Genomic DNA, 218,984 nt, shown 5'->3' on the forward strand with positions numbered 1-218,984 from the left:
GCGAACAGCCTTTTGGCGAGAGTTTTCCATTCTTTTTTTCTGTCCTTTTAGTTCACTCTCTATCAAACATTAAAAATACATATTTATTTCTATATGCTAAGGTTTTCCATTCTCCTGGTCTCCTGTTGACTTTTTGACTTTATCAGGCCTAAAGGATTTTGGTAAGAACATAACACCTATCAAAAAAAAAAAAAAAAAGACATATTTCTCATTAGTCCAGAACAACAGGGTTGAAACTAATTTCAATGGTTAACATAGTTTATTGGCTGTTTTTTAGATTTTATTTATTTATGCATGAGAGATATAGAGAGAGGCAGAGACAGAGGCAGAGGGAGAAGCAGGCTCCCTGTGGAGAGCTGGATATGGGACTTGATCCCCTCCCCTGGGATCACGACCTGAGCCAAATGTAGATGCTCAACTACTGAGTCACCCAGGTGCCCCAAATAGTTAAAAATAGTTTAAAAAATAACACTGAATAGATGCATCAATGGAAAGAGCATCAGCTTGGAGTCAGATCAGCCATGGTTCAAATGATGGCATTGCCACCTAACCTCACCGAGCCTTAATTTTCTCCTCTGTACAACAGGCATAATAAATGTCTACCTCATAAGTTTGTTGTGAGGAATAAACAAGCAAGTAGATGCTAATGTGTTTTGGAAATTATAAAGCACTAATCAAATGTAAGGCACGTTGTTAAATTGTTCATTGAATGAATGTAGATTTCATCATTTTTCCTTTTGAACACCAAGGTTCTAATCATGACAACACTCTTTATTTGCCCATACCTCACAGTTTTAGGATCTTGCCAAAATCAGGGATGATTCTCTTCTCTCTGCTATACTCCTGTTAATTAAGTGATTATTGTTAAAACTAGCAAGACATTAATTTCAGCACACAATAAAACAGCATTGCATTCAAACAGGGTTTTCCTTCATGCTCTTTTACTTTTTACCCAAGATAATATCAAGTCATAATCAGCTAGCATCCATCCCTTTTCAGCCCACTTCCCCCCCCCCTCCCAGAAATTCCAAATCATTTGAAACCTTGAAGGAAGAGATTGATCCCAGGTATGCTATGGTAAACCTCCAAGGACTGAATTCAGTAACTGCATCAAAGGGACTAGACAGCTTGACCCTCTTTAATAATAGCCTTTTTTGAACAGAGATAAATGACAACATTAGCATCTAATTACCAACTTCCTTATTAGAGCAAAAAGAGGATTTTTTTTCCTGTAAGAGAAATATTAAAAGCTGGATCCATATATAATTTTGAGTGGAGACAGAAATATCATTAAAATTTGCAGAGCATTAACTGCTTCTGTTTCCTTACCTTATTACGACATGCATACTTGATCTTTTGGGGTGACTGGCCAGAGAGCTATAGTGCCACACTCTAAAAACAACACTGACAGCTCATCCATCCCAACTCTTCATGTGGAAAATGTCCAGGAAGCCCCTCAGACTGCAAGTCAGATTAGCCATGCTCTTTGGAAGTTTTGCTAAACCATTTCCTCCTGAAAATTACAGAATATTCTAGATCCTTTTGTGATATTAAAAAAAATGTTAAGACTTTTTAGGGAAAGAAGCAAACAAGCAAGTAATTTAAAGAACACAAAACCAGCTTCATATCAATTCCTTCCATAATTGGCCCATATCCTGGAGTGGTGGGCTAGTGTGGCAGCAATGACCAACAAAGGGACCACAGTGTCACAGTTGAAGGAGTTTAGAGAAGTGTGTTGGGTGAGGGCTATGATTTAATCAATTGGAGTATATTCTCTGAACTAATTCTGCTCTGAGAACACTTGCTGGATAAATTCTTTATATAAATCAATGCTTTGGACCAAAGAAATGAACCTAAGGATATTAATCTCCCTTTAAAGACTTCTTCAATAAATATCTGTTGAATAAATGAATGCTGAATTGTTAGTAGTTACTCATTGCCTATAAAGTTTAAAGAATGGCCTTGGAAGATTTCCATAAACTGAAGCCAATGAGATATATCTCATTCATTCGTTTAGTAAAGATGGATTGGGGACCTAGGAAGGAAGGAAGTTTTCTTGATGGAGGAGATTCAGATATGAATAGATATATGACATACTTGGACATAACTTCTTGGGGCTACATCTGATCTTCCACTATTTATCATCACTGGGCCTGCCCACCCACCCACACTTTCTTAGACACAACCCAAGTTTCTGCTACCTTGCCAAAGTTCTTTAACTTTCCTTTGTAGCACCATATGGGCAATTCTAACTCTTCCTCAAAAATTAAGTTTAAGTTTGCCTTCTTCCTCAAGCTCGCTCCTAACCACACTCTCTCCTCCTTCTTTGACGTGAAGGAAGCTCTGTCCTCTGAACTCACCAAGAACTTGACTTGCAGCTTTGTTGGCATTATCTCCTCTATTACTGTTACCTCAATATTTTCTCCTCTATCTTTCAGGGAAGGACCTTTTCAACTGTACTTACAGCAGCTAGCCTAGTAATCGTTATTTAAATAAATGTCAAATAAACAGATGAACTAATGAAGTCCTTGTGACTTAAGTTGTAGATACTCTGCACAGTTGAGAATACATTTCTCAAATCCCCTTAAAAGTATGATTTCATCAATGCAAAAGCCAAATGGGTCATTTGTTCAAGATTATTCAATGCAATGAAAATGTAAAAATGCCCATAAGAAAATAAAAATGTGTTGGACTGCATATCTCATTAAAGTATTTGAGGCAGAATCATGCACTGTCTTCAGAGAAATAAAATTTAAAGAGTGTGCTTCTAACCCAAGTGACACCAGTTCTTTCTAAAGTGATTTGAAGATTTGAACAGCAAATCTGTACTTTCAAGACTTCAACTGCACTCAATCCCCTAATCCTCTCGCTTCTTCCGTTGTACCTGCGGATCAATCCAACTGAACACCTTCTCCATCTACAGGGTCTGTGGAACTACGAGAGACTATTCTACAATCCTATGGGACTATCAGGCCATCTTAAATGGCCCTGAGGAGTTCCTTCTCTTATTCCCTCAAAAGTTGTCTCCAAACTTCTTCTCAAGCCACCTACTAATCTCCATCCCCTCCGATTTCAGCCAGGACAACAGAGCTCTCCACCCTCATGATGATAAAAATAATAAACTATATCAACAGCATTTGCTTAACACGATACTTAGGCACTTTACCTTGGAGGAATGCTCTCAGTTAATCTTCACCAGGAGCACCACTTACTGAAGTAGGTACTATTATCCCCATTCTACCAATGAGGAAACCAAAGCAGAGATCAAACAACTTGATGAAGGTCACAAAATCATCAAGTGTAATACTGAGGTTATGAATTCAGGACTTGGATTTATAACCTGGATAGGACAAACTCTAAAGCCAACTGGTAAACCTATACTATGTTGACTCCCTGTTCTCCTCTTCCCTTGGGACATGGTAAAGGCAGGGAGAGGATTTTTAATAGGCTGTATGGCTCTGTTCAGTCCACAGTTCTCCTACAACCAGGGTCAACTAGTCTGTAGGAGAGGCGACGTGGGTATACATCTCTGAGCTTTATTAATTGCATTGACCTAACCAGCCTTAGTTCAGGTTGCCATAGCAGAATATGACACCATAGGCTGGGTGACTTAAACATTTACTCCGTACAGCTTTGGAGGCTGAGAAGTCTAAGATCAAAGTGCCAGTAAAATCCAGTGTCTGGTGAAGGTGGGCCTACCTGCTTCCTGGTTTACAGGTGACCATCTTTTCCTGACAAGGCAGAGAGTAGAAAGGGTCAGCTCTCATGTATCTTCTTATAAGGGTACTAATCCCATTTACAGGGGCTCCATCCTCAGACCTAATCACTTCCCAAAGGCTCCATCTCCCAATACCATCATATGTTAGGAATTAGTTTCAATGTAAGAGATTTGGAGGATACAAGCATTTAGTCCCTAGCACAGCCTTACTGGAAAAAGCCATTGGTTTTATACAAAAACAAAAGAAAAGCTTCCTTCCTTTTTTCCCTTCCTCTTGATTTCCCCCAGGTTTCAGTAGATAAAGTACCATCCTGGGGGTAATTATCTCTTGCCTGTGTCATTAGGCCCTCTTACTTCTATACCTCAGTAAGTACTTCCATCCCTCTTATGAGCCATGTGAGTTACCTTACCACATTGGGAATGGAGTGGTGCCCTAGACGGTCATTTCTCAAACTTGAATACATATATAAATCACCTGAGGATCTTACTAAAACATAGATCCTCATGCAGTAGGTCTGGGGCGAAACCCAGCATCTGCATTTCTAAGAAACTCCAAGTGACACCCATGCTGCTGATCTCCAGCCCACAATTTTGAGTAGCAATAGTCTAGATATCTGGCACATCAACAGTTCTTCCTTGGTGATTCTGTTAGCGCTAAGTGATTTTCTTCCCCGTGTAAATTACATTCTGCTCTCGTGATCAAAACTATGCAGAGGACACAGGTGCATATTACATATTGTACATATTACACACAATGGATACCAGTTGTTAAACTTCATCAGGTTTTAAACTTTTTTGAATTTTTTGCACGTTTGATTTTCCTCATTTATGTATACCTGTTCCTGAAGTAGCAGTAAAACCGTTTCTGTATTTACTCTCTGATAGGTCATGGGCAACTTTACATACCTACATCTTACCACACTGTCTTCCTACGGATTCAGGGAAAGAGGTTTCTCTTCCTGTACAAGAAAATCCATTTGTGTCCTGACTTCCACTTCTCTACACCTCACAAGAAACTCATTCATTTACCTGCTTTCTCTTGCTCGCCAGCCTCGTTTTATATAGTCTCAAATTTCTTCTGCAGTAATACTGATAGAAAACTTTCACAAAAAGTTTTAAAAAGTATGGAGGACAATTTAGCAGAATTTTAATTGCTGAATTTAGGTGGAGGATACAGAGTTCATTGTACTATTCTTCCAACTTTTCTCAATATTTGAAAAAATTTTGAAGTTTAGAGTGTAAACATAGGAACAATTAACAATTTTTCCTATTTGTTTCTTCCCCGGGCATATTCCAGTATATGACTTCAGATTACGCCTCCTCCAGAGCTTCTTATTCACTAACTTGTTACAAACCTCCTTCCAAAAAAATGTATTAGGCCATTTTTAAAAAGTCTGTGTCCAATATGATATACAAGCATGTCCTTTCATAGTCTTTTTAGATTATAAAATAATAAATTAAGAATCCTGAAACTTTTTCTAGCATGAACCCTAGAAATGTCCCTGACCTATACTCTCTAGTTTACTTACTCCCTCCTGCCTATAAACCTTGACTGCCTTGCAAATCTAAATTCTCCTATCAGATCACCTTAAATTCTATGGCTTCCTATCCTTTTTTTTTTTTTTAAGGAGGAAAATCTGCATGCCCTGGCTGCCCTCTTATTCCTGCCAGATCACATACCTCACAGATAACAACCAAGGCTTGAAACAACTGCATTCCAAGTGGACAACGAGCCACTGGCACTCTCCCTGTACTACACGGGACTCCAGCTGGCCCACAAGATTCTGAGGACCAGAGAAGTCAGTCAGCATCTTCTATGCTCTCAGCTTGCTTTCCCCAAGACTGATGTGGCACTTTACTCAAGGTAGGTGTTTAAGTATTTGTGAAATAGTATTTCTATTTACTTCCTAGGCAAATGCTGCCTAAAATGAAATGCTTTATATTTTATCAGACAGAAGTCCTGCCTAAACAAGTCTCAATGGTTATCAACCTAGGGAAGTTTTGCCCTCCAAAGGATATGAGGCACAGTCTAGACATTTTGGTCACAACTGGGGTGGGTGCTGCTGGCATCTAGTGGTTTGAAGTCAGGGATGCTGCTCAGCACCCTACAATGCTCACGACGTCGCACAACAAAAAGGTTATCTAACCCTAAATATCAATAATGCCAAGGTTGAAGACTCTGTAATAGCTAGTTTCTACTTCTTTTACCCTATGGGGTATAAGGGGCACTAGAAACCAAAAAAATTAAACAATTAAAAAAAATTAAAAAAAAATTAAACAATTAAACCTATATGGCTGCAACTGCCTTTTCTAGTTGATTTAAAGTTCTTTGGTTTTTCAGTATTAAATTTGTCTGGAAAACCACCCAAAGAGCTCATTATTTAAATAGCACAACTACAACAATGTAGTACAATAACAATACAGTCAACTAATATTAAAAACTGGTCTAAGACTTTAGATATAATAAGTTTTATTCATCTGGTGGTACTTGATGCTCACAGGGCACCGTACAACAAATTTTAAAAATACAATATGAAAAAATTGAACAGCCAAAGAGATCAATTCCATTAGAGGGCCCACAGAAAAACCAACAAAAGCCCACAGAAAACCCACCCATTGTCACCCCTTAAGAACATTTTCTTCCTGCTTAAATTTGGCTTTAAGAAACACCAAAAGAAAGTGCGAAAGAAAAAGTCTTTTGAAAGATAGTTAAAACTTCACATAGCGTCTTTCACACGGGTATGTCACAAAATGCTTTCCTGATTCAATAATAAGCACAGAAGATTATTCATATGTCTATGAACCTCTATTTGGTCCCATCCTTTAAGGTCATAGCCTTGTTTCCCTCACCTGTCTTCAAATTACTTGTTCAGTAAATGTCATGTAAGGCAGTCTCCTCTGCTCCACATTGCCACTACAAAGCAGATATATTTTCCATAAATAGCCAGGGCCCAAGCAAACTGAAGTTACCCAAGTACTTGAAGGAAAAATACAACTAGTTTTTCCAAGACTGGTTTAAAACTAAATTTTGGCTCTGAAACCTGTTTTCAATTTTCATGATTAGAAATTACTGAAGGTCATTTGACATTACAGGGAACAGCAAGATGTAGTTACATGGGGATTATTACAAAAACTTCAGGAATAAAAAGATGATTTGGGAAATTTTAGTATACATTGACATGTTGTCACAAAGTTTTGTTACACAAGGAACAATAAAGAGTTACAAATTCTGCCTAAAGTCAGCTAATATTAGCTCAGTATTAATTTTGTAAAAGTTAGCCAATTACAAAGGTTGTCATGTAAGCCTCCAAAACAGGAAGCCTTAAGTGTTAACAGTTGGAGGAACAAACCTCCTCGTCCCAGTGGAACAATTTTACTTACGTTGGCAGAGTCATCCCATGCTGACCCTGCTGCAGAATCTCATTTCTCATTAGAGTTCACCAAAGTACTTACTGAAGGAGACAAAACTGCTATGAGTAGTAAAAGGACTAAAATGAAGACGTTTTTGGTCAGAAAATTAGGAAAAACTGAAAATATATTTAAGGTCATTGCCAAAACATAGTTAAGTACTGCCTTAATGCTTGGTTCCTCTAGAATTAAAGTCTCAATGTATGCTTGACACCTATAGATTTAAGCAAACCCAGACATTTTAGCTGCTGCCATTGTGTAATAAAACAGTACATAAGTAATATTTAACTGGATGCATCTCCTCTTTTCCATTATACTGCATTTCTTAAGGGCAAGGGGCAGGTCAAAAGCACCTTTGCATCCCCTACACTAAGCACAGTGGCTGGTATACAGTAGGTGTTCAACAAGTATTTACTGAATACATTGTTGAGTAGTGGCTTATGACATGGGAAAAGAGCCCAAAGATTGTCTTATTCTATTAGCAATACTTAGGTAGAAAGCAGTTTTAAAGTAGAAACCTTCCCCACTTTTTAAACACAGATTCAAGAGTTAGAATTTGAATCACTTCTCCTAAACATGTTCATAAAGCATTTTGAGAAATCAAGAGATGAAAGGCGCTATGTAAGTACAAAATAGTATTATGCAAGACAGATTAGCAAAGGTGCTATATTTTCTATGGTGATGGAACGGTTGTGCTAGTTTGAGGTGAATACCCCCAAAGCTACTCTTCTTAATGTCATTATCAACAGAACAATGGAATTTGACAAAGATGCCATCACTTTATATAGTTTATATTCTGCTAACTACTTTCTATAAACCAGGTAACAGAAAATAAAATTAAGCCACTTATTCTACACAAACCAATACTTTATCAAAGTTCCGCATTTTACAAGTCATGTTCAAAAAACACACACAAGTTAGCATTTTGTACACAAATGTTTATTTCTCAATTAAACATTCCCTTTAAACACAAGGAATGAATTCTAAATTTTCATAAAGATGAATTAAAAATGAAATCCCTCCAGTATAGTGTGTGTAATCACTGTGTTCTTGGTCACTACTGGCGTTTACTGTTTAACATCAAAAACAAAGACAGGTTATTTAAAAATCATGCTACTGATTTCTAGCTCTTCTTCTATGACCAGTTCTACACTGATCTGCAATGTTTAAAAGTTTACATCACCAAATCGAAGCAAGTTTAAGGTGAAACAGCTGTGCATTAAACACAAAATAAACAATAAAGTTATAAGATATAGTCAAGTTCGTAACGAATATAGGTGTTCTTATCATCATTGTAGATTCTTGGGTAATGTGCTATGAGCGCATCCTGTGAACCAATGTAGATGGAGTTGTAAATTTTCCAATACACGTCTCTGACTTTCCGGGCCGGGTGAAACAAACCCTAAGATAATTAAAAACTATATATTATTTCAATTTTCAATAACATACAGAACCTTAGCACAACCCACAAAAAACCCACAAAGGTATGATTCCAAACATTTTCCCTTAAGAGAAAAAAAAAAAAAAACCTAAAAAATGTACAAAACTGCCACAAGCAAAGACAAATGTAATCTCTCCTCCCCCTACAACTGTTTTCCTGTATGGTACAAAATACCCTACTGATAATTAGGAACAGTGATTTACTAATTCAACTGAATTTTTTTTTTCCCACTGAGTAACCCTTTAAAAATCTTAACCTGGGGATCCCTGGGTGGCGCAGCGGTTTGGCGCCTGCCTTTGGCCCAGGGCGCGATCCTGGAGACCCGGGATCGAATCCCACATCAGGCTCCTGGTGCATGGAGCCTGCTTCTCCCTCCGCCTGTGTCTCTGCCTCTCTCTCTCTCTGTGACTATCATAAAAAAAAAAAAAAAAAAAAATTAAAAAAAAAAAATAAATAAAAATCTTAACCTTACCTGTAAACAATACTGCAACATTCTACAGGGTCCAATAGCAACTCTCAGGCCCTCCAGGGCTCCCATAACTGCCTGAATTACATGGGGAGATGTCTCAAACACATTGGGCCATACATAGTTCAACAAGTGATTCAGTGAATCTTCACAACCAAATCCATAAACCCCAAGTGACATGTGTTGCACCACCGCACTAGCCGTCTGCCTGTGTACAAGATCCCTATAATGGGGTGGGGAAAAAAAGCTCTATGTTAAGATATAGTCATAGTTTTACAAATATTTGCCTGCCCTAATTAGAAACTAAATTACAAATTCAGCGCAGTCACCTCATACTTCATGTATCCGATATAGAATGCCTTTAGAATGACAGGATTCTAACAAGAACGTTAATGACTCAAACCTCACTGTGGTTCCAAGATAAACCGTATTTCCTAATTAACCTTTGAAAGAAATTTGAGCAAGAGAGCCATGTGCAGCATACATTTTAGTATGCTACTAAAGAGAAAATACAGGACTCTTCAATATGAATAAGTCATATCTCATTTTAAATTCTATAATTTAATAGATTTGAAAATAATTCAATCCTGGTATATAAGAGGTAACTAAAATTAAATCCTTTCCCTTAAAAATTTTAAGTTTCATCCAAAAATGCAATTTGGAGAGAAGGACCAAAAATTTTTTCAAACATACATAATAAGAATTTTATCATCTCCCACGTTAACCGAACTTATGACAGATCACGGAGTTATTTATTCTACAATTACTTAACTGAGTACAAGCATCAGATAAGTTTATGGTGGGTATAAGAACAAGTTCACACTCTTTGACTTCAAAGGTAGTAACAATACCTTAAAGGTTTAAGAAAAAAAACACTGAACTTACTAGTATCTTTATTTCTTCTTATTTTCACTATAATAATGCTTCATCTATTAGACCTCATTGCAAAGCAGTATTCCTCATTAATAAACTTCCCAAATATTGTTTCTTTTCATTTAGTAATTTTCGATGAGTTGACATCAACTTAATAGTACACAGAATATAATTTTTAACTTCAGGTCACATACTTCAAAGGCTACACTATGATGTTTGGGCACACCTCACTAAGGAATCAGAACAATTTCCTGATTTACTGGGCCCCCCCACGTGGCCAGTTTTTACAGAGAATGATTCTTGTTCTGTGCCTTGTACTTATACCTTGTGGTAACTTGCTGAGTCCTATTAAGTCTCCCTTTTGGAAGGTCATGAATGAGTAACTTTAATCTGTACACAAAAGTAAATGAACTGGCTCTAATTTGAATAGTTTATCTTTCCTGAAAAATAAAAGAACCCAAACAGTCATTTCCATTACTACTTGGACCTTGACCTTTCGTACATTCTTAATTACTTTTGTGTTTAAAGCTGTATGTCAGTCTAGACTGTTAAAGGCACCAGGAATCTGACAAACAATTCAAGCAGTAGTACTGCATCAGTAACCACTGTCTCCACAACTGGGGGCCTAAAATGGGAACAGCGTGGCTATGTTCAGTAGTTCAAAGGACTACTGGAAATCTTTGCTTCGCATCCAATAAATAACACAAGGCTAAAAAGATCAGGTCTCTTTGCCACACCAATAAGCTCATGCTCATCACTTCCTCTAATTTTATTTATATCTGACTTTAATTTTGAAAACAAAAGTTTATCAATTACTGCTTTTCAAAATGTATTTGGTCTAAAGATATGAAAGAATAAGGGTTAAAAAGGGGAGGAGGCACTTGGATGAGAAAATGTGGGGAACTGCATAACATTTAGATTATTTAAAAAATAATCATACTCAGTTTTCATAAAAATCCAGGCTAGTATTCCCCTTAACTGCACCATAAGTAGGTCATATAATAATTATTCCAATAAGTTCTAACATAAAGGAAGAAAGAAAACTACTTTCTTGCATTGAATTTGGGTCACTTACCTATCCATTAAAGCATCTTCAAGTAATGGTGTTACAGCATATATGTAGTCCTTTCCCATTTCACCAATATATTCAAACAAGAAGGAAAGTGATTTTAAGACTCCATTTTGAACATTCAGCTCAGGAACTCTGTATTCATTCATTAAGGCAGGTAGTACCGTGAAGGGTGAACATGTTTCGGCGACAATAGCTATTGCTACAGTGGTACAAACTCTGTTCTGCCTTTCCTGAACTTTGAGGTTGTTTAAAAGTGTAGCCAATACATCATGAGGGCTGAAAAAAAGCAGTATGTCAGCAAACTGTCAGATTAAGTATCAAATCTTTTTTTGGAAAGAAAAAAAAACGCAAAGGAAAAACTGTACATTAAACAATTACTGGGAACTTTGTAATTTTATAACACTCTAAAGTAATTTGGCATTGACATTTGTTTCTACTGAAGAACGTCATTTATTTTTTTTTAAGATTTTATTTATTTATTCATGAGAGAGAGAGAGAGAGAGGCAGAGACAGGCAGAGGGAGGAGAAGCAGGCTCCATGCAAGGAGCCTGATGAGGGACTCGATCCCAGGAATCCAGGATCAGGCCCTGAGCCAAAGGCAGACGCTCAACCACTAAACTACCCAGGCATCCCAATAATTTCATTTAAATTAAAAAATCTGGGGATCCCTGGGTGGCGCAGCGGTTTAGCGCCTGCCTTTGGCCCAGGGCGCAATCCTAGGGACCCGGGATCGAATCCCACGTCGGGCTCCCAGTGCATGGAGCCTGTTTCTCTCTCTCTCTCTGTGTGCCTATCATAAATAAATAAAAATTTTAAAAAAATTAAAAAATCTTTTGAAGAAAAAAATTTAATGGGTTCATATTTTTTAAACATGTTTTACTTAAGATTTTGAGAGAGAGAGAGAGAGAGAGAAAGAGAGCGCATGCACAGATTTTGGGGAGAGGGGGAAACAGGGAGAAGCAGGTTCCCGCTGAGCTCCCAGCTGAGCCAAGAGCCTGATGTGTGGGTCAATTCCAAGACCCTGAAATCATGACCTGAGCCAAAGCAGATGCTTAACAGACTAAGGCACCCAGGCGCCCGTGGATTCAGTCTTTAATGAACTTCCTAATATAAAGAAGCTTAATTAAATGTTTAGACTGAACAATTCTAGAATGGTCAAAACATGGCCACTAGAGCTAGGCAATATCCAAACTGTGGTCTCTCATGCCCCAACACACAAGATCTACTTTCCTTATCTTCTCTCCCATATACCTTATTACATACGTATACTTCTTCCAGAATTTATTTTACCACAAACTTGGAAAGACACAGGAGCTAAAAAAAAACATAAAAGCTACTCACTGCAAATGTCTTGAATATATCACTGCTGAAATAATTACTGCTACCAAAAAGAGGGTGAAGGGGTGAGGAGACTCTAATTAAGCTGACTTTTATTATGTTTTACCACTTGAAAATATTTTGTCAAAAAAAAAAAAAAAAGAAAAAGAAAATATTTTGTCATTAAGCCCCATGTATACATGGTATCTCATTTTCTAAAATGACTATTTTTTTCTAGTTTGGTTCTGAGGAAGTGGAAGTAAATAACCATAGATTATCTAACAGTTACAATTTCAGTTGTTTGTGGATTCATCTTAGATAAATATTTTTAAAACACAAAGTATTGGGGTGTCTGGGTGGCTCGGTCTGTTAAGTGTCTGCCTTTGGCCCTGGTCATGCTCTCAGGATCCCAGAATCAAGCCCTGCATTGGGCTCATTGCTCACTGGGGAATCTACTCCCTGCTCCCCCACCCACCCCCTCCCTTCCCCCAACCTCATGCTTGCACTCTCTCAGATAAAATCTTAAAACAAAACAAAAAAAAACACACACAAAGCATGAACATGAAACTTAAATTATGCTATTTTATTAAGAACTGGCCATAACATATAAAAAAAAATATCCTGAAAAAGACCAACAAAAATTTAGAATGATTCTAAAGATGGTACCATTTCCCTTTCTGAAAATGAGGTGTGATTAAATTAAAATATAAGACTCTCCATCTAGGGGTGCCTGGGTGGCTCAGTCAGTTAAGTGTCTGACTCTTGATTTCAGCTCAGGTCATGATCTCAGGGTCATGAGATTGAGCCCCAAATTTGCTTAGGACTCTCTCTCTCCCCCTCTGCCACTCCCCACCATGCTTACTCTCTAAAAATAAATAAATATATATATATACTTTTTAAAAAAAACCTAAAGCTCTATTTTAATTCAATTTGAAATTTAAGAAAACATCTCAAATATCAAAGGTCATCGGTTAAATGTGCTTTTTCTCAATTGCATTACTCATACCATGCCTTTAGAGATTACTTAAGAAACAAGTTTTTCAACACAATGGGTTTATTATAAAGTTAAAAACATATATATAAAAATAAATAATACTCACCCAATGGCCTTTGCAATGTAGCCAAATGTGTTGACTGTGGCTCTACGAATAGCTTTTTTGTGAGCTTTTAAGAGCTCCAGAAGTTCAAAGCAAATCCTCATCCATTCTCTTGCAGACACATATTCAGCTCCCCTATTTAAAAAAAGTTAATTTGTTCCATAACAAGAAATTTTAGAAGGTAATCTTACAAAAATTCAATTCTCAAAACATGATTACCTACTCAGTTTAAGCATTAAATAAAAAAATGTTACTCTTCAGAAAGGATGGTTTAATCTTAAAACTATATTGCCACCTCTTCATTACCATCTAAATTGAAATTTCACTGAAAATTTCACTGGGTAGTCTTATCATATATACTTCTATTAACAATATTAAACAAATGTGCAGTGAATAAAAAGTGGCTAACTGTTAAAACCAAAAGCTCACAACCAACCAAACAGCTCATAAAAATGTTTAGGTAATCTACTTACCTGTCAGCAATACGTCCAACAAGATCAATACAATTTTCTTGTACTTTTTCATGCCTGTTCTTTAAGATGGGGGTGAGTCTAGGCAGGAGATCTTTAATTGGTGGGGTCATCTTATGCATACCTATTTAATAGAAGTCAATACACTATCAATAAACTTTTGAACAATACCCTTTGTTCATTTTACCTTTTACTTAGCAATGTAATACACATGACTAGGCATATATATAAACTTACAGCTGCCTATGGAAAGAAAAAGCCCCAGATTCTGACCAGACTCAGAATTGTTTTTAACTTTTCATTAAAACTTCTGATTATGCATAGAAATGAAAGAAATTAGTGAAGTGATTTAAAGAATGATGGATACTCAACAACAAAAAAAAGTTTTATCTGGTTCTGAAATGTATTTGTACACTCACATTTAAATATGGGGACAGTTTATGTTCCGGCCATACACAACAATATAAGCCAGAGGTAGACATGTAAATTAAAGCAAAATTTTCCAGGAAGGGCCCCCTTACCCTTTAACTGCAAAACAAACAGATCTCCAGTCTCCCTGCAATGCAGGGCATACTTGGATGGTATTTACACCTATGAAGAGAGAAAAAAGGAGGCAGCTGGCAGGGGCTCTTGCTCTAACTAGAAATGCTTGTTCTGATTCTCTCTCCATTGCTTTTCCCATGTTTCCCTGATCAACAATATGGTTTACAACTCCCTGAAAACCAGAGCCCCACAAGTGGCCAAGTAACTGATTTTTGGCAAATCAAGTATAGAAGACAGGGCTAGATTGGGGGTTATATGTAAATGCAATGGTTCAAAGATCTCCTATATTGCATAAAAACCCCTTACTAAATAAAATGAGAAAAAGTGGCTCTCACAGCCAGCTATTCTGACCTCCTGCTAGGTTATTTTGGCTCCTCTGAACCAAAGAGAAGTTACTTTCCCAACAGTCATGTTCAATAGCAATGAAAGATTAAACACAAGAGACCATTTGTTTGCTTCATCATAATGTCCTTAAATAATAAAATCTTCGCTCTCCATACCCAAGAACATTTGTAATGTACTCATATCTTTACTTTGGGTTTGAAAACTGAATGGATAAAGAATTAGATATAAAAATGAGACCACAACTTGAAAAATTCACTTTCTCCCTGGTTATGTTACTGGAACATAATAGCAAACAGAAAAACCTGCCATAATCATTTACTAATTCAAGGTTAAATATATATTTTGTTCTAAAACTAAACTAAAACTTCAGCATTGTCTCCTCCCACCCTACCCCCCAAATACATTTCTGGTGAGAAACTATTTTTATTAGGATTCTCTATTCCATTGGACTTCAAAGTTTTTTGAGTTGTAACTATTCCCACTTCTCTTACAGTCCTCTTTTTAAAGTACAATATAAATGAGTTTTAGGAAATAAGACTATTGTGACATCCTGACTTTACTCTAATTTTAAAGTGCTTAAAAAACAAAATCTTAGAAATCACTCAACTCCTAAATATAATTCTATATTTTACTTTCAACAAAAAAGTTTAAAAAGCAAAACAAAAAAATTCTTACATGACCAGCAATTTCCATACCTATTACATTTACAATGGCCTTCAGTGCTCCAAGAATGCTGCCCAATACTTCAGGGTACTCTTCACCCAAATATTCATACAAAACAACACCCAAGTGCCCCATCAACTTTTCCTGTAATAACAATAAAAAAAAAAAGTTAAAATGTTACCATTTACATGAAACTATATGGTGAGGAAATAAGAACCTCATACAAAAGTTTACCTCTTGACAAGTCTTCATGACAACAGCAGTTCGAGAGATCAAGTCAGCTGCCTGTTGCCTGACTTTTGCTGATTTGTTATTTAAACGCCACAAAACTGTACCACAGATCTGAGGCAAGTAAGGTTTGACTCGTTTGCCAAGAGCATTGACCACTGTGCCGAAGCCATTCAACATTACTGAGTCCTTAAAAAAAAAAAAAAAAAAAAGCTAAGTTAAATTTTTAAACTACATTCACTGAGAACTAGATAATTCCGTTTGTGATTGAATAGTTTAAAAATACTAATATAACAAAATGAAATCTAAAAATTTACATAAGCGTATTTCCTCAGACAACTGGAATGAGAACATGAACATTTAAAAAATTTTAAATCCAATTACATTTTAGTGATAATTACTTGCTTGAAAAGTAATGTGTTTTACAAATATGAAAGTCAGCAGCAATTTGCCAAAGTAATTAGTATCCTTACCTCTGTAGTCTGTTCTTGGAAAGCATAAAGAATACCATCAATCAGCTGTTCTTCAAGTTTATGATCAATATCTGCTGCTCCCAAGTTGCCCATAATTTTCTCAATTGTCTCCATCACCATTTTTCTGTACTGTTCAGCTTCATCTTTCAGATCATCCACAATTCTGGATATAATTTCTGCCGCACCTACTTTGTTTGCCAACTCCACAGTAGTATCAACTAACTAAAAAGAGAAGGAAAAAAACCCTTTAGATATATTCAGGTCTGCAAAAATGCTGAGAAGAGTTAACTCCTGTTTTTTTTTTTTTTTTTTTTCTTTTTAACTCCTGTTTTAAAACCCTTAAGAGAAAGGGGACCAAAAAACATAAATGTGAGTATAAGTCAAAGTGATTTAAGGTTAGACTGTAATCATGTTTTCCTAGCCAGATTAAGCATTTCATTTAACTGACAAAGACATTAATTCATAGTTGGGTATTTATCCTAGGATGCAAAATCAAAACGGAAGTTAAATGGTTGACTAAAATCAATTTCCTTTCACAATCAGGCACATACTATGAGGTAACCAGAAAAAAAAAAAAAAAAAACGTTAACATTTATTCACTCTGGCTGAAGAATTAGTTAAAAGCATTTTTAAAAAATATTTTTTAGGGACACCTGGGTGGCTCAGCAGTTGAGCATCTGCCTTTGGCTCAGGGCGTGATCCTGAGATCCTGGGGTCCGGGATCCAGTCCTACATCAGGCACCCTGCATAGAGCCTGCTTCTCCCTCTGCTTGTGTGTGTGTGTCTCTCTCTCTCTGTCTCTCTCATGAATAAATAAATAAATCTTTTAATAAATAAATAAATAAATAAATAAATACCCTTTTTAAAAAGTGGGGTCCATGACCAATGTGGGACTTGAATTCACAACTCTGAGATCAAGAGTCACATGCTCTACTCACTGAACCAGCCAGGCACCCCTTGAAAATATTTTTTACAATAAAAGTTTACCTGTCGGTAATTTCTTCTGTCCAAAGCCATTCTGTGTTGCCAGAAGTGTTTAAAAAAAGGAGGAAGAATCTCTGTTTTAATGTAGTTTGCTTCTACACCATCTGTTCCACAACACTGCTTCACCACCTAAAAGGATAAAAAATAATAGTAAAATTGGTCTTGTAACACACAATAGTTGTTTTAACGTTAACATTCTCTTTGAACCATGAAACACACCCAATTTACAGAAACAAATACGGGACAAAAATTTGAAACAATTACCTTCAGCACAATTTTCTTCATTTCTTCATCAGGAGACTGAAATTCTCGAATAAGGATTAACATCACTTCTCTAGTATAGTAGTTGGCATATTCTGCATCCATAAGAGGAATAAGATACCCAATAGCCTTTAAGAAAGCAGCCAGACCCTATTTTAAAATAAAAAATACATATAATTAATAAATTAGATTTAAGTTGCCTTAACTTCAGTGAAGAAAAATCAAAAGAAAAATAAAATCTATTTAGTTAACCTACCTTTCCTCTGTGTTGGCGGATACCCTTCCATAGAGGCTTTAACACAGAATCAAAAGATTCGATACCATATGGAGTTGCTGCTTCAGCCAAGGCAGCAATGGCCAAAGCGCTAATGGTCCGAACTTTCTGTTGCTCATCCACAAGACCTAGAAAACCAAACAAGGGTTGTAACTATTAAGTGACATTTCGTAATTTCCACAACCTCATCATTTAATCAAACTGCAGAATCTGTTCACATTAGACAAAATGAGGCAAAAAAGCCAGTGTGAATCACAGCCTCTAATTTAGATGTTACAAATCCCATCATAAACTATGTGTTGATGTAGCTGAAGCCCTTCCATTTATCTCTCCAAATCAGTAGCCCAAATTTCTGGATACCTGTCTTATAAAAAGATAGACAAAGTTGTATTACAACTTACCATGTTCGATGATTTCAACTAAACTTCTGAGATGTGGCAAGATGGCACAGCCCATAAGAATAGCTATCTGCTGTACAATCTTAATACCAGTGTGTCTCGCTTGCCAGGACTTCTTGCTTTTACACACGGCTTTTAAGAAGGGCAACAATGAAGGAATGCCCAGGGCAGAGGCTACAACAGCAAAAGCTCTAGCTGTCGTGTTACGGACATACTCATCCATGTTATCTATATCAGGTCTCATGGTAGAAATCATAGTAGCCAGACCAGCAGCCTAAAAAGTCAAGAAAAAAGAACAGTCATCAGTTAATAACATTAACTCTGAATTCTTTCTTTCTATACCCAAACAATCCCATTGGTGGATATAAAAGTTTCTTCTCTAGAAATATAATGTAATGTAAATACCTTTGCCAAATTAGAAATAATCTCTCGACCTTCCACTCTAGCATAGTAATCTTCATCAATCAACAATGGTTCAATGACCACAAGGATCTGAAAAAGAAAAAGAGCTACATTTTCACATCAATTACTAATGGCATACTCATGTAACAAAATTAAATATAGAGAAAAATTATAGAGCATTTGTTACTTAACACACAAGCATACAAAACATATTTTACCAGGAAATTTATAATTACCAGGGTACTTTGTTAATCAAGGGACAAATTAAAAATTTTAATGATGCAATCTCAGGATATATAAAAACTGGGGAGAACTATTAATCTATAGGCTAACAGTCAACATTTTAAGATAGTAACTGTATACATCAATCTTCATTTTACAATTCTAAACCATTATTACCACCAGCAAAAAGATGGGTCCTTAACAATAAATGGTATGCTTCAGATACACATCTTTTCTCATCTTAGTGTAATACCAATAAAAAGAAATGAAAGAAAAAATTATTAATATAATCCCATTAAGGTAAAGATGACATAAAGTTCCTTCTACATATATACATATACATTTGTATATGTATGATGTATGTTTGTGCAAAGAAAAGGGTCTAAGACGACATGTAAATTTAGTTTTGGTTAACTCAGTGTCTTGCAGGAGGGTGAAATTTCCCTTTTTACTGTGAATGCATACATCAGCTATTACTTTTGCAGAATTTTTAAAATTTCACAAAAAAGCTGGTTTTAAAAATCCATGAATTCCTTTTATATTACAAAATATTCAACCAGTAATAACACTATTTGAGGAAAACAACCAACCTTGTGCACATATGGTCGAACTAAGTCATCAAGTTTGTATAATATTCGATCAATAACTTTCACAAGTAAATGACGCTCTTGATCCTCCAGTGTAGGAGACATCAGGAGAGGAAGAATCTGATTAAACAAAGGACCAGCTCCAAATTCACGAGCTTTATCAGTAATCTGACGCAATGCAGCCTGGGGGATAAAAAGAGTAAGAGGTGTTCCTTTAGAATTAAAAGCATTCTGAATAAGCAAATTACTCCATGATTTTCTATAACTTAATTTTTTTAGTGTAAGTTTCACAGACACCTTACACATAGTAGCATGAGTACATTCCCATCAAATTATCTGAAGTTTGAACTCCTGTGACTCAAGTTCGATGTTTTCAGTTAATTCAAAAAAGGATAATTTGGTAAAGAATAGAGCCACAGGTTACAATAAAAAACTCCTTCTTAACGTCTGCTAAAGGACTGCCCATCTTCAAATTACATGTATTAATGTAATTCCTCACATAATTCCACTAATTACCTTAGTGTCTTCAGCATGTTTTAAAGGTCCTGAGAACAAAAAGGAGAATCTCATTTTTCAACATCCTTATTAGCACATAATTGATCAAAAAGCTAAATCTCTCATACCACATGCCTTTCTTTCTCTTATACTATGACCTTGATAAAGATGAAGAGGTTAATTTTAAATTTCTAAACATAAAATTATAGTGAACCTAATGATTTAGTGAACTGGTACTTACCTTTCTCATTGGAGGTGTTCCATTCTTAATTTTTAAAAGCAGCTTCATTATTTTTCTCTCTTTTTGCTCTTCTGGACTAAGTGTTGATTCATCAACATCAACCTAATAGTGAAAAGAAAGAAAATGCGAAGGTAGATTAAGATCTTGCGATTTTTAAGTCCTAAATAAAAAGTAGTATTTTAATTCTATTACACTTACCAAAAGCTTATCAAAGTACTGAATATCATCAGGTTTTAAAAATGGGAGATTTCCGGATGGTTGGTCATTAACACTTTTCATAGTTCTATCTTCAGTTTGCATGTGGAAACCGGTCATGCCACCCAAAGGTGTTGGAGTTGCTGTCAGCTTTCGAGCTGGAGTTCTAATAGGAACATAACCAGCTGGAGGAGGAAGTACCTAATACAGTTAAAAGATAGTTTAGGATTGTAAAGTAGTAACATAATGAATAGTACTTGCACTTAAAACATCTTACAGTTTATTAGCTAGAAGCTTTTTGCTTGGAAACAAGAATTAATATTGATCCCATCTTTCTACCTTGTATTTAAAATCTGTATGACAACCATTCGTATTTCTCATCTGCTAATTAAATACATTAGGAATGTGGGAAAATGAGGATACCTGAGGCAGGCTCATAAAATTCTAATCACTTTCAAACATTAACCCATATAAACATGTTGGTGAGCCAGTATGTCATAAACGAAGTAAACTCACAAAATGCAAATAAAGGGTTAATTTTAATAAAATGAAAAACCATTCACATTAATCTCTGCACTTTTATAAAAGCAAAAAATCGTAATATTTAAGTTGCTTGACAAAAATAAGTTAAATGCATAAAACTAAATGCATAAAAACCAAAAGTAAAATATTTACCAAAGCCCTATAAAATATGACATTTGATTAAACCAAAAACTTCACCTAAGATTCACTTGGACTTTTCTCTCCTATTGATATTAAGGAAATCAGTGACTGCAATTGAGAAGACATTCAGTCAACAGTAAGTTGTAGAGTGTCTATACCCACATTTTATGGAGGCTATAAGTTTATAGCAAAAATTCATGCATACTTAAAACATTCTGATATAAACCTAATAAGGAGAAAATCAAATATATACAAACTCAAAAAAGCAGCAGGCACTGGCAACATAAGGCTCTGTAAAGGCCATCTAGACGTCATAGGTTCCAACTATATGACCACAAGCTACCTTTAGATCAGCAAATGGTTCCTGAGTCCCAGGTAGAAAATTGAAAACCAACTTCAACTTGCTATCGTTGAGAGTATTTTCTGTGTTCATTTGCAACCCATGAACTTAAGTATACAAAATCTTGTGAGGCACGAAGTAAAGTAATGATGATCTAATGTGAGCTTAATCCTGGGACTGTTGATAAACTAAAGCAGCGAGCTATTCCATACCACCAAGGCAGCAGTTCTTAAAGTATGGTCCCAGAAGTCCTTGAAATTTCTCACTTTCCAAAAGTGATAAAAGCTTCATATCATTCATTTTTTTTCATCTCTTACTTTTTGGAACTGAAATATACTTGGAAACAGCTAAAAGAATGGAATAGCTGTAGTAAATTTGGGCAAGGCCAGTATGAACTTGACCAAATAACTTTCTCAAAAAACATTTAAATAAAATTCACATCCTAAATATCACCACACTGATATTCGTTATTACCTTATATCCTTCTGGGAACATAGCATCTAATTCTTCATCAGAAAGGGGGCGGTTTCTCTCATCAATTTCTCTTTCCCACCGCCAAGCCTGAAGCTGTTCAGGAGTCATACTCATTATGTGACCTACCAAAAGAGGAAATTTCTGTAAAAATCCATAGTGCAAATCTTTATCATTACATAGGTCCTTGGGATATAAAATCGTTAACATCAATTATAATGGCTTTGTATTATAAATGCAAATCAAAGCTTTTTATAATCCATTATTCTTGCTAAAAATTGTTGATAGCACACAGAATACCACAGAGAAAAAAGAAATCAAAATATTTCTAGGAAAATAATTCTTTCTAATGGGAGATTTCCTACCTGGAGTAGGGGTAGCCATGTTCATGGCTGGTGTGCCAATTGGTGTCTTTCCAGGGGTCAGAACAGGAGTGCTTCCACCCATCTGACTAGCTGGTGTTTCATCCCAACGTGACTTTCTTTTACTGGCTCCCGGAGTTGGTGTTTCACCAATTGAGTCTCCACCTCGGTCTGTTCGAGGAGTCTCAGCCCATCCGCTTCCATGCCCAGGAGTATCTTAAAAAAAAAAAAAAAAAAAAAGGTAAAGAAATATAAAACTTAAACCATGGTCAAAAAAATTACTGTTTATTCTCAAAGAGCTAACGTATTAAAACTGGTCAAGTTCAAGAACAGGATATTCTTAAAATGGAGACCCATTTAAAGAGTTAACCTTCATTTCATATTTATCCTGGATTTTTCTTTCTTTCCTGCTGACTACAAAAATTTAGTAACCACTAAGGAATAGGAAAACAGTTTTTTTTAACCAGGCATAATCTCACAACCCAGAGACAGCCACTTCATGCGTCTTGAGCTACTTCTGATTTCTCTGTATAGTCAAGATTATTCTGCATGTACAACTCTAAACTGCTTCTTTCATCCACATGTGAATAAGCACTCTCTCATATCATTAAAAATTCTTTTTAAAATTTTAATATAACACATGTACTATGAAGTCTTAACTTGTCACAACTAATCTCATAAAGAATTAACAAAAAGTAGCTTTAAATAATTTACACAAAAAATAAAGAGATTCAGGCAAATTTATACCAAAAAACAGAGATTACGAGGGGCTAGGAGGAAGAGGAAATGGGGAGTTGTTTAATGGATACAGTTTCTGTTCAGGATGATGAAAAAGTTCTAGAAATGATTAGTGGTAATGGTGAATGTACTTAAGTACAGTTAAGATGGTTAAAATAGTAAATTTTATATTTTCAAGAAGGCAAAAGAATTAGGTATATGATCTCCTTAGTTCTTTATCCCCAAAGTGGCTGATAATTTACCCTTCTACCCAGGACTAGAGCTGTGAACAGATTTCCTCTATAAACATACCACTCATCAAATCAATATTTTACCCCAACACACACGAAGATTCCCCTAGATGTACCTCTTTCTGTTTTGGGGGTCTCATCCCATCTGTTTTTACGAGCACTGGAAGTTGCGCCTCCGTGGCCTGGTGTTGCATGGCCTGGTGTATCCCCACGTCCAGGAGTAGCAGCTCCCGCTGGTGTGTGACTAGGTGTAGGATCCCATATTTTTGAGCCTGGGGTTGCTCCAGGAGTCTCACTTCCCTTTGCACGACCTGGTGTCTCATCCCATCTTAAGGAAGGGGTATGTCCAGGGGTCTTAATAAAGCAAAAAGAACTTTATTTCACATACCCACATAAAAATAACTAGAAAATTTCTAACAAAAAAATTGTAAACAAATGTTTTAGTCTTATTCTATACAAATGAGAGTAAATTACTCTGCTTAAGAGATACCTGCTTTATAGCAAGTATGTTTGGCTAAAAACAATGTAAAGTTTTAAAAAGCCCTAGCTTAAAAAAAAATACACACAATGTATTTTTAGTGTGAGTCTTGAATACACCACTATTTTTGAGAAAAATCACTAAGCCTTCTCTGTCTAGATCTAAAATAAAAAAATTTCAGCTTTAATTATATAAATACTTCCCAAACTGGGCTTAGAGACATCTATCTATGAGTTCTAAGAAACACTATTTTTGTGGTTTTGTTCAATTTTGTGTGCATATTTAACTAATGTAAGTATATTTTGGATCACCTGGGAAACTATAGCTAGATATTGCCGCATGATTTCAATCCCCGAAATTTGCAATCACATTTGAAATATTATTCTAACTGATGCTAACAAGATTAATGAAGAAAAGATTAGAGGTAGAGTAATCACAGCTTCCATTTTAGTTCAGAGACCAGGAAAATCACCTCAAGGAGTAGGTGATTCAAGGCATTAGATAGCCCATGATAGAAGAACCTGCATAGTGCAGACACTATAGTATCAAAGTAATAGGTGCTTCAGCGTAAGCCAAAACAAAATTTGTATTTAAGATGTGTAAGTATTCCATATGTTTTGTAATATACTTTTATATATTTAAAGTTGGATGCTCTATCCAACCTAAGAATTTACACTTGTAAATTTGCAGAAATACCATAACAAATTAAGGCTAAAAGTACTTTTCTCCTTTGAAAAAATTCTATGTGTCACTCAGGGTTGAGAAATTGTCCATTAGGTGAGTAAAGCACATAAATCACTTAAAACTTCATTTGGGGGATCCCTGGGTGGCGCAGCGGTTTGGCGCCTGCCTTTGGCCCAGGGCGCGATCCTGGAGACCCGGGATCGAATCCCACGTCGGGCTCCCGGTGCATGGAGCCTGCTTCTCCCTCTGCCTATGTCTCTGCCCCCGCCCCCTCTCTGTGACTATCATTAAAAAAAAAAAAAAAAAAAAACACTTCATTTTTGGCCTTTCTACTATCCACTGTAATTCCCATAGTACTGATTACGATGGAACTGTGTTAAGTGACCAGAATGAAAGAAAACATCATCTGATTCTATACAGTTTTTATAAGACATACAATCAATTCTTGTGTCTAGTTTTCATGAGCATGCAATTAAATAGAGAAGTTTCTCTTTCCTGGTTTTTAAAATTAGCATTATTAACTACAGAATTAAATTTAATGATTTTTAAAAATATTTTATTTATTCACCAGAAACACAAGAGAGAGACAGAGACATTGGCAGAGGGAGAAGCAGCCTTCCCACAAGGACCCTGAGATCACACCCTGAACAGGAAGGCAGATGCTCAACCACTGAGTCACCCATGTGTCCCAAATTTAGTAATAATTTATATTCTATAGAACCAAATCCTCTCATATATCAGCAAGCATATGGGAACTCCTCAGGCTCTATCTTAAACTGAAGTCTTCGGAAATTATTAGGTTTACTATAACCCAGTTCGGGGTTTGGGAAAATACTGCCATGGTCTGTAAATAAAACTACAGTAGTCTATGCTAGAATACTGACTTAGGAGGTACCTGGCTGGCTCAGTCAAAAGAGCATGCAACTCTTGATCTTGAGGTCATGAGTTTGAGCCAAGTGTAGAGATTACTAAAATAAATAAATACACTTAAAAAAAAAATAGTGATTTAGACTAGAGTGGTAGAGACTGAGGCCATGAAAAGTGGTTAGATCCTGAATATATTTAAAGGTGGGGCCAAGGGCAGCCCCGGTGGCGCAGCGGTTTGGCGCTGCCTGCAGCCTGGGGTGTGATCCTGGAGACCCGGGATCGAGTCCCGCGTCGGGCTCCCTGCATGGAGCCTGCTTCTCCTTCTCCCTCTGTCTGTGTCTCTGCCTCTCTCTCTCTGTGTGTCTGTGAGTAAATAAATAAAATCTTAAGAAAGAAAGAAAGAAAAGAAAGAAAGAAAGAAAGAAAGAAAGAAAGAAAGAAAGAAAGAAAGAAAGAAAGAAAGAGAAAGAAAGAAAGAAAGGAAAGAAAGAAAAAAGGTGGGGCCAAGAAAATTTATGGATAAGATTTGGGATAAGAGACGAAGATGGGATAAGAGAATGGATGACACTGCTAGGACTCTTTAAGAATCTGGCTTGAGCCAACAGACATGGGAAAAGACTGGAAGGGGTGAGTGGATAGAGAAAATCAGTTAATTTTATTTTAGAAAAATCTGTTTTGAAATGCCTATTAAACATCCAAGTAAAATTGTCAGGCCTGACAACAGAAGAGATGTAGGGGATAGACTTCTATATCTGGGAGCAGTCTTATAGAGATGGTATATGAAGACAAGAATGTGATCCTAAGGAGTGCATTTAGATGGAAAATAAGTCCAGGGATTGAACACTAGAAAACCCCAAAGTTAAAGGAAGCTGAGGAAGATCCAGCAAATAAGACTGAGGAACAAGAGTCAGTGAGGAGAGTTTTAGGAGAATCAGGAGAGACTGAAGTCCAGAACCTAAAAAGAAAATCAAGTTAGGGCAAATGCCACTGATATATATATATATATATATATATATACACACACATATATATACATATACATATATATATATATATATATATATATATATATATATATATAATAAGATGTACGATAGGATGACACAGGATATGAGGATTGAGACCTGACCTTTGGATTTACCAAAAGGAGGTCAAGTGACCTTGTTAAGAGATGGTTTTGTGGAGTAACAGAAGCAAAAGATTAGATAAGTGGAGACTGCAGGTGTCTACAATTCATTCAAAGCATTTTGCAGTGAAGAGAAAGAAGTGGAATGGTAGCTAGAAGGGGCTGTGAGGATCAAGGAATGGCTTCCTGCAGTTTTTTGTTTTTTAAAGAGGAAAATGGGTACATTGTGTTTGCTAATAATAACCTTGATACAGAGAAAAAGTTGACATTACACAAATCTCTGAGGAGAAAAAGGGGATGAAAAATAGTATATTAGCAGAAGTTGTTCACCTGCATGGACAAGTCAGAAAGAAACAAGTAAAGGAGAATAGACAGGCATACTGGTAGATTTCATAGTAGGAATACAGATTATTATTTTTATTGTTTCTACTTTGGAAAGGAAAAACAGGAAACAAAGTCACCAACTAAAAAGCTGTTAAGGAGATATTCATTTGTGGGTTTTTTTTTGTTTTGTTTTTATCTGTTTTTTTTAGGGGGTATTCATTTGAAATTTTCTCTGGAGGGGGACAGAGAATTAACTGCTTATAGTCTGCTCAAGGTAATGAAAAGGTTTTGAAATTAGTAGAGATAGCTGTACAACATTAACATTGTAAAATTAATGTCACTAAATCATACACTTAAAATGGTTATGGGGCAAAATTTATTACTAGTATCACAATATTTTAAAATTTTAATCAAACAAATGAAACAATAAAAACCCCCAAATATGTTCTCTAGGAAAATAAACTGACCAAGGAAATGTGGTAGCACTGCCCATGTGACACCAGTGGTCAGGTACTTAAATTATCCACCTAGAAAATGAAGATCACTATATTGTACTTAATCTCCACAATATGACAATACTGAAGTATCTATTTTAATATTCCAAAAAGGATATTCCTTTATTCCAGGTTATGGACTGAACTGTGTCTTCCCAAAAAAAACTTCTGTTGAAGCCCTAACTACCAATGTACCGGTATTTAGATCAGGCCTTTAGTGAGGTAATTAGGTTAAATGAAGTCGAAAGGTTAGGGCCATGCATAAACTGATAGTACTGGTGTCCCCAGAAGAGACACCAGAGCTCACTTGCCCTCTCTAGGCACACACAGAGAAAAGGCCATGTGAGGACACAGCAAGAAGGCAACCTTCTGCAAGCCACAATGAGAACTTTGACCAGACAGCAACTTGATACCAGACTTCAAGCCTTCAGAACTGTGAGAAAAATGTCTATTGGTTGAGCCACCCGGCTCTGTGTTAACTTAGGTCAATAAGAGTAGGCTAATACACTCCATGTAAGAGAGAAAATCTAAAAATAATAATCATCATCATTAAAAATAAAAATAAATATAAAAATAAGTAAAAACAAATTACCTCTGCTTGATCCCAACTTGACAGCTTTTTGGGAGTGGCACCAGGAGTCTGATCGGCCGTTTGATCCCAACGCCGTTTTCGTTTTGAGGGAGGTTGGGATGCTGCTGCTCCATTGACAACTTTTAGTTCTCCAGCTTTAGCTTTTTCTGCTAGCTGTTGCCTAATTTCTCTCTAAAAATATTTCAATACGCACTGAGTACCTCTAAAACCTTTTCAACGTATTTTCATATCATCAGCACAGTCATTTCAATTTAATGTCATTGTCTTCTTCACTCATTCTACTTTCTATGCTACTGGGAGTCTCATTCTTTATTTCCTTTTCTGTATTTCTAGTTTTTATACAATGTCTTTCTGCACAAGAGATGAGCAAGTACAGAATTCGTGACACAGAGCACACTATTTAAAAAGTCAGAGAAGTAAAATCTTTAACAGTGGAAAACCAAAATGCTTTCATTCAAAAACTCACAAAAATAGCAATTCAGACTATGTAATAAGAGAAAAATGGCAAAAAGTAGAAACAAAAATTTTTAACTATGCAAGTACTATATATAATGTAGTCATAACGAATGCACATTTAATTTACCCTACGATTTTAAAGTAAAGTTCTATTACCTCACTTATTCCATATAACAAATTATGCATTCATAATAAAGTTATGGAGGTTTACTGTTAAAACTAGCAATCAGTAAAGGCTGGTAGGAGTCTTTCAGAATTCTCCACCCATAACCAAACTGAATCTTATAGGGAAGATTTATAGGTTTTTCAAGGGATTGATTTAACTATTTGACTTCTCCCTTAGCCATTTGTTTCAGACGTACACCAACAATGCTCCCCACAGGTATATCCACCATAAGATACATGTCTGTGTGTATGTGTGTACAAACACACACACACACGCATGCATACACACCCAGATAACCAAAGGGCCAAGGGCTAGAAGATACAGAAATATGAAAAGTTTAATTTGGGAGGAGGCAGAACTTTGAGTAAGGTTTCCTTCTCAACTTAATTTTTATTAATACTATAAAAATACTACTTGTGCAGCAGATAAAAGTCTCTCAATTTGAACTCTTTACATTCTTTCACAACCACCGAAATAAAAACTAGGTTCACATACCTCTTCTTTAGTTAAATGCTGTTCTCGCATTACATCCATGTAAGTCCTAGCATTCATTTTAGGATCAGGGGTCTTCCCTCCTGCAGAAAAGAACAGCAACAGGACAAGAGTACAATAAATAAAAGATAATTAGGTTAAACTGATTTAACTGCCCTGCTCTAATATTATGTTATTCCATAATCATTTAATTTATTTTTTGATGAAAAACTTTAATAATTATACATCTTACTTTTTATTGAGTTTGCTGATCAATTTAACCTGTTTGAACACAAACATATCTACAGCAGTTTAAAACAAATATTTTAATGCATATAAAAACAAAATGACAGCACAGTTTAGTCTTCAGAAGTGATGGGTTCCTGGGTTGCTAATCCGGAATACGTACACTTTCGTGCCTTTGTCTCCATCAGCAGTTCTGACTTCAAGCAGCAGAATAGAAGCCTAGAAAATTATCTCTTTACCATTAGTAACACTTTGGAAAGATATTTATATTCAAAACATTACCTGTTGCAAGCTGTTAAAATCCTGACTACAAATAACTATAACTAGATAAGTTCTCCATACAATGTTCTAAAAACAGTTATAGTTTAGAAAAGCTGACTTTTAAAATACACCTACAATCTTACTCTGATGTCATGTTACTAAAAAGGGCTTCATTCTTTTTAAGTTTTGTTGACCCAAAAACATTTTTATTTTCTTAGAAAGTATAAATTACAACTGGAAACATATTACTTGAAATATATTACTTCTACCAGTTCTCATGTTGCACACAGAAGAAAAGTGGTGTACAAAGAGATGTGTTAGTTCTCTTGGTTAAAGTTTCAGTATTTGCTTTCAAACTTCAAAATATCTTAAAGAAGCCCAAACAGTACATAACAAGATTCACAGAGGCACACTACGTTTTAGAAATGTGATAATTAGCTATACAAGTAGTATAGCATCACAATTTAGGAAAAAATAATAAAATTCTAAGACATTTCCTATGCTGAAGATCATGCCCAATTGATAGTGTCATTCTTTCTGACACTAGCTCTGATAAGACTTCCTTTGGAATACTTTTTCACCATAATCTAGAGAGGATGTGTTGAACTGCACCCTTAAGAATGCAGACAGGACTGGCATATAGCAGTACTGCTGTAGGAAAGAAATTAAGGACAGTTAGTATGGGCCTGTGAATTCTGACATACATGTTTAAATCAATTACAATTATGCAAGTAAAAAAGAATATCCCTACTAATTCATGCAGGCTGAAAGTCTAATTTGTAAACCTGCAGCAGAATCTAATTCTAAGAAACAGGCACCTAATTTTGATTTTGAAACTCACCTGAGGAAAGCTTCCATCAGGCTCACTATGCCCCTTGTGCTGACCTGCACACTAAAATTAGCAAAACAGACTCCAACTATTAAAAATATCAAAGTCTTTGTATACATACTTTTGTTTTAACTTTAAGTATGCTTAGAGCAAAGTAGGTGCATTTACTAAACTATATTTAGAGCAATATGGGGGGAGCTCTAATGTGAGAAACAGTTTCTCAAAAGTAACAAGCCCAAAAGTCTAGGATTTGGAATGAAAACTTTCAATAGTTTGAAAGTATTTTGAACAGAAAAACACATTTGTTCAAAGTATAGAAAGCGTACCCAAAACAAAAGTAAAAGAAAAACCTTTAACCCTTTGCGTTTCTATGGCATTGGCTCATTATTTTCTTGTCCTTCTACCTGGAAAGAAAACTTGCATTATAAAGATGAAGAATATGGCATCTGTGACTTCAACCAAATCTATACAAATCTATAATAAGGGGGATTTTAAAAAAGAAAAGCAAATTCATAAGCATGCCAAAAAAAATCAAAGGGCTAAAGACAACTTAAGACAAATAAATTCCTGAAAACTTATAGAAAAGTGGGAAAGAATTACCATCTGCAAAAGGATCAAGACGCTCTGGGGATATTATCATGGTCCGCCTGTGCTTTTTGTATTCATCCTCCCGGTCAGCAATCTTTGGAGGTCGGTGCTCAGCGAATGGATCATACTGAAAAGAGGTATGTCTCATTTAATACCCACCTTATTAAATAACCAAATAGAATATTATACATAAAACCCAGAACACTGGGCAGCCCAGGTAGCTCAGCGGTTTAGTGCCACCTTAGGCCCAGAGCCTGATCCTGGAGACCCGGGATGGAATCCCACATTGGCCTCCCTGCATGGAGCCTGCTTCTCCCTCTGCCTAGGTCTCTGCCTCTCTCTCTGTCTCTTATGAATAAATAAACAAAATCTTAAAAAAAAAAAAAAATTATTAAACATGTAAAAATGTTTAATAAATGCTTACTCATAAAAAAAAATCTTGTATCATTTTATGGATGAATGTTAACATGAAAAAAATAAGACAGAGAAATGAGACAATAAACATGTCCACATTTCCATAGTTCTTCATGAAACCATTACCTTGACAAAATAAAGTATTATTTCTGTACCTCCCAAATCAACTCTCAAGACATTCTAATAAAGTGATTTCTAAAATATGTGGGCTTCCATAGGAATTGAGATATTCAGTTTTCTTAGCCGAATAAACTTTGGTTTTAATTTTTAAAAAGGGGTGGAAGGAGAGAAGAAAAAGAGTCACCTGTTCTGTTGATTGTGGTATATCATTAAGCAATGCCACAGGGGCATGATATCCTGGCTTCTTCTGACCAAGCAAACTTGTAGATGATGAGTAGTCATCGTCATCCTGCAATGAAACGCCCCCCAAAAAACCACAAATAAAATGCCAGAACTTAATAATTAGAAAGAATAGATTCAACATGGTATCAAAGACTTACTGACAAAAGTGGCGTCCAAACCTTTGTTCATAAAATTTGTAAACAGGTTTTCTTCGACTCAAACTTTAAAAAAAAAAAATTAAATTTAGGGGGCACTTGGGTGGCTTAGCGGTTGACTGCCTCCAGCTCAGGTTGTGATCCCGGGATCCTGGGATCCAGTCCCACATTAGGCTCCCCACAGGGACCCTGCCCCTCCCTCTGCTCATGTCTCTCTCATAAACAAAATCTTAAAAAAAAAAAAAAAAAATTTAAATAAGGTAAAAATAAAATCTTTAAAAAATTAATTAAATTTAGCTCTCTTTTCCTTTAAAAGCATTAAACAAGGAATGCTTTCTATAGAAGTTAACTAAAATATAGACTAGAGGCATGCCTGGGTGGCTCAGCGGTTGAGTGTCTGCCTTTGGCTCAGGGTGTGTTCCAAGTCCCGGGATGGAGTCCCGCATCAGGTTCCCTATGGGGACCCTGCTTCTCCCTCTGCCTGTCTCTCTCATGAGTAAATAAATAAAATCTTAAAAAAAAAAAAAAAAAAGTATAGACTAGAAAAGCCTGAGGATTTTGTTTTCTCACACAAAGCATAGTGACATTTGTTTTTCAAATCTGGAAACTGCAAACAAGCTTATTTAGAACTCTCCAGTTTCCTTGCTTGAAAGATCTTATTTTTAAGTAACCTCTATACCTAATATGGGGCATGAACTCACAATGCCAGGAGTCTCCAGCAGCCAGACAACCCTCCTTGTTTTCTAACTCATGGTTTTTTAAACATGATGCAATGACACCAATAAAATAATTTTAATACATTTGTTTCCCTAGTAGTATATTTAAACAGACTAGTGTTATATTGTTACTTTACTACTTTAAGTAGTACAACAATAGGTTAACTACCAAGATCTTAACACCACTTTTATCCAAAAACGAAACCACAATTTCCCCCTTAGCTTCTGGAAATTGTACCTCTGGAACTTTAAAATTTTTCTTAAAAGAATAAAGTGCCAACTATAAAATAAAGTGTGGCTTGAATTTCATACAAGCCTAAGCTTGATAAAATCTATATACATAAAATATTTGTTATTGAATCATGCAAAAATGAACAGCAACTTCACCAAATTTGGATGCTTGGAACGGTCTGACAAAATAAGCTATGTGGAGTATATAAAAACACTGAGGGATGCCCTTCAAAAGAGAGGTGGTCATCCTCCAGAGTCACTGAAAAAGGCCATTGGCAACAGTAACAAGAAACATTCCATTCAGGATCCCTGGGTGGCTCAGCGGTTTGGTGCCAGCCTTCAGCCCAAGGCGTGATCCTGGAGTTCCAGGTTGGGCTCCCTGCATGGAGGCTGCTTCTCCCTCTGCCTCTGTGTTTCTCACAGAATAAATAAATTTTAAAAATAATAAATGAATAAATAAATTTTTAAAATCTTAAAAAAAAAAAAGAAAGAAAGAAACAGTCCATTCATATTTAAAATGCCAAGGGAAAAACACACACAGTATCAAACACAAGTCAGAAATCAAAAGCGGTGGGCAGCCTGGGTGGCTCAGCGGTTTTGCGCTGCCTTTGGCCCAGGGCATGATCCTGGAGACCAGGGATCAAGTCCCATGTCAGACTCCCTGCAGAGAGCCTGTGAGCCTCCCTCTGCCTGTGTCTCTCATGAATAAATAAAATCTTAAAAAAAAAAAAAAAGAAAAAGAAAAAAAATCAAAAGTGGCAAGGACAGATTTACAATAAAGTCAGACCTCACATGGCTACTCCAGATAGAGCTCAACAGGTAACAATAGGGCTTTATTTTACAATATTAATGATTTCCAGGTTCTTTCCTGGATAAACTAGTTTTAACTTAAAGATTCAGAATTGATCACTTCCTGAAGTTTCTGGACCTTAGAGAGGAAGAACACCTTCAACAGCTTTATCCTCCAAAAGAAAGATCTCCCAACCACCCAAATCTTCTCAAATTAAAGAGGGTAACTAAAATGGAAAATCCCTTTATATTTTTGTTCATCAAAAAAATGTCTGACTCTTGTATACAGTAACTCACATCTTCAAGTTCAGTTGCAGCAATTGATGTCACGTATCCAGCAAATCGGCTGTCACTTCCACCATAAATTTCCTGGTCATAATAACCTGTAGAATCAAGTCCCACTCCTTGAGCTTCATCAAGAGCTGCCTTTTTGCCTTGAATTTCTCGAATCTGTGCTTCAATATCTGTAAGAAAGTTAACACAGACTTTAATTTTCCAAAGAGACCCAACACAATGCACTTCTCTGGTAGGAATTATCAAACTACACTTCTAAATACGTGAACTTTAAAATGTAATACAAACGGGTTTAGAACTATATCTAGTATTGATTTTTAATACACTTAATAAAGGGGTGCCTTGGTGGGTTCAGTGGTTGAGTGGTTTACTACCTTTGGCTCATGTGTGATCCCGGGGTCCTGTGATCAAGTCCTGCATTGGGGTCCCTTGGGGAGCCTACTTCTCCCTCTGCTTATGTCTCTGCTTCTCTCTGTCTCTCTCATGAATAAATATTTTTTAAAAATACACTTAATAGGGATCCCTGGGTGGCGCAGCGGTTTAGCGCCTGCCTTTGGCCCAGGGCGCGATCCTGGAGACCCGGGATCGAATCCCACATCGGGCTCCCGGTGCATGGAGCCTGCTTCTCCCTCTGCCTGTGTCTCTGCCTCTCTCTCTCTCTCTCTATCATAAATAAATAAAAATTAAAAAAAAAATACACTTAATACATCTCTACCTCAACAGATAATGCTTGTATACAGAAAAGATGCATAGCATTTCATCAACTACAAATTACTCTTAAGAATGGGTTACCAAAGTTTAAATTATTGTTGAATTCCAAACCTTTCCCCAAATGAAAAAAATACTGTCAATGTTGATTAAGGACCAAGAACAAAACTCAAAATCAGTTAAACCAATACTAGAAACAGAAAAACAGTACTATGGAGAGTGGTTCTCGGGCAGCCCCAGTGGCGCAGCGGTTTAGTGCCGCCTGCAGCCCAGAGTGTGATCCTGGAGACCAGGGATCCCACGTCAGGCCCCCTGCATGGAGCCTGCTTCTCCCTCTGCCTGTGTCTCTGCCTCTCTCTCTCTCTCTCTATTTTATAAATAAAATCTTTAAAAAGGGGGGAAGAGTGGTTCTCAAATTAGAATGTGCAGGGAGGGATCCCTGGGTGGCGCAGCGGTTTGGCGCCTGCCTTTGGCCCAGGGCGCGATCCTGGAGACCCGGGATCGAATCCCACGTCGGGCTCCCGGTGCATGGAGCCTGCTTCTCCCTCTGCCTGTGTCTCTGCCTCTCTCTCTCTGTGACTATCATAAATAAATAATTTAAAAATATTTAAAAAAAAATTTAAAAAAAAAATAGAATGTGCAGGGACACCTGGGTGGCCAGAGGCTGAACATAAGCCTTTGGCTCAGGGCATGATCCCATGATCCCAAAATCGAGTCCCACGTTAGGTTCCCTGCATGGAGCCTGCTTCTCCCTCTCTCTCTGGCTGCCACCGCCACCCCTCGTGTCTCTCATGAATAAATAAATAAAACCTTAAAAATAAAACAAATAAATAGATTAGTCTTCCAACCTTTTTTGAGGTCCTTCCTGACACCAGGTACTTTAAATTACAAACTAATGTTTCATTGTTATAACCTGAATATACATATGTATAAGAAACAAAAGAGTTTCTATAGCTCCTGATTTCTGTGGCCTAACAAATAGATGTTTCAATTCTTGCCAGCCCCTTATCTTCAACTGAATTAAAAACCTTTGATGAAAAGCTCATTTACTAGTTTGCAAGGACCAAAAGGAAAAAGATTCAAATGACACAACGCAAATGCCCAAACCACACCCTCAGCAAAGGGAGAAAGCTCTACAGTTCAATACTGGTGCAGTTTAAAGCAGAAAATGTATTATCTATCCCAGCTGGACCAGATTTCCCCAATAAGAGTGGGAGCAAGTCTCAGAAACTCAAAATAACAGAACAAGTTTAAGTGAACTTGAGCAGCTCCAATGTAGAACAACTCAAAATTCTTATCCTGTATCCAAGGTACCACTATCTCCACAGTTATGTTTTCCAGCATCTCTCCCCTCCAAACTGTCACAGTAGCCCAGCCAGTCAGGGGTCCCCACCAGGATCAATCACAAACAGAAATATCCTCATGTGAGCTTGTGGTTTATTTTATTCTATTTTTGCTTCTGTTCAAACTATGTTTTTTTAAAAGTTTTAAATACACATTTGCTCCCCTCCCTCACCCCCAGAATTATTTGTCCTGAAATACAGAAGAAACCTCAGTGGTTAGCAAGACTGGTTAAGGGATGAGTTAAGATTAAGCTATTTTTTTCTTTCTGAACATTTGCATTCCTAAAATGTGTGAGGCCAAAACAAAACAAAACAAAACCCACCAGATGCATGGATCATTTTTAAGTAAATAGGTTCCTCTACCAGACCACCAATGCTACTGCCATCAGGATCGAGACAAGACACACAAAGGGTAAATCAGGCCAGTTAAATAATCTGCAATCTCCCCTCTACAGAATCAGTATAGCCTACTAACAATCTACACTGAATCACCAGGGGCCCTTGTTCCAGGCCTCATATACGTTAAGTTGGAACCTCCAACCGAAGAGCCCAGGTTTCTACATTAGTAACAAACACCCCAGGAAACTCATACGTGACCCTCTCCACTTCTAGCCCCGGCCGACCCTTACCAAAATTTCCAATTTAGGACATGTTACACTTTTTTCTAGCTCATATACAACAACAAATGGGAAAGGAGTGTTGATTTAAAGAAAAAACAAACCAAAAAAACCCTGCATCTTAACTATACACATTGTGCAGCTTGTTCTCCCTCTCCACACACTAATACATCACAGTTTTATTTTCCTTTGAAAGGATTTTTCCAGTCCAAGCAGCTAGTCCTTTATTTGGATAATACATTTACTCAGGAACTACTTTCATCTATTGAATCTTACCTGATGATTTTGCGTAAGCATTATTAGCAACAGAGTTTTCTAATTACAAAAGTACTCAAAATCTCAAATTTAAGTTTGTATAAAGTTTATGCATATCTGACTGGATTCCTATTAAATAAAATTCAGCAAAAAAATTACCTAGGGACTATGCAGCTCTTTGTTGTTAATTCTAAAGGGAATTCATTACTAAATTCCTACAAGTTGTATAGTTCAATGTTTATGTGCAAACCAGTACTACGTGTGTACCCGATTATCCATAGTTAAGGAACCCCTGGGTGGCTCAGCGGTTTAGCGCCTGCCTTCAGCCCAGGGCATCATCCTGGAGTTCCAGGACTGAGTCCCACTTCAGGCTCTCTGCATGGAGCCTGCTTCTATCTTTGCTTTTCTCTCTGCTTGTGTCTGCTTCTGTCTGTGTCTCTCATGAATAAATAAAATCTTAAAAAAAAAAAAAAAAAAAACTATGGATAAAAGCCTAAAAGCTTGTGGGTTTTGTTTATGCACTGTAAACTGCAGCATATTTACACAAACATCAAACTACCCACAAAACTGAGATAACAGCCTCCACAACACTCAGCAGTTACGCAAAGGACAATTAAAAAGTAGAAAACTCAGCAATTATCTAATAAACTATGTGCCAAAACAGAACATAACTCAAATATTTATGCAAGCAAACAAACGTATTGTTATATTTATAAACAAGGTAATTGTGATATCTTGTTTACAAAACAAATAAAATTTGTGGCACAAATATGGCAAAATATTAAGAACCAGTAAACCTGAGCAAAGGATTACATTGGGTTCATTATATTTTTTCCTGTATGTTTCTGGATGATTTACACTATTTCATAATTAAAAGGTAACTTTCAATCTATAGAAGTCATTAAAAGTAATTTTTCCAAATTCTATAAATATTTTGCATCTCTGGGAAAGACAAAGTTGTCTCTAACTTCTTATTTTCCTTTTTTTTTTTTTTAAGATTATTTATTTATTCATGAGACACACAGAGAGAGGCAGAAACATACACAGAGGGAGAAGCAGGCTCCCTGCAAGGGAGCCTGACATGGGACTCATCACTGAGACTCCAGGATCACGACCTGAGCCAAAGGCAGATGCTCAACCACTGAGCCACCCAGGTGTCCCTCTCTTTAATTTCTTATTTTCAAAGGTATCTCACACAAAATTATAGCTACTGTTATGCAGGTATTCCTGTACTTTCTTAAATATTAACTAAAGACAAGCAAATAGACAATTTCTGACAACAAATGCGTAAGATTTGCTAGCAACAACAGAAAAAAAAATGAGGGAACATACCAAAAATAAAAAAAAATCAGAGGTCCCAAATATTAAATAAAAGACTTGAGGAGAAAGGAGGAAATGTTTATGCTAATCTCTTCCTACTTCAATTATAATCAACATGAATAAATCCTCTGTTCAGTCTAATCCCTTTACAGTTCAGACTCCCTGCAGTTGAAACATTCTGATGTGAAGATAAAGAAAAATGGATACTGTCTGCTAGTGATTAGACAAGAAACCTCGTGGCCACACATGACTACCAAGATCTATCACTCTAATCCATGTGAACCCATAAATTTTCCAGTCTTCATGACACGTGTCAATATTTCTCATAATAAAGTAGTATTCCAGGGTACTACAGCATCCAGGTTGCCTGCAGTTTGTAAAGACTACAAATAAGGCTGCTATAGAACATTCACATAAGTTTTTATGTAAATATGGGATTTAATAGCAGTTGGGTAAATACCTAGTCTTATATAGGTAAATATCTTACGTGGATTTTATAGTAGTATATGTTTAATTTTATAAAAAGCTTACAAGGTCCTTTTGGTGAGTTACGCAAGTTTGAGAACAGAAGTTGCATTATTCTGTATAAAAGAGGAAGAATCATTTTGAGAGATGAAATGGAAGAAATTAAGTAAAATGAAAAGCTGGGAGCTGGGATAAGTGAGATTAGTAAAATTCAAGCTTAATGGTGTTAAGAATGGGGAGGGGCATCAGGAGACAGGTATATCTAATGTGGATTTCTAAATTACCTTATTTTTCTTGGGGTACCTGGGTGGCTCAGTCAGGTAAGCATCTGCCTTTGGCTCAGGTCATGATCCCAGGGTCCTGGGATGGAGCCCCATGTCTGGTTCCCTGCTCAGTGGGGAGCCTGCTTCTCCCTTTACCCCTCCCCATGCATGCCCTCTTTCAAATAAATAAGTAAAACCTTTTACCAATTAAATAAATAATCTGATTTTCCAGATGAAAGCTTCACTTTTGTTCCCCACCCAACCTTCCCCCATTTTCAGCAAAATCTATGGAGTGGGAGGAAGGAGGCGGAGCATATACAGTAGGACTCTTGGTTACTAATGGGTAAAACTTAAAAACAAAGTAGGGAATTCCTACTTTGAGGAATTCCCTATCTTGAAAGCAAATTTGGAATCTTAAAATTGAAGTTATGGGTTGTCCTTCAAATCCTGAGTTGGCAATCTAGTAGTGATTAAAAAAATAAAAAAATGTCTTAGACATCAAAGTACTAGTTAAGTATTAGGCCTGTACTTAGGGGCCTGTCGGTTAACCCTCCAACTCTTGGTTTCCAGTGGGGTCAAGATCAAGATCATGGCATTGAGTCGCATGTAGGGCACATTCAGCATAGTCTGCTTAAGACTCTCTCTCCCTCTGCTCCCCCGCACCCCCCCTTGCAGCACTAGTGCATGTCAGTGTGTGTGTGTTTAAAAAAAAAAAAAAAAAGTCGGGCAGCCCGGGTGGCTCAGAGGTTTAGCGCTGCCTTCGGCCCAGGATGTGATCCTGGAGACCCAGGATCCAGTCCCACGTCTGGCTCCCTGCATGGAGCCTGCTTCTCCCTCTGCCTGTGTCTCTGCCTGTGTCTCTCACGAATTTAAAAAAAAAAAAAAAAAAAAGTAGCAGACCAGAGTCTGCAAGAGCCTCACTAAAGGAGAAGCCTTAAAGGCAAACTGTTGAGAATGAGGTTTTTCTTAAATTGGTATTCCTATTTTGAGGTATGAACAGCACAGGGTTACTCAAGCAAAACTATTTCAGATAGGGACCCCTGAGTGGTTCAGTGGTTGAGCGTCTGCCTTTGGCTTAGGTCGTGATCCTGGGACCTTGGGATGGAGTCTCACGTGGGGCTCCCGTGGGGAGCCTATTTCTCTGCATCTCTCATGAATAAGTAAATAAAAATCTTTAAAAAAACCACAACTATTTCAGATAGAAATAACTATAAGAAAAACTGAGAGTACCTTCATTGCCATTAAAATCATAGTGGGAGGGGCAGCTGATGGTGCAAATCCCTTGTTAGATTTCCTTGCCATGGATGGTCCAACTTAACACTAAAGTATGATTTCAGAACTATGTTCATTCCAAAAGCCAGCAATTTTCTTGGCGCTTCCCTTGCTGTGGGAATCCAGACATCTTAATTGTAGCAGTAGTGGTGAGAATCTAAAAATTTAAGACTAACTGATGTATGGATTTTTTTTTTTTTTTTGGAACCTGATTCAAATGAACTGGAAAAAAATTTTGAATAAAATTTTTATAAAGCAACCAAAAAAATTGATGGGAAGGGTGGAAGGGACCAGAGTACAGATTAAACAAAAGTAAGCCCAAGGTGATGGGTGCAACATGGGTTCAATTCACTATTCTATGTTCTTATGTTTGCAGTTTACAATAGAAAGTAAAAGAAAATTTAAGCATGGTTCTCTTAAATTTTGCCCTTTTTTCTCCTTCTTGGTTCTCCTAGCCCCTTGAAACCAAGGCCTAGGGACACCTCAGTGGCTCAGCTGTTGAGCGTCTGTCTGCCTTTGGCTCAGGGTGGGATCCTGGAGTCCCCAGATCGAGTCCCACATTGGGCTCCTTGCATGGAGCCTGCTCCCTCTGCCTGTGTCTCTGCCTCTCTTTCTGTGTCTCTCATGAATAAGTAAACAAAACCTTCATAAAAAAAGAAGAAGAAGAAGAAGCAGCAGCAGCAGCAGCAGCAGCAACCAAGGCCTATTACCCCATGCCAACAGAAAAATAAAAGCTCTCTCTTCTTTGAAATGGAGTCCTCTGCTGGATATAAACAGAATTTTTTTAGCTCTTTTATATAAGATCTTCAATCTTAAAAGTCTCCATTCTTCTCAGTCTCTCTCATTTCTTTTCCTTCACTGGTTTTATTTTGCTAGTTGATGGTAACATAAAATCTTAATAAATGTTAAGATATAAACATAAATTTCAAAACTAAATTTGCTCCTATGACCTACAGAAAATAAATGCCATTATTCGATTGACGTTTTCTTTTTGGAGGGGATTTCTGATCCTAGGGATGCTTTAAACTATCAGAGAACAAATCCTTTCCTAGAAGACAGATATTAATTAACAGTGTGAATTAGTGAAACCTGGGAGCTAGTTCACTTGGTATCTTAATTCATTCAAAAATGATTTCCATTTTTCATTTTCTTAAAAATTACATTACTTTTATAATCAGAAAAATGGTAATTGTTAAAATTACAAACACTTTTGACAAATACATCAAATGTTTTAGTAGGAATTTGAATGTGACTTCAAAAGAATACTGCAGAACTGAGGTCTTTTAAAAGATGGGCAACATGGGCAGCCCTGGTGGCGCAGCGGTTTGGTGCCGCCTACAGCCTGGGGTGTGATCCTGGAGACCCAGGATCAAGTCCCACATCGGGCTCCCTGCATGGAGCCTGCTTCCCCCTCTCCCTGTGTCTCTGCCTCTCTCTCTCTCTCTCTCTCTCTCTCTCTGTGTCTATGAATAAATAAATAAAATCTTTAAAAAAAAAAAAAAAGATGGGCAACATCTAACCTACTGTTTATAATTTAAACTAAGACCTAAATATCAAATTGAGATAAACCATCACTGGTCACATCTGATTCAACTGTTTAACTGCTCCCCAATTCTGTCTCTACTGGTTTCCCATTTTGTGCCTTCTTTTTTCTATGTCCCAGATATTGCTAAATCCAACTTGCAGCATATTCTCCTCAATGTGTCTTTTTATTCCTCATTTTTAATTTAGATTGTTTTCAATGTTCTAATCACTGTTCATTACATGTTACAGAGGCACAGCCTTCTCATGTTACTCATTGACACCTTAGTCTGGTCCATTTCTGCAAGTAGTGAGCAAGGATTTCCCACATATAACACCTCTAAAAGTCATCCAGAAAATACCAAGTATGTTCTGTATCCCAACTTTCATCCTTTTCCTTAAACAGAACTCCAACCAGAAAATTAACTATGGTGGTAAATTATTTTACTGAACACTAAAGGTATCAATTCCTAAGTGATTAAATTAATCCCTAATTAGCATTACTTAAATCTATTATTAAATAATCAGAAAAGAAAAACCTTTTTAAAAATCTTTAAGTGGGGCAGCCTGGGCAGCCTGGGCAGCCTGGGTGGCTCAGCGGTTTAGCGCTGCCTTCAGCCCAGGGTGTGATCCTGGAGACCTGGGACTGAGACCCACGTCAGGCTCCCTGATGGGAGCCTGCTTCTCCTTCTGCCTGTGCCTCTGCTTCTCTCTCTCTCATGAATAAAATCTTTAAAAAAAAAATCTTTAAACAATTTGCTTTCCTTTTTATTTTTACTAACAACATGCACACTGGAAGTCTACAAAACCAAACAGTAAGTATTCTGAACACAGAAAAATAAAAATCTCAGAAAATGAATACCATGACTATTCCCAGACACTCAAAGCAAAATTAAGGGAAATAAACTTTTCAGCTTTGTGATGCTCTCCAATAATCCATTCAAGAGGCACTGGCAGGGCAGCCCCAGTGGCTCAGTGGTTTAGCGCCGCCTTCGGCCCAGGGCGTGATGGAGTCCCACGTCAGGCTCCCAGCATGGAGCCTGTTTCTCCCTCTGCTGTGTCTCTGCCTCTCTCTCTGATGAATAAATAAATAAAATCTTTAAAAAAAAAATAGGCACTGGCAGAACAAGCCAATATATTAAATTTAAGGATAATTCATTTTTCCCTCCCCCTTCGCAAGAGAAAAAAGAGTGTGCTCCTTGTCTGTCAAAGTCAACAACATGTGAACTGCTGGACAGCAAGATTATGCACAGTGGTAACTGGATATTTTGACACAACTAAACATGCCAAAAGGTTCAAAAGATTGTATTGATGTGAACCCGTCCAGTTCTTTTTATCTTTCAATACTGGAAAATGTGACCCACCAGGGTAAAAAACAATCAGGTTGCTTAAAAAAGGATATTAAGGGCTGATCGTAACAGAAATATTAAAAAGGACTATGACAGCATAAAAACAAAAACAAGTTATCAGTTTGGCTCAATGATGCTTAACTAATAACCTGTGAAAACAACACATAGGAAGGTACAATTACCTATATCACTTTGAATACAATATTTACAAAATTCAAGTAAAAATTACTGATGCAGCAATTACTTTAAAAATAAATTACAGGGATGCCTGGGGGGCTCAGCGGTAGAGCATCTGCCTTTGGCTCAGGGCATGATCAAGTCATGATCAGGCTCCCTTCAGAGAGCCTGCTTCTCTCTCTGCCTGTGTCTCTGCCTTCTCTGTCTCTCACAAATAAATAAAATATTTTAAAAAATTACAAAATACAACAAAGAAAACTCCTTACTAGCAATATTACTTAGGATAAAAAGATTATATAATCTTCTTAAAAAAGCAACAAGATGGGGTGCCTGGGTGGCTCAGTCAGTTGAGCGTCAGCCTTCAGCTCAGGTCATAATTTTGGGGTTGAGCCCACATTACAGCTTCCTGTTCAGTGGGGAGTCTGCTTCTCCCTTTTCCTCTGCTTCTCCCCCTGTTTGTGCAGTTTGTGCTCCCTCTGTCTCTTATTCCCTTTCTCAAATAAAATCTTAAAAAAAAAAGACCACAGCTTAAAACACACACACACACACACACACGATGATGGACAACTCTAAAACAAAAATCAAAGAATATACATTTTTAAAAGTTACTACAGTGAGGTTCAAACTCAAGCCTAGCTTAAGAATTGCTGCTCTTACTGCCACTCTTCAACACTGCAACTAAAGACTTTCCCAAAATGCAGAAATAACTTGTCACCTGGGAGAAGTAGGTACTTTATTCTGTAGTCACTGGAAAGCCAAGTCAAGCCTAACTTAGAGTTCAAAGCCTTCTTTAATCTGATGCAAACCTTTCTTCCTCTCAGCGCAGAAGGTTCCCAATACATTAACAAGTCCTACTTCCCACCTACCTCAGCCAAACAATGTATCCAAACCTACCCAATCATTCAAAAGTGAGTTTAAGCGGCCCCTTTCTGTGAAACTTTTAATATTTCCAATATAATATCTCAATAAATGTTAATACTCAATACTCATTAGGCATTAGGTACTGGGGATACCAAGAAATAGTTCCTGTACACATCAATCTCAACGTGGATAAGAAAACCTTGGGCAGCCCGGGTGGCTCAGCAGTTTGGCGCCGCCTTCCGCCCAGTGCGTGATCCTGGAGACCCGGGATCGAATCCCATGTCAGGCTCCCTGCATGGAGCCTGCTTCTCCCTCTGCCTGTGTCTCTGCCTCTATCTCCCATGAATAAATAAATATTTTTTAAAAAACCTTAGCACAATAGAATATTCTAATATAATAAAGAGCTACAGTAGCACCTAGGTAAATAAATAAATAAACAAACCCACCAAGAAATCTGCTCCAGGTTATCAGAGATGACTTATTAAGGGAAAAGAGAAGAGATGCACCATGAACCACTCCAGATCTTTAGGAAAGTATCTCTATGTAAATATTACACATATTTCCACTAAACATTGATCATCCTTTACCAAAAACTCACAGTGACAGACTGTGTCTTATACACAGTGCTGTTGTTAACTGAATACTCCTATACTTTCTTTATAGCATCAGTTAATTCATACTGTAGCAAGATTCCAAATAAAATAGCAAACTTGGCTAATCAACTTCAATCTTCTATAGACCAAAGCTTTTAATTGGGTCTCAAAAAAGCAAGAAACATGATCGAAACCTTGATTTTCCTGTCCAAAAGTATCTTATGATTAAAAATATCAACGAACAAGTAATCAAAGCCACAAACTGCCCCCAATGAACAGCCTATTCCTGGGATCCCTGGGTGGCGCAGCGGTTTGGCGCCTGCCTTTGGCCCAGGGCGCGATCCTGGAGACCCGGGATCAAATCCCACATCGGGCTCCCGGTGCATGGAGCCTGCTTCTCCCTCCGCCTGTGTCTCTGCCTCTCTCTCTCTGTGACTATCATAAATAAAAAAAACAAAAATAAAAAAAAATAAAACCTATGAAATTAAAAAAAAAAACCAGCCTATTCCTAAATTAACAAGAGCAACATCTTCAGTTTCTAATTATTTTGCAAAAGGTTACATCTGGATTAGTCTAAAGACAAAAGAGTAAGTGCCTAAACAACCTTCAGGGTTAAAACAGTGTTTAAATCCTAAATACTGGGCAGCCCGGGTGGCTCGGTGGTTTGGTGCCTGCCTTTGGCCCTGGGCGTGATCCTGGGGTTCCGGGATCGAGTCCCGCATCAGGCTCCCTGCGGGGAGCCTGCTTCTCCCTCTGCCTGTGTCTCTGCCTGTGTCTCTCATGAATAAATAAATAAAATAAAATATATATCTCATATAAAATAAAAAATATCTCATGAATAAATAAAATATAAAAATAATAAAATAAATAAATCCTAAATACCTACCCCCAAAACGAGAAGAGTATTAAAGTCACTGCCCATTAATTAGCATGTTGCAGAGAGCCCGACTTCAGTTCTGGCGGGGAACACAATTATTCCAGGGCATTCACATCCTGGTCCCAACCAACCTTTCCGGATTCGCCTACACCTTCCCTGCTTGCAGCGCCACAGTCCACTACTCAAACACACTTTTCAGGACTCCTTGCCTCGTTACAAGATGTCCTCTCAGGCTTAAATGTCCGCCCCTAATTTAAAACGGATTGATCCGTTTAGGCCAGGGACACGTCACCTCCTCTATGGAAGAGTCCTAGGCAGAAATTAATCACTCCGTTACCCAGAATCCCAGAACATGCGGCTTGTATTTCTATTTAAGCGTTAATTTGCCTCATGAAAGAATGAAAACGTAAACACACACACACACCTGCCTCCCCAGGAGCCGGTAAAACTTTGCACGGCCTTACTCTTTGTTACTTCAGACTCACACGGAGCCAGGCACCTGGAAACCACCCGTGAAAATGCAAGTGACTCCTGGAAGCCTCCCGTTTGACGAACGCTTCAGATTCCAGGTCAGAAAAAAAAAAAAAAAACTTAAGGAACGCGCCTCCCAATGCCCATGCCTCATCTTCTCTGAAGTGACCCTATTTCCTGTCATTTCTGGAAACTGGATACTCCCTCAAGAACTCCGGCTTTTTCTCAGCATTTTCCTAAATTCCGTATTCTCCGAATTCCACAAAACGATCAGGTACCTCGAAAGCTTTGACCGCTGGGAATAATAACGTGCCTTTCCCTCTTCCACCAATCATCAGTCTCCAAAGGGGGGGGGGGGGGCAAACACCAATATACAAGTGATCACGGGAAGAAAAAACTACCAGATTTTATGTCCAAATCACTTCATACAAAAAAAAAAAAAGTATTTTAGATGCCTGATTAGCCGAGATGAAGAGGAACGGGCCTCAAGCAAGCTACGCTCGAGTTGGCGCTGCCCGAGAAGCGGCTGCCGTGTTCCCGGGCTCCCCCGACTCCCCCGGGCACGAACTGCGCCCGCCACAGTTCCGTGAGGCGAGGGCGACTCCCGGCTTTCACGCCGTTTCCCCGATTCGCGGCCCTGGACTCCCCCCCCCCCCCCCACGGCGAGCCGTCTGAACGAGGCCTTCCGCTCGGAAAAGAGAAGCAACTCTGAAAGAACAGGACCCAAACGCGGAACAAAGCGCCTGCCGGCGGTGGAGAAGTAGGACGCCATTACGTGGGGCAGTGGCCTGCGCCGCTAGCGCCGAGGAGCCGACCAGGGCCCCCACGCGCGGGCGCGGCACCCCACCAAAGAAACCACAGGCCGAGGCAAAAACCGAGTAAAATCGAGTCTTGGCAGGCTGGCAGCAGAGAAGACGCGGGAGCACGGGAAAGACGCCTTACCTTCGTGGGTCTTGGCGATCTTCGCCATTTTGTCCACTCGAACACACAGACGGAACTGGCGCTCCCCAGCACTTCCGCTCGCCGCCGCTGCCACGGAGAAAAATAGCTGGGGAATGCTCTCTGCGCGTGCGCCAAGCGGGGGCGCGCGCCGCCGCGCGACACGTGACGGAGCAGCCGCCTAGAGGGAACAGAGCGATGCATTGTGGGGGAGGGGAGGAGCCAGGGCCCGGGGCGGAGGCGGTTTTCGCGGTGGCGGAGGGAGGAGGTCTAAGCGAGTCCTAACGCGGGTGGGGGGGTGACTGCTCTGGAGGAAAGTGGGTTGTGCGAGGACCGCTGATGGTCACTGCGAGAGACGCTGGATTTCAGGCCCGTCGGAAGCCTCAGGCCGCCAGTTCGCTTCCTCCACATCGACCGGAGGTGTGTCGGTGCCAGGCGAGAGCTCCTTTAGCGTCTCTCTCAGCGGCTGCAGTGGGTAGTTGTGGAGACACATACCAGTCACGTCCTTCGCGCTGAAATTCAAGGTCATTTTTCTTTCTTTTTAAAGAACTACTTGCCATTTGGGTAGGAGTTTTGTGCACATTATTATTTCCAGACACTGTTGTACCTCACAAATAACCCAGGAAAGTGAGCGAGTTGTTGCTAATCCCATTTAAGAAAGGAGAGGAAAACTAGGGCGGGGGTGTATATAAAATATGCAAGGTCACACCCTTACTAAATTACACAGGAAGAACTATGCCGTTCTTATTTAAAGCCTTTTAATTTCATAGGTTCTTAGAAAACCACGGGTTGTCAGCATTAACACTGATGGAATGCCTCTCTTAATCCTAAATGTCATTCTTGAATCAGGAATTTTTAAAAGCTTCAAATATGGCTTTTCTTTTTTCTTTCCTACGCATCAATTACAAAAGCATAATTTTGAACTGTCACACTGGCCTTGGACTTTAGGATTAAAAAAGAACATAACTTTGAAGGGAAGTTGGTACAGGAAGCAACCTAAGGAAACAGGTAAGGATTGAGGTTAGAGCTATCACCAAAAAAGTTTGCCTGGCTGTGTAATAGGATCACAAGATGAGTATTTAGTAGAAACTTTAGTAACAAAAATGGGACTTAGTATCAATGAAAAAAATCCATTTGATAAGAGAAAATTTTCAATTTTCAATTGTTTTAATTTACGTTAAACAATAGTTGAGGGAGGAAAGGGTTAAGAGAACGTGGATTATTTTTTTTAAAAAAAGATTTTATTCATGAGAGATAGAGAGACATAGGCAGAGGGAGAAGCAGGCCCCCTGCAGGGAGTCTGACATGGGACTGGATCCCAGGGCCCCCCGGGGTCACGACCTAAGCTGAAGGCAGACACTCAACCCCTGAGCCATGCAGGCGTCCCAAGAACATGTAGATTATTATATGAATTATTGGTAAACTCTAGTTGTTGAATTGGCAGAGTGCCCATAGATATTCCTTACATGGTTTATAACCTACACATAGATTGCACATATTCTTTTATATATATAAAATAGCATGTTTTAAAATAATGAAAAAAGGATGAATGGGAAATAAAGAATTACAGAAAGGTGTTATGATCCATCAATAATCAACAATCTAAAAAAATCCATGTTGACAAAAAGAATCACAAGGACATGGCATTTCTTGGCTCTTATTTAAAAATAAGAAGAAAAAAGAAAGAAAAAAGAAGAAAGGTAAATTTGTATATACAAGGCAATCACTGTCCTGTCAAAATATATGCAAAGGAAATTCACCAAAGCGTTAATAGTGGATGCCTATGACTGGTGAAATTATGAACTTTAAAAATAATTTTTAGTATTTTCTAGATACTTTGCTATAAGCACATATTATTTTTATAGTACACAAAAGGAATGTATTAAAGATGTAGCGCCTGGCCAGCTCAGTTGAAAGAACATGCGACTCTTAATCTTACAGTGGTAAATTCGAGCCCCACATTGGGTGTACAGATTTCTAGAAATAAACTATATTTAAAAAAAAAAATGAAAAGCATGTGCAAAGTAGGTGTCACATGTCCTTTTCATTCTAAGATAGAAGCTGCATCTGCTGGCCACTTTGTATTACATGCATATTTCTTTAGGTTACTAGGTATTAAGTTAACTTTTGCAAGTATTTTTTTTAATTTATTTATTCAGAGAGAGAGAGAGAGAGAGACCGAGAGGCAGAGGGAGAAGCGGGCTCCATGCAGGGAGCCCAACACGGGACACGATCCCTGGTCTCCAGGATCAGACCCCGGGCTGCAGGCAGCACTAAACCGCTGCGCCACCAGGGGTGCCCTTAAGTTAACTTTTGTAAGGCAAAGGCCCTATGGAATAGTGAGGAAAGAGAAAATTTCCCAAAGGAGATTCCCTTCTTTTAGTCGTCTTCGAAAGACTAATTTATCTTTAATAAAACAATGACTTGGACATTCAGACAGGAAGTAACAAGTTTTTCAACAAGTACCTTTTACTTTCCACTTTCAATATTAATAAATAATATTCAGATATCATTTAAAATACATTTCCTGCCCTTTTCTGGTGAAGCTTTTTGTTTCAAAAATTAGAAAAGGTGATCTGGTCTTTTGTAGTCTAAACAATTGACAGTGATGTCATCCAATTTTTTTTTTTTTAATTTACTCACTGGAGACAGAGAGAGAGGCAGAGACACAGACAGAGGGAGAAGCAGGCGCCATGCAGGGAGCCCAGCGTGGAACTCGATCCCAGGTCTCCAGGATCATACCCTGGGCTGAAGGCGGTGCTAAACCACTGAGCCACCAGAGCTGCCCTGTCATCCAATTTCTAAGGAAAATCCATTCCTTTTCTTTTGAAGTAAGCTCTACATCCAACATGGGACTTGAACTCATGAGCTTGAGATCAAGAGTTGCATGCCCTACTGACTAAGCCAACCAGGCACCACCATTCTTTTACTTATCAGGGGTACTTGGAGGCTGGCTTTTCTGAGTCTCAAAAAAATATTACAAAGTAGCAAGCATACATAATTTTTCTGGGCAAAAAAGCAGGATATAATAATTTTGCAGAATGTTAAACATATAACTTGTTCAATTTACCTTTGGGGAATGAAACTATAAAGGCCTTAAAGTTTTGTGCTATGGGAAAGCCACTGACAGTTTATCAAGACCATCTTTTCTAAGGTAAAAGGAGGACTGTTATGGATAAATAGCCCACAATCTTGATGTGTAATGTTTCCTAGCAGTCTCCGGTATCAAAAGAATATCACACTCTACCTACCCAAGGCCTAAATCCAAAACTTTCTGTTTCCCTTTCAGTTATGCCTAAAGTTTGAAAAGTAGTCTTATTTTTGAAAATTTAATGCATTACTCAGTTAAATAAAAGATAACCTTGAGATGATATTCTAAATAAGTCAGTGTGCCTGTCATGCCTGACTTTTCCTTTTAGCTTCAACTTACCTCACCAAAGTCTCTGCTCAGGGAAACAGAACTGGTTGTTCTCCTGGAAGAAAGAGGCACCTGGCCAGCCACATAGAACCTGGTTTGGAATACAGGACATTCTACCCTTAAAAATAGAAGTTATTGGCTAAGCCAAAATTCCTTCACTTGGAAATCTGAACTGGAAGTATGAAAGGAACTTGCTGGTTGCTATTGAAACAGAAAGAATCAAAGGAGAACGTCACTTTAATGACATAAGACTGAGGAATCACAAATTCCTGCTGCTCAAGTCCCCACAGCCACCCTAAATCCAGAACCATCTCCAGCCCCAAACTAATGGCCCATTCTTTAAATAGTACTGCTTTTCTTGAACTAACTTGGATAGATTTCTCTTCCTTCCAGCTATGCCAGGCCTAACTAGAACAGAACAGCAGTATATTAACATCTCAGCATGAATTCGTTAACTAGCCTCTTTTTCTAGTTGAAAGTCAACTGAGAGCTCTCCCTGATTCATAATGGTGAAATATCTAGATTCAGAACACATATAAATCAAGTCTGAATAGGTATCCTAGACAACTAAGGGATTGTGACACAGAAAGAAGCATTAGGTGCCTGGAGCACTGTGATGTCAACTTGGCTAAGCTTCAGCCCTTGGCTATTCAAATACCAACCTAGGTGTTGCTATGAAGGCTTTTATAGATGTGCTGTAAGTCCATAATAATTGACTTTAAGTAAAGGAAATTGTCCTAGATAAGCTGGGTGGATCTAATTCAATCAGTTGAAAAGCTTTTACAGCAGAACTTAGGCTTCCCCGATGCAGAAGAAATTCTACTTGTGGACAGCAACTTCATCTTATGCTGGAGAATTCCAGCCTGCCCTTACTGATGGTCTGTCCTTCAGATTTTGGACTTTCTTAGCCAATGTCCACAACTCCATAAACCAATTTCCTGTTAGAAATCTCTTAATATGTGTCTCCTACCAATCTGTTTCTCCAGTTAAAACCTGATTGACATAAATACCAAAGGTAAGGATGCCTCTATCAGTCAGCTAAGTGTCTGCCTTTGGCTCAGGTCATGATCCCAGGGTTTTGGGACAGAGCCCCAGGTCAGGCACCCTACGCAGTGGGGAGTCTGCTTCTCCCTCTCTCTCTGCTCCCACCCTCACTTGCTCTCTCTCTGTTTCTCTCAAATGAATAAAAAAATATTTTAAAAAATAAATGACAAAGGAAAATCTCACCAATCATTCATTCAAAAAATATTGAGAACCTATTAATACATATTTAATGAATACCTATTGTACACCAGTTTTTAAGTTAGGGAGCACATTGTATACACACTGTATATACATTGTATATGTGCGTTACAATTTCCCATGCAGCTGCTACCCAAGAACCTTATTAATTAGCCTTTTGTGTGCTGATTCCAATGTTCCTTGCCTCAAGTAGAGCTCTACCAGTCATACTGGAAATAGCCACTGTTTTGAATTTTGTGTTAATTATTCCCTCATAGTTTTTTATACTTTTACTGCCTATGTATGTAATCATCAAGTATGTAGTTTTATTTTGCTTGCTTTTTAAACTTTTATGTAAATAGAATCATCCTAGTTATAGTCCTCTATAACTTGTGTATAGCTATCACTTTTTTTTTTTTCAAGTATAATTAACATACAGGGTCATATTAGTTTCAGGTCCACAATACACTGATTCAACAATCTATGCATTACTCAGTGCTATTCAGGGTAAGTGTACTCTTAATCCCTTTACCCATTTCACCAGTCACCCACTCACCTTCCCTTTGATAACCACCAGTTTGTTCTCTATATTTAAGAGCCTGATTTTTTTGTTCATTTTTTCTTTGTTCATTTGTTTCTTAAATTCCACATATGAGTGAAATCATGGCATTTGTCTTTTTCTGACTGACTTGTTTCACTTAGCATTATACCCTCTAGATCCATGTTGCTGCAGATGGCAATGTTTAATCCTTTTTATGGCTCAGTAATATTCCATGATATATATACACCATATCTTCTTTATCCATTCATCTATTGATAGACACTTGGATTGCTTCCATATTTTGGCTATTGTAAATAATGCTGCAGTGAACATAGGGCTGCATATATTTTTTTTTAGGATTAGTGTTTTCATACTCTTTGGGTAAATACCCAGTAGTAGAATTAGCAGACATTATTTTAGATTCTGGGAATACAATGGTGAACAAGACACTGTCCTCATGGAGCTTAGATTGTTTGAGGGAGAGAGATTAAGAACTATGTGTGTATATAGTTTCAGGTACTGTCAAATACTATGAAGAAAAAATATAAAAAACGGAGAGCGGGCAGGATGGAAGAATAGGTGGAACAGAAAAGGTGAGATCTCCAAGGGAATGACATTTCAACAGATACTAAAATGAAATACGGGGGCAGCCTGGGTGGCTCAGTGGTTTAGCGCCTGCCTTTGGCCCAGGACCTGATCCTGGAGACCCAGGATCAAATCCCACGTCGGGCTCCCTGCATGGAGCCTGCTTGTCCCTCTGACTGTGTCTCTGCCTCTCCCTGTCTCTCTCTCTGTCTCTCATGAATGGATAAATAAAATCTTAAGTAAATAAATAATTTTTTTAAATGAAATAAGGGAATGAGGACTGGGGGAGAAGAGTATTCCAGACATAGTAAGCACATATGTGCCACAGTGGGAATGAGCTTGAGGTCTCTATATGTGTCCAGAGTAAAGTAAGGGGTGAGGGAAAACAGCATGAGGCAGGATAGTACCACAGGTACTGGCAGTACTACTACAATGTTGAGTGAATGAATGAATGAATGAATGAATGAATGTTAAATGAAGCTATCTTCCAAACTTTCTTGCTCTGTATTGCCTCTGTTAGCTAATACAAGGGTATCAGCCACATAATTTTTGCTGTTGGATTCTCCATGGTAGATGTACATAAAAGCAGGAAACATTGTCATTATTGATTCACCTTAGGCTACCTGCTGTCACTAGCTGAACTAAGAAATTGGTAGGAAGTAGAGTAACGGGGCATATGAGGACCAGAAAAACAATATAATTTGTGAAGGAGAGCTGAGAATGTTGGGTCAAGACTAGGATCCTTAGGTCAGTGACAGGTGCTCTGTTGTCAGCAGGTACCAGAGTCAACAAGTTGGCAATAATAGTAACAGCTACACTACAAAACCATCAGTTTTTGTTGGCACCAGAACCCAAAGAGACTCAGCGTAGTGCTTCCTTCTTAATGATAGGAGATAGAGGATGCAATAGTTTGTCCTTTACTTTGGAGGGGATATCCAGGCATCCCCCAGGCCACTATGCTCCTAAAACAGTGGTTCTCAGCTAGAAATGATTTGGTCTTCTAGGGATTCCCTGAAAGTCTAGAGACATTTTTGGTTGTCACAACTCTATTCTCTGCCTAGAGGTCCTCCTCCCTATTTCCACCCCCATTTTCTCTTCCATCTTTCACTTGGCTAACTTCTCATCCTGTCAAAATGGCCCAGTGTCACCCTACCCAGGAACCTAACCCTAGGAGTGAGATCTGGATTACATGCTTTTTGATACTTCTGTGCCATGCTCCTAAAATGCCACAGACTTCTTTTTTTTTTTTTTTAATTATTTATTTATTTATTTATGATAGTCACAGAGAGAGAGATAGAGGCAGAGACACAGGCAGAGGGAGAAGCAGGCTCCATGTACCGGGAGCCCGATGTGGGACTCGATCCCGGGTCTCCAGGATTGCGCCCTGGGCCAAAGGCAGGCGCCAAACCGCTGCGCCACCCAGGGATCCCAATGCCACAGACTTCTAAGTAATTACTTTGTATTATCATTGTTTCTATGTGTCTGTCTCCCTAAACTGGACTGTAATACATAGAGCAACTTAAAGGGAGAAATTGCTGGCATCTAGGGGTCAGGGACACTATTCAGCATCCTATGTTGTACAGGAAAGCTCCCCAAAACTATAAATTTTCTGGCACAGGATGTCAATAGCGCCACAGTTGAGAAATCCTGCCCTAAAAATATCACTAATGGAGCAGACCTTCTATTTTCTTTGGGTTTACTTTCCACACTCTGGAGAAAATGTCTTTCCAAGGTTTCCCAAGTAATTACCATTTGCTGGTCATCTAGTATTATTAACAGGATGAACACAGTGCATCAATAATGTTTTGCTGTACGTCCAGATGTCCATATTGCTTAAGATTATATGATAGAATTGGGGCACCTAGGTGGCTCAGTCAGTTAAGCGTCTGACTTCAGCTCAGGTCATGATCTCAGGGTCCTGGGATAGAGCCTTACATTGGGCTTCCTGCTCAGTGGAGAGTCTGCTTGTCCGTTTTCCCCTACCTCTGCCCCTCCTCCCTGCTCATGCTCACTCTATTAAAAAAAAAAAAAAAAAGACTAGGGGCACATGGGTGGCTCAGTTGGTTAAATGTCTGCCTTTGGCTCTGGTCATAATTTCAGGGTCCTGAGATCGAGCCCCACATCAGGTTCCCTGCTCAGTGAGGAGTCTGCTTCTCTCTCTCCCTCTGCTCCTCCACCTTACTTTTGCAGGCGCTTGCTTGCTCTCTCTCTCTCTCTCTCTCAATTTTTTTTTTTTTTTTTTTTTAAGATTATGGTAGGGGCAGCCTGGGTGCTCAGCAGTTTAGCGCCACCTTCAGCCCAGCGCGTGATCCTGAGGTCCCAGGATCCAGTCCCCCATCGGGCTTCCTGCATGAAGCCTGCTTCTCCCTCCCCCTGTGTCTCTGCCTCTCTCTCTCTCTGTGTCTCTCATGAATAAATAAATAAAATATTTAAAAAATATATTATGGTAGTTATTATGATAGATTATATTGTAGGGGAGTTAACATAATTCAGGGGTAAAACTTAAAATGTGTACCTCTGTCCAGTACAGGAGAATCACACTTTTAAATCCTCCTCATTGTTAGGGATGGAAAACAATTAATCTTTTTTTAAAATGTGTATTTATTTTAGGGGCACCTGAGTGGCTCAGCTGGTTGAGCATTACTGGTATACTATATACTTGAGGTCATGTTAATCGGTTAATCTGCTCTAGATACCATGTTTGGCACAGCAACTGCAACTGAAGCTACTACTTGGTTGAATGTGATAACTCACCATTGTCCTCTAGGATCTGTGTAGCCTTTGTAAGGACCTGACTTATATAATATGGATCACCATCATTGCATGCTGTAGGTCTTTAAGGCACTAATCTCTGCCTAGAATATAATAATATTTTTTATTTACAATCTTGGAAGGCTATAGGGGAGCTATTAAGTAGCCTTCCCCACTATGTTCTTATTCTATAGGCTATGGAACCTATATGGGAGTTTGGCCAACTTCTAAGTATGTTCGTTACAATTATACATTTAAGAATTTTGGAAATGACACTTGGTACTATGAGCCAGATGTGGGCCAGGACTCCATTTATGACCCCATCCACCACCACTCTAACAAGCCACTGTGACACTTTGTGTATCAATGTCCACTTGGACATGTGTTCATGGCCCTCAAAATATTAGATTATTCCACTCTTCCCAATGTATAGTTACCCAAGCAAATGATAGGTGCCTTTGGAGAAGTACTAGGAGATTCATTAACACATACTTTTGTGTTATATCCTTCCTGGGGACCTAGTTTCCCTTTCAGATGGTCTGAAACCAAATCATTCTAAGTTGAAAACTAGCTCAGGTTTGAAAACTAAAGAACCACTTTTTTTTTTTTTCCCCAATAGCTGCCTTCAGCCTCCTGAACATCAATCCTTGATTTCTCCTAGTTCTAATAGATTGAACAACACCATTGTATAGCTCATCAAGGGATCCCTGGGTGGCGCAGCGGTTTGGCGCCTGCCTTTGGCCCAGGGCGCGATCCTGAAGACCCAGGATCGAATCCCACGTCCGGCTCCCGGTGCATGGAGCCTGCTTCTCCCTCTGCCTGTGTCTCTGCTTCTCTCTCTCTCTCTCTCTCACTGTGTGCCTATCATAAATAAATAAAATAAATAAAAAGTTTAAATAAAATAAAAAAATGTATAGCTCATCAATTTCTTTTTTTTTTTTTTTAAGATTTATTTATTTATGATAGACACAGATAGAGAGAGAGAGGCAGAGACACAGGCAGAGGGAGAAGCAGGCTCCATGCCGGGAGCCGGATGCGGGACTCGATCCCGGGACTCCAGGATCGTGCCCTGGGCCAAAGGCAGGCGCCGAACCGCTGAGCCACCCAGGGATCCCCAGCTCATCAATTTCTAAGGAAATCCTACTGTATTAACCATCTATATATCACTCAGATTAGGACTCCCCAGGCAGCCATTCCAGCTCTGTGCTAATTATAATTGTGCTCACCTTGCTTCTGATGGTTCAGCATTACTACTTGGCCTCTGTTTTGGGATCCCATCATTCCCATTGTTATCACAGAGCTCAGCTCTGTAACTTTCTGTTACTATTACCTGAAGCCTTTTAGAGACAGCCACCATAATTAACAGTGCTTTCCCTGGCCATATTGGAGTCGGAGACAAAGGAAAAATCAGTTATATTGATCCTGTATTTAAGATTTTGGTATCTTGTTCATATGGATTTTATGCATTAATTTTGATTTTTAAAAATATATCAAAGATCATATTGGTTACTAAGCTTTTTAGTACCCTCTTAAATTTTGCACCTAAGGCAAGTACCTCATTCACTTCACCCTAGTTTCAGACCTGTTCAGTGATGTTGGTGCCTCTCTCATATTCCTTATTGCCTCTAAGCCTTCCCATGGGACATAATTATCTGCTAAGTTTTTTGGCTTTCACATTGAATTTCTACTCTAGCATAGCCACTTTTTTGACTCTTTTAGTCATCCCCTCTTCTACCATCTTCCACTGTAGTCCTGCCATTCCTGCCACTCAATATGGGCCTTTACTTTCTCTGAGTTTCTAAGAGCCACCCTAGCAGCATTAGTACTGCCTTCCCAGATCCTTGTCAGGGTACTTCATATCGTGGGATAGTGCTTTCATAGTGATAAATCCTTGCTAACCAATGTTGTTCTGCTACCTACCCCTCTCCCCTGATCTAGGACTCTCAGATTTTAGTTCCTTATGCCACTTTTCAATTCCTGATAGTGCCTGGGGCCTTCAGCTCCTTTGAGATGTTCCTTTCCTCCCTTAGCAGATCCAGCATTTTCCTGGCTAGGTGAAGTATGATTTAACCCCAGTTACTGGTCTAGTGTCCAGCAGGGAACATATAGAAAGTTCCTGAGTGGGACACCTGTTGTCTTATAAGTCAAAAGTCTTGTATGTCCTTCAAGCTTTTTAACAAGGACAATTAGGCCTACTTCTGTAGGCCTAGAGGATTCAGAGAAATCTAGGATTTCAAGATTCTTGAGTGCACTGACCCAGATGTCCTTGCCCTATTTCTTAGGATTGCAGTCTTTCCCAATCAGGGCCCTTACTTTATCTAAGAGATATGCTAAAGCTGAAAATTCTGTCAAGTTTTGGAGATCTGCTACTCTTAATATTAAACCCTAAACCGCTGACTATCAGCTTTTTTTTTAAAGCTTTTATTCATTTATTCGAGACAGAACACAAGTAGAGAGGAGGGCCAGAGGGAAAGGGAGAAGGAGACTCTGCCAAGCAGAGAGCCTAATGCAGGGCTCGATCCCAGGACCTTGAGATCATGACCCACCTAGAGGCAGACACCTAACTGACTAAGCCACCCAGTGCCTTTTTTTGCTAACTCCAACCAATGAGACTCTTTACTGCCAAGAATGCCCTCCAGCTTTTACACTTAACCTTTAATAAGTGATTAGTCACTCTTAACCTTTCAGTGGCTTCCCCCTCTTCCAGTCCCCTTTGGCTCAGGGCATGATCCCGGTTCAAGGATGGAGTCCCCACATCAGGCTCACCTTGCCTGTGTCTTTGCGCCTCTCTCTGTATCTCTCATGAATAAATAAAATCTTAAAAAAACAAAAGAAAACAAAACCCTGTTTGAGTCTTTGCTTTAAATAATTATTTTGGGTATATCTATACCTAGGAGTTGGATTGCTGAGTAATATGATAATTCTATGTTTAGCTTTTTGAGGAACTGCCAAACTGTTTTCCACAGCAGCTACCCCATTTTACATTCCCATTAGCAATGCATGAGGAATCCAATCCCTCCATATCCTCACCAACACTTATTTTCTGTGCCTACATTTTTCATAACCATCCTAGTAGGTATGAAGTGGTGTTTCATTGTAATTTCGATTTGCATTTCCCTACTGGCTAAGGATGTTAAGCATCTTTTCATATACCTATATTAACCATTCGTACATCTTTTAGAGAAATGTCTAAGTGTTTGCCTATTTTCTTTCTTCTTCTTCTTCTTTTTTTTTTTTTTTTTAAGTCTTTGCCTAAATCTCTGCAGCCAGTGTGGGGCTCGAACTCAACCTGGAGATCAAGAGTCACATGCTCTATCAACTGAGCCAGCTATATGCCCCTTTTTACCCATTTTTAAATTGAGGTGGGTTTTGTTTGTTCTTGTTAAATTCTAGGACATCTTATATATCCTGAAACTTAATTCCTTCTCAGATATATGGTTTGCAAATATCGTCTTTCACTCTCTAAGTGAGATAATAGAACAATTGTACATTGGTCTGTGTCTCCAGTTCCTAACACAGATCTCCTGAAATTCTTGTAAATTCCTAAGTGATAAGAGCAGTAGGAATATCTCTTGTTCTAATATTTGTTCTTTGACCCCATCCCTGACACATGGCTCCTAAAACCCTTGAGAACTCCTAAGTGATGAGAGCAATATGAGCATCTTTTGTTCACTGAGGAGACTCTGATGGGCTCCTAGACAGAGAGGCTGGTCACCAGAAAGATCAAGCCATAATTAGAAGCTTGGAATTTTCAGCCCCACTCCCCCAACCTGTCCAAAGAGGAGAGAGACAGAAATGGAGTTAATAATTGATCATGCCTGTGTCTGTAAACTCCATCAAATCCCAATAGTACAGAGTTCAGGGAGTTTCCAGGCTAGGAAACATCCACACTGAGAAGGTAACACACCCCAACTCCACAGGATAGAAGCTCCTGTACTTGGGACACTCCCAGACTTGCTCTATGTATCTCTTTATCTGGCTGTTCATCTGTATCCTTTATCATATCCTTTAAAAAACTGGTAAACCTCAAACCCAAGAGGGTTGTAGAACCTCTGATTTCTAGCCAAATGAGACAGAAGTTGTGGGTAACTGGCATCTGAAGTCAGATGGGAACAGTCTTGAGGGACTAAGCCCTTGACCTGTGGGATCTGACACTATCTCCAGGTACAGGTAGTGTTGGAATTGACTTAAATGGTAATAACACCCAGCTGGTATTGCACAGAATTACTTGGTGTAGGAAAAACTTCCACACATTTGGCAAACAGCAGTGAAGCGTTTTGTGTGGGTAGTAAAGGAGACACACAAGAGTTTCTCTAACTCACTAGGGATTGACTTCTCACTTGATTGACAGTACCCTTTCATGCACAAAATGTTTAATTTTGACGAAGTAAAATTTTTTCTTATTTCTTTTGTTGTTTGTGCACTTGATATCCTATTCAGCAAATCATTGACAAGTCCAATGTCATGGGTAATTTAGTTTTGCTTCCAAAAAAGTATGTTACCAATTATTCAGAAGTGTCACCCCACCCAGGGGCACCTGGGTAGCTCAGTTAGTTAAGTGTCTGCCTTCGGCTCAGGTCGTGATCCAAGGGTCCTGGGATTGAGTCCCACATCAGGCTCCCCACCCAGCAAGGAGCCTGTTTCTCCCTATCCCTCTGCCCTGCTCATGTGCTCTCTCTTGCTCACTGTCTCTCTCAAATAAATCTTTTTTTAAAAAGTATCCCTCCAAAGATATTAAGTGAAAAGTAAAAATCTTTCCTCACTTGTCTTATTCCTCAAGGGTTGAGTGTTTTATGTATTTATTAATACATATATATAAATATATTCAGTATACATATTTTCTATTACGCCAGAGATTCTTAAAGGGAAGACTATTTAAGAAGGTGGGTGTTGGCAAAAATTACACACTATAATAATTACAAATATTCAAGCATAAAGATGCTAATATGAATAAATAAGCTTCCTGGTAAAATTAGGCTTTAGCAAAAAGGACAAAATATGAAAGGAGGCCTACAAAGAATAAATAAATAAATCAGGAGAACCTCTGGGTTAGTAAACATATGGCCACTAGGAAAAGTGGCACACTCAGAGAGTGGAAGCTCTGATTCCCCTTCCCACACACCTTGCCCTATGCATTTCTTGCATCTGGGTGTTCCTAAGAAAACGTTTTATAATGTACTGGTAATCTAAGGATGTACTGAGTAAAGATGCTGAGGAATTTGCAATATGCCTTGAAGAACGGCAGCAGGGCAATATTAAAGCATGACCGCCTTATCTATATATATCTAGTTTGTTTATATATCATAAAGGCTGCACTGATGGTTTAAGATAAAGCACCCTTTAGATTAAGCATCAGATTCCTCTTTTATAGGTTTTCTTGTTTTTTGAAGATGCCTGAAAAAGTAAGAGGATATGAAGATCTGTACTCGAGAAACAAAAGTAAAAATGAAAAAAAAAAAAAAAACAAAAGTAAAAATGAAGACATACTCAGCCAGAAATCTGACTTCTTTAAGATTCAGTAATATAGAGATGGACAATCATACAGAACTCAGTAACATGCATTTTAAAAACAGTTGAGGATTTAGAAAAATCTGTACATCCCCTGATAGTCATCTACATAGGTAATACTGATAAACATTTTGTATTCAGATGCCAACATTAACTGACTTAAACGTTCATTTATTATTAAGTTCCCTAAAGCTATGCAACTAGTTGTGTTTTGACTCATTTTTTAGTTTGGAATCTATTTTCCCCAACATGATGTTTCTGCAATCATCTCTTCTTAAATTGAAAACCACCACATTCTTTACTTTTCTTTTTTTTTTAAGATTTTTTATTTATTCATTTGAGACAGAGAAGATACCATGGGAGAGAACCTGAGAGGGGGAAGGCAGAGGGACAGGGAGAAGCAGGCTTCCCGCTGAATAAGGAGTCTTGGGGCTCCCAGGACCCTGGGATCAAGACATGAGCTGAAGGCAGATGCTTAACCATCTGAGCCATCCAGGCGCCCCCAATAATTTACTTCTTATACATTAAAGTCCTAAATGTGAAATTAAGTAATTAAGCAGTAAAACATTCTCTGAATGTAGATCATAATCTCAAGTTTTTATTTTTTCCTCTATGAGTGGAAAATAGACTTCTACATAAGAAAGTTAAAATGTTAATTTTTCAAAGTAAAGACATGGGGGATCCCTGGGTGGCTCAGCAGTTTAGCGCCTGCCTTTGGCCCAGGGTGTGATCCTGGAGTCCCCGGTATCGAGTCCCCACATAGGGCTCCCTTCATGGAGCCTGCTTCTCCCTCTGCCTGTGTCTCTGCCTCTCTTTCTCTGTCTCTCATGAATACATACACAAAAATCTTTATAAAAAAATAAAGACGTAACAATATCAGAATGCAGCCCAAAGAGTAAATCAAGTTATGTAATTACATTATGATTAAATCTAAGATTATCTAATAATTGCAATTTGTTAATTATTTCTGCTTAAAACTGCTAAACAGTTAATCAGAAACGAATCATTTTGTAGCTATATAACTTTTTTGAAGTATGCAACTTTAAAAAAATACGAATTACCAATTTTAAGTACTGCCCTACAATAATTTTGTTTTGACTGATTATTTTTGTTTTTTCTTTTCATATAATTATTTTATTGTGCTTTGGACAGGCCATTTTCCCACATTTAAGTAAAATGTTTAGCACATTGTAAACTTAATAACTTATAAAAATGAGATTTTGAGTAGGAAGAAAGTAGAAGAATTTTAAAATGGCAAAAATCTAGAAAAATAGTATGAGAGAGGCTAAACTCTCAGTGAGCTGACGCTTATGATGAAATGCTAAGGAAAATACAAAGGCTTTCTGTCTGAAGCAACAATAATAAAACTAGTTCTGTTACCTGAGGTAGACAGCTCAATGTAACTGAAGACAAAGTACACTCTCCAACTCATTTGTTTCTTTTCTGTGAAGAAAAATAATCTCAAAAGTAAAAGGAAAAAATATAAGAGGGAAATAGGCTTAATTGAAATGAAGTGAGGTATCAGTAAGAGAGTAACTGATAGCTCTAAGTGACAGTAGTTGTTCTGGCCTAAACCAACTACATCCGGTTGGCCATGTGGTTGGCCACATCCCAATGCAAACAGAACTTGCTAATGTAACAAAAGCACCTTTAAAAGCAATCTCAAGGGAATCTCTGGATGGCCCAGTGCGTGATCTTGGAGTCCTGGATCCTGGAGTCCTGCATCGGGCTCCCTCCATGGAGCCTACTTCTCCCTCTGCCTATGTCTCTGTGTTTCTCATAAATAAATCTTTAAAAAATAATAATAAAAAGCAATCTCAACAAAATTTGCTACTTGTGGAGAACCCAAGAGTTTAAAGATCTGAAACCTATATGCTATACTATATGCTAAACTGACTAAAGAAGTAACATTTCAGGCAGCCCCGGCGGCTCAGCGGTTTGGCACTTCCTTTGGCCCAGGGTGGGATCCTGGAGCCCGGGGATGGAGTCCCATGTCGGGCTCCCTGCATGGAGCCTGATTCTCCCTCTGCCTGTGTCTCTGCCTCTCTCCCTCTCTCTCTCTCTCTATGTCTCTCATGAATAATAAATTTTAAAAATCTTAAAGAAAGAACATTTCATACCAAAAAGACAGGAGAATAGAAACTATGTCTCAGATTTTTTGAATGGTAATCCTAATATAAAATATGTTGCCTGCTGTTTTCATATATTATAGAAATACCACAGAAACCCTAGTATTTCAGCTGCTTTATAGTGTTTCAGCTGCTTTATAGTCCAATGCTGGGAGAAAGATACATAGAAATAATTATAATACAAAGTGGTTGGAATAGTTATATGTATTTATGGGATTTGGGGACTCTACAGAAATATCAAACCATGCTATCTATAGCTATATATAATTCTTAGGGTGAGGTGTTTCTGGATGGGGTGACACTGGATCAGTTTCATAGGCTGAAGGAGGAATTAGCCAGGTGAAAGGGGGTAAGGGAAATAGAGGATATGAAGGAGAACCCTCTAGGAAAAGAGGACAGGTTAGGCAACAAACACAATGGTGTCTGTAGAATCTAGAAGCAATTCTGTGACTAGATGCCACAGTGTGTGGCAGAGAGTAGCAAAAGGGGAATTCTAGGATTGGATGTGAAGCTGCTTATAACTAGGTCTAATTTCTTTATAAATTCTAAATGCCCTAAAAATTTCTGAATCTGGAAAGCTGAGAAGAGCCCCTAAACTATATTGTTATGCTTTGTGACCCTTCCTGGGTAGTCAATTATCCTCTTTTCTCTTGGTCACATTTCTGGTTTGAATCACTAGCTCAAGTACTGAGTTTTGACTTGCTCTAATTGAGCTGTTTTTAAAAACAGTTCTAATATTTTAGTATTACAAAGTTGCTGTTTCATCTTTCAAGGAGTCATAGAATACAAAGCAGCATTCTAACACAAGGTCACAAGGCAACTGTTCCAGTTGCTGACTGTGTTGCTTTCTAGTTTGTGCAAGTTACTTATTTTTAAACCTGTTTCCTATGTTCTTAGGGAGTGAAGGACTGGATCAAATGGTCTTTGTTGCACCCCCTCAGATGCACCAATATCAACCAATGCTTCCTCCTCAGCTGAATCCCAGCTCTGTGAGTAGGGGATGTGTCACCTTTATGCTTTTCAGGCACTAGTATCAGCTAAACAGTGGCCTCCTCTCAGAAATCTGAGTCCCATCATTTTGGGATTCCCTCCACTAAGCTTCTAAGTTCTGATAACCCCAAGTTCTTCCTTGTTCCCTTCCAGGAGGGCAGCGTGCAGAAAAGTCAGGCCTGCCTGCTATTCTTTAAAGACTTGTTTACAAGGTTGGTCTTTAGCATTTGAAAACCTGTATGCCAGGTAAGTTTTCACCATTCCCAGAACTGATACTTGCTGTTCTTGAACTGTGCAAGCAATATGGTTTACGCTGAACATCAGCTTTCCTTGTGGAGTCTGGAATTTGGATACATGACAGGTAGAGAAGGCTTATGTGATCATCCCTCAATAAAGACCCTGAACACTGAGTCTCTAATGGGCTTAGCTAGTTGGCAGCATTTCACACATGTGGTCAGAATTGTCAGAAGAATTAAGCATGTCATGTATGATTCTACTTCACAGGTTAAAGGACCCTTGGAAGTTTCACCCAGTTCCCACATGCTCCTTTTCCCTTTACTCATTTTGCTTTATATCCTTTTGCTGTAATAAATTATAGCTTGAGTACAACTATATGTTGAGTCCATGAGTCTTCTCAGCAGACCATCAAACCTACCAGTGGTCCTGGGGACAAGAGGTGGTACCTAATTCTTGGAGTTACCAGTATCCACTTTTTATCACCATGGTTCTGCAATCCTTGTTTAACAATGTCCTTATATTAAATTTGCTGTTTAGGGCAGCCCAGGTGGCTTAGTGGTTTAGCACCGCCCTCAACCCAGGGAGTGATCCTGGAGACCTGGGATCGATTCCCCCATCAGGCTCCCTGCATGGAGCCTGCTTCTCCCTCTGCCTGTGTTCTCTGCCTCTCTGTTTCTGTGTCTCTCATGAATAAATAAAATCTTTAAAAAATAATAAAAAATAAAAAAATAAATTTGCTGTTTAAAATAACTGGTGTAATTTTCCTGACTAGTCCCTGACTGATATAGCCAGTCAGTAAGGGCAGATTGTCCAGTTAATCTTTTGTAGTCCAACTTCATCAGCAACTAATCTTTTATAACACCATAAGAAATTAGAGAACTAATCTCTTATAACTCAGTTCCTCATTCAGTCAAGGAAGGTGTTCTTTCAACCGAACAATTCATGAAGATAATCCCTGTATGAAGTTATTTAGCACACTAGAAATATTATTTTACTGATCAAAAAGGTACCAGTAAGGGATGCCTGGGTGGTTGAGCGGTTGAGTGTCTGCCTTTGGTTCAGGGCGTGATCCTGGGATCCGAGATCAAGTCCCACATCAGGCTCCCTGTGGGGACTCTGCTTCTCCCTCTGCCTATGTCTCTGCCTCTCTCTCTGTGTCTCTCCTGAATAAATAAATAAATAAATAAATAAATAAATCTTTTTAAAAAAAAGTACCAGTAATGAGATTAATTTTTAAAATCTGCTTTATTTCAGTAAAAAAATATAAGTAATGTTTAGGTAAAGGTTTTTCTCTGTGGTTAAAATTCATCCAATATTCATTTTGACTGGAGGATTGATTATGTATAGTAGCACAATGTCATAGCCATCTCTATTTACCTGAAGCCTTTCTAGTTCTGTTCAGTCTATAGTCTGAAATGAGCAAAAGGTCAAAGTGAGATTCTAAGTGGAAGTCAATAAGGAGGATTTCATTTGGAAAGATTACATGAAAAGTATAAATTAAATATGTCTGGGTGTGCATGCACACATATATAATTTTATTATGGAAAATTTCAGATATTTATGAACATTAAATATTATAAACTCATTTACCTATCATCCCGATCAATACTTATCAACAAATGACCAACTTTGTTTTATCCACTCTATTTCTTCACCCTCGATTGGATTTTTTTTTAAGATTTATTTATTTATTCATGATAGATCGATAGAGAGGCAGACACAGGAGGAGGGAGAAGCAGGCTCCATGCAGGGAGCCCGACGTGGGACTCGATCCCGGGACTCCAGGATCATGCCCTGGGCCAAAGGCAGGCGCCAAACCGCTGAGCCACCCAGGGATCCCTTCAACTGGATTATTTTAAAGCATATCACAAATGTCATTATTCAGTTGTAACAGCTTCAGTATGAATCTTTACTGAAGTAGAGATTTCACTTGAATTTTGTAGTCTTGTATATGTCTTTTATATTTAGTTTGTTCAAAACAAAATCCCAAAAATCTCTTAAATCTAATCAGTATGGTTGGTAGCTACACTTACCATGAACATAGATAGCATAATGTATAAATTTATCCAATCACTGTGCTGTACAGCTGAAACATAACATTGTGTATCAATAATCCTGAAAGGAAAAAAAAAATAGGGGCCCTTGGGTGGCTTGGTCTGATAAGCCTCTGAGACTCTTGATTTCTGCTCAGGTCATGATCTCAGGGTTGTGAGCCTGCATGTGGCTCTGCACTGGGCAGGGAGTCTTCTTAAGATTCTCTTTCCCTCTACCCCTCCTCCCTCTTTAAAAAAAAAAAAAAAATCTACCACAGTCCCCTGCCTTCTTTTTCTTCCTTTTTCTTTTTTTTTTTTTGAAAGGGAGAGAGAGAGCATCAGCGAGGAGGGGATGAGGGAGAGCAAATTCTCTCTGGAGAGAGAATCCCAAGCAGGCTCCATGCTCAGCCTGTAGCCCAATGCAGAGCTTGATCCCATGACCATGATCCAAGCCAAAATCAAGAAGTAGACACCCAACTGACTGAGCCTTCCAGGCGCCCCATCCTTCCTCCTTCTGTTTTTGACATTTGTTGAAGAAATTGGGTGATTTGTCCTATAAAATTTGCCATATAATTTGGCAGATTGCATCTCCTTGGTGTCATTTAACTTGTTCTTCTATCCCCTGTATAAACTGGCTTATCTAAAAGCTTGAGCAGATTCAGATTCAATTATTTTGCAAGAATGTTTAATACGGGGATCCCTGGGTGGCGCAGCGGTTTGGCGCCTGCCTTTGGCCCAGGGCGCGATTCTGGAGACCCGGGATTGAATCCCACGTCAGGCTCCCGGTGCGTGGAGCCTGCTTCTCCCTCTGCCTGTGTCTCTGCCTCTCTCTCTCTCTCTCTGTGTGACTATCATAAAAAAAAAAAAAAAAAAAAAAAAAGAATGTTTAATATGTGGTATTATGTCAAATGTATTTTTAACAGCACAGTTGGTTTGGCCTCCAAGAGACTGCTTCTCACAGATATGATTTTTTTATTTACTACCTATATTTTTATGTTGATAGACCTTTTAACCCCCAATTTATGGAAGCACTGTCACCTACTGAAACTGAACCAGAGTTTATTATCACCTTTAAGCTTATAACTTTATTTCCTTTGCTGAGAAGTCAAATGAGTACCATGTACTGTCATCTATTACAAAGATTTTTTGGGGGGATCCCTGGGTGGCACAGCGGTTTAGCACCTGCCTTTGGCCCAGGGCGCGATCCTGGAGACCCAGGATCGAGTCCCACGTCGGGCTCCTGGTGCATGGAGCCTGCTTCTCCCTCTGCCTGTGTCTCTGCCTCTCTCTCTCTCTCTGTGTGTATGACTATCATAAATAAAAATTTTTTTAAATTTTTAAAAAAATTTATCTGCCTTAAATTTTTTTATTGGGAAATTATATTCAATTAGATGACCTAATTCAGTAAGTATTTTCAAATGTCTGGGAAGAGTTGAATGCGAAAATATTTGGCATATTTAATAAATGAAGGCCTTATGTTAAATATATAAGCACATCATATATTATTGTACTGAAAAATTATGTTGAACAGGCCTAGTTAACAATACCAATAGTTCAGAATAGAACTTAGTAAGAGGTGGCGGTGTAATGCTTATATTTTCGAGACATCAGGTAACAACTGGTTTTTGAGCAGAGAGTGATATGATAAAAATGTGTTTTAAGGAAGATGTTACTGGAAATAATTTAAGTCAGGAAGTGCACGGAGTCTATATCTGAAGGTAATTTAATATAGAATTAAATGGTGCAGCTACAGAACCACCTCAATGAACATATTCTGTATTGTACTGATAAGTGACAAAGTTTGTAGCCGGTGATTTCAACTCCATAAAGCATGACTGCAATGAACAGAGAGTAGAAAATAATAAAAAATATTAAGGCCCTATGTCATTATTTATGTCACCACCACCCCCAAATAACCATACACACAGCAGCTGCAATATGTGTGAATGTAAATTAGGTCAAGTCACTATTCTGACCTCTGAACTTACAGGAGTTCCTACTTAGAATAAAATCCAAAGTTGGTACCATGGCCTCCCACTACCTCTAACCTCATTTCCCAGCATTCTCCTCCTCACTCACTGTGATTTAAGGACCTCGCTCTTCATAAAACAGGGTAAGATGCTTTCTGTTTGGGGCCTTTGCACTTGGTATTCCACCTGAAGTTGCTTTCCTCACAAATACTCACATGGTTCCTCACTTCCTTTAGGCCTTTGTTCAGTACCTCCTCAGAGGCCCGCGAGACCAAACGACCATCCTGTACAGAATAGCACCCTACCTTACCCCTCTCCACCTGATTTATCTTTTTTTTTCTATGACAAGTGCCCAATATTTGTCGGCTATATTTAATGAACCATCTCATTTATTCCCTTAAAGCCCCATTCAGTAAGTAGTACTGCTATCCAGCTTACAGGAAAGGCACAAAGTTAAACGAGGACCTGGGAACAAACGGAGGAGAAAACAATGTCAGGATCTGATGCTCTGATTCCTGAAACGGGGTAAATTAAAGCGAAGTTGTCTGGCTTGTCCGGACTACGGGAAACCCACACTATGCACGAACACCCATTAGAACGCTGGCCACACGAGGGCAGGGCGAACAGAAGGGAGTCTGGTCCCTAAGGACACGGCCTTGTCCTCGCAACCACCTCCTGGCGTAAGCACGGCCGGCACCGAGTCAGTCATTAAGCAGCCAGACTCCGACGCCAGACCCCGCGGCCAGGAGCGACGGCACTCACCGGTCTGGACAGTTACGCAAGTCACACCCAGAAGCTCGGGCTTCCTCCCACCCCGGGGCTGGCCTCACGCGCCCTGCCTCGCGACCGCCCGCAGCCAGGAGGACCGCGGCCGCGGCGACTCAGGGGAGGAGCCCCAGGCGCGGGGGGCGGGGCAGGCCGTCACCTCCAGTCCCAAGTCGGCGCCCCGGGGCGCGCGGCGGCCGGCGGAGAGGGGTGGGTGCGGGCGGCCCCGCGCGCCCTCTGATTGGGCGGCGGGGTGACGCGAGCGTCTACGGAGGGCCTGACGTCAGTGGGGGGCTGACGTCAGCTCCGCGCTTTCGGGTGGGGGGGAGAAGGGGGCGTGTCTGGCGGCCCAAGAGACCCGCCGATTGGCTGGAAGGCGCCGGAGCCGGTCGGCGGGGAGGGCGGCGCCGTCCGCCTGGTCCCGGAGGCGGCCGCCGGCTTCGGCGAAACGATCATGGCAGCTCAGTCCGGTCAGAGGGCGCTAAGAAAGCTAGTTTCGGGATGCCGCCCGACGTCAGCGGCAGCGGCCGGAACCCCGGCTCCGGCGCAGGGGCCTGCGCGGCACGTCAGGTAATAACGGGGGGTGCGGCGACGGTGGGAGCGCGGACTTAGGGGCGGAGCGGCCCGGCCCGATGCCGTTCCGCGTCTCTGAAGGGAGAAGGTCCCCGGCGATGGGTGTGGGGGGCCGCGGCGACAGGTAGGGCGTCCTGGGCCGAGCCACCTCAGCCGCCGCAGCAGCGGCTGATAGAGCAGCTCGGCGACGGGGAGTCGGGGCTCTTCCGGGCTCCCCTACGGCCCCCTGCCGGGCGGGGTCGTCTGTGGGCGGCGCGCAGCCCCCCGAGCTTCCTCCGCGCCTGGCGGCCCGACCTGCTTCCGGCGGGGGCCTGGGATCGCGCCCCGAGCTCGCGCGAGACTAACGTGGGCGAGGCCGCGGCGCCGGGCCCCCCGCCCCACCCCCACCCCCACCCCCACCCCCACCCCCGTCCCCCGACGGTAACTTAGAGGCGCTGTAACCTTGAACCAGCCCTCGGTTTTCCCGGTTGGTTCCCTTCTGCTGGGCGGAGGCGGAGATAGGAATGATTCCATACTTTTTTTTTTTTTTTCCACCGCTTAGGTTTTTTTTTTCTTCTTACTAATGACTTTGTAATGAATTATGCCCGAAAATTATATAGTGTTTAAAATGTCGGTTGTAAACAGTACGAGAGGAAGGGAAGAAAGCACCAACGTTGGAACTGCAGGAATTTAGATTTAGTGAGGAATTTTTCAAGCACCAAACCCCAGCCAGCTCTAGGTGCTTTTAGACAAATGTTGGTTGAGATTGAAATAAAATAGTGTCTCATATCGTTTAGTCCTGCTTAAGGAAACAGCCTGAGATTTAAAAAAGAGAAGGAAGGAAGGAGAGAAGAAAGAAAGAAGAAAGAAAGAAAAGAAAGAAAAAGAAAGAAAGAAAAGAAAAAAGAAAAGAAACCTGAGAAAGTAATTCTAAGCAGCATATAGCCTATCAGGCTTTGGATCTGCTTGTTGTTACTCTTGTAAAATGCTGGCTGGCAAATAAAACTGTTACTTTTAGGGGAAAAAATTTGATTGTTTTAATGATCAAGTTAAGAAAAAATTAAAAAAGATCAAATTAAGGCTTAAATTCCAAGACACACATTTACTGTTTGTAATAATGAAGAGAGAGGGAGTTTATGAGCTCATTTTTAGGCAGAAATGTATTAACATAGGTTCTGGCCTTTATTCTAGTGGAGTGTTTGGGATGTAGTATTGGAAGGTTAGTGACAAAAAGCTGTCCTTCATCTGATTCAGTTTTAATTTAATGGTTTAATGATACACATGACTGTATGGCTCCTCACTGCAATTGAAGAAATTACTCTTGATAATGTGTGAAAATAGATGTACTATCCGGGGCTTATAACCATAGTATGGAAATTCTTTGGGAAAACTATTAGCTTGCTCTAAACACAGGTGTTTCATTTATGATCGTAATCAGATTGTGTAAGGTTTTTTGTAGGGCTTTTTGGGGCAGGGAGAAGGGGAGTCCTTGGAGCGATGGTATTGTATAAACTTGGTACAAAATTCAAAACCGCGTACAGTGAAAAGTAGGCTTCCTAGACCACCAGTTCACCTCTTCAGAGGCAACAGCCTTATCTTTTTAAAATAAAGGTTTATTTCAGAGATGCTGTCTTTTCTGATGCTGATTTATCAGAAAATTAAGTGTGCTTAATCACTGTCACATAGTTGCTTCCAATAACAGGTAACAAGGTATCTATACAAAAAGTGGGGGCAATAGGTAAAAATGTTACAACAAAGTCATCTAAAGAATGTCTTAAAAGGGAAATGTGATTAGGTATTTTGTATACCAGATTTGGTTTTTGTAATCAATACAACCAACAGAGATCCTAAATTATGTGACTTCTTTTTTAAGGGGAGAAGCTAAATTAACTGTAATTATTTCATTTCCACTGTTCTGCTTCATTTAGAGTAACTGTCGTTCTTTTTTTTGTTTTTGTTTTTTTTTTTAAGATTTTATTTATTTATTTACATGACACAGAGAGAGAGGCAGGCAGAGACATAGGCAAAGGGAGGAGAAGCAAGCTCCATGCAGGGAGCCCGATGTAGTACTCAATCCCGGGACTCCAGGATCACGCCCTGAGCCAAAGGCAGACACTCAGCCACTGAGCCACCCAGGCGTCCCACTGTCATTTATTTTTATTGGTATGATTATATACCAATAAAAGCAAACTCAGTAGGTTTACTTTAAAGAAAAATCACAATGGGCTTATTTTATTATCTCTGCCTTTAAAATAAGATTCACATAAATCATGTATTTTTTTAAAGATTGAATTTATTCTTGAGAGAGAGAGAGGCAGAGACTTAGGCAGAAGGAGAAGCAGGCTCCATGCAGGGAGCCCTTTGCGGAACTTGATCCCAGGACCCTGGGATCATGCCCTGAGCTGAAGGCAGACACTCAACCACTGAGCCACCCAGGCGTCCCATAAATCATATTTTTAAAGATTTTTGGGAACACTAACACTTTTAATCTCTCTAGGAGATGAATCTATCTAAAATGGGAACATAGGACAGCCCAGGTGGCTCGCTGCCTTCAACCCAGGGTCTAACCCTGGAGACCTGGGATCAAGTCCCATGTCGGGCTCCCTGCATGGAGCCTGCTTCTCCCTCTGCCTGTGTCTCTGCCTCTCTCTTTGTTTCTCTCATGAATAAATAAATCTTTAAAAATATATATGCTGTTACCATCATTATAAAATCAAATACTACTTGTGATGTCCTAGGAAACCTAGAATTCACAAAACTGTCTTGTTTTACTGTATTTTCTCAATTGTTCATTTTTTGCAATTTTATTTACAGCTGGGTACATAAGAATCCTAGTCTTAAAAGGCACCAATAAGTTCATCCATATAGTTAATATGTTTTATTATTTTCCATTATATTTTAATTAATAGTTGTGCAGCATTTAGCTTAACCATTTTCATTGACTTCTATTTCATTGCCTCTGGAATAAGCCCATCTAATTTTTATAAAGAGTGTTAGTTGTTCAAAAGCTCTTTCTTGTTGTTATGGAGCCCAAATTTCTCTCCATCCAATTGGACTTTTGTTTTACATTTTGGATCCATATCCTCAGGTATCCTCTCTATCTTCTGGCTGAATATTCCCAATTTCTTCAACCATTCTTTGTTTAATTTGATTGACTCTTCCTCCTCAGGGGAATTGTAGGGTGTTTATGTCCTTAAAGAACTAAGTCCTACTTTAAAAGGCAAATGATATATATGATGACATAGGAGCTTTCACCAGACCATCTATTCCCTTTTTTAAAAATAATTTGGGTCCACTAAGGAGTGTATAACAATTTACCTGCCAAATCAACTAGCCTTGAAAGCGAATGGAGCTAGAATGTCAGGCCCATACCCGGACGTTGGCAGTCAGTGTCCTGGGAGAGGCACATGGAAAGGGGGTTTGGGTGCCTCGGTTCTTTCCCAATCTCCACTCCATTTAAAAAATAATAATAGATACTTAAAAAAAATTGGAGGCACCTGGGTGGCTCAGTTGATTGAGTGGCCAGCTCTTAATTTTGGCTCAGGTTCTGCTCTCAGGATCCTGGGATCAAGCACCACCTTGGGCTCTACACTGAGCATGGAGTCTGCTTCAGGATTCTCTCACTCAAAAAAAAAGGGGGGGGGATTATCTCACTCCCTCTCCTTCTGCCCCTCCAGCACACACACTCTCTCTTTAAAATAAATCTTTTTAAAATACTGTTTGAAATAATTTGAAGATTTCATTTAATGAAATAGCACTCTTAGAATTCTTCAACAGCTTCGCATTGAGGATAAATTCCTTTAAAAAAAATTTTTTTACTGGGACACCTGGGTGTCTCAGTGGTTGATCGCCTGCCTTTGGCTCAGGGCGTGATCATGGAGTCCCGGGTTTGAGTCCCACATCGGGCTCTCTGTATGCAGCCTGCTTCTCCCTCTGCCTCTCTCTCTCTCTCTCTCTGTATTTCTCATGAATAAAAAAGTGGAATCTTTAAAAAATAAAATAATAAAAAATTTTATTTTATTGTTCCCTGGACCTGGGATCATGCCCTGAGCCAAAGGCAGATGCTCAACCACTGAGCCACCCAGGCATCCCCAGGATAAATTCCAAATTACTTTATCCCAGCTTATAATTCCCAGCATGATCCAGCTCCAACCCATCTATCATTATTTCATGGTACTCCCCTGGCTTGCTTTACTGCTGCTACACTTAGTCTTTTTCAGTCTTTGGCTACTGCCAGGCTTTTCCCCTACTACTTGGAATGCCCCCTGTCTACTTCTCCTATGTGTACATACACACTTTATGTACATACATACCTGTTTCTCTCTTTTATTTTTTTTATTTTTTTTATTTTTTATTTATGATAGTCACAGAGAGAGAGAGAGAGAGAGAGGCAGAGACACAGGCAGAGGGAGAGGCAGGCTCCATGCACCGGGAGCCTGACGTGGGATTCGATCCCGGGTCTCCAGGATCGCGCCCTGGGCCAAAGGCAGGCGCCAAACCGCTGCGCCACCCAGGGATCCCCATACCTGTTTCTCTCTTTACATGGTTAACTTTTTCCATTATGTTTCAGATGAAATATAACCTCAGAGGACTTCCTAGACTGTCCTATCTAAAGGAGCTCTCAATGACATGTTCCCACCATTTCTTTCTTAGCACTTTTTTTAAATCCTCAACTGCATAGTAATCCGCAAAGTTAATTTTTATTTTTGCCATTGTATCTCTAGTGCCTAGCACAGAACAAGAGCTCAATAACTATGTAAACTAATACATGAATAGTAGTATAAAATAGTTATGCAATAATCTCATTAGGGAAAATAAAAGATATTCATTTGAAAAAAAATATGTATCCAGCATCTATATTTAGAAGTACCCAAGACAGGGAACATTCTAATTTCCTTGACATGTGTTTTTACATATATGCAATTGAAATGGAGTTTGGAAGGTAAAGGAGAACAGAGCAACAGTTCCAACAGGGCCATGAGATCTCCAATTTCAAATCTTAGAGTAGATCAAGAATTAAGAAACCTGGGATCCCTGGGAGGCTCAACGGTTTAGTGCCTGCCTTTGTCCCAGGACGTGATCCTGGAGTCCCAGGATCGAGTCCCACATCGGCCTCCCTGCATGGAGCCTGCTTCTCCCTCTGCCTGTGTCTCTGCCTCTCTCTGTCTCTCATGAATAAATAAATAAAATCTTAAAAAAAAAAAAAAAGAATTAAGAAACCTCTGTGGATCTAGCTGGGAAGACAGCCTGGAGAGATGAGTTAGAAGATGGATGATGAGGGGCTCCTGGCTGGCTTAGTCAGTAGAGCATGTGACTCTTGGTCTCAGGGTTATGAGTTCAAGTTCTATTGGGTATAGCGTTTACTTAAAAAAAAAATAAAATAGGTGATCAATATTCTAGCAAATGTACGGGGAGAATATGTTGTAATATGTGACTGTAGACTGAAAGCCAACTTTCTGGGAAACATACCGTTTGTGCCAGAAACTTCTAACACTGAGATACTATTTTTAGTTTTCTTTATGGTATTCAAGAAAATTATTTTTTTCTGTGTGCTTATGCATTCATGTGTGCACAACTGTGTGTGTGTGTGTGTGTATTTTTCAGGAATATTCTAATGTTGTGAAGCCCTCTGAAAGTGTGATAGTTTCTGAGGTGCCAGGCTGCCTCAGTTGGTGGAGCATGTGACTCTTTATCTTGGGATCATGAGTTCAAGCCCCATGTTGAATGTAGAAATTACTTTAAAAAAAAAAAGTGTGATAGTATTTTACATTTGTAATTTGTGTTTCCTCTTAATTTTAAGTGCTGCTTTAAATCAGGTAATTTTTGTCTTTTTAGATATTTAGCTTCCTGTGGTATACTGATGACCAGAACTCTTCCACTACATACCCCAATTTTGCCTAAGGAGATATATGCAAGAACTTTCTTCAAAATCGCTGCACCATTAATAAACAAAAGAAAAGAATATTCAGAAAGGAGAATTATAGGGTTTGTATATGATTTCTGCTAAACATATGTTCACAATTTTCTGTAGAACATCATGACTTTTTTTTTTTCTGGATTTTCTTCTTATAGAATAAGCTTTGGTTTTTCTAGATTGGCCTTGCTGTAGCTTTTGCTGTTTTATAAATATTTGTTGAATGAGCATAGTTACATGGTAACTTTATAGGATAGATTTAAGCCTTGACATGTAAAGGAAATAATTGAACTGTGTATTATGACTTGCATTTTTGTACAGTCTGTTTCTGTAGAGGCAACATTAATGGTATGTTGGGCTCAATGTTTATATAGCTCTCTCATGTATAGACATACATAGATAAATAACATGCTAATGTCCTAAGGGACTCCTACCACCTAGAAAATAGGTTGGCAAATTTTTTTTTTAAGTTTTTTTTTTTTAATTTATTTATTTATGATAGTTGAGAGAGAGAGAGAGAGAGAGAGGCAGAGGGAGAAGCAGGCTCCATGCACCGGGAGCCCGACGTGGGGCTCGATCCCGGGTCTCCAGGATCGCGCCCTGGGCCAAAGGCAGGCGCCAAACCGCTGCGCCACCCAGGGATCCCCAAGTTGGCAAATTTTCTCTGTAAAGGACCAGATAGTAAATATGGGAATACCTGGGTGGCTCAGACTCAGTCAGTTGGGTGTCTGCCTTTGGCTCAGGCCGTGATTCCAGGGTACTGGGATCCAGCCCTGTGCCAGGCTCCTTGCTCAGGAGGGAGCCTAAATGTTCCCCCTGCTTGTGCGTGCTCTCGCACTCTCTCTCTCTCCTCTCTCCTCTCTCTCTCGCTCAAATAAATACGTACAGTGTTTTTAAAATAAATAAAGGACCAGAGAATAAATCTGTTAGGTTTTGTGGACCATACTGTCTCTGTAGCAACTACTCTGTCATTATAGTTGTAGCCCAAAAGACATATTGCTGTAGATAATATGTAATAAATGGATGGGTGTGGGTTTGTGCTAATAAAACTTTATTTGCAAAACCAGGCAATGGGCCAGGTTTGGCCCCTGATCTAGGAGTATATACAAAAGAGAATGGGGAGACAGCAGTCCTGATAAACCAGAAATACAGCATCTGTTCATATGAGAATTTCTACAAGGGCGTCTTAATTCTCAACAAGCCATTAAATTTTACATGAATTCTTGTAAAAGTGCATTTCATTTTTTTCAGTTGGTTTTTCTTTTTTTTTTTTTTTTTAATTTTTATTTATTTATTATAGTCACAGAGAGATAGAGAGAGGCAGAGACACAACACAGGCAGAGGGAGAAGCAGGCTCCATGCACCGGGAGCCTGACGTGGGATTCGATCTCGGGTCTCCAGGATCGCGCCCTGGGCCAAAGGCAGGCGCCAAACCGCTGCGCCACCCAGGGATCCCTCAGTTGGTTTTTCCTTCTGACTTTTCTGTAGTAAAGAACTTTGAGCAGACTCAGCTTTTGTCACTAAAACTACCTTTATTACTGGCTAAGTCACTGTATTGGTTAAGCTGATGCTAGCAGCTGTACAGGTAAAACCCCAAAATTTCTTTCTTTCTTTGCATAAGAAAGTTCAAGTGGGTATTCCCCATCCATGGGTAGCAGTTTAGGAACCTAGGCTCCATCTAATTTGTGCCTTTTGTAATTCCTTAATCCTCAGAGTCGCTTAAAAAGATATACCTGATTCTAAACCTTATTGGTCTGGAAGGGATTATTGGCAAGAATAGTCATGTAATCCCAACTAAATGCAAGAAGGGGACTGGGAATAGTAGCCTCAAGCAACAATACCACGTAAAGTGAGCCTAGATTATTGGATAGATAGATGTCTTTGCCAGAGCTGGTATCTGTGAAAAGAGGAAATGGCAACAAAAATATAGTGAATTGGTCTGCTTTACTTTTGAATCACTATTAGTATCTTCTTTTTACTATGTATCTGTCACTTGACAGGTATTGCTGTGTGTTTTATATTTACTGTTTTATTAATTCTCACAATAGGGGATCCTTGGGTGGCTCAGCGGTTTAGCGCCTGCCTTTGGCCCAGGGCGCGATCCTGGAGTCCCGGGATCGAGTCCCACGTCAGGCTCCCAGCATGGAGCCTGCTTCTCCCTCCTCCTGTGTCTCTGCCTTTCTCTCTCTCTCTCTCTCTCTCTCTCTCTATGATAAATAAATAAATCTCTTAAAAATAAATAAATAATTCTCACATTAGCCATGTAAACTAGATGTTGTTATCCTGTTTTATTTTATTTTATTTTTAAGAGATTTATTTATATGAGAGAGAGCATGACCCAGGGAGAGGAGCAGAGGGAGGGAGAAGCAGATTCCCGCCGAGCAGAGAGCCCCATGCCCGAAGCCAAAGGCAGACACTTAACCAACTGAGCCACCAACTGATAACCAAATGTTATTCCATTTTAGAGATAAGGAAACTGAAGCTTATGGAGATAATGCACATTAAGTGTCATGATTCCTAAGATTATTTTCCCCACCATATTTATTTATTGTTACTTCCTTAGTCTTTCTTATGCTGAAGTTCTTTTTTTTTTTTTATTACAAATTGATCTTATCCAGTCATCATCTTTTTTCCCTGTATTTGACATAAACACGTAATATTAGCTACTCTTTATTAAGTGCTTTACTTAAAGATTTTGTTTATTTGAGATGGGGGGGTGCATGCCTGCATGAGCAGGGAAGAAGCAGAGGGACAAGCAGACTCTCCGCTGAGTGGGGAGCCCAGTGCAGGGCTCCATCCCAGGACCTTGAGATCATGACCTGAGCTGAAGTCATATGTTGAACCAACTGAGCCACGCAGGCACCCCTTTATTAAATGCTTATTAAGCACTGTGCACTATGCTAAAACTATTTCACTTAACCCTCAAAAGAACCCTGTGGAAATACTTTTCAGTTATGGATGAAGAAAATAAAACTGAGCTGTTAACCTACCCAGGGTCATGTGGCTTTTTATGTTTTAGGGTTGGTATTTGAGCACAGTCCTTTCTGACTACAAAGTCTATCCCCTTGACCCTTATGCTGTACCGCTTTCTTTCTTTCTTTTTATTTTTTTCTGTACTGCTTTCTTAGTTGCTGTAGACTACTTCTAAAACAACCAGCTTTCAGGCTGCAAGGTTTCATACTTCTTCATGGGACTTATTTTAGTATTTATTTTCAAAGTCACTAAAAACTTAGGAGGTAGGGTTTTTTCCCTTTCCTCTGCTGCGGGCCTCATTTCATGATCATAAAGATTAATTTAAATATACATAAAGACTCATTTTCTCTTTTTTTTTAAATTTTTATTTATTTATGATAGTCACACACAGAGAGAGAGAGAGAGGCAGAGACATAGGCAGAGGGAGAAGCAGGCTCCATGCACTGGGAGCCCGACGTGGGATTCGATCCCGGGTCTCCAGGATCGCGTCCTGGGCCAAAGGCAGGCGCTAAACCACTGCGCCACCCAGGGATCCCAAGACTCATTTTCTCCTACTCCAAAGCTTCCCTTTTGTAATTTAGATTGTGATTGTTTAAATTACTGTATATATATTTTTTTTCCCTTTTCACATTTTATTGGCAACTGGGAGGAGGTGTCTTCCCTGCCACTAGAGGTGCTCACAGTTTCTTCAGCCACTCCAAGCTTGGGCCCAGGGGGATTCTGGGGGCGGTTGGGTACCTTGACCATGTTCCTGTCATCTTGAAGGGGTACGGGGTAGTTGTAGGGCATGGCCTGGTTGATGCTGACCATGTACTTGTTAAAGGGGGGACAGAGGGACAACTGGTTGGCTCAGCGGTTGAACGACTGCCTGAACCAGAGGTGTGATCCTGGGATCTAGGATTGAGTCCAGCTTCTCCCTCTCTCTGTGCCTCTCTGTGTATCTCTCATGAATGAATAAATAAGTCTTTAAAAAAGAGCAGGGGAGACAGAATTATAGACCTGCCATGTCGGTCTGTCCATAGCGGTGGTCTAAAATACCATATCATCATTTTGAAATGAATTCTGTTTTAACAGTGTTGAGTCTTTATAAGAATAATACGTATCAAAAAATTTTTTAAAAAAAGAATAATACGTATCTTTAATACGTATTATCTAATACACTATCATTATTCACTCTTCTTTTACATGTAACCGTAGACTGTTGTTTCTGTTTGTTTTCCATTTAGGCTCTGAAGTTTTTTTGTTGAATTTATTTGTAGGGATTTTACATTTCTATGCTACTTTTTTCTATCTGGTTCTTATTAGTATAAGAAAGACATTAATTTTTAAAGTTCTGTGACAGGTTATTTTACTGAATTCTGAATTCTCTTCTAAACTGATTGACCTGCCAATTGATAATTTCACCTAATTCTTTTCCACATGTATGCCTCATATTTCATGCTCTGATTTAATTACATCGACTGATATTTTCAGAACAATGTTATGTAACAATGACAACTAGCATCTTTGTCTTATTTCTAACTCTAATGTGAATGAATGATTTTGGTATGTGACCATTTATGGAGGGAATTATACAGTTTTTCTTTTTTCTTCTTTTGGCTAATATGGTTGTAATAATATAATTCTTAGTATTAAGCCATCCATGCATCTTTAAAAGAGTTACATTTGATTGTTAATGGCTTTTTTTTATATGTATTTCTGGATTTTATTTGCTGATATTTAGAATTGTTGCCTCAGTAATCACAGGTGATGTTGATCTATAGATTTTATTTTTTCTGTTCTTTGTTTAGGTTTGTAGGGTGTTATGCTGGCTTATAAAAAGAACCAAAGGGGCGGGGGGTGGGGTGAAGTGAATGGGTGACGGGCACTGAGGGGGGCACTTGACGGGATGAGCACTGGGTGTTATTCTGTATGTTGGTAAATTGAACATCAATAAAAAATAAATTTATTAAAAAAAACTACTAAAAAAGAGAACCAAAGGTTTCCTTTTTTTGTGTTCTAGAATAGTATCTTTTTTTTTTAATTACAGAAATATTACATGCTTGTATAAAAACCTAACAATATACTATCTTTACTCCTACTTCTTTTTTCTTGAACTAAAAACTGTTAATTGTTTAATCTCGGTCCTTCTAGGCTTTAAAAATAGTTTTTCATTATAGATATTCTGTTAACAAGTTTCAGGAAAAATAAACATCAAATGATTAAAAGTGGGAAATACAGTATTTACTTATAATTTTTCTTAAATGGGTATTAGAACCATCCATATCCTGTCTGCTTTGTAATATGTTTTTATTTCACATAACAATAGATGATAAATCTCTTTGTTCTAACGTGTATATTTGAACTTTAAAAAAATAAACTTTAGGGCAGCCCGGGTGGCTCAGCGGTTTAGCACCGCCTTTAGCCCAGGGCGTGATCCTGGAGTCCCGGGATCAAGTCCCATGTCAGGTTCCCTGCATGGAGCCTGCTTCTCCCTCTGCCTGTGTCTCTGCCTCTCTCACTCTGTGTGTCTTTCACGAATAAATAAATAAAACCCTTAAGAAAATAAAATAAATAAAATAAACTTTAGGGGCACCTGAGTGGCTCAATGGTTGAGCGTCTGCCTTTGGCTCAGGTCGTGATCCCGGGATCCTGGGATTGAGTCCTGCATTGGGCTCCCCTCTCCGTGGGGAGCCTACTTCTCTCTCTTCCTGTGTCTCTGCCTCTCTCTCTGTGTGTGTTTCTCATGAATAAATAAGTAAAATCTTTAATAAATAAGTAAACTTTAAAAACAAAGAGAGGGTGCCTGGCTAAGTCAGAAGAGCATGCAACTCTTGATCACAGGGTCAGGAGTTTGAGCCCTGTGTTGGGTGTTGAGATTACTAAAAGTAAATAAATAAATAGAAATAAACTTTAAAGTATATATTGGATCCTAATTCTTTCAAATAACTGGTACAGAGTTTCACAGTATGGATATACCATAATTTATTAATCATTTATTATTAAGCGTTTATTAATGTCTATCAATGGATATTTAAGTTGCTTCCAGTTGTTTTTTTTCAAACCCTCAATTTTTAAATGCCACTAATTAAAATTTCAAAAGCCACATCTGTAAGCCAGAGTCAACCTGTGGTATGCCAGATTATGACCTCTGCTTAATACAAATATTTAGCTACCTTTTATTTTTTCGTACTGCTTTGAAGTCCTTCGTTTCAGTGTGTGGGTTAGCATGTATGCCAAATGATTTATTGCTCATGCATACACACGAAGTTTTGTTCGTATACAATTTAAAGTATGCATATGCCATATAACTAGGTGCAGCTAACACTTCTCTCTCTCTGTTTTTTTTAAAAGATATTCTATGCAGGAAATGTATGATGTGGTATCAGGAATGGAGGATTACAAACATTTTGTTCCTTGGTGCAAAAAATCAGATGTAATATCAAAGAGAACCGGATACTGCAAAACACGATTAGAAATTGGGTTTCCACCTGTTTTGGAGCGCTATACATCAGTAGTAACCTTGGTGAAACCACATTTGGTAAAGGTATAGTTTTGGTTCTGTTGTATTTAAGTATTTCCCAAATGTTGATTCTGTCAAATGCCAGGTGTTGTTATATGTATTATATTGATCATCTTGACCCTTGTCAGAAGAGGAGCCATTGAATTGAAAAGGTACCCAGGTTTAAACACACAAAAAGACAGAATTCCATAGAGTTCTTTTAATTCCTAGAGTTTGGTGACCAAAGACTTAAAGCTTAGTTGTCTTTTATGCCCACAGAATATCATTTCTTAGTAATTGGCCAGAGCTAAGTGCCTTTGTCAGCTCCTTGTTAGGCGTTGAAGGAGGTGGCAACTCTCATACCAGAGAGTCTATTATCCAGTGAAGCTGAAAGTCTACCCTTGTCTTACTCTCAAACTTGAACTCCACTTAAAAGGCTGTGCTCCACTGGAACTCTACCATGCTGAATGTTTCCACCTGTTTTTCTCATAGTTTTGGAGTTCTTCTGCACTGCCTCTCATCCAGTAGCTAACATTTATCAAGTTCTTTGTAGTGCTTGCTTGAATTAATTCACTTAATCTTCATAACAGCCCTTCCAGATTCAAATGTTACCATTCTCCATCTTAATGGTTGAGCAAATTAAGGCTTAGAAGAATTAAACAACTTGCCCAAAGTTACAGAGCCAAGACTGGCTGTCTTTCAGACACCAGTGAATATCTCATAAAATGTTTTTCTATTTCCTGACTTCAATCTCTTATAACTTAAATCTTCATATGTTATGCTGCATCTAAGTAAAAGAACCCTTGTGGGGGGAAAGAAAACTTCAATTTTCTCCTCCTGATTTTTTTTTCTTCCCTTTGCTGGCCCTTTTTTTTTTTTAATTTAAGTAGACACACCTTCCCTTGCTTCTTAACACATACAAGATTGTCTTCTGCTTTATTATCACTCCCACCCCTTCCCCAACACATACAAAAAAAAACTACACTTAATGTTTAGGCAGTACTTTCTATCTTCAGTTTCCATGAATGCACTATACAGCACTTACTGCACAGCCTTGTGTCTGCATATTCCTCACTCTTCTCCCTGTAGTGAGCTTATGTCTCTGCCTAGTAATCCTTCAAATTTGCCTGGTGTTTCTTTCCCCCCTTTCCTTATATAATCAGTCCTGCTCTGGTGATTCCTCTGGGCTTTGTACATGCTTTCTCTTACCATTTTATAAGAAAATTTACTTCTTCATCTGGATTTCTGCTTGACAAAGTTGAGCTACTTGAGTGAATGGGAGCACCTCTTTTACATCTTTGTGTATCCTCAGCACCGGTACTACAATGATGGGAGTCATGAGAGTCTATGCTTATGAGTGTCTCACTGCTTTGTTCTTGGGTTATTGCAGATCTGGTGATGTTCCTCATAATCTTGGCAACTTTCAGCACTGCCAACGAGAAAGGAGAAACTATCAGGAAAAAAAAAATCTTCTGGGGCACTTGGGTGGTGCAGTCGGTTGAGCATCCGACTCTTGCTTTTGGCTCAGGTTGTGATCCTCGGGGTCGTGGGATTGAGTCTTACTTGAGGCTGTGCGTTCAGCATGGAGTCGGCTTGGAATTTCTCTTTCTCTCTTTCCCTCTGTCCCTCTGTGTGCACACTCTCTCTCTCCCCCAAATGAATAAATATTTTTAAAAAATCCTCATAATAACATCTATTAAATGATCATTGGTATCTCAATTTAATGAGGCTTAGAGAAATTAAGAACCTTATGCAAATTTACACTATACATGTCAGATTCCGAAGCTATTTTTCCATTAAAATAAGCTACCTCGCTAAATGTGCTAATTTATTGTTTGAAGATATGGTTTTTTTTTTTTAATTTTATTTATTTATTCATCAGAGATGAGAGAGGCAGAGACACAGGCAGAGGGAGAAACAGGCTCCATGCCGAGAGCCTGATGTGGGACTCGATCCCAGGTCTCCAGGATCACGCCCTGGGTTGAAGGCGGCGCTAAACCACTGAGCCACCCGGGCTGCCCTTGAAGATATGTTTGAGAGTAACCACACACCTACGTGTGTTCATCCTTCAGTTGTCCCTGGGTTCACGTTTTAGATTTTAATACCTAATACATGCATGTGGCATAGAATACATATCATTATAACCATGGGAGCAGCAGAAACCATGTGACTTTTTCTGCAAATTATAAGTTGCCCCAAAAATGCTTGTGATATGTTAGTCTAGTGCACATAAATCTGTAATGACCAGAAACTCTTGAAGGTTTTCAGCAGATTTAATAAAGGCACTGGTTCAGTGAATATTACTGCCTGGGTCACAGTATAAACATTTTACCTGTCATAGTTTTTATGGTCTGGGTCAGTTCAGTCAGAACAACCAGTCATTGGTTATCCTCATAACACCTCCTATTGTGGTTAGTATCTTTGCTGTTAGTAATGAAACCTTTAGCAATATCTAAAAAAAAAAAAAAAAAAAAAAAAAAAGTAAAAATCTGTGGGTCCAGGACACCTGCGTGGCTCAATGGTTGAGCGTCTGCCTTTGGCATAGGGCATGATCCCAGGTCTGAGGATTGAGTCCTGTATCGAGCTCCCTGTGAGGCGCCCACTTCTCCCTTTGTCCATGTCTCTACCCCTCTCTCTGTGTCTCTCATGAATAAATAAGTAAAATCTTAAAAAAAAAAAATATCTGTGGGTCCTTGTGCTAGATTTTTTTTTTTAAGATTTTATTTATTCATACAGACAGAGAGAGAGAGAGAGAGAGAGAGGCAGAGACACAGTCAGAGGGAGAAGCAGGCTCCATGCAGGGAGCCCGACTAGGGACTCGATCCTGGGTCTCCAGGATCACACCCCAGGCTGTAGGCGGCGCTAAACCACTGAGCCACCAGGGCTGCCCCTTGGGCTAGATTATTGATATGAATAGAATACAGCACTGTCGCATTTTGTGAAAAAGTAGTTAGAAGAAGTGAGTATATTGCAGTGAGCATTCCCAATAGCTATTTCTCCTTCATTGTTAAATTTCCTATAAGCTGCTTTTTTTTTTTTTAAGAGAGAATCCCAAGCAGGCTCTGTGCTCAGTGCAGAGCCTGACATGGGGCTTGATCTCATGACCCTGAGATCATGACTGAGCTAAAATCAAGAGTCAGATGCTGAGCAGCCCAGGTGGCTCAGCAGTTTAGCGCTGTCTTCGGCCCAGGGTGTGATCTTGGAGACCTGGGATTGAGTCCCACATTGGGCTCCCTGCATGGAGCCTGCTTCTCCCTCTGCCTCTGTGTGTGTGTGTGTGTGTGTGTGTGTGTGTGTGTGTGTGTGTGTGTGTGTGTGTGGTGTCTTTCTGTGTCTCTCATGAATAAATAAAAAAAAAAAAAGAAAGAAAGAGTCAGATGCTTAGCTGACTGAGTCACCCAGGCACCCCTCCTATAAGCTTCTTACATGATTGTGAAGAAGGGAGGAATATATTGCCTTAAAGTTGGGTAACTGAAATAAGATTTTGTAATAGATTTTTGAAGCTTTTACAAATTAGATGGTCAGGGCAGCCCCAGTAGCTCAGCGGTTTAGCGCCACCTTCAGCCCAGGGCGTGATCCTGGCGACCCAGGATCAAGTCCCCCGTCGGGCTCCCTGCATGGAGCCTGCTTCTCCCCTCTGCCTGTGTCTCTGCCTCTCTCTCTCTCTGTGTCTCTCATAAATAAATAAAATCTTTTTAAAAAAAATTAGACGGTCATTATTGAACTACATATAAAACTGAACCCTTTGAAAAAAAATTTTCACTTTTCTCCAGTAACTTAGCATAATGTGAGTAAAGTTAGCTATTAGCATTTGAAAAAAAAAGATTTTATTTTATTTTTTATTTGATAGAGCACAAGCAGGGGGAGCAACAGAGAGAGAAGAGCAGACTCCCTGCTGAGCAGGGAGCCCAATGTGGGACTCAGTCCTCAGAACTGGGATCATGACCTGAGCTAAAGGCAGATGCTTAATCAACTGAGCCACCCAGGCGCCCCATTAGCATTTTGATGACTTATTTTATCATGTCTAAATAAATTTTAAAGCATTCATTGATTTCTATTTTAACAATTAAAATATTTTCTTTTATGAGTGTAAAAATAGAGCATGTCTTTGTGTTTTTTTGTTTTTGTTTTTAGAGCATGTCTGTGTAAATACTTTTTAGTATGAATGCAGTTGATTTTCTTTATAATGATTCTACCTTGTTTTCATCTGATAATTGACTCAAAAGAGTTTAGTTGCAGGAGAAGTGAGGAATAAACTGTAAATATATTTTAAGCTCTTTGGCTTCCAGTTTAAACTATCTGGAGAGATCCAGATACAGTCAGAATTAATCCTGCATTTTGTGTTTAGGGAGGCGATAACTAGGGAAGAATAAGTATACTCTGGGGGAAAAGAGTTTACTGATAGATGCAAGTCCTTTTTGCTAATCTGTAGTGCATAGGCTCAGGGGAGGGACAGCAGAAACTGTTGAGGGAAATAAGTTATCAAAGAAAAAGGGTAGGGGCACCTGGCTTCTCTCTCTGCCCTCCCTCCCCCCATCCCTTGCTCGTGAGTGCACTCCCTCTCTCACTCTCTTTCTCAAGAAAAGAATGGGTAGAGAGGCTTGATGATTTATTGGCCCTGGAATATGCCAAAAGAGCTGAAAACTTAAAGCTTAATTGGGGATGGCGGTGTTGACTTTGAAACAAGGTTCTAAAAGATGGTTTGCTGCTGAGGAAGGTGATAGATACTCTTGAGGTCAGTTGTCTACTAGTATTAATGCCCAGATAGCGTCTTAGAATAGTAAGTAGAGAAGCTAAACTTCATTCAAAGTCATAACCAGTCCTAACAATCTGCCAGTGACTGTGAATCTGGCCACCATTTTTCACACCGCAGGAGGCAACTCTTGGTGGGTCCCAACCAGCCTCTTTTTAATAATACCGAAAGAGAAATATTGAGATGCACTGCCATATAACATCACTGAGTATCATGTTTCAGTGTGTACATACACATAGAAGATAAACATGAGCACTGAAGAGATTACAGCTTAGAAATCAATGGATTAGGGACATGGGTCAGGGCCAGACTTTTGGGAAAACTGGAACCGTGAATCCCCTTAGAAATAGAGAATAATGACTGAAGGAAAGACTAAATGTGACTGAGGAGAGAAAAATCTTTGGGTAGGAAAGGAGAATTCTAGAATCATGCTTGGGATCTCTGCCAGATACCTTATAAATATTTTAGCTATATCATAATGATTAGTATAAAATAGGTATTATATTCCTTTTATAGATAAAAGATAATATGATACAGAGAATTAACTTGTTCAGGATTACTTATAAGTGGCAAGACTGGAAATAAACTTCCAGAAAAATCACTGCCTGTTTTGCTGCTGGAGGAGAAATTTCTAAGCACAGCAGTGAAAACTGAAAATATTGGGGATCCCAGGACAAAAGAAAATGACCTATATTTGCAGATCACTTCCTAGTACCAAGCTGAAAATAAGATCATGTTTAACACCTGTGATTTGACCTACGAACATATTTTTAAAAAGCAGTCCTCCCTGGAGCATCTGGGTAGTGCAGTTGATTAAGCAGCTAACTCTCATTTTCAGCTCAGGTCATGATCTCAGGGTCATGAGGTCAAGCCCTTGTGTAGCTACACTCAGCACAGAATCTGCTTAAGAGACTCTCCCTCTCCCTTTGCTCCTCACTGCCCCCCACCCTAAGCGCGCTCTCTCACTCTAAAAAAATTAAATCTTTAAAAATTAAAAAAAAAAAATCATCCTCAGTTGTAGATTCTGGACGGTCTAAGTGTATTTTACTGCAGTTACATTTTTTCATTTTGTTCTAGGCATCCTGTACGGATGGGAAGCTTTTCAATCATTTGGAGACTGTTTGGCGGTTTAGTCCTGGTCTTCCTGGCTACCCAAGAACTTGTACCTTGGATTTTTCAGTAAGTCTCATACAGCCCTTGGTTTGTTCCAAGTATCAGGTGAAGCTGGTAAAGAAGGTATAATCCATTGATTAGAACCCAGCTGCTGTAATTAATATTATGTGCATAGTGATTACTAAAAGATGCTTTCAGAAAATCCCAGTTTTCTGAATACTGAATGCCTTTTTCTTTTTTTTTAAATTTATTTTTATTTATTTATTTTGAATGCCTTTTTCTACACCAACTTTATAAGAAAGAATACTAATGAATCTTTTTTTTTCTTGAAAACCTTGAATAGCTATTCCTTCTCTATTTTCTAATTTTTACAGGTCCATATATTATATGACACATATTATGATTTCAATAAGAGCTTAATAACTGTTTATTAACCCCAAATGAAATCTACATATTGATTTATGATGCAGAAATAAAGTGCAAAGGGGGAAAATATATTTTTCAAATCTAGGGTCTGGAAAATATGTTTTTAAAATATAGGGTTTTCTTGTTCACATCACCTTAGCTCTAGAAAACCTAAAGGCACTTAAGGCTTTTTTTGAACAGATAAGACATGAGTTGGTAGCTGTATTTGCAACTCAGGCATTGCATTTCAAGAAATAGTCATAATTTTGATTAAATTACTATGTGCTACTGTTGTCAGCTCTGGAGTTTTTTGTTTTGTTTTGTTTTCCTGAGTTGTCTTCATTAAAACATTAAAAAATTAGTGGACATTAATGGGACAGTTGGGGAAATTTGTTTAAGGTCTGTGTAGGTTTATTTTTTTAAGATTTTATTTATTTATTCATGAGAGACACACAGAGAGGGGGGGTGGGCAGAGACAACAGGCAGAGGGAGAAGCAGGCTCCACGCAGGGAGCCCGACATGGGACTCGATCCCAGGTCTCCAGGATCCCACCCTGGACTAAAGGCGGCGCTAAACCGCTGCGCCACCCAGGCTGCCCAAGGCCTGTGTAGATTATATATTAGTGTTATTATCTACTAGCATTAACTCTCTCTTAACTTCCTGGCTTTAATAATTGCACTGTGTGGGCAGCCCTAAAAGAGGATTAGTTCCCTCTTTTATAGGCGAGTAGGATAGATCTAAAAGGGGCACATTAAAAAGAAGCCAGAGCATATGGTATTTATTCAGCTTTTTTGCGGTTTTCTTTAACTTAATAAAAGCAGATTATGTCTTGAAATGAAACTCATTGGCCTTGTTTACTTAAGCTTATTGCCAGTAGTAGTTGTGCTCATTGTGGAAAGTAAATCTCCATCATCTGAGGAATGTTAAAAAATCTCAGCTAGCTACACCTGTACTACAGCTGTGTGGTAGATACTGGCCAAGGCCATTTCACAATGTGAGTACCACCACCCTAAGTAGAGATTGAGTAAAAGATCTTCCTAAAATAATCAACATTTTCCTACAGATTTCTTTCGAATTTCGCTCCCTTCTACACTCTCAGCTTGCCACACTGTTTTTCGATGAAGTTGTAAAGCAGATGGTAGCTGCCTTTGAAAGAAGAGCATGTAAGCTGTATGGTCCAGAAACAAATATACCTCGGGAATTAATGCTTCATGAAGTTCATCACACGTAAAAGGAACTGGTCACCTACTTGTAACTTTAGTGTATTCACTTTTAGGAAGTGCTTTCATTTGCTTTCAGAAGTCAGAGAGCATTTGTTAAACACAGCTTTGATTATAAACCTGCACCGTTGAGAATTTGCACTTGGAATATGGAACCACATGTATATAGAATTTAATCAAGTGTAATTCAAAGTAATGTATATATTAGCATATTTACAATAATGGGATGTCATTCCTATTGCTAGAATATGGACATCACTCTTAGCAGAAATTGAAACTAAATTTAAACCCTTTAATTATCACCTTATTTGAAAGAGTTTAGTTGAGATGCTCACATAGTATGTATTATATTAACCATATCACCTTTAAGTTATTAAATTCAGACTATTTATAACTTATTGTCATAGGACTTGCCTCTTGGCTTAGGATATTTGAGTAATCATCAGATATTTAAAGTAAACTTTGACTTAAAAATACTGTTAATGAAGGTTCCCTGGCACTTTCTTATTTTTTAATTGTTCTTAATGGGTAATAGGTAATTCAGTGCCATGTGTAGTGACATTAACTCCTAGATAAACAGTGAATATTTTTTTTGGTGAGTGGTCCAGAGCTTTAAGCTACTTACTTCTCTTGTAGTTTGCAGCCCTCTTCCAGATACTCTGACTACTCTTTCGGTAATGCTAATTGTATGTCAAATTTTGACTACAGCAGTGGGCAACAGATGAAGATAAGTTGGTTGATAGGTCTCTAGCACCATACATCCCAATTTTCTATTTATTGTGTGTACTCACTTTCAGTAATGTATTTCAAACTGATATTTTTGTAAACAAATCAATGTCTAAAGGACTGAAGTGGTAACTTAATAAAGTAAATTTGTTTATTTTTTGTACAGTTATTTTGGTTATTGAAATCGTCCTGTATTATTTCAATGTGTATTTTATATAGACAGTAAAGTTTCACTGTAGCACTTCATGAAACAAATCTGGGCAAAATTGAGTCTTCCTTTAATTAATAGTGATCTTCCCTCTTTTCAATCCATACCCAACAACCCTCTTGCATTACCTTTCTGGTCAGAGTGCTGTTTGTTTCTTCACATCAACAAGAAACCTCAATAATTAGCTCTCTACATAAAAGCACGTTTGCATCAATTTTTCCAATCTGTTTTGAAAAAAAAAATCTGTTTTGAGTGCCTGCTGTGTGCCAGTTGCTGGTTATACAGTGGTGAAGGACTCCTACAGTCTGCTCACATCAGGCAAAGGGAGAAGCAGGGTCCCCACAGGGAACCTGACGTGGGATGATCCTAGGACCCCTGGATCATGACCTGAGCCAAAGGCAGACGTTCAACCACTGAGCCACCCAGGCATCCCACAAAAGATTTTTTTAATGGCAGACCTAGGACTCAGATAATTTTTTATCCCTGTATATATTTTCTTTTGATGGATATAAGAACCTGTATTTTATTACTACTCTTATAAATGCTATAGATAAACTTTCAGGTTCAGAATCTAACTTAGTGGTTGGGATCTAAATCACTATTATGTAAGTATGTAGATGGTATTTTGGTGAGGGAGCCCAGAAAAATACAAATATTGCCTTGATCCTAGCCATCCATCTAATAACCCTTGATGTTCCCTAACTGTGGTCAGAACAGGCAGGATACAATATACCCAGGCATTCTGGCTCCAGTATCTATCCTCTTTGCTTTATGTAGTGCAACACACTGGAGGCCCTGAGCCTGTGGACCACTGAGCCACCAGGTGCCCTGGCCTCCTATTTTTAATTTACTTTAAAAATGCAGGGGAAATCCTTTAGTGATTTCTTGAGAGAAGTCAAGTGGTAGCTAAATTTTTAGAATCCCTGAGTGTCTGAATATATCACTGTTTTATATACAATACTTGAGTACAGGGACACCTGGGTGGTTCATTGTCTGCCTTTGGCCCAGGGCGTGATCTGGAGACCTGGGATCAAGTCCCACATCGGGCTCCCTGCATGGAGTCTGCTTCTCCCTCTGCCTTTGTCTTGCCTCTCTCTCTGCGTCTCTCATGAATAAATAAAATCTTTAAAAACAAAAAACAGTACTTGACCTTAGAACTCTACATTAGTTAATATCCTCCCTCCTCTCATCCCAGTTTGAAGCTCTGATTTCATTGTATCCTGGTGTCACATGCTATTCTTGAAAAACCTTACACCGTTGTTAATCCCAGGGCTCTGTGTAGCGTCCATTTTTTGGTCTCTGGAAGCTTTTATTTTTTTAAAAGATTTTATTTATTTATTCATGAGGGACACAGAAAGGCAGAGACACAGGCAGAGGGAGAAGCAGGCTCCATGCAGGAAGCCCGATGCAGGACTCGATCCCAGGATCTGGGATCACGCCCAGAGCTGAAGGCAGCCGCTCAACTGCTGAGCCACCCAGGCATCCCTCTGGAAGCTTTTAAAATCGACTCTTGGGCAGCCCCAGTGGCGCAGCGGTTTAGCGCCGCCTGCAGCCCAGGGCGTGATCCTGGAGACCCTGGATTGAGTCCCGCGTCGGGCTCCCTGCATGGAGCCTGCTTCTTCCTCTGCCTGTGTGTGTCTCTGCCTCTCTGTGTGTGTCTCTATGAATAAATAAATAAAATAAATATAAAAAAATAAAAAAAAATAAAATCGACTCTTTACCTATCCTGGGTAGTCTGAAATTGCATGCTCCTCTGCCCCTTGCCTGGTCCTAATTATGGGCCTTTCATTTAGACTCAGTTACTTGAACCCTGAGGAATCTCCTCTCCGTATTCTCTGGGTCCATCATTCAGGTATTCCTAACTAGACATTCAACCTCCCTCATATTAAATCTAGTTTTTCCTATTTTCCATGTTTTTGTTCCATCTTTTAGATTTCAGTTCTATTTTCCAGGTCCTTTGTCATAGTTTTAATTTCCAATAATGTTTTCTAATTGTTCCTTTTTGTTAGCTTCCTTGGTTTATGGCAGCAGGATCTCATCTTTAAGATACTATGATTTAGGGATGCCTGGGTGACTTAGTGGTTGAGTGTCTGCCTTTGGCCCAGGGCATGAGATCCCAGAGTCCTGGGATTGAGTCCCGCATCAGGCTCCCTGCAGGGAGCCTGCTTCTCCCTCTCCCTGTGACTTGGTGTCTCTCATGAATGAATAAAATCTTTTATTTATTTTTTTTTAAGATTTTATTTATTCATGAGAGACACAGAGAGAGAGGGAGACAGAGAAACAAGCAGAGGGAGAAGCAGGGCAGGCTCCATGCAGGAAGCCCGATGTGGGACTTGATCCTGGGACTCCAGGGCCAAAGGCAGGCGCTAAACCACTGAGCCACCCAGGGATCCCAAATAAGATCTTTTAAAAAAGAAGTTTCTTCTAGATCCCTTTTGGTTTTGCTATTCTTCATGTTGAGGCTTAATGGTGGTTTGTCCATGAATATTTGAAAGCAAGGGACTACGAGTGTATTGGCTGCGGAATTTCACTGTACAGCAATCGGGTGAGCCAGCCTTTTCATCGGAGGGACTCTCTGAATCAGAAATCTTTGTTTTTCTACATGATTCTCTCTTGTCCTAGAGAAATACGGGAGTAGAAATGCTGGCTAGCTACCGGCATTCTGGAAGGTAAGTGATGGAGAGAAGATAGAGTTGGGTTCCTAATGTATGGACGTCTCTGGCTACCGCTTCCAAGGAGGTTTACGACTGCCTAGATCCTGGCTTAGGGGTTCATTCCAGCCTGGCTCTTCGGTCTAAGAACGTAAGCTCTTCACACCCAGCTCCCATCGGATAGCTCAGAGACTTTGTATAAGCTACTTAACCTTTCAGCCTATTTACCTTCATGTGGCATAGGTTTAGTAAGGAGTCCCTAATCCAAGGTTCTGGACTTAAACCAAGTATTTAGTTCAGTGTCTAGCACAGAACACTAATTTTTTCCTCTGCTCGTGTCTTTAGGCTGGCCATGCTCTAATAATCTTTTAAAGTCCAGGTGTTTTTCATCTCTTACCTTTTCTTATAATCACTTAGCTTGGCCTTTAAGGTAATTAACTATATAAACCCTTTTCTCTAACGTTTGATATTGCTTTGCCTTTTGCTACTTCTACAGGCGAAACTATATTCTAGGCATGTCTTGCTCACTTAAAATGCCTTTTATTTAGTCCCCTTTAATCTGTTGTCATTTTGTTTCTAACCTGGGCAAAGCACAGGTAGTTCTAGGTGCAAATTTCAAGTGACTGGCTTTTGATCTGTGATTATTTTTCCTTTTGTCTGAGCTTTGCATACCAAGGGCTTTTGCCTTAAACCCTAGCTTATCCCCGTCTCTAAAACGGCAGCCCCAAGGCCAAACTGAGCAGCAGACTAGGTCCTTTGGCACAGGTGAAAGCAAGAATGTAGATGTTAAACATGATCTTGTGCTTTCAATTTATAATGTAGTAAATCTAGAAAACAATGTCTTAAAACTCATTCTGCCCCAAACATGCAGCCAGTTTTAAAAATAAGCCACACAAAAAAAATTTAAAAAGCCACATTTCCATTCTATTTTCTCCAATAAAGACCAAGTGCATGTAGTCAGAAATCTGCCTTAACTTTTTTTTTAAGGATTTTATTCATGAGACACAGAGAGAGGGAAGCAGAAACACAAAGGGAAAAGCAGGCTCCGTGCAGGGAGCCCAACGTGGGATTCGATCCGGGGTCTCCAGGATCAAGCCCTGGGCTGAAGGCGGCGCTAAACCGCTGAGCCACCCAGGCTGCCCCTGCCTTAAATTCTTAATAAAGGTGAAGATACTGGATCAGGCCAGGCCTATCAAATAAGGATGCCCTTCCCCACTACTACTGATGCTTGAAAGGCACACCTCTCTCCTTTCCACTTAGTACACACTCCTACTACAAACCCTTCCCTTCTCACCTAACAGGAACCCATTTTTTTTCTTATAATCTCCACATGCAGTGTGGGGTTCGAACTCACAAACCCAAGATCAAGTCCCATGCTCTTCCAACTGAGCCAGACAGGTGTTCCAGGAACCCATTTCTTATTATGTGGAGGCTTTGAAGCAGGAATCATAACCTCCATAAGGGACAAATTGCCCCTTTATGACAAGACCTCAACACACAAAATACTGTCCCCACAGGAACTTCCCATTACCTATGTCGTAATATAATCGTCTTTAGCAAAGAGAAACAGGAGACTACTCCAGGTAGAATAATGTTTTACACACTTGTGCCAAACTCTACCCCTCCATCCACTGGCTTTCATTTATCTTCTAGATCACGGAAAGGCTAACACAATTAACTTTAAACAAATTTTTATTACACAAAGGTTGTCACATAATTGGATATTTTTCTACTTTGTACACAATTATTCTTACTCTCCACCGAAAGGCTGCTTAACTTTTCATCTGGTGATGGCAAACACTAAAATCCTGATTTTAACAGAATAGTAGTAAAAATGCCTCAGTGATTTAAGTTGAAAGCAGTACATTGGTACATGGCTCTTGCACTCAGTTATCAGGAATGTACAAATGTCTTTTTATTCAAAAATACAAAATAAATTATCTGTAGGCATGGACAATGACAGCAGTAAACCATTATATGTTGTCAACTGAAACCATTAACTGATGGTTATAGCGATTTTCTTAAACATCAGCCAGCCTTTTCTTCAGTCATTTCCTTGAACTGACTTCTCTGAAGTTATGTTTGAGGAACACAGCCTTGAGCTTCCTCTCACAGTTCATTAAGAATGGTAAAGCACTATTCTAGGAATCAGAACATGCCGCCTCCCATACCACCTCCCATTCCACCCATTCCACCCATTCCTGGGTCCTTCTCTTCTTTAGGAATTTCGGTGACTACAACTTCTGCCGTGGTTAACAGAGAGGCCACTCCAGCAGCATCCAATAAAGCAGTTCTTACCACCTAAGAAAGAAGTTTGATAAATATATTACCTTTTTCCTTAGTGAAAAATGAACAAGACTTTTAGAAAATGATCAACTATTTACCTTAGTTGGATCAATGATTCCTTTTTCCACCATATTCACAAAATCTCCAAGCATAGCATCATAACCAACTTCTGAGGAACTCTGCATAATTTTCTCAACTATCAATGATCCTTCAACACCTGCATTCTTAGCAATGGTCATTGCAGGAATTTTGAGTGTTCTCTTAATAATTTCAATACCTGAAGATAAAGTTTAGCAAGCTGTAGTTTCTTTTCTTTCTTTTTAAAGATTTTACTTATTCATGAGAACAGAGGCAGAAACACAAGCAGAGGGAGATGCAGGCCTCCTGCAGGGAGTCCCATGCGCAACTGGATCCCCGGACAACCTGGATCACACCCTGACCCAAAGGCAGATGCCCAACCGCTGAGCCTCCCCAGGCATCCCCAGTTTCATTCTTTTGTAAAAATTACAATTCTGTTTGTCCACAGGTCAAATCATTCCCCCTGGACATGATTGCATCTTTCATTTATTTTCTAATTATCAGTGCTCTTCTAATGTTATTCTGGAATCTTTGTGGTTTATTGTTCTATTTAATGGGCAAGGGCAACTGCATTCTAAAAGACTAAAATCAGGTTGCAAATCAACTCATGAAAGGCAATTTTACCAATTCTTTGATCTTCATTAGCTGGAGTTATTGAATCCAAGGCTGGAATGCACCGAAGCAGGGCACAACCTCCTCCCAGAACAATGCCTTCTTCAACAGCAGCTCTTGTGGCATTGAGGGCATCTGTAACTCGGTCTTTCTTTTCATTCACTTCAACATCACTTGTCCCACCAACCTAACAATTAAAAGAATTCCAGTTAGTATGGGTTTCTCCCATTCAAGATGCTGACTGGCAAGACTCACTGAAAAGCACGGAGTTCAATTAAAAACATGTAAAAAAGGTCACCTATTTGTTAAGTGACTGCATGATTAAAGAGCTAATAGGGTCAGTGCAGTGTCTCACATCAGTCCAACACACACACTATCATTAACAAAACACCTTTTTCCCTAGCAATACCAAGTTCACTTCTGGCTTTAAGGAGAGTATTCCAAAAAAATTTTATATAATATATATCTCCATGACAAAGTTATTTCCCAAAACATTTTGGTTACACGGCACTATTGGAGAATACCACAGAAACAAAATCATTCTTGGGTTCAGAACCCAAGAAACTCATTTACAACAATGAATCTTACCTTCAACACAGCTACTCCATCTGAGAGTTTTGCCAGACGCTCATTCAGCTTTTCCTTTTCGTATTCACTAGTTGTGATATCTAACTGCTCAATGATTTCTTGAATACGCTTTTCAATTTGAGCCTTGTCACCTTTTCCTTTTAAAAGCATGGCATCATCTTTGGTCACAATGACCTCTCCAACTTTTCCTAAGTCATGAGGCTGAACATCTTCGAGATTTAGAGTCAACCCTTCTTCCCCAAACACCTACAAAAATATTTAAAAATGAACCATTGCAACTTGGTTTTTCATTATACCAAGTTTATCAGTAATACATCAGGTGGGTGTTTTGAGGAGATAAACATCTTAGAATACTGTTTTTTCTTTGAAATGTGAAATTTCAAGACAAGTTCTAGTCCAGAGAAGACTTGATCAAGTTTTTCACTGCATTTCCCACTTCTCACTTAATCCTCAATCAGAATTAATTAGTTTTATTTCAGAAAAGTATAAACTCAATTCCTCTGAGGTCACCCTTTTGGTGGAACCAGGACTAGACCTTAGACCTAAACAATTAAGTCCTATGTCTTTTCTATTGTATTGAACACAGATTAGTCAAATAATCCTATTCTTGGGCTAGACTCATAGCAAGTTAGAGAAGGGACCTGGGCACATTTAATCAAACCTTTACCTCGAAAACATCCAACAGAAACAAAAATTAAAAAAAAAAAAAAAAAAAAGAAACAAAAATTAATAGTTAATAATAAATGATCGTGAAAAACCTAAAATCTACCTATAAATTTTAGGCCTGGAAATATATAACATTCAGTAAACCAACATCACATATATTTTACTTACTGCACCACCAGTAGCAATAGCCATATCTTTAAGCTGGTTCTTTCTATTGTCACCAAAACCTGGAGCTTTGACTGCCACAACCTGAAGACCGACTTTTAGCCTGTTAAGAACAATAAGAATGAGATTTAAAGTTAATTAAAATGGTTGTCTAGTTTTAAGTTCTTAGTACTAAGATTACTTAGGAAACCACTTTTTTAAAAAGGTTTTTTTTTATTTGAGAGAGTGAGGGGATGCCTGGGTGGCGCATGGTGTGATCCCGGGGTCCTGGGATTGAGTCCCACATCAGGCTCCTCGCAGGGAGCCTGCTTCCCCCCTCTGCCTACGTCTCTGCCTCTCTGTCTCTCTCATGAATAAATAAATCAAATCTCTTTAAAAAAAAAAAAAAAAAAAAAAAGAGAGAGCACATGAATGGGGTTGGGGGGGTGAGGCACCCAACATGGGGCTCAATCCCAGGACCCCCGAGGACCGTGATCTGAGCTGAAAGCAGACATATAACTGACTAAGCCACCCAGGCACCCCTGGAAACCACACTTTACAATTTTTTGCTTCCTACCAACTTTTAGTCAAATTAAGACATGAAAGAGCAACTTTCCATTCATCCATATTTGCCATTACCTTTGTCAAAAATTGTTGACCTTACGGTTAAACTGAACCCAGGAAATAAATGCTAACATAAGCAAAAAACTTTTAACTACAGTGATAACTATTTTATAGATTGTGAAAATTAGAACAGTCACCAAATATTAAATTTGCAGATGTAATAAGCATTTATCCCTACACCCTATTTGTTCTATTTAGTAATGGATCAAGTTACTACTGAAGTTTGAGCAGTGTTCTTAATTCAGTTCCTTTACATATGTAAGTGTTGCTGATAAATAGCATTAAGTTCACCTGCGACTTTATCATGTAATGAATATCTGGAATATATAATCAAAGGAATGTCCACTTGAGACCAGACTGTGTGAAAAAGGAGTATTTAAACTGTTAAATACAGAGTTCATCTATTTTATTAAAGGGCCAAATAAAAATCAGAGGGACAGATAAACATAGTATGCCAAATCAATCAGCCATCCAAAGCTACAGACACCAGTAAGATGGCTCAATGAAACTCTGGAGGCCTATTTTTTTTTTTGACTTAAAATCCCACAATCTCATAAAGCTTTTCATAACCCATAAAGCAAATCCAAGCTAACAAACATTCAAGGATAAGTCAACTCATTCGGAGCTTTTGTGTCAAGGTATGCACTCTCCCATATAACTATTTCGTTTGTCCATTTCCATTACAATTAGAAAATTATTACTTCTAGAGCAGCCCAGAGGGCTCAGCGGTTTAGTGCCGCCTTCAGCCCAGGGCATGATCCTGGAGACCCAGGATCGAGTCCCACGTCGGGCTCCCTGCACGGAGCCCGCTTCTCCCTCTCTCTGTGCCTCATGAATAAATAAATAAAATCTTAAAAAAAAAAGTTTTGGGATCCCTGGGTGGCGCAGCGGTTTAGCGCCTGCCTTTGGCTCAGGGCACAATCCTGGAGACCCGGGATCGAATCCCACGTCGGGCTCCCAGTGCATGGAGCCTGCTTATCCCTCTGCCTCTCTCTCTGTGTGTGTGACTATCGTAAATAAATAAAAATTTTAAAAAAACTTAAAATTCTTTTTTGAGATTTGCTTTATTCATGAGACACACAGAGGCAGAGACCCTCTCCCTCTCAGCAGAGGGAGAAGCAGGCTCCCTATGGGGAGCCTGACACAGGATTTGATCTCAGGACCTCGGGATCACAGCCTGAGCCAAAGACAGTCAACCATTGAGCCACCCTTAAAATTTTAACAGATTATGTAACTAAATACGTTTTGACCTAAAATGGAAAAAAACCAATAGTTTACTTATAATTAAAAAATAGGTATCACATTCAAAACTAGGCTGTCTTATGAAAAACTTGCACAAAATATTAAGGACTTTCAAACAGAACTTATTCAAAAAAAACAAACCATTTTAACAGAGCTCACAAAGCATACCTGTATATATGCTAATATGAGTGGTGCAATGTGGGGGTACATAAAGGGGATTTCAAACACCAATATAAAAAAACTGCCTTTCATCTGGAAATGTAAACCAAATAAGAAAGCCTATTACCTATTTAAAACAAGTGTACTCAGAGCTTCTCCATCAACATCTTCAGCAATTATGACCAAGGGCTTACGGTGAGCATTGGCAATTTCAAGAGCAGGTACAATGGACTGGACACTAGAAATCTTCTTTTCACTCAATAGAACATAGGCATCTTGGAATTCACATTTCTGACCTGCAAAAATAAACATTTCAAACCAACTTAAGACATTATAACAATACCCTGAAAATAACTGCAATTTAGTTAAGTGAAAAAACTATAAACCAAAGTTTTAGTACATCTCAAATGACTGAGTTCATGTTTTTCCCTTCATTTCTCATTTACAATAACTTTTGGGATACCTAAATTTATCTTTTAGAAGTATGACCTGATTAATGCTTACAGTGTGACCCATGGCAACCTGTATATTTTTTTAAATTTCATTTGCTGACTTGTTCTTACCTTTCGACGTATTAATAAAGTATGGAGAAATATAACCTCGATCAAACTTCATGCCTTCAATAATTTCCAATTCATCATTCAGTGTTTTTCCATCCTATAAAAATCATTTAGCTGTATGAATTTCATTACAGAAACACAAAAAGTTGTAATTATAGACCAGATTAGGAGACCGCACTGATCACAAGGGATCCAGGCGTGTAAGTATGCAAATGCCCTAGGGGATCAAACTGCAATTCTGCAAAAATTTCAAAAATGCATTTTTGAATTTTTACATCTAGAAGAATAGTATCATTTAAGTTACAACGGATTCCTCAGTCACAGGGAAGGCTAAAAAATTCACACACAACTCAGGAAATACCCTAGTCTACGTGAATGCTAAAACATGCATAAAGGAATCAAGCATGAAATGCATAAATTTTTCTATTTGAAAACTGTTTTGATCAGACAACTCATCTCAAGCTATCATTAAAAACACTTACCTTTACTGTGATGACACCCTTTCTTCCAACCTTTTTCATTGCATCAGAAATGATGTTGCCAATTTCTTTGTCTCCATTCGCAGAAATCGTAGCAACCTAAAACAATCAAGTTACTCTTCCAAGTTAAAAGGTAAGGCCAGCATCCTCAGTCAGCTCCCCTCCCTTTTCCTAGTAACTTCAAAACTGATTAATATTGGGGCAGGGGGAACCTATGGACAAGCAGATGTGGTCTAATAGGTCTAACAATTATTTTTAAACCTACCATTTGGCTACATTATTTTTAAAAGAAATAAACATACAATTCTTTTTTTTAAAAAAAGGGAGAATATCCCCCCTTCTTGGAAAAAGTGGCAATATTCTAACATGACAAAAATTATGCACCTTTTGACAAATGGCTGAAGAACATCTTCCATACAAACAAATGAGTTTTACTCACAGCCATGTAAAACTAAAGTGACCACAAAGACTCTAGTTATGGTCACTGCATGATTTTCAGATATTTTTTAAGCAGTAAGAAGAAATGCTTTCCATGTCAAGTGACTAGGTGGTATCATTATTCTGACACTGGTATAGGATTATGGAATAAAATCACATTTACCATAAAATATGAAAAATCCTTACCTGTGCAATTTCTTCAGGGGTTGTCACGGGTTTAGACTGCTTCTTAAGTTCAGCAATTACAGCATCAACAGCTAACATCACACCTTATTCAAGAGTAAATGCCATTACAAAGCTTATTCTCTCAGGGCTCCACACCAAGTAAAAATTTCAATTTGTGTTAAATGTTTTAATGTTAATGGCCTATATAATGCATCTATGCCAGCACTTTTCCTAATTGCAAGGAGTTGAATGGCATGCACCAAAACAGGAACTTTGGTAAGTGAAGACTCACAAGCCAAAATTATTTTGAAAACTGGACTAAAGGAAAAAAACCAAGAGCATAATTTCAAGAATTTCACCATTCAACTCATTCTATGTAAGCTATTGACAATCCATCATGTTGCATGTTTCCAACAGGGTCACCCAACACTTTCCTCAACTGTATGACAGGGTTATGCCCCTACAGGTTTTAATTATCTGAAACTTTCTCATTTAATATATAATCAAAAAATTTGCTTTAACAGTCAATAGCATCACAACATGGATTTATGAGAACCCAATTTTGTTCAACGAGTAGGATTATTTCTGGCTCTTCCCTTTATTTTGAGAAATATAACTTAAAGAAAAAATCCAGGGACGCCTGGGTGGCTCAATGGTTGAGCATCTGCCTTCAGCCCAGGGTGTGATCCTGGAGTCCCAGGATTGAGTCCCACATTGGGCTCCCTTGCAGGGACCCTGCTTCTCCCTCTGCCTGTGTCTCTGTCCTTCATGAATAAATAAATCTTAAAAAAAAAAAAAAAAAAAAAACTAGCATAGTACCCATAGCATAAGGCAGGCATCTAATTGCTATTTGCCAAAGGAAAACTCAATTTAAGACTTTTTTTTTTTGAGAGAGGAGAAACAAGACTTAACTTTTTAAGACACTTCAAAACACCGGTAACAATGAAGAGACTTTCCTACCTCTCCTGATTTCCACAGGATTAGCACCTTTGCTAATCTTCTCGAAGCCTTCCTTGGCAATAGAGCGTGCCAAGACAGTAGCAGTAGTGGTGCCATCCCCAGCCTCTTCGTTTGTGTTATTGGCAACATCTTGAACAAGTTTAGCGCCAATATTTTTATATTTGTCTTTTAAGTCAATTGACTTTGCTACGGTCACACCATCCTTTGTTACTTTGGGACTTCCCCAACTCTGCTCAATAATGACTGTTCTTCCCTATAATTAGAGGAAAAAAAAGTGACAGAATCACATACCTGAGTGCATTTAGCTTGAAACACAATGAACAGTTTTTAATTACTTGAAAGCCTCAACACAAGTTGTCGCTTTTATTAAATGTGCAAGAATCTCAAAGGCAAATCCATCAGTGTTCTTAGCTTACAAACAAAATGACCTTTTCTGTTGCCAGATGCATAACCATGCATGAGGGTTTTATGGAAGATAAAAATCCCAGAGACTAAAGTTGTCATCTCATTAAAACATACACACACACACAGAAAACCAAACAACCTGGTAGCTCATAATGAAATTTCAGAATATCCTTCACATGATTCATAATTAAGTTTTGTCCAGTGCCTGCTATCTATGAAAATAATAAGAAAAGAGGCTTCAAAATTTAGCTACTAAATAAAATACCAAAAGCAAGGCAAGTACAGTTCACTCTTCCAGGGGCTGATTCAATGTTAAATCTCAAATCATGGTGCAAACAGTATTGGCAGCTTCTGGATCTGAACCAAAGCTGCTACTTGGGAGGCATGCAAATGCCACGTTTTATACAATATGTATCAATACTCTGATATTGGATCTGTCTTCCTGCAATCAAGCATCACTCCATTTGTGCATCACCTTCAAAGGTCTCCTCAAAACGGGTTACCCTTTCACTCATCACCCTCTTCATATTAAGTGAGACAAAAATCTTCATTACAGTCCTTCCACTAATGGTATGAACTGCCAGGGAAAAATCCAAACCTTAAGCAGGCAAGCAAGATTAATTCTACCTCCCATTTTCAAATCCACTTTGAGCTGTGAGTTACCACTCCATTACATCAGACATTGTAGGAAAGAAAGTTTCGCAAATTTTAAAGAAACGGTTTTAAGACCGTTGTTATCTACCTAAAAGAAAAGAGTAAGCAGTAATTGGGAACTCTTACATATTTATTGGAGTTTTTTTTTTTTAAAAGGTTAAGGACTTTATTGCTTCCAGAGGCTTTTATCGTCAGTACGCGGTTCTGATTGCAATACCTTCCTCAGACTGCACGAGGAGCCCAGGATCCATAAGTCATTAGGACAAATACAGGTAGGGCAATTTCCACCAAGAAAATACTAGTAGCTCAACCTAAATCTAGGCTCCTGAATTTATTACATGTTACAGACCCAAATCAGAGAGCTGTCCCAGTATCTAGAGAAGTCCTACTGATTATAAATGAGTGAACAATGGGTACGGAAGTACTTACTGCTCAGCAGCTCGGTGGGACTCTCTGACATAATTAAATTTCTACTCCTGAACTCACGATACTGTAAATTCCAACAAAATAAAAAACACTGATACCTTTGGCCCCATAGTAACGGCTACGGCATCGGCTAGGAGATCTACACCTTGAAGCATTAAGGCTCGGGCATCGGCACCGAATTTTACATCCTTGGCATAGGCCCGAGTGAGATGAGGAGCCAGGGCTCTGGACACTGGCCGGACGTGGCGGAGGACTGCGGGTAACCGAAGCATGTCTGCGGAGGGGCGGAAAGCACCAGGTTAGCAGTACTCCCACACTAGCTGCACCCTTGGTGCCCCGCAGCCACCCGGATACCGCGCGGCCTGCCCCCGGGGGCACAGCGGGCACCTGCGCCAGCGCCCACGGGAGGCCGACCGCGCGCCCACCCCGCGGCACGCGCAGAGCACGCCCATCGCCTTCCCCGCGGCCGCTAAAACCGAGTGAACCTTTCACCGCTTCAACAGCTTAGAGAAAATGCGCTCCCGAAAACCCAAGTCTGCAGCAAAGGCATGGGCGCTCGAGGGAGGAGGGGAAAAAAAAAACCCATTCCTGAAGGTACAAAAATGTGCTTAGTAAGATGCGGCTCCGGGCCTGTGTGCCCGGAGCAGCCCGGGGCCGCCACGCTGGGGGCCCGGCCACGTGTCTTTCCCCCAGGACGCCCTCCGCAAGGTCACGGTGTGCGCGGGGCCCGCGGCCCGCGGCGGCTGCGACCACCCAGCGCGGCGCCCTGCGCACGGCCCGGGGGGCGGCGGGGGCGGCGGGGACGGCAGGGGCGGCAGGGGCGGGCCCGCCGAGCACGCTCCCGACCCCCACCCCGGGCCAGCCCGCCCGCGGCGCCCTGCCGGGAGCAGTGCGGGCCGCACGTGACGGCAGCGCCGGACCCCGTGAGGCCTGGCCCGGCGGCGGGGGCTGCGCGCCCCGGGAGCCCCGGCCCTCGCCCGCCCGCCCGCCGCCCTCTCAGACCGCGGGGGGCGCGGCGCTCCGGGGCGCGGGCGCGGGGTACCTGCGAGACGGCGGCGGAGCGTGCGGGCGGCGAGACAGGCCGGCGGCGGCGACTGAGGGGCAGAGCGCACGGCGCGCACGGCAAAGAGCCAGTGTCCCCTCCCTCCGCCGCCCTCCCCCCGCCCCGCGGCCCCGCGCGCGCCGGCGCCTCCCAGCCCTGCCCGCCCGCCCGGGCCCGGCAATCGGCACGCGCCCCGCGCCAGCCCCGCCCCTCGCTACCCGCGGCAGGGCCAGGCCGGCGGGCTCAGCCCCCTCCGGCCGGCTTAGGCTAGTTCCCGGGCTGCGCTGGGTTCCAGAACTTTCCGGGAAGCGCGGCGCTCTCTGGGGGGGTCAAGGTTCACGGCGCGTCATTTCCGGGAGAGGGGCGAGGAGGTAGTACTTTCACCTCCGCGGGCGGCCTGGAAAGGCCTAGAAAGAAGTCCCCTTTCCTTCCGCCTGGGCGTCCCCGCGTCAGCGGCCGGCGCGCGGGGCCGGGGACCAATCGCAGCGCGCGCTGGCGCGGCCACCCTCTCCTGCGGGGAGGGGCGGGGCGCGGGAGCGAGCGCGCATGCGCGCCGGGCGGCCTTTTCCCACGTTCACGTGGCCTGGGGGTCGGACTGCGGGTCTCCTGGCGGCGGCGGCGGCGGCGACTCCAGAGCGAGTGGGACTGCGGCGGCCGGAGGCATGGTGAGGCCCGCGGGGCTGGCGGCCGGCCCTACCCGAAGCGCGGGGGCAGCCGTGCGGGGAGTGGAGGGGGCCCCAAGGGGCTCAGCTGCAGGGGCCGCGCAGAGGCCGGGCCCACCGCCCCTCGCCGACGCCTGGGCCCTGCACGCGGGAGCCCGGCTCGCCTGCAGCCCGGGCCGGGCCGGGGACGGACGCGCGCCTCCCGCGGGGCCTCTGCCCGCGCAGCATCTGCGGAAGCCCGGCTGCAGGCGCGCGCCTTGATGGGTTTTGCAGAAATGTCCCGGAGAAACCCAAGGAAGGAAAATCTTTGACCTTGAAGTCAACCAAGGTTGCCCTTAAAGCTCGTCCGAGGGCTGAGCACAGCAGCAGCAGGCACCCCTAACAGATGCAGAACGGGAAATTAGACTCATGAGAGCAAAACACTCAAGTGGCGTGGTTTTTTTTTTTTTTTTCCTTTAAACGAATCTGAGCCTTGGCGTTAACTTTGAAAGCCACGCACGTGCTTTTTTGACGAGTAACGCTGAGAATATAATCGCATAACTACTGCTATTTCAGATTTGACGTCCCATTTCCTCTCTTACAGGCAGGGCAGGCGTTTAGGAAGTTTCTTCCCCTGTTTGACCGGGTTTTAGTCGAAAGGAGTGCAGCTGAAACTGTAACCAAAGGAGGTATCATGCTACCAGAAAAATCTCAAGGGAAAGTGTTGCAAGCAACAGTAGTGGCTGTTGGATCGGGTTCCAAAGGAAAGGTAAGTGGGGCTAACGTTGAACCGTTTTTATGTGGAGTGGAGGGGGGGAAAAGGAAATCTCGATTATTAAAAGTAGTTAGCCATTTGGTGGCCGAGTGTGATCGGCCTTTTCTTCAAATTCTAAGTCTTTGATAAACCAAAAAATCGTATTTATGATGATCCGTGGGTGCTTTTACAAGTTGGGGAAAATTTAAACTCTAGGTTTGAGCTCTAACATCGTAATTGCCCTAATCTTTTAACTCTTTTTGGCCTTAGTGGGTGTGCTTTTGAAAGGAACAGGTTGGACCTAGCTTTACAGGCATTCTCCAGTTGATTGCTTAGACCTCAGACCTCCAAGTCAGACACAATACACAAATGCCTTGGGGTCAGATATCAGATAGATTAATTGTATTGTTTTAGTTGTCTGTAAGGAAGAAAGTTCTAGCAAGGAGGTGTATCCTGGCGTCAGGACCAGGAAGGTTTTGGGGCAGGGGCGCTATGCTGCAGTCTCTTAAATATATACTTTTTTTTTTTTTTAATTCATTTATTCATGAGACACAGAGAAAGGCAGAGGGAGAAGCAGGCTCCATGCTGGGAGCCCGACATGCGCCTCTCTCCTGGGACCCCAGGATCATGCCCTGGGCTGAAGGCGGCGCTAAACCCGCTGAGCTACCTGGGCTACCCAAATCTGTACTTTGTTGGAAAAGAAATTGAATCATAAAAGAAGTATATGTTCCAAATTCTGGCAGTACCTCTTGAATTTTTGTGTATTGGAAGAAGTTAAACATGATCACCACATATGCAGTTTCAAAAACAGATCTTGTGTAGTCTGGAGGTTATGTTAATATTTAACCAAAAAGTTAGCTTACCTTAGCTTTTCCAATATAACTCTTTAAACTGTACTCTGAAGTTAGGTTTTAGTTTAAGCATCCCTGTATGCCTTGTTTCGAAGTATAATTATAACAGTGCTGTTCTTGAGCAAAGAACTACAGTAAAAGGATAAAGCGTGTCCCTTGGCCACCAAATCCTTTTTTAGCAGTTGATTTGAGTGAGCATGTTTAATTAATAAAAGGTGTGAATATTTGGTGAACTATGTTCTAATAAATATCCTTATTTTCTTAAGGGTGGAGAGATTCAACCAGTTAGTGTGAAAGTTGGAGATAAAGTTCTTCTCCCAGAATATGGAGGCACCAAAGTAGTCCTAGATGACAAGGTGTGTAAATTTAATATTTATTTCTTCTTAAAAGTTAAGTAACAAATACTTAATACAGTTTTCTTAAGTAATGGTTTTCCCTGTCTGCAGGATTATTTCTTATTTAGAGATGGTGACATTCTTGGAAAGTATGTGGACTGAAATCATTCTTAAAACGGCATGAAGCGAAGCTGCCCATTCCAGTGAAGTTGTGAAATCTTGCATCATGTAAATAATTTTCATGTCTCTCTTTTATAATAAACTAATGGTATCCAAACTAATGATATCCAGTGTCTCTAAAATTTAGTTTTAGTGTACTGATACAGAAATGAGCAAATAAAAATACATAAACGAGTGGTTAATCTTTATTTGGTGATTTAAGATGGTTTAGGGTTTTCCAGTGTTTTAAGTAACCTGCAGAGAATTCTGGGCAACGGGCTTTCCAATTTTCACATTGTATTTAGCTTTATTTAGTAAATTATTGATGCTGATACAAAGTCATGGATTTCTCTTTTTTTTAAAAGTAGAAATATTTTAGGGATGCCTGGGTGGCTCAGTGGTTGGGCGTCTGCCTTTGGTTCAGGGCGTGATCCTGGAGTCCCTGAATCAAGTCCCTCGTCAGGCTCCCACATGGAGCCTGCTTCTCCCTCTGCCTGTGTCTCTGCCTCTCTCTGTGTGTCTCTCATGAATAAACAACTGAAATCTTTAAAAACAAATATTTTCGGGGATCCCTGGGTGGCTCAGTGGTTTAGCGCCTGCCTTCGGCCCAGGGCGTGATCCTGGAGTCCCAGGATCGAGTCCCACATCAGGCTCCCTGCATGGAGCCTGTCTCTGCCTCTCTGTGTCTCTCATGAATGAATAAATAAAATCTTTTAAAAAATAAAGTAAAATGAAAGCAAACATTTTAACTTAATGTATAACCAGCTTATGTTGAAGTATGGTTTCTCACTTAAGGAATCCTATAAGTTTTCCCATTTTTAGTACTTGGTACTACTATATAACTTACTTTGCAAAAAGTCGATGGAAGGTTTACTAGCCTTGAATGCCTTTCATGTGCCAGGTGTTGCGTGATAGTGACTGCAGCTAATACTTCAGGAGCATTTTCTACTCCCTGGCTACTGTTGTAGGTACTTGGTGTATATCACTCGTCTTGATCTTTCAACAACCCTCTAGGGTAGTTATTCTCATCTTGCCAAGGAGGAAGGTAAGAGACACACAAGCACAGGTTGAGTAATAACCAAGCACACACTCAGTAGGAGGTGGCAAAGCCAGGATTTGGACATAAGGCATTCCACCTCCAGGTGCTTCATCTGTGGCTACTAGGTCATAATTCTAAGGACTCCATGCACATTTCAATCCTGGTTGATTTGGACATCTACATCTAGTTCATAATTTGTTGAATTTAACAAATAGGGAATGGAGTTGGAGCTTGATTTAGCTATAGTAGCTAGGGAGAGAAGATTTGAACCCAAACAGTCGCATACCAGACTTGAAGAATTATGCCCTAGATTAGTCTTGTGGAATTGAAACCTAATTGAAATTGTAAACAGCATAGAATTTAACAGCCCCAACTTTTGGTGTCGTCCTTAAAGTATGTACATATTTATGTAAATCACGTGTTAGTGCCTTATGGTATACTAAGGCTTAATTTTTGTCATCCTCAGTACAAAAATGATTAAAAGAATTTATAGAACCCTAGTGAGTCATCAGTTTCCTATTGTTCCTGAGGCACAGCTAGATAGCCTTGCTATAAAGAGCTTTTGCTCTTTTTAACCTTGTTAAGCAGGATTTCCCTGTTTTACCAATGAGAAAGCTGACTCAGAAGAGATAGGAAACTTCAAGGTTTTGTGGCTGGTAAATTGTAGAGTTAGGCATATGATCCCCAATTCTGTTTTTCAAACACCCAAGCAAATGAATTTTGAGATTAAAAGCAATAGTTTATAAACCTTGGTTCATCCTTAGAATTACCTGGTGTTTTTAAAACTTCAGAACTTCGTTTTATAATCTCCTAAATTAAAAGGATGGGGGAATTTTTTTGTGTCATATTAGTGGTCCATAATGCTTGTCTAGCAGAATTGTTAAAGAAATAATTTTAGATTATGAGGTCATACTAGAAATTAATAGAGAAAATAATTTTGGCATGAGAAATTTAAGCCAAAAATAAGGGTGCCGAGGGTGTTGAACCACATTTTTTTCACAACAGGATGCTGTTTGCCTTTTGGCCAACAAATAAGATAAAATTCCAACTGGAACTTTAATGATTATACTACCATTTTTGAGCATTTGCTGCATTGTTCTAGGCATTTAACAGACTCTTAACGAAATCACAGGAACTTGGTGAGGCAGTTACTCCTTGCTTTCTATAAGGTAGCCTCACTTTTAAGTCATAGTTTGGGATTGAATTCAGGTTAGTCTGACTTCAAAGTGCTTAAGGGGCTTTTGGGTGGCTCACTTGGTTAAGCATCCAACTCCTGATTGGGATTCTGGTCATGATCCCAGGGTTGTGAGGGTTCCATACATGGTGGGGAGTCAGATTATCTCCCTCTGCCCCCCTTACCATGACATCTATATATCTCAATGAATAAATCTTAAAGTGCCTTGGGATGCCTGGGTGGCTTGGCAGTTGAGTGTCTGCCTGAGGCTCAGGGCATGATCCCTTTCTGAGATGGGGTCCCTGCATGGATGGAGCCTGCTTCTCCTTCTGCCTGTGCCTTTCTCTGTGTGTCTCTTGAGTAAATAAAATCTTTAATCTTTAAAAAAAAAAAAAAAAAAAGTGGCTTAAACTTGTACACAAAAGATCTGGGAAATTGAGAATAAAATGATCAGAAAGCTATTGTGTTATATGAGTATTACCTTTAATATTTTTTCCTCCTATTCCAGAAAATGTTGGCTTTACAAAAACTTTAAAAGTTAGGAATTATAAGATTTCATTTTTACTTTACAATAACACAACATGTGATTTAAAATCTCTTAACAGGGCAGCCTTGGTGGCGCAGCGGTTTAGCGCTGCCTGCAGCTCACGGCGTGATCCCAGAGACCCCGGGATCAAGTCCCATGTCGGGCTCCCTGCATGGAGCCTGCTTCTCTCTCTCTGTCTCACTCTATAAATAAAATCTTAAAAAAATAAAATAAAATCTCTTAACAGATTTTTTTTAAAATTTTTTATTTATTTATGATAGTCACAGAGAGAGAGAGAGAGAGAGAGGCAGAGACACAGGCAGAGGGAGAAGCAGGCTCCATGCACCGGGAGCCCGACGTGGGATTCGATCCCGGGTCTCCAGGATCGCGCCCTGAGCCAAAGGCAGGCGCCAAACCGCTGCGCCACCCAGGGATCCCTCTTAACAGATTTTTAAGTGTACAATACAGTTTTGTTATTATAGGCACATTGTTGTATATCACATCTCTAGAACTTTTTCATCTTGCTTATCTGGAACATTAGGTCTTGATTAGCAGCTCCCCATTTTCCCCTTTCCTTAGTCCCTGGCATCTACCCTTCTACTCGTGGATTTTATAGCCTTGTTCCCACTAGTTATTCTACCACATTGTATTCAATATAAATATAAACTTTTTTTTTTTAAAGATTTATTCATGAGAGACACAAAGCAGGGAGCCCGATGTGGGACTCGATCCCCGGACCTCGGAATCACGCCCTGAGCCAAAGACAGATACTCAACACTGAACCACCCAGGTGTACACTTTTATTTATTTATTTTAAAAAAATTGTTTTTAAGTATTTTATCTACTTATTCATGAGAGACACAGAGGGAAAAGCAGGCTCCATGCAGGGAGCCCGATGTGGGACTCGATGGTGAGACTCCAGGATCACGACCCGGGCCGAAGGCAGGTGCTAAACCATTGAGCCATCCAGGGATCCCCTAAATATAAACTTTTATATTTAAGTTTGAGATCTGACAAGGCAAGTCTTCCCATGCACTTGCCTGGTCATAAACACTTTTAACCTTGATAAAGGCTGCCAGATTGTTCTCCTGAATGATACCAAGTCTTAACGTGTCTCTTCCAGCAAGTTATTTGTTGTTTTTACCGCAACCACACCAAAATGGAGTTTTGAACTCTTGGTTTATTTATGTGAAGAGTATTTACATGGTTTTCTTTTCTTTTTTTTAAGATTTTATTTATTCATGGGAGACACACAGAGAGAGGCAGAGACACAGGCAGAGGGGAAAGCAGGCTTCATGCAGGGGGCCTGATGTGGGACTTAATCCCACAACTCCAGGATCACGCCCTGAGCCAAAAGCAGCCGCTCAATCGCTGAGCCACCCAGGCGTTCCTTACGTGGTTTTCTTTACCCTTAAGTAACCTTGTATAGAAAGCCCAATCAAATCTAAGCTCTGATCCTGTGTTGCTTACATACTAGTTATGTGACATAGACAAACTAACTCCTCTCGGTTTAAGAATTAACTAAAAGGAGGACACTAGATGTCCCTTAACATTTTGAGTCAAGCCTGTTTTTTTTTCCTTAAACTTTGATTTTTTTTAAAAATGGGTAAGATTCACTTAGTTAAAAATTGAAAAGGATATATACTATAAAACACATTGAAAAATATCCTTCCATTCCCTATCCCCCAGCCACTGTTCTATACTTATTTTTTTTTTCTATACTTAGAAGCAACTAGTGTTACATTTTATATTTTTAGGGGTATCTTAGTATACATTTTGTGTGTGTGCGCGCGCGCCTGTGCTCAAGGGCATATATATATATATGGATATTATATTGTGAAATACATATATATTCATTTTTTTCTTTTTTAAAAAAACATTCCAGACATGCCATTTGGCACCCTTTTTTCTTTTTGTATTAAATTGTCTTTGGAATGAATCTATGAAGAATATAAAGAGCTTTTTAAATTTTCATTATAGCTGTGTAATGTTCTATTAGATGACTGAACCATAATTTAAGCATTTTCCACTGATGAATATTTATAGTCTTTTTTATTTTTTTAAAATTTATTTATGATAGTCACAGAGAGAGAGAGGGAGGGAGGCAGAGACACAGGCAGAGGGAGAAGCAGGCCCCATGCACCGGGAGCCCGACGTGGGATTCGATCCCGGGTCTCCAGGATCGCGCCCTGGGCCAAAGGCAGGCACTAAACCACTGAGCCACCTGGCTGCCCAAATATTTATAGTCTTATGCTATTAGCAACACTTCTTCAGTGAATAGAATTTTTGCATAAATTATTTTTCTCAGGTAACAAGTATATCTGTAAGAAATTCCTAGACACGTCATTGCTTTGACAAAGGGTATGTGGATTTTTTAGTCATATGTATATATATAACTGGAGGGTATTATGCTGAGTGAAATAAGTCAATCGGAGAAGGACAAACATATGGTCTCATTCATTTGGGGAATATAAAAAATAGTGAAAGGGAATAAAGGGGAAAGGAGAAAAAATGTGTGGGAAATATCAGAAAGGGAGACAGAACATGAAAGACTCCTAACTCTGGGAAACAAACTAGGGGTGGTGGAAGGGGAGGTGGGCGGGGGGTGGGAGTGAATGGGTGACGGATGCTGAGGTGTGCGCTTGACGGGATGAGCACTGGGTGTTATTCTATATGTTGGCAAAATTTATAAGAAAAAATATATGTGTATATATACACACACACATCTCCATGTTGCCCTTTATAGAAGTTCTATCAATTAACAGTCCTCCTAACAGCAATGTATGAGACTAATTTCTTCCCAGCCTCAATAATAGAGAATGTTATAAAGGTTTTTAATTTTATAATTTTACTCTTACTATGAGAATTAGCATCTCGTGTTGACAGTCACTTCTGGTTCCTTTACTGTTAACTGACTATTCCTATTGACTGTGAATAATCTTTGCCTCTTTCTTTCTACTGGACAAATGGCCTTTTATGATTTGTGTGTTATCTTTATTTATTTTTAAAGATTTAATTTACTTATTCATGAGAGACACACAGAGAGAGGCAGAGACACAGGCAGAGGGAGAAGCAGGCTCCATGCAGGGAGCCTGACGTGGGACTTGATCCCCGGTCTCCAGGATCACGGATCACGCCCCTGGCCGAAGGCGGCGCTAAACCGCTGAGCCACCGGGCTGCCCGATACCTTTATTAGAGAAATTGGTTCTTTGTGATTAGTTTTTGCCTCCAGTTTATCATTTTGGCTTTGATTCTGTTTATACTTTGAACTTGCAGGAAGTTATTTTGGTATAGCTGAACTAATATTTTCCATTTATGGATTGTGGGTATTATATCAAACTGAAAAGTCTTCTCCAATACTTAAAAGTTCTTCCATGGTTTCTATAGGTGTTTTTATAGTTGTTGTTGGTTTTTTATTTCAGTCTTGGCTTTACCTGGAGATTTTCCTGTTATAAGACATACAGAATGGATCCATCCCCCTTCCCTCTAAGAGATTAAGTCTAGTTCTTTAAGACATGTTAAATTTTAGCCCAAGTCTTGCAAAATCGTCTTTCAGTAGCATTTAGCCTGGAGACTTGACTTGGAAAAAGCATCATTGGGTAGTTATTTGAGTGTCGGTTCAAAAAAGGCCTTTGAAGTCATTCATTTTTATTTTGAACATGTGCCAGGCGCTGCTTGGAGATACCAGAATGAATAAAGTTGAGGAGGGAGAAATAAACAACTAAATCAAAAGCACGATTTTATTTTATTTATTTTTATTTATTTTTTAAGTAAACTCTAATCTTCAACATGGGGCTCAAACTCAAAACTCCAAGATCCAGAGCCACATGCTCTACCAAATGAGCCAGTCAGATTCCCCAGCACAATTTTAGGTCATGGAGAAAATCTAGAAAGTGCTGCTAACTTTATGAAAGACAATAGGTGCTCTACTGAAAACAGGAAATTATAGTAGTCTGTTGTGACTGGTCTCTTCTGATCACATTTTCTCTTCCTGAAGGTTCAGGAACCACTGTATTAATTATCTATTGTTACATAACAAATCACCCCAAATGTACTGCCTTAACAATGAACATCTCACATTGTATCTGTAGGTCAGAAATTTAGGAGTATCTTATTGGGATGGCTCTGGGTGGTGGTAGTGAGGTCTCTGCCATCATCCAAAGACTTATCTGGGGCTGGAGGTTAAACTTCCAAGATGGTTCAGGCACATGCTGGCAAGTTGCTGCTTGATTTTGGTGGGAGCCTCAGTTCCTCACCAGGAACCTTCATAAGGCTACTTGAGTGTCGTCACACATGGTAGCTTTCTCACCCAGGGCAGGTAAGCTAAGAAAGCAAGGCAAAAGCCACAATGTCTTTTTTTTTTTCTTTTTTTTTTTAAGATTTTATTTGAGCAAGAGTGAGCGAAAGAGTGCACAAGTGGGTTAGAGGGACAGAAGGAGAGGGAGAAGCAGGCTCCCCACTCCCCACTGAGCAGGGAGCTGGAGCTCAGTGGTGCTCAATCTCAGGACCCCAGGATCATGAACTGAGCTGAAGGCACATGCTTAACCAACAGGTGCCCCTCCATAATGTCTTTTATGACCTAACACCAGAAGTCACAACAGAATTTTTATAATATTCTATTATACAGGTCAGCCCAATTTAGTATGAAAGAGAACCACACAGATATGTACATAACAGAGAGGCACCTGGCTGACTCCGTCATCAGAAAAGCATGCAGTTTTAGACCTCAGGGTCATGAGTTTGAACCCCACATTTGATGTAGAGGTAACTACAAAAATAATTTTTAAAAAATGCACATACCAGGATAGTCTTTGGGGGCCATCTTGGCAGCTGGCTACTACAATCACCAATTTGGTCAAATATTCTATCATTATAGAGAGAAAAGTGAAGTGCCATGGGGGTTTGGTATCTTACTCATCTATAGTCAAAGTTATCTAAGTTTGAACTCTATTTTTTTTAAAGGAAATTTCTTTTTATTTTTTTAAGATTTTATTTATTATGAGAGACACATGCAGAAAGAGGCAGAGACACAAGTAGAGGGAGAAGCAGGCTCCAGGCAAGGAGCCCAATGTGGGACTCGACCCAGGGTCTCCAGGATCACGCCCTGGGCAGAAGGCAGGCGCTAAACCACTGAGCCACCCAGGGATCCCACAGATATCCTTTTATATATTTCTTTATCCTAAAATGGAGTTGGATGCTTACCCTTTACCTAAACCTTGGCTTAGGACTTAAACCTCAGCTAGAGATGGGTTTACACCTCTGTGGTCATATATGGAGAGGTGGATACTGAGCAAGATCAAAGAAGATCTGTGAAGGGGAACGGACAGAAAGTAAGAGATTTAAGACATTTTGCTTTTTTTTTTTTTTTTTAACTAGGCTCCACACCCAGCATGGATTCCAAAACAGGGCTTAAACTCATGACCCTGAAATTAAGACCTGAGCTGAGATCAAGAGTTGGACGCTCAGCTGACTGAGCCACCCAGAGTGCCCCAACATTTTGCTTTGTAGTATAATAAGCTAAATATCACCCTTCCCAATTCATTTGTAAGTTCTTTGAGAAAAGCAGCTTATATGTCTTATTCATGTTTCTCAACATTTACTTGTCCTACACACAATGGGCATTCACTATTGTACTTGGATTTTAACATTCCTCAAAGAGAATTTCATATGGGATAGATATTTTGGAAATTACTTATATTTTAGATTTAAAATGTCGGATGAACCCGGATTCGGGACGACCGAAGACAGTTGCACCTTTGCCTCCTCCAAGCCTAAACCCAAAAAAAAAAAAAACCAAAACATTTTCTTCTAAAACTTTAATAGAAGACAAGTAATATTTAGTTTAAAAAAAAGATTTTATTTTTAAGTAATCTGTATACCCAATTTGGGGTTTTAACTCATCCCAGGAATATTTACTTTTATACTTGCTATCATCCTCTATGAGGTAGAGAAAAAGAAGTGCACTATTTTCATTACAAATAAAGAAACTTTTATTTGGTAGTTCATTTAAAGTCTTACAGTCAACAGGCAAAAGAATCTAGATTTTCTGAATCCCAACCTAGAGTCTTTTCCATTCGTCCGTATTACCTTTAAAAGACTATCCCTTCTTTAACCAAAATATCCAAGTAACCCATTTTATATATAATTGTTACTACTGCTCATGCTCTCTTTCTTCTTCCCTCTCCTCTCTCACCTCCCAAATTAACGCTGGTTAGAAAACTGTTTTTGTTTGGAGGTCATAATCTGCAGAAGGACAGAGGAATTAAAATGTGAAGGTTACAAGCTAGAACATTTCAACCCTAAAGAACAAGGTTGTTCCTGTGAACAAGGCCAGAGTTGACATCACAATGCAACTTTATCAGACTTTTCAGAGATAAATATGCCTATTCTGTTCTTGAATTTATAATTTTTTAAATATTTTATTTATTTATTCATGAGAAAGGCAGAGACATAGGCAGAGGGAGAAGCTGGCTCCTGGAAGGGAGCTCAATGGGGGACTTGATCCCCAGACCTGGGATCATACCCTGAGCCCAAGGCAGACAGACGCTCAACTGCTGAGCCACCCAGGCATCCCTCTGTTCCCGAATTTAATATCTACTTATTAACTTTTTCTCTTGTTCTTTTCAAATGAGGTGAAATCATATAACAAATCTGGATTTAAGGGAACATTAAGATGAGCCCCTTCAATTAGAGGTAACTGATATTTGCAAATCAGGGACACTACCACATAATCTGGGAAATTTTAACTTAATCCTTGGAGTAAGGTAGAGTTGTTCACAGACTTAAAGGCCTACCTAGGACTCTGCTCTTCCGAGACCCACTGCACATCTCCCAGGGAGGCAACATTGGGGTGCCAGTTGTTCTAGGTTCTTACAATATTTAGCAAGAAAATTGGTGATTATCCATCTGTCCCCACAGCTAGACTCTAAGCAATTTATAGATAAAGACTGGGCCTTCTCATACTTGTATCTCAGTGTGGAACACATAGTGGGGGCTTAGTAAATTAAATATCTGTTGAATGAATAAATCTTTTAATATAGAAGGAAGTAGTGATGGAATTAAATTCCTTGCTTTGGAAAAGTTACCACTCTCTACATCTTCGAGAAAGAAGGAATCTTACTTAAAGGCAGACCAACTTCTTGTCTAACCCCTTCCAGCAAAGTTCTCAGTCACTGACAATTACCCAGTTTTGCACTCACCCAATTCAACCAGCCTTTCTTTGATTCCTCCCTTCATTTTTGGAGACCGTCTGTGATATAATTCTCAGTATTCTCAACACACCTTCCGGTGGCTTTGATGGGATATCTGGTGTTTTCCTATGGAAATCACGCTAGGATATGCAGGGTTTGTGTGTGTGTGTGTGTGTGTATGCATTTTTTTTTCCCTTTGAGCTGGCATCCTACCAAGGCCTCCCCCACCCCAGATCAAAGATTTAACGTTTCTCAACAGGAAGCAAGAAGTCGGCCCAAACCCAAATGATCTCATAATGTGGAGAACACCTAAAACTTGCAACAAAGGAGATTTAGAATCCTGTAAAGATGTACAACTCCCACCCTCCGTTGCGGGGGCATTCGTTATCTCCTCCTGCTTCTGACTTGCAAAAAAGACCAGCTAGTTAGGTCGGCCCAGCGCTCAGGGGCCCTGTCCGCGCTCCCTCCTCGTTCGCCCGCCTCGGGGTCTTTTATCTACGCAAGCTTGTCCTTGAAAAGGTCCTTGGCTTTAAAGTCAGTGGCTGGCGGAAGCATTGGGCAATCTAAGCCCCAGTGTCTTCTACTTTTTTATTTAAAAAAAATTTTTTTTGTGTGTCTTCTTTTCTAAAGCTTTATTCATTTATGAGAGAGAGAGAGAGAGAGAGAGAGAGAGAGAGGCAGAGACACAGGGAGAGGGAGAAGCAGGCTCCACGCAGGGAGCCCGACGTGGGCCTCGATCCCGGGTCTCCGGGGTCACGCCCCGGGCGGAAGGCGGCGCTAACCCGCTGAGCCCCCCCGGGCTGCCCTCCCCCACCCCCCGGTCTCTCCCAGGATTGGGTCAGTTTCACGCGGGGTCTGTGGAGCGTCCCCAGGCGGCCGGCCTGTTTCCCACGTCGCCCGTCTCTGCGGATTTGGACACAGGGTGATGCTCCTCCGGGCACCTGCCCGCACAGCGGGCTACCGACCGGGTCACCGTCGCGCAGGCTCGGTCTTCTCCGCGCCCCTCCCTTAAGCCCGAGGACACGCGCCCCGCGAGGCCGCCCCCCGCGCACGTCGCGGCCGCCAGTCGCCGGCTGTTCCTCCTCGCGCGCCCCTCCCTCCGCCAGCGCGTCCTTCCGGGCCTCCTCCGGGTCCTCCCGCCCTGCCCCGCGCGGGCTCCGGCTGATCCGTCAGCGGGCGCCGCTCCTCCCCCCGCGGCCCTGCGCAGGCCGCCTTCCCCTACATCCGGGTACCGACTCCAGCCGCCCAGACTCTGGCACTATGGTCATGGCGGAGGGGACGGCAGTGCTGAGGCGGAACAGGCCGGGCACCAAGGCGCAGGTACGGTGTCTGCGCGTTGCCTGCGGGGGGGCCGCTCGGCGGCGAAGCTGGCCGCGGCTGAGAGAAGGTGGGGCCGGCTCGGGAAGCCGGCGGCAGGGGCACCGGTGCCCGGCCTGCTCTTCCGGAGCCGCCGCCGCTGCGTCGGGCTGAGGCGGCGGCGGCGGCGGCTCCGAGGCCTGCGGAGCCCGGGCTGAGGGGCCTGCGGGGGCCTGTCGGAGCGACGGCGTGTGGGCGCCGCAGCGGACGGTGGCCGGAGGGGCGCGGTCGGCCGGGCGACAGCCGCGGCTCTCGTGAGGGTCGAGGCGGCCGCGGCGGGAGGGGCGCAGAGCCCGCCAACCGCCTCCGGCTTCCGGCTCCTGCGGCGTGCGGGGCGCGCCTGCGGGGCGGCGGGGGCCGGGGCGGCAGCGTCCCCTCCCCTCCCCTCCCCTCCCCTCGCGGCCCGCCTGCGGCCGGTTCTCGCGGCGGCCGTTCCGTGCCCAGCAGGTTTTCGTCGCCCGGTTGCTCTCGTCAGACGTCATTCCTTGTGGCTCTGGGAGGCACAGCCCCGGAATTAACTGACCAGGATTTTATCGACTCTCAGTAGGGCGGTATTTGGGGTGAGTTGGTGTTCGCCTAGGTATTGATTCTGGGGGTTTTCAAAAGACGGGATGCCTCACATTCTGAAAAAAAAAAGAAAAAAGAAACAGGCGTTCAGGTTTGATGCGGTTAATGCACCCGCTGAAGTGGATTGCGGTTGAATATATGGTCTAAAATCGGAAGAGATGGGCTGAAGTGTAATTTTAAAGAAAAAGTGATATAAGTGTGTGTGTGGGGGGGGACAGGAAAAAGCCATGGAGCTCTGACCATATGCCGGAAAATAGATTTTAATATCCTGCATGGAATTTTGGGAAGGGAGTTCTTTCAGTGTCCTTCGGGCCCAGACACCTCCCTAGATCCGTGTTACGGGGCCGGAGAACGAAGCCCGGAGAATCGACGGCATTTGCTTCAGGTTACAGAGTCTCTGGGTTCTGAGTTCGCCTTTTCTCTCTCTCTCTCTCTTTTTTTAATAAAGATTTTATTTATTTATTTATTCATACGAGACACAGAGAGAGAGGCAGAGACACAGGCAGAGGGAGGAGCAGGCTCCACGCAGGGCGCCCCACCCGGGACTCGGACTCGATCCGGTGACCCCGGGGTCACGCCCTAGGCCCAAGGCAGGCGCTAAACCGCTGAGCCACCCAGGTGTCCACCTTTTCTATTTAACAAGTTTTTGTTAGTACTGGATTTTAGACAACTTAGCTTAAATGTATTATAGAGGCACATTTATCAGTCAGTTACTTATGGCTATTTTGTGAACATGTTGCTGAGAATTTATATATTTATGGTTTCGTTTTACCTTTTCCAGACTTTCTTTGTAGACGCTCTTTTTCTCAGATAAGTTTACTTCTTATTTCGTGGAAACATTTTTTTCTTTTAAGTGATCCGCTTTTATATTTTTATATTCAGAGGTTAACTTTTGTACCTGACCTTCTGAGAATTACCATCCATTTTTATTTATTCAGGTCTTAATTTTGGAAAAAATATTTTAAGTTACTATTGTAACTCATCTGTTTCCTATGTTATAAGTCACATCTAAGAAACCTTTGCGTTTTTCCACATTGTCCTAGATTTATTGTTAAATAAAATGTCACAGGAAAGGTCAGTATTAAAAAAAAAAACAAACCTGCTTAAGCAGCATTCTTTATTATTCCTTGTCTGTCACACTATTTTCCTTCAGTGAAACAGGTCTATTCTAAATGCTTTATTTAGAACTATAATAGAAAGTGGAGTATCTTCCTACTTTATTTTTCTACTTATTTTTTCTAATAGATTGGGATTTAGGCACATAGTTGGTTTTCAATGAGTGTTTATTACCTGAAGTAGATGAGAATGTTCATTAAGTGGATTTGTGGTTTTGTGTTTTAAGTATATGACAATTATGATGAGACAAAACATTTGATTACCAGTTAACAGTTTTGTGGATATTCCTATATGTGTTTTCTAATATTTTTAAATAGAAATATTTTACAAACTAATTTCTTTAAAGGGAAGAATAATCAAAGCATATTGATAGAAGCAAGTTTCAGTATAAATTACATAGGAAGAATTTAAAAAACTAGTCTTCAATAATATTTGGATGATATCTAGGGAAAGACATCCTGGAACAATTTCCAGAAAGTTGTTTTTATTTCTTGACATGTTAAAGTTCATTTTTGTTCATACAGGGAAACTATAAAAAAGAAAAATATGAAAAGTTTAAGACACTTAAGGTACACCCATCACCTACCTTTGTAACTAAGACATTACTAATATAGATAAATCTATCACATTCTTCTGTCTTCTCACTCCTCCCAACCAATAATGGTGATTATCATTACTTTTCTTCATGCGTTTACTATCTATGCATTATATCTATAAGTATGCATTAGATTTCTTAAACTTTTATTCATGTGGTATCATACACTGACTTCTTCAGTCGTCTCCAGTTTTTGCTTAAGGTGTTTTGGAGACTACCCCATGTTGATTGCAATGTACAAGGTTATAGATCATTGTTTCACTAGTACTGTTTCCCCCCAGTTTCACCTTAGAGACATTTATCAAACATCTACTTTGTGTCAGGCATTGTGCTGCCTGCTAAGGATACATAGGTAGACTTCGCTGAAAAAAATCAGGAAGGTTCGTAATCACTTAGGGGAATGTCTGTGAACTGGACTATCTATAGAGGAATTCAGAAGCAGTGCAAGGTGATCCAGAAAAGTATCCATCGCCCTCAAAACGAGGCTGGATGACTACTTTTTTTTTTTAATATTACTTATTTATTTATTCATAGAGACACACACAGAGAGAGAGGCAGAGACACAGGCAGAGGGAGAAGCAGGCACCATGCAGAGAGCCTGACATGGGACTCATCCAGGGTCTCCAGGATCACGCCCTAAGCTGCAGGCGGCGCTAAACTACTGCACCACCCGGGCTGCCCCTGGATGACTACTTTTTGATGGAGCTCATATATTTTGATTTAGAAATTTAAAAAATCTTTTGGAATTTGGAATAATAATTTATAATGTCTGTCTAAAATAGTACTTATGGAACAATGACTACCCCTTCCCACCGTCACCACCACCACAAAATATTCTCTTTTGGTAAACTGAATCAGTGCTTGGAGATTCTTTTTTAGCTTAACTTTTTGAGATATTTAACAACCATGAACACAACAAAATGATAGATTTATCTCCTCAGGTAATACATGAAAAGTTTATAGGAGCCCTATTTGAGGGATTTGTGGGTTGAAAAAAATGTGACTTGTCACCTAAGTAAAATCTTGGTGTTTATTTAAAAACATTGAGTAAGTTTCCCTTATTCACTGATAATTGTGTTATTTACAGTATGAAGAGCTTTCTTCTCTAGTGTAACTTTGGATCTTTATTAAGAATTGATGTTAATCACAATAATGTTGCTTCTTTGTGACTTTGTGCTTTAACAATGAATTCTTTTTTATAGGATTTCTATAATTGGCCTGATGAATCTTTTGATGAAATGGACAGTACACTGGCTGTTCAGCAGGTAATAACAGTAGTTTCTTTTGTAACTCAATAACCTAAGAATTTAACCTCCCTGGCATAGATATTCCTGTATCTTTAGCTCAAGTCAAAATCCATGGAAATAACAGAATGCCCGTTTAAAGCTTTTATCAACCTCCATTTTAAGGTAGTATAGTAAACTATAATGAAGTTTAAGTACATTTTAATATCTATTGTCTACCAAAATAGGGTACCAAATTTGATTTTAGAATGAATTTAATTCAAAGTTAATTGAATGCTAAATTAGAATAACATAATTAGGGAAAAAGTGTACTTAGTTGGTGACTGAACACTTGAGAACATGTATCTAAATTTACTAAAAGTTACCATTAGTTCTTAATATTTGTGCCTCTCTATTTGAGGGCTAAGATGTCTCCCTTTAGGTTGTTGCCACTGTCAAGTAGCTCCTAAGGCAATGATTTATCAAGGGGGTGGGCTTCTAATAGCACATTTGGTTTGAAAAGCCCCTGAAGAGATTCTTGAGCATTCTTATTTGAGAATCAAACATTATGTACTCATTGGGTTTTGGTATTTTTTTCAAAAGGTTTTATCTATTTGAGAGAGAGGGAGGGCAAGCAAGCACAAGCAGGGTGGAGGAGCAGAGGGAAAAGGAGAAGAAGACCCCCCACCCCCCCCACCCCGCCATGGGGCTCTGTCCCAGGACCCTGAGATCATGACCGGAGCTGAAGGCAGATGCTTAACTTGCTGAGTCACCCAGGAGCCCCACTCAATTAGATTTTTTAAAAAATGTAGCAATTCTTTCAAAAGGAATAAAATTTATAATCTGAGGAAAAATAGTTTCTATAGCTAATTATAAAAAGTTACCTTAAGAGGCATATGGGTGACAGTCCATTAAATGTCTGCCTTGGGCTCAGGTCATGATCCCAGGGCCCTGGGGCTGAACCCTGCATCAGGCTCCCTACTCAGTGGGGAGCCTGCTTCTCCCTCTCCTACTCCGCCTGCTTGTGTGCGCTCTCTCTCTCTCTCTCTCTCTCTCTGTCAAAAAAATAAATAAAATCTTGGGATCCTTGGTGGTTCAGTGGTTTAGTGCCTGCCTTTGGTCCAGCGCATGATCCTGGAGTCCTGGGATTGAGTCCCACATCAGGCTCCCTTGCCTGGAGCCTGCTTCTCCCTCTGCCTGTCTCTGTGTCTCTCATGAATAAATAAAATTAAAAATAAAATAAAATCTTTATAAAAAAGGTTGTTTTGAGGGATTAAAAGGATGACTTAAAATTAGGGTAGACTAGTATGTTGGACTAGGCATTGATTACCATATTTAAAGAAAAATTATGCAAGAAAGAGTGGCTTTTTGGCTTTATCTTGATGGCTAGATAATAAATGTAGAGAGCTATTTGGATTTATTGTGTTGTTTGGAGACCCTGGGAAATGAAATAGGAATACAGTTGAATTCTTTGAGCATAAAAAACAATTCATGATATTAACAAATACTAAAAACCTTTAGAGAATGGACTCAGTATAATATTTAGATACTTAGCACAGGAAATGGAAGAGCATTCATGAATGAATGGCTGTTTGTTCTTTGCCTTTCAAGAATGTATTGTTCAATCAGGAGATATTTATTGGGCAATGAGATAGGCCTTATTGAGGATACAAAAATATAAACCTGGAGCTTTATGCCTGCAAATTGGGAAAAATGTACAGATACTCCTTTTAAACATAGAGGTAGAGGTTGGGGACGCCTGGTGGCTCAGTGGTTGAGCAGCTGACTTTGGCTCAGGGCGAGGACCCAGAGTTCCTGGATGGAGTCCCACATTGGCCTCCCTGCATGGACCTGCGTCTCCCTCTGCCTGTGTCTCTGCTTCTCTCTCTCTCGGTGTCTCTCATGAATAAATAAATAAAATCTTAAAAAAAAAAAAAGTAGAGGTTGTGTGCTGGTACTTTGTTGAATCTATTAGTTCAAACAGTTTTTTTGTGGACTCTTGAGAGTTTTCTACATATTGAGAGCATGCCCTCTGCAAACAGGTAATTTTACTTCTTCCTTTCTAATCTGAATGCCTTTTATTCTATTTCTTACCTAATTGTTTGGCTAGAACTTCCAGTATTTGAACAGAAGTAGCAAGAGGGGGCATCTTAACTTGTTCTTGATCTGAGAGGAAAGCTTTCAGTCTTTCACACTGAATATGAGGTGCATTGGGGATTTTTCATATATGACCTTTGTTGAGTTATTATGTTACTGGTTTCCTTCTATTTCTAGTTTGTTGACTATTTTTATCCTAAAAAGCTGTTGAATTTTGTCAAATGCACCAGTTGAGATGAACATGTGGGTTCCCCCTTTCATTTTGTTAATGTGATGTATTGATAATTTTCTCATGTTGAACCATCTCTGCATTCAAGGAAAAAATCCCACTTGATCGTAGTGTATAATGTTTTTAATTTGCTGATGAATTCAACTTGCTAGGATTTTTGTATCAATGTTTGTAAGGAGTATTGGTTTTTAGTTTTCCTCAAGTGTCTTTCTTTGACTTTGGTATCAGGCAATGCTGGCATCATAGAATGAGTTAGGAAGTATGCCCTCTTCTTTGAGTTTTTGCAAGAGTTTGAGGATTGGTGTTCTTCAGATGTTTGGTAAAATTCACCAGTGGAGCCAGTGGGTCCAGGACTTTTCTTTGGTTGCACATTATGAATGTAATTAATGGCACTAAACTGTACACTTAAAAATGGTTAAAATGACTATCCCATTGAATGACTTTGGCGCCCTGATAAAAAATTATTTGACTATATGTTTATCTGTAGGTGCTCATTCAATCCCATTGGTCTATATGTCCTTATACTGATACTGCACTGTTTTGATTACTGGAGATTTGTAGTGAATTTTGAAATTGAGAAGTAGGAGTCCTTCAACTTTGAATTTTATGATTTTCAAGATTAGTTTGGCTACTTGGTACCCCCACAATTCCATATAAATTTGAGAATAGGCTTTTCCATTTATGCAAAAAGACTGTTAGAATTTTGATAGAGAGTGCTAGAATTTATAGATGGTTTTAAGTGGTATTGACATCTTAATACCGTCTTCCTGCCTGTGACACAAGATGTCTTTTTTGTCTTTTCTAATTACTTTTACCAACACTTTGAATTTTGTAGTTTTCAGTATTTAACCTCCTTAAATTTATTCCTAGGTATTCTATTTTTTCAAATACTGTTGTAGATGGAAATCTTTTTTTTTTTTTTTAAGATTTTAATCTTTTTTTTTTTTTTTTCTCTTTTTGAGAGAAAGAATATGAGCAGAAGGAGAGGCAGTCCCTTCTGAGTGGGGAGTTAGTCGTAGGGCTTGCTCCCAGGACCCTGAGATCATCACTTGAGCCAAAGTCAGATGCTTAATTGAGCCACCCAGGCACTCCTAGAATTGCTTTTCTTTTTTTTCTTTTAAGATTTTATTTATTCATGAGAGACACACACACACACACACACACACACACACACATATGCAGAGGCAGAGGCAGAGACACAGGCAGAGGGAGAAGGAGGCTTCATGCAGGGAGCCCAATGTGGGAGTTGATCCTAGGACTCTGGGATCACGCCCTGAGTCAAAGGCAGATGCTTAATCGCTGAGCCACCCAGGTATCCCTAGAATTGCTTTCTTAATTTCCTTTTTGTCTTATTCATTGAGGGTGTATACAAACACAACTGATTTTAAATTTTTTATTCATTTATTTTTAAAAATACTTTATTTATTTATTCATGAGAGACAGAGAGAGAGAGAGAGAGAGAGAGGCAGAGATACAGGCCGAAGGAGAAGCAGACTCCCTGCAAGGAGCCTGATGTGGGACTCCATCCCAGATCCCAGGATCACACCCTTGGCCAAAGGCAGATGTTCAACTGCTGAGCCACAACTGATTTTTTAATATTGATCTTGTATCCTACTACTTTACTAAGTTTCTTTATTAGCTTCATTAGCTTTCCTGTGTATTCTTTGATATTTATATATATATAGGATTATGTCATCTGCAAATATAGTCTTTTTTTTAAGATTTTATTTAAGAGAGAGTGCACAAGTGGGGGCAGGAGAAGAGCAACAGAGGGAGAAGGAGAAGCAGGCTCCCCGTGGGGAGCCCAATATGGGACTCGATCCTAGCACCCCAGGATCATGCCCTGAGCCACTGAGCCAGCCACCCAAGTGCCCCAATATTTTTGTTTTAGCAGGCATTTGACCTAGTTAGATATAGGCTGCAAGTTCCAAACAGATTGAGGTTCCAGTGTTGGCTCAGTTTTCAAAGTTTTTGTGCTACTCCTTGAATCTGTTCTGTGTGTACCAACTCATCATGGTCAGCCTGGATGGAGGTATATCATTAGCTCAGTTCTCAGTCTGTCATATGCTATTTATGATCAGATTGATGCATGTAGGCATGCAGAGATTAGGGTTGAGCCCAGGAGTTCATAAGCACCTTTATGGGGTCACTTTTCTGAGCTTTACTCTGTCTAATATCTGATACGTTCTGATTCCCTGGGGTTCACCTTTCTGGTCCTCCAGCCAGAAACCACCTAGTAGAATTGTACTATAGTTGTGGGAAGGTGAAGAGAGAAAAAGAAATAAGGTTTGATCCCACCACTATAGAATGGAAAAGTTCTCTTCCTGAGAATTTTGTCTCTTGCATTTTTCTGTTGCCAGCTGCTTTTACTGCCACTGGAATTGTCTCAGATATAGACTATGAAAATGGAGAAAAAGCAGAGGGCAAATCCCGGGAGCTTTCTTCCAGTCTTTTTCAGTTTTAGGAGTGCTGTTTTCCACTCCTTGAGACAGAACTATGTAGTTTCTCCTGTATCTGTCAGCACCAGCAGTGCTCATTTTTGGGTTTTATCCTGCATTGAGTTTAGGCTAGAGGATACCAGAGGGGAGAAGAAACACAACAAACTCCCTGCCGGTTCAGTGATACTTTGAATTCTGTTGTTTTTTTCGCTCCTCTTTCTGATACTTGCTTTTCAGAGGCCTCAAATTGCTGCACTGTGAGTTCTGTCCAGATTTTGTGGTATTGTTCAGTGGGAGAGGAAAGTTGATATGTGTTTACTCCATCTTACACAGAAATGGAAGCAATAAAATGCTTTTCCATGGTAATTTACTCTTCCCAAATGATTTCTAAAAACTGCTTTGGGGGAAAACAGTTTTATGTAAAATACAATAACAGATCATTGTAATTATTAATAATAATAGCCCACAGGAAAAAATCACTAGAAAGATATATTTGTCTTTTTCATAACAAATGGAAGAATTTCACGTTTTCTTTTTGACTTAAAGATTTTATTCATAAGAGACACAACGAGGCAGAGATACAAAGAAAGAGAGACAGAGACAGAGAGACAGAGGGGCAGAGACACTACACTCTATCTCTTTTGAGTACCTGCTTTGTGCCAGTTGCTGGTTATACAGTGGTGAAGGGCTCCTACAGTCTACTCACATCAGGCAGAGAGAGAAGCAGGTTCCACACAGGGAGCCCGATGCGGTACTTGATCCCAGGACCCCAGGATCACGCCCTGAGCTGAAAGCAGACGCTCAACTGCTGTGCCACCCAGGCGTCCCTTTTTGACTTAGTTTAAAATCTGGTATAGTATATTCCTGTACTGAAGAGACTTGAAAGGCTTGGGAAGTGAGTATATACTGAGAGCATCTGAAATGCTAGTGAGCTTGATCAAGGGGCCAGTATCACATAGAAGTGGTAATGCCTTTGGAAGTTAACTGAGAAAGATTCTTTTCAAGAAATTGTAGTAAGGATTTTAAAGTTCTTATAGGCATAAAGAACATATTTTTTTGTAGATTTGCTTAACAATCACAAAGTTAGTTTTTAAAATAATAGCTGTAGAGTTTACTCAGTTTCAAAAACTGTTAGCATTAAAATTCAGAAGCAGAAGTTATAAGTAGTAATGGTAAATGCTCTTCCGTTTAGCTGAATTACTAAACAACATAATGTTGAAAAGGTACTAAAAAATATTCCAGCTTTTCATGATAGAGTTAATTCTTTTTTTTCCTATTTTGTTTGTCTATCTTGTGATGCACATGAAAAAATTAATCCTAGTTTAGATTTACATCACATTATGATGTGACAGGATAGAGAAACATGTTGCAGTTTGTAAATCCTTCGTTTTCAGATGTTTTAGAGGGTGATAAAAATAATTTTCCAGAATAAACAAATTTCTGATATTACTAACTCAGAAACAACGTAAAGAGTTTCCTAAGGTAAAAGTTAAATTCTGTGAACGTTAAGACAGTTAATTTTCATAGGTCATTTTAAAGGATAGCTGTCTCTATTTGCATAAAAGTATGGAGGATTCACTTCAGAAAACATGACATTTTTGCTTTCTTTCAAAGTTAAGGATTTCTTCTGTTCTTTTAAATGTTTTATGTAAATCATCATTAATAAAAGAATTCCAGTTTCCCTAAAGATTGACAGCTTTTAAATCTACTTAAAAATATAATTATAAGGGATCCCTGGGTGGCGCAGCGGTTTGGCGCCTGCCTTTGGCCCAGGGCGCGATCCTGGAGACCCGGGATCGAATCCCACGTCGGGCTCCTGGTGCATGGAGCCTGCTTCTCCCTCTGCCTGTGTCTCTGCCTCTCTCTCTCTCTCTCTCTGTGTGACTATCATAAATAATAAATAAAAAACAAAAATAAATAAGTAAATAGATCCATCTGATAAAAAAAAATATATATATATAATTATAATATAAATCCAATTATAAATTGGGTTTATAATTATAAATCCAATTATTAAATATGTGATTAAAAATTAATATTGATTATGGACAAATCATTGCAGAGAATATATTTTTGTGTGCCTAACTAATAAACTTTTTGGGGTCACCAAAGAATACTAAAGAATCAGGGTCTATACTCCATTTTTGGTAAATTTTTTCATTCCTAATCCATGGCTTCAGGTAATTACATGTTTTTATCCTTGACTTCAAGTAATATAGTTTAGGAAAAGACAGTAAAAATTTGTTTAAAACCTCATGTACCAGATGCTAATAAATTTAAAATAAAGCTAAGTCTCTGCATTTTTGTCTGAGGGAGACACTTGAAAATAAGTAAGTGGTATTTATTAAATAAGTGCTTGTAAGGGTCTTTTTTTGGCGGGGAGGGGGAAAGCCTGGGTGGCTCAGCGGTTGAGTATCTGTCTTTGGCATTCTGTCTTCTTGATCCCAGAATCCCAGGGTCGAGTCCCACATCGGGCTCCCTGCCTTCTGCCTGTTTCTGCCCCCCCCCCCTCTCTCTCTCTCTCTCTCTCTATGTGTGTGTGTCTCTCTCATGAAGAAATAAAGTCTTGTAAGAGTTCTATAGGAGGTATAATGGGAGCAGGAAAAGTAAGAGTGCATAGACAAATTGCTAATTGAGACTATATAGTGACAAATGTAGGAAATCAGAGGGAGTTCTGTGAGTACTAGAATAATAAAGATTTTGAGTGTGCTGGAGGAGAGGGAACTTGGAAAGGATTGTATGGAATTTGAGGTGGCCAGTGGAAAAGGTAAAGAATTTGGTTCTATCTGCTTGAGGAGAGAGAGAATCAGTTTCATGCAGAACTTTGGAACTTAGGATGGGGTTAGAAAATCAGGAAGAGTGGTTTTTAAATAGGCCATAGGGAGTCATTGAAATCTTTTGAGCAAGCTTTTGACATGAGAGTAATAGTCAAGAAATGTTGACTGAAAAATGGACATAATAGGTAGGTGTAACAAGGCCCTGTAGTTATTTGGTTTCTGTAATCAGGCATTTAAGTGTAATTTAGCCAATTCAAATTTCAGAGTATTTAAATCAGAGATTGAATAAAACATTAGATCTGAAATTTAAAGTTTTATTTTGTTTTTATTTTTATTTTTTTAAAGATTTTATTTATTTGACAGAGTGTGTATAGGGAGAAGCAGCTCCCCACTGAGCAGAGAGCCCAATTAAGGACTTGATCCCAGAACCCTGGGATCATGATCTAAGTGGAAGGCAGATGCCCAACCGGCCTACTGACTGAGCCACCCAGGCGCCCGTACTTTATTTTACATAAATTAAAAGTGAATGTTCATGCCTTTTTTCTCTTAACTTAGTTTTTCCTGCTAGTCATTTTTTAAAAACTTTATTGGCCACCATATATTGTATAAATCACCCATTTGAAATATATATATGTGGTTTTTAGTATATTCACAGGGTTGTACACCATCACCACAATCTAATTTTATTTTATTTTATTTTATTTTATTTTATTTTATTTTATTTTATTTTATCTTATTTTATTTTATTTATTTTATTTTTTAAATTTTTATTTATGATAGTCACACAGAGAGAGAGAGAGGGAGAGACATAGGCAGAGGGAGAAGCAGGCCCCATGCACCGGGAGCCCGACGTGGGATTCCATCCCGGGTCTCCAGGATCGCGCCCTGGGCCAAAGGCAGGCGCCAAACCGCTGCGCCACCTAGGGATCCCCACAATCTAATTTTAAAACATCTTTTTATTCCCTACCCGAAGGATATCTCATTCACATTAATTAGCTACCTCTCTTCTCCTTTATCTCCTCTTCTTTCTCTAGTCCTAAACAATTACTATTTTTTTTGTCTCTATAGATTTGCCTGTTCTAGATAATTCATATTAATGGAATCCTATATTATATATACCATGGTTGTATTTATATTGTCTAGATTTTATGTTCTTATGAAAATTACAGTTTACTGTTTTGATCCCACATCCAGGCCTGGTAAGTACCACATCTGCGTTTATGTGGTAGATCTTATCCCAAAGAAGTTGAATTGGAGAAAGCATAGGTAAGGGTTGCCTCCTTTCTTCTGTATTAGTGACAATTATTTTGTACTTGGTTTCCTATTTTGTGTATAACCCAAAAAAGTTGAAACATAACAGCAGTCATGTATTCAAAAATTAAATATGTTTAACATAAGATTTATCATGAATGTAATTAACTATGAGAACTTTTTTGTTTATAGTATATTCAGCAAAATATAAGAGCAGATTGTTCCAATATTGACAAAATTCTTGAACCACCTGAAGGCCAAGATGAAGGTGTATGGAAATATGAACATTTAAGGTAAATCTTCATGATACATCAAAATAATTATAGTAGTTCCATTTGTAAAAATAACCTTTAATATTTATGATTGTGATTACATAATGATTCATAGACTGAAAAATCACATTTTAAAGCTTTTGTGTTTTCAGTGTTATAAAGTTTTATTTATATATTTTTTAAAGATTGTCTTTATTCATGGGAGATACACAGAGAGAGGCAGAGACACAGGCACGAGGGAGAAGCAGGCTCCTCGCAGGGAGCTGGATGTGAGACTGAATCCCAGGACCGCGGGATTATGCCCCAAGCCAAAGACAAGACAGATGCTCAACCACTGAGCCACTCAGGCGTCCCTTAACTTTGTTATTTACTGATTATTTTCTTCATTTATGGATATAGGCATTATTACCTATTTATACAGCTTTTCATTCATTCGTTTTTTTCTGTCCCTTTCCCTTTTCTCCCCTCCACCTCCCTCTTCCTCCCTCCCTCCCTCCTTTCCTTTCTCTCTCTTAAAAATATAATCTTAAAAAAAACAAAATCAAAACCCCTAGATCAAGTTGTCAAGTGATTTGTCCAAGAAACTGGCAGAGTACAAAGAAGCCTTAGCATCCTAATATTACTGAACTGTTATGATAGGATAGTTTGATAGAGCATTCGAGTGAGTGGATGGATGAGCGTAGGAGAGAGGGCAGACTGAGAAGCCCATCTCTACACCTAATGTGGGCCTTGAACTTAAAACCCAGGATCAAGATTTGTACACTCGGGTAGCCCAGGTGGCTCAGCGGTTTAGTGCTGCCTTCAGCCCAGGGCGTGATCCTGGAGACCCGAGATCGAGTACCATGTCGGGCTACCTACATGGAGCCTGCTTCTCCCTCTGCCTGTGTCTCTGCCTCTCTCTCTCTCTGTCTCTCATGAATAAATAAAATCTTAAAAAAAAAAAAAAAAAAGATTTGTACACTCTATGTACTGAGCCAGCCAGGCACCTGTATGCAGTTTTTCTTAACCACAAATGAATTATTTCTATTTGTCCCCTCAATAAACTTTATTCCTCTTCACAAGAAGGTCCTAGTGTAGGCTTCATATTTGATGATGCCTCTGTAAACCTCTAGGCCTCCCTGTGGTAAATATTAATTATAATTCTGGGGGGCCTGGGTGGCTCAGTAGGTTAAGCATCTGAGTTGATTTTTGCTGAAGTCAGGATCTTGGGGTCATAAAATTAAGCACCCCTTCCCCCAGGCTCTGTGCTCAGTGGGTAGTCCCCTGAAGGTTCTCTCTGTCCTGCCCCTCCCCCTGGTTTGTAAGTGTATGTGTGCACGCTAGCACTCTCAAATCTTAAATCTTTAAAGATTGTAATTCTCAAGTAAGGAGTTTGGGCACTTTTCATGATGCTCTTTGAATGAGGGAATTGATTGGTAAATGACTAGAGTTAACTTTAAAAGCATCTAGATCCTGGGGTACCCAGGTGGCTCAATGGTTTAAGTGACTGCCTTTGGCTGGGGTGATGATCCGGGGGTCCTGGGATTGAGTCCCACATCAGACTCCCTGCTAACAGGAAGCTGGCTTCTCCCTCTGCCCCTCCCTCTTGTTCATCCACTCACTGGCATGCTCTCTCACTCTCACTTACTATCAAAATAAATAAAATATTAAAAAAAAAAAAAAACAGCTTAAATCCTGAAGTTACTAAGTTGTTTTTTGAAGTTACAAACTTCCCACTGTAAATGGGAGCGGAGATAAGTTAATAGGTAAATATAAAAAATTTAGCATGAAATATATATTTATCACAGTGTGTTATTTTTGAGTTGATTTTTAAGTAGTAAGTGGAGTAGAAATAGGACTTTCCCTAAACAAATTAGACCACATTTCCTGCTAGACATTGCTAAGACATAATGTCCTAACAGTTCAGCAATATCAGGATGCTGAGACTTCTTTGTACTCTGCCAGTTTCTTGGACAAATCACTTGACAACTTGATCTAGGGGTTTTGTTTTTGTTTTTTGTATTTTTAAGATTTTATTTTTAAGTAATCTCTGTAACCCAACCTGGGGCTCAAATACACAACTCCCAGAATAACAATTGAGCCAGCGAGTCACCCCTGATTTATTTTAAAAAAATTTTATTTATTTTGAGAGACATAGAGAGGTAGAGACATAGGCAGAGGGGAAGCAGACTCCCTGTGGGGAGCCCGATGCAGGACTTCATCCCAGGACCCCGGGATCACGACCTGAGCCAAAGGCAGATGCTCAACCACTGAGCCACCCAGGTGCCCCTGATTTAGTTTTTTAAAACCACTTCTCAAAAAAAATAAAACCACTTCTCAATGCATGATAATTGAAAGTATGAATATGTAGATATTTTCTCATTTTTATTTTTTATTTTTAATTTTTTTTATTTTTTATTTTTTATTTTTTTTTATTTGTATTTTTTTTTATTTATTTTTTTTTTTTATGATAGTCACACAGGGAGAGAGAGAGAAAGGCAGAGACATAGGCAGAGGGAGAAGCAGGCTCCATGAGCCCGACGTGGGATTCGATCCCGGGTCTCCAGGATCGCGCCCTGGGCCAAAGGCAGGCGCCAAACCGCTGCGCCACCCAGGGATCCCTATTTTTTATTTTTATTTATGATAGTCACACACAGAGACACACAGAGAGAGAGAGAGAGAGAGGCAGAGACATAGGCAGAGGGAGAAGCAGGCTCCATGCACCGGGAGCCCGACGTGGGATTCGATAACTGGAATCTTATTGTGAATATAGGCACTTATCCTTTATTTATGTTTTTACCAAACATTTTACTACCTGCAATTGCTGATTATTTGGCATGTCTCAAAAAAAATTTTTTTTTTAAGATTTTATTTATTTATTCATGAGAGAGAGAGAGACAGAGACACAGGCAGAGGGAGACGCAGGCTCCATGCAGGAAGCCTGAAGCGGGACTCGATCCCAGGTCTCCGGGATCATGCCCTGGGCCAAGGCAGATGCTCAACCACTGAGCCACCCAGGCGTCCCTCAAAAAAAATTTTTATGTATATTTTCTGTGAATGTCTTTGTACATATATCTGCATGGAACTCTGATTATTTTATCAGAATAGATTCTTAGAAGAATGACTTAGTAAAAAAATATACATTCCCTGAGGGTCTTAGTAAATATTTCCAGTTACTTCTCAGAAAAATTGTGTGAATTTCCAGTGTATAAGTATGATCAATTCACTGAACTCTGATACTGAACATTATTAGGGTTGTTAGTTTTGGGTTTTGCTTACTAATCTCTATGTCTTTGTAAGAAATGTGCCATGTAAATTTAGATGATATTGAAAATTGTGATGAGAGAGGAAGGATGATACTAATGGGATTCTGTTTTTATAATTAATATTCTAAAAATAATATGGAAAATGGATAAGACTTTTCATTTATATATTTGCATTTTTAGGCAATTCTGTCTTGAACTAAATGGACTTGCTGTCAAACTTCAGGTAATATTTTCTTTAAGTTAAAGCTATAATTGGAAGTTGTGATTTTTTTCTGTTTTTGTAACTTAAGGTGTTTACAAAGACTTATCCAATATTTCTTATTATTTTAGAATTTTACATGGTAATGTAGTAACCCAAAGGATAAACTTTTTCATTATTTTCCATATTAAGAAATATAACTCTTTTCTAACAGAGTGAATGCCATCCAGATACATGCACTCAGATGACAGCAACTGAACAATGGATTTTTCTTTGTGCAGCTCATAAAACTCCAAAAGAGGTACGAAATTATGAAATAGAATGACTAATAAAATCATTATAACTTAAATCTTTCCAAGAGAGTGGTAGATAAGTTTTTTTAGTATTTAAGTTCACTGTTTATTTTGCCATTTGGTTTAGAGTTCTTTGTTGCAAGTTTATTGCCATAGTGCTATTTTAGGTTTTTTTATGATGAGTATCATTTTTGTAACTGGGCAGTATCTTGGGTTAGAACTCACTTAATTATTCACTGGTTATCACAGAATAGCATCTATCGTATCATGCTGATACCTAATGTATAATGGATGAGATATACATGTTCAGTTTTTTGGTTCAGTCATCATTTCTTTCTTTTTTTTTTTTTAGTCATAATTTCTTTTGATAGGAGTAACTGTTGGTGATTACTAGTTGATGCTTAATCTGTTAATGAAATGCTGCTTTTGAGCTTTTTAACTTTATAGGTCAAAACTTTTTACTCTACATTTTATTAATATTTCCTGTAAATATTGTCTGGTAGTGTCTAAATAGTGTCTGGTACCTGTCTAAGCAAATAGTACTTATTTGGAAGAATGATTTCATTTCATTCAGGGTGTTACTTTTTTTGTGTTAGTTAATGGAAGCAGTGTTAAGATTGTGTATCATTTTACATCTGGGAAAATCCACATAGCAATTTATTGATAATTTACTGAAATTGGGCTGCATAGTAAGTATCATGAATTATGTGATAATTGCAATTAAGAAACTGAATCAAGAAGTCTAGTTTCTTTTTGACAAATAGTATACCTTATTCTCATATATAGAGTAGAAAAGATACCCAGTTTGTGATGTAGTATGAAATTTATATATACTCTCATTGTCACATCTGCTTTTTTCTTGCTTAATATTAAATGTAAGATAGGATGATCATCAGAATTAGGTCTTGTGAATGAGTCTCAAAATTGCAACATTGTCTGCTAAGACCAACTCCACTGGATTGTCCATGTGTCAAGGAAGAATGATGGTAAAATTCTCAAGTGATAGTTGTCTGGAAAGAGATTTTTGTAAAAATACAAACAAAAAATCATGAAAGGACATTTTTCTGAAGACTTGGAATAATTGTGCAGGCAGGAAGTAATAGCAACTATAGATTAGTAGCTAAGAAAATTGCTCTTCTGATTAAAAGAATGGGGAAGATTCTGAAGTGGAAGAGTCAGGGTACTCCACACCAGTGATGATTTTTACTCAATGTTCTTTTTTTTTTTTTTTTTTTTTTTTTTTTTTTTTTTTTTAGTGAGGGCTGTGATGTTTGTTTAATGTTTCCATTTTGGTTCAAACAATCAAGCTTGTCCATCTACAGCGTCTAGACTTGGCTAGAGAGCATATTCTAAAGAATTGGTTAGCTGCTTTTAACCAATGCAATTAGATCACCATAAAAGGGGGGAAAGGAGCCCATAAAATTAAAATAAAACTACCTCTCCCCCTCAAAAATAATAATAAAGAAAAACACCCACACCCCTGCAGCTAACCCTGACAACTGTCTTCATTCACAGTGCTTTATACTTAAACCATGATGGGGGAAATGAATAAAAGCAGAGAGGGGCCACTGCTTTTAAACGTTTCACAACAATCCAGATGGTACTTCTAGCCTCTGTTCATGCTTCACAACAGTGAATCAATCAGGACAAGACATAGATTTGCTGATGTGCATTTAATCACCAAAGGACTGAAGATGTCTGGGCTTTTATTCTGTAATGTTTCTTAAGACTGTGTCCATTAAATGCAAACAAAAAAGGGAAGAAGTCCTGGCAGAACAGGAGAAGTGATCACACTTGATCAGATTGATTTTAAATATTATTCATGGCATATAGCCTAGTCCATGCTCTAGCTGTTTCTATGGCTTGGGCTTTGTTGGTCTTCTGCTGCTCTGCTACATCATTTGCTAATAGATCATCTGGATTGGGAGCACTTAACAAAGCCTGGATCGATAGCAGAACTGTGCGGATCTGCAGTGCTGGGGACCACTTATCTTTCAAAATATCTAAACATAATCTTCCCAACTTGCCTACATTAGGATGATAAATTTTGGTCATGAAATGTACTTTAGGGGCTGCCATCGGGTATTCTTTTGAAAGGAATAGTTCAAGTTTAAAAGTCCCTCCTTCAAAGGGGGAATCCATTGTGGGGCCAGCAATGACCACCTGAAAATAACGGGTTTTGCTCTCATCTGGTTCTGCTTTAATGCCAGGAACTGGTTCTGCCAGCAAACACTGGGTTTCCTTGATAGTCCCGCGGGGCAGCCCAGCCATCTTGTCAGATCCCGAGTTCGGCCTCTGTTCTTGACTCTGGCCACTCAATGTTCTTAAGAACTAAAGAGACTCATTGCAGCAAAGAGTGTTAATTGTATACAGTGATAAGTGATACTTACTGTAAGTGACAGAAGTTGTCACTTGTTATCATCTGGTAGCCCTTTCAGTCATATGCATTCTGCAGTAGCATTATACATATATACTTGGCAAAACAATTTATAAAAGCTTATGAACACATTACCATTTTGTAACCTGTATTTTGCCAACTTTTTGCTGTTAAAAATGATATAAAGTAGGAGAGTTAACTGAGAATTAATTGGGGAGAAGTGGAGGGAAGCAGCTAAAACAAGGTAAAACTTTTACCCCCACTCCAAAAAAATTTTTTTCAGAAACCAATTGATCTAAAGTTATGCTGATATGGGACATCTGAGTGGCTCAGCGGTTGAGCGTCTGCCTTTAACTCAGGATGTGATCCCAGAGTTCCGGGATCAAGTCCCACATTGGGCTCCCTGCATGGAGACTGCTTCTCCCTCTGCTTGTGTGTCTGCCTCTGTCTCTGTGTCTCTCATGAATAAATAAATAAAATCTTTAAAAAAAATAATAAAGTTATGTTGATGCAACAATAGCCATGAACCACATGTGGCTATGTAGCATTTGATGCTGGTAGTCCAAACTGAGATGTGCTCTTAGTGTAAAATAAAGTACTAATTTTGAAGACTTAGTACAAATTTGGCCCTGAATCAAGGCCAACAGTTTGCTGAAGCTGTTGGTTTCAAGCAGGAGCCTAAAGAAATGTCTTTCTATGGTCTGTTGGCCATTTCAGAATTTTGGAAATGTAATGGTCAATTCATTAGAAAGAAACATCTGTGTCATTAGAGATAGGGGTGGGCTAATATTTACTTGTAGTAGATTAATACTGGGATTCCAAAATATAGAGATCCCTGATAGAACTTGTTCATTGGACATGCAATACTGTTAAATCCAGTTATCACACACACACAAATTACTATGGGTTTCCCACCAAAAAACAATAGGTTCTGAACTGACCTTTCTTTGACAATTATCCTTTGTATGGTTAGAGCTCTAATTTGTATATTTAGACTTTATTCAAATTGGAAACTTACTATTTCCAAAAACAGAATGATTCCATTTCCCACCCTCCCAGTTAGTTTGCCTTTAAACCATCATAGTATCTCTTGATTCTGCTATCAGACTACATTTATTGTCAGGTAATAAGACTTTCTGAGTTGTTAAAAAAAAAATAATTTGTATAAAAAGATCATGTCAGATATCTTATTAGGAGATAACTGGATATCTGCATACAAAAAATTGAAGTTAGATGTTTACCTCCTATCTTATACAAAAATTAGCTCAAAATGGATCAAAGAGGGATCCCTGGGTGGCGCAGCGGTTTGGCGCCTGCCTTTGGCCCAGGGCGCGATCCTGGATACCCGGGATGGAATCCCACATCGGGCTCCCGGTGCATGGAGCCTGCTTCTCCCTCTGCCTGTGTCTCTGCCTCTCTCTCTCTCTCTGTGACTATTATAAGTAAATAAAAATTAAAAAAAAAAATGGATCAAAGACCCAAATAATAACAACTAGACTTAAAATTTAACTCTTAGAAAAAAACGTGTAAATATTCGTGACCTTGGACTAGGCACTGATTTATTAGATAGGATGCCAAAAGCACAAAGAATAGAAGAAAATATAGATCAGGTTTTATCAAAATTAAAAATATTTTTGACTCGGGATCCCTGGGTGGCTCAGTGGTTTGGCGCCTGCCTTTGGCCCAGGGTGCGATCCTGGAGTCCCGGGATCGAGTCCTGCGTCAGGCTTCTGGCATGGAGCCTGCCTCTCCCTCTGCCTGTGTCTTTGCCTCTCTGCCTCTCTCTCTCTCTCTCTCTCTCTCTCTCTCTGTCTATCATGAATAAACAAAACCTTAAAATTTTTTTTTTTTTACTCCAAAGACATTGTCAAGAAAGTGAGAAAACAATCTACAGAATGGGAAAAAAATATTTTTATAGGGACGCCTGAATAGCTCAGGGTGTGACTCTGGGATACAGGATTGAGTCCCTCATTGGGCTTCCTGTGGGGAGATACACCCATAATGACATACACTTCATCCACTAGAATGATTAAAATACATAAGATAATAAAAAATGTTGGCCAGGATGTTAAGAGAGTAGAACCCTCACACTGCTGATAGGACTGTAAAATACTGTAGCCACTTTGGAAAAACGATTTGGAAGTTCCTTAAAATGATTAGTATATATGCCTTAGCAATTCCACTCTTCAGTATATACCCAAAAGAAGTGAGAACATCTGTCCATACAAAACTTGGACTCTAATATAGTCATACTGTTCGTGATACCCAGACATAGACACAACTAAGTTCAGTAACTGATGGTGAGTAAACAAAATGTAGTTTCCAACTACAGTGTGTAGTATGCACACAGTGGAATATTATTCAGCTATAAAAGGAATGAAGTCTATAAGGGATTACAGCATTTTTGTGTATATTAAAAACATTAAAGTCTAAAGCAATTTTGAATAAAAGAAAAAGTAATGAAGTACTCATTCATTCATTCATGCTTCAGTATGGACTGAACATTCTAAGTGACACCGAAGGCCACATACACATACTTGTTTTTTTTGTTTTTTTTTTTTTTTGAGAGAGAGTGCATGAGTGTGGGTGTGCAAGGGTGGGAAGGGGGAGGGCAGAAAGAGAGAGGGAGTGAGAATCTTAAGCAAAATTCACATCCAGCAGAGAGCCCAGTGCGAGCTCAACCTCACAACTGAGATCATGACCTGAGCCAAAATTAGGAGCCTCACACTTAACTGACTGAACCACCCAGGCATCCCCGTATTATTCCATTTTTAGGAAATACCTAGAATAGGCAATCTATGGCAGACAGAAAGATAATTGCTTCAAGTTAGGGGGAGGAGAGAATGAGAAGTGACTGCTAATTTTTTTCTTTTTTTTAAAGATTACATTATTCACGAGAGAGACAGAGAAGCAGGCTTCATGCAGGGAGCCTGACGTGGGACTCGGATCTGTGGTCTCCAGGGTCACGCCCTGGGCTCAAAGCAGTGCTAAACCGGCTGAGCCACTGGGGCTGCCCAGCTACTGGGTTTCTTTTGGGGGTGATTAAAATGTTCCAGAATGTAGTTGGTGATTTTTGCATAAATTTGTAAATATACTGAGTTGTACATTTTAAGAGACATGTTATGGTATGTGAATTATATCTTACGTTTTAGATACTCCAGAGAAGCTCATTGACAATTTTTATATCAATTATATGTTGACATAATTTTGGCTATATAGAATTAAAATATATCGTTAAAATTAATTTCACCTGTTTTTTACTTTTTTAATATGCTGTAACTGAATTTTACGGTCATTCTGATATTGTAAGAGAACTTTTTTCAAACATGCTCAGTTTTTTGGAATAAGACAAGTATATAATAAACAGACCTCATGTAAGAGGTATGACACATGTTTTATATCCTTTCTTTTATAGTGTCCTGCAATAGACTATACTAGACATACACTTGACGGTGCTGCATGTCTTCTGAATAGCAATAAATATTTTCCCAGCAGGTAAATAAAACTTAAGTGTTAAACTTTTTGGATTTAATTAAAGATTGATATTTGTATTGAAACAAACTAGATTGCTGTTAATCCATTATATTCTTTGAACTTTTTTTTTTAAGCTGTTGTATATTTAGCTAGTTTAAAATTACTCAGATTTCAAAATTAGGGTTTGTAGTTAAACTAAAAGCAACAGGACTTGGCTCCCAAAGCTCACAAGCCAGTTTAGTCAAAGGTAGGCCCTGCTGCTGTGTGTCATTCTCCAGGGCTCTCATGCGTTAGAGTTGGGATATTTACACACTTACTTGGATCTCTGAGATAAAGCTAATCTCCTTTTACACAGCATGGCTAAAGAGCAGAATTTCCTAAGTTGGACTTCTTATTTTTGGAGGATTCTTTATCTTTGCCTACAGGTTTTTAAGATTTGGGAAGAAGCTTCTATATATAATTGGCAAGATTTGTTGACTGGCCTTTTATCCTATTATCTGTTATCAGGTGGATAGATTTGGAGATTTCCCCCCTCACATTAGCTCCAAAGAGAGATAAAGTATGTTTAAAAATATTATTATTTTTTTTGCTTCAGTGTCCTCTATACCTTCTTTTAAAAATATATTATTTTTTTAGTGATCTCTACATCTGACACGGGCTTGAACTCACAAACCTGAGATCAAGAGTCGCATGCTCCACCAACTGAGCCAGTCACCCCCATTTTTTTTATTGTTGAAAATATTTAGGCATTTCTTATTTTTAAAAAATCAAGTTGTATAGGATAAAACAGTAAATTCCCTTTAGTAGTTTTAATCATCTGTAGTGGACATAGTGTTGTCAATATTAGTTTTAGTAAATTTTGATTTTTTAATTGCATTGAACTTTAACAAAGTTTCAAAACTTGTAATGCTGAATTTCTTAGGCACTGTGATTAGATAGAGCGCCGGCCCAAGAGTAAAGAACAGGGGTCCTAGCCCGGTTCCTGCCACCTGCTAGCACTGTGACCTTGCAGTGGTCACTTTTTTTTCCCTAGCTGTAAGTTTCTACCTTTGTGAATTGAGAAGATTAGACTATATTGTTCCTAAGATCTGTCCAGCTCTATGAATCTGATTTTTTTCCTATTTCTAGGGTTAGCATAAAGGAATCATCTGTAGCAAAACTAGGCTCAGTATGCCGTAGGATTTACAGAATATTTTCACATGCTTATTTTCATCATCGGCAGATATTTGATGAATATGAAGTAAGTATATTTCACTAATTATCCGATGCATTCTTATCAGAATGACAATAATATATGTTGATGTTATGTCTAGTTTTTTTGGTTTTGAGTAGTAAATTAAAATAATTTTTTTTTCTTCCTCTCTATAGAATGAAACATTTTTGTGTCACCGGTTTACTAAATTTGTGATGAAATACAATTTGATGTCCAAGGATAACCTGATTGTACCAATTTTAGAAGAGGAAGTTCAGAATTCAGTTTCTGGAGAAAGTGAAGCATGAAGGGAATCATCTAGAAAAAATGTACTGATCACATAATTAACAATGATTATGTACTGTATATATATCATTTTAGACACATCAATCATGTATTCATATTATAGCTTCTTTGTTTAGTATAGGTTTTTGTATGCTGAGTGTTGCCTTTTAAAATGGGAAATACTTTTTAAGTTATTCATGAGCTGTATATTCACCAGTGTGGCACTCATGGTTTTTAAATAAGATTAGTATCTGTTTATAATGCCTGTTAATAAAAGAATTTACAGTTTGGTAAAATTGCTGCTAAACAATCATTGGATCACAATCCTCATCAAATAAACCCATCTATAAAAAGATGAGTGAGCTTGAGGTTTCGCACAAGCCATTTACTAAAGAAATAGTAATTTTTTCCTTTGGTTTTACCCCTTGTTTAGATATTCTAGAAAATTCTGTAGTACATAATTCAGTCTTACTGTTAACTTTTCAAAAATGAGATGAAAATGTTTTAAAATTCCATTCATAGTTTTTGATACACATAATTATGTGTATAATCCAAATATAAGTGCAAATGAGGTATTAGTAAGTACTAAAATAATTGTACTGTGCTCCATAAAGTGTATTCTAGACCAGAGTACTTCGAAAGGACTTACCTTTCTGCAACAGTGGACTGTTACATGCAAGATGATAATAAGGCATGTAAATGATGTTCCTGCTGGAAACCTGCCCTGTCCTCCTCTTTCCATTTCATTTATCTCCCTACCCAGACTACAGTAGCTGAGAAGCTTTTCACCAGACTGTGATTTAGTGTGGCTTATACCTATTTATATTTGTATTAATTGCTTACAGATTATACCTCATATTAGCAATTACATTACACTACAGGAAATACGTATTGGCATAGGCTCTTGCTTATATCTTTTTTTTGCAAAATTGTTCTAATTACTTGGAAAGCACTCTTTAGTTCGATTCTTCCTGTTGGTAGTAGTAATCTTTTCATCTAAGCATCTGAGCAACATTTAAGTAGAGTTGAAAAATATTGTAGTATTTATTTTACATCCCTTCCCCACAAAGTTTATGTTTGAATTATATGCACAAGTGAGGGGTTTTTTTTGCAATAATTCATAGGTTCCAAGGGTGTTGAATGATACATTTTTTTGGACTTTGTTATTATTCAGCGTCTTAAAGATTCAACTGCAGATTTTACAACCTTAATCTACTGAATGCAATTTTCAACAAAGCACTGGAGGTCTTATTGCTAAACTGGTTGTAATGAGGCACTAAGATAGGGTAAAAAGAATTATACATGTAGTGAAGAAAATATTTAAATCCATCTCAAACAGAGTTAACAGTTCTCTTTCATTTAAAACGGTTATTTTGAAATGAAGATGAAAATGTATTCATCTTGATTTTTTTTTTCCACATTTGAAGAAATAGTTTATACCATCTTATACCACAAGGATGTATAGCAGAAATGTGGGATATGGTAGCAGAGTGTGTGTATATATTTTTGCCTTTCCAAGCCTGCCAGTGTATCTGGCCTTGAATAGTGCTATCCCAGCGGTCATTACTGTAACCCACAACTATCTTTAAGTTTTATGTTCATAGTGAAAGGAATGTTGACTTTGAAATTATGCATTTATATTAATGTCACTATAAACCAATGGGAATAGTAATTTTTACACAAACTTGCTAAATATTGAGAGACTAAACTACTAAGTTAATAAATTATATGTAGCAATGTAGCTGTTCTCTGTAGATGGTGTCTCACAATGGATTTCTGTTGCTTGATTATTTTCTTAGTGAACATTTGAACTAAGGCAGTGGCTGGGATTGGGGATCTGGCTAAGTATTTTGAAACACATTCTGAATAATATGACTTGGTATTAACGGGGAAATAAAATATGTTTTTTCTTACTCTTTCCATTTTCCCTGTACTGTGTTTGGAACTGATCATAAAACAAACAAAAAACCAAAAAGAAAAAATCAGTTTGTAGGCTTGCTTTTATGTTCATACTGACATCTCATTCATAGTCATTATACTATGAAACTGGTTCACTGTCTGAGGAAAGGCCTAAATGAAACAGTTATTCCTTAATACTGTGTACAGAATTTAGAAGATACACATGTATGTACTTGTGTTATTTTAAAAAATTAGCCTAGCAAAGGATTGATTTAGATAATCTTCTAAGGGGAGTATAGAAAACAGTTTTGTGCAATAAGGAAGTTAGGCTGCACTTTTGATTATCTGACAGATCCAAAAGTTAAAACTTTATTTCCATAAATTATTTTGATCCTGTAATCAACTCACTGTTTGACCTATCATTTCTGGAAAAGTAACTAACTTTTAATATTTTGTTTTTGTTGATATCTTTGTTCTTTTGTGTATCTACATTTTCTAAAGTTGCATTTCTCAGTTAATGAGTTAACGCTTTTTAATATCAAATTAGAAATCCATGATTACATTGTTAGCAAGGACCATGTTACAGTTTTGTTTTTTTATTCATTAATTTTTTTAAAGATTTTATTCATGAGAGACATAGGCAGAGGGAGAAGCAGGCTCCATGCTGGGAACCCGACACGGGACTCCATCCTGGGTCTCCAGGATCTAAACCCTGGGTTGAAGGCGACGCTATACCGCAGAGCCACTGGGGCTGCCCGAAAATGTTTATTTTCTTAAATGCCTTCTACAGGGATCCCTGGGTGGCTCAGTGATTTAGCACCTGTCTTCGGCCCAGGGCGTGATCCCAGAATCCCAGGATCAAGTCCCTCATCGGGCTTCCGGCATGGAGAAAAAAAAAAGTAAGAGCTCTTAGCACAACTGAGGGACTCGTGCTGGTATTAGCAAATCCCCAGGAAAAAGATAAAATATATTTAGAGCCAGAAAAGACCCTTAGGAATTAGTGAGTTGAGTCCCCCTTGTCCTCGTGTCACAGATTTAAAAACAACAAAAACCCCTACAACACACTAAGGCTGCGATGCCTGAGTGGCCCAGCGGTTTAGTGCCGCCTTTGGCTCAGGGCGTGACCTGGGGTCCTGGGGTCCTGGGATCGAGTCCTGTGTCGGGTTCCCTGTGTGGAGCCTGCTTCTCCCTCTGCCTGTGTGTGTGTGTGTGTGTGTGTGTCTCATGAATAAAATCTTTTAAAAAACCAAAAACAAAACACCAAGGCCACAGAATGAAAAGCTGGTCCAGGATTTCTACAGATAGAGATGGGACGTCCCCCTGCAGATGCGGAGGCCTCCTCTCACAGCTTCTATTACTGTCCTGTCACCTCTAGTTAAAGGGGTGAGGCCTTGGCAGCAACCTTGTTACGATATCCTGTTTGCTCACTCTCATTAATAGGGAGTTTTTTCTAAGCTTTACTTATACTCTGTCCATTTACCAATCCGTTTTCTTTGGTAGTGTGTCTCTCTGTGCTTATTTTGAACATCTGATCATAGTTAAATGTGTTAATACAACAGGATCTAAAACTGATAATTTAGGGGAATTAGGAGGAGGGACTTTTTTGTGTTTTGTTTTTTTAAAGATTTGTATTTTTTCATTCATGAGAGACACAGAGAGAGAGGCAGAGACACAGGCAGAGGGAGAAGCAGGCGCCTCAAGGGGACCCCAGGACCACGGCCTGAGCTGAAGGCAGCCCCCCTGAGCCACCCAGGCGTCTGTCCCAAGAAGAGGGAGCGTTCAAGCATTGCTTGGGGCAAGGGAAATAGTTGGGTGTGTGGCAAAATGAGCTCGGTGGTGGTGGTGAGAGTTTTGGCTGGAATGAATAAGGTTTGCTATTTTTGAATAAAATGTCAATTTTTAGGGCAGGGGTAGAGATCAAGTTTTTGTTTTTATAATGCAATACCAGTTCCAGATGTAGAGCTGTCGCCATGAGAAGAACCCATCAGGAGAGTGTCTCCGAGGGGTCCTGCTGGTGGTCACGGGCCTCCCCCCCTCCCCGGGCGCCATGGCCTGGCCCCCCACACTCCTCGCTGGCGCCGGCCAAGGCCTTACCAGTGCCCAGAGCTCATTGTACACTTACTCGGAATAAAAGTCCTCACTTGGCTCGCATCAGAACGGAGTAGGAAAAGCGGCCGTAGACTGGCCTGGGAACGAAGTGGTGACGGCGGGTGGGAGGCGGGTGGAGGGTGACAGGTCTAGAGTCCTCTGGACTCCACGTCCTTTCAAACTACGGAGAAGTTCCATCCTGCAAATCCCGAGTGTCTCCTCTTCTAGGGCTTGTGACGTCCTGCTTCTATTGCTAAGGCCTCAGCCTGGGGCGCCTGGGCGATCAGAAGGTGAAGCATCTCCTTGGCTCAGGTTATGATTTCCCGGTCCTGGGGTCGAGCCCCGTGCCAGGCTCCCTGCTCAGCAGACACCCTGCTACTCCTCCCTCCCATCGCTGCTTTCTCTCGCTCAATTTTTTTAAAAAAGGACCCATCTGTACCCCCTCATCCCAGGTCCTGACACAGCCATCTGCTGCTTCATGTGGTCTGAGATCCTGTGCTGCCTAAGACCTTAAAGTCCCACAATTTTTTTTTTTTTTAATTTATGATAGTCACACACACACAGAGAGGCAGAGCACAGGCAGAGGGAGAAGCAGGCTCCATGCAGGGAGCCCAACGTGGGACTCGATCCCGGGTCTCCAGGATCGCGCCCTGGGCCAAAGGCAGGTACCAAACCGCTGCGCCACCCAGTGATCCCTAAAGCTGGACATTTTAAAAAACGGACTCAACTAATACTTTTGGAGTGGATTAAAAAATAAAAATTTTGAGAAACACAGTTTCCCAGAAGAACAAATTCAAAAGAATGGTATGTGGTTAAGGAACTAATGTTTTCAGAAAAAACACTGAAACTGAAATGTTAAAACCCATTTTTTTCGAATGTGTAGTATAAACATTAAACTATTGCTTCTAGGGATGTCTGGGTGGCTCATGGTTGGGCGTCTGCCTTCAGCTCAAGTCGCAATCCTGGGGTCCTGGGATCGAGTCTCCCATCCGGCTCCCTGCATGGAGCCTACTTCTCCCTCTGCCTATGTCTCTGCCTCTCTCTCTGTGTGTCTCTCATAAATAAGTAAATAAAATCTTTTAAAAAACCCCAACAAACCCAACTATGCCTCTAGTCTGGGAAAGAAAAAGGAAATGTAAATAAAATACCCAAACGTGTGTTTCAGTTTTATATTAATTACTGAAATTAAAAGACCTACTTGAAGACTGTACTAACTACTTGTATTACAGTGATGTGAATTGTTTTCTCTCTTTTAGAAAATTTAACATGTTGAAAACAATTCATCCCTAAAGATTAGCATGCCCGTTAAATTACATGTATTTATAGTCTTTTGTGTAACCAACAAAAAAAATTCTTACGTTAGAAAGCCCGGACTTCAGATTTCCACATGTCTATTTGTGTGGTTTCGGCCAGCCCAAGCCAGGGAGCCAAGTCTACTGGCTCCGGGACAGCAATGATTAACTAGAAGGGCACAGTGAACGCTAAATGGAAACTCGTTGATCCGTTCAAAAATTCTTTCCATGGAGGCAAGCCTTCTAAGTTCCCTTGCTGTTTTATTTAGTAATCCCACTTTTGATGAGAAAATAAGAATAACTTGATTTACACTTCTTATTGGTTTGCTTCATTGATCTTTTATGCCTTAGCACATGCCTTGGAATTTTTTCAGCAACTGAGATACTGTTTTGCAGGGAAAGGACTCAGTAGGTGATGGAAGTGAAAAAAATAAACCACCCAGACTTGTTCTCTGTATTACTAGAGCTGATTTTCTTTTGAAGCTGCTTTCTGGTATATAACAAGGAAGTGGGGCAGCTGCTGTGTTTGGCTATCCTCAGTACTGCCCAATGAAATCAATACTATTACCATCCTCGTTTTATAGATAAAATCTTAGAGACATTAAACAACTTGTCCAAATACAGTTGGCAGATAAATAGTATCTTGTCTACATCACTTCTCAACTATGTTCCTGGGTGGCCACCTCCTTTTTAATTTGTTCCTATGTTTTTCCCCCCTTTCATAAATAGTAGGTTTCTTTTCATTCCTTTCTTTTTCTTTTACTGCTAGGGAATGACCAATCACTAACGTTCTTCTTGAGTTTCCTCCTAATCAGTCAAAAGTATTGAGTGAATTTTCCACTAAGTGTCTTGCCATCCTGGCCGACTCACCATGGTTTGTGAGGGCACTGGAAGGGTTAGTCATGAAGGGAACTTTCTGAGTTTGGGTCTCTGTTAACACTGATTTGTAGACAGTTTAGTAGTGGCGAGGAAAGCTGTCATGGGGTACCTGGCTGGCTCAGTCAGTGGAGCATGAGACTCTTGATTTTGGGGTTGTGAGTTTGAGCCCCATGATGAATATAGAATTTACTTAAAAAAAAAAAAAAAGGAAAGAGGGCAGCCCAGGTAGCCCATGATTTAGCACCTCCTTTGGCCCAGGGCCTGATCCTGGAGACCTGGGATCAAGTCCCATGTCAGGCTCCCTGCATGGAGCCTGCTTCTCCCTCTGCCTGTGTCTCTGCCTCTCTCTCTGTGTGTGTCTCTCATGAATAAATAAATAAAATCTTTAAAAAAAGAAATTTAACATTGATACAATATTATAATCTAATAAGCTAAGTTATGTTATATAACTTCCTATTGACACACCACTCCTCTCCATCTAGGATGCAGTCCAGGGTCATATATTGCAATTACTTGTCAACAGTTCCTATTGTCTTTCATGACCTGGACATTTTTAAAACTATGTAGACCAGTTGCTTTTACAGAATGTTTGGGTTCATCTAGCACTTCCTAATGATTTCATGCAGGTTGTGGACTTTTTGCCAAGACTACCACAGAAATGATATTGTGTCCTCAGCATATATTAGGAATAACAGGATGTTGGTTTGTTCCATTATTGGTGGTGTTAACCTTTGATCATTTGTTTAAGGCCCAATCAAAGTTTGACTTGGCACCACAAATAAACACGTGTGCTGTGTTTGGGGTATCCTGAGCCTGATGAGTGCCACCTACAATACTCATGTTCTGAGTCAGGGGAGGAAGAAGGTTGAACAAAGGGCATTTTGCTGAAACATTTGGGTTTGGGGGCAGCAAGAGCCTAAAAAAAAGTTGCAGCTGTGAACTGGACAGCTGGATTCCTGGCAGCGGCACTTGGTGCAACAGGCTTGTCCTCTTGTGCAGGTTTGCACTTTGTCCTGGAAGTTTAGCATTGAGCTTGGTTCTCTAGTTCTGACAACTCTGTAAATTCTCCAATCAGTATTTTTTTTTAAGATTTTGTTTTTTTATTTGAGAGACACACAGAGTGAGCATGGAGGAGGGGCAGAGAGAGAGAGAGAGAGAAGCAGACTGACTACGTGCTGAGCAGGGAAACCAACACAGGGCTTGATCCCAGGACCCAGGGATCAAGACCTGAGCTGAAGGCAGATGTTTAACTGAGCCCCTCAGTATTTCTTCACTAAGACATAATTTACACGTAGTAAATGTACCTATCTTAAGTATATAGTTCAATGAGTTTTGACAATTGTGTACACTGTGTTACTTACAAACAAATTAAGATATAGAACATTTCTGTCACCCCAGAAAGTTCCCCTGTGTGCCTTTATAGTTCCTATATACTGAATGTCTGTGTCCCCTCAAAGTTCAAATGTTGAAATCCTTATCACCAGTGTGAGGGTGTGGAGAGGTGGGCCTTTGGTAAGTGATTAAGTTATGAGGGTAGAGTCCTTATGAATGGGCTTTATGCCCATACAAAAGAGAGCCCTGAGATCTCCCTTGCCTTTCTACCATGTGAAGTTACGGCAAGAAGACGGCCATCTGCTGTTGTTCAATATAGTACTGGAAGTCCAAGCCTCAGCAATCAGACAACAAAAAGAAATAAAAGGCATCCAAATCAGCAATGAAGAAGTCAAACTCTCACTCTTCCTAGGTGACATAATACTCTATGTTGAAAACTGAAAAGACTCTACCCCCAAATTGCTAGAACTCATACAGAATTCAGCAAAGTGGCAGGATATAAAATCAATGCACAGAAGTCAGTTGCACTTTCTACATACTAGTAATGAGATAGAAGAAAGATAAATCAATTACAATTGGTGTAAACTGCACCAAATGGTGTAAATTGCACCAAAAGCCATAAAATACCTATGAGAGGTAAAGAGTCTGTACTCTGAAAACTATAGAACACTCATGAAAGAAATTGAGGAAGACACAAAGAAATAGGAAAACATTCCATGCTCATGGATTGGAAAAATAAATATTGTGAAAATGTCTGTGCTAACTAGAGCAACCTATACATTCAGTGCAATCTCCATAAAAAAATCATCAACATTATTCACAGAACTAGGACAAACAATCCTAAAATCTGTATGGAACCAGAAAAGACCTTGAATAGCCAAAGAAATGTTGAAAAAGAAAAACAAAGCTGGAGGCATCATAATTCCAGACTTCAGGCTGTACTACAAAGCTGTGATCATCAAGACAGTGTGGTACTGGCACAAAAACAGACACAGAGATCAGTGGAAAGAATAGAGAACCCAGAAATGGACCCTCAACTCTATGGTCAACTAATCTTTGACAGAGTAGGAAAGAATATCCAATGGAAAAAAGACAGTCTCTTTAACAAATGGTGCTGGGAAAATTGGACAGCTACATGCAGAAGAATGAAACTGGACCACTTTCTTACATCATACACAAAAATAAATTCAAAATGGATGAAGACTTGAATGTGAGACAGGAATTCATCAAAATCCTACAGGAGAAGACAAGCAACAACGTCTTTCACCTTGGCTGCAGCAATTTCTTGCTAGACATGTCTCCAAAGGCAAAGGAAACAAAAGGAAAAATGAACTATTGAGGCTTCATCAAGATAAAAAAAACTTTTGCACAGCAAAGGAAACAGTCAAAAAAACTAAAAGGCAACCTACGGAATGGGAAAAGATATTTGCAAATGTCTTGGATAGTATACAAGATTTATAAAGAAATTATCAAACTCAACACCCAAAATTTAAAAAATCCAGTCAAGAAATGGGCAGAAGACATACAAATGGGACATGAACAACAAGACACATGAAAAAGTGCTCAACATCACTCAGTATCAGGAAAATACAAATCAAAACCACGATGAGATACCACCTCACACCAATCAGGATGACTAAAATTAATACCTGAAGAAACAACAGACGTTGGTGAGGATGTGGAGAAAGGGGAACCCTCTGACACTGTTGGTGGGAATGCAAACCAAACTGGTGTGGCCACTCTGGAAAACAGTATGGAGCTTTCTCAAAATTTTAAAAATACAACTACCAGGTATTTATACGAAGGATACAAACATAGTGATTCGAAGGGGCACATACACCCTGATGTTTATAGCAGCATTGTCCACAATAACCAAAATATGGAAAAAGCCCAGATGTACATCGACAGAGGAATGAATAAAAAAGATCCCTCTCTCTCTCTCCCTCTCTCTCTCTCTCTCTCACACACACACACACACTCTGAAATATTATTCAGCCATCAAAAAAGAATGAAATCTTGCAATTTGCAACAACATGGATGGCACTAGAGGGTATTATGCTAAGCAAAAGAAGTCTGCCAGAGAAATCAGATGATTTCATTCATGTGGAATTTAAAAATAAAAGATGAACATAGGGGAAGGGAAGGAAAAATAAAATAAGATGAAACCAGAGAGGAGACAAACCATAAGAGAATCTTAACTATGGGAAACAAACTGAGGGTTGCTGGAGGGGAAGAGGGGGAATGAAGTAATTGGGTGACGAGCATAAACGAGAGCACTGTTGTAAAGAGCACTGGGTGTTATACATAATCAATGAATCACTAAATTCTACCTCTGAAACTAAAAATACACTATATGTTAATAAAATGGAATTTAAATAATTTTTTTTTTAAAAGAAGACAATCATCCATGAACAAGGGAGCAGGCTCACCAGATGCTGAATCTGCTGGCATCTTGATCTTGGACTTTGAGCCACCAGAACTGTGAAAAGTAAATTTTTTCTTTAAGATTTTATTTATTCATGAAAGATACAGAGAGAGAGAGAGGCAGAGACACAGGCAGAGGGAGAAGCAGGCTCCATGCAGGGAGCCCGACGTGGGACTTGATCTCACGTCTCCAGGATAACGCCCTGGGCCAAAGGCAGGCACCAAACCACTGAGCCACCCAGGGATCCCCGAGAAGTAAATTTCTATTGTTTGAACAGAAGTTTTAAATTTTGAAGAAGTCCGATTCTATGTATCTCTTAAAATAAACTCCTTTAATGCTAAATGTGCCAAGGTTAACTGCTGTTGCTTGCAACCAGGAATGCTGGTTGATATAAGCCTACAAAGAATCATCTTGATACTTATACATACAATGATATTAATGCTCAAAACATTTTTGGAATCATCTCCACAAAAAGTTTATGACCATAGCAGAAACCAGGCTCATTACTTTAGAGTTTTACCTAATTTTCCACCTCAAACACCATCTTAGAACTAAATAATCTGTCGGAACTGGCTCTATAAACTTTAGGTAATTGCACAAATAAATTTCATTCTCAAGGTATGACAAATCACAACAGATATTATTTAAATGGATGTGCTCAAAATAAATAAATAAATAAATGAATGTGCTCTAAATTCTGATGGTTTGCATTTAGCTAGCTTTCACAAACCCACCAGTAAATTGATTTAACATGTTTAGTGACAGACACTCTCCATTGTTAGCACCTATTCCATTTGGGTTCTTACTTGATTAGTCTCTCCATACAGGGATGTTTTGGGGCCCTGAGTCATTGCGAGAAGGAAATCTTTTTTAGCCCAGAAAGGAGAGTGGTGAGGAATCAAGGTAGTAAGGAAAGGCTAGAAAATGAGACAGCACCTCAGCTCTTCCAGAATGAAAATGCATCTGGTACAAATATAAAGCAAATATATAAACACTTGCTCCTGATAAATGATTTGAAGATAGTTGTGATTTGGACTGACTATAGCTCTGTCTCCTGCTTTTAGGTGTCTGAAGATTCCTGAAGGCTCATTTATCTTTTTCATTTATTTTATATCAAAGGGAATTGTTGTGCCATTGATAGAGCTGCTCATTAGCTCAGAGGTGATTTCTCTGGGGAGTAGGTATTAAATGTTGCCCATGAAAGATAACAGGGTGACATTCAATCCAAATGGGAAGGAACTAACGGGTGGTCATTGAGACCTGAGACAGAGTCCTGGAGCTACTGCACCAAGGAAAATGGCAAAGCTCGACACTCACATCTATGATCATAATACCTTTTTTATTATAATTTATTGGTATTAGTAATTCATATGCCAGGGCCCCTAGATTATATAGTGGTATGAAAAGAACTAAATATATAGTTGGCAGAAAATGGTTAGTCACATTTAACTCCTTAGGCACATCGACTCCAAGTATTATTACTTTTTTTCAAAGAATAGACTCAGAGCTACTTATATACATTTAAAATGCTCTAGAACCACTTGGTTATTATTTATTCATTGTAATACAGATTTGCCACATAACTTAAGGGCAGTTGTTGGAGTAAATGCTTATAAAATAGGTTTTGAGGATATGACTGCTAAGTTTTTATAAGAAGTTTTTTTCAACAAGAAGAAATAACACTTAAAAACAAATTGTAAAAGAAGGGATGCTTAGCACAAATATTAAAAATTAGATGATTGGTATATTCCTGAGTTTTCCTTTAAATTAGAAATATAAATTCCTATGTCTGTTTTTAGTACTTCAAATCCCCTCTGTATACTGACAGAATGACACAGGGGTCTCTACCCCTCATAGACCCTGGCATTAGAATAACTGACCTGGGAACATTCCCTGTGTTTCATAACTCGTGGCATTTTGTGGCCTCCAGAAGTAATGCTCGTTTCTACCCAAAATTCACCAACCCTTGAATATGGAAGTCAGGTTCATCTGAAAATCAAAACATAAAAACAATTCTGCAAATATTGTTGATAGCTATTTCCATGGAATAACACTAAGCAAAATATTCTTCAGTTCCTTTATACTTACAAAGGTGATGCTTCTGCCTTGTAGAAGTGGAATAATTCCATGTTGCTCTTACCAACAATTCATGGAGATTGTCCTGGTTTAGTTACACTATATATTTGATAACATGTAATACATTATCCATCACGTGTACAAAACATATTATGATCATTTGTGTCAAAAAAAACGATAGCCCAATAACAAATGACATTTTATTATTCAAATGATATAATATCAACACCAATGCTAATAAAAATAGAGGCTGAATTCCTCAATGGCAAAGTCAGTTGTATTTCACTTGAAGATACCCACATTTCGAAGTAAGCCTTCTGTAGATAGATGAAAATCCTCTATTATGTAGAGTTTTAATCTTTACCTATTAAAGGCTGGGCAAGGCAAAGCCATCCCTACTAGCAGAGCAAGAAAAGCAGAGATGGAACCGGTGTGTCTCCATACACTTGGAGCTATGAATACTTTTCTGTCTTGCAGTTTAAGATGAAGAAAATTCTTTTTCTCTACTAAGGTCTTTAAATGTTGAGATTCTGGGTTCTTTTCATATTGAGTTTTACGGGATGCTGCTTTGCTCTATTTCTAGGCTATTAGAAGCAATAATGTTTAAGCTCAAAGAATCAGTATGGGGCTGGTAACATGGTGACCCTTCCCTTAAAAGCAAAGACATACAAAAAGGAAGTTTTTGAAGAATATTTTAACAAATGGGAGCTTGCTTTGTATATACCTGTCATCATTAAAGACAAAATTTGGACTGTTATATTCAGGAAACAGGTATTTCATTAATTAGCCCTTTACATGTATGTGAAAGAGAGAGAGGGATTTAGAGAGAGAGAGAGAGATTGCTTTTTACCTTCAGTAAGATTCTGACTTCCTGAGGACTTTCTACTTAGGTGAAATACTGGTTGATATATTTAGTCTTCTCACCAGGAACTGAAAGAAAAGTAGATCTTGTATATTCATGAGAAACTGAAGTAGATTATTGGTTAATAACCTAAGAGAACACCTGCTTAAACAGATGTTTAGTTGAGAGAAGTGTAAACACGATTCTAAATTTACAGTTCTGTTGGTTATTCTTCTTTGTCTGGGAGGTTGAGCCAAAGTTTATGCAGATAAGAGGAAAGCCTGAGTCTGGAAAAATTCAGAGTATTACAGAAATGCAGGGAAAGCAATACAACAAAGTCAGTTGGCGATTATTTTAATAACTATTTACAGGGTCTTGGGTTGTTTTATTTCATTGCTCACATACAAGTGACCTGAGTTACTCCGTCCTCCTGGTCAAACTGTCCGTCGTCGAATTCCCGCAGGACGCTGTCACCGCTGCTGAACCCCGAGAAGCTGCTGTAGGGGCCCGGCCTGCTCTCCTTGGTCCAGCACTCTCTGGAGCGAGACGGGAGGCGCTCCTCGGGCAGGTTGCTGCTCTCTGTGGGCTGTGATGTGGCCGTGTCCAATCCAATGCTCCTGCTGGAGACTTTGCTCCTGTCCTCCCCTCTGCCGTGCCGGCTGGCTTTCCTCTGAAACACACGAGGTTGGCCTTCGTAACCAGGGGTTACGGAGATGGGCCCTGCCTGTGCCCCCAGGATGAGCTCCCTCTGTTTCACAGCCCGCAGAGCTTCCTGGCACAACCTTATCCTCATTGACAGGTGGTTGTGTACCTCTCTGGGCCCTGGAGGATGTCTCTGGGGAGAGAAACCTGTTGGGATCTTACTTTGGGGAACAAAGGAGGGCAGAAATACATTAGAGGTTCCATTTCCTATCTGGTGTTAGTTGGGATCCAGGCAGCAGAAAAAGTGCTTCAGCGGCCACCTTACACCCATTTCACATAGGGGCAGACTATACAGAGGAGTCACAAATAATTCTGACCATATTTATATTGAAAGAATGGGGATCCTTGGGTGGCGCAGCGGTTTGGCGCCTGCCTTTGGCCCAGGGCGCGATCCTGGAGACCCGGGATCGAGTGCCACGTCGGGCTCCTGGTGCATGGAGCCTGCTTCTCCCTCTGCCTGTGTCTCTACCTCTCTCTCTCTCTCCCTGTGTGACTATCATAAATAAATTTAAAAAAAAAAAAAAAAGAAAGAATGGCTAGAGTGTCCCCCTGGATCAAGCAGGCCACCCTCCTTGTCCAGCCACGAACCGCCTCTGCCTGATGCAGTAGGAATGCTCAGCAACTGGACCAGCTCATTCTGCAGACTATCTGATAAACGGTGGATGTTTTCACTGTGAAATATTTACGGAGGGCTAAAAATGTCCTTGGTGCAGTTTAGAGTAAAGAGGACATGGTCTTTGCCAAGGTAACAAGTCAAAATAAGGTCTATAAGTCAATAAAAGGAATCCTCGGGGAGAAAACTGTAGCAACTGAACAGGTGGATGTTCAGACTCCTGATGAGATTTCCTTACAAGCGTGTTTTTAATACTGGTAACGTGAAATATTAGAATATGATCACATACTTTTAGGTACAAAAATCTGAGCAAGGATAAACAAAAAAAGATAAAGATAGGGGCACCTGGGTGGCTCAGTGGTTGAGTGTCTGCCTTTGGCTCAGGTCGTGATCCCAGCATCCTGGGATCCAGTCCCATGTCGGGCTCCCTGCAGGGAGCCCACTTCTCTCTCGGCCTATGTTTCTGCCTCTCTCTCTGTGTCTCTCATGAATAAATAAATAAAATATTAAAAAAAAAAAGCACAATCATTTCCCAACTCACAGAGCATTTATTTCTTGGAAGTTCATTTATATGTTAGTTAGGAACTAGGATTACATTTTCTTAAATGCAAGAGCTACAATTATAAAAACTTAGGGGAAAAAAATGTAGAAGCCAGATGCCCAGGCCAGTCTCATAAAAGCTTGTTAACTCAGGTTTGTTGAACTGTAGTGTATAAAATACAAAAGTATTTTCTACTGGTTCTCATGGCAAATACACAAAGCAAACAACAGCCTTAATTAAATTAGACTGAGTATGCTACCATGGAATGTAATCACCATTTATGATATTGTTTGTATAGGAAGAGCAGCCCTCAGCACGTTGCTTAGAAAGGCATGTGTTGGCAGTTCTTTTTCTTGGCTGAGTTACTGGAGTTCTTGGGCAAGTGTAAGGAGACAAGTAGTTCCTGCCTCAATGAGGCTGGGGTGGTGACATTTCCATTGGCCCCCTGGAGTCACCAAATGCAGGTGTCAGTTCTTAAATCCTTTTCTTTTTTATTCTCATTCGCCAGAAGTATTGAATTTAATACAAGCCGTGGAACCTGACAGGTTTTCTCTTCAGGTTTGGATTTGAGAATGGAACATTCTCTCTGGCACTGGGGTTCTGGTCAGTGAAGATATGGCCTTGTGGCTGTAGGAAGGGCTGACAGGTACCATCGGACCGGGCTCCTTTCTCAAGCCTGACTACTGGCTCCCTTTCCCACAGGCATAAAGATTGCGTTCACTCTTGAATGACCCTTCAATGTTGACTGAGAGAAAAATAGGAAGGCAGAGATGCCTGGGAGCACTTGACTGCCTGGAACTTTCCTTACTCACCAGCAACAGGGCCAAATGTAAATTTTGCAATAAATTCCTTATTGTAGTAATAAGTGATATTTGTAGTAATTTACTTTTAGATAAATATTGATGAGTGAACAGTCACCAAATGTAAATTTCAAATATTAGAAGGTGACACAATAACTAGTAAAAAAGATTACAGACTGTAATCTGTAAAAAAGATTTCAGAACGAACACTTCTTTTTTACCATAGGATTTAATAAATACATCTTCAGCAATGCTATTGCCTCCCTCACCCTGCTCTCCACCACCTGAACTAATAGCTTTTCCAACAGGTCAAACTGCAATGTTCTTATAACTTAGAGTGCCGGAGTCTGAAGTCAAACCTGTCCTGAGAAATCACCTACCACAACCCCTCATTCTACAGAGGTAGGACCCAGGCCCAGAAAGAAGACAGGATTTGTTCAAGGTCAGGGAGCGGCTGGTCTCAAACTGGATCCCAAGGATCTTGTCTCATTCTTTGCACACTATATTACCCACAGCTGCAAAAATATGAGTAGACTTAAGGTCAAAGATTTGTGTGTTTCCCAAATACAATTTTCCTTCAGTTACAAAAATAATACACGTTCAGTGTTAGAAAATCTGGTAAAAACAAAACAGTAAAACCAACCCACAATCCTATCTCGCAGAGATACCATTGTTAAAATTTGGTATATTTTACTGTGTTTCTTTCTTTAAATATGTGTGTATTTGCATATGCACACATAGATGTGTACAACTCACTTTTCTACTTAGCACTCTATTTTATTTTATTTTATTTTATTTTATTTTATTTTATTTTATTTTATTTTATTTTATTTTTAAAAGATTATTTATTTATTTATTCATAGAGAGACAGAGAGAGAGGCAGAGACAGGCAGAGGGAGAAGCAGGCTCCATGCAGGGAGCCCGACGTGGGACTCGATGCTGGGTCTCCAGGATCATGCCCTAGGCTGCAGGCGGCGCTAAACCGCTGTGCCACCGGGGCTGCCCTTAGCACTCTATTTTAAATATTTCTCTATGTCAATAAGAAGAAAATTTCCAGGATATGTGGCCAGGTTTGTTCCTTTAACTCCTCAGTTTTTTCTGATATTTTTACTATAATATTGGAGAAAATTATGCCAAGATTTGGATGCAGATCTAATGCCATTCTTGATAAAATCTATTAATTTTTGAGAATCATTCTCATTTGCTAAAAATGGGTGACCCATTTCAAATCCCTGAGACTCAGTGACAAGTCAGTTGAATTTAAGATATACTATCACTCTGGCTTCCATTTTTCACTGTCAGTGTCTTAAAAATAAAGAGGAAAGAATGAAACCAGAATTACACCAGCAATCCTAAGACATGGTGTTGTCTTGGAAACTACTATGATGGAAAGAGTAAAAGAAGAGCTAAAAAATATGGCTTATAAAGCAGTAAAAACATGGAGTGGACATTGAGGATTTCTCTACCTTGTGTGGCTCTGACCTGGGGAAGGATCAGGAAGTCACTGCAAGCTCAGGTGTAGCTCCAGTACCACTTGGAGGTGTTAGAGGTTTTGAAAAATCTGTGGAAAGACACCATCTCTACTTGCTCACAGAACTTGTTCCTGGGTCATCCCAGCTTGGGGTTGTCAAAATCATTCAAGCAGAAGGAAAAGAGTGTAGAGGGCAACCACCTTTCCAGCCAGCTTTCCTATCCACCTTCTCTGCTGCTGGGTGGGCATGTGACCCAATCAGATCCAATCAGTGTCCTTCCTTGGGATTTTTTATGGACTGTAGAATAAAGAAGCTCTTTCTTTCTTTTTTTTGGGGGGGGGGCAAGGAAAGGGCAGAGGGAGGGAGATAATTTTTTTTAAAGATTTTATATTTATTTATTTGAGAGAAAGAGAGAGCATGAGCAGGGTGGAGAGGCAGAGGGAGAAGCAGACTCTCTGGTGAGAAGGGAGTCCTACGTGGGACTTGATCCCAGGACCCACAGATCATGATCTGTGCCTAAGGCAGACACTTAACTGACTGAGCCACCCAGGTGCCCCAAAAGAGAAGAATCTTAAGCAGGCTCCACACCCAGCATGGAGCCTGATGCAGGGCTCAATCTCAGAATCTTGAAATCATGACCTGAGCCCAAATCAAGAGTTGGACGCTTAACTAACTGAGGCACCCAGGCACTCTAAAAAGCTCTTCTGTTTTGATGAGGTGGCTACACTCACCTCATTAGAAGCCCTTTGCACATATGCACATTGAAGCTGAAACAGATAAAAAAGAACATCCTGGCAAAGCTGAATCTCTGGTGTCAGTACCTGAGGGTTCTTGTAGCTCTTTTGTGATGTTATAAGCTATGCCAATATCCTTCCTATCTAGAAGTCAATAAATGTCCTTACACACATAGGCTAACCTGAGCAGAGTTTCTGTTTCTTACACCCCCCGGGAGTGGACATGGTCCTATTACCCATAGGTAATAGCATGAGTAACCCAGAAGAGAGCTGTTCTTCAGCCTGAACCTTGGCTCTGAGGCAACAGGGACCACTCTTCCTCTTCTGCTCACATTAGGAAAAAGGCCATTTGCTTTGAGTGTAAAGCATTCCCTAGATGAAGAACCTCATTAAATATAAAAGCAAAATGCTTTTATCTTGATTTTTACTTAATGCTCTTTGAGATACTCAACATTCTCTGTTTACACTAGCACCTGATTTATTTTCACAAGGACTTCAATCAAGGATACTACGAGTTAATGAATAAAGTATGACCCTTATGATTTTCAAATAATTTCAAATCAACTTCAAATGATTGAAAAAGTATGAACAAAGTTTAGTAATTGTCTCATTGTAAGGTAAAGAAGTTAATGTGTACATTATTATTTTATTTTTTAAAGATTTAATTTATTTAATCATGAGAGACAGAGAGAGAGAGAGAGAGAGAAAGAGAGAGAGGCAGAGACACAGGCAAAGGGAGAAGCAGGCTCCATGCAGGGAGCCCGACGTGGGACTCGATCCCGGGTCTCCAGGATCATGCCCTGGGCTGAAGGCAGGAGCTAAACCGCTGAGCCCCCCGGGCTGCCCCTAATGTGTACATTAAATATTTCGTAGTATTCATATGATTTTATTATAGCTACCTAGGAAAAGATCTAATTTAGAACATTTTTCTGGCTCCTGCTTCTTCTTGGTTTGTGTTAGAGAAATGTTTCAACAGATGCGCTCAAGAAGTCTTTACCACATAAAATCATTCATTTTGAGATATATTTTAAAGATAAGAATATTATTTGGGGACGCCTGAGTGGCTCAGTGGTTGAGTATCTGCCTTCGGCTCAGGGCATGATCCTGGAGTCCCAGGATCAAGTCCCACATCAGGCTCCCTACATGGAGCCTGCGTCTCCCTCTGCCTGTGTCTCTGCCTCTCTCTCTCTATCTCTCTGTGTATGTGTTTCTCATGAATAAATAAATAAAATCTTAAAAAAAAGAATATTATTTGGATGTAAGACTGCTCTAAAGAAGAAAAATAAATTAAAATCAGAACCATTAACATTACAATCCTATATCTCCCCAGGGTCTATTCTCTCCATCTTTCTTTCAATAAAAGAACTCCTCCCTGCCAATGCCTTACAATTTTTGGCTGGCCATAAGCTATTTCACTGTGGCACCAGCACATGGTTGACCAGATGACATATCCCAGCCTCCCTTGCAGACACCTGTGGCGGCATTAATAAATTCAGATCAATGGGATGCGAGAAGAAATATGTGACTTAGGGGTCAGTGCTTTAAAAGCATGTCTGGAATTCCTCTTTCCTGCTTCTTGCTGGCTGGACATGGCAACAACTGTGGCATGTTGAGGGTAGCAGAGCTGACCAGTCATGAAGTGAAGCCTTGACCCACCCTAGAGGGCCTGCCCATTTTTAGACTATTACAAGAGAGACCCTTCTGTTGTATTTAAATCATTCCTTATGGGCCTTTTTGGTGTAGCATCTTAGTAATTAATTAGTTACTAATTAATAACTGGTGAAAAAGTTGTTGATGACTAATACTTTTTTAACTTAATTTCTCCCAACTTTCTAATTAAGAAAAATTTCAAGTAGACAGAAGGTTTAAAGTGTAGTACAACAAACACCATATACTCATTACCTAATTCTAAACTTGTTAATGTTTTGCCATATTTCTTATATATATGTTTTTTTGGAACATCAAAAACACCCATACACTACATTCCATTCTTCCATACTAGCTGAAGGTAATTTTTATCTGGAGACAATGGAGGGTCATTAGGAGTTTCTAGATTCTTCTTCAATTTCTCCATAGAGCTAGTAGTGTTTAATCATCTACTATCGAAAGGAAAACATTTCTATTGAAAACAAAAGCAACATTTCATATGACCAGGCACTGTATTAAGCCCTGTACATGTGTTCTAACTGAATCCTCCTCACAACCCTGTGGTAAGTACTCACATTGTCCATATTTCATAGATGAGGACACGGAGGCTTGGAGAGTGTGTCAGACATGATGTGTGCTTGTACATGTGTGCACACCCAAGCACATATCTGCGTGCACACATACCCCATTCCCAGGGATCTTTTTTTTTTTTTTTTTTAGGAATATTTTTCATTATGTTTTCTACTCCTAAGAACACCACTAAATGGAAACTACTCTGAGTTTGTGGAAACTAAGTACTCTTAAATGGCCTTTGTTTCTTTTAAATAATTATCAAAGGAAAATGGGGGCTGAAGAATTTAACTGAAATAGAGCCTTATAGGTAATAAAAAAATTCGATTAGTTTTGAGTCTTCAAAAGTAACAGAAAAAGATCTTGGAAGAAAAAATTGAGAACATTTAATAGATGGAGGTAAAATCCTGGATGGAGTCTCTTATCCTACTGAGTGTCACATCCTTGAATTCATTTAGAGGCCTCCCTCCAAAAGAAAGAAAAATAAAAATAGATAAAAGGAACAAATTAGAAAGGACTCTGCTTTATTATCCTGCATAGCCTTCATAGCCTTACTTCATGAGAATTTCATTACCCAAGGACAGTTTTTAATGGAGAACAAAGACATTAAAAAATGTAATCTTTGTGATTTATAGAACAATCTTTTAATTTCTAGATTATTATATACTAAAAGTATATAGTTCTTTGAATTTCTACACCTATTTACAGTTTTGTGTAACCACAATAGGACACAGAACAATTATATTATCCCCCCTAAAACCTGCTATGTGATCCCTCTATCACTTCCCTTCCCCAAAACCCTAATTCCTAGTAACCACAGATCTGTTCTTTACACTACAGTTTTATTTTTTCGAGAATTTCATATAAATGGAATATCTGTAATCTTTTTATTTTTTATTATTATTTTAAAATTGCAGGATAATTAGTGTACAGTGCTATGTTAGTTTTAGGTGTACAAACAGTGATTAAACAAGTGTATACATTACTCAGTGTTCATCATGTTAAGTGTGCTCTTAATCCTCTTCACCTATTTTACCCATCCCCCCCACCTCTCCTCTGCTAACTACCAGAACCACCAGTTTGTTCTCTATATTTAGGAGTCTGAGTTCTTTTGTCTCTTTTTTGTTTTGTTCATTTGTTTTGTTTCTTAAATTCCACATATGAGTGAAATCAAACCCTCCATCCATGTTGTTGCTAATGGCAAGACTTCATTCTTTTTTTATGGCTGAGTAATATTCCAGTGTGTGTGTGTGTGTGTGTGTGTGTGTGTGTGTGTGTGTGTGTGTGTGTCTGTATACACCACACATTCTTTACCCATTCATCTATCGATGGACACTTGGGCTGTTTCCATATCTTGGCTATTGTAAATAGTGCTGCAATATACATAGGGTGCATATCTCTTTTCAAATTAGTATCTTCATATTCTTTGGGTAAATGCCCAGAAGAGGAATTACTGGATCATATATTATTTCTATTTTTAATTTTTTGAGGAGACTCCATAGAGTTTTCCACAGTGGTTGCACCAATTCCCATTCCCACCAACAGTGCACAAGGATTCTCTTTTCCCCACATCCTTGCCAATACTTGTTATTTTTTATCTTTTTTTATATTAGCCATTGTGACTGGTGTGAGGTGATCTCTCATTGTGGCTTTGATTTGCATTTCTCTGATGATTAGTGATGTTGAGCATCTTTTCATGCGTGTGTTGGCCATCTGTATGTCTGTTGCAATATTACACACACTCACAGAAAATTTTTCCTCTACTCTTATCTCAGTACATGAGGCCTACAAATTAAACTACCAAAAGACAGATTAACAGGAGGAAAGGTTTATTTTGGATGTCCTTGGGGGCTTCACAGAGAAAAAGTGAAAACCCAAAGAGACAGTGAGACCGGGGAGTTCATACATGATTTTAGCAAAGTGACTAGACAAAGGAATAGGACTCTGGGCTGCTACGGGCAGCAGATTGTGGAAAGGTACACATGTGGGGAACCTAATGGAAGATAAGGGTTATTTTTAGTAAGGTTTGTATATGTAGACTCAAGTCAATGCTATTTCTAGCAATAAGTCATCTCTGGTGATTAGGAGTCTTCCCTCCCTAGTACAGGAGAGAACAACTTTACAAATGGAAATTTATTTACTTTTTGTTTGAAAGATTTTATATTTTAAGTAAATCTATATACAGAATATGGAGTTTTGAACTCACAACCCCGAGATCAAGAGTCAGGGTGAGTTCAAGATCAAGACTCTAAGGATTGAGCCAGCCAGGCACCCCTGTGTTACCTTTAAAAAGGGAAATTTATGTCCTGCTTTTAATCAGAAAGGGAAAAGATAGAAAGTTACTCCTATGTCTGTGTTCCTTAATTGCCTTCAGTTCAAAAGAATCCTTTGCCAACATGGCAAATTTCGGAGTAAAATATTTTGATCCCATTCAGAACTGTCTCGTGTCACCTGGTTACTGACACATTCATTTCCTTTGTTGTTATAAGTGGGTTAGAGACTATTTCCATATCAAGTCCACGTTTCCTTATCTGTATTCACCATTTACAATTAGAAGGAGAGTTTAAGGATTAAATGCTTCAGTAGAACATTTAATTAAGGGGCACCATAAACCTCTGCCTTGGCCCAGGTCATGATCCCAGGGTCCTGGGATGGAGCCCCACATCAAGTCCCACATTGGGCTCCCTGCTCAATTCTTCCTCTGCCTCTCTCTCTCTCTCTCTCAAATAAACAAATAAATAATCTTTTAAAAAATATTTAGTTAATAAAGCATCAATTTTACTCACTTCTGGTGTTTGAGCAGCTGAATTCCACATAACTGGTCTCTGAAGGAACACGACTTGCTTTGTAGCCAAATTCCCTTCACTGCAAATGAAAACAACAGCTTTAGTATTTTCAAATTAGTAATTCTCAATTTCATACTTGGCTAGAATATTCCACATGTATCCTTTGTAATATAATCTGATCCAAAAATAATTATGAAATATTATTCTATATAAATATTGTGGCTGGAAAAACAAGAAAAAATCCCTAAAAACTGAATATAGTTATTACAAGAGAAAAATTTGTTTAAAACTTGTAATCTCAATGTGCTAATGTAAGTATTTTTATCTTTTTTTTGCCTCCTCCTAGTCTTTATACATGTGAATTTCTGCAGTTCTGTAACTACTACATATTTGCATTTCTGTGTTCTATGCCTTTCACTAAATACCCTTTCCTTGTTTTTACACTGATTGTATTCTTAATAGCTGCCATCTCTCAAAGAACTAAGATACTAAAACGTATTAAACCTTTCCTATATTATTGGAAAATTAGGTTGTTTCCAGTTTTCCACTAAATTTTTTAAAATGTTGCTGTAAAATATGTATAGTCTTCTTTATTCTTTTTTTAAAATTTTTTTTAGTCTTCCTTATTCTTATGACTTATTTCCTTGATATAAATTCTCAGGAATAGGATTATTGGGTCAAAAGGGTATGATTTAAGCTTCTTGGTATGCATTGTCAAATTTGCCTTATAAAAAGAAGAGACCAATTTAGGCTGCCACATGTGAGAGATTTTATATACATTTTCAATTGAGAGACTTGAGCCACAGCTAGTTTTATTTTCAGATGCTTCTTTGTAGTCAGCTACTCAGTATTCTCCTTATTTAACTATCATCATGGCAAATTACCCCTTGCCAAAGACTACTTGGGGTTTGTATTTCTCTGAAATGCTTTTCACAGTCTCCATGGATTTATGGGGAGGAGTGTCTGTAGCTAATGTTGCTCAGTTACGACTTTTATTATGCAAAAAACCCAAACAAAACCTCACTATTAGCTGCATTTTATGCTGAGCTCTTTTTCTGGAAAACAAATGCAACATTGAAACTCTGGCCCTAGCAATATATGTCAACTCCACACCGTTTGAAAATCCCAAACTTACGGATACTGTTGAATTTCGAGAAACGGCAAAATTTCCCCCAAAGTGGTAATAAGAGACTGTTTCTTTTTTCTTTTTATTTTTAAAAGAATGCTTCCAGTCTAATCTCATTCTAGTTTGACCTTATCTTTGCTTAGAAGAAAAGACTTGGATGAAGTATATTTGATCCTTGAACAACGTGGGGGTTAGGGGCATCAACCTCTCTCCCCACTGCAGTAAAAAAATCCACATATAGGGGGCGCCTGGCTGGCTCAGTAGGTAAAGGATGTGACTCTTGATCCTGGGGTTGTAAGTTTGAACCTCAGGTTGGGGGTAGAGATGACTTAAAAATAAAATATTAAAAAAAAATCTGCATGTGTTTTTGACTCTTCAAAAACTTAATTACTAATAACCTGCTGTTAACTGGAAGCCTTGCCAAATATATAAACACTTAACTAACACATATTTTCTCTGTTATATGTATTATATACTCTCTTCTTACAATAAAGTAAGCTAAAGAGAAAATGTCATGAAAAATATTATAAGGGAGAGATAATACATTTACAGTTTTGTACTATATTTATCAAAATAAATCTGCTTATAAGTGGACCTGTGCAGTTCAAACCTATGTTTTTCGACAGTCAACTGTATATTGTAACTTTTGGGAACAGTCACTAGGAGACATGGGTTATGACTTAGGCACACAGAGAAGAGACTAGCAGCATACAGAATAGGCTGTTCTTTGGGAAGTACAGAATATGCTAGGAAAGGCAGTGGCTTTGGAGCCAAAGAATGGGTTTAAATCCCACCTCTACCGTAATAGCTGATGATACCACCTCATAGCTGGTGACTTTAACAAATGTTTAAATTCTCTGACTTTCATTTCCTGTCAGGGACTTTGTGATGGATAAACATGTTGATGTGTATGAAGACCTCCTCTGTGCCTGCCACTAGAAGGAGTACAACAAGTGTGATTTCCTTCCACCTCTTCTATTCATTTAATGAAAGGTAGGGTGGAGTTAAGTGGGATGGAAATGTCTCAGACCCTAGACTATCTTCTAGAGAGAAAAGTCAAGGGAGAGGGTATCTAAGAATACAGAGGAGGTTTCTGGGTAATGTTCAAAGTGTGTGGTTCAGGTAGAGAATCCCATGAGGGAACCAGACCTAGAAGTATGCAAAGATGAGGAGGGATCAATGCAGAATTATTCTTCTTGAATAGAAAGCAGGAGGATATCAGGATAGGATGGTGAGTAACCTGGAGTGAATTCTTTCCAACCCATTATAGGATGGAGCAAGTCTGAATGCCCTAGAATGTGATGTTTGACCTAGAGCAGTCTTCTTGACCTTTCCTAATAGGGTAAAACAGTAAATGAAGTGATGGCTTCTCAAAGGCTGACTATCTTAGGACAGTCTCTAGAAGCCCAGGTAAGAGTGGAAGTTCAGCATCTTCCCATCTCTTGGGGACGTCCTTAGAATAAGCTCCTCAATTTGAAATATGTCTGAGACCACTGTGTCCCTGGTTTTCTTAGGGCCATTCTGATTTTTTTTTTTACAATATTAAGTTTTATTTTTTTAATATTTTCTTTTTTTTTTAGTTTATTAATATATTTAAGTGATCTCTATACCCATTGTGGGGCTTGAACTCACAACCCTGTGATCAAGAGTTGTATGCTTTTCCAACTGAGCTAGGGCCACATTCTGACTTAAAATGTGTCCTGCAAAAAAAAAAAAAAGGTGTCCTTCTATTTTCAGAACATCTGTGAGATATGGAAATATTTTTTAAAGACTTTATTTATTTATTCATGAGAGACACAGAGAGAGAGAGAGGCAGAGACATAGGCAGAGGGAGAAACAGATTCCATGCAAGGAGCCTGATGTGGGACTCGATCCAGAGACTCCAGGATCATGCCCTGAGCCAAAGGCAGATGCTCAACTGCTGAGCCACACAGGCGTCCCAATGTGGAACTCTTTTTGCTCTAGAGAATCTAACCATAGTACAATTAAAAGAAAGAGGTCTGAAGTCTTACAGAGGGGGCAGCTATTTGGCAGGGTGAGTGCCTCATAGTCTCCAGTGCTCTTAAGGTAATTCTATTTACTAAGCTGGGATAGAATATTTGCCAGGGTGCCTGGGTGGCTCAGTTGGTTAAGTGTCTGCATTCAGGTAGGGACATGATCCCAGGGTCCTGGGACCAAGTCCTGCATTGCACTGGGCTCCCTGCTCAGCAGGAAGTCTGCTTCTCCCTATCCCTCTACCCCCCAACCCCACCCCTCTCTCTCACTTTCTCTCTCTCAAATAAATAAATAAAATCTTAAAAAAAAAAAAGAATATTTGCCTTGTAGCACAGATTCTAAAAGGATTTGACGGATGATGTCATTACAAGACCAAATAGTGTTTCAAATGCCCTGGATGCTCAAAGAACAGGGCCTATGTCTTCTATTTCCTACAGCAATTTTCATTCAAAAAGTTAACTGAGTAAATTAGTATTTCACTGAGAGGAATTTAAGGGTTTTTTTTTGAATTTAAGATATTTTTAAGAAATATCTACACCCAACATGAGGCTCGAAACTACAACTTCAAGATCAAGAGTTGCACGCTCCACTGACTGAGCCAGCAAGGCAACCCTCTTAGGAAAGCTCTTTAAGGTAGGCAGAGAAGATATTATTTTCCACATTTTAGGGATAAGGAAATTGAGACCCGGAATTTTTAAGAGTTTTGTCTTGGGTCTCCTCTATTTCCCATAACGTACTATCTCTTCAGCAAGTGTAAAATGAACTCAGTAAAGCCCTAATTACAGGGAAGAGTGGCCTAATTTAATTCCATTCTGACTGGAAAACTTTGTAATGAAAGGATAAGCACAGACTATTTTGCAGAAGTTCAGATATTTATGTAAGCATCTCTCAAATGCATCATTTCAGCTTTTAATATTTATGAGTTGTAGTGGAGAATAATGAAGGAAATAAACGCAAGTGTTCATTTTTCCCCCTGGGCCAAATTAGACTATTTAAACAGACCACAGAGGTCCTGGTGTTTCGCAAATGTAAGAAGAGACAGGAGCAACTTCTTGACCCACAGCATTTAAGTGTCACATTTATAAGATGGATCATTGAAATTTTGCCTTAAAAGATTCGCCCTAGGAATTCAGTTAAGAGTGAACAACATTACTTAAAATGAATAAGCACAAAAACAAAATTAAAAAGCAGTTCTATCATGGTTTGATAATATGTATATATATTTATGTATATATATATAGTGATATATATGTATATATATTTATTTATATATATATGTATATATATTTATTTTAAAGATTTTATTTATTCTTGAGAGAGAGAGAGAGAGAGAGAGAGAGAGGCAGAGACACAGGCAGAGGGAGGAGCAGGCTCCATGCAGGGAGCCCGACATGGGACTCGATCTCGGGTCTCCAGGATCAAGCCCTGGGCTGAAGGTGGTGCTAAACCGCTGAGCCACCCAGGTGTCACCTTTAGTGATATTTAGACTTTCAGATTTTTGCAGGAAGTTATGAGGACAACACGAACTTGTGCTTGGTCCAATATTTGCTTATGATTTCAAGCGTCTTTGAAACAGAGCTGGAGCACTTAGAATTTATGGGTGGGTAGGAGGAAGTCCTCCTATATTCTTTAGAATATAAAAACCAAGATCATGGTTAATGGTCCTGTATGAATTGTCATGTCTGCGCAGTTGCTCATGGTTAGTCTCAGAATTCGTACTTGTGTCATTCTCCCACCCCAATGCCCAAGCCACCACCTCTGCCTCTTTTCCAGGCTGCCCATCTTTTGAAATCCATTTCAAGGGTGACCTCTTTCAAAAAGTCCTCAATGATCCCTTAACTGAAGAATAACACCTCCTTTTTGGGCCTTCCATGGAACCCTCATTAGGAGCTCAGTCCCTCCACCATGTCCTGTTGTTGCTGGTACACATTTCCCTCCTACAAGGTCTAAGCTCCCTGAGGATCTTGTCTCCCCATCTCTGCATCTTCCATGTTAATTAGCAGAAAGCCCCCTTTCTAAATGGTGCTCAGTAAATATTTGAAGACTCAAAGACTATAAAAAAGTGGTAATTTGGTTTCTGTGATAATGTATTGATGTCCAGAACATGCACAAAAAAAAAAAAAATCGTAACAAGTGAGCAAAGTCTTAGAGGCGAAATAAAAGGCTTCTTAGGTGATGTTCATGACATTTAGTATGACTCTTTTAAGATTTAACTATTCCTTTTTCTCCTCACAAAACTTACTCTTTAGGCACACCAGCTTATAATAACTGTAGCTTAGACAATTTTATGTTAATTAGAGATATTAAAATGTCTCAAGTTACACCCAAATTTAAAAATAATTCACTTCTCCCCTTCCCCAGCTGCTTCAGGAAAGAGGAAGATTTTCTTAAACAATATATTAAGAAGGGTAATGATAGATACATTTGCCTATTTTAAAATTAAAAATTTCTGTTAATCAAAAGACATCATAAAGAGTAAAAAGACAAGCCACAAAGAATTAGGGAGGATAATTGCAACATATCTAACAAATAAAGGTCTGATATCCAGTATAAATAAAAAATTTCTTATAAATAGAACTTTAATTGTGGGTAAAAGATTTAAATAGATGCTTTACAAAATAAAAATACCAAATGGCCAATATACATATGAAAATGTGCTCAATCTCAGTAGTCACTAGGTAAAAAAATTAAAACCACACTGAGATCATACTGTATGCACACTAAGGTGGCAAAATTTAAAAATCTGACAAGATTTTTCTTGGAGCAATGGGAACTTCATATTCTGCAGTTAGGAGTGTAAACTGCAACATTCCACTTGGAAAGAGTTTGGCATTTATCTAATAAAGCTGAAGAAATGCTCTATGACCCCGCAGTTCCAGTCCTAGATCTATACTCTTGAGAAACTCATGCCCATGTACACTAGGATCCCTGCTCATGTTCAGGACAGTACTGCTCACCACAGTCAACCACTGGAGGCAACCAAGCCACCAGTAAGCAGGATGGATAAATAAATTGCTACATGCAACAAGGGTAAATCTTACAAACAACGCTAAGTAAAAGAAACAACACGTAGTAAAAGATACAACACGTGTATATTAATAGACATATATATATTATATATATGTCTATTAATATTTACTTACATATATATAAAACTCCATGTGTATACAATTCAAAAACAGACAAAACTAAATTGTATTGTTTAGGTATGCATGCATGAGTGAACAAACACTTAGGCAAAGCAAGGAAGTGATTATCCTAAAAACTGGGATGTTACCTCTGAGTAAAGGGAGTAGGAAATACACGGGTACTTCTCAGATGCCAGCAACAGATGGACTATTTCTTGTCCAGTGGAAAGTACACAAGTGATTACAATTCCACCCATTTGTGTTTTGTGCACTTCCGACGTATGTGTTGACGACAAATTGTTTTAAGACTATGTGCAATGGTGACATGTGGGAGACTGTAGATTTACACATGATAAAAACGCTCCCTCCCCTTTCACATTTATTATTTGGTAAAAATCAGTCTTGAATTCTTTGGGTTTTGAATTAGAAGAGGTCTTTAGGAATTCATTCACCTGTATTCACTTTTCTTTGAATATATCCTGCACTTTCCTGTTATTTTGTTTTGTTTTGTTTTGCTTAAGATTGCCAGAGAGAGGAAATAATTTGTGGTATGCATACTTCAACTTTTCACCTTCTAAGCCTGTGGCAGACAGCACTAATTGATCACTGCATTCTTTTTTTGCTAACCCTGGTTCTAGTCTCAGAATCCTTGGTTTTATAGTGTTCCAGGCAGCCACTACCAACAGATCAGTGCTGCTATGTGAGATGGAATGGAATAGTAAATAGTTACCTCTATCTGCCACTGGAGTATTTCCCTCTCTAAAACTGATTTTGGAAGATCTATTCTTTCCTAAAGGTCCCCCTCAGACACCACAGTTTTCACAGACCTGACCTCTTCCCTCAATGAAGTCTTCAAACATATTCACCTGCCTTATGCGCAACTCTTCATTATTGCTTCTTCAAGAAGACTTTTTAGATATTTCTCTCCTAATTCCCCACATCCCCCATTACATTTTTATAAAAAGATTTTATGTATTTATTAATTTGAGAGAGAGAGAGAGAGAGAGAAGGAGCAAGTGGAGTGGCAGAGGGAGAGGGAGAAGCAGACTCCTCACTGAGCACAGAGCCAGATGCAAGGGTTCTTTCCCAGGACCCTGAGAACGTGACCTGATCCAAAGTCAGACACTTCACTGGATGAGCCACCAGGTGAGATGTGCCCCCATCCCCACTTTTACATTTTAGCATGCACCTTTATAGCTATGTACTTAGTCATAAAGTTCCTTGGCCTTATGACTCTGGTTTGTTTCTCAGGGTCATACATTAGTATAAGTGTGTTAAAAACTAAAAAGAGCACTCCCACAATTTAGCTCCTCCCAACCTCTCCACCTGATAAAATATTAAAAATTTAAGTTCAGATGAGGAAGGGATAACTGCAAGTATTCACAATAGACAAATTGACTATTTTGTAAAACATGGCATTATCAAAATGCTGGTCATTGCAAGATTACCATGAGCTTAACTTTGAATTACACCATACTGTTTCTATAGAATTTAAATTAGAAAGGGAAGAGGGACGGCTAGGTGGCTCAGCAGTTGAGGTCTGCCTTGGGCAGTGATCCCAGGGGTTGGGGATCATGTCCCACATGGGGCTCCTTGCAGGAAAGCCTGCTTCTCCCTTTCCCGGTGTCTCTGCATCTCTCTCTCTCTCTCTCTCTCTCTCTCTCTGTGTCTCTCATGAATAAATAAATAAATAAAATCTTAAAAAAATTAGAAAGGGAAGAGAACTGCATTAGCATGGACTAGATATGAAGCCCTAGCCTTTCCCTCCACTGTGTATAAATATGAGGCTCCTGCTTTGGTTGCCACACAATGGCAGAGAGGAAATCATTGGGGCACTTAAGTGTCTCATATGACTACATAGAATTCTAGTGTTTCTGGGCTATGGTGACCACAAGGCTGTAGAGTAGAGGGGGTGGAGTAGGGGATGCAGAAGGAGGGGCAGGGCCCCTAATATCACAGCAAGAAAACTTTTCTCCTTTTGTTATTCAGATCTTGTTCTTAAGGACTAGATTTTTTTTTTAAGATTTTATTTATTCATTCATGAGAGACAGAGAGAGAGAGAGAGAGAGAGAGAGAGAGAGAGAAGCAGAGACACAGGCAGAGGGAGAAGCAGGCTCCATGCGGGGAGCCGGATGCAGGACTTGATCCTGAGGCTCCAGGACCATGCCCTGGGCTGAAGGCAAGTGCCCAACCGCTGGGCCACTGGGGCTGCCCAAGGACTAGACTTTTTTGATATTCTCAGAACATTATGACTTGATCCATAGTACCCAAAAGCCCCTGCTTTTAAATTCTGTCTTCTGAGACATAAATGAGGGTCTACAGTTTTTTCTATATTGTGTTCTAAAATGCTTTTTCTCTCCGTAAGGCTATAATCCAGTCTTTCTGAAGTACATGAGAATCACCTTGGGTTCTTGTTAAAATGTTCCCTCCCCTCATCCTTTTCCTGATTTTTCTTCAAGGAGAGGGGAATGACCCTGCTGTTTGAGGAAGCCACACAGAGGGAACTTTGGCTCCTCTTGCATTTTCCTCTTGCATTTTCCTCTGGTCATTATTTTAGGGTTAGCAATATTATCTGCTGGTTCAGCTAATTTGATCCTCTACCAGATTTGCCCTGAAGAGTTTAATGTCAATTTTCACCTTGATTTCTTGAAAAGAAAAGGATTGGGTCTATTTGTATAATTACATAGTGATAATGATTAAGAGGGGATGCTGGCAAGTTTTCACAGCGGACAACAATAACCCTGGAATAATGTAGTGCTATCTGATTACCACATTATGATGTTTCCATGGCAATGTCGCTTTAAACATTGGTGGTGTGATATTGCCTAGGATAATGAAGCAACAACCTTAGTGTAAGGACACACTACGAAAATGTTTTTATGCAATCCAGTAACAGGATATATTTGAGTAATGAAAGAAATGAGGGCAAAATGCCTTATGTATAGACCATTCAAGTTATGGTTTAGGTAACAGGAGAGTGGGCAAAAGTTGAAATTGCTTAAGACACTATTGTGTAAGAGACAAAAATATTTAACTGGCAATGGTTCTACATGTTTTCCGACATGTGGGTCCCAAAAGAAAATTCATGACACATATTGGTTTTTCTGGATATGAGTATACTTATAAGCTTTTATCTTTACAGTGTTGTTATTTATATATGTTCCTTTTATTGGCTCATAATCCTCAGTGCTGATTTAGTGTATAGTAAACTACAGTATTTACATCTTCTAAAATATCCTGATTTAGGACAGGATCACCGTTGCATAATGGGTTTCAACTTCTTGGGGATTTTGGTTCTGCTGAAGGATTAGTTCCCACAGAACAGCTCTAATTTATTAGCCTACTTTCCATAGCCCCTGCATGGGTACTTTGCAGGTATGGTCTCGCTTAATCATCATGATAGTCCAGTAAAGTTGATATTATTGTACCATTTCCCAAATGAGGAAAATGAGACTTAAGGAGGATAGGTGACCTCTCAAGTTCACAGGGCTAGTTCATGGTAAAGCTATAATTAAAATGAGATCTGTTTAGCTTGCAGCCTAGACTGTTCTAGTTTTAGACTAAAAACTTTCTGGCTCCATCCTCTATCTAGACCAAGATGAACTGTATGTAGTATTTTTCTTTATATTTAAAGATGACATAGCTGACAGTGAATACTACCTTTGTGTTTACTTAAGCAGCTAAGAAAAGTATGTGACTGTCACAGAGAGCATATTTGGACAAGAATAAGAAGGCAGAGAATTAACAGGTTTCATCAATATTTTTTGTTACCAGATAATAACAATGAAATTTTACATTCACCTTATGGCATCTACTTTATAGGCACCTGAAAGGACCCAAGTTATAAAACATAAAGGAACAAAATAAACATCAACATTACACAATGTTCCTGGCATATGAAAGAGCAGTAGACATTGTTTGTTCTAGAATGTCATGTTGCGTAAGTGTGATTATTGTTAAAAAGCATTTTTCTACTATTTTCTATCCAGGGTAAATTGCAGATTCTAAATGGTGATGCATTTTAGATCTCATTATTCTGTGAAGGTTCCATCTAACTTTGACAGTCTGTATTCTTCATTTTACTGCTCCTGTACAACCTATACTTGCTTAGGTACATAGGTTTGACCTGCCTCAACCCGAATGTAAGCCTGGTTATGTACTAAATTTAGCTTAACTAGCCTAGGCCCCTTTAGGACAGACACTATATATAGCTTACACATCTTTCTATTAACTGGTTGATTTTTTTACTTTTCAAATTGCTTTTTTTTAATCACAGAATAAATATGTATTCCTTGTAAGAAGTCAAATCACAGAAAATGTATAAAGACAAAGTAGAAATCCCCACTTTCCCTGTTCCCCGCCCACAATCCCAAGAGCTGACCATTCACTACAATTTTCTGTGTAGCTTTTTAGCCTTCATATACACCATTCCATTTTTTTTTAAAGATTTTATTTATTTATTCATGAGAGACACAGAGAGAGACACAGACACACAGGTAGAGGGAGAAGCAGGCTCCATGAAGGAGCCCGATGCAGGACTCGATCCCAGGTCTACAGGATCACACCCTGGGCTGATGGTAGGTGCCAAACTGCTGAGCCACCCAGGGATCACCTACACCATTCCTTTTGATAGACATTTATATTGTGTCCAATTTTTTGCTATTACAAACTGTTATTTAATGAGCAGTCCTGCAACTAGTCCTTTTGTTAGTTTTAAGTATTCCTAAAGATGAGCCCTCATGATGAGGGCCTGAAAGTGCTGCTCTGACCCCACAGTACCTCAAGGGGTACTAGGGGTAGAGGAAGCTGGGATAGTGGTGAGATAGTGGTGCTACCTCTGTTTCAAAAACAATGTACAGGCAGCCTGGGTGGCTCAGTGGTTTAGTGCTGCCTTCGGCCCAGGTCGTGATCCTGGGGACCCAGGATCGAGTCCCGCGTTGGGCTCCCTGCATGGAGCCTGCTTCTCCCTCTGCCTGTGTGTCTGTGTCTCTCTCTGTGTCTCTAATAAATAAATAAAATCTTTAAAAACAACAACAACAACAACTGTACAGCTACTCCTCACTCCTGCAAGGCTCCTATTCACTGGGGGCAGCCTATGACCTTATGCAGTTTGACACTCAGGACAAGGCGGTTAAGTCAGGTGTGGCTTCAGGTTCCACCACCCTCCTGCTTCACATTAGACTTGAGACCTCTTCTTTCCCATCTTTGGGCTCAGTCCCAAACCAACCAGAAGCAGGAGATTTTGAAGGGGCTCCAGCCCATGTTCTCTGGCTCAGCACCCAGCCCTGTAGGCTAGCTACCTAATCAGTGCTCAATCAGTCATTCGTATCACTTTAAGAAAAAATTTTGACATTTTTATTTTAAGTTGGCTCCACCCCCAACGTGGGGCTTGAACTCAAGACCCTGAGGTCAAGAGTCACATGCTCTACTGACTGAGCCAGCCAGGTGCTTCAAGAAAAATTTAGACTCATGACAGCAGAATCCCTGAAATGGAAGGGAGGTGATAAATGTATTTTTCATTGGGGAAAAAGGAACAGGAAAGGTTCAGAATTCATAGTACTTTTAGGAAGAGCTAACTGTAATGGGCTAGATGACCCCCTAAATTATACACCTATGAGAACCATCAAAAAGAGATGAGAAGTCCAAAAACAAATTATTCTGAGGGAGGGTGAAGAGTGGGATAGATCAATGCTTGGGCATGACTGTGAGGGGTAGAAAGGCAGGGAAGAGGAGTTCCTTTCTCACTACCTCCTGCAAAATTCCTCTAAAGTTAAGGAGCTTCAGGGGCTTGTGAAAATTCAGATTCATGGGTCTCACCCTCAAAGCTTCTGACTGTTCCATTGGGGTGGGCCTCCAGCATTTGTATGAGCATAGGCTCCTCAGCTGGTTTATGCTGCTTGGTCTGAAGACCAAATCTTAAGATTTGCTGTACTGTGACCTGACAGGTATGTCATAGATTTTTAAAAGTTGGGAAACAATGCTTCAGGGAGTTGTCACTCATAATTTGAGAATAGTTACCAATAGATCTCTGAGAAGAAAACTAGATTAATTGCTTACTTCTAACCCCTCCTTTTAAAGCCTGAATACCTTTACTCTGTATCAACCTTCGTCCCTCTTCCTGCCTGAAGAAGATGTGGTTTTATTATAAAGTTTGTGGGGAAGTTGGGATACTGGGCAGGAGTGAATTGCTAAACTGAGAAAAGCAGAGAAGGCTGGAGGGTGGGTGAGACGGAGAAAGGAGGCGTTGCCGCCTTTAGCTACACCTGACAACAATGTTAACCTGAGGGTCATTGAGGCTGCTGAAGGGGACGGCCAGTGGGACTGTGCTGTTCTCTGCTGGCAGCCTTGGCCTATGCAGGACTGCCTTGGCACTCAAGCATTTTCTGGAAGCCAAAGAAGGTAGAGGGAACATCTCTGAGTCCAGAGGATAGCAAGCACTTTATACAGAAGAATTACTTGATTTCTTTCTCTCTCTTAAAAAAAGGTACGATTCAATTTTTCCTTCCCAGGAAAGGAAATGGGGAAAGTTAGCAAAAGGAGAAAAGGAAAGGTTGGTGAAGTGATGGCATTTTGGTTCTAATGTGGGCACTTCATCTGAGTGGAAATAGCTAACAAGTCTGTGCTCTGGGTGGGGGTGAGAGGGACTCAGCCCCCTCACCGGAGGAGGAATGGAGGCAGCAGTGCCTGTGAGTTTGCATCCGGGCCTCCCTGGCCCCCACTGACCAGGGCTGTGCACCATGGGGAGGGTGCATTTGCACACACAGTGCCGAAGAGGAGGATGAAAGGTCTACAGAGGGGGCTGAACTGTTCTGTTTGCAGATTGATATAGACTCAACCTTCACTTCACGGTCAGTGTTGTGAGTGGCCCTAAGCTGGGAGTCAGTCTCCTGTGCCCCTGCATGGCTGGGCCGTGGGAACCTGAGCATGCCCCCAGGAAGGAGAGGTTATAGCTTGTACATCTATAACTTGAGGGGATTAGGGCAGCTGATCTCCAAGGTCCATGAAATCAGATTAGAATTTCAATGAAATGCTTTCTGTAGACATTACATAAGCAATTGTTGAACTGAGTTATCTAAAAAAAGAGCTATATTTTAGGATTAAATGAGGGTTTGTAAGGATCTTTTGGCATTACCTGTCATGTCTCAGTATAGGTGTAGGCAACACGCTTGTCAGGAGCCATCCAAACTCAGCCAGAGTGTGCAGCAGAGGGCCGTAATCCGTTTTGATTTCACACCCCTGAGTAAATAAGCATAGGAGCTCATAGCCTTAATGGCAAGGACAACCAGCTACACAGGTGATTACAATAAAGGGTGATGGGTATGACGGTAAAGGGAGTTCATGCTCCATGAAATACAATTTCACCAGCTGCACTTCCTGGGCTTCATTTTCTGCTACTTGCTGCTTTCTAACCATTGAACCAAGGCAGAAACACTGGGGATCAGAGTAGAGAGAGGTTACCATATGGTTCTCCAGAGTTTGGGTCTTCCTTCTGTCTTGTTCCCTTGGTCTTGTATAGGCATCAGTCTTTAAGGTATGGGGCTTGGAAATCGGCATTTTTAAAAAGCTCCCTTGTGATTTGGATCCAAGTAGTTTACAGACCACAGTAATAGAAACACAGGTCAAGGGATTGGGAAGTGAGGACAAGAGTAGGAAGTGAAGGGGGGGAGGGGGAGTGAAAGGTGAATGGGGCTTAGATGCAGAGTCATTTCCCTGCTTTTTACTCATTTGGAATTGATTTTTACTTGGAGCTTTACCTCTTTCCCCAAATCCTTTCCTTCCCCTCAGTGGGATTTCTGATTTCTTTGAAACCTCTCTCTATGCCCTTATAAGGCCAGAAAGGTAATCGTGTTCATGGAAGAGCCTGTCAGTGAGGGCCTCATACACACAACACAATATACCTGAATTCAGTCTGTACACCTCAAGGGCAGTCCATTCGGGGACATCTGAATTCAGAGTGCACAACATCAGCAGCAATGTCATCTCTGATTAGGAAGGACAATGCTGTGTGTACATATTTGGCCTGGCGAGAGAGAGAACACCTTTTGGATATTTTTGCCTTTGAAAGTCAATTCACAAGGTAAAGAAAAGTCAGTCACATTGGTTGCTTGGAGATAAAATGGTAGTTATTGACTGAGTTTTTTTTCAGTTTCAGCCAGTTGTCATGGCATGTGTAAAGAGAATCTCAGTGCCAGGGAACTTTGCTTAGGATTAGATTAGAATGTCAAGTCTTTGGGAATCTACTGCTATTTAGAAAAAGGTAATTATTTTGCTATCTTATAACAAAGTTGAACATTGAGTAAAGGAAATCACCCTTTCACAAATCTGAACAAAGTCTGTTTTTGCACTTGTGATGAAATTGTGAATCTTGCACAAACACATGTTTGAAGGAAGGATGCTGCATGTATTAGGCAATGAAGATCTTTATCATGTAAAACTAAATATAAAATTAAAGCTAAATTGTCAGAAAACTGCAGTTTACCTCAATAACGGTCCATTGTTCTACGACGATGGCATCATTTCCTTTCCTACTGGAACCAGGAACTCCAGAACCTTCTTCTTCATAGATAAAGAATCCTTCCAAAGATTTAGGCAAATGGTCCCCTGTGAGGAAAAGGATACAATTAAGAAAAGATGCAAATACTGAGTATCTCTTAAGATCATTTAAATCCCTAGATAACTGTTTTAGGAAGCGGAAAGAAAAGCACTTGTATTGCCTGAATCAATAACATCCTCCTCCTTCTCTTTGAAGGTTATTATTTTTTTTGGGGGGGGGGATTCAAGACAGTTTTGCACTTCACTGAATTAAAATCACACTGGAAATATGAAAACTACAATAACAAAAACAAGATAAAATAATATTGTACAATGAGAAGCAAGTGGATTTCCTAAGCCAAAAAAACATCGGGAAATGATCTTGACCTTGAAATCAAATTTTGGTTTCTAATCTGTATGTTTATGCATATTAATCACACCATTAAGAGAGAAAACATAAAAAATGTTAATCCTTGAAATTACAGTTGTGATATTAAAAAGAATGTGAGGTAAGATTACTTCAAAAAATACAAACACAAAACAATTCTTCCATGATGCTTTAAAAAAATAATAAAAGAATGGTAACAGGAAAATACTAAACAGAAGTCATTGTCAAAAGAATTCCTGCTGGGAAGGAAGTTTTAAGGGAGGGCCTCTCTGACATTTTCTTGAATAGTTGACAATAACCAGCTGGTGAAAACTAAACTGATTTTATGGACATTCTTTTGTCTCTTATTTTGCAATAGGAGACAATTTTCCCATGGTCGGTCATGTGCTGGTTAAACATTTTGGTTTGTTATACTGCATGGTGTCGTATCAAAGTCTCCGGGCTGGATGGTTATCTAAATTATAACTTATGAAATTTTCAAGTGACCTCTTAGGTTTAAAGATAAAAAAGACAAACATAATTTCAGTGTAATTCTCAGTTTTGATTTTTTATTAACAGCCTATAAACTTTAAAAGAAAATCCTTAATATTATTTCCGTCATTTGCAGTTAGGGAACTTACTGTAAGAAGCACTTACATTGTTCAGACTGGCTCCCAAAAACCCAGTAAAGCTTAATTTACTAGTTGGAATTAGTTTTCTAATTACAGTATATGTACATATTATACCCTCTTTAAATGTACTTATCCATTGTCACACCAAAGTGACCAGGGGATGTAAATCTTTCTGATTGTAAGTTTAGAGCATCACAAGACTATCTTTAAAACTATGCATGCCCCAAGCCCTTCTTTTAGAATGGGGGTATGAATTTTAGAAATAACTATATACTGTAATAATTATGTAGTTAGTTATAATCTGCCTCTTATTTACTTTGGCCTTATATAATGTGAGAACCATCAGTTTCGTGGCTCTACGTTTTCTTATTCTCGCTATTGGGCCCTAATACTTCTAAATTTCTTTTCTTAAAAAAGATTTTATTTATTTATTTGAGAGAAAGCATGAGACAGAGAGACCGTGAGCAGGGGGGAGGGGTAGATGGAGAGGGAGGAGCAGACTCTCTGCTGAGTGGGGAGCCCAATGTGGTACTTGATCCCAGGACCCTGGGCTGGGATCAGACCTGAGCTGAAGGCAGAGGCTTAACCGACTGAGCCACACAGACACCCCTTTAAATTTCTTTTGGCTTAAAAGAATGAAAGTGTGGTAGGCTCATACAATGCAATACTATACAAGAATAAAAAAGCTGTGTAGCAACATGGATGAATTTCAGATACTATGTTGAGCAAAAGAAGCCAGACACAAAAGTATATATATACTGTATACTCAAGTATATATACTGTATACTTCAACCTATGTGAAGTTCAAAAACAGGCAAAATCAATCTATGGTGATGGGTGTCAGAATAATGCTTACTCTGGGTGGGAGGATATTGACTAGGAAGGGTCATGAGGTGATTTTCTGGGATGTTGCAAATGTTTTGTATCATTTTTCCCCCTCTACATCCCTTCCTCCTAGCTTTACTGACACATAACTAACATATGAAGAGAGTCTATATCTTGAACATTTGTGTTCTACTCAGTTGTACACAAAAGATTAATGCACTTTACTACCTGGACATAAATTTAGGTTCCTCCTTCTCACTTTAGAGCTCCCAGAGCCCGGGCCGACCTGGCTCTTTTTATTTATTTTTATTTTTTATTTATTTTTATATATTTTTTGTGCATATAAAATTTTTATTTTCTTTTTTTTAAAGATTTATTTATTTATTTGTGATAGACGTAGAGAGAGAGAGAGAGAGAGAGAGACAGAGAGAAGTAGGCTCCATGCCGGGAGCCCAACGCAGGACTCTATCCCGGGTACCCAGGATCAGGCCCTGGGCTGAAGACAGGTGCTAAACTGCTGAGCCACCCAGGGATCCCCCTAAAATTTTTATTTTCAAATTGAGGCTTATTTAAAAATAACATTTAGGAATTTATACTCACAGGTCATGTTATAGGTAATACCCAAAGAAGATAATCAAAACATATTTTTTTAAGATTTAGTATATGTTTGGTATTAAAACTAAATTTTGTTACTAAATCTGCATAAGGTTAGCATTAGCAAGATTAAGATTAGACAGTAGATTTCTGGCTAGAGATTATTATAGACAAATATTCAGGAAAATTTCAACAATTACCATCAGTAAAATGGTCCATTGTTGGTCCATGGGCCCATGCCAATCCCCAGAGCCACTGATGAAGGATACTTACACAGGAGAAAGAACTGGTGGCAAGGCAGGGTGGAAGGGAAGGTCTCATGGAGGGTGACTGTTTGGGTGCCTGGTGTGATAAACCTTTCAGGTAATTGAGTGAGGTGATAATCTAAACAATTACTTAACTGTTCCCGAACTGAGTCACTTCTTAACAGTACAAATTCCAGAACTTCTCAGCCAGTATGCCTTGCCCCACAGGTATGCTGAGAGCCTGTCACAGAAGTGCCAAGATATAGGGTGCCCCCTGCAGCTCAGAGAAGCTTTATCCTCTTATACCTGTATGCCTTATAATATTACCATTTTCTATGAGCACATAATATGCAAAAGTTATAAGGCATTGGCCTGATACACTGTTTCTTAATTTTTTTTAGCCAAATACCAATAGCAAATGAAAGTATACCTATTTCTGTATCCTTGAAGGATGGTCTCCAACTACAGTTTGAAGTGATTTGTGGCAAGAATAGGGTTTCTTTAAAGTCTAATGTTAGGGCACCTGGGTGGCTCAGTGGTTGAACCTTTGGCTCAGGTTGTGATCCCGGGGTCTCTGGGATTGAGTCCCCCATCAGGTTCCTCATAGGGAGCCTGCTTCTCCCTCTGCCTATGTCTCTGCCTCTCTCTCTCTGAATAAATAAAATCTTAAAAAAAAAAAGGAGGCCTAATGTTATATCTTAAAATCCACGCAAACTTTGCGTTCTTTTCAAATAGATTCTTATTACGTAAAAAAGTACAGTTCTCCATCTCCCCATCTTAAGTAATAGCGAGTGAGATTCTAGGAAGAGGTTTATCTTGTGAACCTTTGTACTCCCTAGAATAAGGCTAAATACCTCCAGGTACTTGGACCCTGGTTTGAGAAGCACAAGCTTAAAGGATTCTCAGAGAATGGTTTACTTGTCTGGACATGTGCTCTGACACATTCATTTCAGCTACATATGACATTGACATTTCTGTAAATGTAAGGAAAGGTAACATTCTGTTTTAGTATATTTGGTCCATTTGTAATTTTTTTTTTTTTTTTTTTGGCATTATACTGCCTAGAGATGGGCCTTGGACCATGTCTGAGAACTGGAGAGCACATACAGCAGCTCTCAGTTGAAGATCATTCATAAACATTCTTTCTTCAAAACAAATCTCAGCCTGTTTATTTTTCTCTATCTCTACAATCCTCTCTCTATGGACCAATGCAATGGCCTCTTAATAGCACCTGCCTTTCCATTCTTGCCCTCTCTCATCCACTCTCCAAAATGAAGCCAAAGAGGTTCTTTGAAAAATGCAAATCAGGTCATAACTCCCTCTTAAATCTTCAATGACTGATTTGGAATAAAAATCCTGGTAGGATGGGACACCTGGATGGCTCAGTGGTTGAGCATCTGTCTTCAGCTCAGGGCGTGATCCTGGGGTCCTGGGATCAAGTCCCACATCAGGCTCCCCACCGGGAGCCTGCTTCTCCCTCTGTCTGTGTCTCTGCTCTTTTTATGTCTCTCATGAATAAATAAATAAAATCTAAAACAAAACAAAACAAGACCTGGTGGGATGGCAAAAAAAAAAAATAAATAAATCCTGGCAGGATGGCAAATTGGTTAAGACCACACACACCACCTAGGTGCCCTCCTGCCACAAAACTTTCTAGTTGCATGAGCATGGGTACATTTTAAAATATTTCTGTACTTCAGCTTCCTCATCTGTAAAAGGAAGATCATTATCATACCAACTCATAGGGTTGCTGTGGGGAGTAAATGAGTCATAAATGTAAAGTGCTGAGAACAGTGCTGGTATATAGTAAGTACAAATACATATTAGTTAGGTCCTTTTTAAAAAAATATTTTATTTATTTGACAGATATAGACAGCACAAGCAGGGGGAGTAGCAGGGAGAGGGAGAAACAGGCTCCCCACTGAGCAGGGAGCCCGATGTGGGACCTGATCCTGGGGCCCCGGGATCATGACCTGAGCCGAAGGCAGACACCCAAAGGAGTGAGCCACCCAGGTGCCCCTAGCTAGCTCTTGTTGCATTATTTTAAGTCCAGCTGCTGCTTACCTCTTCCACCTTGTCTGGAGTTATTCTCTCTTCCTACCCTGCTCTAGTGACACAGGCCTTTTCCCTGTTCCTCTTTCTGGCCCTAGGGTTTTTGAACATCTGGGGGTGTTTCCTTTGCCTAGAATGGTCTACCACTGGCTCCTGAATGCTGGCTTCCCAGTCTCAGTGTGATTGGTGCCTCATCGGGTGGGACGTCCTGCCCCTCCTTACGATATCATGTTGGGTAATGTCACAAAACTTCTCTTAATTTTGAAATTAGACATATGTTTCCATACCCATTGCTGCCTGACTGCTTTATGCCACATGGCCAACGTTTTGAGAGTGGGGAAGACGTCCATTTTGCTTATCAGTGTAAGCCCAGTGCCTGGCATAGGGCCTGGCATATACATATATGAGTGAAGTGAATTAATACAGTCCTCATTCTGATAGTTTGCCTGCTAGCTGCACACAAGCATTTTTATAGGGGTGAAGAGATCAAAATGAATTTAAGTCTGATAATTCATAAAAAATCAAAATGTAGCCTTAAGATGTGGGTGCACTAAAGGTGGGAAGAGACTATTCTCTGGCAATGATAGGGGCATTTATAGGCTAATAAAGTATTGGGAACTCATGGTGGTGTGTGTGCGTGTGTGTGTTTTATACAAGCTGGCAAAGCTGCTCATCTCAGCCTACTGGGCCTCTACACATTCTGGTAAAATAAAGTGTTTTGTCTGTTGGCTCAACTGGGGAAACCTGTTGTAGACTCTCCTGGGACCATTTGGAGGTTTTAACCCTACAGTGCAAGCCCCTTGTGCATATGCAGTGATTCCAGCAGAGGACCAGTTTGGTGAGGGCCCAGGGATGCTGGAGGAGGTCAGATACAGGAGGCCACTGCAGTGGGAACCCTCAGGCTGCAAGAACAGCGAGAGGACTGCTGGGTGCCTCTCGTGTGGGGCTTTTTTGAAGCGGAACAGGCTTTGAGAGTGCGTGGGAAAGGGCACTGAGGAAGAATTTCACAGACCTTACAACCTCTCCATTGTGACCCCAGCTAAGGAGAAAACTTTTTAAAACGTTTTGTTTTCCCTCTCCCTGTTTCTAGAGGAAGATACTTTATAAAATGAGATTTGTGGGGTAATGTATTTAAATGTCTGTGCAATGTCTGGTTTTGTACTTCTTTTCCTTGTGATAGGCTGACTTCTGACAATATTTTGGAAGAGGATGGAAGCAAGACAAAACAAAATACGCATTGTCCTCCATGTGCTTTAGCTGTCAGGCATCAAATAACCCAGAACAAAGCAACCAATTCAGCCCTGCTTCCTCTGACTTGCTTCTCACAGTGACACAGGCATGGGTCACAATTTCCCCTCTGCAGCTTCCCTGTGTACTCGTAGGGAAGTCCTGAGTGACACACCCAGTTGCCAGACCCCACAGACCGTGGTGGCTCATTAGGGGCTTGGCATGGCCCTCAATGTAAAATGTCTAATGAGACATTCCAGAGCTGCTAAGAGGGAGAGATTCTCCCCTGGGCTCTCTAAATAGCTTCTGAGGCTTTGGGAACAAAAGCCCTACAGAGCCTTTGGCTGGCAACTGCTGGGGCTAATTTTATTTTCACCAGGCAAGGCCCAAGGCAGGGGATGTCTGAAAGAGATTTTGAAAAGAGTATTTTTCGTTTTTCCTTCAGCAGTTAGTCACAAAACAAAATTTGAAATGGCTCCAACTTGGACTTTTTGGAAGGAAGAGAAGGAGAAAGAGAGAGAGAAAGACATGAAACATAAACTGACCCCTAAGTAGGTGATCCATACGGAAAGTACTGTGACTGTACACAGCAAGCCACAGGGAAGAAAACTAACAGCAGAAACGAAACTCTGGCAGTGGGCGAGGCACTGTGGAGTCATTTTGTGCGTACTGTATCTTACTAAATGTTCACAGCAGTAAAGTAGGGAATAGTTTTATTCGTCCTTTTAGGAAAATGTGGCTCAATAAGTTCCCTAACTTCTCTAGATCACTCAGTTAATAAGTAGAGGACATAGGATTTAAGACCTGGTTTATCTGATCCTAAAGTCCATGTTCTTCTTATTGGATTTTGCTTTTTCCATAAAAGACCAACTTGGAAGAAGTTTCTAATAACCAAAAACACTAAGGAATATCTACTGAGCACTTGCTATGGGCTGTGTGTTATAGGCCATATTTCTGGGTGTTCCAATGGGCTAGATCTTTATTCTTGGTTTCTAGTTAAAAGAACCTATTGGACCATGATTCTTGGTAATTTTAGATAATTATCCAAAGTCTTTAGTTCTGTTAGTTGAGGTATCTCTGACTTAATGATAAGCTGATTTTCTTTTTTCAATTTTTAAAAAGTTTTAAATTCTAGTTAGTTATAAATAAATAAATAAATAAATAAATAAATAAATAAATAAATTCTAGTTAGTTAAACATATAGTGTAGTATTGGTTTCAGAAGTAGAATTTTAGTGATTCATCACATAATATATAACACCCAGTGCTCATCGTAACATGTGCCCTCCTTAATACCTATCACCTATTTAGCCTATTCCCTGCCCACCTCGCCTCCAGCAACCCTTAATTTATTCGCTGTAGTTGAGAGTCTCATGGAGCACCTGGGTGGCTCAGTCAGTTAAGCATCTGCTCAGGTCAGGATCTCAGGTTTCTGAGACTGAGCCCCGCGTCAGGCTTCTGCTTTTTCCTCTCTCTCTGCCTGGCCTGCCCCACCCCATGCTCTCTCTCTCTAATAAATAGATAAAATCTTAAAAAAAAAAAAGTCTCTTATGATTTGCCTCCCCCTCTTTGTTCCTCCTTCCCTTATGTTCATGTTTTGTTTCTTAAATTCCAAATATGAGTGAAATCATATGGCATTTGTCTTTCTCTGACTCATTTTGCTTAGCATGATATACTCTGGCTCCAACCACATTGTTGCAAAAGGCAAGATTTCATTCTTTCTGATGGCTGAGTAACAGAATATTATGTATATATATACCCAACAGAATATTATGTGTATATATATATATATATATATCACATTTTTATCCATCATCAGTTGATGGACATTTGGGCTCTTTCCATAGTTTGGCTATTGTTGATAATGCTGCTATAAACACAGGGGTCCATGTGTCCCTTCAAACAGTATTTTTGTATCTTTTGGTAAATATCTAGTATAATTGTTGTACAATTGTTGGATCATAGAGTAGTTCTACTTTTAACTTTTTGAGGAACCTCCATACTGAATGATAGTCTGATTTAATGATAATAAGGTATATTGAGGTTTCATTTTATTAGCTTTCTTATTCTTTCCTCTAACCTCATTGAGTTAGTTAATTATCCTGGTTTTCATTGCCTTCATCCTTCCTAATTTACTTTTCAAGTCTCCTAACTATGAATTTTTCTTTTCTTTTAGCACTAATCTCTTTTTAAAAACATTTTCCCTAGAAAGTAATTTTTTGGAGGTTTTGTTTGTTTTTGTGATAGACATGAATGATTACATATCCTATTGTAATTAAAAGAGGAAGTTGAAAGATAAAGGAGGGGCAGCCCGGGTGGCTCAGCGGTTTAGCGCCACATTCCACCCAGGGCCTGATCCTGCAGACCCGGGATCGAGTCCCACGTCAGGCTCCCTGCATGGAGCCTGCTTCTCCCTCTGCCGGGGTCTCTGTCTCTCATGAATTTAAAAAAAAGAAAAAAAAGAAAGATAAAGGGGAAGCAGAAATAGAGTCAGTATCAGTTTTTGAACCAAAGATTATCTTTCTTTTATATGTCTGTATACATGTGTGAGTGTATGTGTATATATAATTTTTTAAAAGATTTTATTTATTTATTCAGAGAGAGAGAGAGAGAGAGAGAGAGGTAGAGACACAGGCAGAGGGAGAAGCAGGCTCCAAGCAGGGAGCCGGACACAGGACTCATCCTGGGTCTCTGGGATCACACCCTGGACTGAAGGTGGCGCTAAACCACTGAGCCACCCAGGCTGCCCTATATTTAAATTTTTATTTACATATTTGACAGAAAGAGAGAGAGAGAGAGAGAGAGAGCGCGCACAAGCAGGAGGAGCTGAATGGGAGAGTAAGAAGCAGGCTCCCCACTGAGCAGGCAGCCAGGTGATGTGGGGCTCTATCTCAGGATCTTCTGGGATCTTCTTGACCTGAGCCGAAGGCAGATGCTTAACCAACTGAGCCACCCAGGTGCCCCCCAAAGATGATTTTTCTATACAAATTTTAGAGTCAGCTGTAGACTAGAGAACATGGTAGGTAGTGCCTGAAATTGGGATAGTGTATACATTTGAATAGTAACCATCAAATGCCATTATAATCCTCCTAACCAGGCTGTTATAATACATCTTATTTGGAAAATCCTAGTCAATCACAGTGTTTTGTCTATTCTTGAGAGTTACAACCCAAATAGCAAACATTATATTATATTTTTACCACACACGACAGTTAAGCTTTTACTTATTTATTTCATTTAGCATCACAATATCTTTATTATGATTCACAGTGATAATCTATGCCCAGCTTCTGGGAGCATCAGATCCTTCAGGAGTGAAATCTGAGCCATAGGGAGGAGCATGCAGCTCTAGTGACAGAAAGACAGGGCTGGAAGATGTTCCCTTCAGCTTATTGTCAAGTTACATTCTGCAAAAAAGGCCATAGGAAGGGCACAAGGGACCAGAGGGCATTGGGTCCTCCAGTTAGTTAGTGTTCTCAGAGCTCCCCTCACAAACTTGTGTTTGGCTGGGAGACAGATCATAGGTCATCCCTTAAACGAGGCTAAGCTTGAAGGCCTTTGTTTCACATGTATATGGAAAGGTCTTACTGCTTATACCTTGATGTTCTCACCTATGGTCATGCCAACCCATGCTGTACAAACTGAAATGAAATTGGGTTTCTTAGTCACTGGCCCAGACCAGATGTGCCCTACTGTCCAAAATCCGGGTCATCAGGGCATGTTGCTCAGAGGGAGGTCTTCTTTAGTGCTAGTTGGGTCTAGTGGAAATTCTGTCATCTGTTTTTCTTTCCTTTCATGGTTGCCAAAAGCAGTGGCAGCAGGAAAGCATGATAGATGTGTCTCTACCTCTCTCTCTCTCACTTTTTCTCTGTCTCTATGAATAAATAAAATCTTTTAAAAATTATACACACACACACATATATACACACACCTACATAAAAGAAAGATAATCTTTGGTTCAAAAACTGATACTCTATTTCTGCTTTAAAACTTTAAATTAAAGCTATATAGCTGTGTAATAATTGGAATCTAATTCCTAGTGAATCTACTGTCCTTTTAGCCACAGATCTTGAGAGGCAAAAACATTTCCACCAACTCTGATAGAGCTCAAATTCTTTAGATATCAATATATCATAATATAAAACTTACCTTTAGATGTTTCCCAGCATACAAAAGAATCAATTAATGACAAGCCTTGTTTATAATAAAATGTCGTTAACTCCAGCCAATCGGCATCAAGTGTACTAATGATAGATCCTTTTCTTGTTACTTTCATCGACAGGATGCCTTCCTGGTAGGTCCAGCAGGTTGACTCATCATCAAAAACATTGAATACTGTATATAGCTTGTTATCTGGGGATAGGTGTTCAGAAAGAAGAAAAATTATTTATTCATTTATTGAAAGGATTCCTCATTTTTTGTTATTCATGTATGTCAAGTAAACAGACAAACATAGAGAATAATAAAATTACCCACCACTCAGCTTTATTAAATGTTAACCTTGTGCCATGTTTCCTTCAGACTTTCTTCCAGGAAATGAGAAATGGATGTAGTTGAAGCTCACTTTATAGTTTTCCCTAATCCAGTTCTCCAGAAATTGCTGCTATAATGATTTGGTTTTTATTATTCTTATTCAAGCTTTTACTCTTTTAATACACACTTACATACCCATTAATATATGTTATGTTTTGCAGTTTAAAAAGCAGTATGATATTATATATATACATCTATAAATTGATTTTTAAAAAAGATTTATTCATTTATTTGAGAGAGCACAAGTATAGGGGGATAAGAGCAATGGGAGAGGGAGGAACAGATTCCCTGTTGAGCAGGGATCCTGGCGTGGGGCTCAATCTCAGGAGCCTGAGATCATAACCTGAACTGGAGGGAGATGCTTAATCAACTGAGCCACCCAGGTGCTCTTATAAATTGATCTTTTTATGCTTTAAGTGGGATTAATACAATTAGACTTTATTCATTTAGTTAAACTGCTACATAATATTACAGTTTAATTATGCTTCTGTTGAAACGTTGCCAAAATTTTGTTATTATAAGCATTATTGATGTCTCTTTAGATATACCTGTAGGAATGACTCTAGAATATATATACTTAAACATGGAACTGCTGGGTCTTACCTTCTAGTTTTCCATAAGTTGGTAAATTCTTTTTTTTTTTTTTAAGATTTTATTTATTTATTCATGAGATACACAGAAAGAGGCAGAGACATAGGCAGAGGGAGAAGCAGGTGGCCCTCAGGGAGCCTAATGTGGGACTTGATCCCCAAACTCCAGGATCAGGCCCTGAGCTGAAAGCAGAGCTCAACCACTGAGCCATCCAGGCATCCCAAGTTAACAAATTCTGTTTTTTTTTAATATTCATTTATTCATAGAGAAATAGGCAGAAACACAGGCAGAGGGAGAAGCAGGCCCCATGCAGGGAGCCCGACGTGGGATCTGATCCCGGGACCCCAGAACCACGCCCTGGGCCAAAGGCAGGCGCCAAACCACTGAGGCACCTGGGGATCCCCCAAGTTGACAAATTCTTAAGTTGGGGAGTAGTCTGGTGGATCTACCTCCATAGTTGTGTTTAGGAAGTCTAATAGCACTTGTATTGCAAAAGTATTTGGGAGTATGTATGTTATGTGCATTTTAAAAAAAGATTTTATTTATTTACTTATTTAGAGACAGCCAAGGTGGGGAGGGGCAGAGGGAGAGGAGAGATAATCTCTGGTAGACTTCATGCTGAGTGTGAAGCCAGATGCAGGACTCAGTCTCATCACCCTGAGATCATGACCTTAGCTGAAACCAAGAGTTGAATGCTCAAGCAACTGACCCACTCAGGTGCCCGTATGTGCATTTTTCTGGATTGAGTCTCCATGGATTTCACCAGATTCTCCAAGAAGTCTTTTGTGTGTGCCTCCTCCAACTTCACCCCTGCACACAAAGTTAAGAACCATTGCCATACACAAATTATTAAGAAGTACATGATTTAAGCTATTTAGAAAGTGAAGTCTACAGGCACCTGGGTGGCTCAGTTGATTATGCATTTGACTTGATTTCGGCTCAGGTCATGATCTTAGGGTTGTGAGATCAAGCCCTGGGTTGGGCTCTGCACTGGGACTGGAGCTTGCTTAAGATTCTCTCTGCTCTTCTATCCCTCCTCTAAAAAAAAAATCTTTAAAAAAGAAAATGGAATCTAAAGATTGATAATTAAATTAAGTAGGTAGCATATTGGATTTGGAATTTAAAAGAACTGAGAATAAACACCAGGTCTAATCAAAGTTAGGATGGGAACCAGCTGGAATTTAAAGGTATCATTGGGTGGAAGATAGCAAATAGGTCTCTGACCATGTTCCAACAACTCTTGTTCCTAAAATGTTTATACTGCAGGGTAACAGTGGGTGGTTGTTAGCTAGGGAGCTGGTGAGAAAGTGGGAGGGTGCTGGTGGTGGTGAGGAGGGGTGAGATGGTGAATTAGAAAATGCTCCTGGTTCGTTGTTAAAAAGATTGTGTTGATCATAGTCGAGTGAGTCTCTGCCATCCTCAGAATGTTGAGCACATCTCACTACAACCTGGAAAGCTGACGTATGTGTGTGCAGCTTCAGCTCTGACATGGATCACAGGATCAGTCCATAGCAGCTAACTTAATACAGAATTTATTTCGTGGCAGGCACAGGACTAAGTGTCTTATCTTTTAGCTACATCTCACAACAACCCCCTTTCTATGAAGAAATTGAGGCAGTCTGACTCTAGGGCTCTCAATTCTAAGATATGCATCGTTTTTTACTTTCTCTAGTAGTGTTTTTTTTCTTTTTTCCTCCAGTAGTGCTTTTTAGAGCATGCCTGCAAAGGTAGCAGAAAACTGAGCAGGCCAAAATACGTGAAAAATTAGTCTCAATTTCTTGGGAAGACTTGCTAGTTGGCAAAGTAGAATAAAACTATCATTTAAAGCTATTTTACAAAAAAAAAAAATAAAAAAAATAAAAAATAAAGCTATTTTACAATGCAGGCACTATTGTTATATTAATTGTTTCATCATGATGTACATTTTCATATTCTAATTGATGATCAAAGAAAGCCAATTAACTTCAAAGGCTAAAACCATCCATGAAATGGGAAAGGCCAAAACTAAAATTCTCACACACTGTTTGTAAAAACAAACATAAGTCAGAACAGCTTTCTATATTTATATAATCATTTTCTGTATACACGCACAGCCTCCATTTTACAGGGGAGCTGGTGAATGACTAAATGGAAACCAATTTTCAAAACAAAATTTCCTTATGTGGATGACATTGTATGGCCATGCCAGGGACAATTGTTTGAAAAACTGCCCTACCTTATTTCTGGCTGTAATAATTAAAAAAAAATCAAGACAAGTTTATATTAGTTTATCTAATCTATAATCTTTAGAAACTTACTTTGCCTCACATTTCTAAAAAATATCAAAAACTTATTTTTGCTAAATTTAAACTAAAGTACTATTTCTACTCATCTTGTCTATTACCTTCTCCCTTTCTGGATTTAGAGTAACTGGGGCCGCCATCTTGGTCCATTTGACACTGTCCACTTTCGTGATGAGGTTCTTCCTCAATTCCACTCTCAGATGATTGCCCACTTAATGTTCCTTCATTCCAACTTTTACAGTTTTCCTCTGAAGGTAGTGTTGATTCTGTATCTCCATCATGGTTGGTTCCATTGCAGAATTTAAGTGGTGGATGAGGCTGTGATATGAATCCAACAAATTTCATTCTTTTCTTAGCAGCTATATTAATCTGAAAAGAGATTGTAGAACAAAATGTAAAATTCATTTACATTGATTAACAATTAACCTGTAGGCTTGTTAAGGAAATCCATAAGAAGTAAATTAACCACTAACTGAAGGCTCATTCATACACGAATTAATAACTTCTAATAAAGCACTACTCCTAAGACTCTTGTCAAATTATTATTGTGACTTCTTTGAACAAAACTGATACACTTCAGAAATTATGAAAACACGAATCATGTGTTTCTTCAAAAGGTAAGTAACTATTTGGGAAGAATTAATAATTCTGTAACATGATTTTTGCATATTTGTTAACAATGGTCTCTCCCACTGAAGCAAAATTAAAAACTATTCCAAGAAATCCTCAAAATGACATTACCAAATACATATTAATTAATAAAGAAGATACATTAATTGTTTTAAGATTTTATTTATTTGGGCAGCCCCAGTGGCTCAGCAGTTTAATGCCACCTTCAGCCCAGGGCCTGATTCTGGAGACCCGGGATTGAGTTCTGCCTTGGGCTCCCTGCATGGAGCCTGCTTCTCCCTCTGTCTGTCTCTCCCTCATGAGTAAATAAATAAAATCTTCAAAAAAATATTTTACTTATTTGACAGAGAGAGAGAGAGCATGAGCACACAAGCACTGGGAGCAGCAGAAGCAGGCTCTGCTAAGATCATGACCTGAGCTAAAGGCAGATGCTTAGCTGATTGAACCACCCAGGTGCCCCTAAATTAAATGTTTCTTTTTTTAAGATTTTATTTATTTATTCATGAGAGACAGAGAGAGAGAGAGAGAGAGGCAGAGACACAGGCAGAGGGAGAAGCAGGCTCCAAGTAGGGAGCCCGATGTGGGACTCGATCCCGGGTCTCCAGGATCACGCGCTGGCCTGAAGGCAGGCGCTAAACTGCTGAGCCACCCAGGGATCCCCTAAATTAAATGTTTTAAATGTTACCTGGGAGAGGAAAAAAGACTTATGGTGGAGATTGCAAGTGCAAACACTCATGATGAGAAATGAAATAAATGAAAAGGGCCAGAAACAACTGGGGTACAACCAGAGAGCAATGCCCGCTCAAAGGGACAATGGTCACTCAGCTCCAGGCAATGAGGAGAATTCTGAGCAGGAAAGAGGTGTGGGTGTGTGGACCTAGAATAGATGATGACACTGACACTGTATCATTTACTTCTATAAATGAACATATGGAGGTTGTAACAATGCACAAAACATTAAAAGTAACCACAAATTGTCTTTTATATCAGGAGTCCTTGGGAGAGGTGAGGAAGGTGGTAAGGAAGCATGGTACGCTGCATGTGGGAATGGGTAAATTTATTGTCAGTTCTTACCTAGGCCTAATTAGTTGATTTGAGTGAAAAAGTGTACAAGGCTTTTTTCATTACTAGAAAGTTTTATCTGTAAAAGTGTGGTAACCGAGTATTAATGTTTTTTCCATTTTTTAAATTGGAAGATTGATATTTTGTAAATGTTATTTTTATTTAAAAATCCTAGGGAAAACACTTATAAACCTAATTTTAAAAATAGAGCAAATATTGATATGTTAAAATGACAAAATCTATTTAACAACAAGCTCTTTATGTGAGACAGCTGTTCCAAAATAGCATTTGGCATTCATCTATTACTCTTGTTCATACATGGGGCAATGTTCAAATAGTTCATGTGCAATGTTTCCTAAAGTTTTTTTCTTCATGAAATAACCCATTATTCTAATTGCTGAAATAACAGAACTTTCCTGTTTAAATAGATCTTTAACTGTGTCCAGGAAGTCAAATGCAAAACAAGGGCTCTGATGGTGATCTATTAAGATTAAATTAGTAGTTACATTTTTATTTTAGAAGAAACTTTTTGGAGTGAATTTATTCCCAGAAAAACAAATTGAAATTTCCTAGAATAGTAGTAGTAAACAGTATGTGTAGCTTGTTTATAAAAATCTAGTGTCAAAGACTATTCCTGAAAACCTTATTGAATGGTGACTTTATACCTAAAAGGGAAATATCACTAGCAGTTATAACTTGTTATACACAAGCTACAGATAATCTGACACAAATGGCCTTTTAAAGCCTGGCAACAATAGAAATAATGAATAAATTTTACAGTTTCTTATTTGAAATGCCTTAGGTTTTTGGCTCTATTCATTTAAATAAAACCTAAAACCTTACAAATATATCAATGTAATTAAGAATAAACTTTCAGGGATGCTTGGGTGGCTCAGTTGGTTAAGCGTCTGCCTTCAGCTCAGTCATGATTGAGTCCCACATCAGGCTCCTTGCTCAGTGGGAAACCTGCTTCTCCCTCTGCCTGCCTCTCCCCCTGCTTGTGCTCTCTTTTTCTTTCTCTCGGACAAATAAATAAAATCTTAAAGACAACAACAAACTTTCACCTACAAATTTAGAATCCTTATGAATGTAAAATTTTTCTTGATTTTTTAAAAAAGATTTAAAAATAGTTCATTAAACTATCTTGACTTCTTCCCTTTTCTTTTTTTAAAGAATTAATTTATTTCTGAGAGAGAAAGCATGAGTGGAGGGGCAGAGGGAGAGGAAGAAGACATCCCATTGAGGCATGAGCCCAATACAGGGCTTGATCCCAGGACCTAAGCCAAAGGCAGACACTCAACCCATTAAGCCACCCAGGCACTCTTCCGTTTTTTTTTTTTTTTTTTTAGAGATAGATAGGTTTATTTATTTATTTAATTTAAGACAGAGAGAGAGAGCTTGCATGTCAGCAGGAGAGGCAGAAGGAGAGGGAGAAGAAGAGAAGCAGAGTCCCCACTGAGCGTGGAGCCCTACTTGGGGCTCTATCCCAAGCCCTGAGATCATGACCCGAACTGAAATCAAGAGTTGGATGCTTAACTGACTGAGCCACCCAGGTGCCCCAACTTTTTCTGTTTTCAGTTAATTTCTTGAATAGATGCTAATAGAAAAAATAAAATGGGATTTATGATTTTTATGACCAGATTGATATTCAGAAACACCATTCTAGTTCATTACAATGCCAATTGCAAAATATGAATGTTTTCTTTTTTTTAAGAGTTTTATTTATTTATTCATGAGAGACATAGAGAGAGAGAGGCAGAGACATAGGCAGAGCGAGAAGCAGGCTCCATGCAGGGAGCCCGATGTGGGACTCGATCCTGGGACTCCAGGATCATGCCCTGGGCTGAAGGCAGGCCCTCAACCACTGAGTCATCCAGGGATCCTATATGAATATTTTCTTAAAGCTCTTCTAATACCTTTGATTTAATTTCTCAGTTAATATTGGTGAGTTATTTTACTTAAAAAATTATTAGTTAGCTTGAATCTTTTTCCAGTGTCTGTTGTTGGTATTTCCTTTTGTATTTTGCTGTGCATAGAATCTGTCTATCCATTCGAGACTGGACAGTGCTTTCATGCATTTGTATTAATTTACTATATATTCTAAAAGAAACTCCCATAGGACACATTTGTTGGGGATTCCTCCCCCATTCTTATTTTAAGGCTTAATTTTCCTAGGATATGTGTTATATTTATATATTCCAATTCCTCAGCCTATTCATAATTGAGTATGTCTACTCAGTTTATCCTTTCATTTTTTTCTGGATTTTTTATAGGTAAAAAAATTACCCCTTTATCGCTTTTGAAATGTGTGGAATCTATTTTCTACAGAATAATTGTCTATTTTCCCAGCAGTTTCCCACTCACTAAATAATGGTTGTTCCCCCATTTTATTTCATCAGGTTTGTTATCAAACTTCTTATACGTGTGTAAATTTATTTCTGGCATTTCCATTCTGTTTCACTGGCTTGTACAACAACTTGGTTGTTTCTAACTGTACAATTTGGTATGTGTGCTTCAATATGTTTTAACCTCTAGTAGAAGTCACTCACCATTTCCCAGTTCTTTTAAAAGTAAGAAAGGAAGTTGATAAAGAAGAAATACTAAATATTTCTTGATATCACATGAAAAAATGTATACATTTAGTACCTTTTCTATCAGTTCTTTTGCTATGTCATTTGTTTGTGTCTCATAAGTTAGAGGACATTCCTCAATCACAAGCCTTGGGCGTCTCTGTCCACTGGGTACTGCCGAATGCTTTGGGCTGTAACAGAGAATATATTCATGGTTGGAAGTCAGTTGATCATTTTCAGCTAATATGCTCATGTGAAAATGAGAGGGCAACTCAAAAATAAGATCAAGAGAATCCTGTATTTTTCCAAGCCTAATGGTTGACTTCTTAGGTAAAAATACCAGAAAAACACAGTAACTTCTATTAATTTAAATTTTCTTAGTTTAAACCTCTATTAATTTAATTTTTAATTTAATATGGAAGAAAACAAATTCATCAGTTGTTTTAATAAAAATTGTGAGAAATGATTTTAGGTTACTGTTACATCTCGTTTTTGTATGAAAGCACAAGTAAAGGTCCCATTTAAATGCAAATAAATATTGTCCTTTTTCCTTTTTTTCTTTTCTGATCTTTACCCCTTGCTTATTCTTAGCCTTGTCAGAGCACTGCTAAGTCCACTGGAAGTAATGCTAAAAGAGGAAAAATAATTTATACATGGTTTAGAAGATTGGTAATTAGGACATCAGTGTTGTGCCATTAAATGGCATGTTTACTTAGTAATGCTTGAAATACTGGATGAGGTTCCATCTCATGGTGAAATCTGGGGCCCGTACAAACCCTCTCAGACAATGTGTAAGTTGGCAATTGTTCAGTAGCAAGGCAGTGTTCCTTAAAAGCACAATTGGGATTTTTTAAGTCCTTTTTTAATTGTTTTTTTTTTTTCAATTTTCTTGTTTTCTCTCTTCTTATTCCATTTTTCTTTCCCTGCTTAGCCCTTTCCTAGTTAAAGTGATCGATTATTAGTCCATCACTAAAAAGAGAAAACAGTTTTTACCCTGGTCTTTGAGGTGGCTTGATATAGTTTAAGAGATGTATAAAAAAGCATGTGTTAAAGACATTGGTTTGGTTATTTTAATTCTTCATTGGAAAGAAGAATTGGAAAGGGCAATGGTATTTTGAAAACTATCAAACTTACAAGGTAGGCTGGCAAAAGTGGTGGCAGTATTGTTTGGGAAAGCAGCTACTAACAAAAATGAAAAGAAAAACTAAAATAGATGGTTTTTACATCTTATTTATTTTGGAAAAAGCTGATAAGAAGTCTATCTGATTTGTGAAAACTTGGCAGGTAGGTCTTTCTGCTGTAAAAGTTCTAAAAGGGAGAGAGTTTCTGTTGCCACTATTAATAATATAGGACAGTTAAAAAAAAAGGCATTCAGTGAAAGTGGACTTCATTGGTCCAGTCAGTTTTTTTTTTTTTTTTTTTTAGCTCAGCGACAGCACCTGTAGCTGATGGCTACTCTCTCATCTGGTGAAGTTTCTAGGTACTTCTTGAATCTATTTTCCTTTTCCTTTGTTTACTGACATCCTCACCTCGAACCCATTTGTCTGCAGGGGCTAAAGTCAATAAGGAGTTTTAAAAGGAGGGAGGTTTAAGTTTCCTTTCTCAATCCAGATTCAACTACCAGAAAATGTGCTCTAAACCAAACCCCCTAATTATCCTTTATTCCCCATCACTACATTCAAACTTTCTTTTCTCTTTTCCCAAGAAAACTATCTCAACAGCTTCCTTGAGTACCAGGCTTACCTTAATTTCAAGCGCAATAGCACTACCCTGTACAGGTAACTTGCAGGTAGGTGTTTTCGCTGCCCCACAGGTTGTATAACAGGATGAATAGCTCCAACAATATATCCTTTAAGATAGTAGTCTTCCACTTTTGTTACTATATCTGGAATTGAATTTATCTTGATGACTTCTGGGTTTGGCGAAGCTGAAATATCAAACACAATGAGAAATTTGCACACTTATGAAATGCTATTTTATAAAATGTTATTTTTTCTATGTGATTATGCTAATAAACAGGAAGCATATTCATATGATTTAATCTCAAGGTTACATTAATGTGAATTACATATTTTCTAAATTAATTCCAGAAAAAAAGCAGAAGTAACCTCATAAGCTTATAGATATGTAATATTACTGATATGTCTTAAAGTAGAAATGCTTTATGTAATTTTTTCAATTAAGGCAGCTCTATTTTTAGGATTTCATTTGAGTGACTGTATTCTATTACTCGATACTGAAGACATACATAAGAGAAACAATATTAAGTTGAAGATCCAATTGTTTTTACAATTCTGAACAGGATAAAATGAATAATTTTAAATATAAAATTCATACAAATATAAAAATTAAAGGTGGGTGTAATGATATGTTATGCAGGAATTGTCCAGTGCTTGTTTCTATCACTTACATGTAACACACAGTGCTCATCCCAACAAATGCTTTCCTTAATGTTCATCACCCATTTAGTGTATCCTCTCACCTTCCTCCCCTCCAGCAAACCTCAGTTTGTTCTCTTAAGTATAAAGTTTCTTATGGTTTGCCTTCTTCTCTGTTTTTATCTTATTTCATTTTTCCTTTCCTTCCCCTATGTTCATTTGTTTTGTTTCTTAAATTCCACATAAGTGAAATAATATGGTATTTGTCTTTGACTTATTTTGCTTAACATAATACTGATTTCAATACTTACATAAATTCTTTTTTTTTTTTTTTTTTAGGAGAGAGGGAGAAAGAGAAAGGGTGGGGAGAGGGGCAGAAGAGAGAGAGAATCTCAAGCTGGGCATGAAGCCCGACAAGGGGCTCAATCACACAACCCTGAGATTATGGCCTGAGTTGAAATCAAGAGTTGAATGCTTAACTCACTGGGCCACGCAGGCGCCCCAGAAGTTCTTTTTTAGTAAGTAAAATTCCTAAATGTAGAGGAACTTTAAATGCAAAATTGATAAGCAGTTGAATTATCCCTTTGAAGCAGGGCAAACCTGTAGAAACTATAGAGCAGTACAATGTGTACAGTTTTTAGTAAAAGGAAAAGGGTGTGTTATTTGGGAAAATGTTCTTTTTGTTTAAGATTTTATTTATTTATCCATGACAGACAGAGAGAGGCAGAGACATAGGGAGAGGGAGAAGCAGGTTCCCTATAGGGAGCCTGATGTGGGACTTGATCCCACGACCCCAGGATCATGACCTGAGCCAAAGGCAGATTCTCAACCACTGAGCCACCCAGGTGCCCCTGGGAAAATGTTCTTAATGTTCAAGCAGAATTAATTTAAAAAACAACTTTATTTTCTGTAACAATATTTCTCATTTTCTGGAAAGCAGTCAAGAATTAATATCTAGAAACAGACCAGCAATTTGATTATCTCAAGTAACTAAACATATGAAATTATGGGCAATGCTGCCTGTTGGCTTTCTGTCAGTTTGGTCAGTGGTGTCTAGCAAAGAACTGCTGCTAATTGCCTGAACACAGGAAGGAGGTTAAGAAGCAGACAAAGAAGAAGGGTCAGAGGAAATCCCCACCTCCTCTTACATTAATATCCACGTGATGGAACAGAAATCCACCAACACTGGGTATTCACGCCAACTTCTCAAAAGAAAATAAAACAATAGAATAGTCATATAAACCAAGACAAATCCATTTCCTCAAATTCTTTTTTTTTTTTTAAGATTTTATTTATTTATTCATAGACACACACAGAGAGAGAGAGAGAGAGAGAGGCAGAGACACAGGCAGAGGGAGAAGCAGGCTCCATGCAGGGAGCCGGACTTGGAACTCGATTCAGGGTCTCCAGGATCAGCCCTGGGCTGCAGGCGGGGCTAAACCGCTGCGCCACCAGGGCTGCCCATTTCCTCAAATTCTGATCATCTTTTGTATTTATACTAATCTACTTACAATATATTTTCTTCTTCATTTTTTTTTTCTCTTCATCATTTTGTATAGGAACAAAACCAAAGAGAATCATCCTGGACTTTGGAGAAACAGCTGGATTCATTGCAAAACAGCCGTGTTCTGCGTGGTTGTGTGGCAATCACTCCGTGATTCATTTGGTTTTACTTTTTAAGTATTTTAACTACCTACCCTGATTTCCAAACAAAGAAAAGGAAAGACTATAAAACAGAATAAACTGTTGAGACTAAGGAATGAAACATAACCTTATTTTTAGAATTATATACTAATTCCACAAATTTTTTTTAAAAATGCAGTCTTTTAGTGGACCTTGTTGCTTATTGTAGAAAGGGGAAATTCTTTAATGTGATACCAAAGAATCTTCATAGTCTGGCCTCTTTCTTGCTTTGGCGGGCCTGCGGTACTGCACTTCCTGAACTTCGCATGCTGTTTCATGCCGCCAGAACTTGATTTCTTTTCCTGCTCCCTGTGCCTGGTTAATCACTTCTTCCTCTGTGCTGTGGATTCTCCTAGTTCCCTTTCAGACTTTATTATAGTTACGTGTTTCTATGTTTGTCTTTCGTGTTAGAGAATTCTAGTCTAACAGGAATAAGGAATAAGGATCCTGCCTTATTTCTCTTTCTATGCCCTGCATTTTCCTAGGTTATTATGTTAAGCTGGAAATACTGTTCATAAAGGGAACTATGAGGTGAAATTATTGCATAAAGGAGGGAAAGCCATCAAGGTGAGCTAAAGGAAACCACAAAAGTTAGCCAGTAAATTCGGGAACAAATGGGTAGGTTATCTAGGACTTGCTAGAGAGAGACACAACAGGCAAAGAACACACAAGCAGTGTTGTGGAATTGTTACTCTTTTGATTATAAAAGTGAAGGTGGTCAAGAACCTAGTAAGAATCCAACCTGGTAGAGTTAAAAGTCATATTCACTTGAGAAGACTCTAGCTTCAGGCCCCATTCTATATTCCTTATGTTATTAACACTGCAATGAGAAAACCACATAGAAAATGAGGTGAAAAGGAATGAGAGGTGGAGTTACATTGAGTGTAATTAGCTCCATCTTGAGTGAAATCTGGAGAAATTTGGGAGAGGATAATTTCACATATAAAGAATGAGACTGCAGGCTTGGAGACCTTCTCCATCCTGCTGGTCTTGCTTCCCCTTACTGACATGCTTGGAGTCACTGTTTGGTCCCATGTTGTCTCACCTAGTCTACTCTGGCATCCCTGCTTGGAAGGAAACTCCAGAAACCAAGAACTGAGGATTGGGAAAAGCCCTTTCTCCTGGAGCTGGAGTGCTGGGTTAGAGTGCAGAGCAATTTAGGCAGCCAGTGTTCTCCTTGTTGTCAATGATCTTGCCACCATCCCAGAGTGGAGTGGTGCAGCAGCCAACATCTAAAAGGTACTCAATGAATTCAAAAGGCACTTAAGTTGTTAGTAAATATAGAATATTTGAAAATAATTCAATTATTCTGTAGTTTCACCAGATGCTCAGCAGTGAGCAATATTAGTGATTAATATTATTTGATTATTTTAGTTCCATACTACCACTATGTTATATGCTTATAATCATCTGTATAGGGATCCCTGGGTGGCGCAGCGGTTTGGCGCCTGCCTTGGGCCCAGGGCGCGATCCTGGAGACCCGGGATCGAATCCCACATCGGGCTCCCGGTGCATGGAGCCTGCTTCTCCCTCTGCCTGTGTCTCTGCCTCTCTCTCTCTCTCTCTCTCTCTGTGACTATCATAAATAAATAAAAATTAAAAAAAAAATCATCTGTATATAATGTGGTGATGGTTGCACAACAATGTGTATGTAGTATATGCCACTAACTGTACCCCTAAAAATGGTGAAGATGGTAAATTTCATGTTTATTTTACCACAATAAAAAAAAATAAAAAAGGTTCTATGTCAAAATAAAAAAGGTTCTATGTCAAAGATAATATATATGTACATATTAAAATTTACTTTCTGCTTCTGAATTTGACTATGTTAGATACTTCATACAAGTAGAATTATATATTGCAGTTGACCCTGGAACAATTTGGGAGTCATGCAGACAAAAACCTGCATATAACTTTTAACTCCCTAAAAAAACTTAACTACTAATAGCCTACCATCAACTGGAAGCCATACCAATTACATAGTTGATTAACACATATTTTGACTGTTATATGTATTGTATACTGTATTCTTACAATAAAATGAGCTACAGAAAATATTTTGAAAAAATCATAGGGAAGAGAAATACATGTACAGTACCATACTATATTTGTAAAAAAAAAAAATAATCTGCATATAAGTAGACCTGTGCAGTTCAAACCTGTGTTGTTCTTGGGTCAACTTGTCTTTTTGTGACTCGCTTATTTCATTTAATGTCCTCATGATTCATCCATCTTGTAGCATGTAACAGGATTTCCCTTTTTTTTTTTTAAACATTTTATTCATTTATTCATGGAGACACAGAGAGAGACAGAGACAGAGACAGAGACAGAGAGAGAGGCAGAGAGACACAGACAGAGTTCGGAGAAGCAGGTTCCATGCAGGGAGCCCAATGTGGGACTCGACCCCAGATCTCCAGGATCACACCCCGGGCCCAAGGCAGTGCTAAACCACTAAGCCACCAGGGATGCCGGATTTCCTTTCTTTTTAAGACTGAATAAGATTCCATTGTATGCATATACCACATTTTGTTTATCCATTCATCCATCAGTGGACATCTGAGTTGATTCCACTTCTTGGCTATTGTGAATACTGCTGCTATGAATGTAGATGTGCTAATATCTATATAAGATCCTGCTTTAAAAAAAAAGATCCTGCTTTTATATATATTTGGATATACACGCACAAGTGCGATTGCTGAATTATATGGTAATTCTATTTTTAATTATTTGAAGAATGGCCATACTGTTTTCTGTAGTGTTTTCATCATTTTACATTCCCATCAACAGTGTACAAGTGTTCCAATTTCTCTACATCCTTGACAACTCTTGTTTTTTGTAGCTTTTTTTTTTAAAAAGTAGCCATCCTAAGTGGGTATGAGGTGATATTTCATTGTGGTTTTGATTTGCATTTCCCTAATGATTAATGATGTTGAACATCATATGCTCATTGGCCATTTGTGTATCATTTTTGGAGAAATGCCTATTCAAGTCCTTTGCCCATTTTTAAATTTGGTTATTTTTATTGTTGTAGGAGTTCTTTATATATTCTGGATATATATTTACTCTCAGTTCATAGACTGACTTTTCACTCTTTGATGTACAAAATTTTTTTAAAAATTATTTATTTATTTATTTATTCATGAGAGAGAGAGAGAGAGAGAGAGACACGCAGAGACATAGGCAAAGGGAGAAGCAGACTCCATGAAGGGAGCCTGATGTGGGACTCAATCCTGGTACTCTTAAGATCACACCCTGAGCCGAAGCCAGATGCTCAACCACTGAGCCATCCAGGCATCTCTGATGTACAGAAGTTTTTAAATTTGATGTATTCCCATTACCTATTTTTGCTTTTGTTGCCTATGCTTTTCATATCATTGCTGAAAAATCTTTGCCAAATCCAACGTCATGAAGGTTCTCCCCATGTCTAGGAGTTTTATAGCTTTACATCTTACATTTAGGTTAAAGATTTTTTTTAAAGTACAACGGCACTAGTTTATTATTTTTTTAAAGATTTTATTTATTCATGAGAAACACAGAAAGAGAGAGGCAGAGACACAGGCAGAGCCACCCAGGCATCCCTAGTTTATTCGTTTAAAAAGGTATGCTATGCCTTCTTCCTCAAAACAATCCCAGAAAAATTAAAAAACTTGATTTTTCTAGGATACCATTCTAAGATGATTATCTTAGCAAAATAGATTGTAAAACGAAACTTAAAAATTCATGAAAGTGTAAGAAATTTAAAGTTTATGAATCTGACAAAAGTGAAACACAAATATGTAGATTATAGCTGATAATTTAAAAAAATACATGTGTGGAAATAAGCATTTCGTTTTTATGAAAGCATGTCTTTATAAGTTATAAAATTCAATACAAGAATAAGGCATGTGCCTTGGCTTGGAAATCTCTCCTGGCATTTTAACTACTACTGTTGGCCAGATGATAATTATAGTGGATATTACGACAGGTGTGAAGTTGGTTGTTTTTCCATATGGCATGACTAGACAATGCTTGAGGTTTCAGTCAACAGATCATTCAAGAATCACTCAAACTCCAAGTCCTGGTTCCCTTGTTGTTGCCTGAAAACTTGCCATTGATAATCTTTGACAATATCAAAGAAGCCCCAGTCTTGTACTTGCAGAATGGGAGTAAGGTACTTTAGAGAAAAGCCCAGCACTCTTTTAAGTAATGTGGCATTTCCAATACTCCTGACCGCCCAGAGGAAAAAAATATATGGAAAGAAGGGGACACACAGACTCTGAGTCTGAAAATGATTTTGAAAAATTGGGGCCTGAGTGCAAAGATGTTTTAGGGATTTGTTTATTGCACTTAGTTTTCCTTTCTTAAAGTATGTATGAGAGAGATAGTAGGAATAATTGATGTTTAAAAATGTCTAGGGACACCTGGTTGGCTCAGAGGTTAAGCGCCTGCCTTTGGCTCAGGACGTGATCCCAGAGTCCTGGAATCGAGTCCCACATCGGGCTCCCTGCATGGAGCCTGCTTCTCCCTCCGTCTGTGTCTCTGCCTGTCTTTCTCTCTCTGTGTCTCTCATAAATAAATAAATAAAAATCTTTTTAAAAATGTCTAAAAGGCTTTTACCATTGGTAAAAATTGAATTACTAAGTGAGAAAGTAGTTATAGTTTAATTCATACATTTTTTTCTCTCTGGTAGTGGTACATAAGTAATGGTGTGTTTTATAGTAAACAATGTTTTGGAGTCGGTGAAAAATGATAATTATATAGCAAAGAAGTAGTTGCAAATACATTGGCTAAGAGAATGAGGATTTGAAGAACTCTTGGTTTGGTGGTATAATGATCGAAAAAGAAATTGAACAGGGATAAATTCTTAGTTCTTTTCATAGTTCAAGATACAGAATGAGAGAAATCTGATTTAATATACATTCATTTGGTGGGGAAAGGAGGAAAGTCTAGAGACTTTAGCTGACCACAGATTAATTATAAGTTAGCAGTTAATCTAATGTGATCATTGTCATCTGAAAGACAAAAGCCTCCATAGAAAGGCAGCTCACTGAATTGTGCTGAACAGACCAACATTGGTATACTTCCTGTTTATTTTCCTTCCCTTACACATTTATCACCAACTAAATAATAACCAGAATATATTATATATTCACCCAGTTGTACTTTTTAAAAAGATTTATTTATTTAGGGACGCCTGGGTGGCCCAATGGTTGAGCATCTGCCTTCGGCTCAGGGCGTGATCCTGGCGTATCACATCGGGTTCCCTGCAGGGAGCCTGTTTCTCACTCTGCCTGTGTCTCTGCCTCTCTCTCTCTGTCTTTCATGAATAAATAAATAACATATTTAAAAAAAAATTTATTTATTTATTAGAGAGAGAGAGAGAGTGAGCTCATGCCTGTGGGCATATGCTCTGAGTAGGTGGTGGGGGGAGGGGAAGAGGGAGAGAATCCTCAAGCAGACTCCCCCCCTGAGCCTGGACCCCAAACTGGGACTTGATTCCTTGACCCATGAGATCATGACCTGGGCCAAAATCAAGAGTTGGAGGCCCAACTGACTGAATCACCCAGGCATCCCTCATCTTGTTTTCTTATTTAATATCTGCCTCTGTGACCAAAATGAAAGCTCTATGAATGCAGGGAGATATTCATATTTTCTTCACTGCTATTCCTTTATACCTATAACAGTGCCTGCCACATTGATCCTCAGTTAATATTTGTTGAATTAATAAGTGGATTGTGTTCAATTTAAGGGCCAAATTAGAGACAGTTTCAAGCTGGCATATATTAAAAAAAAAAAAAAAGCATTCAGGATAGTGAGTGGTCTGAAGGTCCTTAATAGGTGTTCTGCAACCATGCACTAAATAAAGGAAGAACGGGATACCATCCCGATATATGTGAAGGGCTGTCACACAAAAGAAGTGGCAAGTGTGACACTGACTGAATAGTGAAGGAAACAGGTACATAAAGGAGTATCACCCAAGCCACAGGTGGCAGGAAAGAATAATAGGACTCTGACATGTTCAGTTCTTTAAATATGTGTTAGTAGAGATATATGGCAAGGAGCAAGGACACAATGAGAGTAGCAAGGGAGATAGATGATATTAGAGGAAATAAAATGAATTATAAAACTAGATAAAAATAACTATAAAGATGTTACAGTCTGGGGTCACTTAATGGGCTTTCTACACTTCATTGTCCCAAGTTGATAATGATAATGAACTCATTCCCCCCATTCTCTTATTTCAGAATGTGGTTTTCAAAGGCAGTTATGTAACCTGTTAAAACCAATCACCAAGAAGATAACTATAACAGAATAACACTGGTGCTTAAGGGGGTTCCTGTTTAGGTGGAGAATGTATTTCTAAGGAACACCTTGTTATCTGTAGATGTCAATAGAATAAATCCAGCTTTTCAGGTCAACTCCACATCCTCTTGCACTTTCACTAAAGTAAGGTTATTGTCTTGAGTCTCAAAGCAAAAGAAATGTTAAATGCACTACACACTCACACACACACACACACACACACACACACACACACACAGCAGTTTTGGGAAGAATTACAAACTGAAAAATCTAGAAAAGTTGACTCTCAGACTCAAATGCCCAAAGACACCAGGCTGAGAAAATGAAGAGAAGACATGTTTTGAAGGAGGCTGTGAGACCTGGCAAAGACTCAGAACCTTATCCAAAAGAGAGCAGCTTTTGGTTAGGGCTGTGATATAAGCATGTGGGCCTGATTGTTATTGGATCTCCTAAACTTTTTTCCTTTTTAAAAAAAATTTTTTTATTTATGATAGTCATACAGAGAGAGAGAGAGAGAGGCAGAGACATAGGCAGAGGGAGAAGCAGGCTCCATGCACCGGGAGCCGACGTGGGATTTGATCCCAGGTCTCCAGGATTGCACCCTGGGCCAAAGGCAGGCGCCAAACCGCTGCGCCACCCAGGGATCCCTGATCTCCTAATTTTAAAGAAGGCCTCGAAGTCCATATTCTTATGTAATATTTGCCAATTTAAAAAAGTGACAGGTAATTCAAGTATTTTAACACTGTACACACCAAGTGAGATCTATCTGAAGGCTGAATATGGCCCATTATCTCTTTGGTTTACAACTTCTGCTTAGGTCACGCCAGGGGCTCTGCTGACCAGAACCTGTCAGGTTCAGGCCACCTAGGTCATGTAAGTGTTCAGCATCCTAGGACACAGAAAAAGTGATCCAATTCTTCCTCATTATTGGGGAAGAGGAGAGGATGGTGATAGAAGGTCTGCGGTGCACACTTTTAACAAATTGTCCTTTTTCTCCAACATTGGGACTTGCTTTAAACATGCCAGCATCATTCAAGAAAAGTAAACCCAGGAGCAAGAAGAGGAAAAATAAATCCAGAGGGAAAAAAAATAAATTTTTTGAGAACTTCCCTTCATGTAATTCCCTCAATTCTTACTAAGGTTTTAAACTTTGCTGAAAAGAGACTAGAAGCTTGATTCAGCCGAGATGTGTAAGGAAGGGGAGAGCTGTGCACACAGAATGAGGACTTTTCATCAGTACTGACCAGAGTGAGTAATTAGCTCTCCACAACAGGGTTGGTGTTTGAGGCCAAGCCTTTGATTTGATGTCCTTATACTGGGGGAGTAATTATCAGAGGCTCAATTCCTTTTTTTTTTTTTTTTTAAGGTTTTAGGTTTAAGTAATCTCTACACTCAGCATTCAGGCTTGAACTCACAGCCCTAAGATCAAGAGTCACATGCTCTACTGACTGAGCCAGCCAGGTACCCAGTGGCTCTATTACTTTTTAAACCAGAAATTCAGGGGGAGGTGGTAGTGGTTTTGGCTAGAATCTAAATAAATAGCACAGGCGGTTAGCAGCAGCTGCAAGCAATCTATCTTCCTCCTCTTAGCTCCCTAGCCACCATGAGTCCTTTCGCAGCTCAGCTTTTTGGGAGAAGAAACAAATGGTGCTGCTCACAGCATTATTGGGTGTGGTTGGTACTGTTAAATTGATGCTACATTGTTTGTAAATGCTTTATTATACCTTACCAGATTGTTGTAATTTAGTGATGAAAGAAAGTGTTTCGTAATTGCTTTGAAAACTGTACACATGCAAAGTGGATATTTATGGTTAAAACTGAAACACGCTGAAGGTCAAGAAACATCCTATCTTTTATCCCCACAGTTTCTAAAAATGTCAATAGACGTTTTAATGCTCATTTGCTTAAAAGCTTCTCAAAGATCAAATTTTAGAAATGGAAAAATTCATCGTCCAGTATAAAGCTAAGAACTTGCTCAATGCCAAAAGCTCTGCTCTGATGATGTAACTCTATGAAAATTGTCCAAGACATATATATGTTCTTTCCACCAATTTACTTCTGAAGATTGGTATGTGTTTTTGAAATATTTATGAAACATTGTTTCCTCAGATAAACATACAATGCATAAACACTGGCAAGTACATTTACCATATTTTCAAAAGGGAATACTGTCAATCTCCATATTTTTTTTTAGCAATTACAGTAAAAAATAGTAACATATACCAAGTACCTAGTTTATGCCAGGCACTATGCGAAATGCTTTACACACCTAATCTTAATTAATACTTAAAACACTCTATAAGGTAGATATTATCATTATTCTCAGATGAGGGAACTCAAGGAGAGAGAGATTTGGTAACTTGCCCAAGTTGCTAGGAAGTGGTGAGGATGTGATTAAACCAGATTCCACAGCCATACATTTTAGTGCCTACAAGAAAGTAAAACTTCATTGATGTGTGTCATGTTAAGAATTTGTGAAAATTCAGACATGGGCTAGGATAAAGCTTTGGACTATAATAAATTGTTAAGCAATTTAATGTATGATATTAAAAGGAATATATGGTCTACTTTACTTATCAAAATACTTGAAATTATTTAGCAATATGAACTGCCACATGAACAATATCCAAATTATGTAATCTTTTATGTTTCCAATGAGAGCTGCCATTTTTGTAGTCACTCATTAATGTTATTTAATTGAAGTAATATAACTAAATTTAAATATGCTAATACTCTATTGAACTACATGGCTTATTATTATAGGCAGATATATAAAAGATCAAATTATGACCACTTCAGAGTCCTGCAGCCTCATGTTTCACTGCTGTCTCCTTCACATGCTATTCTCAATCCATTGTTTTATTTGTGGTCCCTGGACAGACCATGGAATTTTCTCTCATTTCCCCATCTTTCAGCCTTGTTTGCCTTACCTACATTTCCCACTTAATCTTTTAAAAATTTTTGAGTAGGGGTTGAAATGTAACATACAAAAAATATAAACAAAATATACTTAACACTGCCAACACTTCGGTAACCACCATCCATTCAAAAATTAGAACATGGTGGGCACTCCAGAAGCTTCCCATTTTGCTTTTTTCCAATCACAATCCCCTCTCCCCTCTGTACTATCTTGAATTTTATGGCCATCATTTCTTTTCTCTTCTTTTTAGTCTACTACCCAAGAATGCAGCCTTGAACATTATAGTTCAATTTTGCCTATTTTTTGTTTTATATAAATGGAATTATATGGCATAACTTCTGTGTCTTTTTTTAAAGATTTTTATTTTTTAATTGAAATAAAAATTCAATTTAAATAACATATAGTATAACACCCAGTGTTCATCTCATTGTGTTAAAGATTTTTTTATTTTTATTTTTTTCAAGTGATCTCTATACCGAGCGTGGGGCTTAAACTCAACCTTGAGATCAAGAGTCACATGCTCTATGGACTGAGCTAGCCAGGCACCCCCTGTGTCTGTCTTCTTTTACTCAACATTGTGCCTGTGATATTTGTCTTGTGTAGCTTGTATAGTTGTTGTTTCTTCATTTTCATTGCAGTATAATCGAGGTTGGCAAAGGACTGCCTATGGCTTATTTTGTAACGTATGGTATGTTGGTACTACAATGGCAGAGCTGAGTAATTGTGATGAAGATCATGCGTCTCGCAAAGCCTGAAATATTTACTATCTGGCCCCTTAGAGAAAGTTTGCTGACTTTTGCAGTATAGTGTTCCATTGTGTAAATATACGACAATTTATTTTTCTGATCTCTTGTTCTTGGATTTCTGTGTTGTTCCTGCTTTTGGGTTATTATAAATAGCACTTTCTGAACATTCTTGTATATGCCTCATGGTACACATGTGTACACATTTACATTGGGTATATCTTCAGCTAACCAGATAATGCCAAAGCATTTTTCCCCCCAAAATGGTTGTACCATGGGCACTTGGTTGGCTCAGTTAAGCATCTGCCTTTGGCTCAAGTCATGATCCTAGGGTCATAGGACTGAGCCCTGCATCAGGCTCCCTGGGCAGCAGGAGAGTCTGCTTCTCCTTCTCCCTCTACTCCTCTCCCTGCTCATGATTTCTCTATTTCTTTGTCTCTCAGATAAATAAATAAAATCTTGGAACACCTGCGTGGCATTCAGCATTTGGGTGTCTGCCTTAAGCTCAGGGTGTGATCCCGGAGTCCCGGGATCGAGTCCCACATCGGGCTCCCTGCATGGAGCCTGCTTCTCCCTCTGCCTGTGTCTCTGCCTTTCTCTCTGTGTCTCTCATGAAAAAAAAAAGTAAAATCTTTAAAAAATTAAATAAATAAAATCTTTAAAGACAAAACCCAAAATGCTTGTGCCAGTTTACTAACATGTGGTATTAGTAGTCTTTTAAAATTTTAGCCGTTTTGGATGATTTGTAGTGATATCTCACTGTGGTTTTAACATGCATTTTTCTGGTTACTAATAAGGTTAGTAACAGTTTCATATACCCATTGGCCATTTGGATTAACTATTTTGTGAAGTGCCTGTCCAAATTCCTCGTGCATTTGAGCCCAGAACTGGGGGAGCCGCCCCACAGGCAGTCAGGGTTATGACCTTACACACCTTCCCGCTGGGTCAGCTACATGGGTTACAGTAAGAGGTCCGGGGCTGAGGCAGGTGTCCTGGGGGCTACGTGGCATCATTGGCCATTCCTCCCACTGGAGAGTCCCTGCTTCGAGTGACACCCACTACCCCCTTCCTGGGCCTGTGGAGCCCGTGGGCTGATTCCCAATAAAGGCAGTCGGTGAGGCAAAAAAAAAAAAAAAAAAAAAATTGGGTTGTTTGGTTTTTCCTTACAAAAGGAAAGTTGCAGTTGTATTTTCTCTATTCTGGTTACAAACCTTTGTCTAAGTCCCACTCACCCTTTACATCTTAGATGAGATGACCTTTCTTTTAAGGAATCTTTCTGGATCCCACCAATCAGGTAGAGGTGTTCTTTTTTTCTGCCTCTATAACCCTCGTACTTCTAGCATCACCTGCATCATAGTGTATAATGTACACACTGTAATTGAGTATTTATCAGTGTCCCTCAGTAGGATGCTCACTAGGGTGCAGTTTCATAAAGAGCATGGACTAAGCTTTATTTACCTTTGTATCCTAGCTCTTAGCTCAGTAGGTACTTAATAAATATTAGTTCATTACTCATTAGATGAGTAAATGTCCACCCAGATATAAGAAGTATGAGGTAGAGTAGAAAATATAAGTTACATTGTCAATATAAATGCATACTGTATGCCTTAGCAGAGGTTCTCTTCTCTCCCAATTCAGACTGGGATCTTTTTCTTCCACAATAGTCTGGATTTGTGAGGTCTTATTGTTCTAAACCAAATATCTCACCATTTCAAACATAATGAAACTCCTCATGTAGGTTTTACCACCTGGTTGGAATTTTGGCAAGGTACTATGACCTGAATAAATTTAGTCACTTTAGACCATTTGAGGAAATGCTCATGAACTTATTAGACTCGCATACAGAAAATTGAGTTGGACCCACCCTTCTTTTCTCCCTCCCTCCTTCCTTTCCTTCCTTCCTTCATTCCTTCTCCCCTCTTCTACCCTTCCCTCATTTCTGAGCCTTTATTCACTTCTTGTTGATTCTTTCATGCATTCTCTTCAGTGCTGCATCTTCATTCTTCTTAAAACTTCTCTGTCATTTAAAATTACTGACCACGTCTTTCTTTTTGAAACCCTCCCTTTCCTTGGGTTCTTTGATGCTATATAGTCCTGAATGTCTTCATTCTCTGTAATTTTTTGTTGAATTGTCCTCAATATGGCTAAATATGCCTGAGAACTGAGCTCGATATGCTTATGCTCTTCCTACATTTCCTCTTTTTAAGACGTTACTTATTTCGATTCCTCCTGGAAATCATCATCTCCAGCTAGGTATCTAATAAGAGTCTCTACCAAGCTGTCCATCTCAAATGCAACATGCCTGTGTTGGAACTGCTTTTTCCCAACACACTGACTCTGTTCAGGATGCCTCTCCTACTGTAAGAGGCATCATTATTTCCACTGTTACTCAGGCTCAGTTACACACTTACTCAGAAGCAGGAAGTCATCCTGGATTCCTCATTCTTTCTGTCCCTTCATATCCAGCCAGTCACAATCTGGTAAATCATTTCTTCATAATGTCTTATATATGCCCCTTGCATTCCATCCTACTGCTGCCCCCACATGCATGTCCTCATTGTCGACTTGTAGCCTTGACCACTACAAGAGGCCTTCTAAATAAATGTCCTCACTTCTATCTCTTTCCACTCAGTCTCACATTAATCTTCTAAAAATACTTCTCTGTATCTAATGACTATTCATTCCAAAGCCTTTATGGCTACTTAATTCCCATAGAACCAAGGAATCTTTCCTTAGCCAGGTCACAGCATTTCATACTCCATTTATTTCCAACCTTATTTTTTCCCTTTCTCTAATAAAAACCCCCCTTAGCTCACTGCTCTAGTCATTAGTCCTTGAATATGCCTCAACCTCTTAACCTTTTTTCTGACTGTCTAAGCCCTATTTGTTCTTCAGGGTCAGTTAAAGTCCTAGTTTGAGTTTCAACTGATCCTATTCAAAATTGATTTTTCCTTTTTCTGACACCACTTTATCTTGTACTGTAATTTTTCATTCATTAATTCAACAAAACTTATTGTCCATTGTTCATGTGCCAAGCACTGTGCTAAAAGGTAGATATGATATAGTTTCTGACCTTGAGGAGTTCATGGTCTTGTCTAGTTTGTCTAGTTTGTCTAGTTTGACCATTTAGAATACAAAATACTTGAGGGCAGAAACCATCTAGTTTGTCTAGTTTGTCTAGTTTGACCATTTAGAATATAAAATACTTGAGGGCAGAAACTGTCTTATTTCTTTTTGTATTTCCAGTACTTATCAGCCTATCCTCATGTCATATGTATTGATTGCTGTTAACAGTGGTGATTAAAAAAAACAGTTAGAGTTTATTTTAATAATAAGGAAGCAAGTCAGAGCCCAGCAAAATTTACTTAATATATTTTACATAATTTTACTAGAAATTCAAAGCTACCATCTGTCCTTCTGTTGGTTTTTTTGTATTGTAAAAAACTCTTTTAATCTTAAAGCTGTTTGTGCTTTAAAAATTCTTAAGGCTATTATTATTCAGATTATTTTCTGGGATTTAAGGATGAAACTAACACATTTGGATCATTTACAGAGTTTAACTATTCGTTAAGAAATTTTGTAACATGCTCCTTATACACTCACACACTCTCATAAATACACATTCATATACAATAATCCAGAAAACTTGTCACAAAGATTGTACCAAAATCTCACTAGTCTCACTTGGTAGACCTGGCGTAAAGCCAGGAGGGATAATAATAGTTAACTTTTATTAAGTGGATTATCCTGTATTATCCTCTTTAATCCTGAAAACAACTCCATTATATAAGCACCATCAGAACCCTTCTTTTTCAGATGGGGAAACTGAGGTATAGTAAGGTTTATAAACCTGCCACAGTTAGAAAGAGCCTAGATTCAGAATCCAGGAACTTTGATACCAGAGTCTTCTGTGCTTAACGACTATGTTATTATTTCTCCAATGGAGATGTAAATAATGGTTCAAAATCCTCCTGCCCACCCCTCCAAAAAAAGTGTGGGGAAGCAGAGAGGGAGAGAGAGAGAGAGGAAGAGAGACAGAGAGAGAGGGAAAGAGAGAGAAAGAAAAGCGAGTAAGAGAGAGTGAGGGAGAGAGAGGGGGAGAAACAGAGAATGGAACTGAATGGGAAATAAATTGTCCAGGATAATCAGCCATCCTAACACAGGGCACTGGAAATTTCAGAGTCTCCTCCTCTTGCCCCACTGAGACTTTACTCTCTGTCTCATGTCCTCTGTTTGGAAAAAAACGGAGGAAAACAAGATAAGAGACAGGCTCATCATGAGCACACACAGCTGTCACCAGACCATTTTGTTTCCTGAAAGGTTGCTCACAGTGGCCTCTGAGAAGCAGGAGGTGCCACTATTCTGTACTTACAGCAATCCCAGGACGGAATTGCCAGTGCTCAACAGAAGGCTGGCATGTTTTACCCTACTCCCCCACACCCTCTAAATCATTCCTCTATACACTGGAGTGGCAGGTGGAGGTCAGAGACAACAGAATAAAGAAAGGTGGTCTGGGCAATTGGAGTGATAGAGAATCTTGGCTTCTGAGGCAAAGGCAAAGACAAAACCAAAACATAACAACAAAAATGTGGAATAATTGGACAGAAAGGGGCACCAGGAGACTAGGCGCTTCTACCAAATAGGAACCAGATGCAACTTTAAAACATGTGCCTGCTTTCTATGCTAACATTTGCAATCTATGCCCATACTTACACTGCATAGCGTGACACTCTATGACCTTCTCCAAACACCTAGAGTGGAGGTATCGATTATACTCCTTTCACAGAGAGAAGTGCTTCTTCTTGCTAACAAAATCAAAATGACTTCTGAAGAAAGCTGTAGATGTTTCTGATTCAAGCATGACTGCATGTATACATATTCATGTGAGATTGTTAACATGGTTAGAAAGAAATTAATGAGAAAAAAATGTCAAGTTATTTTAAGCCCTATGATCCTATGGTGGGTTGTGCAGCAATTCTTAAAGTGCAGATCAAAATGGCTCTGGCCTAAAGTTTATGAGTAGACAAGGTTTTAAGTTAAGGAAAGTGTGTGTTTGTGTCCTATAGATTACAGAAACTTGTCCTAAAAATAATTGATAAGAACAATCAGTGAAGAAAACATAGCACCACATCACAAGTATTTCTCAAGTGATGGTTTTTGAAAAATGATAGAAAAAAATTCACATGATTGGTTAGTTCTCTGATTATCACTATTATCTTAATCCACTTTTAACTTTCAGAATTAAAAATTAAGAATGTTGACATTTTTTTCCCTTTGGTAGCCTTAGCCTTAGATAAAAATAGAAATGTGAATATGTTAAAACTATATGTACAGATTTTATGCATGTCCCTGGAAGGGAGTTTGCTTGCTGGCTAGCTCAATTTTTGACAAAGAAAAATGGGCTGCTCTTGCTTCTAGCACAAAGATGCACTGTTCACAGAACAAACCAAAAAATGGAGAATTTGTGTTTAAGTTGAAAAGAAAATAATATCCAACGTGATAATTCATTTAGTATAAACTTTCTATTAACTGATAAAATGTGTACCTTATTAGAATAACAAGTGTAACTTTGTAATAAGAACTTAGAATACTAATATCTGGAAGTTCTAACAGCAAGTAAGACATTCTGAATTTTATTTCAGTACCCCATCATTAAAGACATTGTTCTGCTTTTTAAAAACTCGGTTTTATCCATGTAGTTGTATACTCTAAAGTTTCCAAAAGTATTGAGGCAAAGTATTTGTGAGTTTGAGCTGCCTCTGTTCCTTCCACAGGATTGCCATCTGGGCTTGTTTATTTGTGTTTCCAACTTTCTGGAACAGGGAGTTTCTCTGTTAGGCACGGGGCACCAAGCAAAGGAAGTGTCTTACAGAAGAGTATCTTTTTTTTTCTTTTCTTTTTTCTCTATTTTCAAACTTCAAGTTTAACTTGGTCAAAATATCAAATGACTAGCACAATCACAAAATTTTACATAGTTGGAAACCTCAGAATTATATTAGCAAATACTCTTCCCCACGATGCAAATCATATACCCTACATGCTACCTTCTTGTGACTTTCAGATCTTTTTCAAGACCCAAACTGTCATTAAGGCTATAGCTATTTGGCTGGGAAATCAAACATATTTGTCTATCCTTTTAAAAATAAAAATGAAAGAAATAATTCCAAGCAGTTTTTCTAATTTTATAAAATACATGAGCCATATTACAAAAAATCAAGCAAACCAACCGAAAATCTTTCAAAATATAATTAAGAAACACAGCATTATTGTTAGATTTACACAATCTGATTGTGAAGAATAGTTTAAAAATTCACAAGCAACACTTAAAAAAACTAATGCATTCTCTTTGAAAGATTTCATTTAGCAAATAAAATAGAAGCAAAAATTACCTTGTAAAGTAAAATCCAGCAATACATATTCGTAAGCAAATTCTGTCTTTGTTTCCACTTGCGGTCTCTTCAGGGTAGAAAATATTTTTCCAGGGCTGCTATCATCAGGGTCTTCTAGCTTTCTAAGTCCGCACCCCATGGCAAAATCTGTAAGGAATTAAATTGCAGGATAGGGGAGGGAGAGCAGCAAATTCTGTTGTTTAAGCTGAAAAAAGAAAGTTACAGACTTAACTGCTTTGATTTTTTCAGCTAAACCATAGGTAGTCAAAAAGAAAACATTTGAGTCCAAAGAAAGGAGCTGAAGACTTTTTCTATCCATTTTTCTGTAAAGTCGTTGAACCCATGATGATTAAGCTACAGCTCTAGGAGGCTGGGCTTGATCTTAGGAGAAACATGCAAGCTGCTACAACTTAGCGGAGAATTTCCATGCCACGTCAATTTACAGCCAGCCCCCTACCAGAGTTCTGTCGCTCCGGGCACCAACAGTGCTTTGTCTGTCCCTGTTGGCTGGATGATAAAAGAGGTGTCCAAAAACGGAAATAAAAGGCAAAAGTACAACTCGGATGGAATTATCCACAAATAGAGGATATATTCAGGCATAGTGGCATGCAATTCTTTTTCTGTTTTCTCTTTTCCCTCTTTCCTGTGCCCACCCCCTCCTTCCTCTTTGCTACTACCAGAAAAGCAAAAGGAGGGAGGAAGGGAGGGAGAAAGAGAAAGAATGAGAGAGAGAGAAGGAATGAAAAAAAAATGGATTCTCAACACGGTTGGAAACAAGAATCATTTCCAGAAAGGAAGTCAGCTTTAGGAGGAAATTGCTTCTGGAGTCTAAAAGGAGAAAAGTAATGTGTGTGTGTGTGTGTGTGTGTGTGTGTGTGTGTATGTGTGTGTTTTAAACAAACACTTTAGTCTTTAGGTAGTACTTTTGAGGATTTCTTTTCACAAGAAGACTCTTTGCTGGAAACATCATAGACTAATAACCCCGCCAAATAATAAAAAAATTCATACTAAAATATTTTAATAAAAAGATTTTATTTATTGCAAAGGAAGACAGTTATATGAATAATTAGTTTCCCCAACATCCTTAAAGTTCAAAATACTCCACAATTAGAAGGCTTATGAGAGTTAACTATTAACACTTTCACAGGTCCCAAAGTATCCTTAATTAAAAAAAAAAAAAAAAGCAACAAAACTGACAATTTGATTCATTCAGTAAATTGCCATTTACCTGAAGTCAAGAACAATTTATAATGGACCAGTTATAATGTGTGTTTACTGCATTTTACCACATAGAGCTCAGGTAGTATGGTGCACTCATCAAAACTGAGTCCTGGAATCAGACTGCCTGGCTTCAAATCCTGCTTCTAATGCCTACCACAGACGTGATCCTGGGCAAGTTACTTGACCTCTTCAAGTTTCAGTTTCCTCCCCTACAAAATGGAGTTAATAATAGTACTTACTTCATGGGTTTGTTATGAAGCTGAATGAGATAATCTTCTCTCTTATCTTAACACTATGCTTGGCTAATAGCACAAAATAAATTTGTTAATGTGCTTCCATTATAAAACAGGGTTGAGAATAGTAATAGGGAGGAAGTGGTTCTGCTACCACTCCCATTATTTACAAAATAAACCTGATCACATT

General features: G+C 39.2%; 6 protein-coding genes and 1 non-coding gene across 15 annotated transcripts; 3 read left to right on the plus strand and 4 right to left on the minus strand.

Moving 5' to 3' along the window:
- Nucleotides 1–6,171: 6,171 nt before the first annotated feature.
- Nucleotides 6,172–68,785, minus strand: SF3B1 (splicing factor 3b subunit 1). Of its 5 annotated transcripts, XM_041737148.1 has the most exons (26): nucleotides 68,677–68,764; nucleotides 46,535–46,712; nucleotides 33,504–33,670; nucleotides 31,278–31,382; nucleotides 30,572–30,686; nucleotides 28,660–28,739; nucleotides 27,543–27,713; nucleotides 23,094–23,331; nucleotides 22,013–22,225; nucleotides 21,651–21,772; nucleotides 20,177–20,374; nucleotides 19,979–20,080; nucleotides 19,246–19,425; nucleotides 18,437–18,523; nucleotides 18,035–18,305; nucleotides 17,616–17,761; nucleotides 17,363–17,509; nucleotides 17,102–17,227; nucleotides 16,115–16,336; nucleotides 15,648–15,830; nucleotides 15,446–15,557; nucleotides 13,866–13,986; nucleotides 13,396–13,527; nucleotides 10,982–11,254; nucleotides 9,040–9,256; nucleotides 6,172–8,528 (listed from the first exon to the last, which is right to left on the minus strand). In XM_041737148.1, exons 2-26 carry the CDS (start codon nucleotides 46,560–46,562, stop codon nucleotides 8,370–8,372), a joined length of 3,915 nt encoding a protein of 1,304 aa, XP_041593082.1. In that variant the 5' UTR covers nucleotides 46,563–46,712; nucleotides 68,677–68,764; the 3' UTR covers nucleotides 6,172–8,369. The 5 variants fall into 5 exon arrangements, 2 of the variants coding, with proteins under 2 accessions (XP_041593082.1, XP_041593083.1); XR_005985004.1 differs by lacking the exons at nucleotides 6,172–8,528; nucleotides 9,040–9,256; nucleotides 10,982–11,254 and adding an exon at nucleotides 14,384–14,453 and having other exon boundaries at nucleotides 13,500–13,527; nucleotides 68,677–68,772; XM_041737149.1 differs by lacking the exons at nucleotides 30,572–30,686; nucleotides 31,278–31,382; nucleotides 33,504–33,670; nucleotides 46,535–46,712; nucleotides 68,677–68,764 and adding an exon at nucleotides 29,045–30,513.
- Nucleotides 68,786–69,060: 275 nt separating this feature from the next.
- On the plus strand, nucleotides 69,061–89,970 carry COQ10B (coenzyme Q10B). Of its 2 annotated transcripts, XM_041737668.1 has the most exons (5): nucleotides 69,071–69,249; nucleotides 75,067–75,216; nucleotides 81,452–81,644; nucleotides 87,430–87,531; nucleotides 88,934–89,970. In XM_041737668.1, exons 1-5 carry the CDS (start codon nucleotides 69,134–69,136, stop codon nucleotides 89,099–89,101), a joined length of 729 nt encoding a protein of 242 aa, XP_041593602.1. In that variant the 5' UTR covers nucleotides 69,071–69,133; the 3' UTR covers nucleotides 89,102–89,970. The 2 variants fall into 2 exon arrangements, with proteins under 2 accessions (XP_041593603.1, XP_041593602.1); XM_041737669.1 differs by lacking the exon at nucleotides 75,067–75,216 and having other exon boundaries at nucleotides 69,061–69,249.
- A 4,379-nt stretch (nucleotides 89,971–94,349) lies between these two features.
- HSPD1 (heat shock protein family D (Hsp60) member 1) lies at nucleotides 94,350–104,570 on the minus strand. Of its 2 annotated transcripts, none has more exons than XM_041737164.1 (12): nucleotides 104,422–104,570; nucleotides 103,260–103,435; nucleotides 101,677–101,929; nucleotides 100,738–100,820; nucleotides 100,117–100,212; nucleotides 99,638–99,731; nucleotides 99,202–99,370; nucleotides 97,074–97,173; nucleotides 96,240–96,485; nucleotides 95,664–95,838; nucleotides 95,060–95,238; nucleotides 94,350–94,976 (listed from the first exon to the last, which is right to left on the minus strand). In XM_041737164.1, the coding sequence occupies exons 2-12, from the start codon at nucleotides 103,431–103,433 to the stop codon at nucleotides 94,824–94,826; spliced, it is 1,722 nt and encodes a 573-aa protein (XP_041593098.1). In that variant the 5' UTR covers nucleotides 103,434–103,435; nucleotides 104,422–104,570; the 3' UTR covers nucleotides 94,350–94,823. The 2 variants fall into 2 exon arrangements, with proteins under 2 accessions (XP_041593098.1, XP_041593097.1); XM_041737163.1 differs by lacking the exon at nucleotides 104,422–104,570 and adding an exon at nucleotides 104,204–104,360.
- Nucleotides 104,571–104,736: 166 nt separating this feature from the next.
- On the plus strand, nucleotides 104,737–143,771 carry LOC121480549 (MOB-like protein phocein). Of its 3 annotated transcripts, XM_041737167.1 has the most exons (9): nucleotides 104,737–104,868; nucleotides 105,449–105,613; nucleotides 121,709–121,771; nucleotides 130,714–130,814; nucleotides 134,219–134,261; nucleotides 134,452–134,538; nucleotides 140,323–140,402; nucleotides 141,510–141,621; nucleotides 141,750–143,771. In XM_041737167.1, exons 1-9 carry the CDS (start codon nucleotides 104,866–104,868, stop codon nucleotides 141,879–141,881), a joined length of 786 nt encoding a protein of 261 aa, XP_041593101.1. In that variant the 5' UTR covers nucleotides 104,737–104,865; the 3' UTR covers nucleotides 141,882–143,771. The 3 variants fall into 3 exon arrangements, with proteins under 3 accessions (XP_041593101.1, XP_041593099.1, XP_041593100.1); XM_041737165.1 differs by lacking the exons at nucleotides 104,737–104,868; nucleotides 105,449–105,613 and adding an exon at nucleotides 118,036–118,192; XM_041737166.1 differs by lacking the exons at nucleotides 104,737–104,868; nucleotides 105,449–105,613 and adding an exon at nucleotides 118,281–118,788.
- Nucleotides 134,545–137,177, minus strand: LOC121480550 (ubiquitin-conjugating enzyme E2 N-like). The gene has a single exon (XM_041737168.1). The coding sequence runs from the start codon at nucleotides 136,799–136,801 to the stop codon at nucleotides 136,340–136,342; it is 462 nt and encodes a 153-aa protein (XP_041593102.1). The 5' UTR covers nucleotides 136,802–137,177; the 3' UTR covers nucleotides 134,545–136,339.
- On the plus strand, nucleotides 137,531–137,667 carry LOC121480865. Its single transcript, XR_005985127.1, has one exon. It is a non-coding gene; the product is annotated as a small nucleolar RNA SNORA2/SNORA34 family (small nucleolar RNA).
- A 10,264-nt stretch (nucleotides 143,772–154,035) lies between the features above and the next one.
- Nucleotides 154,036–218,155, minus strand: RFTN2 (raftlin family member 2). Its single transcript, XM_041737664.1, has 10 exons — nucleotides 217,573–218,155; nucleotides 217,341–217,487; nucleotides 198,689–198,872; nucleotides 197,022–197,136; nucleotides 192,785–193,052; nucleotides 189,427–189,630; nucleotides 179,284–179,405; nucleotides 177,937–178,040; nucleotides 164,556–164,634; nucleotides 154,036–155,360 (listed from the first exon to the last, which is right to left on the minus strand). Exons 2-10 carry the CDS (start codon nucleotides 217,477–217,479, stop codon nucleotides 155,088–155,090), a joined length of 1,488 nt encoding a protein of 495 aa, XP_041593598.1. The 5' UTR covers nucleotides 217,480–217,487; nucleotides 217,573–218,155; the 3' UTR covers nucleotides 154,036–155,087.
- Between the last annotated feature and the right edge of the window lie 829 nt (nucleotides 218,156–218,984).

This window comes from Vulpes lagopus, chromosome 22 (genome assembly GCF_018345385.1).
Source record: "Vulpes lagopus strain Blue_001 chromosome 22, ASM1834538v1, whole genome shotgun sequence".
Taxonomy (NCBI): Eukaryota; Metazoa; Chordata; class Mammalia; order Carnivora; family Canidae; genus Vulpes; species Vulpes lagopus.

Coding starts and splice junctions, on each gene's coding strand:
- SF3B1 (XM_041737148.1), bottom strand. CDS start 46,562: ATGGCGAAGATCGCCAAGACCCACGAAG. Junction 17,510..17,615: donor TCCGCCAACACAGAGGAAAG/GTAGGTTAACTA, acceptor ATTTTAAAATAG/GGTCTGGCTGCTTTCTTAAA. Junction 13,987..15,445: donor GGCCATTGTAAATGTAATAG/GTATGGAAATTG, acceptor TCTATTAAATAG/GTATGCATAAGATGACCCCA.
- COQ10B (XM_041737668.1), top strand. CDS start 69,134: ATGGCAGCTCAGTCCGGTCAGAGGGCGCTAAGAAAGCTAGTTTCGGGA. Junction 75,217..81,451: donor TCAGAAAGGAGAATTATAGG/GTTTGTATATGA, acceptor TTTTTTTAAAAG/ATATTCTATGCAGGAAATGT. Junction 87,532..88,933: donor CTTGTACCTTGGATTTTTCA/GTAAGTCTCATA, acceptor ATTTTCCTACAG/ATTTCTTTCGAATTTCGCTC.
- HSPD1 (XM_041737164.1), bottom strand. CDS start 103,433: ATGCTTCGGTTACCCGCAGTCCTCCGCCACGTCCGGCCAGTGTCCAGA. Junction 99,732..100,116: donor AGGGTGTCATCACAGTAAAG/GTAAGTGTTTTT, acceptor TGATTTTTATAG/GATGGAAAAACACTGAATGA. Junction 99,371..99,637: donor CTTTATTAATACGTCGAAAG/GTAAGAACAAGT, acceptor TTATTTTTGCAG/GTCAGAAATGTGAATTCCAA.
- LOC121480549 (XM_041737167.1), top strand. Junction 130,815..134,218: donor TGGAAATATGAACATTTAAG/GTAAATCTTCAT, acceptor TTGCATTTTTAG/GCAATTCTGTCTTGAACTAA. Junction 134,262..134,451: donor GACTTGCTGTCAAACTTCAG/GTAATATTTTCT, acceptor CTTTTCTAACAG/AGTGAATGCCATCCAGATAC.
- LOC121480550 (XM_041737168.1), bottom strand. CDS start 136,801: ATGGCTGGGCTGCCCCGCGGGACTATCAAGGAAACCCAGTGTTTGCTG.
- RFTN2 (XM_041737664.1), bottom strand. CDS start 217,479: ATGGGGTGCGGACTTAGAAAGCTAGAAGACCCTGATGATAGCAGCCCT. Junction 198,873..217,340: donor GCTGGATTTTACTTTACAAG/GTAATTTTTGCT, acceptor TTGATATTTCAG/CTTCGCCAAACCCAGAAGTC. Junction 155,361..164,555: donor CAGCTGCTCAAACACCAGAA/GTGAGTAAAATT, acceptor CGTGTGTTTCAG/AGGAAAGCCAGCCGGCACGG.